Source organism: Oncorhynchus keta, chromosome 1, assembly GCF_023373465.1.
Source record: "Oncorhynchus keta strain PuntledgeMale-10-30-2019 chromosome 1, Oket_V2, whole genome shotgun sequence".
In the NCBI taxonomy this organism is placed as follows: Eukaryota; Metazoa; Chordata; class Actinopteri; order Salmoniformes; family Salmonidae; genus Oncorhynchus; species Oncorhynchus keta.
In genome coordinates this window covers 80,926,510-81,153,833 of record NC_068421.1, presented here as the reverse complement: position 1 = coordinate 81,153,833, position 227,324 = coordinate 80,926,510, and the positions used below count along the sequence as shown (strand labels likewise).

General features: G+C 44.1%; 9 protein-coding genes, 1 long non-coding RNA gene and 2 other non-coding genes across 27 annotated transcripts; 6 read left to right on the top strand and 6 right to left on the bottom strand.

Moving 5' to 3' along the window:
• Nucleotides 1–6,465: 6,465 nt before the first annotated feature.
• LOC118393670 (syntaxin-binding protein 3) lies at nucleotides 6,466–16,676 on the bottom strand. Its single transcript, XM_035786615.2, has 19 exons — nucleotides 16,539–16,676; nucleotides 15,851–15,900; nucleotides 15,549–15,630; nucleotides 14,843–14,919; nucleotides 14,609–14,681; nucleotides 14,393–14,493; nucleotides 13,577–13,725; nucleotides 12,840–12,948; nucleotides 12,423–12,547; nucleotides 10,790–10,888; nucleotides 10,645–10,702; nucleotides 10,443–10,508; nucleotides 10,107–10,187; nucleotides 9,857–9,992; nucleotides 9,477–9,583; nucleotides 9,157–9,258; nucleotides 8,325–8,410; nucleotides 7,720–7,868; nucleotides 6,466–7,141 (listed from the first exon to the last, which is right to left on the bottom strand). Exons 1-19 carry the CDS (start codon nucleotides 16,642–16,644, stop codon nucleotides 7,041–7,043), a joined length of 1,857 nt encoding a protein of 618 aa, XP_035642508.1. The 5' UTR covers nucleotides 16,645–16,676; the 3' UTR covers nucleotides 6,466–7,040.
• A 17,198-nt stretch (nucleotides 16,677–33,874) lies between these two features.
• On the top strand, nucleotides 33,875–35,127 carry LOC118393667 (uncharacterized). The gene is made up of 2 exons (XR_004827585.2): nucleotides 33,875–34,024; nucleotides 34,238–35,127. It is a non-coding gene; the product is annotated as an uncharacterized LOC118393667 (long non-coding RNA).
• Nucleotides 35,128–57,863: 22,736 nt separating this feature from the next.
• LOC118383308 (uncharacterized) lies at nucleotides 57,864–132,271 on the top strand. The gene is made up of 54 exons (XM_052461937.1): nucleotides 57,864–58,223; nucleotides 58,492–59,342; nucleotides 59,652–59,912; nucleotides 60,167–60,427; nucleotides 61,712–61,972; nucleotides 62,251–62,511; nucleotides 62,872–63,132; nucleotides 63,800–64,063; nucleotides 64,283–64,543; nucleotides 64,733–64,990; nucleotides 65,114–65,374; nucleotides 65,510–65,773; nucleotides 65,999–66,262; nucleotides 66,579–66,836; nucleotides 67,134–67,397; nucleotides 71,718–71,978; nucleotides 72,538–72,798; nucleotides 91,701–91,964; nucleotides 97,669–97,929; nucleotides 98,142–98,405; nucleotides 99,627–99,887; nucleotides 100,027–100,290; nucleotides 100,647–100,907; nucleotides 101,202–101,462; nucleotides 104,902–105,168; nucleotides 105,415–105,675; nucleotides 108,324–108,581; nucleotides 108,805–109,071; nucleotides 109,356–109,616; nucleotides 110,027–110,290; nucleotides 110,563–110,823; nucleotides 111,265–111,525; nucleotides 111,680–111,940; nucleotides 114,849–115,112; nucleotides 115,348–115,608; nucleotides 116,373–116,633; nucleotides 116,902–117,162; nucleotides 117,304–117,564; nucleotides 117,878–118,135; nucleotides 119,672–119,932; nucleotides 120,091–120,363; nucleotides 121,229–121,489; nucleotides 124,441–124,701; nucleotides 125,562–125,822; nucleotides 126,147–126,407; nucleotides 126,629–126,916; nucleotides 127,193–127,429; nucleotides 127,854–127,925; nucleotides 128,100–129,804; nucleotides 130,070–130,182; nucleotides 130,346–130,480; nucleotides 130,795–130,977; nucleotides 131,100–131,274; nucleotides 131,476–132,271. The coding sequence occupies exons 2-49, from the start codon at nucleotides 59,285–59,287 to the stop codon at nucleotides 128,372–128,374; spliced, it is 12,192 nt and encodes a 4,063-aa protein (XP_052317897.1). The 5' UTR covers nucleotides 57,864–58,223; nucleotides 58,492–59,284; the 3' UTR covers nucleotides 128,375–129,804; nucleotides 130,070–130,182; nucleotides 130,346–130,480; nucleotides 130,795–130,977; nucleotides 131,100–131,274; nucleotides 131,476–132,271.
• On the top strand, nucleotides 129,721–132,033 carry henmt1 (HEN methyltransferase 1). The gene is made up of 6 exons (XM_035786560.2): nucleotides 129,721–129,804; nucleotides 130,070–130,182; nucleotides 130,346–130,480; nucleotides 130,795–130,977; nucleotides 131,100–131,274; nucleotides 131,476–132,033. Exons 1-6 carry the CDS (start codon nucleotides 129,721–129,723, stop codon nucleotides 132,031–132,033), a joined length of 1,248 nt encoding a protein of 415 aa, XP_035642453.1.
• A 23-nt stretch (nucleotides 132,272–132,294) lies between the features above and the next one.
• Nucleotides 132,295–158,945, bottom strand: LOC118393639 (protein FAM102B-like). Of its 5 annotated transcripts, XM_035786546.2 has the most exons (12): nucleotides 147,603–147,721; nucleotides 147,304–147,477; nucleotides 146,798–146,918; nucleotides 146,607–146,636; nucleotides 145,969–146,085; nucleotides 145,698–145,744; nucleotides 143,296–143,390; nucleotides 140,850–140,948; nucleotides 139,465–139,777; nucleotides 138,994–139,130; nucleotides 135,276–135,345; nucleotides 132,295–135,100 (listed from the first exon to the last, which is right to left on the bottom strand). In XM_035786546.2, the coding sequence occupies exons 3-12, from the start codon at nucleotides 146,858–146,860 to the stop codon at nucleotides 135,058–135,060; spliced, it is 1,014 nt and encodes a 337-aa protein (XP_035642439.1). In that variant the 5' UTR covers nucleotides 146,861–146,918; nucleotides 147,304–147,477; nucleotides 147,603–147,721; the 3' UTR covers nucleotides 132,295–135,057. The 5 variants fall into 5 exon arrangements, with proteins under 5 accessions (XP_035642439.1, XP_035642403.1, XP_035642423.1 ...); XM_035786510.2 differs by lacking the exons at nucleotides 147,304–147,477; nucleotides 147,603–147,721 and adding an exon at nucleotides 158,665–158,945; XM_035786530.2 differs by lacking the exons at nucleotides 147,304–147,477; nucleotides 147,603–147,721 and adding an exon at nucleotides 147,860–148,014.
• A 1,018-nt stretch (nucleotides 158,946–159,963) lies between these two features.
• Nucleotides 159,964–172,031, top strand: slc25a24 (solute carrier family 25 member 24). Its single transcript, XM_035786436.1, has 10 exons — nucleotides 159,964–160,448; nucleotides 161,842–161,968; nucleotides 162,080–162,167; nucleotides 163,086–163,197; nucleotides 167,963–168,121; nucleotides 168,389–168,541; nucleotides 168,737–168,844; nucleotides 169,035–169,202; nucleotides 169,444–169,594; nucleotides 171,142–172,031. The coding sequence occupies exons 1-10, from the start codon at nucleotides 160,269–160,271 to the stop codon at nucleotides 171,321–171,323; spliced, it is 1,428 nt and encodes a 475-aa protein (XP_035642329.1). The 5' UTR covers nucleotides 159,964–160,268; the 3' UTR covers nucleotides 171,324–172,031.
• A 61-nt stretch (nucleotides 172,032–172,092) lies between these two features.
• On the bottom strand, nucleotides 172,093–173,531 carry LOC118393631 (transmembrane protein 69-like). Of its 2 annotated transcripts, none has more exons than XM_035786496.2 (3): nucleotides 173,317–173,531; nucleotides 173,188–173,237; nucleotides 172,093–173,083 (listed from the first exon to the last, which is right to left on the bottom strand). In XM_035786496.2, the coding sequence occupies exons 2-3, from the start codon at nucleotides 173,230–173,232 to the stop codon at nucleotides 172,382–172,384; spliced, it is 747 nt and encodes a 248-aa protein (XP_035642389.1). In that variant the 5' UTR covers nucleotides 173,233–173,237; nucleotides 173,317–173,531; the 3' UTR covers nucleotides 172,093–172,381. The 2 variants fall into 2 exon arrangements, with proteins under 2 accessions (XP_035642389.1, XP_035642379.1); XM_035786486.2 differs by having other exon boundaries at nucleotides 172,093–173,086; nucleotides 173,317–173,530.
• Nucleotides 173,532–173,776: 245 nt separating this feature from the next.
• On the top strand, nucleotides 173,777–191,917 carry LOC118393612 (vasculin-like protein 1). 3 transcript variants are annotated; one of them, XM_035786464.2, is made up of 11 exons: nucleotides 173,777–173,990; nucleotides 174,337–175,513; nucleotides 175,869–175,983; nucleotides 183,999–184,125; nucleotides 184,300–184,568; nucleotides 184,753–184,831; nucleotides 184,912–185,018; nucleotides 185,529–185,684; nucleotides 188,314–188,561; nucleotides 189,532–189,634; nucleotides 190,457–191,917. In XM_035786464.2, exons 3-11 carry the CDS (start codon nucleotides 175,924–175,926, stop codon nucleotides 190,619–190,621), a joined length of 1,314 nt encoding a protein of 437 aa, XP_035642357.1. In that variant the 5' UTR covers nucleotides 173,777–173,990; nucleotides 174,337–175,513; nucleotides 175,869–175,923; the 3' UTR covers nucleotides 190,622–191,917. The 3 variants fall into 3 exon arrangements, with proteins under 3 accessions (XP_035642357.1, XP_035642343.1, XP_035642351.1); XM_035786450.2 differs by having other exon boundaries at nucleotides 173,779–173,990; nucleotides 184,912–185,108; XM_035786458.2 differs by lacking the exon at nucleotides 173,777–173,990 and adding an exon at nucleotides 174,004–174,096 and having other exon boundaries at nucleotides 184,912–185,108.
• A 9,959-nt stretch (nucleotides 191,918–201,876) lies between these two features.
• Nucleotides 201,877–210,825, bottom strand: LOC118393584 (nuclear autoantigenic sperm protein-like). Of its 7 annotated transcripts, none has more exons than XM_035786377.1 (15): nucleotides 210,649–210,825; nucleotides 209,590–209,634; nucleotides 209,334–209,447; nucleotides 207,542–207,622; nucleotides 207,320–207,429; nucleotides 206,704–206,979; nucleotides 206,373–206,422; nucleotides 204,583–204,656; nucleotides 204,400–204,473; nucleotides 203,838–204,026; nucleotides 203,356–203,519; nucleotides 203,045–203,119; nucleotides 202,825–202,899; nucleotides 202,324–202,446; nucleotides 201,877–202,042 (listed from the first exon to the last, which is right to left on the bottom strand). In XM_035786377.1, exons 2-15 carry the CDS (start codon nucleotides 209,631–209,633, stop codon nucleotides 202,010–202,012), a joined length of 1,482 nt encoding a protein of 493 aa, XP_035642270.1. In that variant the 5' UTR covers nucleotide 209,634; nucleotides 210,649–210,825; the 3' UTR covers nucleotides 201,877–202,009. The 7 variants fall into 7 exon arrangements, with proteins under 7 accessions (XP_035642270.1, XP_052317857.1, XP_052317858.1 ...); XM_052461897.1 differs by having other exon boundaries at nucleotides 206,710–206,979; XM_052461898.1 differs by having other exon boundaries at nucleotides 206,373–206,420; nucleotides 206,717–206,979.
• On the bottom strand, nucleotides 203,625–203,756 carry LOC118396465 (small nucleolar RNA SNORA16B/SNORA16A family). The gene has a single exon (XR_004828198.1). It is a non-coding gene; the product is annotated as a small nucleolar RNA SNORA16B/SNORA16A family (small nucleolar RNA).
• Nucleotides 210,826–211,068: 243 nt separating the features above from the next.
• Nucleotides 211,069–211,141, top strand: trnar-acg (transfer RNA arginine (anticodon ACG)). The gene has a single exon. It is a non-coding gene; the product is annotated as a tRNA-Arg (tRNA).
• Nucleotides 211,142–211,488: 347 nt separating this feature from the next.
• On the bottom strand, nucleotides 211,489–223,533 carry LOC118393571 (aldo-keto reductase family 1 member A1-B). Of its 3 annotated transcripts, XM_035786363.2 has the most exons (10): nucleotides 223,376–223,533; nucleotides 223,155–223,256; nucleotides 215,514–215,615; nucleotides 215,272–215,391; nucleotides 214,785–214,936; nucleotides 214,280–214,475; nucleotides 213,532–213,731; nucleotides 212,892–212,964; nucleotides 212,570–212,656; nucleotides 211,489–212,259 (listed from the first exon to the last, which is right to left on the bottom strand). In XM_035786363.2, the coding sequence occupies exons 3-10, from the start codon at nucleotides 215,607–215,609 to the stop codon at nucleotides 212,194–212,196; spliced, it is 990 nt and encodes a 329-aa protein (XP_035642256.1). In that variant the 5' UTR covers nucleotides 215,610–215,615; nucleotides 223,155–223,256; nucleotides 223,376–223,533; the 3' UTR covers nucleotides 211,489–212,193. The 3 variants fall into 3 exon arrangements, with proteins under 3 accessions (XP_035642256.1, XP_035642247.1, XP_035642239.1); XM_035786354.2 differs by lacking the exons at nucleotides 223,155–223,256; nucleotides 223,376–223,533 and adding an exon at nucleotides 216,573–216,722; XM_035786346.2 differs by lacking the exons at nucleotides 223,155–223,256; nucleotides 223,376–223,533 and adding an exon at nucleotides 215,703–215,838.
• Nucleotides 223,534–227,324: the final 3,791 nt, after the last annotated feature.

The following is a 227,324-nucleotide window of genomic DNA, read 5'->3' as shown; positions in this document are numbered from 1 at the left end:
AGCAATGATGACGGCCCACGTTTCCTTGCAGGTAACCATGATTTACAGAGGAAGAACAATGATTCCAAGCACCACCCTCCTTTTGAAGCTTCCAGTCTGTTATTCGAACTCAATCAGCATGACAGAGTGATCTCCAGCCTTGTTCTCGTCAACACTCACACCTGTGTTAACGAGAGAATCACTGACATGATGTCAGCTGGTCCTTTTGTGGCAGGGCTGAAATGCAGTGGAAATGTTTTTGGGGGATTCAGTTCATTTGCATGGCAAAGAGGGACTTCACAATTCATCTGATCTCTCTTCATAACATTCTGGAGTATATGCAAATTGCCATCATACAAACTGAGGCAGCAGACTTTGTGACAATTAATATTTCCTGCTTCATCACACATGCTTTTTCAGGTCTGCCCACACATTTTCTATAGGATTGAGGTCGGGGCTTTGTGATGGCCACTCCAATACCTTGACTTTGTTGTCCTTAAGCCATTTTTCCACAACTTTGGAAGTATGCTTGGGGTCAATGTCCATTTGAAAGACTTTGAAATTAATTGCAATTCATCTGATCACTCTTCATAACATGATGGAGTATATGCAAATTGCCATCATACATACTGAGGTAGCAGACTTTGTGAAAATGTATCTTTGTGTCATTCTCAAAACTTTTGGCCACGACTGAACATTTGGTAATAAAGGCACCAAATTGTGCACACACTGCTAGAACTGGTTTTTAGAAATATTTGTAGATGCAGGGCTTTCACAGAATTCACCCAAACAACTCAATAGGGTCTATTGGAGGATTTTTCATTAGCTTACCTGTATGAAATATAATTGTAGTATGCCCAAAAATATCTGAAAATTTTCATAATGATTTAGAATACACAACATTTCAGAACTTGTCAAACAACGCTTAAAACGTATCAGGGTTTTCTTTTTAAAGCCATTTATACAGGTAATTATGATATGTTCCCTAGAAGTCAAAGTTCTGTTTACCTGAACATTCTGAAAATGTGTCTGATGGATAGCTTTGAATGTAAGTTTTCCAATGACACCTGATTAAAGGGTATAATTGAGCAATATCTTGTATACTGACATTGTTTGACATAGGGGAAAATGTATGGGATTGGGGGATGAAAGAAAGAGTGATAACACAGAGAAAGTTATCATTTCTGCACTGCTATCACACATTTCCCAACTCTAGGGACATAAATCCATCCCCCTGATCCCCCTGGCTCATGGACTATTAAAACGGGCCCAGGACAGTAGACTACAACACACAAAAGACTGCAAAAAAAATGGTTAGTAGTCTACATATTCATGTATTTCGCCTACGTTTCCGTGCATATATATTTATGTGCCTCAAAGTTAACAGGCAAAGGTTGTCATACGTGGAGTCATCTGGCACATAGTAGACTAAACAAACTTACCTTAAGTGTATTCAGATTCACCGTTCAAAGAGGTTTAGACTGTAGAAAACTAACAGCAAAATGCTATATATTGTTTTCAAGTAGATTTTTAGCAAAGACCTTGCTATAGTAAAAAAATAATATTTATCTCCCCCTCTCCCCAAAAATACATTGGCCAGTGGCGTTATAGAGATTTTGAAGCTAAGCCACGCCTAATTTTTTTTACATTAACCATGTTTCCCATCATACTTTTTCATGCGGATGAATTACCTGACACATTAAAAGTAACGACTGGGATGATGGAAACGTTAAGTAAATGGGACACTTTTATAAATGTCGACAGACAATTTGTTCGTTCGAAAAGGTGCGATATTTTCGTGTCGGTAAAATTCATTATGCGACAAACGCCTTTAAGTGCAAAGATAATAACCATCAGTAAACTTTGAGTCACGCTGTGATATGTTGTGTGGTCCTTCCTCCCTCTACGACTCGTGAAATCATGCAGATTATTATGCTACAGATTAAATTAGTTATGATAATATCGAGGGTCTTATTCTGGTGACATAATGATCGATGCTTGGCAGCCGTTTGACAAAATACAAATAGGCCTAATATCGCTCTTATCCATAATATTATCATAATGGAGGTTGTCTGCGAGCTGTTGGCTAGTACGCACGTGCCAAGACCAGAGTGAACACATTTGCTATATAATGCAAAAGTTTTTGTGACAACTCAATACAGTTAAAAATGCAATGGACACCTTTGAACTTGTATTTTCCATTCGGTACAATAGAATTTAACAGCAAATGTTATTTTTGTGTGCACTATGTCATCACGCACATCATTTTATCCACAAAATCAGTTGGTGGGGAAATGCGCATATTGTTTTATGCCGATTTTAGATATTCGCATGAAAATCCGTTTAAAATCGGATGGAAACCTAGCTACTGCATGCATGACCAATTACATTTCAATATGATACATTGTAATTTATTATTATTTTTTTTTTCACCTTTATTTAACCAGGTAGGCTAGTTGAAAACAAGTTCTCATTTACAACTGCGACCTGGCCAAGATAAAGCATAGCAGTGTGAACAGACAACAACACATGGAGTAAACAATAAACAATAAGCAGATCAATAACACAGTAGAAAGAAAAAAAGAGTCTATATACATTGTGTGCAAAAGGCATGAGGAGGTAGGCGGATAATTACAATTTAGCAGATTAACACTGGAGGGATAAATGATCAGATGGTCATGTGCATACTGGTGTGTAAAAGAGCAGACAAGTAAATAAATATGAACAGTATGGGGATGAGGTAGGTAAATTGGGTGGGCTATTTACCGATGGACTATGTACAGCTGCAGCGATCGGTTAGCTGCTCAGATAGCAGATGTTTGAAGTTGGTGAGGGAGATAAAAGTCTCCAACTTCAGCGATTTTTACAATTCGTTCCAGTCACAGGCAGCAGAGAACTGGAAGGAAAGGCGGCCAAATGAGGTGTTGGCTTTAGGGATGATGAGTGAGATACACCTGCTGGAGCACGTGCTACGGGTGGGTGTTACCATCGTGACCAGTGAACTGAGATAAGGCGGAGCTTTACCTAGCATGGACTTGTAGATGACCTGGAGCCAGTGGGTCTGGCGACGAATATGTAGCGAGGGCCAGCCGACTAGAGCATACAGGTCGCAGTGGTGGGTGGTATAAGGTGCTTTAGTAACAAAACGGATGGCACTGTGATAAACTGCATCCAGTTTCCTGAGTAGTGTATTGGAAGCTATTTTGTAGATGACATCGCCGAAGTCGAGGATCGGTAGGATAGTCAGTTTTACTAGGGTAAGTTTGGCGGCGTGAGTGAAGGAGGCTTTGTTGCGGAATAGAAAGCCGACTCTAGATTTGATTTTAGATTGGTGATGTTTGATATGAGTCTGGAAGGAGAGTTTACAGTCTAGCCAGACACCTAGGTACTTATAGATGTCCACATATTCTAGGTCGGAACCATCCAGGGTGATGATGCAAGTCGGGCGTGCGGGTGCAGGCAGGTTGAAAAGCATTTGGTTTTACTAGCGTTTAAGAGCAGTTGGAGGCCACGGAAGGAGTGTTGTATGGCATTGAAGCTCGTTTGGAGGTTAGATAGCACAGTGTCCAAGGAAGGGCAGAAGTATACAGAATGGTGTCGTCTGCATAGAGGTGGATCAGGAAATCGCCCGCAGCAAGAGCAACATAATTGATATATACAGAGAAAAGACAGTTGCTGTTTTCAAGGTCACTTTGAGACAAAGGTGGCATTAGACTACTACTACTATCAGTAGACTTGAAGGTCTGTAGCCCACTCTAGTCGGGTGTGTTCAGTAGGCTATTTGAGTAAGAAATTCAATCTGATTCAGATGCCTCTGGATTAGGTGAATGGAAGTAATAACATGCAAGACCACTTAATGTATTGCTTTATATCTCAATTCATGTTGTTCAATCTCTTCTGATCTATTTATAAAAAAATAAATGCTGGCCCAGGGAAGTGCTCCCTGCTGGCCCACGTGTTACCTTAACATATATGGATGGTCGCAGACTTTGGACGTTTCCTCTCCACAAGCAAGGTTTCCATCCAATTAGCGACAGATTTTCATGCGAATATTCTAAAATCCGCACAAAATCAATAGCCTATGAGCTTTTTCCCAGTGACGGTTTTTAATCGAATTGACATGTTGCAGATTAAAGGATGTGCGTGATGACATAATGCACTTAAAAAATACCTTGTGCAGTTAAATTCCCATGTACCGAATAAATAATACAAGTAAAATGGGTTTCCATCGCATTTTCAACTGTACTGATGATTTTCAACAACAAAAAATAGTTGCCCTATATAGAGAGTGTGCCCACTTTAGTATCTGCATGTGCGATCTAAGAAACAGGGTGCAGGGGCAATCGCGCACTGTTGGTTGGAGCGCAGACAGGCTATAACGTTACAATGTATCACGTATAGTCTATTATGGATGAAAGAGCAATATTATTTTTATTTGTCAAACGGCAGCCAAGCGTCGATGGTAATGTCACCAGAGTAAGACCATCGATATTTATTGGAAGGGAGCATCACGCTCACCACTTTGCACTTCAGCCATAATGTGAAGTTCATCACTTATTTCATCTGTAGCCTACACCCTGACGACACCTAAATAAAGGTAGGAATCTATGTTATTCAATTATTGCACCCACACTGCTCGTGAGTGCATCAACAAGCGTCTGCGTTGCCAAGGGCTAAAATAGAAGTCATTCCTATTTCTGACTGCCTCTCCCACCTCCTCATTGGTTTATAGAAGCAGGTACCCATGTGCCATCTCCTCATTGGTTATACCCACGTGGGTGATTGAAAGACGAACTGTTGCAGGTTGTCGTGGTAATACTATGAAAGTTTAGATGTCAATCACCATATAAGTTAAATGATGAAAAAGCCTGGAAGGAGGAGAGATGATTAGAAATTATTCGGTTTACAGTTTTTATGTGTGGATTAATTGTCGGAGTAGAGGACCTTGTGCATTTCAGGTCAAATAATAACTGCCATAAATGATTGCCATAAATGTTTAATGCTTTTCGACCTGTCCCCAAATTAATGTAATTGGTTCAGAGTTTGTTTTGATATTTTAACCTGCGTGTTGTGATCGCGTTTGGTGTAGGGGACAAAATAAATGTATGCACGATGGCGCACGCACGCAGACGGTTTGGGTTCTGTAGCCTAAACTGCTAGCCTAAACTGCATGCTTCCCCGACAAGTCGTATTGGGAGGACCACACAACATTGCGTGACTCCAAGTTACTTCGATAAGATGATTATTAAATACAGTACCAGTCAAAAGTTTGTACCCACCTACTCATTCAAGGGTTTTTCTTTATTTTTACTATTTTCAATATTGTAGAATAATAGTAAAGACATCAAAACTATGAAATAACACATATGGAATAATGTAGTAACCAAAAAAGTGTTAAATCAACATATATTTTATATTCTTCAAAGTAGCCACCATTTGCCTTGATGACAGCTTTGCACTCTTGGCATTCTCTCAACCACCTGGAATGCATTTCAATTAATAGGTGTACTTTGTTAAAAGTTCATTTGTGGCATGTCTTTCCTTCTTAATGCATATGCCAATCAGTTGTGTTGTGACAAGGTAGTGATTCTAAATAAATCACTGACAATGTCACCAGCAAAGCACCCCACACCATCACACCTCCTCCTCTAACCAAAGGTCAATAGGGGGCGCACTAGCACTGCATACCACAGGAGACAGGCTGTGTGGCCAAGTGGCCAACACCCAACAACATGTCCCCTTACCTACATTCACTTTCTCTTCACTTAAAGATCAGACTTTACCCTTCCATCATATATATCATTTTGTATAATACAAGTGCTGAAAATATATAGCCTATACAAGCCAATGCAATGATTCTCCAACAATCAATGGACACAATATAAAACATGGCTGTGATCCTGCATTTTTTTTGGAGAGTGGCTTAAAGTAGGGCAGATTTGATATATAAGCCTCATATCCTCTGGGGGGGGCAGCAGCATTGTCTCTTTTTCAGGTATGAGAACACTTTGTTCACTCAATACCCATGTCCCAGCTCCGCCAGGTACCTCAGACAGAAAACCCTGCTGCGCTTATTGCCTTCTCTATAGAACCTCTGCTTCCTTTCTGTTCTCCCACTGGAGAGGATTGGCTTTGAGTACATGTGCTGCAGAGGATCACATTACTGTTGTTCTGATTAAGCATCCTGATCCGTTTCTTTGTCTTCATTATTCAGATGCTTCATACGACTCCTCAAAACCTCCCAATCGCCAGTATCACCTTAAACCACTTTATATTATTAATCCTATAGGTGATGAATCATACATGTTTTTAAAAAAAAATATATATATATATATATATATATATATATGAGTGTTTCAGTAGATGACTCTTGCGCAGTGGTTCTCAATCCTGTTCCTGGGGACCCAAAGAGGTGCACATTGTATTTTGAATAAGTGAGGAGGGTGTATGTGCAAAGTGAGTATCACTCCAAATAATAAGACACCATTGAACCATGTCGGCCATTTATTCATCAGCAGTTCAGTACAAGAAAATGTAAATAATCTATGACAAAATAAACAGTAATGGAGGGGAGAGAGGATTTAGCTAGCAGCAGACAGACAGTGCTTACATCATATGTACATTATCTTAACTCCATATCTTTTTATCCAAATTACATCTCTAAGCATTTCTCAGAAGCTTTCCAACATGGAACATTGAGTGTTTTAAAGCGAGAAAAACAGGGTGCATCTCAAATGGAACCATATTCCCCAGCAGTGCAGTACATTTGACCAGAGTCCTATGGGCCCTAATCAAAAGTAGTCCACTTTTTATGGAATAAAGGGCCATTAGAGATGCACACACACACAGATTTGATAAAAAGGTAATAAATGCACTTTAGTGTAGGGCACAACGGTTATGTTACAAATATGCACCAGGTTCCAAAGTTAAGTATTAATAATACACATAGCTAATGACTAAACTCTAGAATATGAATTCCCTTCAGTCTTCCATTGATGAAGTTGAGTGCTCTGTGCTCAGGTTTGGGGGGGTGTTATGTTTGGGAAGGGGTACGGGGTGGGTCACTCCTTCACTATTGTAAAGGTCTCCTTGGTGGTGGTTGGTTTACTCAGGGCCTGAATATCGTCTAGGAGCTCCATGGGGGTCACAATGTGGGACGATCCTGGAGAAGAAAAAAAATTACGTTTTTAAATAACAAAATAAAAAGACACACAGATGAAGAACATTCTGTAGTGTTACTTTGCCTGACACTCAAGACCAGGGGTGCAACTTTGGTTTTAGAAAAATATATTTATATATATATTTTTTATCCAATCGGATAAACACTCCAAAACAGTCTACCCAGTTGCCCCATTTTGTATCACATTCCAATTATAGAACTGGGTGAGACAAATGTTCAAAATGTGGCCCCCGTCCCCAGTGAAAGATGTACCCCTGCTCAAGACTGAACCATACTGTACAGCATTTATTTTTCCATTCATTACCTCCTGTTTTTGTACTACCATTTATTTACAACAGGGGGTGTCAAGCAGTAGTCCAGTTACTGGGCTGTAGTTAAGGACAATGAGAATGGTTGGTTGAATCTACAAAAATCTTCAATTCTTTGTGTTCTCGCTTCTTGCAATGGAGAAGATCACATTGGAGGCAATGAGAGAGGATGCAACTAACAAGAGATTGAGATTCACCAACGCTGCCCTGCAGCGCAGCACAGCACGTAGAGTTGCTGCTGTTGTTACACACCTATGATGACCTCACAGGACTTGACGGACTGTGTGACCTGGTAGGCACTGCGCATCTCTGAGTAGCTAATCCCTCCGATGACAAAGATGATGAGCCTGGAGCCACTCCTCCGCTCATCCTGTGTACTGGCCTTGTGTTTCTGACGGGCACTGGGAGAGGAGAGAAGGAAGATGTGTGTCAGTGTGAGTCAGAGATTGGAATTCACTCGGAGAGCCATCATTAATAATAGTTACGTTATCATATTTTTTCCATTAGTTAATCAGATCTGTATTTGTAAGTGTTGTAATTTATAACAGAACCATATCCTAGACCTAGACTATAAAGAGATCAGCTTGTGTAACTGACACGCAGTAACGATTTGGACCAGTCATTGTGACATCCGGTCATAACACACCGCAGGGAGAGGGAGAAGCCTCTGAATGGAGTTCGGTGTGAGTGCCAACGCTCCTTCTGTAACAGCCATAACCCCTTTCCTCAAGCCCAATCGATCCTTTGGGTTGCAATTAGTCTATGAATGTCAATGATGTGCACTTTTTTGTTACCACCCTTTACCAAAAGCAAATACCACCAACTGCAGTTGTGTGACAAAGAATGTTGAATCTTACCTGACAGCCCCAGAGCCATTCCAGGCTGCTGGGCACTCTGACTGGTGTGGCCATTCCCTGGTCTCCAGCTTGTTCTCCACAGCATCCTGGAACACCACACAAAAAGTATTCTTACACTATAACTCATTCAGTCATCATGATGGTGGGGAGGCAGTTACTGGACAATGGGCCCAGGACGTTTGGTCACTTATTGCAGGTCCAAGGCTGGTTGTGTTGCTTAGCTTTAGTTCATAATAGTTATACTTAGGCTGGTATCAGCCATTAGGAGAATTGATCCTGAATCAGTTGTATAGTTATGGGTTGCGCTTGTAAAGCCTCGATCCACTGTTACACAGACGCCATTGACAGAGTTAAATAGCACAGTGACCGAGAAAGGGACTGTGTACTGAGTGACGATTGACATATCATAGGCCTTCCCTCACCCATCCCATTTCCTTCCTAATCCCACCACCCTCCTGTGACCCAAAGGCCACCCAAAAACCTTTATCCCCCTCTGTTCCCTACATCCAAAACAGACTGCATTGACTCACCCATCCTTAACGTTCAGGGAATTTCTGTTACCCAGAACACCACAACATGTCTCAGAGTAGGACTGCTGATCTAGGGTCTGGTCCACCCTGTCCATGTAATCTACATCTAGAAGGCTAAACTAAACCTAGATCAGCACTCCAACTTTGTGAATATGAGCCCTGGTTCCCATCCCTTCCTGTGACTCCCTCTCTTCCTACCCATGTGACTCCCTCCCTACCCCTGTCTCTGAGAAAAGCTAAGTGACACAGTTCTGTTCTGTGAGATAAGGAAACGGTTTATCTTTGGTATCATTAACACTGACCTCCATCACGTCTTTGATGACAGGTGTCCATCGGGACAGGCTGTATGTCTCCTCCTGAGTGCGGTCCCTTCGAGATGACCTACGCATTGGGAAGAAGCTTGGCTGGGTGGAGGGAGAGAGAGGGTGAGAAATAGGAACATAACAATAACTAAAAGGTAGGTAAGATACAAAACGAGAATTGAAAGAAAGTACACAACCACATAAAACTAGTGCCACACTACTATACAATGCACACTGATAGTACTATAGAATCCACCTGGGCTATGAGCCAGCTAAGATTTAGCAGACTATGTACAGTATGCCCTAGAAGTCTCACTTACCGAAGATATGATGGGGACTCCCAGTTCTCGCCAGTTGAGAATGAACTCTCGATCCTCCTCGATCTTAACGTGCTGGATGAGTTTGTTCAGGTTTTCCTCTGTTGTTCCTGTTCAGAACCAAAAAGAAAATGTTTTTAAAAAGAGTATTTGACTAAAGTTCAAATTAAAAGAGATTCTATTGAAAGAATATTCCTATAGCTGAAGCTCAAACGGTACCTTAGTTAAGGGGCAAATAAGGAATTAATGACTTTCCATTTTCAAACCGTAGACTCATTACAATTTCAATATAATAGATGCCATATAAAAATGACTAAATGATCACATGTAAATATAAAGACAGACTGTGAAGGTCGGAGGGTGAGTCAGTGCAGCAGACCCACCATTGAGACTGAAGATGTAGAGGAGAACAGCTCTGATCTTGTCATAGGTACCATGGGGGTGCAGCAGGACAGGGAGCAGTGTCCTCATGGGGTCCTTCACCTTCACACCCTCCACATCAGACCCTACTGCCAGGTCCTATAGAACAGCGAAGACATAACACCACTCAGAAAGCACAAGGTCATACATAAGGGACATGTACAGTACAACAGTAGCATTTTGGCCATACATATGAGATAGCATAAAACATACCTGCTCAGCTTTGCAGAGTTTCTCCACGTTCTTCTGGAAGTGGTTCATACAGTCTTCAGTCAAATTCAGATGGACCGTTTTCTGTGGTTGACATTGAAACATGGCTGATGTTTTTTATTCTAAAAATCACATGGCAGTATAAGTGAACAGCTTTCATTTCCATATAAACCCAGCCACCTAATAGGTGAATGATCCGTTTTCCACAATATTGTTTCCATAAAGACCTATTGAAGAAAGCACTACATGACACTGGGCCTCAAAGGCATCACACACAAACCCATCAGACCAATCAGAATGAGCCAACCAGAGCGGACCAGATCACCTGGCGCTACGTACCTGAGCAACCTGCTTGCGGAAGTGGGGCATCTTCTTCATAAGCTGGGATAAACCGCTTATTGTGATCTAGAAAATATTAAAAATATTGATGAGAAGAAAATAATGATGGGAACTCAAGGGAGGGAGAGGACAAAACCAGATACAGAAAATCTTTCTAGTTTCATGTAGAACAGTGGAGGGAGAACCTAAAATGGCCACCTACCTTTCCATCTGGCTGTTTTTTGTTGGCAGAAATTTCTTTCACCAGTTTAGGTATTTGTCTAGAATATAAAGCACATTTTTAACAAATTATCTTTAGTATAACTATTTCAGAGGTTTAAAAATGTCAAATTAAAATGGATACTTACTCTGACACCTCAGCAATGTGCATGTGTCTGAGTCTGGCCCACAGCTGGTCATCCTCATTCAGCAGGGCCTCCTTCTCAGAACCATCTTTAGACTTGTATCTGGACAGAGAAACAAGTGAACGAACGTTTGTCTTACATCATCATGGCGGTGGATTATATGTATGTCTATGTTTACAGTATACAGCACATAGAAAAGTACATAGCCAGCCAAAAGAGACATTACTTTGTGTCTACTGTATACATGTCTTAGGAGCAGCTACTGTGCAGCTATCCTCTAAATTAATACAGAAAGTCTGTCATATTTATTTTTGACCCATTCAGACATTCCAGAACAAGTGAGAACAAGAAAACAGAACACAAGGCAGGGGTTCAAGGGAGAGTAGACCACGGTCGCTAAGGGAGAGTGAACTACAGCAAGACTAATGGTCGCTAAGGGAGAGCGGACCAGAGGAAGACTAATGGTCGCTAAGGGAGAGCGGACCAGAGCAAGACTAATGGTCGCTAAGGGAGAGCGGACCAGAGGAAGACTAATGGTCGCTAAGGGAGAGCGGACCAGAGGAAGACTAATGGTCGCTAAGGGAGAGAGAACTACAGCAAGACTAATGGTCGCTAAGGGAGAGCGGACCAGAGCAAGACTAATGGTCGCTAAGGGAGAGCGGACCAGAGGAAGACTAATGGTCGCTAAGGGAGAGCGGACCAGAGGAAGACTAATGGTCGCTAAGGGAGAGCGGACCAGAGGAAGACTAATGGTCGCTAAGGGAGAGAGAACTACAGCAAGACTAATGGTCGCTAAGGGAGAGCGGACCAGAGCAAGACTAATGGTCGCTAAGGGAGAGCGGACCAGAGCAAGACTAATGGTCGCTAAGGGAGAGCGGACCAGAGGAAGACTAATGGTCGCTAAGGGAGAGCGGACCAGAGGAAGACTAATGGTCGCTAAGGGAGAGTGAACTACAGCAAGACTAATGGTCGCTAAGGGAGAGTGAACTACAGCAAGACTAATGGTCGCTAAGGGAGAGTGAACTACAGCAAGACTAATGGTCGTTAAGGGAGAGAGGACCAGAGGAAGACTAATGGTCGCTAAGGGAGAGTGGACCAGGGGAAGACAAATGATCGCTAAGGGAGAGTGGACCAGAGGAAGACAAATGGTCGCTAAGGGAGAGTGGACCAGGGGAAGACAAATGGTCGCTAAGGGAGAGCGGACCAGGGGAAGACAAATGGTCGCTAAGGGAGAGTGGACCAGAGGAAGACAAATGATCGCTACGGGAGAGTGGACCAGAGGAAGACAAATGATCGCTACGGGAGAGTGGACCAGAGGAAGACAAATGGTCGCTAAGGGAGAGTGGACCACAGGAAGACTAATAATATATATTATATTTTTTTATTTTTATAATAATAAATATATTCCATTCAACAGACGCTTTAATCCAAAGCAATTTAAGTCATTTGTGAATCCATTTTATATATGGGGAGCCCTGGGAGTCCAACCTGGGGAGCCCCGGGAGTCCAACCCACAACTCTGGCAGTGCAAGTGCCATGCACTACCTGAGCCACACAGGACTAATGGTCGCCAAGACATCAGCTAATGGGGATCTGAATAAAAAAAAATTGTACTGGGACTGAGCTGGGTTCTCACTTGTAGGTGTCGTTCTTGATTGGGACAAGGTCGTAGGCCATGGCCTGATAGGTCAGCTCATGTAGGATGGGGGTCACAGGGTCAAAGCCCCTCTCTACGATTAACAGCTGGGCCTGGGTCTTTCCCTGAGGGGAAAACACAACACACACAGAAAGAGGTATCAATTATTTTGTAGTGTCGTACTATTATAGTATGTGGCTGGCCTCACGAGCCTCACAAACTAACACAAATGACCATGCTAACCTTCCAACTAAATACTTCAACACAATGTCTAGGGCAATACCATCAGTCTTAATGTAGTCTATTGACTGGTGTCCGTCATCTCTAGCTATTTTCATATATTTTCTAACGCTCTCGGTTAAGTCCTTATTTATTGTGTCAACTCCCTGCTGACAACAGGCAAGGTGTCCGCCTCACCTTTTTCTTGCTATTGTCATCCATATCGTAGTGCTTAGTCAGTTTGTAATCCACCAGTGCTGCAAGCTGTTTGGCGTTATCCAGAGTGGTGTTCTCCAACACGGTCTCCCTGACAAAATACATGGTTATGCATGAGTTATGTACATTAGTAACAGAACAGCAGAGTCATATATATATATATTTCTAAACAAGGCAACATTAAACATGTTACCCCCCACAAATGATTGGCCAATTGAGATATCGCTTGACTAACACATTTCAGTTAATCATTATAGCTCCCACCTCAGGCCAATCAGTGTAATTTTGGAAATGCTGGATCTCTATGGCAAGACGCATCATTCAACCAAGTTTCATCCAAATCGGCCCAGTGCTGTCTGAGATGTCGTGTGTGACTAACATGCAAACAAACGTACGGCGGCAGGTCCACAGTCCCCTCCCCAATTTAATTGTGGGGGACAAAGTGTATGATGATTATTAATTCAAATGTTGTGGAAGTCAGTGACTGACTCTTTCCTATGAGTAAACAATCAAGGTGTGGCAACAGAACACTTTAGACATTTATAGTAAAAATATTATATCCGACAGTTATATAATGCAATTCCTTTCGGTCTTTGTAATACATATTCCCATAAAGAATCAAAAACGCAGAATGTGCTTGGGGGCTGAGGAGAACGAGTTGTGTCAGAAGTGGTGTAAACTGAGAAAGCAGAAGCTCTTATCTCCTCTCCCTGACTCACTTCTTGTATCTGACCCCTGGGTTCTCGTCCAGCGTGGCACAGAGAGTGACGATCTGGGCTGCCAAAGTCTCCAATGTCTTCACTTTGTCCTGACTACAGTGAGGGCTGTAGATACTGCGGAAGGCCCCAGGGTTATCACAAGTGAACACCTGAAACATAAAGGATTGCTATACACCGATCATATGTAATGCAGCCTTATCTACATATTCTGATCAGATATTCCAACAAGAACATTCTCAATTTGGACCAACATTTTGAGTAGCACCGATTATTTGTAAATTAACGTTGTATTGTGGTGATTTGTTTCTACTCAGATTAACTTAATAATAGGATTATTATGATGTTACACATGGATGAGAGGAGCATCCAGAAATGTCATTGTGTGTGTTCCATTTATGAAGGCCAAGGTTTTTTGACTGAGTTCATTGTGTTCAGTTTCAATCTCAAATACTAGGTGCCAATAACACACAATAACTGAGCAAATCTTCCCATAGTCCTCCATTCTTAACTGATAAACATCTGTCTCGCCCAATAAAACAGGAATTTTTAATATAATGAAACCTACAAGGGTTTCACAATTCTGATTTTCCGTTAGAGAATCATAGCGTTGACAGATTGCCTCAGCGTATTACATCATAAAGGTTTTCAAGTAATGCTCTTGCAGGGTTTTGTGATCCCTTTCTTCCCCTACTGAAGTCCAGCACCAGCAGACACTCACAGACCAACAACCATGAATAATCTAACCAACATGGTAAAAGTCAGCGTAAGGAATAAAACCAGATAATTATAGAAAGCCTGAGAAGAACAACCACTTACCTGTGACTCCTGGGGCAAGAAGGAAATGTTTAATTCCTTACAGACACGTATATACTTTCCACAGTACAGTTTCATTTTGTTGAACAACTCATCCGAACAATCTGGAGAGGAAAGAAAATAGAGTGCCAGAATTTACAATCAACTCATGAAATTGGTCTACCTTTTTCTAATGATTTGCATCAAAACTAAATTCTCCTTTCTACAGTATATACTTACAGTCAGTGAAATAAACGTATGCTGCTTTGTACTTGGGTTTCAACTTGAAGTCACCAATGAAGGCATCCACACACTAAGCACAGTATGGAAATATTTAATTACAAATACACATTCACAGCACTGTCAAACCTAGTACACATGAATAACAGTTGTATTGTGTTGTTTGTAATGATGATCAATGTAGACATTTCAATATTGAAGTGGGGTATGGTGTACAGATATCTAATGTCGAACCTTTGCTGTCGGGGTCATGAAGTAGATAGCCTTCATTTCTAGTACAGGCTCTCTGCTTTTGTAGAGGTCCTCCACAACTAAGAGAAAACTCAGTTTAATTTCAGGTCATGGTGCAGATATCAACAATACCACTTTTAATTGTTTTAAAGGTCCTGTTTTAATCTCAATATGAAATCATTTCTAGGTAACAATGAAGTACCCCACTGTGATTGTTTTCAATTAAAATGGTCAAAAGGACACAAAAATAGCTTCTCAGCCTAGGGCAATTTCTCTTACACTAAAAGGGCATTAATATAATTTTCACAATTTTACAGTATTATTAAAACATAAGTGTGGAAATACTTTTTTTTATTATTATGTTTTTGACTGAACTGGGCCTTCAAAACATATTCAAAGTTGCCTTGGGCTATTTGTACACTAACGATATGTTAGTTATTCTTATACTGTGGTGGGGACACATTCTTATATTCCTCCTACACAAACGAAACACAGCCTTACAGGGATCTAATAGTTTCTATACCACCACTCCATGAAACAGAAGCGTCACTTTGATGTGTGAAAACTTCCACCACTTGCAATGTAGTTCTCCAATTACAACCAAAGTAATATTTATGGTTTGAAATCATAGTTACAATCCCTAATGACGGGAGACAAGGCCAAGCATTAGATATCTATGGAAATTATCATTTCAATTAGTGCGACATACTGGTAATTCCCTCTTGCATCAAGTCGGACATTTTGCAACATGACGACAGGAGCTTGGTGGTGAAGTGGTCCAATATCAATATCTGAGAAAGAAAATATGTTATGACCTTGATATGAAGACACCTTTTGATTCAGTTAGTGTTGTACGTCATCAGCATAGCATACATTCTCAAGCAGAAGTGTATTGTATCAAAACAATGACTGGATAGTATGCTGTCGGGAATACAGCACTTAACACATTACATGGGCTTTATGTGATGGAATGCAGTCAATGTCTGCAATAAACAGATCCAGTCCTCCTACCTTCCATATTTCTGACTTCTTGCAATCCTCGATGATCGTTTCCTTTATTCCTAGTTGAAAGAAGAATGGCAGTTCGCAAATACTGTATAGTTGACAGCCCCTAGGCTACATTATTATAGACTGTCTGAAAGCTGCCCCCTCCCACAATGATCTAACCGGCAAAACAATTACACATCTTATTTCTCTTATCTAAAGCCAACCCACACAGACATTTTATTTTCATATTTGTTGACAGTGCACTGACCAATAATGATATGTATACAATGACCTAGGCGTCTGCCAAGAACAGCTGCGGCTACCAACTAGCTAGGTATCGCTAGGTAGTTAGCAAGTTAGCTATCTGGCTAACATGGCTGGCTAACGAATCAAATTGGATGGGGTTCCCCATTGTTATTCATGTGCAAACAAGTTATATGGTATAACTAAGAATCGCAGTTGTAATCACAAAGTAGATAAACACCAAAAATGGAACACACTAAAGTTCATTTCGGAACTCTTTGGCCACTGACACATGGCTAGTTTGCAAACTTTCGTATCAGAAGTTATGGCTAGTTGACATTCCATTGTCAGAGAAGAAAAACACAACTTTGCAAAAGTTCAAGTGAATAACATAATCTGAGTAGCTATTAGTTCGAAATAAGCCCGATACGTTCAGTAGCTAAACGTTGCCATAATCAGTTTCACTTACTTTGCCAAACTACTCTTTTTAGCCCGTGCTCTGAAACAGTTGCCATCTTGTTTCTTTTTTTCCAATTTCCACTGGCGCTTGCCCTGTCCCGTACTTTGTGCGTCATCAGTGTCGACAACTACGCGCGAGTAGTCTGTTGTAGTCCGAATTATGAGAAATGGTAGTTTTCTGGGTTCAGAATTTTAGTTGTTTATTTATTTCACCTTTATTTAACCAGGTAGGCAAGTCGAGAACAAGTTCTCATTTACAATTGCGACCTGGCCAAGATAAAGCAAAGCAGTTCGACACATACAAGAACACAGAGTTACACATGGAGTAAAACAAACATACATTATTGAATAATTCAGTCGAAAAATAAGTCTATATACGATGTGAGCAAATGAGGTGAGATAAGGGAGGTAAAGGCAAAAAAAGGCCATGGTGGCGAAGTAAATACAATTTAATAAGTAAAACACTGGAATGGTAGATTTGCAGTGGAAGAATGTGCAAAGTCGAAATAAAAATAATGGGATAGTGAACAGTAAACGTAGCAGTGGCGTAAATGACTTTACTAATAAAAATACTATCAAGTACTACTTAAGTCGTTTTTGGGGTTATCTGTACTTTGCTTTGCTATTTATATTTTTGACAACTTTTACTTTTACTTCACTACATTCCGAAATAATTTACTTTTTACTCCATACATTTTCCCATTTTGAATGCTTAGCAGAACAGGAAAAGGGTCCAACTCTTTTATTTATTTATTTTTATTAACAACAAATCAATACTGTGAGTACATGAGGGAACACAAGTATATATAGATTATACACAATGGACAATTGAGCTAGGGGTAGAATATCACATTACCCAAAGACCTTAAGAGACATACATATGCTTTTTTGTTAGTAGAGTATTTAATTGTCTGAAAATACAGTTCCATTTTTTTTGTAGGGTAAGAAATGTTGTTTTTTGTTTGTAAATTTACATTTGTGAATATGAAATTTGGCCAAAAGAATAATGAAATTGCAGTGCTAGCTGTGCCACCAGAGACTCTGGGTTCGCGCCCAGGCTCTGTCGCAGCCGGCCGCGACCGGGTGGTCCATGGGGCGAAGCACAATTGGCCTAGTGTCGTCCGGGTTAGGGAGGGTTTGACCGGTAGGAATATCCTTGTCTCATCGCGCACTAGCGACTCCTGTGGCGGGCCGGGCGCAGTGCACGCTAACCAAGGTCGCCAGGTGTACGGTGTTTCTTCCGACATATTGGTGCGGCTATGGCTTCCGGGTTGGATGCGAGCTGTGTTAAGAAGCAGTGCGGCTTGGTTGGGTTGTGTTTCGGAGGACGCATGGCTTTCGATCTTCGTCTCTCCCGAGCCCATACGGGAGTTGTAGCGATGAGACAAGATAGTAACTACTAACAATTGGATACCACAAAATTGGGAAGAAAAGGGGGTAAAAAAAGTATAAACAAAAAAACATAGAAATTACATAGAAATGTTTCAGCTTATTCCTATCGTAGGTAAAGAATCCAAGCAGTACATCTCTCCACAATAGTGTAAGATCTTCATAAAAGTGTTCAATTATAAATCTACTGATGTCTTGCCACAGTTTTCTTACATGCATACAATGCCAAAAAAGATGCAACACTGTTTCTGGTTGGTCATTACAAAAGGAGCTATTTGAGTTGATGCTTTCCTTAAACTTCTTCATATAGTGGTTGGCAGGATAATATTTATTAATAATTTGAAAGGAAACTTCCTTAATTCTGTTAACAAGTAGGTATGTGTGTGGCAACATCCAAACTTTTTTCCAACAGATATTATCAATAAATCAATTCCAATAAGACATGACAAGGTATAGATACAACATCCTGCTGAAACAAGGTTCGTACCGCTCTGTTGTTGAATGGACCAAAAGAGAAACAAATCTTTCCTACTGATGAGTCAACAGGGTCAATAGAAGGTAGGCTCTGAGGGTCAGGTCTTGACACGTTCCTGAATAATAGAGCAACACCTGAGGGAATGGCATCTAAAACAATTGCAAAATCTTTAGGTGTTACAGGGACCTTGTAAAGTGATAAGAATTCCTTATAACTGAGTAAAAGACTCTCTGCATTTACCAGTTGGCTCACCAATAGGATATTATTTCGGAACCAATATTATAAAAACAAATAAGTATTTTTATACAATATATCCCGATTATTCCATATATAATATCTGTGTGGAGAAAAATTGTATTTATAAATTAAGGACCATGACAAGAAAACCTGCCAATGAAAAGCAGAAAGTTTCACTGGAACTTTGTCAATATTATAATTGCAAAACAACATGAAGTTAAGGCCACCAAAAGTAGAGAAGACATGATGAGGAATATACATTTACATTTAAGTCATTTAGCAGACGCTCTTATCCAGAACGACTTACAAATTGGTGCATACACCTTATGACATCCAGTGGAACAGCCACTTACAATAGTGCATCTAAATCTTTTTAGGGGGGAGAAGGATTACTTACCCTATCCTAGGTATTCCTTGAAGAGGTGGGGTTTCAGGTGTCTCCGGAAGGTGGTGATTGACTCCGCTGTCCTGGCGTCGTGAGGGAGTTTGTTCCACCATTGGGGGCCAGAGCAGCGAACAGTTTTGACTGGGCTGAGCGGGAACTGTACTTCCTCAGTGGTAGGGAGGCGAGCAGGCCAGAGGTGGATGAACGCAGTGCCCTTGTTTGGGTGTAGGGCCTGATCAGAGCCTGGAGGTACTGAGGTGCCGTTCCCCTCACAGCTCCGTAGGCAAGCACCATGGTCTTGTAGCGGATGCGAGCTTCAACTGGAAGCCAGTGGAGAGAGCGGAGGAGCGGGGTGACGTGAGAGAACTTGGGAAGGTTGAACACCAGACGGGCTGCGGCGTTCTGGATGAGTTGTAGGGGTTTAATGGCACAGGCAGGGAGCCCAGCCAACAGCGAGTTGCAGTAATCAAGACGGGAGATGACAAGTGCCTGGATTAGGACCTGCGCCGCTTCCTGTGTGAGGCAGGGTCGTACTCTGCGGATGTTGTAGAGCATGAACCTACAGGAACGGGACACCGCCTTGATGTTAGTTGAGAACGACAGGGTGTTGTCCAGGATCACGCCAAGGTTCTTAGCGCTCTGGGAGGAGGACACAATGGAGTTGTCAACCGTGATGGCGAGATCATGGAACGGGCAGTCCTTCCCCGGGAGGAAGAGGAGCTCCGTCTTGCTGAGGTTCAGCTTGAGGTGGTGATCCGTCATCCACACTGATATATGTCTGCCAGACATGCAGAGATGCGATTCGCCACCTGGTCATCAGAAGGGGGAAAGGAGAAGATTAATTGTGTGTCGTCTGCATAGCAATGATAGGAGAGACCATGTGAGGTTATGACAGAGCCAAGTGACTTGGTGTATAGCGAGAATAAGAGAGGGCCTAGAACAGAGCCCTGGGGGACACCAGTGGTGAGAGCGCGTGGTGAGGAGACAGATTCTCGCCACGCCACCTGGTAGGAGCGACCTGTCAGGTAGGACGCAATCCAAGCGTGGGCCGCGCCGGAGATGCCCAACTCGGAGAGGGTGGAGAGGAGGATCTGATGGTTCACAGTATCGAAGGCAGCCGATAGGTCTAGAAGGATGAGAGCAGAGGAGAGAGAGTTAGCTTTAGCAGTGCGGAGCGCCTCCGTGATACAGAGAAGAGCAGTCTCAGTTGAATGACTAGTCTTGAAACCTGACTGATTTGGATCAAGAAGGTCATTCTGAGAGAGATAGCGGTAGAGCTGGCCAAGGACGGCACGCTCAAGAGTTTTGGAGAGAAAAGAGAGAAGGGATACTGGTCTGTAGTTGTTGACATCGGAGGGATCGAGTGTAGGTTTTTTCAGAAGGGGTGCAACTCTCGCTCTCTTGAAGACGGGAGGGACGTAGCCAGCGGTCAGGGATGAGTTGATGAGCGAGGTGAGGTAAGGGAGAAGGTCTCCGGAAATGGTCTGGAGAAGAGAGGAGGGGATAGGGTCAAGCGGGCAGGTTGTTGGGCGGCCGGCCGTCACAAGACGCGAGATTTCATCTGGAGAGAGAGGGGAGAAAGAGGTCAGAGCATGGGGTAGGGCAGTGTGAGCAGAACCAGCGGTGTCGTTTGACTTAGCAAACGAGGATCGGATGTCGTCGACCTTCTTTTCAAAATGGTTGACGAAGTCATCTGCAGAGAGGGAGGAGGGGGGGGGGGGAGGGAGGATTCAGGAGGGAGGAGAAGGTGGCAAAGAGCTTCCTAGGGTTAGAGGCAGATGCTTGGAATTTAGAATGGTAGAGAGTGGCTTTAGCAGCAGAGACAGAGGAGGAAAATGTAGAGAGGAGGGAGTGAAAGGATGCCAGGTCCGCAGGGAGGCAAGTTTTCCTCCATTTCCGCTCGGCTGCCCGGAGCCCTGTAATTCCAGATAGAAGTGGGTCTTCTTAGGAATTGTTTTATCCAATTGATCTTAAAAGTATTATTTAAAGTAGTAAAGTCCAGAAAATTCAGTCCACCATTCTCATAAGTGTTCATTACAACAGTTTTCCTAATGTAACGGGTACGGTTTTTCCACAGAAAGTTGAAAAGCATCTCCTTATTATTCATATCTCCTTGCTTATTTTACCATCAAGATATAAATATAGAGCGCCATATGTTAGTCTAGAGAAACCTTCAGCCTAGGTTATTAGGACTCTACCTTTTAAAGATAAGTCCCTCTGTCACCATTGATTTTGCTTCTTCTGTTTTTTTTTTATAATAAGAGGGTTAAAATTTAGTAAGCCTCGAAAAGGGTCCAACTCACACGTTTATCAAGGCAACATCCCTGGTCATCCCTACTGCCCCTGATTTGGCGTGCTCACTAAACACACATGCCTCGTTTGCAAATGATGTGTGTTGGAGTGTGCCCCTGGCTTTCTGTCAATTAAAAAAACAATCATATGGCGGCATCTGGTTTGCTTAATATAAGGAATTTTTAATTATTTGTCATTTTACTTTTGATACTTAAGTATATTTTAGTAATTACATTTACTTTTGATGCTTAAGTATATTTTAAACTAAATGCTTTCGGACTTTTACTTTTACTGGGTGACTTTCACTTTTACTTGAGTAATTTTCTATTAAGGTATCTTTTACTATGACAACTGGGTACCTTTTCCACCACTGGAATGTAGCATATGATTAAAACCCATTTATAAGAATGTAATACCAATATGTTGACTGCACCATAAAAATACTTATTTGTTGATGTTGTTTATTATAATCAAGTTGTGCCCGTTTTAACCATCAGCCTATTTGGCATTGTCACCAAAGCAACCTCTATAACAGATCTAGCCTACTAACAGGTACAGCTGCCTGCAGGTAACTGTTCTGGTCACGCCAATGATTGGGTGATTCGCTGCAGCGGGCGGTGACACATAGGTACAGAATTTCAACCAACACAGAATCTGAAGAAGGCCATTGAACGCTGAACTGTCAACCCTTTAAACTTGTCTAATCAAACTAAGAATTTTCTTATGGTGAACGAGCGTTGCACCTTTTCCTGTCCAATGATGTCTACACATTTTTAGGTTGCACCCCTACTCACGTTGGTTGAGCACCCCCTACCTCTTTCCAGCCAACACAGATCAGAAATATGTTAAAGAAAAAAGTATAACGTGAAGCAGTTCCCAAATAACTTCTCTCAATTATTCGAGAGAAACACCAGCACTACTACAACAGAAAAGGATAACATCAAGAAGAGAAAGACAGAATGGGAGCTATCAAGTGGATGGTGAATTTTACCTTGCTGGGCATTGGCTCTCAGGTCATTCCAGCTATTTAGAGAGAACACTGGCTCATTGAATGGCATACCTTTTCCCAGGTATACTGTAAGATTAGCCTTGAGTAGGGCACACTCATTCCAGAAATGTGCTTGTATGAATTTTATAACATTTCTTATGGTATGAAAATTGTTTAATGTTATTTGTTTCACATACTCTTGTAGTAAAATATGTTTTTTCTTCTGTTTTCACTTTCAGAGGTCAACTTTATCAGGTAAAACATTTACAGTGCATTCGAATGTATTCAGAACCCTTTTTTTCTACACATTTTGTTACGTTACAGCCTTTTTCTAAAATATAGTAAATCGTTTTTCCCTCATCAATCTACACACAATACCCCATAATGACAAAGCAAAAACAGGATTTTAGATTTTTTTGCAAATGTATAAAAAAAATCACATTTACATAGGACCCATAAGACATACTCTACTTTGTTGAAGCACCTTTGGCAGCAATTACAGCCTTGAGTCTTCTTGGGTATGACGCTATAAGCTTGGCACACCTGTATTTGGGCAGTTTCTCCTATTCTTCCCTGCAGATCATCTCAAGCTCTGTCAGGTTGGACGGGGAGGGTCACTGCACAGCTATTTTCAGGTTTCTCCAGAGATGTTCGATCGGATTCAAGTCCGGGTTCTGGAAGGGCCACTCAAGGACATTCAGAGACTTGTCTCAAAGCCACTCCTGCATTGTCTTGGCTGTGTGCTTAGGATCGTTGTCCTAGTGGAAGGTGAACCTTCGCCCCCAGTCTGAGGTCTGTCGTGGAAATTCAGTACTGAGAGAGACTTGGTCATTCCTTCAAACAATCATCTTAATTTAATATTGATTAATTATTGAAATAATGAAACCGTCAGCCCAACAGTCTTGTCTGCCCTTCACAGACAATGCACAGTTTATATAGCTAATACCCATAATGCTTGGTTCCACCCCTCCCATATAGATTGGGGAGCACCATAAGCCACTTTGGGTTCATCCTCTGGTCATCTGCCTTTGGTGTTGTATCCCAGATGCCAGGATGTCTAAGAACCATTGAGGCTATCTCTATCTCATCTATGGCATGCAGGCCCAGTTTGACCGGAGACATATGTCTTTGGCATCATTAAAGTGAAGACTGTTATTTTATAAAAACAATTCTCTGTAATTATTATTATTTGGTTAAACTAATAATGTAAATGCAATTAACTAGGATGTCGGGGCACCAAGGAAAATCTTCAGATTACAAAGTTATAATTTTCCTAATATAACTTTTCAGATATTTTTATATACGATCAATTAGTCTTCTAATTAAGGAATTATTCTTTACCTCACGTTAGTCTCATTCCAAACGTCGTAAATTGTTGGTTATCTGCACGAACCCAGTCTTCACTATGAATCATCCATACATCAATTGTCTTAATCATTTATTTACTAACTAACTAAATAATCACAGGAATGCACACACAAACAAACAGTAGGTATGGTTACAAGGAAATGATAGGGGATGTTCCCTAGTGGGCTAAGCCGATATGGCGACTTGGTAGACAAAGGGAAGTGGGTGTGGACTGAGAAGGGTGTGAAAGACAAAAGTCACTACGCAGTTGATAATTATATTGATTGAAATGCTAATCCTTTGCACATGAATGCTTACACATTCGGGAATAATTGCAATTAATATATCTTTACGCTCAGTGTGTCGTCGTGATCTCTGTTGGAATCGTCCGTCTTTCTGTTGGAAAGTTCATCTGATCGTCTCTGCTCCCATGAAGTCTCTCGTGGTTAGAATGGATACTTCAGAGTCCCATTCAGAAATGTTCTTATATAACAGCTGTTTCGGCGTTTGTCGGACTTCGCATTTCAGGTCGACATAACTTCTAGTTGCAGACTAGTAATTAGTATCGAAGATTTGCTCTTATTCTGTTGGAATCGACAGTCTTAGAGTTTCAACAACCATTACAACCGTAGCTTATACTGAGGTTTTTATGATCTCTACTCAAACCTTCGCCCCCTCTGTGATCAAGGTTTGCCTGAAGGGAATTCCTTCAGGTGGGGGTTATATTCGTAACAGTAGAAAAGGGCTGTCCCATGACGCCAGATCAATGTCTGTGCTCATGGGGCGGGCTAATGACTTAGTTAAACTTTAAAGGGAGTACTATTCTCTCACATTAATGGTTTAAAATCACATTACACAATTTCACAAATAGTTGTATCTTTACTCATTCATTTTATACAATAATTAGATGCAAGCCTCATAACGGAGGCTCCTGTATAAACAGAGTAATGGTAACGTGGCTGTATTGTCTTTCCTGAGGTCACAATCATAAAACAAATGGTAGCTGGTTTCTCCCCCGACCGTTTACACATTCTCCAAAACATGGATATTGTTCAGTTCTCAAGTTCTGTGATGTAGGAAAAAAAAAATGTTCTACTGTGAAGCTTTCTCTCTCTATATACTGCATGAGGGAGAGAGTCTCCTCCAGGAATTCACAACCTGAGATATCTCCTCCAGGAATTCACGATCTGAGAACCGGGGTGTAAGTGGGAGAGAGGGAAGGCACTCGCTATACCCAAAGAGGGCCACGTCATGACACATATGTCTCACATGCACCAATAATGATAGACTGAAATGTGTCTGTTTGGTTTTTTTTTTTATTACAGAGACATCAATCGGCAGCTTCAAGCTATCTCTAGTAAAAACCCATGTCCTCAACACCCAGACTAGCTGCAGGGTGCTAGAGTGGACACCATAAAAACTTAGCATTAGCAGGCCAGTTTTACTCTTAGTTAAATATATAACCGTTTACTATTAATATCAAACAAATCAGGTAAGTATGTAATTTTTCCTGAGGGCCTGAGCGTTCTGGAGTAGGTTTTCATCAAGGATCTCTCTGTACTTTGCTCTGTTCATCTTCCCCTCTATCCTGAGTAGTCTCCCAGTCCCTGCCGCTGAAAATCATCCCCACAGCATGATGCGGCCACCACCATGCTTCACTGTAGGGATGGTGCCAGGTTTCCTCCAGACGTGATGCTTGGCATTCAGGCCAAAGAGTTCAATCTTGATTTCATCAGACCAGAGAAACTTGTTTCTCATGGTCTGAGAGTCTTTAGGTGCCTTTTAGCAAGTGGCCTGTCATGTACCTTTTACTGAGGAGTGGCTTCTGTCTGGCCACTCTATCATAAAGGCCTGATTGGTGGAGTGCTGCAGAGATGGTTGTCCTTCTGGAAGATTCTCCCATCTCCACAGAGGAGTCTCTGGAGCCATGTCAGAGTGACCATCTGGTTCTTGGTCACCTCCTCAATAACTTTTGTTATTGACCAAATACTTATTTTCCACCATAATTTGCAAATAAATTCATAAAAAATCCTACAATGTGATTTTCTGGATTTTTTTTCTCATTTTGTCTGTCATAGTTGAAGTGTACCTATGATGAAAATTACAGGCCTCTCTCATATTTTTAAGTGGGAGAACTTGCACAATTGGTGGCTGACTAAATACTTTTTTGCCCCACTATATAAATCACAGTGTTGATATTCAGGGTTACATCTAAGAGTGTGACAGTGTGATGGAGTAGATACTCAGGAATCAGTTCCTACAAGATCACAGCGATCCCCAAGAACTCCCTGGATGTCTCAGGATGGTAAGTTGGTGGTTGAATATGTCCCTCTAGTGGTGTGGGGGCTGTGCTTTGGCAAAGTGGGTGGGGTTATATCCTTTCTGTTTGTCCCTGTCTGGGGGTATCATCGGATGAGGCCACAGTGTCTCCTGACCCCTCCTGTCTCAGCCTCCAGTATTTATGCTGCAGTAGTTTATGTGTCGGGGGGCTAGGGTCAGTTTGTTATATCTGGAGTACTTCTCCTGTCTTATGTCCTGTGGGAATTTAAGTATGCTCTCTCGAATTCTCTCTTTCTCTCTGAGGACCTGAGCCCTCAGGACTACCTGGCATGATGACTCCTTGCTGTTCCCAGTCCACCGGGCCATGCTGCTGCTCCAGTTTAAACTGTTCTGCCTGCAGTTATGGAATCATGACCTGTTCACCGGACATCCTACCCGTCCCAGACCTGCTGTTTTCAACTATCTTGAGACAGCAGGAGTGGTAAAGATACTCTTAATGATCTCTTTTATGAAAAGACAACTGACATTTACTCCTGAGCTGCTGACCTGTTGCACCCTCGACAACTACTGTGATTATTATTATTTGACCATGCTGGGCATTTATGAACATTTGAACATCTTGGCCATGTTCTGTTATAATCTCCACCCGGCACAGCCAGATGAGGACTGTAACGATTGTCCTCCTCCTCTTCTGACGAAGAGGAGTAGTAGGAAGGATCGGAGGACCAATACGCAGCGTGGTAAGTGTCCATTTTAATATATAAAACTGAAAAATACAAAAATACAAAATAACAACGTGAATGAACAAACGAAAACCGAAACAGTCCCGTGTGGTACAAACAGCCACAGGGAACAATCACCCACAACTCAAAAGTGAAACCAGGCTACCTAAGTACGGTTCTCAATCAGGGACAACGATTGACAGCTGCCTCTGATTGAGAACCAAAGGTGCGGACCCCGGCCGCAAAACCTGAACCTATAGGGGAGGGTCTGGGTGGGTGTCTGTCCGCGGTGGCGGCTCTGGCGCGGGACGTGGACCCCACTCCACCATAGTCTTTCTCCGCCTCTTTAACCGCCTCTGTGGCCTCTTTAGAGCGGCGATCCTCGCCGCCGACCTCGGACTGGGGACCCAAGCCATGGGTCCCGAATGGACGGGAGATTCCGGCAGCACCGGACGAACGGGAGATTCCGGCAGCACCGGCAGGTGGGAGACTCCGGCAGCTCCGGAGTGAAGGGCGATTCTGGCAGCTCCTGGCTGACGGACGGCTCTGGCAGCTCCTGACTGACGAAAGGCTCTGGCAGCTCCTGACTGAGGACGGCTCTGGCAGCTCCTGGCTGACGGACGGCTCTGGCAGCTCCTGACTGACGGGCGGCTCTGGCAGCTCCTGACTCTCCCGGATGTACCCAGGGTCCCTTGCCATCCAGGATCTCCTCCCTTGTCCAGGAGTCTGGAGATCGCTGCTGCTGCCCGTTACCTCGCTGTTTGGTCCTTTGGTGGTGGGTGATTCTGTAACGATTGTCCTCCTCCTCTTCTGACGAACAGGAGTAGTAGGAAGGATCGGAGTACCAATGTGCAGTGTGGTAAGGGTCCATTTTAATATATAAAACTGAAAACTACAAAAATACAAAATAACAACGTGAATGAACAAACAAAAATCGAAACAGTCCAGTGTGGTACAAACACAGCCACAGGAAACAATCACCCACAACTCAAAAGTGAAACCAGGCTACCTAAGTATGGTTCTCAATCAGGGACAACGATTGACAGCTGCCTCTGATTGAGAACCATACCAGGCCAAACACAGAAATCCCAAATCATAGAAAAAGGAACATAGACAACCCACCCAACTCACGCCCTGACCATACGAAAACAAAGACATAACAAAAGAACTAAGGTCAGAATGTGACAGGAGCCTCCTACTACATCCTGCGGGCTGAGAACACCGACCTGTCCTTCCCCCGAGACCGAGGTGTCCTCTTCCCACGGGACCATGCTCAACCTCCAGGCGTACACCGACTACACTCTCAGTGTCATATCCGTCATCCACAGAGGCAGGAGCCAGCCTTCCCTCCCTTCAGTAGCAAAGACAGGTATTGTCCCTTGGACCTCACATTAACTGACTGTTGGGGAAAGAAAGAACAAACGAAAGCTAAGAAAGGAGAGTAGCTGCATACCTGATCTTAAAGCCCTAAGGGTGAGAGTTATCTATCCTGTATCCGGGGTAATTATATCTGACCCATCTCCATGAACACAAATAAATTTAACTGGGTTGAGCACTGAGTTCGTCAGCCTATCGGGTTTCTTCATGTACCAAAACAATACAGCAGCAGTTTCATCCATTGTGGTTTAGTGGTTTGATGTTCTTTAGAGGCAGAAGAGATGAAGAGGGTCAGTCTCAGATCTCAGTCATGTAGTACATTGTAATTACACTCACACAGTACCATCCCACCCAAAATAAAATATGCACTTTACAGTTTTGTTATATGAAAGTACACAGAACAGAAAACAGTACACTTTTTTAATTGAAAGTGATAAGTAGGCTATCATACAATTACAATTTAAACCATAAAAACCCCAACACAGACAAACAAATACACACCTCAAATAAGATGTCTCTTTGCTGTCTCTCTCCTACAGTGGTTGCAGCGCCAGAGCTCAACTCCACCTCACCCAGCAATGACACCATCGTGGTGGGGTGGGAGCCAGTGGTCCACGTTGTCCTGTACACAATCAGCATCATCATGGAGGGCTCAGAAAGCAGGGTGAAGCTCAACTCCACCGACACCAGCGTCACCTTCCCTGATCTGGAGGCTGGGACTACTGCATCAAGGGCAACGCCCGGGACCCTGAGAACAGACAGGGAGAAAACTTCACTGTCTGCCAGATCACACGTAAGGAGGGGATGGGGGGGTTGGTTACCAAGCACACACATTTTCTTCAGGAAATGCATCTTATCTAGTTTGATTTAACCTTAATTTAATCAGGCAAGTCCCTTGAGGTTGAAAATGAGACCTGGTGATAGGGATAGGGTGGATGAAAAGAAATAGCACCAAATTGAACAGTATATTTGTCAACACATTTAGGTGTCTGTATTAATCAGTCCAACAACACCTGCACCCCTCCCCTCAGGGGCAACACCTGTTATGTGCTGGAGATCATGTGTGGAGACATCTACAAATTAGTGCTGGCCCCTCTCACCCAGGATGGAGCCATAGTCCAGTTCTGCCCACAGAGGATGTACTCAGGTACTGAATAGAATACCATTCAGGAGTTCTACATAGATCATCTAAAAGCAAAGGAAATGTATATCAATTAACTTTATTGAGCTTTGTATTGCACCATTATAATAGAGATTGAAAATGTAATAGATAGCATAAAGGCAAAAAATGAACAGAAGTGTTTTTGGTTCAATTCATATTCTTGTCTTTTTTTCAGTTTCATGCTCGCGAAGCAATGTTGGAATGGAAGTGTTTGAGTACCTCCAATCTGTACTGATTATTCTTGCAATGCATTGTGTAATGAAACACAAGATGGCGGCAGGGCAGTTTTGCTGAACGTGTTGTGACACACTGTTTGTTTCAAGTGTTAAGTTTTTATTACTTAGCAAAACCGTTATAGGCTGTGAGAGTTGTTATTAAACAACAGGCAAAATCTGGTGCCCTTCCTGAAAGCCGAGAGAGAATACATCTGTGCTGTGACTGACGACCTAGACACGTTGGGCCGACTAGCCTTGGATACTCCTCAACGGTCAGGTTTTTATCAGTGTTTCGCCATTCTACCGGAGTCTTCTGACTCCGCTTCTGCCCCGCTGTGTGGTGGAAGCCGGAGGTTGGTATCCACGCTGTGACAACGTCTAGATGCGCTAGGCTTCCTAGCCCAGGATACCCCTGTCAGGTGGACTAGCCACCAGTGATTAGCCGGTGTACTGGGCCCGCTATGCCTCACTGTGTAGTCTGGACTAGCAGAAGGTACGTAATCATACAACCTCTCATCCGTTTAAATTCACAGCAATTTAAACTGAATTTAAACTGAAGTACACATGTCCCAAAGTAGCTCCATGAGCCATCCAAGATGAACACAGTCAGAAGCTGAATAAATAGCCATTGAGTGGCAGTGGATCGAATTAGAACAGAGCATGTGCAGAACTGTGCAGAACTGAGCAACATTCATAGATGAAGACTTCCAAAAGTCTTGTGATGAAATTATTTCTATTAATTATATAATAATGTATCCGCAAGTTAAAAGAGAAGAATGATGGCATTATCAGTGAATTCTATAAACATTTTCAGCAGGATATTATTGAATTTATATTTAATGTTTTTAATGAGGCAATTGATTTAGGGGTCCTGCCTGTTTCCATGACACGTGGCCTAATTTCTGTAATACCCAAACCAAACAAAGATTCTATGATGTTAGAAAATTGGAGACCAATCACATTAATGAACAATGATGGAAAGATACTTGCATCCATCTTTGCAGAAAGACTTAAAAAAGGTCTTCACCAAATCATTGATGATACCCAGTCTGGTTTTATGAAGGGGAGACATATATGTAATAATATTCGACTAGTATTGGACTTGACAGACTACATTGAGCACATTATGGAAGATAGCTTTATTTTATTTGTAGACTTTTACCAGGCATTTGATACAGTTGAACATTATTTTCTTTTTGAGATTCTTTGATTATTTGGGTTTTGGTCAATATTTTCAAAGTGTAATTAAGACACTTTACAATAATAGTAACAGCTCTGTTAAATTAAGATTCGACATTAGACGTGGAATTTAACAAGGATGCCCGATTTCTCCTTTCTTATTTTTATTGGTGACACAAGTTATGGCACTTCATATAAATAAGGATAGTTTTATGGGTATTCAGATACAAGACAAAGAGATAAAAGGTTCACAATTGGCTGACGACACCACCATTTATTTGAAAGATCACAATGAAGTCAAGAAAGCTATTGAGTGTATTAATGCCTTCTCACATGTATCAGGTTTCTCTCTGAATATTAGGAAATGTGAATTATTTGCGTTGAAAAGACGTGACTTAAACTCAGTATGTAATATCCCTGTAAAAGATGTGACTTAAACTCAGTATGTAATATCCCTGTAAAAGATGTGATCACATATCTTGGTATTACAGTTAGCAAAGATCAGAAAGAAAGGGACAACTTAAATGTATCTCCTTTTGTAGAGAGAATTGGAAAGAGATTTAACTCCTGGTTATTAAGAGATCTTCATCTGGACGTGTACTTTTATCACAATCTGAAGGTCCAGATGAGTTTATGCCTCCCTTGCCTTGGATGTTCCTCTGTCAGAAACTAAAATGGTTGATACTAAATTATTTAACTTCATATGGAGGAATCAACCTCATTATTTAATTAAGAAAAGCGGTAATATGTAGAACCCAGGGTGAGGGAGGGTTGAGTGCTCTGGATTTTAAAACCTCTAATATAATATTTAAGATGAATTGGATACAAAACTATTTGAGAAATAAGGATTGCATCTGGAATATCATCCCTAATTTAATATTCCAACAAATTGGTGGTCTAGAATTCTTACTCATATGCAACTTTGATAAGGGTAAAATCACTATTAAGCTTGCAAATTTTCACAAGTACACAAACAACTACTTCTAACTTGGAACCTCATGTACAAACACAATGTTTCCCCTCTTAGGTATACAATCTGGAATAATAAAGACATAAGATACCAAAACAAGTCTTTGTTTTTCCAGAACTGGTTTGACAACAACATTATTTAGGTTAAACAATTATTGAATAATGATGGACAACTGTATGATTATCCAGAACTTATTAGAACACACAATGTTACATTCACTCCTGAGGAGTATCAAATTGTTGTTAGAGCTGTCCCTAAAGGTGCTATTCTTCTTTTAGGAGAATATACCACTACTCCAAGTGCAACTGTTGAGGATGTTGTAGTCTCAATACAATTAGAAGGAATTTACATTTTAAACTATAATGTAATAACAGGTATATAAGGAAACTATGTCAATATGTTACTATTCCCTCTGTTAAAATGTACTGGAATGCAGCGCTAAGACAAGTGAACTGGAACAACGTTTTGTTGTTATCTGGTAAATATTGTATATCTAATAAGGTGAAAGAAGTATCATACAAACTCATTCATAGAATCTACCCTGTAAAGACCTTTATTATACACAGATTTAAAATAGCTATTGATAACAAATGTGTATTTTGTGATTGTGACCCAGAGACTCTTGACCATTTATTTTGGGACTGCTCTTATGTCAGAAGATTTTGGAGTGAGTTTGAAGATTTTATTTTAAAAGGAACAGCTATTAATTTTAATTTGAGAGACTCGAGAGATTTGAGATGTTATGTTTTATTTTGAATCAAATGATATGGACCCTGATTTAACTTTCATTGTTCATTTGTTTATCTTTCATGGAAGATTCTTTGTCCATAAAATGAAGTGGGCAGAGACCAAACCCCTCTTCACATTATTTAAGATAGAATTGAAATATTATTTTGAAATTATCAGTAAATGTAAAAACAAAAAAGTAATACGCACCATAAAAGTATTTAACAAATGTAAAATTAATCTTGATATGTAATAGCCCTGTCTGTTAGGTTTATGTACTCTTGTTTGTATATTTCTGTTTTTTTTTGCTGACAAGGTACAAATCTGTCGTTCTGCCCCTGAACAAGGCAGTTAACCCACTGTCCCTAGGCCGTCATTGAAAATAAGAATTTGTTCTTAACTGACCTGCCTAGTTAAATAAAGGTAAAATAAATGTGTTGTGTTCATAATAAAATTAATTAATATTAAAATGAGAACAGGGCATAACAGGAAACATTATTCTGGGAATTTGGGGGTCAATAAAAACTCTTCCTACCCTGATAGGCTGAATAGGTTTTCAGCCATAGACCTTTACACTTGAAGTTAACCGTAACGTCACAGGGGAAATGACACTTTCTATAAAATTGATGGTTGATATGAAACACTATTTCAGAATAAAATACTGACTTAAGCTAGGGAGATGTAAGATGGCGGACGGCGAGAACGCGATGCAGTAAGAAGGGTGTGAGGTTCAAACCCAAAACTGACATCTGTGAAAATACAAGCAGAGTACTTTATCCTTTGAGTCAAGTACAGGAAAGATAATTACACGTTATGCTCCTGAAACCCCTGAGCAGTCGACAGATGGTGAACTCTCAGAAAACCTGACAGAAGTGAAAAGGAAGAACCTGCGCCCACGGTGTTAGTGCTGTTTTTAATATACCATTTTGTTGTTGGATTTGACAGTTTCTTAGAGCTAAAGTTATCAGGCTAGCCCCGTGCTAACTAGGTTACCTGGCTGTCACCGGCAAAGCTTGTCTCACGTCGCTGTTTGCTCTTGTAGCGGGGATGGCTGTTTCTGACTCGAGTGTAAGCGGACTCTTCTCATTTGGAGTCGGAGATGGACAGTGAACCCATAAAAAGTGAAACCTGTTATAGTCATGGAAAGATGTTTCGGGATGGGGGTGCGGCGGTGGTGTGAAAATATGTTGCCGGCACTATAGACGGCTGTATTGGTCCGCTAGTAAAGGCCCTGTGCGCTGCTTGTGAAAAAATAAAAATGATGTCCCACATTAGACAGGGGCGGCAAGAAGCTTAGTGGTTAGAGCGTTGGGCCAGTAACCTAAAGGTTGCTTGATTGAATCTCCGAGCTGACAAGATAAAAATATGTCGTTCTGCCCCTGAACAAGGCAGTTAACTGGCTGTCATTTTAAATACGAATTGTTTTCTATATTGACATGCCTTGTTAAATAAAATAAAAGACAGCGATGGGTCCGCTAATACAGGACAAGTAAAGGCCCAGTGCACTACTTTTAAGAGGAAAAACATTCAACAAAAAATAAGAGGGCAGCACTCAGCACCCCTACCTCTTGTGGCTATTGTATGTTCACAATAGTGAAAGAGGATGAATTTAATGACATATACACCTGTCAAAAGTGTAAACAACTCGTTGCCTCAAAAGACCGGATCATTGAACTACTAGAGGATAACAGGTTCCTAAAAGAATGTCTCGCTCTGGCTAAGGAGACTTCAAGACTGAATGCACATCTGAGGGTGAGTCCAATGGAGTGTATGGCTGCAATGGCTCTCTGAATTAACAGTAGCAGTTTCTCTCTTCTGGTCAAAAACGGACATTGCATACAAGCCATATATTCGAGCTAATTCACAGTGGAATCTTCACTTGAAACTTCAAACCTAGTTTTAATGTCTATACTTAAACATGCATAATTTATTAGATGTTTTGTATGTTATTCTCTGCTTTCACAGTTTCCAGACCTGTAGATTTCAGGAGCAGCAGAGACCTTACTCCCCCAACATGTCTTCCCTGATCGCTGATAGGAAGTGAACTTGTCTACTGTCACGACTTCCGCCGAAGTGGGCTCCTCTCCTTGTTCGGCCGGCGTTCTGTGGTCAACGTCACCGACTTTCAAGCCATCGCCGCTCCATTTTTTATTGATCCATTTGTTTTGGGCTGGAGGTTTTGACACAGTGGCGTCCGTCTGTTGGTTTCTCCTGCCTCAATAAACTCTCTGCTCTCCTGCACCTGACTTCGCTACCAGTACACACACACCTGACATCTTCAAAATATCCCTGTTTAAATTATAGTTTTTAGTAAGACCTGTTGTTGGGATGTGTAAAAAAATCTAAAGCCACCGATCTGACCAAATATACTGAGTTACATTTTTTTTGTCTGGAAAAAGTAGATTTTTTTTCAACACCCCCATTATTATATGAACTGTTTTCCCCGTTGTTCTTAATGAATGACAAATTAAGGAAATGTATTGGGACATATCTGTCAGCAAAATGCTATAAAAAGTACAATCATGACATGTAGTTAGATATGAGGTGAAATGTTCCATATTTAAATCTATATAATGATTGTACATCATGCACTGTAACTGAAACTAAAATACCCACTGTTGATTATTCATTGGAAATGTAACAAACAAAGATGAACAACAATTAATAATTGAAGTAGATTGGGACCTTGTTAGTCAAGAGGAGCAACCCAGCAGACACAGAGCAACCACAGAATGTTGCCACAACATTGCCTCAAAGTTGTGTTGTGGCTGTATAGTATTGCAAATTGCATCTGTCATTGTAAGCCCTCTGTGTTCTGTCATTTTTCCCCAGAATAAACAGTAAGAATAAAATGGTTTGGAATATGTATTTGTTTGGTTGTGTAAAATCAAATCAAATCAAATTTTATTTATATAGCCCTTCGTACATCAGCGGATATCTCAAAGTGCTGTACAGAAACCCAGCCTAAAACCCCAAACAGCAAGCAATGCAGGTGTAGAAGCACGGTGGCTAGGAAAAACTCCCTAGAAAGGCCAAAACCTAGGAAGAAACCTAGAGAGGAACCAGGCTATGTGGGGTGGCCAGTCCTCTTCTGGCTGTGCCGGGTGGAGATTATAACAGAACATGGCCAAGATGTTCAAATGTTCATGAATGACCAGCATGGTCAAATAATAGTAAGGCAGAACAGTTGAAACTGGAGCAGCAGCATGGCCAGGTGGACTGGGGACAGCAAGGAGTCATCATGTCAGGTAGTCCTGGGGCATGGTCCTAGGGCTCAGGTCAGTTGAAACTGGAGCAGCAGCATGGCCAGGTGGACTGGGGACAGCAAGGAGTCATCATGTCAGGTAGTCCTGGGGCATGGTCCTAGGGCTCAGGTCCTCCGAGAGAGAGAAAGAAAGAAGGAGAGAATTAGAGAACGCACACTTAGATTCACAAAGGACACCGAATAGGACAGGAGAAGTACTCCAGATATAACAAACTGACCCTAGCCCCGACACAAACTACTGCAGCATAAATACTGGAGGCTGAGACAGGAGGGGTCAGGAGACACTGTGGCCCCATCCGAGGACACCCCGAACGGGGCCATACAGGAAGGATATAACCCCACCCACTTTGCCAAAGCACAGCCCCCACACCACTAGAGGGATATCTTCAACCACCAACTTACCATCCTGAGACAAGGCTGAGTATAGCCCACAAAGATCTCCGCCACGGCACAATCCAAGGGGGGCGCCAACCCAGACAGGATGACCACAACAGTGAATCAACCCACTCAGGTGACGCACCCCCTGCAGGGACGGCATGAGAGAGCTCCAGTAAGCCAGTGACTCAGCCCCTGTAATAGGGTTAGAGGCAGAGAATCCCAGTGGAAAGAGGGGAACTGGCCAGGCAGAGACAGCAAGGGCGGTTCGTTGCTCCAGAGCCTTTCCGTTCACCTTCCCACTCCTGGGCCAGACTACACTCAATCATATGACCCACTGAAGAGATGAGTCTTCAGTAAAGACTTAAAGGTTGAGACCGAGTTTGCGTCTCTGACATGGGTAGGCAGACCGTTCCATAAAAATGGAGCTCTATAGAAGAAAGCCCTGCCTCCAGATGTTTGCTTAGAAATTCTAGGGACAATTAGGAGGCCTGCGTCTTGTGACCGTAGCGTACGTGTAGGTATGTACGACAGGACCAAATCAGAGAGATAGGTAGGAGCAAGCCCATGTAATGCTTTGTAGGTTAGCAGTAAAACCTTGAAATCAGCCCTCGCTTTGACAGGAAGCCAGTGTAGAGAGGCTAGCACTGGAGTAATATGATCACATTTTTTGGTTCTAGTCAGGATGCTAGCAGCCGTATTTAGCACTAACTGAAGTTTATTTAGTGGTTTATCCGGGTAGCCGGAAAGTAGAGCATTGCAGTAGTCTAACCTAGAAGTGACAAAAGCATGGATTAATTTTTCTGCATCATTTTTGGACAGAACATTTCTGATTTTTGCAATATTACGTCGATGGAAAAAAGCTGTCCTCGAAATGGTCTTGATATGTTCTTCAAAAGAGAGATCAGGGTCCAGAGTAACGCCGAGGTCCTTCACAGTTTTATTTGAGACGACTGTACAACCATTAAGATTCATTGTCAGATTCAACAGAAGATCTCTTTGTTTCTTGGAACCTAGAACAAGCATCTCTGTTTTGTCCGAGTTTAATAGTAGAAAGTTTGCAGCCATCCACTTCCTTATGTCTGAAACGCATGCTTCTAGCGAGGGCAATTTTGGGGCTTCACCATGTTTCATTGAAATGTACAGCTGTGTGTCATCCGCATAGCAGTGAAAGTTAACATTATGTTTTCGAATAACATCCCCAAGAGGTAAAATGTATAGTGAAAACAATAGTGGTCCTAAAACGGAACCTTGAGGAACACCGAAATTTACAGTTGATTTGTCAGAGGACAAACCATTCACAGAGACAAACTGATATCTTTCCGACAGATAAGATCTAAACCAGGCCAGAACATGTCCGTGTAGACCAATTTGGGTTTCCAATCTCTCCAAAAGAATGTGGTGATCGATGGTATCAAAAGCAGCACTAAGGTCTAGGAGCACGAGGACAGATGCAGAGCCTCGGTCCGATGCCATTAAAATGTAATTTACCACCTTCACAAGTGCCGTCTCAGTGCTATGATGGGGTCTAAAACCAGACTGAAGCATTTCGTATACATTGTTTGTCTTCAGGAAGGCAGTGAGCTGCTGCGCAACAGCCCTTTCAAAAATTTTTGAGAGGAATGGAAGATTCGATATAGGCCGATAGTTTTTTATATTTTCTGGGTCAAGGTTTGGCTTTTTCAAGAGAGGCTTTATTACTGCCACTTTTAGTGAGTTTGGTACACATCCAGTGGATAGAGAGCCGTTTATTATGTTCAACATAGGAGGGCCAAGCACAGGAAGCAGATATTTTAGTAGTTTAGTTGGAATAGGGTCCAGTATGCAGCTTGAAGGTTTAGAGGCCATGATTATTTTCATCATTGTGTCAACAGATATAGTACTAAAACACTTGAGCGTCTCTCTTGATCCTAGGTCCTGGCAGAGTTGTGCAGACTCAGGACAACTGAGGTTTGGAGGAATACGCAGGTTTAAAGAGGAGTCCGTAATTTTCTTTCTAATAATCATAATCTTTTCCTCAAAGAAGTTCATGAATTTATCACTGCTAAAGTGAAAGTCATCCTCTCTTGGGGAATGCTGCTTTTTAGTTAGCTTTGCGACAGTATCAAAAAGGAATTTCGGATTGTTCTTATTTTCTTCAATTAAGTTAGAAAAATAGGATGATCGAGCAGCAGTAAGGGCTCTTCGATACTGCACGGTACTGTCTTTCCAAGCTAGTCGGAAGACTTCCAGTTTGGTGTGGCGCCATTTCCGTTCCAATTTTCTGGAAGCCTGCTTCAGAGCTCGGGTATTTTCTGTGTACCAGGGAGCTAGTTTCTTATGAGAAATGTTTTTGGTTTTTAGGGGTACAACTGCATCTAGGCTATTGCGCAAGGTTAAATCGAGATCCTCAGTTAGGTGGTTAACTGATTTTTGTCCTCTGGCGTCCTTGGGTAGGCAGAGGGAGTCTGGAAGGGCATCAAGGAATCTTTGTATTGTCTGTGAATTTATAGCACGACTTTTGATGGTCCTTGGTTGGGGTCTGAGCAGATTATTTGTTGCAATTGCAAACGTAATAAAATGGTGGTCCGATAGTCCAGGATTATGAGGAAAAACATTAAGATCGACAACATTTATTCCATGGGACAAAACTAGGTCCAGCGTATGACTGTGACAGTGAGTGGGTCCAGAGACATGTTGGACAAAACCCACTGAGTCGATGATGGCTCCGAAAGCCTTTTGGAGTGGGTCTGTGGACTTTTCCATGTGAATATTAAAGTCACCAAAGATTAGAATATTATCTGCTTTGACTACAAGGTCCGATAGGAATTCAGGGAACTCAGTGAGAAACGCTGTATATGGCCCAGGAGGCCTGTAAACAGTAGCTATAAAAAGTGATTGAGTCGGCTGCATGACTAGAAGCTCAAAAGACGAAAACGTCATTTTTTTTTTTGTAAATTGAAATTTGCTATCGTAAATGTTAGCAACACCTCCGCATTTGCGGGATGCACGGGGGATATGGTCACTAGTGTAGCCAGGAGGTGAGGCCTCATTTAAAACAGTAAATTCATCAGGCTTAAGCCATGTTTCAGTCAGGCCAATCACATCAAGATTATGATCAGTTCATTGACTATAATTGCCTTTGAAGTAAGGGATCTAACATTAAGTAGCCCTATTTTGAGATGTGAGGTATCATGATCTCTTTCAGTAATGACAGGAATGGAGGTGGTCTTTATCCTAGTGAGATTGCTAAGGCGAACACCGCCATGTTTAGTTTTGCCCAACCTAGGTCGAGGCACAGACACGGTCTCAATGGTGATAGCTGAGCTGACTACACTGACTGTGTTAGTGGCAGACTCCACTATGCTGGCAGGCTGGCTAACAGCCTGCTGCCTGGCCTGCACCCTATTTCATTGTGGAGCTAGAGGAGTTAGAGCCCTGTCTATGTTGGTAGATAAGATGAGAGCACCCCTCCAGCTAGGATGGAGTCCGTCACTCCTCAGCAGGTCAGGCTTGGTCCTGTTTGTGGGCGAGTCCCAGAAAGAGGGCCAGTTATCTACAAATTCTATCTTTTGGGAGGGGCAGAAAACTTTTGCAATTTCCCTTCACTAAAACACACGCATTGCATTAATTCTTATTTTTTTATATTTCTAACATCATTTGAGAGATTGATAAGAGGTCAGACTCAGGGACTGTTATGGAAAATTCCCTTCCAAACCCATCCCGCTTTACTTCCAGCGCCACATTCCTTAACAATTCAATCACCACTCACTTCCCTTACACTCCCAATCAACAGAGGCAGGACTTCCTCTGACACTACCTGCAATAAATTGATACATTTCAGAAGGTCCTATGGGTACTCCACTGTGAAGCTCCACAGCACAACCTGGTTGCAAGCAATTCCAATATGTTCCTACCCTGTTGTTCTTCATACGACTCGAACTCTTATCGCTTTTACATACAGTATTAGTCTAATCAAATGCCAATGAGCATTTTGTACACACATTAATGCAATAACTTCTAAGATAGAGTATTCTGACTTAAACTTCAATCAGATTCATTCAGAATCTCTCAGGGCCAGTAACCAGAGGGTTGTCAGTTCAAATCCCATGGCTGACGGGAGAATTTGTCAGGAGTGAGCTGGCAACCAGAGGGTTTCTGACATCAGAATCTCATGTGCCACCTGCTGCCGTTATGCCCTTGAGCAAGGCACTTAACCACTAACCTGCTACAGGGATGCTGTTCTGCAGCTTATTTTATGCTACCTTTAGCCTGGTGTGGTACCCATGGGTTGGAAATAACTCACATTGGACAATAAAGGTGTATTCTTGGATCTAATACAATGCCAACCCATTACAGAAGCATACATCAAACACTGAAGTATGCTGGGCACAGAGGACCAGTCCTTTTGTCTACCCTCCCAGGAGGAACATGTGCTGCCTACAGTTGTTTTAGGAATTAAGCTTCGATTGACGTGGTTCCCACGATGTACAATGGGAAACAGTACTGCTTTGGATCCCTAATGCACACAAAGAAATTATACACAAGGTATAGATCCCTCAAACTAGACTCTGGACCTCAAAGCCAGTTCCACTGCATTCTTTACTTCTTTCCCTTTAATCAGGGACTGATTTAGACATGGGACACCAGGTCACCAGGTGTGTGCAATTAATTATCAGGTAGAACAGAAAACCGTCAGGCTCCGGACCTCGTCGGGTAAGAATTGAGTAACCCTGATATAGACTTTAATGTTGATACCAACAGAGGCCATTCAGAGAGAATACAGGAACACAAGGCAGTAGCAGCAGAGTGGTATCTCTTTATGATCATCATCGATCCAAGATGGCGTAGCAGTAAGTCGTCCTGTCGTCCCGTCCCTGTATATATCGCTTCTTTTTCGTTTTTTTAAACATATTTTTCTTTGCATACCTCTTTAAAAAGATTTTGCTAAACCTAAGCTTCCAAATACTCTCCTGCAACCCGCCTCACCCAATGTAGCTATTTTTCCTAAAGTATTTATATTTACTTGGGAACCGGAACCCCTCAACTGAAGCTAGCCAGCTAACCACTAGCTATGCTAGCGGTCTTCAGCTAACCGGTCATCAGCTAACCTTTAGCTCGGAAAGCTCTCGCCAGTTCGAACAACGCGACTCTAACCAGAGCACAACGGACCTATTTATTTTTCATCCCCGGATTCCCACCGCAAACGGAACATTTTTCAGCTGGATCTTCGCAACTAGCTATCTAGCTAAACTGCAACCCCGGATGATAACCCTGGCTAGCGTTCCCACCCACTTAGCCTGAAGCTAGCCCGGCCAGAGCACCTGTAGCATACTCCTGGGCTACAATATCCGGGCCCACGACCGGTCTGTCGATGTCACCGCATGAAGAGGAATAAACAGACTCAGCCCATCGCAACGTCCCCCAAAGGCTAACTCTCTAGCCCTCGCTATCTCCCTGCTTGCTAATTCGGCCTGCTAGCTTGTCTAGCTCCGGTCCGCTAACTGCTACCTTGTCTAGCCTGGGCCAACGAACTGTTAGCTTGTTAGCACAGGCCTGCTAACCGTCTGAATCACCGCGTCCCAAACACTCTCTGGACCCATTTACTTTCTATCTCTTTTTGATTTTTAATTTGTTTATACCTTCCGGAAACCTGCCTCACCCAATGTGATACGGAATCGCTATTATTTTCAATTTCTTAGAACACACTCAAGAACCTCCAAACGCTAACCAGCTAACTAGCTACACGCTATTTAGTCATTGTTAGTTTTTTTAACCTGGATAACACTCGCCAGTCCAGCTCCTCCGCCTGGCTACTCCAACCTCGGCCAACAGCTCCGCCCCCCCGCAGCTCCTCGCCCAACAGCTCCGCCCCCCCGCAGCTCCTCGCCCAAGTTCTCCTTTACCCAAATCCAGATAGCAGATGTTCTGAAAGAGCTGCAAAACCTGGACCCGTACAAATCAGCTGGGCTTGACAATCTGGACCCTCTATTTCTGAAACTATCCGCCGCCATTGTCGCAACCCCTATTACCAGCCTGTTCAACCTCTCTTTCATATCGTCTGAGATCCCCCAAGGATTGGAAAGCTGCCGCAGTCATCCCCCTCTTCAAAGGGGGAGACACCCTGGACCCAAACTGTTATAGACCTACCCTGCCCTGCCTATCTAAGGTCTTCGAAAGCCAAGTCAACAAACAGGTCACTGACCATCTCGAATCCCACCGTACCTTCTCCGCTGTGCAATCTGGTTTCCGAGCCGGTCACGGGTGCACCTCAGCCACACTCAAGGTACTAAACGATATCATAACCGCCATCGATAAAAGACAGTACTGTGCAGCCGTCTTCATCGACCTTGCCAAGGCTTTCGACTCTGTCAATCACCATATTCTTATCGGCAGACTCAGTAGCCTCAGTTTTTCGGATGACTGCCTTGCCTGGTTCACCAATTACTTTGCAGACAGAGTTCAGTGTGTCAAATCGGAGGGCATGCTGTCCGGTCCTCTGGCAGTCTCTATGGGGGTGCCACAGGGTTCAATTTTATTTTCTCTTTTCTCTGTATATATCAATGATGTTGCTCTTGCTGCGGGCGATTCCCTGATCCACCTCTACGCAGACGACACCATTCTATATACTTTCGGCCCGTCATTGGACACTGTGCTATCTAACCTCCAAACGAGCTTCAATGCCATACAGCACTCCTTCCGTGGCCTCCAACTGCTCTTAAACGCTAGTAAAACCAAATGCATGCTTTTCAACCGATCGCTGCCTGCACCCGCATGCCCGACTAGCATCACCACCCTGGATGGTTCCGACCTTGAATATGTGGACATCTATAAGTACCTTGGTGTCTGGCTAGACTGCAAACTCTCCTTCCAGACTCATATCAAACATCTCCAATCGAAAATCAAATCAAGAGTCGGCTTTCTATTCCGCAACAAAGCCTCCTTCACTCACGCCGCCAAGCTTACCCTAGTAAAACTGACTATCCTACCGATCCTCGACTTCGGCGATGTCATCTACAAAATGGCTTCCAACACTCTACTCAGCAAACTGGATGCAGTCTATCACAGTGCCATCCGTTTTGTCACTAAAGCACCTTATACCACCCACCACTGCGACTTGTATGCTCTAGTCGGCTGGCCCTCGCTACATATTCGTCGCAAGACCCACTGGCTCCAGGTCATCTACAAGTCCATGCTAGGTAAAGCTCCGCCTTATCTCAGTTCACTGGTCACGATGGTAACACCCATCCGTAGCACACGCTCCAGCAGGTGTATCTCACTGATCATCCCTAAAGCCAACACCTCATTTGGCCGCCTTTCGTTCCAGTACTCTGCTGCCTGTGACTGGAACGAACTGCAAACATCGCTGAAGTTGGAGACCTTTATCTCCCTCACCAACTTCAAACATCAGCTATCTGAGCAGCTAACCGATCGCTGCAGATGTACATAGTCTATTGGTAAATAGCCCACCCATTTTCACCTACCTCATTCCCATACTGTTTTTATACTGTTTTTATTTATTTACTTTTCTGCTCTTTGCACACCAATATCTCTACCTGTACATGACCATCTGATCATTTATCACTCCAGTGTTAATCTGCAAAATTGTAATTATTCGCCTACCTCCTCATGCCTTTTGCACACATTGTATATAGACTGCCCCTTTTTTTGTACTGTGTTATTGACTTGTTAATTGTTTACTCCATGTGTAACTCTGTGTTGTCTGTTCACACTGCTATGCTTTATCTTGGCCAGGTCGCAGTTGCAAATGAGAACTTGTTCTCAACTAGCCTACCTGGTTAAATAAAGGTTAAATAAAAAATAAAAAAATAAAAAAATCGAAGCCACAGTACCACGTCCACACCCATATCTGGAGATCCACTGGGACCGGATATAACGCCCTATCAGAGAGCTCAGAGTTCTCTCTATTCTAGAGAGTAAGCTCCCAGCTTGTACATCAAGCTGTCTCATGCTACAGAAACAGGAGATATGCTCCTTCCCTATGGGACATTCTGGCTCGGACAAGGATAACTTACTTATATTGTTCAAAGGGCAGCTCTGCCTCTAAGGCAGAAATTAATGTGACTGGTTATGTTCAGGCAAGTCATTTTTATTGGGATGGGATTTGAAACAGCCTCCATGTTACGCCCTCCGTCAACCACCACCACCACCCTGCCATCTAGTGAGCCTTTTGATTATTTCACTCATCTTTCAGCCATGAGATTTATGATAAAATCACCATAAAACAATAGTTACCCTCTAAAGTTATGCCCTTTTCAGGACTTTTCCAGTTATTTCAACCCCAGATACTATTTTACACTGAGTACACGAAACATTAGGAACACCTTCCTAATATTGAGTTTTGCCCTCAGAACAGCCTCAATTCATCTGGGCATGGACTCTACAAGGTGTTGAAAGTGTTCCGCGGGGATGCTGGCCCATGTAAACTCCAATGCTTCCCACAATTGTGTCAAGTTGGCTGGATGTCCTTTGGTTGATGGACCATTCTTGACACACACTGGAAATGGTTGAGCATGAAAACCCCAGCAGCGAAGCAGTTCTTGACACAAACCGGTGTGCCTGGCACCTACTACCATACCCCATGCAAAGACAAATGTTTTGTGTTGCCCATTCACCCTTAATGACACACATACACAATCCATCTCTCAATTGTCTCAAGGCTTAACAATCCTTCTTTAACCCGTCTCCTCCTCTTCATCTACACTGACTGAAGTGGATTTAACGAGTGACATCAATATAACTCAGTGTATAAGGGGACTATGGTAATAAAATATAGGACTTTTGTGGAGTTTTATTATGACAAGCATTAATAATGAAAACAATATTGTTGCATCACAGACATTCACTATGGGACCCTACACTGTGATCCGTACTGGTGTCTATAGCAGGAACGGACAACGCAAGTTCATAAAATAATACAGTGGGAAAAAAGCAAGGTGTTAGCATCACTTGTCCTTATTCACGATTCTTGGAAATTGCCCATTGTATAAGCCTGGGTTTGAGTTTCCTTGCTGGGTTTGTGGGACATATCCCCTTTCATGTTGACTTCCTCATTTCTTATGCACAGTCAGGAACTAAGAAGTGATTGCCCTTTATTCTCTGGTGATAAAATATCCCTTTCAACACAACAAAAGACACCCTGGGGGATTACATTTTAGTCATACAAAATCAAACTTTACTAAACTTTGTATCAGAAATAGCAACATCATCCGTCCATAGCCGGTGGTGAAATGAGTTGCCATAAAGGCACAGATTGACTGGCAATCCAAAGACCTGATTTGTTCAATTCCTGGCAAGGTGACATACATTGTCAAGTTATATGTTTGCGAGGAGTCCCAATTCCCAAGTTTGCCTACTTTCCTTGGGTTTCACCGGCACCTGTCTCCTTTCTAAACCTGGCCCCTCCCTCTGATTTATCTCTGTGTTGCAGATCAGCCTCTCTGTTCCCATGTATTGTTTCCTGGACGAAAGAAACAACACAGGATAGAAAACAGGGCCAATGTGAATTTAGGAATACATTCTCGCTTGAGGTGTTAGAGCCTATATATATACAGTACCAGTCAAAAGTTTGGAAACACCTACTCATTGAAGGGTTTTTCTTTATTTTTACTATTTTATACATTGTAAAATAATAGTGAAGACATCAACACTATGAAATAACACATATGGAATTATGTAGTAACCAAAAAGTGTTAAACAAATCTAAATATATTTTATATTTGACATTCTTCAAAGTAGCCCCCCTTTGCCTTGATGACAGCTTTGCACACTCTTGGCATTCTCTCAACCAGGTTCATGAGTTAGTCACCTGGAATAATGCATTTCAATTAACAGGTGTGCCTTGTTAAAGTTCATTTGTGGAATTTCTTTCCTTCGTAATGCGTTTGAGACAATCAGTTGTGTTGTGACAAGGTGTGTGTGGGGGGGTATATAGAAGATAGCCCTTTTTGGTAAAAGACCATGTCCATATTATGACAAGAACAGCTCTAAAAAGCTAAGAGTAACGACAGTCCATCATTACTTTAAAACATGAAGTTCAGTCAAAGAAACACAAGCTATGGACATCTGTCCTTTGGTCTGATGAGTCCAAAGTAGAGATTTTTGGTTCCATCCGCCATGTCTTTGTGAGACGCCGAGTAGGTCAACAGATGATCTCCGCATGTCATGTCTGGCTCCCACCGTGAAGCATGGAGGTGTGATGGTGGGGGTGCTTAGCTGGTGACACTGTCTGTGATTTATTTAGAATTCAAGGCACACTTTAACAGCATAGCTACCACAGCATTCTGCAGTGATATGCCATCTGGACAATGACCCAAAACACACCTCCAGGCTGTGTACGGGCTATTTGACCAAGAAGGAGAGTGATGGAGTGCTGCATCAGATGACCTGGCCTCCACAATCACGCGACCTTAACCCAATTGAGATGGTTTGGGATGAGTTGGAACGCAGAGTGAAGGAAAAGCAGCCAACAAGTGCTCAGCATATGTGGGAACTCCTTTAAGACTGTTGGAAAAGCCTTCCAGGTGACTAACTCATGAAGCTGGTTGAGAGACTGCCAAGTGTGTGTAAAGCTGTCATCAAGGCAAAGGGTGGCTACTTTGAAGAATCCCAAATATAAAATATATTTTGATTTATTTAACACTTTTTTGGTAACTACATGATTCCATGTGTTATTTCATAGTTTTGATGTCTTCACTATTATTCTACAATGTAGAAAATAGGAAAAATTAAGAAAAACCCTTGAATGAGTAGGTATGTCCAAACTCCAAACTTACAGACTGGTACTGTAAATATATATATATATATATCAAAAATGAATCATATTTTTTTTTACTGTATATATATAGTATATACACACATATAAAAATTAATTTCCCCCTAACCCAACCAACCCTCCCCTAATTGGAGTAAACTAATGGACAACAACACTTAGGCTTCTACTGCCAGCCTATACATACTATATACATTTTACAGACACAATGCATTTTACAATAGTTATCACAACAGGTTGTTTGTTTTCTGGGTTCGGTCAACTGCGGAAGTGCCATAGTGTCTCTATACAGTGGAGATGGAGGCTGATTGTGAGTCAGGATACACAACAAGTCTTATGTAAACATTTCAGTGATACTGTATTGTACAATCCATTCAGAAAGTATTCACACCCCTTGTCTTTTTCCACATTTTTCTACATTACAGCGTTATTCTAAAAAAAAAAATTTAAATCCTCATCAATCTAAACACAATACCCCATAATGACAAAGCGAATATAGGTTTATATACATTTTTGCAAATGTATAAAAAATGTTAAAAAACATAAATAACTTATTTACATAAGTATTCAGACCCTTTGCTATGAGACTCGAAATTGAGCTCAGGTGCATCTTGTTTCCATTGATCATCCTGAGATTCCTGCTACGCCACCGTGTCCGTGATCAGTTAATCTTACTATTCTCATAATTTATTTAATTGACTTATTTCAGTAATTAGAAAGGCAGGGCAGGATGGATATAGGTCTATAACAGTTTGGGTCTTGAGTGTCTCCCCCTTTAAAGAGGGGGATGACCGCGGCAGCTTTCCAATCTTTGGGGATCTCAGACGATACGAAAGAGAGGTTGAATAGGCTAGTAATAGGGGTTGCAACAATTTTGCTGATTATTTTAGAAAGAGAGGGTCCAGATTGTCAAGCCCAGCTGATTTGTAGGGATTCAGATTTTGCAGCTCTTTCAGAACATCAGCTGTTGGCCGGGGTAGGGGTAGCCAGGTGGAAAGCTTGGCCAGCCGTAGAAAAATGCTTATTGAAATTATCCATTATCATAGATTTATCGGTGGTGACAGGGTTTCCTATCATCAGTGTGGTGGGCAGACGGGAAGAGGTGCTCTTATTCTCCATGAACTTTATAGTGTCCCAAAACTTTTTGGAATTAGTGCTACAGGATGCAAATTTCTGTTTGAAAAAGCTAAATGATGGTCATGAATAAATGTTATCACAAAAAATAATGAAACCATGTATAACTAAGGCACTGAGTTATTGGTCCCACTCAAAATGAACAACAAATGATGAATGTTTTATTACAACTACACACTGTATATGATTCACAAAATAAATTATAACTACATGAAGGGTCCTTACAACTGATAGTTAGCCAAATAGTTAACCAATAAGCTACACAATCAAGGCAGGATCATAGGATACACACAAAGAAAAACACAAAAAACTATAATCATAAAAAACAACCCAGTTCCTCATCGAAGAATCTGTTCCTCTACCCAACAATCTGAATTGCCCAAAAGGCAGCAGTGCATCCAACTGAGTATTCTGAAGATTGTTCCATAAGTGAGGTGCCCAGAAACTAAAAGCTATAGGCTCAAAATTGTAATCCATTGTGCTAAATCAGGTATTCCCAAACTGGGGCACGTGTACCCGCAATGCCGTCAGGGGTACGCCAAATAAAAATGTGATTCACATTAAAAAAAATATGTAGCCAAACGTAGCAGCTGCTCATTCCGTTTGCTCAAAAATGTATCAATGGTTAAAAAAAGTAAGGCCGGTGTCCATAGAGACACATACCAGCTCTACTGGTAGTACTGCTACTTCCAGCAGTACTACATCTGCACCTGTCGACGACAGGTTGTTCTGCTTCCACGAGCACATCCAGTGCTAACATCAGTAATTCTACATTTGTTGTTAGCCCAGCTAGCATGGACACTGACAAATGTGAATCTGATGCAGCCGAAGAGCTACTGCCCCCTTACCCGGGAAAGCACCGAACAACAGACAGGGACATTAGACCATCGAAGAGGCGCAAATATGATGAGAACTACATTGATTTGGTGTTCACTTATAATATATGCCATTTAGTGGACGCTTTTATCCAAAGCGACTTACAGTCATGTGTGCATACATTCTACGTATGGGTGGTCCCGGGAATCGAACCCACTACCCTGGCGTTACAAGTGCCATGCTCTACCAACTGAGCATGGGAGTAGTGCCTTTCCTCAGCCACAGTGTGCTTTATGTGCAAAAGTACTATCTCACAACCTTCACTATTGGGCAGACATATAGAAACAAAACATGCCAATTTGAAAAATAAGCCACAGGAGTTTTTTGAGCATGAATTAAGACGACTTTCGAATAGTAAGACACGTATAAAAGCAACAGATACCATTAATAAGAAGGGTAGAAGCGTCTTATATGGTGAGCTACCAAGTGGCTAGGACAGGCAAGCCCCATACTATTGTGGAGGACTTAATTCTTCCTACTTTCGCAGATATGGCTGGGACAATGCTGGGAGAAAAGGCCCAAAAAACTATACAGACAATCCCTTCATCAAACAACACCATTTCACGACGCATCAGTGACATGGCAGGAGATATTTTGAAAAGATTACTGCTTCGCATACAAGCCAATGAATTATATGTGTTACAGCTGGATGAGTCGACAGGGCTTGGCACAGCTCCTGGTATATGTCCATTACATTTATGGGGGGTCAATTAAGGAAGACAACCTCTTCTGCAAACCACTGGAAACCAGGACAACACGAGAGGATATTTTTAAAGAACTGGACAGCTTTGTGACATCAAATGACTTTGGTGGTCAAGATGTGTTGGTATCTGTACTGATGGCACAAAAGCCATGACAGGGAGACATTGTGGAGTGGTAATGCGCGTGCAAGCAGTTGCTCCCGACACCACTTGTGTACACTGCAGCATCCCCCGAGAGGCTCTTCCTGCCAAGGGAATTCCTGACAGCTTGAAAGACATTTTGGACACTACAGTGAAAATGGTTAACTTTTAAAGCAAGGCCTCTGAACTCTTGTGTATTTTCTGCATTATGCAATGGTATGGGCAGCGACCATGGAACGCTTTTACAACATACATAAGTGTGCTGGTTATCAAGGAGCCAAGTATTGACAAAAAATGTTTAAATTGAGAGACGAGCTTAAAGTTTTCTTTACTGACCATCATTTTCACTTGTCTGACCGCTTGTACGATGACGAGTTTCTCACACAACTGGCCTATCAGGGTGATGTTTCTTCTCGCCTGAATAATCTGTATCTAGGATTGCAGGGACTCTCCGCAACTATATTCAATGTGCGGGACAAAACTGAGGTTATGATTAAGAAGTTGGAGCTCTTCTCTGTCTGCATTAACAAGGTCAACACACAGGTCTTTCCATCATTGTATGATTTTTGTGTGCAAATTAACTCAAGATTACGGACAATGTCAAATGTGATATTCCGAAGCACCTGAGTGAGTTGGGTGTGCAATTACACAGGTACTTCATCAAAATTGCAACAAGTGGTTCTGTGAAAATGTAATTTAATCAGAAGCTACCGACAGATTTCTGGATAGGGCTGCGCTCAGAGTATCCTGCCTTCGTAAATCTCACTGTTAAGACACTGATGCCCTTTGCAACCACGTACCTATGTGAGAGTGGATTCTCGGCCCTCACTAGCATGAAAACTAAATACAGGCACAGACTGTGTGTGGAAAATGATTTAAGACTGAGTCTCTCTCCAATACAACCCAACATTGTAGAGTTATGTGCATCCTTTCAAGCACACCCTTCTCATTAACCTGTAGTGAGTTATTCACAATTTTCAATGAACAAATAAGGTTTTATATGTAAGATGGCTAAATGAAGAGCAAAATTATTCATTATTATTATATTGTTATTTGTGCCCTGTTCCAATAAGAGCTATTTGTCACTTTCCACGAGCCGGGTTGTGACAAAAACTCACACTCATTCTTATGTTTAATAAATGTATCGTATAGTGTGTGTGTGGCAGGCTTACAATGATGTCAAAAAACAATATTTGAGATTGCGCTGACCCTGGTGCTAGAGGGGGTACGCAGCTGGAGGTTGAATGTTTGAAGGGGTACTGGAATATAAAAAGTTTGGGAATGAATGAATACATGATGATTGTGAGAAAAACCAATCTATTTTAGAAATATTGAAATCATTCAACATAACACATTGAAATATACCACATAGTAGCGCATAGGTTGCAATTACACAGGCTGACCAATTCTGATATTTTCTTTCACTAATTGATCTTTGACCAATCAGATAACTCTGAAAAAGGTTTGCTGTGAAAAGATCTGATGTGATTGGTCAAAAGACCAATTAGGGGGAAATAAATATCAGAATTGGGCTGCCTGTGTAAACGCAGGCATTGAGGCATCTATGGATGCGTTTAGACAGGCAGCCCAATACCAATCTTTGTTTCACTAACGGGTCTTTTGACCAATCAAATTAGCCCTGAATAAGATCTGATGTGATTTGTCAAAAGACCAATTACTGGAAAGAAAATATCATAACAGTCTAAACGTAGCCTAAGTGGAATAGAAAAAGTCACAGTGTGGTGAGAACAAATCAAATGTAAATACTGAATATAATATAGGTGTGTGACAAATCATGAAGGGGATGCATTGATTATTATGCAACCAAACTGATACAGAAGCACTGAGAGAGATACCAGCTTGCTGTATCCTTCCAATAGAGCTGAGCCACCCAGTCTTTTTTCTCATCCCTCCCTCGTTCCCTGCCTGCGCCGCTATCTTCTCATGACACCTCTGTGCCCAGGGCGATCAGGAGGAAAGCTGGCCCCATTTGGGGCCAACTGATTGGTTCCCACCTAGTATGTGCGCTTTAGCTCAAAAGAATCCAGAACACCTTTTATATTTGACTCCCATGTATACTAAACTAATCAGGATCCTGCAGTCATTGTGAACAATGAGATTGGTAGGAGCAATAGGGTTTTCTTTAGTATTGGTATCTCTAACACAGGTAAATATATATTTTTCTTGGAATATACTTTTTTTTGTGTGCAAACTTTTTTTGTGAGCAAATATAACTTTATATTATATTGTTTTGTCAAATGAATGTTGGAGTATAATTCATTTATTTTGGCTGTTTTTCAGATATCATACACAAAAGCACAAGGTAAGTCTCCAGCTATATCATTAGTTGATGGACCTTGAATAAAGGGAAGATGTGGATGTCAAGCAGTCAATAATGTTTATTTATTCATAATATTTTTTTAGATGATTCTGTGTTCAAATGTTCAATCTACAGAAAAAGTGTAACTGAAAGCTTTGACACAATTTGGGGGAGATGAACTTGAAAACGTATTGTCATCCCCTCAGGCAATGATGCGTGATAGAGTATTGAGAAGTCTACGGATTTACTCATCAATCAATTCTACGAGGCTATTCTCTCCTAGATACATTTTTTTTCTATTGCATTTGACTCAAACTTCTCCCTCTCTCTTTCAGTATGCAATATTACATCAATAACATCTCCAGCTGCGTCAGCACTTCTGGTGAAATGGAACAAATACACTGGAGCAACAAATTACTTTTTGGACCTTCGGGTAATAAATGCGACAGATATAGCACCTGTCGTGGTAACGCTACCAGCTACCAGTACGGAAAAACTGGTCCAGGGCCTGAGACCTGGAACCTTGTATAGTGTTACGGTCAAAGTGTTCCAGTTCTACTATGTTATGTGCTTGAAAACACAAGTGGCCAAAACAGGTAAGTATCATTCTCCACCGGAAAGCAAAGTTGTGATAAACATTAATTTTAGCCAGTAAACTCAAATATTTAATTTAAAAAATGTGTGCTATTTATCAAGCCTAGTCTTAGGCCCACCATGGCAACAAATCTTTTCCAAATAAATGTTTTGCAGATTTATGCATGGACTTTTGTGCATGGACTGGTCTGAGCAATATTCTAGAAATTCTAATAATAGCTTACGTTGCCCCCCTCTTGTTACTATTTTAGTTCCCGACACCTCTCAGATAACCTCCTCAAGGGCATTATCAAGTACTTCAATCCAAATAGAATGGGTGCGCGTGTACACCGCGGACCATTATCACCTGTTGATGGAATCAAAGACCATGGTAGAGAGGCTTCATTTGACCTTCACCAACATGAGCGCTGTGGTCCAAAACCTGCAGCCTTCAACCGTCTACGACTGTTACATCTACACCGCAAACCAAGCTGGTCTTGGAGCGAGAAGCAGAGTGAGGACCATTTCTACCTGTGAGTGAACTATTTTACCTCAATTAACATTAGACTACTTTCTGGTTGTGGGTAAACTGGTTGTAAATGCACGGTCTAAAGAATTTTAAAGGCAGCGTACCCTAGCTTAAATGTTTAACGTTTCACCTTTAGCTTTATACTTAAGGCATTCAGCCCTCAACTAGCCTATCACAGGTGAACTCTAGTCAGCGGTCCATTATAGGCCTACATGACTGTTCATTTGTCCCTCCATAGTGATCCAACCGCCAAAGGGAGTTACAGCCAACCAGATTGGAAATAGTTCAGTGCGCCTGTTCTGGCAGCCAGTGGAAAAGGTTATTCTTTACGAGGTGACGGTTACCGACCTGGATGAACCAGACCACGCACTGTTCAAGACAAAAGTGTCACAAAACCAACTGGACATAAGGGATATCCTGCCATGTTCCTCTTATCAGATATCAGTGGCTTCTGTCAACACCTTACTGGAGCCAGGAGAGCCTACTGAATACACATATACTACAAACAGTGAGTAAGCTTTTATAATCCGTTTTAAAATGAGTCATTACTGTCCGTAAAACTAGGTATTTTCAGAGCTACTGTATATATATATATTTTTTAAATGTAATATCAAACATTTCCTCAAAAAGGTTTCTCCTTTGCACTGAACTGATAGCCATAAGTACATATGTAATTTTCAAGTAGGCAAGCACCAAATGATCCTCACATTCACATGAACCAAATCCAGTACTTATGAAAGCATTATATGTCCTTTTCAGCATTAAGTGCTGTGATGTCCATATCCGTGGAGTACAGCTGTACCAGTGGCACAGCCATGGTGTCCTGGGCCAGAGTGTTCGGAGCAGACTCGTACAGAGCAGTTGCTACCGGCAGCGGCAGGACCGTCCTATCCTGCACCTCTCAGGGCACAGAGTGCCAGATCACAGGGGTGGGCTGCGGAGATGACTACATGGTGCAGGTCACCGCTGTGTCCAAGAGCTGTGAGAGCAAAGTAAACGCCACCTCACACTTTGCCACAGGTAAGGACATTGAGACCAAGGAGGCATACTTTTGGACAGGTGAGACAGTGAGACACTTTTGACATACGTAGGACACCTGGAGACAGGTGAGACACAGTGACACAGGTGGGACACTGATTGAGAAAAGGGAAACACCAGGACCCACAATAAAGTGGACCCACAATAAGACAGAGGAGGTCAGAATGGAGGGCAACAAACATTCTAGAAGGCTGAACGAATGGCACTCTTACACTTCTGACCCTTGAATCCCTCCAACCGGACACACAGCCATGCTCTCCCCTACTGTAGGCTACAGCTTAACCAACATCCTATCTCTCACACAGCCTCCTGAGGCTGCATTGTGTACCAGGGCTTAGCTGCTGCAGATTAAGGGCAACAAACAACTGTTGTTCCTCACAGGATGTACAGTACACCCACTGTACAAGTGATGTGTCCAAAAAGGGCTTTACCTGAATTCACTTCTTACATCAGATTTGATACATATTACAGTTCACATATGATGACAATACAACATAGTGTATAATGCAAAGTTGTAAACAGCCTTTCTTTTGCTGTTTTTGTTAGGATAATATCGGAGGTCATATGGGAATAGTTTTTTCCCTTCCTGCTTTTCCATGGTCCTTTATGTCTGTTTATTTCTTATTCACGTAGACACAGACCACACCCACACATTACTGCATAGGCATCATCCTTGAGAACTAGGTCCTCTATTGAGCTGCGAAGTCATGTTATATTATATTCTGTAACCTATTTTAGAGAAAAGCAGTCCCTTTGTAGAACTCTATACCCCAGTGGTTTGCTGTAATCTTAAACATCAGGGTTTTGATGTTTCCCTTTTCTCTCTCTTCTCCCATTCTTCACTCTCTCTCTCCCTCACTCTCACCCTCTCATATTTCTCTCTCGTTTTCCCTCTACCGCTCTCTCCCTCCCTCCTCCCTCTCTCTCCCTCTCGCAGTCCCCTGTCCTCCAAAGAATCTCAACCTGTACCGTGAGTGTTCCAGCAACGTGATCATCTTCTCCTGGGCTGCCACCAACAACACGGCTCACTACAGGGCCAAGGCCGTGGACTCAGAGGGAGAAAACATGGACTGTATGACCTTAGACACTTCCTGTTTCTTCACAAACACTGTGTGTGGCCGTCACTACACCTTCACTGTCTACTCTGTCAGTAGCGGGTGCAACAGCCAGGCCAGCCCACCAGTAGCAGTCCGCACCGGTACGACCACAGACACACTCACAGGCTGCTTCTGAAATGGCAACTTAGTCCCTATATAGTACGTTTTACATTTGAGACATTTACCAGACCCTCTTATCCAGAGCGACTTACAGGTAATGCATTCATCTTAAGATACTGTAGCTAGGTGAGACAACCATAAGTAGAACTTTTGACAAGGGCCCATAGTTTTTTCATTATGAGAATATAGTAGACTATAGTAGACTATATAGACTATAATATAGTAGACTATAGTGGTCAGCTTTTTGCTCACCAACACCTGACCGCAATTGCTAATAACCCATCCGCAACCGCCCGACTATATGTGATAAAGTGAAAATCTGAGGCCGCACCCAACCCTAAACCACTAATATAGAAAATGCACTGTAAACTAGTCAGAGACAGATTAATGTTTTTTTGACAGGGGGTGCAGGATTTTCTTTTGCCTGATTTAGATATGTTTATGCTTATAATTTCCAACATTTTGGTCGGCTATTTGTTAGTCAACTGGTCTATAATTACATACATACAGCTTCTCTCCTGTCATTATACGTTGCCCTAGAAGACTAAATAAACCCCTTCTCACCAGAATAATGTCATACATCTATAGAATGAATGATTAAAACAAGCTGACATCGGTAAAGTTCTCTCTATCATCTCTGATTCTTTCGCAGAGTAAAGACGTTTAGGGACCGAGGAGAAAATGCAATAATCCAACCACAAGAAACTGGAAAGATTTTCTATGCAAAATGTCCAAATGTTTGACCCGTCCTAAGGAAATAGAAAGCTGTGAAAACAACCCAACATGTTTCTGATAAGATTTCAGTTCGTCTTGGATGCATATTTTATGTGGTTGAAATACTATCAGCTTTTATGATGCTGATAAAGATAGCACCTCTACAGACGTATCTAACTGCACATTCACATTCTCTCAAGATGAAGGAAAGAAATCACATTTCTCCATTAAATAAATTGCCTACATTTGCTGTATAATTTCACTGCAAGAAATGTTTAATTCTGCAGGAGTTAATAGTAAGGCTATGTGAGAGGTTATAGACCTACAGTCAGTGTCCAGATTTCGTTTTCCATTTAACCCATCTGAACAGGCTACAGTTCCCTTGACATTCCATAGGCCTATTTGAAGTCCCAGTCTTGTGACTGCGGAATTTGTATAGCGTCTCACAATCATCACACAACACTGTTATCACCCTCTTTTACCACTTCAACAAATCTTTCCCAAACATTACTTTTCTGTCCCTCCCCTTATTTTCAACTCTCCATTTCGCACCTTTTCTCTTATTGAATTAAACTTTCGACATTGTCCTTTTTGACTCCGTGAATCGCTGTAAACTTTTTCTAACCCTTCCCAAAAGCATTTGGCGTGTTGGATATTTGGTGCACGTAAAGTTAGGCCCTAAAGCGTAGGTTTATGCACTAATGCTAGATTGCATAAAATAATGAAAGATAAACCTCAATCTAGCCTATTGATATAAATTGCACAAAAATGATACATTTAAGGATTTTTTCAGTTATTGTTTTCTCTTTATTCAACCCACCCATCCTTCATCCACACAATATTTTGTGACCCTAAACCCGCCCGCCCCACGGCTATAACAGCGGGGACTGCGAGTTATAAATCAACCCACGCATTGCTAGTAGACTACACTCATATGCTGTATGATTAGGATGACAACTGGCGCTGTGTGGGACACTCTAGCCTAGCGTCTGATCATGAAGTTCTAAAGTGAGAGGACCAGTAGGTGTCAGGCTTTAGCTCCAGTTTTAGCACCTTGACTATCCATGACTTGATTGGACTGCACTTCAAAAACCTAGAAACGGCCCCCCTACTGATCTATAAGGATCATATAATTAGCAAAATAAAGAAACATATTTTTTTGACAACAATTTAATGTACACGCTTAGAAAAAAGGGTTCCGAAAGCATTATACATGGAACCCAAAAGCGTTCTACCTGGAACCAACCAGGTTTATTCAAAGGGTTCTCCTAGGATGACAGCCAAAGAACCCTTTTAGATTGTAGATACCACCTTTCTTTCTAAGATTGTAATTTACAAAACTACAATGCTTGTGAAATAATAATAACTTGAGTGGGAATCAAATCAAATGTATTTATAAAGCCCTTCGTACATCAGCTGATATCTCAAAGCGCTGTACAGAAACCCAGCCTAAAACCCCAAACAGCAAGCAATGCAGGTGTAGAAGCACGGTGGCTAGGAAAAACTCCCTAGAAAGGACAGAACCTAGGAAAAAACCTAGAGAGGAATCAGGCTATGAGGGGTGGCCAGTCCTCTTCTGGCTGTGCCGGTTGGAGATTAACAGAACATGGCCAAGATGTTAAAATGTTCACAGATGACCAGCAGGGTCAAATAATAATAATCACAGTGGTTGTCGAGGGTGCAACAGGTCAGCACCTCAGGAGTAAATGTCAGTTGGCTTTTCGTAGCCGATCATTCAGAGTATCTCTACCACTCCTGCTGTCTCTAGAGAGTTGAAAACAGCAGGTCTGGGACAGGTAGCACGTCCGGTGAACAGGTCAGGGTTCCATAGCCGCAGACAGAACAGTTGAAACTGGAGCAGCAGCACGGCCAGGTGGACTGGGGACAGCAAGGAGTCATCAGGCCAGGTTGTCCTGAGGCATGGTCCTAGGGCTCAGGTCCTCCGTGAAGGAGAAAGAAAGAAAGAATTAGAGAGAGCATACTTAAATTCACACAGCAACTAACAGCAACTCTTTATCATCCCTCTCCAGCCCCCTGTATGCCTCAGAACTTGTTATCCTCAGCTGACTGTCGGTCTGATGTCCTGACCAGCACATGGGACCGTGCTGAGGGGGCTCTGGCCTACACGGTTGAGGCATGGGGAAACAAGGATGAAAGCAACCGCTACAACTGCAGCTCCTTCACCAACACCTGTGCCATACCCTCGGTGCATTGTGGGGAGAGTTTAACCATGTACATCACAGCTTTCGATGACAACTGCCCCAGCTACAGGACTCTGGGACGGGTGGCTGAGACAGGTGAGACATGGTCAACTCTTCACTGCCAGTAAATTACATACATTAAATCCACATGATTGTTTCTAGCCATTACCCTCCACTGAATTCATTAGCCATATTGATGTGACTTTCATGCATGGTTTTCACACCTGGCTCACTAAGCTTATCTTGAAGGGAAAAGCCATTAAGCAGTCTATATTGTTCAACTGGGGCATTCACTACCCTTGTAACTAACTAGTACCAAACCACACACACACACACTCAACTGAATGTTCCCTCCCCGCTGCAGTTCCCTGCGTTCCTCAGAACGTTTCAGCAGCAATGTACTGTGGATCCGACTCCATCACTCTGAACTGGCAGGTTTCCTACGGCTCTCTGTTCTACATCGCCACAGCAATGGATGACGCTGGCGTGGTTCACACCTGTAACTCCATGGATACCAAGTGTCAGATCAAGGGCCTCCGCTGCAGCTCCACCTACAACGCCTTCGTCACCGCAACCAACCTCAAGTGCAACAGCTCAGACAGCGAGATAGTCACCATAGAGACAGGCATGTTACTGTCAATCAGTCAATCAGATATATTTATTAAGCCCTTGTTACATCAGCAGTTGTCACAAAGTGCTTTTACTGCTCTGCTCTCTCCAGTTTGGGGACAGGCAGGCTGGTGATGAGTTCTAAATAGTTTTATAATAATAATGGTAATAATAATGATAGCTCTATTACACAGGAAGTAGTAGTAGTCTTGTTATTCCGTGCCTTTTGAGCAAGGCCTACTATACAGCTCAATAAATACATGATTTCCAAACTGTTATTTGCCATGTTTATATGAGTGTTGAGTGTCTCTCACATCACATGATCCCCTCTTCCACCCCCTCCAGCCCCCTGCCTTCCGGACCATATTGAGGCCTTCCTCGACTGTGCGGCGAACCACGCTCTGATTGTCTGGCAGGGCCATCACAGTATACTCTCCTACACAGCCGCCATTGAGGACACGGAGGGAGGCCTTCTCAGCTGCAGCACCACAGGGAACAACTGCACTGTCCCCAGCCTGAAGTGTGGCCAGCTCTACTCTGTCTCCGTCATGCACCACGACGGTATCTGCCCCAGCATACCCTCCCAGGCCATCACCATGGAGTCAGGTAGGAACCTCCACCATTAACAGTACACACAATACTAGCCCTAGCAACCGCCGAATCCTTAATCCAACAACTAGAGTTAGGTAGGGCATCTCTATGACTTATATGCAACTGACTCAACCTAACACTTATTGATTCAATCCTACTCAGTTTTGACTTTAGTCCCCAAACCTCTCCACAGTTATATGACCCCTAGATTTAACCATAACCCTGATACACTTCTATTTTAGTATACTACTGTACATACTGCATGTCTTTGGTCAAACTTACCTCCTCTTTTCTCCATCACTCTCTCCCTCTCTCTCTCTCCAGTCCCATGCGGGCCTGCCAACGTACAAACTGAGGTGGATTGTGGGTCTGGAAGGCTGACGGTGAGCTGGGACACGTCACTGAGTGCATTAGGTTACACCACCATCATCTCCCACGGCAACAGAGAGCAGGTGACCTGTAACTCCACGGCAACCAGCTGTAGCGTGGACACACTGGACTGTGGAGAGGAGTATGTTGTGGAGGTTATGTCTGTTAACAGATCCTGCCTCTCTATGCCCAGTCAGGCCATGGTCATCAGGGAAGGTGAGACAGGATATAGCTAGTTTGTGAAATAAATTCAGTTTCATTCCATTGAGTTCCAGCCGTTTGAACGATCTCTATCAAAATACTACTCAAATTTCAATCAGGTAGACCAACAATGGACGAAAAAGGCGTTATATAAAGTCACTTTCCAATATTGCTCAACTCAAATTCAAGGATGTCAGAACTTGTATAACTGATCAGTTACTCTATATAAACTGTAAGAATCTATTTTTCTCGTCTTCCTCCCCTCTCAGTGCCCTGTGTGCCCACTAACGTGACAGCGCACCGTACCTGTGGAGAGAGCCCTGTAGCTGTCACCTGGGACGCCAGCCGTGGGGCCAAGATCTACACTGCCATCGCCATGGGCAACAGCGGCCACCGTACGGAGTGCACATCCAACGTCACCACCTGTAGTCTGGAGGATCTGCTGTGTGGTCAGACGTACAGCCTCAGTGTATTGGCTATGGACGACGCCTGCTCCAGCACGGAGAGCAGCATGGTCACCCTACAGACAGGTGAAGACAGAGTAATAAACAGTGGGATTGATGTGATATGTTTCTGGGTTAAGCAATCAATCAATCAAGCAACCTGCTTGATTGGTTAAGTCGGGAAAAGCCATGAACATTATTATTATTATTTTGTAAGATGCAGTAATGTGCATTTGGAGTCATATTCTCAACAAAACCACGTCGGCTATTTCAGCAACACCCTTGCTGACAGGTGTATAAAATCGAGCACACAGCTATGCAATCACCAAAGACAAACATTGGCAGTAGAGTGGCCTTACTGAAGAGCTCAGTGACGTTCAACGTGGCACCGTCATAAGATGCCACCTTTCCAACAAGTCAGTTTGTCAAATTTCTGCCCTGCTCGAGCTGCCCTTCTCAACTGTAAGTGCTGTTATTGTGAAGTGGAAACGTGTAGGAGCAACAAAGTGGTAGGCCACACAAGCTCACAGAATGTGACCACAGAGTGCTGAAGCGTGTAGCATGTAAAGATTGTCTGTCCACGGTTGCAACACTCACGTCAGAGTTCCAAACTGCCTCTGAAAGCAAAGTCAGCACAAGAACTGTTCGGTTTCCATGGCCGTGCAGCCGCACACAAGCCTAAGATCACCATGCTCAATGCCAAGCGTCGACTGGAGTGGTGTTAAGCTTGCCACCATTGGACTCTGGAGCAGTGGAAACGCATTCTCTGGTGTGATGAATCAAGCTTCACCATCTGGCAGTCCAACGGACGAATCTGAGTTTGGTGGATGCCAGGAGAATGCTACCTGCCCAAATACATAGTGCCAACTGTAAAGTTTGGTGGGGGAGGAATAATGGTCTGGGGCTGTTTTTCATGGTTCAGGCTAGACCACTTAGCTCCAGGGAAGGGAAATCTTAACGCTACAGCATGCAATGACATTCTGGTCTGCACAGAGCTCTGACCTCAACCCCATCGAACACCTTTGGGGTGAATTGGAACGCTGACTGCACTAGTATGTGGACACCCCAACATCAGTGCCTGACCTCACTAAAGCTTATTGTGGCTGAATGGAAGGAAGCAAGTCCTCACAGCAATGTTCCAACATATAGTGGAAAGCCTTCCCAGAAGAGTGGAGGCTGTTATAGCTCCAAAAGGGGACCAACTCCATATTAATGCCCATGATTTTGGAATGAGATGATCGACGAGGTGTCTACATAAATATTTATAGGCATTCAGAGTGGTGTATCTCAAAGCATAAGGCTAACTACATTACACAGAGCCACAATCCAAGTCAGACCATAACCTATTTCTCTCCTCCTCCCCGCCTACAGTGCCTTGTCCTCCCACCCACGTCTCCAGCTGGGTGGACTGTGGCAGTAACACAGCCTCCCTCTCCTGGGATGCCAGCCCCAACGCCATCTCCTACTCTGGCAGTGCGGTGGGCACAGATGGGCACAGTGTGAGCTGTGGCGCTGCCACCCCAGGGTGCCAGATGGTTGGGCTGCACTGTGGTCAGGAGTATGTCTTCACTGTGTCTGCCTCTGATGGTAGCTGTGAGAGCCCCGAGAGTAACACGTTCACACAGGAGACAGGTGAGAGAGAGAGAGACAGCGTCTTCTTCTTCTGTTCAGTTAGAGATGATATTACGGACCATCTTTTCTTCCTCTACTATCTAATACTACTACTACTACTTACCAACTACTACTGCTATTACTGCTACTACTACTGGTACTACTTACTACTATAACTACTACTACTACTGCTAATCTTTCAACTTCCTGTCACATTCCCCTTTGCTACAGTACTAAACATTCAAAAGTGATTTTCTATTCCATTTGATCTAAATGAGTATTCTTCCTCTCCCTGTCAGCCCCCTGTGCCCCCCAGAGTGTAGTGAACAGTCTGTTCTGCAGGACAAACACTCTGAGCGTCAGCTGGGCCCCTGCAGCTATCGCCCTGAACAACAGCGTCACCGCCATGGCTAGAGATGGTACTGCACTCTCCTGCACAACAGAGGGCTCCACCTGCGAGCTGGACGGGCTACAGTGTGGACAACAATACACTGTTGCCGTGACAGCCACCAGCAGCAACTGTACCGGAACTACCAGCGCACCACAGACAGTCCAGACAGGTGTGTTATCTGTCTATCATTGCAGATGGAGAGTCTTATCATAGGTATTTAAAGATAGAGCAGTTGTACTGTACTGCATGCTGTTATTACACAGAACTCACATTTTCTGCACTTTCTGCTCTCTCTCTCTGTCTCTGTCTCTCTCTCTCTCTCTCTCTCTCTCTCTCTCTCTCTCTCTCTCTCTGTCTCTGTCTCTGTCTCTGTCTCTGTCTCTCTGTCTCTCTGTCTCTCTGTCTCTCTGTCTCTGTCTCTGTCTCTGTCTCTGTCTCTGTCTCTCTCTCTCTCTCTCTCTCTCTCTCTCTCTCTCTCTCTCTCTCTCTCTCTCTCTCTCTCTCTCTCTCTCTCTCTCTCTCTCCTCAGTGCCATGTGTTCCCTCCAGTGTGCATGGGGTTGTGGGCTGTGCCTCTAACACCCTGCAGGCCTCTTGGGATGCCACGGATGGGGCTCACGCTTACATTTCCACAGTGACTGGGCCAGACAGTTACACCTCAACGTGCTCTACTGCCAACCTGACCTGTTTCTTCACCGGCCTGGAGTGTGCCAAGGAGTACAGCGTCAGTGTGGTTGCCAAAGACGACCAGTGCAACAGCTCTGTCAGCGTTGACGTCTCAGTGGCAACAGGTAAGCTCAGAGAAGATAATATAATAATCCATGTATTACATTGTTTTAAAATGACATTGATGTACAAAAACCCTCTCTGACCCTGTTGCACTGTATCCTACAAATTGGTCCTTCGAGCTGGATATGAACAAGCAACCTATAGGCCAGGGATCATCAACTAGATTCAGCCGCGGCCGGATTTATTTTTTGAGCGGATGGTCGGGGGGCTGGAACATAATTGCAAATAATTAGAAGGCAAATTGATTGCAAGAAGCCCAAACAGATATAATCTTTGACTAAAACATAATCATTTCAAAACTTGCTGACATTTGTATACAATCGTGTTTCTCTCTATTATGTGTGGGAATACTTGGGAACAGATTTCTTCAATTAAAATCACTTGGAGTTGATTTCCTGGTGTTTTTAGTCTATTATGTCCAGCAACAACAAAAAATTGCTAATAAAAATGCATTTGGCCAGTTGGGCTACCCTGCTATAGGCTTTGACTAGGTGTATTCCCCAAAATATGTGTGAACATACTGTGAGCACATTATCAGGTCATGTGACCAGTAAGAAAAAAGTATGAAAATGTATGAACTCAAGCCGCTCTGGATAAGAGTGTCTGCTAAATGATTAAAATGTAAAATGTTATTATGTTCTCTGACCCTGTCCGTGACCCCCTCCCAAGCCCCATGTGACCCAGAAAACGTGGCTTCCCTGCTGCAGTGCAGCTCAGGCGTGGTGACGGTGTCCTGGGAGGCCAGTGCTGGAGCCACTGGATACACTGCCTTGGCACAGGAGGACGGAGAGACAGACTTTACTTCCTGCAGTACCACAGGCACTTCCTGTGACCTCACCCAGCTGGAGTGTGGAGAGGTTTACACCGTGACAGTTGTGGCCAGGGACGGAATCTGCAACAGCACATTGCTGGCAACAACTACCATCGAGACAGGTAAAGGAGGGAGAAAGATAGTATGTGCGATGGAGAGAGTGTGACAGACATAAATATTGAGATGACGATAGAACCAAAGAGAGATAGATAAGATAATGTATGTATCTCTGTGATATATAATTTGATCTAACACAGAGATAGGCGTTTGATATAATAGACAGAGACACTAGTCCATCTCCAGTCTCTGACCTGTCCTCTGCTCTTCTCCGCCTGCTCCAGTCCCCTGTCCACCCACCATCAAGGACCACTTCCTGGATTGTGCCTCAAACCAGGCCTACATCTCCTGGGTTGAAGATGACAATGCTGTGGGCTTCCTCATCAATGCCAGCTCTGCTCTGGGTCACACCCCCTTCTGCAGCTCCACCAACACCTCGTGTCTCCTTGACGACCTGCTTTGCGGACAGACCTACACTGTGCATGCCATCGCCCAGGGAGACCAGTGCAACAGTGAGCCCAGCGAGTCGTTGGAGATCGTCACAGGTGTGTTTTAGAATAGATCTGTGTGTGATTCACGTGGGATTCATTTGCTGTTGTTATTATTATAAGACCTAGCTGGTCCACTAACGGCCCACTGCTGGAAAAGATGGCGGCCCACTGGCCCCACTCATGTTGTTGTGACCATTTGCCTCTTTTTGACTGATCCAAGTGTATTTGTGTGTGTTTCCACAGCCCCTTGCACCCCAGCCAACGTCCGGTCCCAGTACGAATGTGGTACGAGTATAGCTCTGCTGAGCTGGGACGAGACTCTGGGGCGTGATAGCTTCATCGCCCGTGTAGAGTCTGGTGACCACAGTGACTCCTGCAGTACGACTGAGACCCAATGCTCTTTGACCACGCTCATGTGTGGTCATCTCTACAATGTGACCGTGGATGCTTTGGCCGGACACTGCAACAGCAGCCAGTCAGCTGCTACACAGATACAGACAGGTAAGGGGATAGTCAGTGTAGTCAGCATCAGATACATACTCTGTTATATTTACATATACATTATATATGTACAGTAGCAGTTTATTACTTTAACATTGTCTCCCCGTCCTAACCTCCCTTCAGCTCGCTGTGCTCCGCAGAATGTCAGTGCCAGTCTGCTGTGTGGAAACAACACCGTGGCTGTGACCTGGCTGGCCAGCTCTGGTGCCGTGGGCTACAATGTGATCGCCCTTGGTCGCGACGGCGACGCCAAAACCTGCACCACAGACGACACCAGCTGTGATCTGCCGAACATGCACTGCGCTCAGACCTATGAAATCACTATCACCCCCTTCTCTGAGACGTGTAAAGGCTTTCAGAGCACTGCCTTCACCTTCATTGCAGGTATGGAAAACAAATACAGATCAGGGAAGCTACATAAAGACATTTAAGAGTGCTCCATTGGCTGCTTTAACTCTTAAAACCACTGTCTCAACAACTGTCCTTAACAACAACCCCCCCCCTCTCTCCCCTACCTAGGTCCCTGTCCCCCCACCGAGGTCCAGACCTCTCTGCAGTGCGAGAGTAATGTGGGTTCTGTGTCCTGGGTAGCCGCCCCCACTTCCAAGATGTACATAGCAACAGCGACCGACCAGGACGGCCACGCCCACACCTGCATCACCAATGGGACGGCGGGCTGCTCCTTCAGCGACCTGAAATGCGGCGAGACCTACAACGTCTCAGTGGTAACCATGGAGAGGGGATGCCAGAGCGAGCCCAGCGCACCAGTCACCCTCAAAGCATGTGAGAGGAGATAACAAATCCCTATACTAATGATTGTATTGACTAGCATTAACTTAACAATAACGATCTGATAACTGTATATCACAGTTTAAGTTTTCAACAAACCTTGACATTGAATGCATTTTGCAAAGTAATGCTAATTATTGGGTGGGTTGGATATGTGTGCAATTTCTAAACCAAAAAGCTTTCCCTCTTCCTGTTTCTCTCTTTCCCTCCCTCTCTCAGCCATCTGTCCTCCTACGAGCCTGGCTGGAGTGACGGCCTGTGGTACCAACGACCTGACTATCACCTGGGACCAGAACCCAGAGACCGGTGTCACTTATTTCCTGTATTCCCAGAAAGAGGGTGGAGCCAACACCAGCTACTCCACCGTAGACACGTCCTATGTGATCTCAGGGCTGCAGTGTGGAGAACACTACAGCTTCAGGGTCACGGCCAAGGACTCTGTCTGCACCAGCAGCCTAAGCTCAACCATGGAGATGGACACAGGTACCAACCACAGTCAGGATCTCTTTCCCACCTATTCTCAGATAATCACATTAAAACAATGAGACTCATCTACTCATCTCATCTTCATCTACTTTTTTTTTTATACAGTGTGTCACTCAAAGCCACTAAAATCTGTGAATGTGTATAACAGGCATACAGTTGCTACTTACTTAGACCTTTTACCGTTTTCTCCTGGAGCATAGGCCATCGACAACAGTTCCACCACTGTATAATCTAACTTGTCTTGTACTGATTCACAACGTCCTTCCTTGTTCTGAAACTGATTTCCAATGCCCTATCTGGTTCCCGCCCACAGCTCCTTGCCCGCCCACCAACCTAACTGCCCAGGCAAACTGTAGCACCAATGGGGGCACCATCACCTGGGACTTGAGTGCAGGAGGCGTCACCTACACCGCCACGGTAACCGGTACCACCCACAGCTTCACAGCCTTCTGTACTTCCAACGCCACTTCCTGTTCTGTGAAGCTGGACTGCGGACATCCTTACTCAGCCTCCGTGGTTGCCTCCACTGGGACCTGCAACAGTACCATGGACACCATCCAGTTCGACTCAGGTAGTTAACAAAATAATGAACCGACCGACCGACTTCCTGACTGACTAGAATTGAAGAGAATCGAATGGAATCTACATTTTATTATAATTATAAACTATAGGTGATATGTTCAGTTATTGAGCAGATGAAACGTGATAATTTATATCCTTCAGTGTCGGCCTTCAGTTGCCTTACATTAGATGACCATAATGTTACTCGACCTTGTTTTCATTCACTATAGATAATGCACCATGTTACATTAGCATCAGTCCCACAGTTATGTCTCTCTCTCACCTCCAAACCTGTCCCCCTCCACAGCCCCCTGTCTACCTGGCAATGTAGCAGCAGCCCTGGACTGCAGTGCCAACACATTTGCAGTGCAGTGGTCAGAGAGTGAGGGGCACCGCAACTCCTACACAGCCCTGGCCATCGGCAGTGACGGGTCTAATCTCAGCTGTGGCACCAGCTCTACAAAGTGCACCATCAACAGCCTGGCCTGTGGCATCACATACAGCATCGCTGTCAGCACCGCCAACGTCAACTGTGCCACTATCGAGGGATCAGACTACCGTATCCAGTCAGGTAAGGCTCTGGTTCAGTCAGACAACCACCCGTTTTACTGTACACCTCAACTGCCTGGACCCAAGATCAGTCGATCAATCAATCCAACTTCTCATGGAGTTCTGGAATTCATACATTTTCCCTAAACCCTCATAAAGTTAATGTCTTTTAGTTCCTGTATGTATACTCTTTTTTCTCCCCTCCTGTCCTCTCTCCATCTTTACATTCCTCTCTCCATCCTTCCTGTCCTCTCACCATCCTTCCATCCCTCTCTCCATCCTTCCATTCTTTTCTCCATCCTTCCATCCCTCTCTCCATCCTTCCATTCTTTTCTCCATCCTTCCATCCCTCTCACCATCCTTCCATCCCTCTCTCCATCCTTCCATCCCTCTCTCTATCCTTCCATTCCTCTCTCTATCCTTCCATCCCTCTCACCATCCTTCCATCCCTCTCTCCATCCTTCCATCCCTCTCTCCATCCTTCCATCCCTCTCTCTATCCTTCCATCCCTCTCTCCATCCTTCCATCCCTCTCTCCATCCTTCCATCCCTCTCTCCATCCTTCCATCCCTCTCTCCATCCTTCCATCCCTCTCTCCATCCTTCCATTCCTCTCTCCATCCTTCCATTCTTTTCTCCATCCTTCCATCCCTCTCCATCCTTCCATCCCTCTCTCCATCCTTCCATTCCTCTCTCCATCCTTCCATTATTTTCTCCATCCTTCCATCCCTCTCTCCATCCTTCCATTCTTTTCTCCATCCTTCCATCCCTCTCTCCATCCTTCCATCCCTCTCACCATCCTTCCATCCCTCTCTCCATCCTTCCATCCCTCTCTCCATCCTTCCATCCCTCTCTCCATCCTTCCATCCCTCTCTCCATCCTTCCATCCCTCTCTCTATCCTTCCATCCCTCTCTCCATCCTTCCATTCTTTTCTCCATCCTTCCATCCTTCCATCCCTCTCTCCATCCTTCCATCCCTCTCTCTATCCTTCCATCCCTCTCTCCATCCTTCCATTCTTTTCTCCATCCTTCCATCCTTCCATCCCTCTCTCCATCCTTCCATCCCTCTCTCCATCCTTCCATTCCTCTCTCCATCCTTCCATTCTTTTCTCCATCCTTCCATCCCTCTCTCCATCCTTCCATCCCTCTCTCCATCCTTCCATCCCTCTCTCCATCCTTCCATCCCCCTCTCCATCCTTCCATCCCTCTCTCCATCCTTCCATTCCTCTCTCCATCCTTCCATTCCTCTCTCCATCCTTCCATCCCTCTCTCCATCCTTCCATTCTTTTCTCCATCCTTCCATCCCTCTCTCCATCCTTCCATTCTTTTCTCCATCCTTCCATTCCTCTCTCCATCCTTCCATTCTTTTCTCCATCCTTCCATCCCTCTCCATCCTTCCATCCCTCTCTCCATCCTTCCATTCTTTTCTCCATCCTTCCATCCCTCTCTCCATCCTTCCATTCCTCTCTCCATCCTTCCATTCTTTTCTCCATCCTTCCATCCCTCTCTCCATCCTTCCATCCCTCTCTCCATCCTTCCATCCCTCTCTCCATCCTTCCATCCCCCTCTCCATCCTTCCATCCCTCTCTCCATCCTTCCATTCCTCTCTCCATCCTTCCATTCCTCTCTCCATCCTTCCATCCCTCTCTCCATCCTTCCATTCTTTTCTCCATCCTTCCATTCCTCTCTCCATCCTTCCATTCTTTTCTCCATCCTTCCATCCCTCTCCATCCTTCCATCCCTCTCTCCATCCTTCCATTCTTTTCTCCATCCTTCCATCCCTCTCTCCATCCTTCCATCCCTCTCTCCATCCTTCCATCCCTCTCTCCATCCTTCCATTCCTCTCTCCATCCTTCCATTCTTTTCTCCATCCTTCCATCCCTCTCCATCCTTCCATCCCTCTCTCCATCCTTCCATTCTTTTCTCCATCCTTCCATCCCTCTCTCCATCCTTCCATCCCTCTCACCATCCTTCCATCCCTCTCTCCATCCTTCCATCCCTCTCTCCATCCTTCCATCCCTCTCTCCATCCTTCCATCCCTCTCTCCATCCTTCCATCCCTCTCTCTATCCTTCCATCCCTCTCTCCATCCTTCCATCCCTCTCTCCATCCTTCCATCCCTCTCTCCATCCTTCCATTCTTTTCTCCATCCTTCCATCCTTCCATCCCTCTCTCCATCCTTCCTGTCCTCTCACCATCCTTCCATCCCTCTCTCTATCCTTCCATCCCTCTCTCCATCCTTCCATCCCTCTCACCATCCTTCCATCCCTCTCTCCATCCTTCCATCCCTCTCACCATCCTTCCATCCCTCTCTCCATCCTTCCATCCCTCTCACCATCCTTCCATCCCTCTCTCTATCCTTCCATCCCTCTCTCCATCCTTCCATCCCTCTCACCATCCTTCCATCCCTCTCTCCATCCTTCCATCCCTCTCTCCATCCTTCCATCCCTCTCCATCCTTCCATCCCTCTCACCATCCTTCCATCCCCCTCTCCATCCTTCCATTCTTTTCTCCATCCTTCCATTCCTCTCTCCATCCTTCCATTCTTTTCTCCATCCTTCCATCCCTCTCTCCATCCTTCCATCCCTCTCTCCATCCTTCCATCCCTCTCACCATCCTTCCATCCCTCTCTCTATCCTTCCATCCCTCTCTCCATCCTTCCATCCCTCTCACCATCCTTCCATCCCTCTCTCCATCCTTCCATCCCTCTCACCATCCTTCCATCCCTCTCTCCATCCTTCCATCCCTCTCACCATCCTTCCATCCCTCTCTCTATCCTTCCATCCCTCTCTCCATCCTTCCATCCCTCTCACCATCCTTCCATCCCTCTCTCCATCCTTCCATCCCTCTCTCCATCCTTCCATCCCTCTCCATCCTTCCATCCCTCTCACCATCCTTCCATCCCCCTCTCCATCCTTCCATTCTTTTCTCCATCCTTCCATTCCTCTCTCCATCCTTCCATCCCTCTCACCATCCTTCCATCCCTCTCTCCATCCTTCCATCCCTCTCTCCATCCTTCCATCCCTCTCCATCCTTCCATCCCTCTCACCATCCTTCCATCCCCCTCTCCATCCTTCCATTCTTTTCTCCATCCTTCCATCCCTCTCTCCATCCTTCCATCCCTCTCTCCATCCTTCCATCCCTCTCTCCATCCTTCCATCCCTCTCTCCATCCTTCCATCCCTCTCTCTATCCTTCCATTCCTCTCTCCATCCTTCCATTCTTTTCTCCATCCTTCCATCCCTCTCTCCATCCCTCTCTCCATCCTTCCATCCCTCTCTCCATCCCTCTCACCATCCTTCCATCCCCCTCTCCATCCTTCCATTCTTTTCTCCATCCTTCCATCCCTCTCTCCATCCTTCCATCCCTCTCTCCATCCTTCCATCCCTCTCTCCATCCTTCCATCCCTCTCCATCCTTCCATCCCTCTCTCTATCCTTCCATCCCTCTCTCCATCCTTCCATCCCTCTCTCCATCCTTCCATCCCTCTCTCCATCCTTCCATCCCCCTCTCCATCCTTCCATCCCTCTCACCATCCTTCCATCCCTCTCTCCATCCTTCCATCCCCCTCTCCATCCTTCCATCCCTCTCACCATCCTTCCATCCCTCTCACCATCCTTCCATCCCTCTCTCCATCCTTCCATCCCTCTCTCCATCCTTCCATCCCTCTCTCCATCCTTCCATTCTTTTCTCCATCCTTCCATCCCTCTCTCCATCCTTCCATCCCTCTCTCCATCCTTCCATCCCTCTCTCCATCCTTCCATCCCTCTCTCCATCCTTCCATCCCTCTCTCCATCCTTCCATCCCTCTCTCCATCCTTCCATCCCTCTCTCCATCCTTCCATCCCTCTCTCCATCCTTCCATCCTTCTCTCTATCCTTCCATCCCTCCCTCCATCCTTCCATCCCTCTCTCCATCCTTCCATCCCTCTCTCCATCCTTCCATCCCTCTCTCCATCCTTCCATCCCTCTCTCCATCCTTCCATCCCTCTCCATCCTTCCATCCCTCTCTCCATCCTTCCATCCTCTCTCCATCCTTCCATCCCTCTCTCCATCCTTCCATCCCTCTCTCCATCCTTCCATCCCTCTCTCCATCCTTCCATCCCTCTCTCCATCCTTCCATCCCTCTCTCCATCCTTCCATCCCTCTCTCCATCCTTCCATCCCTCTCTCCATCCTTCCATCCCTCTCTCCATCCTTCCATCCCTCTCTCCATCCTTCCATCCCTCTCTCCATCCTTCCATCCCTCTCTCTATCCTTCCATTCCTCTCTCCATCCTTCCATCCCTCTCTCCATCCTTCCATCCCTCTCTCCATCCTTCCATCCCTCTCTCCTCTCCTCTCCCCTCAGCTCCCTGTAAACCAGAAAGCCCTGCGGTGAGCTTGGAGTGCAGTACTAACGTAGCCGAGGTGACGTGGGACAACGCTGGACCTGACCAAATCCACATGGTGTCAGCGGTGGACTGGCAGGGAGTGAAGAGCTCCTGTAACAGCACTGGCTCCAACTGCACCTTCAGCTCTCTGAGCTGTGGAAAGGCCTATACAGTCACTGTACAGGGCCTCACTGACACCTGCAAGAGCACACTCAGCACCAGCATGAACCTGCTCACAGGTGACACACAGACAGATACGGCAGAGAGAAACTTCACTATGGAACGCCATTTATTGGGTCTATAAATAAATGTGTCAAATACTTAACAGCAGTGTAGTGACTCCAGGTGTAGTGACTCTAGATTTGTATAAGAAAACATTCTTCATTTTGTATAGCATATTGTGTAAGCAGCATGTAGGCTACTCTCCTTGGATGTCACAGTGTAATCTTAGTTAAGTAGGGAATGGAGCCATCTCTGGTTTCCCAGTCATTTGTCACACCTCTTTAATCCTCATAGCCATGGACTCAATGGCCACATAATGGAAGTGTGCTCAGAAAAACATAATTTATAGAATGGGTTTCTACATTCAAGTCAATAGGTCTGTGACAGGTGGATGGGTAGAATTCTCTCACTGTATCAGTATTAAAACCCAACACACACCCCGATCCAACACTCATCTCTCTGTCCCCCTAAGTGTTTATATTAACAGATGTGAATTAAATATAATAGTGTTAGAATCTTTAAAGCCCAAAACACATGCACCCTCCTGATCCAACACATCCCTGTGTCCCCTTCCAGCCCCCTGCGTCCCCACCCACTTGACAGCCGATGTGGACTGTGAAGCCGGCATCACGTCTGTAACCTGGGACTCAGCCCGTGGTGCCACCGGCTACACAGTACATGCAGAAGGCAGTGGTGGGCACAATGCCACATGTACCAGCTCAGACACCAACTGTGCTTTCCTTGATCTGGTGTGTGGACAGGACTACACTATGGTGGTGCTGGCTAACCACGACAGCTGTGTCAGCCTGGCCAGTGAGTCCATCACCACTACCACTTGTAAGTACGCCAGCACACAGATAACCTTGAGAAACGATCTCGATCTCTCAGATCAACCAACCAAGAATCTTTTATCAGACAGTTATGAAGCCTCATTCACTGGAATTCACTAATATGTTTTGTGAACATTAACCCAATGCTTACCTCAGCCTGTCTAGTCAACTTCTCTCTCTCTCTTCCCCCTTTCACCTCTCTCCAAAACATATATACACCAACGTGTTTCTCTCTCTCTCTCCTTCCCCCCTCTCACCTCTCTCCAAAACATATATACACCAACGTGTTTCTCTCTCTCTCTTCCCCCCTCTCACCTCTCTCCAAAACATATACACACCAACGTGTTTCTCTCTCTCTCTCTTCCCCCTCTCACCTCTCTCCAAAACATATATACACCAACGTGTTTCTCTCTCTCTCTCTCTTCCCCCTCTCACCTCTCTCCAAAACATATATACACCAACGTGTTTCTCTCTCTCTCTCTCTTCCCCCTCTCACCTCTCTCCAAAACATATATACACCAACGTGTTTCTCTCTCTCTCTCTCTTCCCCCTCTCACCTCTCTCCAAAACATATACACACCAACGTGTTTCTCTCTCTCTCTTCCCCCTCTCACCTCTCTCCAAAACATATATACACCAACGTGTTTCTCTCTCTCTCTCTCTTCCCCCTCTCACCTCTCTCCAAAACATATATACACCAACGTGTTTCTCTCTCTCTCTTCCCCCTCTCACCTCTCTCCAAAACATATACACACCAACGTGTTTCTCTCTCTCTCTTCCCCCTCTCACCTCTCTCCAAAACATATATACACCAACGTGTTTCTCTCTCTCTTCCCCCCTCTCACCTCTCTCCAAAACATATACACACCAACGTGTTTCTCATTCTCTTCCCCCTCTCACCTCTCTCCAAAACATATATACACCAACGTGTTTCTCTCTCTCTCTCTCTCTTCCCCCTCTCACCTCTCTCCAAAACATATACACACCAACGTGTTTCTCTGTCTCTCTCTTCCCCCCTCCCACCTCTCTCCAAAACATATATACACCAACGTGTTTCTCTCTCTCTCTCTCTCTTCCCCCTCTCACCTCTCTCCAAAACATATACACACCAACGTGTTTCTCTGTCTCTCTCTTCCCCCCTCCCACCTCTCTCCAAAACATATATACACCAATGTGTTTCTCTCTCTCTCTTTCCCCCTCTCACCTCTCTCCAAAACATATACACACCAACGTGTTTCTCTGTCTCTCTCTTCCCCCCTCCCACCTCTCTCCAAAACATATATACACCAACGTGTTTCTCTCTCTCTCTTCCCCCTCTCACCTCTCTCCAAAACATATACACACCAACGTGTTTCTCTCTCTCTCTTCCCCCCTCTCACCTCTCTCCAAAACATATACATACCAACGTGTTTCTCTCTCTCTCTCTTCCCCCTCTCACCTCTCTCCAAAACATATACATACCAACGTGTTTCTCTCTCTCTCTTCCCCCTCTCACCTCTCTCCAAAACATATATACACCAACGTGTTTCTCTCTCTCTCTCTTCCCCCTCTCACCTCTCTCCAAAACATATATACACCAACGTGTTTCTCTCTCTCTCTCTTCCCCCCTCCCACCTCTCTCCAAAACATATACACACCAACGTGTTTCTCTCTCTCTCTCTCTTCCCCCCTCTCACCTCTCTCCAAAACATATATACACCAACGTGTTTCTCTCTCTCTCTCTTCCCCCTCTCACCTCTCTCCAAAACATATATACACCAACGTGTTTCTCTCTCTCTCTTCCCCCTCTCACCTCTCTCCAAAACATATACACACCAACGTGTTTCTCTCTCTCTCTCTTCCCCCTCTCACCTCTCTCCAAAACATATACATACCAACGTGTTTCTCTCTCTCTCTTCCCCCTCTCACCTCTCTCCAAAACATATATACACCAACGTGTTTCTCTCTCTCTCTCTTCCCCCTCTCACCTCTCTCCAAAACATATACACACCAACGTGTTTCTCTCTCTCTTCCCCCTCTCACCTCTCTCCAAAACATATACACACCAACGTGTTTCTCTCTCTCTCTCTTCCCCCTCTCACCTCTCTCCAAAACATATATACACCAACGTGTTTCTCTCTCTCTCTTCCCCCTCTCACCTCTCTCCAAAACATATACACACCAACGTGTTTCTCTCTCTCTTCCCCCTCTCACCTCTCTCCAAAACATATACACACCAACGTGTTTCTCTCTCTCTCTCTTCCCCCTCTCACCTCTCTCCAAAACATATATACACCAACGTGTTTCTCTCTCTCTCTCTTCCCCCCTCTCACCTCTCTCCAAAACATATATACACCAACGTGTTTTCTCTCTCTCTCTTCCCCCTCCCACCTCTCTCCAAAACATATATACACCAACGTGTTTCTCTCTCTCTCTCTTCCCCCTCTCACCTCTCTCCAAAACATATATACACCAACGTGTTTCTCTCTCTCTCTCTTCCCCCTCTCACCTCTCTCCAAAACATATACACACCAACGTGTTTTCTCTCTCTCTCTCTTCCCCTCTCACCTCTCTCCAAAACATATATACACCAACGTGTTTCTCTCTCTCTCTCTTCCCCCTCTCACCTCTCTCCAAAACATATATACACCAACGTGTTTCTCTCTCTCTCTCTTCCCCCTCTCACCTCTCTCCAAAACATATATACACCAACGTGTTTCTCTCTCTCTCTCTTCCCCCCTCTCACCTCTCTCCAAAACATATACACACCAACGTGTTTCTCTCTCTCTCTCTCTTCCCCTCTCACCTCTCTCCAAAACATATATACACCAACGTGTTTCTCTCTCTCTCTCTTCCCCCCTCCCACCTCTCTCCAAAACATATATACACCAACGTGTTTCTCTCTCTCTCTTCCCCCCTCTCACCTCTCTCCAAAACATATACAAGCCAACGTGTTTCTCTCTCTCTCTCTTCCCCCTCTCACCTCTCTCCAAAACATATATACACCAACGTGTTTCTCTCTCTCTCTCTTCCCCTCTCACCTCTCTCCAAAACATATATACACCAACGTGTTTCTTTCTCTCTCTCTTCCCCCTCTCACCTCTCTCCAAAACATATATACACCAACGTGTTTCTCTCTCTCAGTCTCTCTTCCCCCTCTCACCTCTCTCCAAAACATATACACACCAACGTGTTTCTCTCTCTCTCTTCCCCCCTCCCACCTCTCTCCAAAACATATATACACCAACGTGTTTTTCTCTCTCTCTCTCTCTCTTCCCCTCTCACCTCTCTCCAAAACATATATACACCAACGTGTTTCTCTCTCTCTCTCTTCCCCCTCTCACCTCTCTCCAAAACATATATACACCAACGTGTTTCTCTCTCTCTCTCTTCCCCTCTCACCTCTCTCCAAAACATATATACACCAACGTGTTTCTCTCTCTCTCTCTCCCCCTCTCACCTCTCTCCAAAACATATATACACCAACGTGTTTCTCTCTCTCAGTCTCTCTTCCCCCTCTCACCTCTCTCCAAAACATATACACACCAACGTGTTTCTCTCTCTCTCTTCCCCCTCCACCTCTCTCCAAAACATATATACACCAACGTGTTTCTCTCTCTCTCTCTTCCCCTCTCACCTCTCTCCAAAACATATATACACCAACGTGTTTCTCTCTCTCTCTCTTCCCCCTCTCCCCTCTCTCCAAAACATATATACACCAACGTGTTTTCTCTCTCTCTCTCTTCCCCCTCTCACCTCTCTCCAAAACATATACACACCAACGTGTTTCTCTCTCTCTCTCTTCCCCCTCTCACCTCTCTCCAAAACATATATACACCAACGTGTTTCTCTCTCTCTCTCTTCCCCCTCTCACCTCTCTCCAAAACATATATACACCAACGTGTTTCTCTCTCTCTCTCTTCCCCCTCTCACCTCTCTCCAAAACATATATACACCAACGTGTTTCTCTCTCTCTCTCTTCCCCCTCTCACCTCTCTCCAAAACATATACACACCAACGTGTTTCTCTCTCTCTCTCTTCCCCCTCTCACCTCTCTCCAAAACATATATACACCAACGTGTTTCTCTCTCTCTCTTCCCCCCTCTCACCTCTCTCCAAAACATATATACACCAACGTGTTTCTCTCTCTCTCTCTCTTCCCCCTCTCACCTCTCTCCAAAACATATATACACCAACGTGTTTCTCTCTCTCTCTCTTCCCCCCTCCCACCTCTCTCCAAAACATATATACACCAACGTGTTTCTCTCTCTCTCTTCCCCCCTCTCACCTCTCTCCAAAACATATACAAGCCAACGTGTTTCTCTCTCTCTCTCTTCCCCCTCTCACCTCTCTCCAAAACATATATACACCAACGTGTTTCTCTCTCTCTCTCTCCCCCTCTCACCTCTCTCCAAAACATATATACACCAACGTGTTTCTCTCTCTCTCTCTTCCCCCTCTCACCTCTCTCCAAAACATATACACACCAACGTGTTTCTCTCTCTCTCATCTCTCTCCAAAACATATACACACCAACGTGTTTCTCTCTCTCAGTCTCTCTTCCCCCTCTCACCTCTCTCCAAAACATATATACACCAACGTGTTTCTCTCTCTCAGTCTCTCTTCCCCCTCTCACCTCTCTCCAAAACATATACACACCAACGTGTTTCTCTCTCTCTCTTCCCCCCTCCCACCTCTCTCCAAAACATATATACACCAACGTGTTTCTCTCTCTCTCTCTCTTCCCCCTCTCACCTCTCTCCAAAACATATATACACCAACGTGTTTCTCTCTCTCTCTCTTCCCCCCTCTCACCTCTCTCCAAAACATATATACACCAACGTGTTTCTCTCTCTCTCTTCCCCCCTCTCACCTCTCTCCAAAACATATACACACCAACGTGTTTCTCTCTCTCTCTTCCCCCTCTCACCTCTCTCCAAAACATATATACACCAACGTGTTTCTCTCTCTCTCTCTCTTCCCCCATCTCACCTCTCTCCAAAACATATATACACCAACGTGTTTCTCTCTCTCTCTTCCCCCCTCTCACCTCTCTCCAAAACATATACACACCAACGTGTTTCTCTCTCTCTCTTCCCCCTCTCACCTCTCTCCAAAACATATATACACCAACGTGTTTCTCTCTCTCTCTTCCCCCTCCCACCTCTCTCCAAAACATATATACACCAACGTGTTTCTCTCTCTCTCTCTTCCCCCTCTCCTCTCTCCAAAACATATATACACCAACGTGTTTTCTCTCTCTCTCTCTTCCCCCTCTCACCTCTCTCCAAAACATATATACACCAACGTGTTTCTCTCTCTCTCTTCCCCCCTCTCACCTCTCTCCAAAACATATACACACCAACGTGTTTCTCTCTCTCTCTTCCCCCTCTCACCTCTCTCCAAAACATATATACACCAACGTGTTTCTCTCTCTCACTCTCTCTTCCCCCTCTCACCTCTCTCCAAAACATATATACACCAACGTGTTTCTCTCTCTCTCTCTTCCCCCTCTCACCTCTCTCCAAAACATATACACACCAACGTGTTTCTCTCTCTCTCATCTCTCTCCAAAACATATACACACCAACGTGTTTCTCTCTCTCAGTCTCTCTTCCCCCTCTCACCTCTCTCCAAAACATATATACACCAACGTGTTTCTCTCTCTCAGTCTCTCTTCCCCCTCTCACCTCTCTCCAAAACATATACACACCAACGTGTTTCTCTCTCTCTCTCTTCCCCCTCTTACCTCTCTCCAAAACATATATACACCAACGTGTTTCTCTCTCTCTCTCTCTTCCCCCTCTCACCTCTCTCCAAAACATATACACACCAACGTGTTTCTCTCTCTCTCTTCCCCCTCTCACCTCTCTCCAAAACATATATACACCAACGTGTTTTCTCTCTCTCTCTCTTCCCCCTCTCACCTCTCTCCAAAACATATATACACCAACGTGTTTTCTCTCTCTCTCTCTTCCCCCTCTCTCTCTCCAAAACATATATACACCAACGTGTTTCTCTCTCTCTCTCTTCCCCCTCTCACCTCTCTCCAAAACATATATACACCAACGTGTTTTCTCTCTCTCTCTCTCACTCTCTCCAAAACATATATACACCCGTGTTTCTCTCTCTCTCTCTCTTCCCCCTCACCTCTCTCCAAAACATATACACACCAACGTGTTTCTCTCTCTCTCTCTTCCCCTCCACCTCTCTCCAAAACATATATACACCAACGTGTTTCTCTCTCTCTCTTCCCCTCTCACCTCTCTCCAAAACATATACACACCAACGTGTTTCTCTCTCTCTCTCTTCCCCCTCCCACCTCTCTCCAAAACATATACACACCAACGTGTTTCTCTCTCTCTCTCTTCCCCCTCCCACCTCTCTCCAAAACATATACACACCAACGTGTTTCTCTCTCTCTCTCTTCCCCCTCCCACCTCTCTCCAAAACATATACACACCAACGTGTTTCTCTCTCTCTCTTCCCCCTCTCACCTCTCTCCAAAACATATATACACCAACGTGTTTCTCTCTCTCTCTTCCCCCTCTCACCTCTCTCCAAAACATATATACACCAACGTGTTTCTCTCTCTCTCTCTCCCCCTCTCACCTCTCTCCAAAACATATACACACCAACGTGTTTCTCTTTCTCTTCCCCCTCTCACCTCTCTCCAAAACATATACACACCAACGTGTTTCTCTCTCTCTCTCTCTTCCCCCTCTCCAAAACATATATACACCAACGTGTTTCTCTCTCTCTCTTCCCCCTCTCACCTCTCTCCAAAACATATACAAGCCAACGTGTTTTCTCTCTCTCTCTCTCTTCCCCTCTCACCTCTCTCCAAAACATATATACACCAACGTGTTTCTCTCTCTCTCTCTTCCCCCTCCCACCTCTCTCCAAAACATATATACACCAACGTGTTTCTCTTCTTCTTCCCCCTCTCTCTCTCCAAAACATATCGTGTTTTCTCTCTCTCTCTCTTCCCCCTCTCCTCTCTCCAAAACATATATACACCAACGTGTTTCTCTCTCTCTCTTCCCCTCTCACCTCTCTCCAAAACATATATACACCAACGTGTTTCTCTCTCTCTCTCTTCCCCTCTCACCTCTCTCCAAAACATATACACACCAACGTGTTTCTCTCTCTCTCATCTCTCTCCAAAACATATACACACCAACGTGTTTCTCTCTCTCAGTCTCTCTTCCCCCTCTCACCTCTCTCCAAAACATATATACACCAACGTGTTTCTCTCTCTCAGTCTCTCTTCCCCCTCTCACCTCTCTCCAAAACATATACACACCAACGTGTTTCTCTCTCTCTCTTCCCCCTCCCACCTCTCTCCAAAACATATATACACCAACGTGTTTCTCTCTCTCTCTCTCTTCCCCCTCTCACCTCTCTCCAAAACATATATACACCAACGTGTTTCTCTCTCTCTCTCTTCCCCCTCTCACCTCTCTCCAAAACATATATACACCAACGTGTTTTCTCTCTCTCTCTCTTCCCCCTCTCACCTCTCTCCAAAACATATACACACCAACGTGTTTTCTCTCTCTCTTCCCCCTCTCACCTCTCTCCAAAACATATATACACCAACGTGTTTTCTCTCTCTCTCTCTTCCCCCATCTCACCTCTCTCCAAAACATATATACACCAACGTGTTTCTCTCTCTCTCTTCCCCCTCCACCTCTCTCTCCAAAACATATATACACCAACGTGTTTTCTCTCTCTCTTCCCCCTCTCCCTCTCCAAACATATATACACCAACGTGTTTCTCTCTCTCTCTCTTCCCCCCTCCCACCTCTCTCCAAAACATATATACACCAACGTGTTTCTCTCTCTCTCTCTTCCCCCCTCTCACCTCTCTCCAAAACATATATACACCAACGTGTTTCTCTCTCTCTCTCTTCCCCCTCTCACCTCTCTCCAAAACATATACACACCAACGTGTTTCTCTCTCTCTCTCTTCCCCCTCTCACCTCTCTCCAAAACATATATACACCAACGTGTTTCTCTCTCTCTCTCTTCCCCCCTCTCACCTCTCTCCAAAACATATATACACCAACGTGTTTCTCTCTCTCTCTCTTCCCCCCTCTCACCTCTCTCCAAAACATATATACACCAACGTGTTTCTCTCTCTCTCTCTTCCCCCTCTCACCTCTCTCCAAAACATATACACACCAACGTGTTTCTCTCTCTCTCTTCCCCTCTCACCTCTCTCCAAAACATATATCAACGTGTTTCTCTCTCTCTCTTCCCCCTCTCACCTCTCTCCAAAACATATATACACCAACGTGTTTCTCTCTCTCTCTCTTCCCCCTCTCACCTCTCTCCAAAACATATATACACCAACGTGTTTCTCTCTCTCTCTTCCCCCCTCCACCTCTCTCCAAAACATATATACACCAACGTGTTTCTCTCTCTCTCTTCCCCCTCTCACCTCTCTCCAAAACATATACAAGCCAACGTGTTTCTCTCTCTCTCTCTTCCCCCTCTCACCTCTCTCCAAAACATATATACACCAACGTGTTTCTCTCTCTCTCTCTCTTCCCCCTCTCACCTCTCTCCAAAACATATATACACCAACGTGTTTCTCTCTCTCTCTCTTCCCCCTCTCACCTCTCTCCAAAACATATACACACCAACGTGTTTCTCTCTCTCTCATCTCTCTCCAAAACATATACACACCAACGTGTTTCTCTCTCTCAGTCTCTCTTCCCCCTCTCACCTCTCTCCAAAACATATATACACCAACGTGTTTCTCTCTCTCAGTCTCTCTTCCCCCTCTCACCTCTCTCCAAAACATATACACACCAACGTGTTTCTCTCTCTCTCTTCCCCCCTCCCACCTCTCTCCAAAACATATATACACCAACGTGTTTCTCTCTCTCTCTCTCTTCCCCCTCTCACCTCTCTCCAAAACATATACACACCAACGTGTTTCTCTCTCTCTCTCTTCCCCCTCTCACCTCTCTCCAAAACATATATACACCAACGTGTTTCTCTCTCTCTCTCTCTTCCCCCTCTCACCTCTCTCCAAAACATATACACACCAACGTGTTTCTCTCTCTCTCTTCCCCCTCTCACCTCTCTCCAAAACATATATACACCAACGTGTTTCTCTCTCTCTCTCTTCCCCCCTCTCACCTCTCTCCAAAACATATATACACCAACGTGTTTCTCTCTCTCTCTTCCCCCCTCCCACCTCTCTCCAAAACATATACACACCAACGTGTTTCTCTCTCTCTCTTCCCCCTCTCACCTCTCTCCAAAACATATATACACCAACGTGTTTTCTCTCTCTTCTTCCCCCTCCCACCTCTCTCAAAACATATATACACCAACGTGTTTCTCTTCTCCTCTTCCCCCTCTCACCTCTCTCCAAAACATATATACACCAACGTGTTTCTCTCTCTCTCTCTTCCCCCTCTCACCTCTCTCCAAAACATATATACACCAACGTGTTTCTCTCTCTCTCTTCCCCCTCTCACCTCTCTCCAAAACATATACACACCAACGTGTTTCTCTCTCTCTCTTCCCTCTCACCTCTCTCCAAAACATATATACACCAACGTGTTTCTCTCTCTCACTCTCTCTTCCCCTCTCACCTCTCTCCAAAACATATATACACCAACGTGTTTCTCTCTCTCTCTCTTCCCCTCTCACCTCTCTCCAAAACATATACACACCAACGTGTTTCTCTCTCTCTCATCTCTCTCCAAAACATATACACACCAACGTGTTTCTCTCTCTCAGTCTCTCTTCCCCCTCTCACCTCTCTCCAAAACATATGTACACCAACGTGTTTCTCTCTCTCAGTCTCTCTTCCCCCTCTCACCTCTCTCCAAAACATATACACACCAACGTGTTTCTCTCTCTCTCTTCCCCCTCCCACCTCTCTCCAAAACATATATACACCAACGTGTTTCTCTCTCTCTCTCTCTTCCCCCTCTCACCTCTCTCCAAAACATATACACACCAACGTGTTTCTCTCTCTCTCTCTTCCCCCTCTCACCTCTCTCCAAAACATATATACACCAACGTGTTTTCTCTCTCTCTCTTCCCCCTCTCACCTCTCTCCAAAACATATACACACCAACGTGTTTCTCTCTCTCTCTTCCCCCTCTCACCTCTCTCCAAAACATATACACACCAACGTGTTTTTCTCTCTCTCTCTTCCCCTCTCACCTCTCTCCAAAACATATATACACCAACGTGTTTTCTCTCTCTCTCTTCCCCCTCTCACCTCTCTCCAAAACATATACACACCAACGTGTTTTCTCTCTCTCTTCCCCCTCTCACCTCTCTCCAAAACATATACACACCAACGTGTTTCTCTCTCTCTTCCCCCTCTCACCTCTCTCCAAAACATATATACACCAACGTGTTTCTCTCTCTCTCTCTTCCCCCTCTCACCTCTCTCCAAAACATATATACACCAACGTGTTTTCTCTCTCTCTCTTCCCCCTCCACTCTCTCCAAACATATATACACCAACGTGTTTCTCTCTCTCTCTCTTCCCCCTCTCACCTCTCTCCAAAACATATATACACCAACGTGTTTCTCTCTCTCTCTCTTCTTCCCCTCTCTCTCTCTCCAAAACATATACACACCAACGTGTTTCTCTCTCTCTCTCTTCCCCCTCTCACCTCTCTCCAAAACATATATACACCAACGTGTTTCTCTCTCTCTCTCTTTCCCCTCTCACCTCTCTCCAAAACATATATACACCAACGTGTTTCTCTCTCTCTCTTCCCCCTCTCACCTCTCTCCAAACATATATGCACCAACGTGTTTCTCTCTCTCTCTTCCCCCTCTCACCTCTCTCCAAAACATATATACACCAACGTGTTTCTCTCTCTCTCTCTTCCCCCTCTCACCTCTCTCCAAAACATATATACACCAACGTGTTTCTCTCTCTCTCTTCCCCCTCTCACCTCTCTCCAAAACATATATACACCAACGTGTTTCTCTCTCTCTCTCTTCCCCCTCTCACCTCTCTCCAAAACATATATACACCAACGTGTTTCTCTCTCTCTCTTCCCCCCTCTCACCTCTCTCCAAAACATATATACACCAACGTGTTTCTCTCTCTCTCTCTTCCCCCTCTCACCTCTCTCCAAAACATATACAAGCCAAGGTGTTTTCTCTCTCTCTCTCTTCCCCCTCTCACCTCTCTCCAAAACATATATACACCAACGTGTTTCTCTCTCTCTCTCTTCCCCCTCTCACCTCTCTCCAAAACATATATACACCAACGTGTTTCTCTCTCTCTCTTCCCCCTCTCACCTCTCTCCAAAACATATACAACCAACGTGTTTCTCTCTCTCTTCCCCCTCTCACCTCTCTCCAAAACATATATACACCAACGTGTTTCTCTCTCTCTCTCTTCCCCCTCTCACCTCTCTCAAAACATATATACACCAACGTGTTTTCTCTCTCTCTCTCTTCCCCCTCTCACCTCTCCAAAACATATACACACCAACGTGTTTCTCTCTCTCTCATCTCTCTCCAAAACATATACACACCAACGTGTTTCTCTCTCTCAGTCTCTCTTCCCCCTCTCACCTCTCTCCAAAACATATGTACACCAACGTGTTTCTCTCTCTCAGTCTCTCTTCCCCCTCACCTCTCTCCAAAACATATATACACCAACGTGTTTCTCTCTCTCTCTTCCCCCTCCACCTCTCTCCAAAACATATATACACCAACGTGTTTCTCTCTCTCTCTCTTCCCCCTCTCACCTCTCTCCAAAACATATATACACCAACGTGTTTCTCTCTCTCTCTCTTCCCCTCTCACCTCTCTCCAAAACATATATACACCAACGTGTTTCTCTCTCTCTCTTCCCCCTCTCACCTCTCTCCAAAACATATACACACCAACGTGTTCTCTCTCTCTCTCTTCCCCTCTCACCTCTCTCCAAAACATATACACACCAACGTGTTTCTCTCTCTCTCTCTTCCCCCTCTCACCTCTCTCCAAAACATATATACACCAACGTGTTTCTCTCTCTCTCTTCCCCCTCCCCTCTCTCCAAAACATATACACACCAACGTGTTTCTCTCTCTCTCTTCCCCCTCTCACCTCTCTCCAAAACATATACACACCAACGTGTTTCTCTCTCTCTCTCTTCCCCCTCTCACCTCTCTCCAAAACATATATACACCAACGTGTTTCTCTCTCTCTCTCTTCCCCCTCTCACCTCTCTCCAAAACATATACACACCAACGTGTTTCTCTCTCTCTCTCTTCCCCCCTCCCACCTCTCTCCAAAACATATATACACCAACGTGTTTCTCTCTCTCTCTCTTCCCCCTCTCACCTCTCTCCAAACATATACACCAACGTGTTTCTCTCTCTCTCTCTTCCCCCTCTCACCTCTCTCCAAAACATATACACACCAACGTGTTTTCTCTCTCTCTCTTCTTCTCTCTCTCCAAAACATATATACACCAACGTGTTTCTCTCTCTCTCTCTTCCCCCTCTCACCTCTCTCCAAAACATATATACACCAACGTGTTTCTCTCTCTCTCTCTTCCCCCTCTCACCTCTCTCCAAAACATATACACACCAACGTGTTTCTCTCTCTCTCTCTTCCCCCTCTCACCTCTCTCCAAAACATATACACACCAACGTGTTTCTCTCTCTCTCTCTCCCCCTCTCACCTCTCTCCAAAACATATATACACCAACGTGTTTCTCTCTCTCTCTTCCCCCTCTCACCTCTCTCCAAAACATATACACACCAACGTGTTTCTCTCTCTCTCTTCCCCCTCTCACCTCTCTCCAAAACATATATACACCAACGTGTTTCTCTCTCTCTCTCTTCCCCCTCTCACCTCTCTCCAAAACATATATACACCAACGTGTTTCTCTCTCTCTCTTCCCCTCTCACCTCTCTCCAAAACATATACACACCAACGTGTTTCTCTCTCTCTCTTCCCTCTCACCTCTCTCCAAAACATATATACACCAACGTGTTTCTCTCTCTCTCTCTTCCCCCTCTCACCTCTCTCCAAAACATATATACACCAACGTGTTTTCTCTCTCTCTCTTCCCCCCTCCCACCTCTCTCCAAAACATATATACACCAACGTGTTTCTCTCTCTCTCTCTTCCCCCTCTCACCTCTCTCCAAAACATATATACACCAACGTGTTTCTCTCTCTCTCTTCCTTCCTCTCACCTCTCTCCAAAACATATACACACCAACGTGTTTCTCTCTCTCTCTCTTCCCCTCTCACCTCTCTCCAAAACATATATACACCAACGTGTTTCTCTCTCTCTCTCTTCCCCCTCTCACCTCTCTCCAAAACATATATACACCAACGTGTTTCTCTCTCTCTCTCTTCCCCCTCAAAACTCACGTGTTTCTCTCTCTCTCTCTTCCCCCCTCTCTCCAAAACATATATACACCAACGTGTTTCTCTCTCTCTCTCTTCCCCCTCTCACCTCTCTCCAAAACATATATACACCAACGTGTTTCTCTCTCTCTCTCTTCCCCCCTCTCACCTCTCTCCAAAACATATATACACCAACGTGTTTCTCTCTCTCTCTCTTCCCCCTCTCACCTCTCTCCAAAACATATATACACCAACGTGTTTTCTCTCTCTCTCTTCCCCCCTCTCACCTCTCTCCAAAACATATATACACCAACGTGTTTCTCTCTCTCTCTCTTCCCCCCTCTCACCTCTCTCCAAAACATATATACACCAACGTGTTTCTCTCTCTCTCTCTTCCCCCCTCTCACCTCTCTCCAAAACATATACAAGCCAAGGTGTTTCTCTCTCTCTCTCTCTTCCCCTCTCACCTCTCTCCAAAACATATATACACCAACGTGTTTCTCTCTCTCTCTCTTCCCCCCTCCCACCTCTCTCCAAAACATATATACACCAACGTGTTTCTCTCTCTCTCTTCCCCCCTCTCACCTCTCTCCAAAACATATACAAGCCAACGTGTTTCTCTCTCTCTCTCTTCCCCCTCTCACCTCTCTCCAAACATATATACACCAACGTGTTTCTCTCTCTCTCTCTCTTCCCCCTCTCACCTCTCTCCAAAACATATATACACCAACGTGTTTCTCTCTCTCTCTCTTCCCCCTCTCACCTCTCTCCAAAACATATACACACCAACGTGTTTCTCTCTCTCTCATCTCTCTCCAAAACATATACACACCAACGTGTTTCTCTCTCTCAGTCTCTCTTCCCCTCTCACCTCTCTCCAAAACATATATACACCAACGTGTTTCTCTCTCTCAGTCTCTCTTCCCCCTCTCACCTCTCTCCAAAACATATACACACCAACGTGTTTCTCTCTCTCTCTTCCCCCCTTCCACCTCTCTCCAAAACATATATACACCAACGTGTTTCTCTCTCTCTCTCTCTTCCCCCTCTCACCTCTCTCCAAAACATATATACACCAACGTGTTTCTCTCTCTCTCTCTTCCCCCTCTCACCTCTCTCCAAAACATATATACACCAACGTGTTTCTCTCTCTCTCTCTCTCCCCCCTCTCACCTCTCTCCAAAACATATACACACCAACGTGTTTCTCTCTCTCTCTTCCCCCTCTCACCTCTCTCCAAAACATATATACACCAACGTGTTTCTCTCTCTCTCTCTCTTCCCCCATCTCACCTCTCTCCAAAACATATATACACCAACGTGTTTCTCTCTCTCTCTTCCCCCTCTCACCTCTCTCCAAAACATATATACACCAACGTGTTTCTCTCTCTCTCTCTCTCTCTCTTCCCCCCTCCCACCTCTCTCCAAAACATATATACACCAACGTGTTTCTCTCTCTCTCTCTCTCTCTCTCTCTTCCCCCCTCCCACCTCTCTCCAAAACATATATACACCAACGTGTTTCTCTCTCTCTCTCTTCCCCCTCTCACCTCTCTCCAAAACATATATACACCAACGTGTTTCTCTCTCTCTCTCTTCCCCCTCTCACCTCTCTCCAAAACATATATACACCAACGTGTTTCTCTCTCTCTCTCTTCCCCCTCTCACCTCTCTCCAAAACATATATACACCAACGTGTTTCTCTCTCTCTCTCTTCCCCCTCTCACCTCTCTCCAAAACATATACACACCAACGTGTTTCTCTCTCTCTCTCTTCCCCCTCTCACCTCTCTCCAAAACATATATACACCAACGTGTTTCTCTCTCTCTTCCCCTCTCACCTCTCTCCAAAACATATATACACCAACGTGTTTCTCTCTCTCTCTCTTCCCCCCTCTCACCTCTCTCCAAAACATATACAAGCCAACGTGTTTTCTCTCTCTCTCTCTTTCCCCTCTCACCTCTCTCCAAAACATATATACACCAACGTGTTTCTCTCTCTCTCTCTCCCCCTCCCACCTCTCTCCAAAACATATATACACCAACGTGTTTCTCTCTCTCTCTTCCCCCTCTCACCTCTCTCCAAAACATATACAAGCCAACGTGTTTCTCTCTCTCTCTCTTCCCCTCTCACCTCTCTCCAAAACATATATACACCAACGTGTTTCTCTCTCTCTCTCTCTTCCCCTCTCACCTCTCTCCAAAACATATATACACCAACGTGTTTTTCTCTCTCTCTCTTCCCCCTCTCACCTCTCTCCAAAACATATATACACACCAACGTGTTTCTCTCTCTCTCATCTCTCTCCAAAACATATACACACCAACGTGTTTCTCTCTCAGTCTCTCTCTTCCCCCTCACCTCTCTCCAAAACATATATACACCAACGTGTTTCTCTCTCTCAGTCTCTCTTCCCCCTCTCACCTCTCTCCAAAACATATACACACCAACGTGTTTCTCTCTCTCTCTTCCCCCTCCCACCTCTCTCCAAAACATATATACACCAACGTGTTTCTCTCTCTCTCTCTCTTCCCCCTCTCACCTCTCTCCAAAACATATACACACCAACGTGTTTCTCTCTCTCTCTTCCCCCTCTCACCTCTCTCCAAAACATATATACACCAACGTGTTTCTCTCTCTCTCTCTCTTCCCCCCTCCCACCTCTCTCCAAAACATATATACACCAACGTGTTTCTCTCTCTCTCTTCCCCCTCTCACCTCTCTCCAAAACATATACAAGCCAACGTGTTTTCTCTCTCTCTCTCTTCCCCCTCTCACCTCTCTCCAAAACATATATACACCAACGTGTTTCTCTCTCTCTCTTCCCCTCTCACCTCTCTCCAAAACATATATACACCAACGTGTTTCTCTCTCTCTCTCCCCCTCTCACCTCTCTCCAAAACATATATACACCAACGTGTTTCTCTCTCTCTCTTCCCCTCTCACCTCTCTCCAAAACATATATACACCAACGTGTTTCTCTCTCTCTCTTCCCCCTCTCACCTCTCTCCAAAACATATATACACCAACGTGTTTCTCTCTCTCTTCCCCTCTCACCTCTCTCCAAAACATATATACACCAATGTGTTTCTCTCTCTCTCTCTCTTCCCCCCTCTCACCTCTCTCCAAAACATATACACACCAACGTGTTTCTCTCTCTCTCTCTCTTCCCCCTCTCACCTCTCTCCAAAACATATATACACCAACGTGTTTCTCTCTCTCTCTCTTCCCCCTCTCACCTCTCTCCAAAACATATATACACCAATGTGTTTCTCTCTCTCTCTTCCCCCTCTCACCTCTCTCCAAAACATATATACACCAACGTGTTTCTCTCTCTCTCTTCCCCCTCACCTATCTCCAAAACATATACACACCAACGTGTTTCTCTCTCTCTCTTCCCCTCTCACCTCTCTCCAAAACATATATACACCAACGTGTTTCTCTCTCTCTCTCTCTTCCCCTCTCACCTCTCTCCAAAACATATACACACCAACGTGTTTCTCTCTCTCTCTTCCCCCCTCTCACCTCTCTCCAAAACATATACATACCAACGTGTTTCTCTCTCTCTCTCTTCCCCCCTCCCACCTCTCTCCAAAACATATATACACCAACGTGTTTCTCTCTCTCTCTTTCCCCCTCTCACCTCTCTCCAAAACATATATACACCAATGTGTTTCTCTCTCTCTCTTCCCCCCTCCCACCTCTCTCCAAAACATATACACACCAACGTGTTTCTCTCTCTCAGTCTCTCTTCCCCCTCTCACCTCTCTCCAAAACATATACACACCAACGTGTTTCTCTCTCTCTCTTCCCCCCTCTCACCTCTCTCCAAAACATATACATACCAACGTGTTTCTCTCTCTCTCTCTCTCTCTTCCCCCTCCCACCTCTCTCCAAAACATATATACACCAACGTGTTTCTCTCTCTCTCTTTCCCCCTCTCACCTCTCTCCAAAACATATATACACCAACGTGTTTCTCTCTCTCTCTTCCCCCCTCCCACCTCTCTCCAAAACATATACACACCAACGTGTTTCTCTCTCTCAGTCTCTCTTCCCCCTCTCACCTCTCTCCAAAACATATACACACCAACGTGTTTCTCTCTCTCTCTTCCCCCCTCTCACCTCTCTCCAAAACATATACATACCAACGTGTTTCTCTCTCTCTCTCTCTTCCTCCCTCCCACCTCTCTCCAAAACATATATACACCAACGTGTTTCTCTCTCTCTCTTCCCCCTCTCACCTCTCTCCAAAACATATACATACCAACGTGTTTCTCTCTCTCTCTCTTCCCCTCTCACCTCTCTCCAAAACATATATACACCAACGTGTTTCTCTCTCTCTCTTCCCCCTCCCACCTCTCTCCAAAACATATATACACCAACGTGTTTCTCTCTCTCTCTTCCCCCTCTCACCTCTCTCCAAAACATATATACACCAACGTGTTTCTCTCTCTCTCTTCCCCCCTCTCACCTCTCTCCAAAACATATACATACCAACGTGTTTCTCTCTCTCTCTCTCTTCCCCCCTCCCACCTCTCTCCAAAACATATATACACCAACGTGTTTCTCTCTCTCTCTCTTCCCCCTCTCACCTCTCTCCAAAACATATACATACCAACGTGTTTTCTCTCTCTCTCTTCCCCCTCTCTCTCTCTCCAAAACATATATACACCAACGTGTTTCTCTCTCTCTCTCTTCCCCCTCCCACCTCTCTCCAAAACATATATACACCAACGTGTTTCTCTCTCTCTCTTCCCCCCTCTCACCTCTCTCCAAAACATATACATACCAACGTGTTTCTCTCTCTCTCTCTTCCCCCTCTCACCTCTCTCCAAAACATATATACACCAACGTGTTTCTCTCTCTCTCTCTTCCCCCCTCCCACCTCTCTCCAAAACATATATACACCAACGTGTTTCTCTCTCTCTCTCTCTTCCCCCCTCTCACCTCTCTCCAAAACATATATACACCAACGTGTTTCTCTCTCTCTCTCTTCCCCCTCTCACCTCTCTCCAAAACATATATACACCAACGTGTTTCTCTCTCTCTCTCTTCCCCCTCTCACCTCTCTTCAAAACATATATACACCAACGTGTTTCTCTCTCTCTCTTCCCCCTCTCACCTCTCTCCAAAACATATATACACCAACGTGTTTCTCTCTCTCTCTTCCCCCTCTCACCTCTCTCCAAAACATATATACACCAACATGTTTCTCTCTCTCTCTCTTCCCCCTCTCACCTCTCTCCAAAACATATACACCAACGTGTTTCTCTCTCTCTCTCTCTTCCCCCCTCTCACCTCTCTCCAAAACATATACACACCAACGTGTTTCTCTCTCTCTCTTCCCCCTCTCACCTCTCTCCAAAACATATACACACCAACGTGTTTCTCTCTCTCTCTTCCCCCCTTTCACCTCTCTCCAAAACATATATACACCAACGTGTTTCTCTCTCTCTCTTCCCCCTCTCACCTCTCTCCAAAACATATATACACCAACGTGTTTCTCTCTCTCTCTTCCCCCTCTCACCTCTCTCCAAAACATATACACACCAATGTGTTTGTCTCTCTCCTCTCCCTCCAGTACCCTGTCGCCACACTGGCCTGCAGGCCTACCTGAACTGCAGTACTAACACAGCTCAGATCTCCTGGACGCCTGGTAACGGCACTCTGATCTACAAAGCCTTGGCAGAGGGCTTTGACATCAAACACCAGCTCACCTGCTCCAGCCCCGGCTCCGGCTGCAATATCAGCAAGCTGCAGTGTGGAGAGAGGTACAGGGTCAGTGTCAGGGGAGAGGGGCGCACCTGCCCCAGTCCCGCCCGCGACTGGGTCGTAGTCAACACAGGTAAAATACAGTTCTACCATCATACCAACAGTCCTACCATCAAACATCTACACACACCTACAGTACCAGTCAAACATCTACACACACCTACATAACCAGTCAAACATCTACACACACCTACAGTACCAGTCAAACATCTACACACACCTACAGTATCAGTCAAACATCTACACACACCTACAGTACCAGTCAAACATCTACACACACCTACAGTACCAGTCAAACATCTACACACACCTACAGTACCAGTCAAACATCTACACACACCTACAGTACCAGTCAAACATCTACACACACCTACAGTACCAGTCAAACGTTTGGACACACATACAGTACCAGTCAAACGTTTGGACACACCTACAGTACCAGTCAAACGTTTGGACACACCTACAGTACCAGTCAAACATCTACTCACACCTACAGTACCAGTCAAACATCTACACACACCTACAGTACCAGTCAAACGTTTGGACACACCAACAGTACCAGTCAAACATCTACACACACCAACAGTACCAGTCAAACGTTTGGACACACCTACAGTACCAGTCAAACATCTACACACACCTACAGTACCAGTCAACATCTACACACACCAACAGTACCAGTCAAACGTTTGGACACACCTACAGTACCAGTCAAACATCTACACACACCTACAGTACCAGTCAAACGTTTGGACACACCAACAGTACCAGTCAAACATCTACACACACCTACAGTACCAGTCAAACGTTTGGACACACCAACAGTACCAGTCAAACATCTACACACACCAACAGTACCAGTCAAACGTTTGGACACACCTACAGTACCAGTCAAACATCTACACACACCTACAGTACCAGTCAAACATCTACACACACCTACAGTACCAGTCAAACATCTACACACACCTACAGTACCAGTCAAACATCTACACACACCTACAGTACCAGTCAAACATCTACACACACCTACAGTACCAGTCAAACGTTTGGACACACCTACAGTACCAGTCAAACGTTTGGACACACCTACAGTACCAGTCAAACATCTACACACACCAACAGTACCAGTCAAACATCTACACACACCTACAGTACCAGTCAAACGTTTGGACACACCTACAGTACCAGTCAAACATCTACACACACCTACAGTACCAGTCAAACATCTACACACACCTACAGTACCAGTCAAACATCTGCACACACCAACAGTACCAGTCAAAAATCTACACACACCTACAGTACCAGTCAAACATCTACACACACCTACAGTACCAGTCAAACATCTACACACACCTACAGTACCAGTCAAACATCTACACACACCTACAGTACCAGTCAAACATCTACACACACCTACAGTACCAGTCAAACATCTACACACACCTACAGTACCAGTCAAACATCTACACACACCTACAGTACCAGTCAAACGTTTGGACACACCTACAGTACCAGTCAAACGTTTTGACACACCTACAGTACCAGTCAAACATCTACACACACCTACAGTACCAGTCAAACATCTACACACACCTACAGTACCAGTCAAACATCTACACACACCTACAGTACCAGTCAAACATCTACACACACCTACAGTACCAGTCAAACATCTACACACACCTACAGTACCAGTCAAACATCTACACACACCTACAGTACCAGTCAAACGTTTGGACACACCAACAGTACCAGTCAAACATCTACACACACCTACAGTACCAGTCAAACATCTACTCACACCTACAGTACTAGTCAAACGTTTGGACACACCAACAGTACCAGTCAAACATCTACACACACCTACAGTACCAGTCAAACATCTACACACACCTACAGTACCAGTCAAACATCTACACACACCTACAGTACCAGTCAAACGTTTGGACACACCTACAGTACCAGTCAAACGTTTGGACACACCTACAGTACCAGTCAAACATCTACACACACCTACAGTACCAGTCAAACGTTTGGACACACCTACAGTACCAATCAAACATCTACACACACCTACAGTACCAGTCAAACGTTTGGACACACCTACAGTACCAGTCAAACATCTACACACACCTACAGTACCAGTCAAACATCTACACACACCTACAGTACCAGTCAAACGTTTGGACACACCTACAGTACCAGTCAAACATCTACTCACACCTACAGTACCAGTCAAACATCTACACACACCTACAGTACCAGTCAAACATCTACACACACCTACAGTACCAGTCAAACATCTACACACACCTACAGTACCAGTCAAACATCTACACACACCTACAGTACCAGTCAAACATCTACACACACCTACAGTACCAGTCAAACATCTACACACACCTACAGTACCAGTCAAACGTTTGGACACACATACAGTACCAGTCAAACATCTACACACACCTACAGTACCAGTCAAACATCTACACACACCTACAGTACCAGTCAAACATCTACACACACCTACAGTACCAGTCAAACATCTACACACACCTACAGTACCAGTCAAACATCTACACACACCTACAGTACCAGTCAAACGTTTGGACACAACTACTCATTCAAGGGTTTTTCTTTCTTTATCTTTAGGGGAGAATCAGCTTTATATTGCGTAAAGATTGTGGCTTCCATCAATGTAATTGTCTGCATAATTTCAAATCCCCCTTATATTTTTTGGTAAATATAAAGTCAGCAAAAAAAGATACATTCCTTTATCAGGACCCTGTCTTTCAAAGATAATTCGTAAAAATCCAAATAACTTCACAGATCTTCATTGTAAAGGGTTTAAGCACTGTTTCCCATGCTTGTTCAATGAACCATAAACAGTTAATGAACATGCACCTGTGGAATGGTCATTAAGACACTAACAGCTTACAGACGGTAGGCAATTAAGGTCACAGTTATGAAAACGTAGGACACTAAAGAGGCCATTCTACTGATTCTGAAAAACCCCAAAAGAAAGATGCCCAGGGTCACTGCTCATCTGCATGGACATGCCTTAGGCATGCTGCAAAGAGGCATGAGGACTGCTGGTGTGGCCAGGGCAATAAATTGCAATGTCCGTACTGTGAGACGCCTAAGACAGGTCTACAGGGAGACAGGACGGACAGCTGATCATCCTCTCAGTGGCAGACCAGATGTAAAAACACCTGCACAGGATCGGTACATCTGAACATCACACCTGCAGGACAGGTACAGGATGGCAGCAACAACTGCCAGAGTTACACCAGGAACGCACAAGCCCTCCATCAGTGCTAAGTTTGTTAACAACAAATGTATGGATTGGTTGAAAAACGAGATTTAATGACTCCAACCTAACTGTATGTAAACTTCCGACCTCAACTGTACATATGCATTCATAAACATTCATACATATACACATATATATATACATACATACACATACCTATATAGTTGTTTTAGAATGTACCTTTATTATTCCCCGTAAACCCTACCACCCTTCCCCCAATTGTACCTTTATTATTCCCCGTAAACCCTACCACCCTTCCCCCAATTGTACCTTTATTATTCCCCGTAAACCCTACCACCCTTCCCCCAATTGTACCTTTATTATTCCCCGTAAACCCTACCACCCTTCCCCCAATTGTACCTTTATTATCCCCCGTAAACCCTACCACCCTTCCCCCAATTGTACCTTTATTATTCCCCGTAAACCCTACCACCCTTCCCCCAATTGTACCTTTATTATTCCCCGTAAACCCTACCACCCTTCCCCCAATTGTACCTTTATTATTCCCCGTAAACCCTACCACCCTTCCCCCAATTGTACCTTTATTATTCCCCGTAAACCCTACCACCCTTCCCCCAATTGTACCTTTATTATTCCCCGTAAACCCTACCACCCTTCCCCCAATTGTACCTTTATTATCCCCCGTAAACCCTACCACCCTTCCCCCAATTGTACCTTTATTATCCCCCGTAAACCCTACCACCCTTCCCCCAATTGTACCTTTATTATTCCCGTAAACCCTACCACCCTTCCCCCAATTGTACCTTTATTATCCCCCGTAAACCCTACCACCCTTCCCCCAATTGTACCTTTATTATCCCCCGTAAACCCTACCACCCTTCCCCCAATTGTACCTTTATTATTCCCCGTAAACCCTACCACCCTTCCCCCAATTGTACCTTTATTATCCCCCGTAAACCCTACCACCCTTCCCCCAATTGTACCTTTATTATCCCCCGTAAACCCTACCACCCTTCCCCCAATTGTACCTTTATTATCCCCGTAAACCCTACCCCCCTTCCCCCAATTGTACCTTTATTATCCCCCGTAAACCCTACCACCCTTCCCCCAATTGTACCTTTATTATCCCCCGTAAACCCTACCACCCTTCCCCCAATTGTACCTTTATTATCCCCCGTAAACCCTACCACCCTTCCCCCAATTGTACCTTTATTATCCCCCGTAAACCCTACCACCCTTCCCCCAATTGTACCTTTATTATCCCCCGTAAACCCTACCACCCTTCCCCCAATTGTACCTTTATTATTCCCCGTAAACCCTACCACCCTTCCCCCAATAAACAATAACACGGAGGCTTCTACCTTCAGTTTTATATTATACACATTTTACAGACAATCTATTTTACAATAGTTATATTTTGTTTGTTTTTAGTCCTTCCTCTATTTCTGATGTCCAAAATTTCTGATCCTATATACAGATTGTAAATTAAAGATAAACATTTTTGCTAAAATAATAATTATATTATTGATTGATTGACTACGGCTTTTCAAATCACCCATTATTGCTATCGGCAGCATTAGTTCTAGGCAAATGTTGCAATTCTTCAGCCAATCCTGGACCTGTGACCAAAAACGAGCTACATATGGACTTTACCAAAATAAATGATCTAATGACTCTGCCTCCTCACAGCAAAATCTGCAGAGCTGGGAAGATTCTATTGTTTGCAATAATTTTGCATTGTAATTTAAATGGTAAAATTAGATGTTTTGAATCCGGCATTGTTTTGCGTGTCAATTCATAAACCATGTGCCGTGGAATGGGTACATCGAAAAAAAATTGGTCCTAAAATGAAATTGGTAAATGTTTTTATTTATCACAATTTTTATTTATCACAATTTTCTTTAACCATTTAGGGGCCGACAGACAAGTTCCTTACTTTTTTCCTACTTGCCTCTTCCATTTTTGTGGTAATGCTGCAATTAGTTGGTTGTAATTTTGGGTAGAGCAGACATTTCCATATGTCTGTGTTTGCTGCATGTGTGACATAACTCCACCAGTCCTATTTATGATATAATTCACTAAAATTATACCTTTTTAAAAATTTCATAAAAAAAATATGTTGCAACCAACTTTCTAAGGCTTGTTTAAAAAATAATGATATTTTGGAGATGATTTCCTTTTCAAACTACTGAAAGTGAGCAGGTGTAATCTGAATAAAGGGAAAAGGGCTCTTCTTGAACATGGGGTGAGACATTCCTACTAATTTACTAGAGAACCAGTTTGGATTTAAGTATAACTTTTGTATGACTTATGCCTTTATTTTAATTTCTAACTGACCCCAAACTTTTGAACGGTATTGTACATGCAAAACCCAATACCGTACATCCAAAGACCAACTCAATCGCACACAAAGGCCTGGCAAACTACATCCCTAAACTCAGATCGTGAAATCCTTCACACACACCATACTGACTAATCCTCGTCTCCCTGCTCTCCTCAGCTCCCTGCCCCCCTACGGCCCTCAGCGTTCAGTCCTCTTGCAGCTCTGACAACATCTCTGTCTCCTGGGCGGCATCACATGGTTCCATCTCCTACATGGCTGTCGCCGTGAGCAACGAGGGTCACTGGTTGTCATGTAACACCAGCACAACAGCATGTGATATCTCAGGACTGTTGTGTGGACAGGAGTACCAAGTCTACGCTGCTGGAGTGGATAACACCTGTGTAGGAGCCAAAAGCAAAATGTACATTGTCAATACTGGTATGTGTTTTTCTGAAGACTGGGACTAGATCTTGGGATAGAAAAACCCCACCACTTGTTACTGTCCTATTTACTGTTAAGAACACATCATAACACAGCTATACTATTGGAACAGAGCGAGCTCTTTAAAATAAACTTTGGATTCAACGTACAATTCATTAGACAATCCCTTTGGTGATCCCCCTCTCTGACCCTCCTCTCTCTCCTCCCAGCTCCCTGTGTTCCCATGGACGTGCAGAATGTCCTGGACTGCTTATCAGGTGTCCTCACTATCACCTGGCAACAGAGCGGCTACACCCCAAACCACTACCACGCCGAACTCACGAGCAGCGAGGGTTTGCTGACCGTGTGCGACACGAATGTGACCACTTGTGTGGTTTCCAGAATGCAGTGCGGTCTGACCTACAGTGTTGTGGTGGTGGCTCACGACGATGTGTGCAACAGCTCCTACAGCCCCGCACAGCAGGTCACAGCAGGTAGGATTCACCTCTACTGAAACACACCATGGTCAATACTTATTGGCCATACATAGAAATAGTGGCATTCAGCGATATATTGATGACTACTAGAGAAATTAGTATCCTTGAGATACATTACAAAGTACTTAAAATAATCCTTCTTCACTATGACTAAAAGTATGTGGACACCTGCTCGTCGAACATCTCATTCCAAAATCATGGGCATTAATATGGAGTTGGTCCCCCCTTTGCTGCTATAACAGTCTCCTCTCTTCTGGGAAAGCTTTCCACTAGATGTTGGAACATTGCCGTAGGGACTTGCTCCATTCAGCCACAAGAGCATTCCAATTCATCCCGAAGGTGTTCGATGGGGTTCGGGGCTTTGTGCAGGCCAGTCAAGTTCTTCCACACCGATCTCAACAAACCATTTCTGTATGGACCTCGCTTTGTGCACGGTGGCATTGTCATGCTGAAACAGGATAAGGCATTCCCCAAACTGTTGACACTAAGTTGGAAGCACAGAATCGTCTAGAATGTCCTTGTATGCTGTAGCGTTAAGATTTCCCTTCACTGGAACTAAGGCGCCTAGCCCAAACTATGAAAAACATCCCCAGACCATTATTCCTTCTCCAGCAAACTTTACAGTTGGCACTATGCATTGGGACAGGTAGCGTTCTCCTGGCATCCTCCAAACAGAGATTTGTCCGTCGGACTGCCAGATGGTGAAGCGTGATTCATCACTCCAGAGAATGCGTTTACACTGCTCCAGAGTCCAATTGTGGCGAGCTTAACACCCCTCCAGCTGACGCTTGGCATTGCTCAAGGTGATCTTAGGCTTGTGTGTGGCTGCTCGGTCATGGAAACCCATTTCACTAAGCTCCCGACGAACAGTTATTGTACTGATGTTGCTTCTGGAGGCAGTTTGGAACTCGTTTTACGCACTGTGTTCACTTTAGCACTCGGCAGTCCCTTTCTGTGAGCTTGTGTGGCCTACCATTTTGCGGCTGAGCCGTTGTTGCTCCTAGACGTTTCCACTTCACAATAAAAGCACTTACAGTTGACCGGGGCAGCTCTAGGAGGGCAGAAATTTGACGAACTGACTTGTTGGAAAGGTGGCATCCTATGACGGAGCCATGTTGAAAGTCACTGAGCTCACTGAGTATACTTTTGTATATATCTGCCTCTCTCTTCTCTTATTTTATCTTCTATTCTCTCCTGTTCTCTTCTTCCCCCTCTCAGCTCCCTGCCCTCCAGATGCAATCAGTGCCGTGGTGGACTGTGCCACCAACGTTGTCACGGTAACCTGGGACAACAGCGTTGCCGAGGTGCTGTACACAGTTACTGCTGAATGTCCCAGTGGTCAGCACTATACCTGCAACGTCACGGGAATGGGCTGTGACCTCAGCACCCTGTCATGTGGCACAGAGTACAATGTGACTGTCACCCCGTCACATGGCGGTTGTGTCGGTGTCAACACACCGTCTCAGCTGGTCAAGACAGGTAGGGATCAATCAATCAATTAGTCAATCAGTTAGATGTCTGTAATTACATGTCAGTGACATTTCTGTACATCTGCATAAATACTCGTGAACCCGACACACACATAAACACAGACACACTGCTCTCTCTCTCCTTGTAGCGCCCTGCGTACCCCGCCTCACCGAGGTAGAGATGGACTGTCTATCAGATTCCGCCTGGGTGGTATGGGAGGAGTCCGCGGGTTCCGAGCTTTACGTTGCCGTGGCGACGGACAGCCAGGGGCAGACGTTTGAGTGTAACTCAACCAACAGTAACACGTGCGCTGTGCCAGATCTGCACTGCGGACTTCACTTTACCTTTACCCTCACCGCCTTAGACCAACAGTGCTCCAGCGCACCTAGCAACGCTGTGGTGTCCGAGACAGGTGAGAGACTGACGTACTTAATGCATGAGGGTTGTTAACATTTATATTGAAGTAGCTGAAATGTATATTTAGCAGTATATTGTCCTAGTGACATTTATATTGAAGTAGCTGAAATGTATATTTAGCAGTATATTGTCCTAGTGACATTTATATTGAAGTAGCTGAAATGTATATTTAGCAGTATATTGTCCTAGTGACATTTATATTGAAGTAGCTCAAATGTATATTTAGCAGTATATTGTCCTAGTGACATTTATATTTGTTTGGCATTTTGGCATTTTTCACAGTGTTTGGTTGTACCACCTGTGTATACTGTATGTGCACCTCACTGAATCTCTGTCCTCCATCCCACCCAGCCCCTTGCCCTCCCCAAGACACGCAGACCAAGGTGGGTTGTGAGAACCATATGGTGAGTGTGTCCTGGACCCCCAGCGTGGGAGCTCTGATGTACACGGCCACCCTGGAGCGCACAGACGGAGAGACCACCTTCTGCACCACCGATGGGACAGGATGTGACATCACACAGCTGCCCTGCGGAGAGACGTACATCCTGGCGGTAACCGCTGAGGGACGCACCTGTAACACCTCGGAGAGCATGGGGACTATTGTCAGAACAGGTACGCACACACACGCACACACGTTTCTATCCTTGTGAGGACCTTGACAAAACACCTACTAACTGAGGACCAGTCTATCTATATTTAGCCACTCCACTGTCAGAGCTATTAGAACATAATTTTGTAGTCACAACAGTTACATATCTGACACAGACAGAGTACATATTAAGAAGTAGTATGGGCACTCAACAATTCACCAAAAGCCATAGACCAGATCCCATTATAAACATCTCTCAGTCATGGCTTTACAGTGTTACTGAATGAAAGTGACTTTAGTTCTATTCTTCCCCACAGTACCCTGCACACCCCAGAGTCTGCAGGCCAGTGTGAGCTGCAGCAGTAATGTGGCCAATATGATGTGGAACACCAGCCGTGGGGGTCAACTCTACTCTGTAGAGGCTACCGGAACCGACGGACACGTTGCAGGATGCATGTCCCATGAGACCCACTGTGATCTCACCGGCCTGCACTGCGGCCAGCACTACACCGCCACCATGGTGGCACTAGACACTGACTGCACCAGCCCTGTGAGTGACACTGTGGAGCTCAAGACAGGTGAGCTCACAACACACATATGGGAAAATGTAGAGACACTTTATAAGCAGACAGTTGAAGTCAGAAGTCTACATACATTTAGGTTGGGGTCATTAAAACTCATTTTTCAACCACTCTCCAAATTTCTTGTTAACAAACTATAGTTTTGGCAAGTCGGTTAGGACATCTACTTTGTGCATGACACAAGTAATCTTTCCAACAATAGTTTACAGACACATTATTACACTTATAATTCACTGTATTACAATTCCAGTCAGTCAGATGTTTACATACACTAAGTTCACTGTGCCTTTAAACAGTTTGGAAAATTCCAGAAAATTCCATCATGGCTTTAGAAGCTTCTGATAGGCTAATTGACATCATTTGAGCCAATTGAAGGTCGACCTGTGGATGTATTTCAAGGCCTACCTTCAAACTCAATGCCTCTTTGCTTGACATCATGGGAAAATCAAAATAAATCAGCCAAGACCTCAGAAAAATCAGCCAAGAACTCCACAAGTCTGGTTCATCCTTGGGAGCAATTTCTAAATGCCTGAACGTACCACGTTCATCTGTACAAACAATAGTACCCAAGTATAAACATCATGGGACCACGCAGAAATCATACCGCTCAGGAAGGAGACGCATTCGGTCTCCTTGAGATAAATGTACTTTGGTGCGAAAAGTACAAATCAATCCCAGAACAACAGCAAAGGACCTTGGAAAGATGCTGGAGGAAACAGATAGAAAAGTATTTATTTATTTCACCTTTATTTAACCAGGTAGGCTAGTTGAGAACAAGTTCTCATTTGCAACTGCGACCTGGCCAAGATAAAGCATAGCAGTGTGAACAGACAACACAGAGTTACACATGGAGTAAACAATAAACAAGTCAATAACACAGTAGAACAAAAAGGGGGAGTCTATATACAATGTGTGCAAAAGGCATGAGGAGGTAGGCGAATAATTACAATTTTGCAGATTAACACTGGAGTGATAAATGATCAGATGGTCATGTACAGGTAGAGATATTGGTGTGCAAAAGAGCAGAAAAGTAAATAAATAAAAACAGTATGGGAATGAGGTAGGTGAAAATGGGTGGGCTATTTACCAATAGACTATGTACAGCTGCAGCGATCGGTTAGCTGCTCAGATAGCTGATGTTTGAAGTTGGTGAGGGAGATAAAAGTCTCCAGCTTCAGCGATTTTTGCAGTTCGTTCCAGTCACAGGCAGCAGAGTACTGGAACGAAAGGCGGCCAAATGAGGTGTTGGCTTTAGGGATGATCAGTGAGATACACCTGCTGGAGCGTGTGCTACGGATGGGTGTTGCCATCGTGACCGGTGAACTGAGATAAGGCGGAGCTTTACCTAGCATGGACTTGGAGATGACCTGGAGCCAGTGGGTCTGGCGACGAATATGTAGCGAGGGCCAGCTGACTAGAGCATACAAGTCGCAGTGGTGGGTGGTATAAGGTGCTTTAGTGACAAAACGGATGGCACTGTGATAGACTGCATCCAGTTTGCTGAGTAGAGTGTTGGAAGCCATTTTGTAGATGACATCGCCGAAGTCGAGGATCGGTAGGATAGTCAGTTTTACTAAGGTAAGCTTGGCGGCGTGAGTGAAGGAGGCTTTGTTGCGGAATAGAAAGCCGACTCTTGATTCGATTTGATTTTCGATTGTAGATGTTTGATATGAGTCTGGAAGGAGAGTTTGCAGTCTAGCCAGACACCTAGGTACTTATAGATGTCCACATATTCAAGGTCGGAACCATCCAGGGTGGTGATGCTAGTCGGGCATGCGGGTGCAGGCAGCGATCGGTTGAAAAGCATGCATTTGGTTTTACTAGCGTTTAAGAGCAGTTGGAGGCCACGGAAGGAGTGTTGTATGGCATTGAAGCTCGTTTGGAGGTTAGCTGCGGCCGAAAGTATATAGAATGCTGTCGTCTGCGTAGAGGTGGATCAGGGAATCGCCCGCAGCAAGAGCAACATCATTGATATATACAGAGAAAAGAGTCGGCCCGAGAATTGAACCCTGTGGCACCCCCATAGAAACTGCCAGAGGACCGGACAGCATGCCCTCCGATTTGACACACTGAACTCTGTCTGCAAAGTAATTGGTGAACCAGGCAAGGCAGTCATCCGAAAAACCGAGGCTACTGAGTCTGCCGATAAGAATATGGTGATTGACAGAGTCGAAAGCCTTGGCAAGGTCGATGAAGACGGCTGCACAGTACTGTCTTTTATCGATGGCGGTTATGATATCGTTTAGTACCTTGAGTGTGGCTGAGGTGCACCCGTGACCGGCTCGGAAACCAGATTGCACAGCGGAGAAGGTACGGTGGGATTCGAGATGGTCTATATCCACAGTAAAACTAATCCTATATCGACATAACCTGAAAGGCCGCTCAGCAAGAAAGGAGCCACTGCTCCAAATCTCCACAAAAAAGCTAGTACGGTTTGCGTCTGCACATGGGGACAAAGATCGTACTTTTTGGAGAAATGTCCTCTGGTCCGATGAAACAAAATAGAACGTTTTGGCCATAATGACCATCATTATGTTTGGAGGAAAAACGGGGAGGCTTGCAAGCCGAAGAACACCATCCCAACCGTGAAGCACGGGGGTGGCACCATCATGTTGTGGGGGTGCTTTGATGCAGGAGGGACTGGTGCACTTCACAAAATAGATGGCATCATGAGGGAGGACAATTATGTGAATATATTGAAGCAAGACATCAGTCAGGAAGTTAAAGCTCGGTCGCAAATGGGTCTTCCAAATGGACAATGACCCAAAGCATAATTCCAAAGTTGTGGCAAAATGGCTTGAGGACAACAAAGTCAAGGTATTGTATTGGCCATCATAAAGCCCTTACCTCAATACTATAGACAATTTGTGGGCAGAACTGAAAAAGCGTGTGCGAGCAAGGAGGCCTACAAACCTGACTCAGTTACACCAGCTCTGTCAAGAGGAATGGGCCAAAATTCTCCCAACTTACTGTGGAAAGCTTGTGGAAGGCTACCCAAAATGTTTGACCCAAGTTTAACAATTGAAAGGCAATGCTACCAAATACTAATTGAGTGTATGTAAACTTCTTACCCACTGGGAATGTGATGAAAGAAATAAAAGCTGAAATAAATCATTCTCTCTACTATTATTCTGACATTTCACATTCTTAAATAAAGTGGTGATCCTAGCTGACCTAAGACAGGGAATTTTTACTAGAATTAAATGTCAGTAATTGTGAAAAACGGGGTTTAAATGTATTTGGCTAAGGTGTATGTAAACTTCCGACTTCAACTGTAGATATTCATAAACACTCACAGCGATGTAAAAAAATCCAGCCCATTGGTGAACACTCATATAACACGCATACACTACATAGTACACCGCACACTAAGCCCTGATGTATCACCCTAAACCCAAACCTAACCATGTCCCTGTCTATCCCTCTACCCCTTCAGCACCCTGCATTCCTGCCACTGTGTCCACTGTGATGGACTGTACAGCCAACGCCATGCACGTGTCGTGGTCTAAGAGCTCGGGGGCTGACTCCTACATAGCCACCCTGCAGGACAGCGACGGAAGCTCCACCACCTGTCAAGCCCTGAGTGGAGCAGCCTCCTGTAACGTCACCACACTCAGCTGTGGTCAGATCTACCATGTCACTGTAGCTGCCTCCGACGGATCATGCAGCAGCCCATCTACTGATGTCACCGACACCCACGCAGGTAGGAAGGGATAAGGAAGTCTCACACACAGTCCCTCTATCTAGAGGGAACCATACTTAGGTCAGTCTGTCAGTCTGCAGTCAAACATACATTTTCCTGAATATCCATTTCAGGGCCGTTTTGTTCACCATTTATATCAATGTTGTAGGCAAAGCACTGAAAAACTGAACCTATATGACTTATATTTGACCTAACTTGTACTTCTGAGACGACTCTCTTCCTCTATCCTTCTCTCTCTTCCACCAGCACCCTGTGCGCCTCGTAACATTGAGACAGTGATGGACTGCGAGGCCCGTGTTGCCATGGTGTCCTGGTCTATGAGTGCCGGGACTGTGTCCTACGTGGCTACAGCCACCACCCTGTCCGGCCACGCCGTCACCTGTGAGACCAGCAACACCTTCTGTGAGCTGGGGGGCCTGGCTTGCGGAGAGAGTTACTCTGTGTCTGTACAGGCCTGGGGAGAGAGCTGCAGTAGCATGGCTACGATGACAGCACAACTGGTCACTGGTCAGTTGATGCTTCCTCCATGTTATTGTATATCAACCTGACAAAAAAATACTTTAGAATGTAATGATATTTACCGGTAACTTACAGAATAAAGGAAATACCTACATAAAGCGTCTTAGTAGGGCGTTGGGCCACCACAAGCCAGAACAACTTCAATGCACCTTGGCATAGATTCTATATGTGTCTGGAACTCTATTAAAGGGATGCATCACCATTATTCCACAATAAATTTCATAATTTGATGTGTTGTTGGTGGTGCTGGACAACGCTGTAGTGCTGAGTGATTAACTGACATTATAGTTATTTTTCATTTTTTAAACAACTAATTGACCGATGTCAGTTCAATTATTTGAATTCCACTTTGCTCTATTTTTTCTGTGAGCTCAATGTGCAGATCAAACCTGCACTGTACGTTGTAGTAGAGAGTTGTAGTTTTCAACAGACTAATATTCTACATAGTTTAGCGTAGAAAATGTGGTATTAACTACAATGACCATAATCCATTGCATCTCTGCTTACACTTGTTCGGTCTATGCGGAGCAGATATGGAGACTGATAGAAGAAAGAACACATGATTGAGAGAGATAGAAATAAGTTTCTTCGCAAGGGATTGATAGTTGGTATTCAGAAGTCATAAAAGTATGCCTTATTTACTTTGAATAATTACTAAAATAGTGATTTTGTCAGACAGCATAGGCAGCAGCTCTATAGAGATGAGATGATGACTTGGAATTAAATAATAGTCATCATATAAAACAAATATACACAAATTGAAATATTTGATTAAAGTAATGTGATTCTTTTTATTTCACCTTTATTTAACGAGGTAGGCTAGTTGAGAACAAGTTCTCATTTACAAATGCGACCTGGCCAAGATAAAGCAAAGCAGTGCTACACAGACAACAACACAGAGTTAAACATGGAATAAACAAACATGCAGTCAATAATACAGTAGAAAATGTATATATACAGTGTGTGCAAATGAGGTAGGATAAGGGGGGTGAGGCAATAAATAGGCCATAGTGGCAAAATAATTACAATATAGCAATTAAACACTGGAGTGATAGATGTGCAGAAGATGAGTGTGCAAGTAAAGATACTGGGGTGCAAAGGAGCAGAATAAACTAAATAAATAACAGTATGGGGATGAGGTAGTTGGATGGGCTATTTACAGATGGGCTATGTACAGGTGCAGTGATCTGTGAGCTGCACTGACAGCTGGTGCTTAAAGTTAATGAGGGAGGGAGATATGAGTCTCCAGCTTCAGTGATTTTTGCAGTTTGTTCCAGTCATTGGCAGCAGAGAACTGGAAGGAAAGGCAGCCAAAGGAGGAATTGGCTTTTGGGATGACCAGTGAGATATACCTGCTGGAGCACGTGCTACGAGTGGGTGCTGCTATGGTGACCAGTGAGCTGAGATAAGTTGGGGCTTTACCTAGCAAAGACTTACAGATGACCTAGAGCCAGTGGGTTTGGCAACGAATATGAAGCGAGGGCCAGCCAACAAGAGCATACAGGTCGCAGTGGTGGGTAGTATATGGGGCTTTGGTGACAAAAACAGATGGCACTGTGATAGACTGCATCCAATTTGCTGAGTAGTGTTGGAGACTATTTTGTAAATGACATCGCCAAAGTCAAGAATCAGTAGGATAGTCAGTTTTACGAGGGTATGTTTGGCAGCATGAGTGAAGGATGCTTTGTTGCGAAATAGAAAGCTGATTCTAGATTTAATTTTGGATTGGAGATGCTTAATGTGAGTCTGGAAGGAGAGTTTACAGTCTAACCAGACACCTGGGTATTTATAGTTGTCCACATATTCTAAGTCAGAGCGGTCCAGAATAGTGATGTTGGACGGGCGGGCAGGTGTGGGCAGCGATCGGTTGAAGAGCAAGCATTTAGTTTTCCTTCCATTTAAGAGCAGTTGGAGGCCACGGAAGGAGAGTTGTATGACATTGAAGCTCATGTGGAGGTTAGTTAACACAGTGTGCAAAGAAGAATAAATGATGGTTATTAAGTGATAAGCAGTAATGGGCAGTTACTGCCAATTGTATTGTTTTATTCAGTGTTGTTGCAGAATTCAACCCACATAATACATAGTGCATTTTAATGTTAAAAAACAACAACATTGAAACCGAAATCGAAAACCGGGATCATTTTTTTATTATCAAACCGAAACGACTTCAAAAAGCACTAACCGCTCAGCACTAAAACGACATCTCAGGCGCCGCTCCAGAATCTCCCATAAGTATTAAATTGGGTTGAGATGTGGTGACTGAGACGGCCATGGCATATGGTTCACGTCATTTTCAAGCTCATCAAACCGTTCAGTGACCATTCGTGCCCTGTGGATGGGGGTATTGTCATCCTATGGGGGAATAGCCATGGTAGCCAAAATAATGGGCTGGCCAGCATTTTTATACATGACCCTAAGCATGATGGGATGTTAATTGCTTAATTAACTCAGTAACCACACCATGTGTGGAAGCAACTGCTTTCAATACACTTTGTATCCCTCATTTACTCAAGTGTTTCCGTTATTTGGGCAGTTACCGATACACTAAACCTTCTACATGTGGTATAATATTGCAATCAGATCCATGCGATGAGATCTCCCCACTTCCAAGTCTACCTTATCTTGTCTGTTCTCAGAGCCCTGTGTACCTTTCCACCTGAGTGCTAAGTACAGCCTGACCATAGGCCAGGTGTTGTGGGACGTGAGTCAGGGTGCTACACTGTACAGCGCTGAGGCAGTGACGGAGGAGGGTCACCTTATTAGCTGCAACACCAGTGACACCTACTGTGCCCTCTACAACATGGCCTGTAGCCAGGTGTACAACGTCACCGTCACCGCACACAACAACATCTGCCAAGGCATGGCTACGTCCAAGTCTATCAACCTCAAGACAGGTGAGTCCCTCTCTCCCTCTCTCCCCCTCCTAGCTATGATAATACATAATACCCTACCCAGCTATAACACGTAGACCAGTATAATGTAATGTACCACCGTGGCTGCTGGATACACTCACATCTTCATATTATATTTTCATTTGAAACAGTATTTTGAAATTTTTCGAAGCAGCCAGACCATCTGCATCGTTATCCATGGTGTCCCTTGTTGTGTGTGTTTCAGAGCCCTGTCCTCCCAACAATGTAGAGACAAGTGTTGACTGCGAGACTGGAACAGGCGCTATTTCCTGGGAGTTGAGCGTTGGGGCAGTGGGATACATAGCATTCTTCAACGGACGCAATGGAGACTCTCTGTCCTGCCACACCTTGGCACACCACACTTCCTGTAGGGTAGAGGGACTGAACTGTGGCACAGTTTACTACGCCCGCGTCAGAGCCCTGGGGGACACTCTTAATAGCACCGACTCTACCACTGTTCTGCTGGCCTCAGGTCAGTAACATAGCAAGGGAACATTCCTTTAGTGGTGAGTACTGAAACAAATCTGAGATCAGGGACCTTATGTCTCAAGCATCTCAGAGTAGGAGAGCTGATTTAGGATCAGGTCCCTCATGTCCATATAATCTTATTGAAAATGCTAAACTGATCTTAGATCAGTACTCTGAAACACTTGATACATAAAGCCCCAGTATAATTGCCATTAAGAAAATTCACTGGATATAGTAGACAATAGAAAAAAGATAAAGTACTAACGAGTTTCTCCGTCCCGTCCCCAGCTCCCTGTGTCCCCGCCAGCATGGAGGCAGAGGTGGACTGTGATAACGCCACGGCCCTGGTGACCTGGGGCTGGAGCAATGGAGCCCAGTCCTACATCCTCACTGCTTTAGGCAGCGACGGGCACCAGGCCTCCTGCCACACAGAGGATAATTACTGCAACATGACCGAGCTGGCCTGTGGTGAGGACTACGAAATCACCCTGGCCGCCATCAACCACAACTGCCAGGTGGAGACCCTGTCTGGGGTCAGCTTCAGCACACGTGAGTAGAGAGCACGGACACAGGAGCCTCAAACACTATTTATAAATAGAGGTTTATTGAGGAAAGTTGTTCTCTTACTTGCAATGACTGATATGTTGTAGTTTATCTGCCTTAGTTGAATGCACTGACTATAAATCACTCTGGATAAGAGCGTCTGCTAAAAGACCAAAATGTTCATTAAAGAAATAGAGCTGTGGTCACTAAATCACAGAATTGTCATAACTATTGTTGGATGCATGTGCAATACAGTGCTCTAGTATCTACTAGCGCTAGTGTGTCATAGAAACCTGTACTGCGGTGCAGGTCTTTAGTGCCCTGTAATGCCTGTATGGTAATGTACAATAAGTTACCCTACTGTACAAACTCTCACATGTTCTGTATACTGACTCAATTTGACCTATGACCCTTAGGTCCCTGCCCCCCCCTGCATGTGGGAGTGGACCTGCAATGTGGGACCCACACTGCCACCTTGTCCTGGGAGCAGAGAGAAGGGCTGCAGTTCTATGTTGCTAGCGCCACCTCCAGGGCTGGAGGATCTACTGGGTCCTGCAACACTAGCAGCTCTAGCTGCCAGTTCCCTGCTCTGGACTGTGGGGAGACCTACAGCTTCACTGTGACCGCCCACAGCAGCCTGTGTCAGAGTGAACTCAGCAGCACTGTCGAGATCAAAACAGGTAAGACTTTTTCACCTGGTCAATCTACCTGTCAATCCCCTACTCTTCTACAATCTCTCACTGTTGTCATGTCCCTCTTACATGTGCCTTATGTTGCACAATTCTGTGTATTCTGTACGTTTGATCAATTACGCACCTCCCAGCACTGACAATTCTATGATCAAAGAACAAAATGTACATACATTTATGTAGCAATATTCTTCACGCTATCAACAATTCAAAATTCAATGCAATAAAGTCCCCAACCCAACCTTTCCCTTTTACCTGCGTAGAACCTTGCCAGCCAGACCAGGTGACAGCTACAGGGTCATGCGACAGTGAGACAATGGTGGTTGTGGCGTGGGCCGAGGCCGAGGGGGCGGTGATCTACATGGTGACGGCCATGGGAGACCTGGGATACATGACAGCGTTCCAGACCAATGAAAGCAGCCTGGAGGCGGAGCTGCCCTGCGGACAGACCTACAGCTTCACTGTGATTGGCCAGGACGAAAGTTGTGATAGCCCAATCAGTGATGCTGCAGAGTTCAGGACTGGTACGTGGAGATATTTAATAACTTCACAGAAATACACTCCTTATGTTTAGTGTTAAGTAAAGCAGGCTACGTATAATCTACTAACATGCTATGTATCTCATGGTCTAGATCTAGCCTATGTCCGTCCGTGCAGGTGCACAGCTCAATTCTGTCTCCATGTGTGGGCCTTGATTATGGAAGCACATTCATGCCAAAACAAATCCAAACAAAGACTTTGCATCTGTTTACATACCTGGTCTCCTCCTGCAGCTATGACAGTATGTTGTCTAGGGCCAGGCTATAATTCAATTCAAGGGACTTTATTGGCATGGGAAACATATGTTTACATTGCCAAAGCAAGTGAAGTGGAATGGATAAACAAAAGTGAAATAAAAAATAAAAAGTGAACAGAAAATATTACAGTCACACAAGTCTATATGAATGTTGTGTTTCTGTCCCCAGCCCCCTGTGTTCCCCAGCATGTGGAGAGCTACACTGTGTGTGAGAACAGCCTGGGCTCAGTGAGCTGGGCCGAGAGCGAAGGGGCGGAGTCCTACACCGCTGTCGCTGTCGGAACAGACGGCCACACCCACATGTGCACCACCAACTCTACCAGCTGCACCTGGGAGGACCTGCACTGTGGAGACCTCTACACCGTCCACGTCATCTCCAACGACTACCTGTGCAGCAGCTCCCCTAGCAACAGCACCACCGTACGCACAGGTAGGCACGACACACACCTACTCAGTCATACTATTGTCCCAGTTACCCCTTGTCTGTGGCACAGTTTTACCCACCACAGTTACCCACGTCTCCCCCATTGCCCAAATATTCATCATGTTGGTGTTTAACTGTCTTGTTTTGTTATCTTCCACAGCTCCCTGCGTGCCCCAGAATCTGGTGCCCACTCTGGACTGTGGCAGGAGGGTTGGCTCCCTGACCTGGGACCTGAGCCACGGTGCCGACTTCTACATGGTGACTGCAGAGACCAACGCCGGCCACAAGGTGGAGCTGAGCACCAATGACACCAACGCTTACATCTCAGAGTTCCAGTGTGGTCAGGAGTACTACCTGTCTGCCCAGGCAGTGGATTCAGAGTGCAGGAGTGCACCCTCCCCCCCTGCAACACTCAGGACAGGTACATAACATCACACCCAGCCCACCTGCAACACTCAGGACAGGTACATAACATCACACCCAGCCCACCTTCAACACTCAGGACAGGTACATAACATCACACCCAGCCCACCTTCAACACTCAGGACAGGTACATAACATCACACCCAGCCCACCTTCAACACTCAGGACAGGTACGTAACATCACACCCAGCCCACCTTCAACACTCAGGACAGGTACATAACATCACACCCAGCCCACCTGCAACACTCAGGACAGGTACATAACATCACACCCAGCCCACCTGCAACACTCAGGACAGGTACATAACATCACACCCAGCCCACCTGCAACACTCAGGACAGGTACGTAACATCACACCCAGCCCACCTTCAACACTCAGGACAGGTACGTAACATCACACCCAGCCCACCTGCAACACTCAGGACAGGTACATAACATCACACCCAGCCCACCTTCAACACTCAGGACAGGTACGTAACATCACACCCAGCCCACCTGCAACACTCAGGACAGGTACACAACATCACACCCAGCCCACCTTCAACACTCAGGACAGGTACATAACATCACACCCAGCCCACCTGCAACACTCAGGACAGGTACATAACATCACACCCAGCCCACCTTCAACACTCAGGACAGGTACATAACATCACACCCAGCCCACCTTCAACACTCAGGACAGGTACATAACATCACACCCAGCCCACCTTCAACACTCAGGACAGGTACATAACATCACACCCAGCCCACCTGCAACACTCAGGACAGGTACATAACATCACACCCAGCCCACCTGCGACACTCAGGACAGGTACATAACATCACACCCAGCCCACCTGCAACACTCAGGACAGGTACGTAACATCACACCCAGCCCACCTTCAACACTCAGGACAGGTACATAACATCACACCCAGCCCACCTTCAACACTCAGGACAGGTACATAACATCACACCCAGCCCACCTGCAACACTCAGGACAGGTACGTAACATCACACCCAGCCCACCTTCAACACTCAGGACAGGTACATAACATCACACCCAGCCCACCTTCAACACTCAGGACAGGTACATAACATCACACCCAGCCCACCTGCAACACTCAGGACAGGTACATAACATCACACCCAGCCCATCTGCAACACTCAGGACAGGTACATAACATCACACCCAGCCCACCTTCAACACTCTGGACAGGTACATAACATCACACCCAGCCCACCTGCAACACTCAGGACAGGTACATAACATCACACCCAGCCCACCTGCAACACTCAGGACAGGTACATAACATCACACCCAGCCCACCTGCAACACTCAGGACAGGTACATAACATCACACCCAGCCCACCTGCAACACTCAGGACAGGTACGTAACATCACACCCATCCCACCTTCAACACTCAGGACAGGTACATAACATCACACCCAGCCCACCTTCAACACTCAGGACAGGTACGTAACATCACACCCAGCCCACCTTCAACACTCAGGACAGGTACGTAACATCACACCCAGCCCACCTTCAACACTCAGGACAGGTACATAACATCACACCCAGCCCACCTGCAACACTCAGGACAGGTACATAACATCACACCCAGCCCACCTTCAACACTCAGGACAGGTACATAACATCACACCCAGCCCACCTTCAACACTCAGGACAGGTACATAACATCACACCCAGCCCACCTGCAACACTCAGGACAGGTACATAACATCACACCCAGCCCACCTTCAACACTCAGGACAGGTACATAACATCACACCCAGCCCACCTGCAACACTCAGGACAGGTACGTAACATCACACCCAGCCCACCTTCAACACTCAGGACAGGTACATAACATCACACCCAGCCCACCTGCAACACTCAGGACAGGTACATAACATCACACCCAGCCCACCTGCAACACTCAGGACAGGTACATAACATCACACCCAGCCCACCTTCAACACTCAGGACAGGTACATAACATCACACCCAGCCCACCTTCAACACTCAGGACAGGTACGTAACATCACACCCAGCCCACCTTCAACACTCAGGACAGGTACATAACATCACACCCAGCCCACCTTCAACACTCAGGACAGGTACATAACATCACACCCAGCCCACCTTCAACACTCAGGACAGGTACATAACATCACACCCAGCCCACCTGCAACACTCAGGACAGGTACATAACATCACACCCAGCCCACCTTCAACACTCAGCACAGGTACATAACATCACACCCAGCCCACCTGCAACACTCAGGACAGGTACATAACATCACACCCAGCCCACCTGCAACACTCAGGACAGGTACATAACATCACACCCAGCCCACCTTCAACACTCAGGACAGGTACATAACATCACACCCAGCCCACCTGCAACACTCAGGACAGGTACATAACATCACACCCAGCCCACCTGCACGACACAGATGTCATACATACACTCACAGACACTGTGTAGAACAATTAGTTACAGACAGGTACTGTGACAGGTGCTACACTGTTATTAAGCACGCCAATGTAACCATAAACAAACGCAGGTTGACATTTATTGGGATGAATCTTGTCCTGGAAGCAGCTTTGCAGGGTGGTCACAAGCAGGCCTAGCCAAAAAGTCATAAACCTAACCCTAAACTTAACCCTAACCACACAGCTAACCTTATGCCTAACCCTAATTAAGAACAAAAAGCACATTTTGGCCAATTTTGACTTTGTGGCTGGTCCATCAAGCGGATACTGCTCAGCTCTGCCTCCAGAACAATACAATATTCATTCCAATAAATGTCAACTTGCTAAACAAACATGTCCACTTTCACCAAGCACACCTGTATGCCTTCTTAAAGATTTTAATCTGTGCATAACTCATATTCTTTTCATCTTCCCTCCTTCAGAGCCCTGCAATCCCACCTCCATCTCTAGTGCGATGGACTGTCTGTCCAACATCGCCGTGGTAATGTGGGCGGTGTCCGACGGTGGAGCCGAGTACTACACCGCCACGGTGGAACACGAGGACGGCCAATCAAAGAGCTGCATGTCGTCCAGCTTCCAGTGCGGCATGCCGGACCTGCGCTGTGGCCAGAACTATACCGTTACCGTCACCGCATCCAACCAACATTGTCACTCCGACCCCAGTGTCGTCAACACCCTGACCACAGGTGAGACAGACCACAGGACACTTCAACACAAGAGAGAAAGACCAGACTAGCAGAAGAGAGGTCCTTGCACAACTAACAAACTAAGAGACCATGCTAAACCGTGATAGAAATAAACATGTCACATATGGACCAGAGACCAGGCAGGGTACAGAGGTCTCTGAATCCACATCCAAAGACTACCAAAACGCATATGTTCCCTCTCAAAAGATTAACCCTTCTCGGTCCCTCTCCACAGTTCCCTGTGTCCCTACCCATGTTGTGGCCGTTATGGACTGTTCTGACAACACAGCCTCAGTGACCTGGAGCCCCACCCAGGGCGCGCTGTCCTACAGAGCCGTGGCTCAAAGCCCCCGCGGCGCTCTCTCCTCCTGCGAGAGCACTGACCCACAATGCATCCTGGCCAACCTGATCTGCGGAGTGCCCTACACCGTGCAGGTGGTGGCGGTGAACGATCGCTGCTCCAGCCTGCCCAGCCACTTGGCAGAGTTCCAGACAGGTGAGATACTGTACACACCAGGTAGTACCTGTACACTGCATACACAGTCAGAACACAGCACATAGTAGGTCTAACTGTACACACCAGGTAGTACCTGTACACTGCATACACAGTCAGAACACAGAGCACATAGTAGGTCTAACTGTACACACCAGGTAGTACCTGTACACTGCATACACAGTCAGAACACAGAGCACACAGTAGGTCTAACTGTACACACCAGGTAGTACTTGTACACTGCATACACAGTCAGAACACAGAGCACATAGTAGGTCTAACTGTACACACCAGGTAGTACCTGTACACTGCATACACAGTCAGAACACAGAGCACACAGTAGGTCTAACTGTACACACCAGGTAGTACCTGTACACTGCATACACAGTCAGAACACAGAGCACACAGTAGGTCTAACTGTACACACCAGGTAGTACCTGTACACTGCATACACAGTCAGAACACAGAGCACACAGTAGGTCTAACTGTACACACCAGGTAGTACCTGTACACTGCATACACAGTCAGAACACAGAGCACATAGTAGGTCTAACTGTACTCAATAGGTCAAACAGCCCAGGTTGATACTGTAGAAGTTCGGCCGATAGAAAAATCACCTCATCTCACCTTTAGTCTCACCCAAACACCTTATATATAATTCTCTCATTTACGGTGGGTCTTCCACACTCTAGTGTCTACCAATGTATTATTCTCCCAATGTACTATTCATCACTTTCCCACTCATACGACGCTCCTCTCCCCTGCAGTCCCCTGTACTCCTGAGATCACTGGGGTTCTCCTGGACTGCTACACAGACTCAGTTCTGCTGGAGTGGGCCTACGCTGAGGGAGCTGTGACCTACACCGCCACGGCTCAGTCAGGGGACGAACAGACAGCCACCTGCAACACAAACCACACCAACTGTGAACTTATGGAGTTAGCCTGTGGACAGACATACACTGTCATCTTGAGGGCATCTGATGGCCAGTGTGACAGCTTCCCGAGCACCAGCATGAAAGTGTCATCAGGTGAGTTAACTATACTACTAGACACAACAACTACCATTATATAATGCAGATGCCAGAAGGAGACAATTATGTGAGAGATATCACTGATCCAGCATACCGTAATAACCCATCAGCATCGAGTTGAAAAAGATGAGTATATTAATGCTATTGTTAGGCAGGGTACAGAGCATCAACATTCATTCAGTTCTCATTTCAAGTGAACGCATCATAAACGTTCATGTTAGCAATGTGAATATTGGTCTCTCTCTCTCCTCCTCTCCCTTCCCAGTCCCCTGTCCTCCCCAGGCTGTTGTATCGCAGCTTAACTGTTTAGCTAACTCAGCCCGTGTTGAGTGGGAGAGCAGCAGTGGAGTAGACTCCTACACCGTCCAGGCTATGAGCATGGAGGGAGACGTGACCGCCTGCGAGACCGATGGAAACGTCTGTTCCATATTGGACCTCGTCTGCGGCTCCACCTACAACATCAGTGTCAACGCCGTGAGCAACGAGTGCAACGTATCAGAGAGCACCCTCATACAGATGCAGACAGGTTAGTCCTGCCCCTGACGATAACACACCCTCTCCTGTGACCTGTCACCCTCTCATTCCAACCGCGTGTTTATACTGTATACAGTACGTACTGTATGTGCACGGGGTATGTACCTGTGTACTCTCTCTCCTTCTCTCTCAGCGCCCTGTGTACCTGAGCAGTTGGAGGCCAATATGGACTGTGACTCTGGCTCTGTGTCAGTATCTTGGGAGCCTAGCAACGGTGCCACCTCCTACACAGCTGTTGCCCAGGGCAACGGTGGCTACGCATCATCATGCAACAGCAGTGACACCTCTTGCCAGTTCCCTGAGCTGCTGTGTGGCCTGTCCTACAGCATCACCGTTCAAGCCTCTGACGATGTGTGTAACAGCGCAGACAGCAGCGCCGTACAACTCAACACATGTAAGGTCGTCACCCTACATGTAGCATTTAGTGTACCTGGACACAGGTAGATTCATTATAATAGAGAACAGCTGCACACACCTGCTGGTGGGTAACTTCATGTAGCCAGACACTCAGCTTCAATGCAATTGATTGAATGTTTGATCAATGTTTGGGCAGCAAGCTGCCATTGTTAGGGTTTTGTCTGGGTCGTCACACACCACAGATTATTGCAGCTTGCCCCACTATTTCCAGAACCCTATATTCCCCTCTAACCGGGTATGTTTTCTGCAGTAGATTCCTTTCTAACCTCTAAGGGTTTCTCTGTGTGCAGTACTCTGTGAGCCCCAGAATGTCAGTGCTCAGATGGAGTGCGGAAGCAACGCTGGACTGGTGTCATGGGAACAGGGAGAGCTTGTGTCTTCCTACCTGGTGCGTGCGGTCAGCCCCGACGGACACCGGACCCAGTGTGACAGCAACGCCACCAGCTGCAGACTACCCAGCATGCACTGTGGCCAACAGTACAACCTAACCGTCACAGCCCAGGACGGGAGTTGTGACAACAGCAATGCGTACCTGAGCCTGCAGTCTGGTAGGTTATTGATTTTTTATGAATTTATTTGCAAATTATGGTGGAAAATAAGTATTTGGTCAATAACAAAAGTTAATCTCAATACTTTGTTATATACCCTTTGTTGGCAATGGCAGAGGTCAAACGTTTTCTGTAAGTCTTCACAAGGTTTTCACACACTGTTGCTGGTATTTTGGCCCATTCCTCCATGCAGCTCTCCTCTAGAGCAGTGATGTTTTGTGGCTGTTGCTGGGCAACACGGACTTTCAACTCCCTCCAAAGATTTTCTATGGGGTTGAGATCTGGAGACTGGCTAGGCCACTCCAGGACCTTGAAATGCTTCTTACGAAGCCACTCCTTCGTTGCCCGGGCAGTGTGTTTGGGATCATTGTCATGCTGAAAGACCCAGCCACGTTTCATCTTCAAAGCCCTTGCTGATGGAAGGAGGTTTTCACTCAAAATCTCACGATACATGGCCCCATTCATTCTTTCCTTTACACGGATCAGTCGTCCTGGTCCCTTTGCAGAAAACAGCCCCAAAGCATGATGTTTCCTCCCCCATGCTTCACAGTGGGTATGGTGTTCTTTGGATGCAACTCAGCATTCTTTGTCCTCCAAACACGACGAGTTGCGTTTTTACCAAAAAGTTCTATTTTGGTTTCATCTGACCATATGACATTCTCCCAATCTTCTTCTGGATCATCCAAATGCTCTCTAGCAAAATTCCGACGGGCCTGGACATGTACTGGCTTAAGCAGGGGGACACGTCTAGCACTGCAGGATTTGAGTCCCTGGCGGCGTAGTGTGTTACTAATGGTAGGCTTTGTTACTTTGGTCCCAGCTCTCTGCAGGTCATTCACTAGGTCCCCCCGTGTGGTTCTGGGATTTTTGCTCACCGTTCTTGTGATCATTTTGACCCCACGGGGTGAGATCTTGCGTGGAGCCCCAGATCAAGGGAGATTATCAGTGGTCTTGTATGTCTTCCATTTTCTAATAATTGCTCCCACAGTTGATTTCTTTAAAACAAGCTGCTTGCCTATTGCAGATTCAGTCTTCCCAGCCTAGTGCAGGTCTACAATTTTGTTTCTGGTGTCCTTTGACAGCTCTTGGGTCTTGGCCATAGTGGAGTTTGGAGTGTGACTGTTTGAGGTTGTGGACAGGTGTATTTTATACTGATAACAAGTTCAAACAGGTGCCATTAATACAGGTAATGAGTGCAGGACAGAGGAGCCTCTTAAAGAAGAAGTTACAGGTCTGTGAGAGCCAGAAATCTAGCTTGTTTGTAGGTGACCAAATACTTATTTTCCACTATAATTTGCAAATAAATTCATTAAAAATCTACAATGTGATTTTCTGGATTTTTTTTCTTCTCATTTTGTCTGTCATAGTTGAAGTGTACCTATGATGACAATTACAGGCCTCTCTCATCTTTTTAAGTGGGAGAACTTGCACAATTGGTGGCTGACTAAAAACTTTTTGCCCCGCTGTAAGAGTACATCAGAATGTGGAGACAATTAAAATGTTCTTCCATTCTCTCTCCTTCCTGTCTCTTTTCAGTCCCCTGTAACCCCACCAATGTGCAGGCATCCCTCCAGTGCCTCTCTAACTCTGCAGCGGTGACATGGGAGCGGGCCAGCGGCGCGGTGTTGTACCAGGCTGTTGGCACAACAGATGGAGGTCACCAGGCGATGTGTAACAACAGTCAGACACACTGTGATCTGAGCGGACTGCAGTGTGGACAGACCTACAACGTCACTGTGGTCTCCAAAGACGACACCTGCAGCAGCGTAGACAGCGACACGGCACACGTCAGGACAGGTAAAGGGAGAATTGACCTCTACATTACAGCAGATTGGAGTTTGAATTATTCAATCTTGTTCGGTGGGCAGCTCTGCCTTGATGCAGAAACAAATGTGACACCACTATAGGCTTAGAAACCTGAGATTATCACTAGCCTCCTCTGTCTCTCCTCGCAGCTCCCTGCCCTTCCCAGGACGTGGCTGTGGATGTACAGTGTGCCGCCGGCTCCATGATGGTCACATGGTCCGCCAACCCTAACGCCGAATCCTTCCATGTGACGGCTGTGACCAGCGGCTCCGCCGACCTGTCATGTGACTCCAGGGGTCTTCCAATAAGAACCGGGTGTTCCATTGAGAACCTTCCATGTGGACACCTCTACAGCGTCACGGTTACCTCCATCAGAGGTGGCTGTAAGAGCAAAGTCAGTGGCGCCGTAGAGGTTTCCTCAGGTAAGACCAGAACACAGGTGACCCCCACACTGCATTCATAGGAAGTGTTACACACACACACACACACACACTGCATTCATAGGAAGTGTTACACACACACACACACACTGCATTCATAGGAAGTGTTACACACACACACACACACACACTGCATTCATAGGAAGTGTTACACACACACACACACACACACACACACACACACACACTGCATTCATAGGGGAGTGTTACACACACACACACACACACACACTGCATTCATAGGGGAGTGTTACACACACACACTGCATTCATAGGGGAGTGTTACACACACACACACACACACACACTGCATTCATAGGGGAGTGTTACACACACACACTGCATTCATAGGGGAGTGTTACACACACACACACACACACACACACTGCATTCATAGGGGAGTGTTACACACACACACTGCATTCATAGGGGAGTGTTACACACACACTGCATTAATAGGGGAGTGTTACACACACACTGCATTAATAGGGGAGTGTTACACACACACACTGCATTCATAGGGGAGTGTTACACACACACACTGCATTCATAGGGGAGTGTTACACACACACTGCATTAATAGGGGAGTGTTACACACAGTCTCCAGGAGGAATGAGATTATTCCATCCACACCTGCTGTGTAGACCAGAACCGAACGAAAAGAAACACTCCTTTTTATGTGCGTGCTTTTCCCTTTTCTCCATGGATGTAGAACAGTAGAACAAACAGTAGAACAGTAGAACAAACAGTAGAACCAACAGTAGAACAAACAGTAGAACAGTAGAACAGACAGTAGAACAAACAGTAGAACAGTACCATTAAAACCTTTCTTTCTCCCCTTCCACAGCTCCATGTGTCCCCCAGAATGCTAAAGGTAGTCTGGACTGTATTTCTAACTCTGTCTGGGTGTCTTGGGATGCCTCCACCGGGGCTCAGACATACACAGTCCTGGCCAACGGCGGCGGAGGTGTTAACTCCACCTGCACTTCTTATTCTACTGCCTGTAATGTGCCTGACCTGGCCTGCGGAACCCAGTACACCTTCCATGTGACTGCTGTCAACACACACTGTCAGAGCTCACCCAGTAATACCTTCCAGATCGATACAGGTACGTTACACACTGTCAGAGCTCACCCAGTAATACCTTCCAGATCGATACAGGTACGTTACACACTGTCAGAGCTCACCCAGTAATACCTTCCAGATCGAGACGGGTACGTTACACACTGTCAGAGCTCACCCAGTAATACCTTCCAGATCGATACAGGTACGTTACACACTGTCAGAGCTCACCCAGTAATACCTTCCAGATCGATACAGGTACGTTACACACTGTCAGAGCTCACCCAGTAATACCTTCCACATCGATACAGGTACGTTACACACTGTCAGAGCTCACCCAGTAATACCTTCCAGATCGATACAGGTACGTTACACACTGTCAGAGCTCACCCAGTAATACCTTCCAGATCGATACAGGTACGTTACACACTGTCAGAGCTCACCCAGTAATACCTTCCAGATCGATACAGGTACGTTACACACTGTCAGAGCTCACCCAGTAATACCTTCCAGATCGATACAGGTACGTTACACACTGTCAGAGCTCACCCAGTAATACCTTCCAGATCGAGACAGGTACGTTACACACTGTCAGAGCTCACCCAGTAATACCTTCGAGATCGAGACGGGTACGTTACACACTGTCTGAGCTCACCCAGTAATACCTTCCAGATCGAGACAGGTACGTTACACACTGTCTGAGCTCACCCAGTAATACCTTCCAGATCGAGACGGGTACGTTACACACTGTCAGAGCTCACCCAGTAATACCTTCCAGATCGAGACAGGTACGTTACACACTGTCTGAGCTCACCCAGTAATACCTTCCAGATCGAGACAGGTACGTTACACACTGTCAGAGCTCACCCAGTAATACCTTCCAGATCGAGACAGGTACGTTACACACTGTCTGAGCTCACCCAGTAATACCTTCCAGATCGATACAGGTACGTTACACACTATCAGAGCTCACCCAGTAATACCTTCCAGATCGAGACAGGTACGTTACACACTGTCAGAGCTCACCCAGTAATACCTTCGAGATCGAGACGGGTACGTTACACACTATCAGAGCTCACCCAGTAATACCTTCCAGATCGAGACGGGTACGTTACACACTATCAGAGCTCACCCAGTAATACCTTCCAGATCGAGACAGGTACGTTACACACTGTCAGAGCTCACCCAGTAATACCTTCGAGATCGAGACGGGTACGTTACACACTGTCAGAGCTCACCCAGTAATACCTTCCAGATCGAGACAGGTACGTTACACACTGTCAGAGCTCACCCAGTAATACCTTCCAGATCGAGACAGGTACGTTACACACTGTCAGAGCTCACCCAGTAATACCTTCGAGATCGAGACGGGTACGTTACACACTGTCAGAGCTCACCCAGTAATACCTTCCAGATCGAGACAGGTACGTTTCACACTGTCAGAGCTCACCCAGTAATACCTTCGAGATCGAGACGGGTACGTTACACACTGTCAGAGCTCACCCAGTAATACCTTCCAGATCGAGACAGGTACGTTACACACTGTCAGAGCTCACCCAGTAATACCTTCCAGATCGAGACGGGTACGTTACACACTGTCTGAGCTCACCCAGTAATACCTTCCAGATCGAGACAGGTACGTTACACACTGTCTGAGCTCACCCAGTAATACCTTCCAGATCGATACAGGTACGTTACACACTGTCAGAGCTCACCCAGTAATACCTTCCAGATCGAGACGGGTACGTTACACACTGTCTGAGCTCACCCAGTAATACCTTCCAGATCGAGACAGGTACGTTACACACTGTCAGAGCTCACCCAGTAATACCTTCCAGATCGATACAGGTACGTTACACACTGTCTGAGCTCACCCAGTAATACCTTCCAGATCGAGACGGGTACGTTACACACTGTCTGAGCTCACCCAGTAATACCTTCCAGATCGAGACAGGTACGTTACACACTGTCTGAGCTCACCCAGTAATACCTTCCAGATCGAGACGGGTACGTTACACACTGTCAGAGCTCACCCAGTAATACCTTCCAGATCGATACAGGTACGTTACACACTGTCAGAGCTCACCCAGTAATACCTTCCAGATCGAGACAGGTACGTTACACACTGTCTGAGCTCATCCAGTAATACCTTCGAGATCGAGACGGGTACGTTACACACTGTCTGAGCTCACCCAGTAATACCTTCAGATCGAGACAGGTACGTTACACACTGTCTGAGCTCACCCAGTAATACCTTCAGATCGAGACAGGTACGTTACACACTGTCTGAGCTCACCCAGTAATACCTTCAAATCGAGACAGGTACGTTACACACTATCAGAGCTCACCCAGTAATACCTTCCAGATCGAGACAGGTACGTTACACACTGTCTGAGCTCACCCAGTAATACCTTCAGATCGAGACAGGTACGTTACACACTATCAGAGCTCACCCAGTAATACCTTCAGATCGAGACAGGTACGTTACACACTGTCAGAGCTCACCCAGTAATACCTTCCAGATCGAGACAGGTACGTTACACACTGTCTGAGCTCACCCAGTAATACCTTCCGGATCGAGACAGGTACGTTACACACTGTCAGAGCTCACCCAGTAATACCTTCCGGATCGAGACAGGTACGTTACACACTGTCAGAGCTCACCCAGTAATACCTTCCAGATCGAGACAGGTACGTTACACACTGTCTGAGCTCACCCAGTAATACCTTCCGGATCGAGACAGGTACGTTACACACTGTCAGAGCTCACCCAGTAATACCTTCCGGATCGAGACAGGTACGTTACACTCTAGTTGTTCTTTATGATTTTGTGCTCAGACTCAGGTGTAAATCAAATTCTGTTCAGTTCATGGGCAATAAAATATTAATTTATAAATGACCTCACAGTAGTCTTAACTGTCCTATCTCCTAACCTGACTGTTCTCTGGCGGTGTACAGTCTGTGACTCTATAACTGAACTACCTTTCTTCTCTTTAGGTCCCTGCGCCCTGAAAACCATCACCGCGGTCAACGCATGCCATAGCAGCAGTATCGTGGTTAGCTGGGAGCATACAGAGTTATCTCCTACCATCGTGGCAACGGCAGAGGGACAAGACCAATCCATGTTCACCTGTAACAGCACGTCCACTTCCTGTGAGCTCATGGGAGTGCGCTGCGGCATGCACTACACCATCATCGTCTCCGTCCCCTCCGACAAGTGCAGCACCTTGAGGAGCCCACCAAAAAAGATCAACACAGGTAACTAGACCACTCCACCACAAGGACACCTTACTCTTGGTCAACACCGGTATCTAGAGTTCTCCACCACGGCACTAGAATCAACACAGGTATCTAGAGTTCTCCACCACGGCGCTAGAATCAACACAGTTATCTAGAGTTCTCCACCACGGCACTAGAATCAACACAGGTATCTAGAGTTCTCCACCACGGCACTAGAATCAACACAGGTATCTAGAGTTCTCCACCACGACACTAGAATCCACACAGGTATCTAGAGTTCTCCACCACGACACTAGAATCAACACAGGTATCTAGAGTTCTCCACCACGACACTAGAATCCACACAGGTATCTAGAGTTCTCCACCATAACACTAGAATCAACACAGGTATCGAGAGTTCTCCACCACGACACTAGAATCAACACAGGTATCTAGAGTTCTCCACCGTGACAGAATAATCAACATAGGAAGCTGGAGTTCTCCACCACGACAACAGGACATATTAGGATACATTCGTCATGGTCAACACAGGAAGTAAAAAGACCCCACCACTATATTGTGACGTATAAAGATTCATTACCCATGGTCAACACAGGAAGTAAAAATTACCCCACCACTATATTGTGACGTATAAAGATTCATTACCCATGGTCAACACAGGAAGTAAAAATTACCCCACCACTATATTGTGACGCATAAAGATACATGACGAGAAACAGCACATAATAAAGCCAAATCAACAATGATTGCAATCAATACTGAGCAACACACTAAGTGCTCTACACCAGACATACTGAATACAGAGAGACTGTATTACTGAGGGGTTCTTACTAGCTATCCCAATGTCCTGATACTTTTCATCTAACCTCTGCCTCCAGCTCCCTGTGTTCCTGAGGATGTGACAGTGGTAGCGTCCTGCAAGGCAGAAGGTACAGTGGTGTCCTGGGCTCACTCCTTGGTGGCCCAGTCCTACCTCCTCACCGCCACCAGCCGAGGCGGTGACGTCCGCACCTGTAACAGCTCTGTGAACAAATGTACCCTGGCTAAGCTCCACTGTGGTCAGTCCTACACATTCAGCGTGACCGCCAGCGCCAGCACCTGCACCAGCAAGGCCAGCCCCAACGTCACCTTCAGCACAGGTACATTATGATACAGCAGATAGCAGTACAGTATTCTCTGTTCAGTATATACAGTATATAAGAACATGGATCGAAGGGAACATTTTGTTCCGAAGGATCAGACAATTGACATCAAATACCCGATTATTTGATCCAAATGTTCCTTTTGATCAATGTTCCTTTGATGCACTTCTCATCAAGTACACCATCCCTCCTTTTATACTGACTTTAAAAACTCCAATCTGCTATAATGTAGAGGTAATCTGTAACATAACATTGCTGTTGTATTCAAGTAACATTGCACTGCACCATTGTTATAACGTTGCGTCTATTCTCTTCTCCCAGTGCCCTGTGACCCCGTTGGCCTGTCCGTTCATGTCCAGTGTGAGACTAGCTCAGGCGTGTTGTCCTGGTCCCCCAGCCAGGGCTCTGTGGGGTACTATGGCTTTGCCCAGTCTGAGGATGGGGACTTGCTGTACTGTGACAGCATGGACACCTCCTGCACAATCCAGGGTCTTGACTGTGGAGCCATGTACAACTTCTCTGTGCTGGCCTCTGATGGAGCCTGCAACAGCTCGTACAGCCAACCCCTGCTTGAGGGAGCAGGTAATAACCCATCCAGTTCTTTCAGCTAGAGATGGTTGAGGAGTAGAGTCAGTGAATGAATGACATCAGGAGGACAGGGAACACTGCATACAGTACAATGTATTCAAACGGTCTAATCAGATACTGGCTAACTAATATAGAGATTAATGCAATAGTATAGATTCTAATGATCTTGATTTATTCTCTCTATCCTTTCTAACCTCCTTCCTCTCTCCTCCTAGCCCCCTGCGCCCCTGCCACCGTGCGGAACCGCATGCGACTAATCGGCAAGACCCACTTTGCCCGTACCTCCTGGAGTGCGGTCGTCTGCCCCAATGTCGAGTACCTGGTTGAGATGACCGGCACTATCCTGGATGACCCGCAGGCCATGTTTGATGTCTCGTCCTATTGGATAAAGTACACCTTCTTTGAGTTGGCCCTGCCCTGTGCCTCCTCCTACAGTCTGACAGTCCGTACCAGGAACTCTGCCGGAACCAGCAAGCCCTCCACCCCCATTACCGGGACAACAGGTATGTTAACTAAACAGGGAGCCATAAGGGTTTGAATGTGGACACTGATTTAATATTATGATTGAAATGCAAATGAGCAGCAATGCTACTGGTCTGCAACGCTACTGAATTCAGTCAGTCTATTCTGAGGGTAATGTGACCTTAGTCTATAAAAAGAGAGTGACAGTTTTGGCTGGGAAGTTACTTCTGCCCTGAGGTGGGGGATTATCCTGAGAGTAGGGCTGAGGGATCTTTATTCCAGAGTTGACATTAGTAAACCAACCCTTTCCCTTCCAGCTCCCTGCGCACCTCTGGGCGTGAACTACACGGGTGACAACACGCCTGCCATGCTGTCCTGGGAGGCTGCAGTGTTCGCCACACAGTACACCGTCTACGACGTGACCAGAGACAGCCGCACGCAGGTGTGTTCCACCACGGAACTGTCCTGTCAGCTTAACAACGTCCAGCCAGGCGCCATCGAGGTTACCGCTAGCAACACTGTGGGAGAAAGCGTCCCCACCAAAGACATCAACGGTGAGATCGGAAAATATGATACAGAAGGAAAATATTCATAGTAGGCAAATTAGGCCTTGGACATTGTTTTGCCTGTTTTTATCAGTGATTCCAAGTGAATCCAACCACACTGTGATGAATAAACCACTGTGATGGGGGATATCATCCATATCGATACAAATTCGTATCGTTGTATGTACAATGGTGGAGTAAATATTGTGTTCATCATAAACAATTAACTTGTTACTACTTGAAACTGCTGCTAGAGGTCGAATCGCCATTATTATGGCGCTGGCGCAACATCTCTCTGGATCAATGCCAGTTCAAGTGGACTAAATCTGATATGGATCATCAATATGGATGATGATAAATATCTACTGCACATGGTGTTGTGCTTGTTTTCAAGCTTTCAATAACACAGTCTATCTTTGATCCTCTTTCTCAGGGCCATCAAATCGCCACAGAAGAGATCTGGGGATGGCAAAGCCTGCCACATTTGCTGAATTCCGCATCAGAGGTGAGCACATTCTCAAACTGCCACGCCATCTCTAATCTTTGCACCATTTATGCATAATTATATTCCTCACACTCTCAAAATAGTTAATGTCTAGTCTACAAATATGCTAAAGGTCAAACAAATAGTGAAATCAATGGTTCATAATAACATTACTTTTCCTCCTTCCCTTCCCAGAGGAGCTGTCCGAACCCAAGGTGTTAGTTGCTACGGTAACAGGTGTTTCTCTGCACATGGAGTGGGCACCGGTGAGGGACGCCACCCTCTACACCATTATCATCGTCCAAGAAGACACACCCTCCAGACGCCAGGTGCTGACCATCTCTGAAGAGCTGACCAATGTGAACGACCTCGAGCCCTCCACAAGATACTGCATCTTCGTCTCGGCCAAGAACGAACACACCCAGAGCAACTACTCCAAGGAGTGTGTCACTACTGGAGTCCCCATGTGATTGGCTTGACTTTCACCCTCACCAAATGGACATTACAGTTGCCAGGGCAACCACCAATCGATGTAGTGTAAAGAGAATTATCAGTGACTGCTTCCTATCTCTAGAAGTAAACACGCAAGGCAGAAGAGAGGCTTTTCAACAGACTGAGGGACAGGGAGGGGTTACTGTTGTTAAGCTTAAATTACTATCACAAAAGGCAGTCTTTATCGCATAGATGATCCTACTAAAGCTATGTTATTTTCGATTAACTTGAAAGCTGAAATGTGGTATTTTTTTGTTGTTACTTTTTAGAGCTAGGTATCATTTCCTTGTTTTTTTGTAATCGGTAAGATCGCAGCATGTGTCTTTATAATGTGTAGTTCTTTGAAAAAAGTATGCCTAAAAATATATTTTTATTTATCTTCAAATTGTTATATTTTTGAGACCTACACGAACAACTTTTCTGTCCACTAAATGTATTTTAGATTATTCTGTTGGTTGTATACATGATTTGAAACAAAGAAAAAGTAGATCAAGAGAGCAAATAAATGCTATCAAGCAAGTAGTAATTTATGAAGCAATATTTTTGTTAACCATACAGTATGTGTCCTATCTGATGTACTATACATCTTGTCTCAAAACTATAGCTACAATAGCTATTTTTATATCAAGCACAGATTTAAGGAATAAAAGCAGCTATCATTGTATCCATTATATATAACAGCCAATGATGACTGCTCATCTACATTATCTACAGTAGTTGTATGGGAGTCTGGATGATGGGAGTCAATACTTTTGTTTTCATGTACTATAGGAAACATTTCTGCGTGGACCCGAAAGACAAATTAGAATGTTGAACTCAGACCATTCGGGCAGACAGATCAATTTATATCTGAGCATCAGCAGACTCTCAAACAAATGGACATACTTGATGCAACCCAGGAGCCTGTGAGACCCATGTGAACATCCCTGATTCAGATTCTTCTTGAACTAGTGGTTCCCCATGCTCTGCAAGGGCCGCGGCTTTTGTGGAGCGATGGGTAACGATGCTTCGTGGGTGACCGGTTCGCGCCCGGCGAGGGGACGGATTAAAGTTATACTGTTACACAAGGCTATAGAAAAACAAACATTCAAATATAACACATGCACCAATAACTGGGAAGAATTAACATTTCATGGAAAATCGTTAAAAAAAACTGAACTCTGCTGCAACCTGTTATTTAGGCCAGGGTTCCGCAGAGTCAGATTTAGTCCACTTGAACTGGCATTATTTCAGAGAGATGTTGCGCCAGCGCCATAATGGCTCAAATTGAGCGATTCGACCTCTAGCAGCAGTGTTTCAAGTAGTAACTAGTTAATTGTTTACGATGAACACGATATTTACTCCACCATTGTACATACAGCGATACGAATTTGTAATCGACTTCGTCAAAAAGAACAAACCCAAAAAGGTACTGTATAAAACTACTTTACGTGATGGTTCAGTTGTGGCTTCCATCGAAACAACCCACATGTAACGTTAGCTAGCTAGCTAATCGCAGAACGACACGGTTTAGATGCAGACCGTCTTCGGCCTGCCTTATGTTGACGTTGTTTAAAGTCTGACCCGCTAATTGAAAATAAATGGGGAAAACTATTTATCAGAACTTGTCAACTTATCTGCAATAGTCCCATTACAACTGTATTTTATGTGTACTTGTCCATTCTCTTCTTCAGGTGGTAGACTTGGGATGCAATGACTGCACTCTCCTTAGGAAGCTGAAGTTTCACAAAGAAATTGAACTGCTTGCTGGACTGGACATTGACTGTGCAGTTATCAGGGCTAAAATGTGTGTTTTAAGTTATTTCAACAAATAAAACATTGTCCATTGATTTGTGAGATCCTATCCTATGACCTAGGTCTACATTTGTGAGACTGTAGTACACACACACCTACCTGTCTTAATTTATCATAACCTAAACTAAGGACCTTTACAATTAAATCCTGAGCAGGTATGAACTGGCACCGATTCCAACTGACTACCTGCAGCCAGGTGATCATCCCCTGACCATTGAGCTGTACCAGGGTTCAGTCACCGAGAGGGATCCCCGCACCAAAGGATTTGATCTGGTGACGAGTATTGAGCTGTAAGTCATCAAATCAAATGTATTTATATAGCCCTTCGTACATTAGCTGATATCTAAAAGTGCTGTACAGAAACCCAGCATAAAACCCCAAACAGCAAGCAATGCGGGTGTAGAAGCACTGGATGTCTGGGTGACTACTGGAGGGATTAGCCCTCAGACAATGTTTTTCTACTTTTTCAGATACTGTATTATATGAGCACCAACATACTGGTACATCAATTCCATGTTGATTGCCACATGTAAGGGTTTGCCCATCATGTGCCCTTCAATATTGTCATGGTATTTTATGTTAATCACAAACTTGCTCCCTACAGCATTGAGCATCTACAGCTTGAGGATGTGGATAGGTTCACTGAGGTTGTATTTGGCTACATGGCCCCAGTAGCAGCAATCATTAGCACTCCAAACGCTGACTTCAACCCCCTGCTCCCCGGGCTGACAGGGTTTAGACACTACGACCACAAATTTGAATGGACTAAAGTAGAGTTTCAGACCTGGTATGTGTACATTACCATGCAGTCAGTATGCCTGTATTATAATCATCATTCTAAAAAGGTATACCTTTTTCTTATTTGTACTTAGTTTGCACTCATCCTCTCCATCTCTCCTGCTCTCCCAGGGCTCTGAAGGTGTGCAAAGAGTTTGGTTATGTGGTGGCGTTTACAGGTGTAGGACAGATACCGGCCCAGGAGGAGAGCATCGGGTTCTGCTCTCAAATCGGAGTGTTTCAGATAGCAGGAGGTGACGCACGTCTGCAAAATAATGTCGCAGAGGAGCATCTTCCTTACAGAGTGGTGAGGAGGCACAAATGGGGTCTACTCTTGTTGTTTAATCTGGTCTCATTACCTGTGTGATCAGAGATCAAAGTATCAGTGTCACATAGTTTTGCATGCGTTTCAGAAAGTGGCCAGTGAGAATAAAATAGGCCCCTCTGTCCTAACCTATTTCTCACATTGTCTTTCCCTTACCCTTTCTCTCCATCCCTCATACTCCAGTTATACAACGTGGTGTACCCAAGCCTGTGTGACAGCAATATCTTCCAGAGGACTCTGGTGAATGAGGTCCTGTACTGGGCTGAGACCCTGAAGAGAGAGTGGCTGGAGGAGATACGTGGAATGGGGGATGAAGAATCAGAACAGACAGGTGAAGAGGGTTGTTCGAGAGAAGGAATGGACAGGGAGGAGAGTCAGACAGGTGAAGTGGAGGCAGGTGGTAGAGGGTTTGAGGTAGAGAATGAGGAGGTGGGGGGAGAGGGTAGAACAGACATGGGACAGGAGGAGCCCTACAGAGAAGGTCAGTCTGTGTGTGTCCCCTTGGTCAGGTTGTGCTCCTGCCCCAGAGTGCAAGCTCTGAGTGGGACAGTCCAGAGTCTCACAAAGTTCCTACTGGAGAACTCTAGAGTACAGTTAACCAACGATGGCACTGCCGTGGTGTTGGTGGACAGCGATGATGAAGATTTGGAGTGGGATGAGAACTGTGATAACACAGGGACAGGTCCGTTTTTTGTCAGTAGCGTGGAGAACGAGGACTGGGAGACCGAGCTTGGTCAGTAGCATGGAGAACAAGGACTGGGAGACCGAGCTTGGTCAGTAGCATGGAGAACAAGGACTGGGAGACCAAGCTTGGATGACCTTTGTCATATAAGGAGTGTATTCTTTGATGTACTAGTGGTGTGTATTTTCATTTTTCCTGGCAATATACAGTTCTAGAACTAGGGGCCATCAGATAAGATTCAACCATATCCTTAAATGAAGAAGGAACATGTTCCTAATAAAATTTGATGAGAATATAGTCATTGCCTGGTTCACACAATCAACATTTTGAACCGTTTTAATCAACAGTGCATGGTACACAGGAAAAGCATACAGTACACCTGGTAAGGAAGCAAATGTTGGTCAAAAAGACAGGAACATTGGACACTGTCGATACTGACAGAAAACGTCACTTTTACAAGAGGATACGGGTTACAGCTCCTTAATACACACAGCTTCACAGAAGAGAAAAGGCAACCATGTTTGTTACATTTTAGGTACCGACTGAGCTGGGAAACAGGAACATATGCTGCCTGTCTAACATCTGTCTACTGGAACTGATTTTACTGAAGGAAGGTAGTTAACAGGCTTATTTCTATTCAAGAGGAATAGTGAATGGTAATACAAGTGCCTTGCTAAAGGTTACAATACTCATTATTAGTTTCTACCATGTTCTGGATCTATACATCAGTTCTGTTCTTAAATTTGCCTCAAATGAGGCAGTAAAGAGAACTTCCAGGTAAGTGATGGCACAACATAAATGAATCACACAGGTATGTGGTCTTACCAAACGTACAGATGTAAGAAACCTTGAACCACATGTGATGGTGGAATTGTGGTTTTCAAGCATTGGTTTAACTCGCTGAAGAAATACAAAAATCATGCAAACAATAAACATCTACACAAAGAGAAATAACACAGATTAATTCAGAGTTATAATACCATACACTGATGACACTGCAGAAATCAGCAAATTACGGCACATAACTTGAGGTCAGGATATGGTTAACCTCCAGTATGGCTTAAGACGAGACGATCACACACACTAAATGTATGTAATGCCATTATATCTTTAACTTACTCTGAATATGTATTGTTATTTCTATTTAATGAGACAGACCAATTAACAAGATTCATCATCACAAAATCGTGTAGTGTATACAATCCCCCCCAATGTCAGTTTCATAACTGTATTTGACAGATTATATTCAAGATATGGGGGGGGCCAATCCATTACATCGTTCAGACAACGAATAACAGAGTCATCATCAGCCTCATCTGATGTAACTCCTGGCTTTTTGTCATATAAGTATATCATCATACCATCTGATATGCTGCTGAGAGAGAACCTTCATGGACCACACCGTCGCACTCTTCGTGGACCACACCGTCGCACTCTTCGTGGACCACACAGTCGCACTCTTCGTGGACCACACCGTCGCACTCTTCGTGGACCACACCGTCGCACTCTTCGTGGACCACACCGTCGCACTCTTCGTGGACCACACCGTCGCACTCTTCGTGGACCACACCGTCGCACTCTTCGTGGACCACACAGTCTCACTCTTCGTGGACCACACAGTCGCACTCTTCGTGGACCACACCGTCTCACTCTTCGTGGACCACACCGTCTCACTCTTCGTGGACCACACCGTCTCACTCTTCGTGGACCACACCGTCGCACTCTTCGTGGACCACACAGTCACACTCTTCGTGGACCACACCGTCACACTCTTCGTGGACCACACCGTCTCACTCTTCGTGGACCACACCGTCTCACTCTTCGTGGACCACACCGTCTCACTCTTCGTGGACCACACCGTCTCACTCTTTGGAGTTGTACTACACAAGGTGACCAATAAGTGTGTACAATGGCAGTTCAATTGTTGACCATTTGTCCTGTAGCCTTCATCTTTACCTACGTCAGCTTGGCAAGAATCAACTGTTGACTTGCATCAGTTTCTAAACCCCACTGTCATCGGTCGTTGCAAAAAAAAGAGCCATCCGGATTGGAACCCTGATATCTTAACCTGAGAGTCTGATTCTTTCAGAAGAAGCAAACACAAGCTTGACCTCACTCAAACAGAGCTTCTCTCCTCTTCCTCACCATCTATTTCCCTCCCACAAGCATATAAAAAGAGCAGAGCGGTTAGATTGTAAGGCGGTTTCTATTTCTGCCAGTAATGAGATCAGCAGAGGAGAGGAGCAGGGTCACCTTCAGTACCGAGTACATAACCTGCAGTCTCACTCCCAGCCCTCAGCCCTGGCTCTGTATACTGCAGGATTATTGTAGGTTTACTATTATTACAACAGACTAGTGGCTTTAACACTTTACCAGAGACATATAGGCACGCACACAGTCATGCATACACACAAACACATGCACACCATTGGAGGCTGGTGGGAGGAGATATAGGACAGGCTCATTGTAATGACTGGAATGGAATAAATTTAGCGGTATCAAACATGGAAACCATGATTCCATTCCAGTCATTAAAATGAGCCTATAGCTCCTCCCACCAGCCTCCACTGAGGCACGCACACACACAACCTTTTAGCAGCTTATTGGTGGACAAAAGTTAAAATCCTACATTAAAAAGGCAGCTCCAAATAAAAAACATTGTTGAAAAACCAAAGGACTGAAAACTAGGGGACTAGCGTTAACTAGGGAATGTATTGAAAAAGCATGGCATCATCCTCTTCAGCAAAGGCTTCATTCATTCTGGTGATAAACACAGAACCAAATCACTTTGATCTCCAGTTGAAAAGGTCAGGTTTTCCTGTGACCTCAAACTGCAGTTTTTAAAAGTCTGACTCCTTTCCCAGATTGAGGCGTGGTGATGTTCTTCTTGACTTCACTGAGCTAATCTAACAGGGGACAACAGAAAGTGCACAGTCTAAGCACACCAGAGGGCGCTGTTGCAGTCCATTTCTGACAGGCCAGTTCAGTTGGATAAAATGTGCTTGCTGGAATTAAAGATAAAAACCACTGATGGTTCTGTTGGATGTCAGCTGTGCCACTCATCCTCCTGGTGGGGTTTAGGCCTAACGTTTAATCACCACCTGTTCATATGCACCAGCGCCAACCCTAAAACAAATAGGACAAATTAGCAATCACAAGTACCTGAGTGAGGGTGGGTTGAATTTAAATAATAAGCATTTTAAGTAATCATTTAATAAACAAATCTATACATGAATAAATTAGATATCTTATTTTAAGTGTGAGTTATTGTGAGTGTAACTCTGTTAAAGACTTAGGCTACCTGGTAGGCAGGTGATGGCTTCCAAGGGCAGTGCTTCCTCCGGGACCGACAAACAACCGCAGGCCTTCCTCTGAAAAAAACAGACAGATACACAAACTTTGAGTGGCATTTGTGGTGAAACTGCTTTATTTATTTAGCAGATGAAACATCAACACTCCTCATCAGGAGCCTGGTTGCTAGGCAACCAACAACTGAATCCAGTATTGACAGGAGCATTCTGCTCACTGTAGAGGAGGCCGGGACCTTGAAGAGTATCAGCGACACAATCCTTCCTCAGTAGAGAAATTCATTAAAACATGCTGATAGAAACCCCATCAACCCCCTCTGCATACGGTACTCACCCACGGTAAGAATCTACTCCATATTACTGAGGTCACCAGGGAGCAAGCAAATGTATTACTATTACATTATTATTATCAATGTATTATTGCAGCTGCCACCTCATTAAAGTCGTTAGATGCAGTTTATCATAGCACACTGCTCTTTATTACGGGTGACAATTTTAGTAATCATCACTGCATTCTCTACCAGAAAGTTGGTTGGCCCTCTTCGATGTCTCCTAGTTTGATACATTGCTATGTTTTCATTTATAAAGCTCTTTTACAAAAAGTCCCACTGTACCTAACATCATAACTAAACTTTAGACATACAAGTTACCACACCCAGTCTCAGGGATGGTTAACTCTGGGAATTCCTTTGGTCTCTACTGCGTTGGGTAAATCTGCTTTTAGTTTTCTTGCACCTTATTTGTGGAACAATCTTCAACATTTTCTTAGATTTGATGTGCTGGAGCCTCGAGGGGAATTCAGAAAGCTGATTGAAGATCTTATTACTGATGAATATGTTTGTTTTTAATGACCGTGTTTTTCTTTATGATTACATTTTGTATTTATATTTTGTGTCTTTTCTGTATTTAGGACTCATCTCTGAAAGAGACCTTGTCTCAGTAGGAGTCCCTGATAAAATAAATGTTAAATGAGATGTGTGTGTGTGTGTGTGTGTGTGTGTGTGTGTGTGTGTGTGTGTGTATGTATATATATATATATATATATATATATATACACATTACTTGTGTCATGCACAAAGTAGATGTCCTAACCTACTTGCCAAAACCATAGTTTGTTAACAAGAAATTTGTGGATTGGTTGAAAAACAAGCTTTAATGACTCCAACCTAAGTGTATGTCAACTTCCGATTTCAACTGTATATATTCTTATCACAACTAATTTGTACTGACAATTTTCACAGCAACTTTTATACAGTATTTGAATTAATCACTTATGAATACTGGTGTAAATGTTACTGGAATGGAGTGTAATTCATGAATTTTAATACTACATCTCAAACATACTTGGTCTCTGACTGGCTCTGGAACTTGGTCTCTGACTGGCTCTGGAACTTGGTCTCTGACTGGCTCTGGAACTTGGTCTCTGACTGGCTCTGGAACTTGGTCTCTGACTGGCTCTGGAACTTGGTCTCTGACTGGCCCTGGAACTTGGTCTCTGACTGGCCCTGGAACTTGGTCTCTGACTGGCCCTGGAACTTGGTCTCTGACTGGCTCTGGAACTTGGTCTCTGACTGGCTCTGGAACTTGGTCTCTGACTGGCTCTGGAACTTGGTCTCTGACTGGCTCTGGAACTTGGTCTCTGACTGGCTCTGGAACTTGGTCTCTGACTGGCTCTGGAACTTGGTCTCTGACTGGCTCTGGAACTTGGTCTCTGACTGGCCCTGGAACTTGCTCTCTGACTGGCCCTGGAACTTGCTCTCTGACTGGCCCTGGAACTTGCTCTCTGACTGGCCCTGGAACTTGCTCTCTGACTGGCCCTGGAACTTGCTCTCTGACTGGCCCTGGAACTTGCTCTCTGACTGGCCCTGGAACTTGCTCTCTGACTGGCCCTGGAACTTGCTCTCTGACTGGCTCTGGAACTTGCTCTCTGACTGGCTCTGGAACTTGCTCTCTGACTGGCTCTGGAACTTGGTCTCTGACTGGCTCTGGAACTTGGTCTCTGACTGGCTCTGGAACTTGGTCTCTGACTGGCTCTGGAACTTGGTCTCTGACTGGCTCTGGAACTTGGTCTCTGGCTGGCCCTGGAACTTGGTCTCTGACTGGCCCTGGAACTTGGTCTCTGACTGGCCCTGGAACTTGGTCTCTGACTGGCTCTGGAACTTGGTCTCTGACTGGCTCTGGAACTTGGTCTCTGACTGGCTCTGGAACTTGGTCTCTGACTGGCTCTGGAACTTGGTCTCCGACTGGCTCTGGAACTTGGTCTCTGACTGGCTCTGGAACTTGGTCTCTGACTGGCTCTGGAACTTGCTCTCTGACTGGCCCTGGAACTTGCTCTCTGACTGGCCCTGGAACTTGCTCTCTGACTGGCCCTGGAACTTGCTCTCTGACTGGCCCTGGAACTTGCTCTCTGACTGGCCCTGGAACTTGCTCTCTGACTGGCCCTGGAACTTGCTCTCTGACTGGCCCTGGAACTTGCTCTCTGACTGGCCCTGGAACTTGCTCTCTGACTGGCTCTGGAACTTGGTCTCTGACTGGCTCTGGAACTTGCTCTCTGACTGGCCCTGGAACTTGGTCTCTGACTGGCTCTGGAACTTGGTCTCTGACTGGCTCTGGAACTTGGTCTCTGACTGGCTCTGGAACTTGGTCTCTGACTGGCTCTGGAACTTGGTCTCTGACTGGCTCTGGAACTTGGTCTCTGACTGGCCCTGGAACTTGGTCTCTGACTGGCTCTGGAACTTGGTCTCTGACTGGCTCTGGAACTTGCTCTCTGACTGGCCCTGGAACTTGCTCTCTGACTGGCCCTGGAACTTGCTCTCTGACTGGCTCTGGAACTTGCTCTCTGACTGGCTCTGGAACTTGCTCTCTGACTGGCTCTGGAACTTGGTCTCTGACTGGCTCTGGAACTTGCTCTCTGACTGGCCCTGGAACTTGCTCTCTGACTGGCCCTGGAACTTGCTCTCTGACTGGCTCTGGAACTTGCTCTCTGACTGGCCCTGGAACTTGCTCTCTGACTGGCTCTGGAACTTGCTCTCTGACTGGCTCTGGAACTTGCTCTCTGACTGGCCCTGGAACTTGCTCTCTGACTGGCCCTGGAACTTGCTCTCTGACTGGCTCTGGAACTTGCTCTCTGACTGGCTCTGGAACTTGCTCTCTGACTGGCTCTGGAACCTGCTCTCTGACTGGCTGGCTCTGGAACTTGCCCTCTGACTGGCTCTGGAACTTGCTCTCTGACTGGCTCTGGAACTTGCTCTCTGACTGGCTCTGGAACCTGCTCTCTGACTGGCTCTGGAACCTGCTCTCTGACTGGCTGGCTCTGGAACCTGCTCTCTGACTGGCTGGCTCTGGAACTTGCTCTCTGACTGGCTCTGGAACTTGCTCTCTGACTGGCCCTGGAACTTGCTCTCTGACTGGCTCTGGAACTTGGTCTCTGACTGGCTCTGGAACTTGGTCTCTGACTGGCTCTGGAACTTGCTCTCTGACTGGCTCTGGAACTTGCTCTCTGACTGGCTCTGGAACTTGCTCTCTGACTGGCTCTGGAACTTGCTCTCTGACTGGCTCTGGAACTTGCTCTCTGACTGGCTCTGGAACTTGCTCTCTGACTGGCTCTGGAACTTGCTCTCTGACTGGCTCTGGAACTTGCTCTCTGACTGGCTCTGGAACCTGCTCTCTGACTGGCTCTGGAACTTGCTCTCTGATTAGGTTATTAGGTACCTTCATGGCTGGAGTCCAGCAGGCTGGGGGTGAAGTCTTGACTCTGAAGGATCTTCTCCACCACGTCATCAGCATCCACCCTCGATGCCTCCACCCTCATCATCTGACCCTCCATGGACCCTTGCTTCACCAGGTGTCTGGTGGTGGGACATACAGGATCAAGTTACAACACATAGGTTACATGCAGTCTCTTCAGATAGAAGGGGTTTATCTTTTTATTTTATTTGTCTGTGACATCCATGATGCTGAGAATGTTGTGTAGTCCAATAAGTCAGAAATGTCATTGAGATACATGGCTGTACAGTAATGTAAAGACTGTTGCTTAGGCTACCTATCTTGTATCTCAGCATAGCAGCTTGCTCAGGTGTGAGGTTGTCTATTTATTTATCCTTTGTTCAATTATTAAGTCAACATTGAGATTACATCAAGACAGCATTAGCATCATTGATCAGGGGTGTCTCTCAGTCTCACCTGTTGAGGCGTTCGCAGGATGAGGCGCTCTTCACCGGAGTGCCTATACAGGAACCAATGGTACTGGTGGGGGTGGGGTGTTCAGGCAGGGCTGTGCAAGCTGACGCCCCAGCAGTAGGGGGCATCATCCCCATCCTGGCTTCCCTGTCTCCCCTCTCCCGGTCCCTGCTCTCCCTCTGGTCCCTGGTGTCCCTAGTGTCGTCAGAGGGCTCCAGGATGCTGGCGATGCCGGTGGAAGTGCTGCCCACAGAAGTGTTCCTGCGATGGGTACACTCTGACAGGCTGGAGGAGCGGGAGTGACCTGTGCTGTAGCCTGGGGTGGAGAGGGACAGAGGGGTAATAGCAAGGAGGTTAGAGCACACACGCAAGCCTTCAGACACATAGGCAGGCTACTTCAAAATATTCATCATTAATATCAATAAATAAGAACATCAAGGCATATTGCACTGAAGCACATTATCACACACTAAGTACATGGTCACTCATACACACAAAAAGAGTCACAAGTCTGCATACAACATGTCAATCATTCACAATTTTAGAGAGCAGTTTTGTGTTATGGAAAAGGACTGAGAGTGGAGCAGATTGAAGCCTTGCGGTGTGATCAATGATTTAGCAGCAGAGATGGATGCTAGCCTAGCGCCCACACACTCACATGGCATTCATGTCTGCAGGAAACTGTTAACGCAGAGACACTGCAGAGTCTCAATGTACCGCTAGCTAGTCAGGCTACGGTGAAGGGAACAAATCGCCCACACACTAACACTCCCTACAGGATCACTACAAGCCAACCACTGTGTCTGAAATGTCTCTCAAAGCTAACTGATATAAAACCAACCCTCCAAACTATAAAGAAAATAGAATATTGTACAACTAGTCTATAGACTTTTCTCTTGCTTTAATGTCTGTAGGAAGCAATGGTAGTAGCTTTATCAGAGTGACTATCAGAGGAGTTGAGTGAACTCCTCACTTTCCTACAGACCATTCTTTATAGGGGATCTGATCTGCCTGTTACAGATCCTTCATTCACTAGCCAGACTACCATTGATGTAAATTATTTTACTTGTATTAGTTTACCACAATAAACATATTTCTTTTTTAATTACCACAGTAAAATAGGTCAAGGTTAGAAAGGCACATCAAAGACACCAGACATGCAGACAGAGGAATTCAGCAAAGTAAAAATGGAGAAAAAGACAGAAAATAAAATGCTGAGACAGACAGTTGAACAATGGCCTGTATGGAAGTGACAATCGTCATACTGGGACTTTGAATGATGACTAGCTAGGTTGTATGTTAGCATGGTAGAGAATGAGCTAGATCTCCACGCTACATGTTGCACTGTACATTAGAATGGCTGTGTTGGGAGTATTAGGAGGGCCTACCTGAGACTTTAGACTGCTGACTAGCGTAGCTGGATGTTCGGGAATGGCAGGAGCCCCCAAGTTCATCGGAAACAGAGGGACACTTTCCTTCTCGGCTCTCTGTCAGGTTTTTAAAACAGGACATAGGGGTTGGTAATGGGTTGAGTGTGGACTGGGATTACAGTAATATTCCTATAACAGTATTCAGAGTGAAGAGACTAACTAGGGCCAGCACACTGTGAAAGGGGACCATGTCTAGGTTCCCTCAGTCCTGTGCTCACAGGGTGGACCGCTGTGAAAGGGGACCATGTCTAGGTTCCCTCAGTCCTGTGCTCACAGGGTGGACCGCTGTGAAAGGGGACCATGTCTATGTTCCCTCAGTCCTGTGCTCACAGGGTGGACCGCTGTGAAAGGGGACCATATCTAGGTTCCCTCAGTCCTGTGCTCACAGGGTGGACCGCTGTGAAAGGGGACCATATCTAGGTTCCCTCAGTCCTGTGCTCACAGGGTGGACCGCTGTGAAAGCATCCAAACAGACAAGTGGAAATGAAGTGGAAACCAATAGGTTGTCCATAGTAGTCTGTCATCCCCTTATCAACACAATTTCAATCAAAATCACTTTCACTGTGGACCTCCCCTCCCACAGACGCAAAAGTGTGTTCCTATTTTTAACCAATAACCATGTGAGGGTCGGCGGCAGAGAGATCGGAGAGAGCATCAAAAAAACTGCTTGAATTCTACATGAAGCCTGCTGTGGGGTAGAGCACACACCACTTCAGACAGAGAGGGAGAGGGAGCGCGAAGGGAGAGGAGAAGAGTGCTCTTCTCTTCTACATGAAGCCTCCTGTGGGGTAGAGCACACACCACTTCAGACAGAGAGGGAGAGGGAGTGCGAAGGGAGAGGAGAAGAGTGCTCCTCTCTTCTACATGAAGCCTCCTGTGGGGTAGAGCACACACCACTTCAGACAGAGAGGGAGAGGGAGCGCAAAGGGAGAGGAGAAGAGTGCTCTTCTCTTCTACATGAAGCCTCCTGTGGGGTAGAGCACACACCACTTCAGACAGAGAGGGAGAGGGAGTGCGAAGGGAGAGGAGAAGAGTGCTCCTCTCTTCTACATGAAGCCTCCTGTGGGGTAGAGCACACACCACTTCAGACAGAGAGGGAGAGGGAGCGCAAAGGGAGAGGAGAAGAGTGCTCCTCTCTTCTACATGAAGCCTCCTTTGGGGTAGAGCACACACCACTTCAGACAGAGAGGGAGAGGGAGCGCGAAGGGAGAGGAGAAGAGTGCTCCTCTCTTCTACATGAAGCCTCCTGTGGGGTAGAGCACACACCACTTCAGACAGAGAGGGAGAGGGAGCGCGAAGGGAGAGAAGAAGAGTTCTCTTCTACATGAAGCCTCCTGTGGGGTAGAGCACACACCACTTCAGACAGAGAGGGAGAGGGAGTGCGAAGGGAGAGAAGAAGAGTTCTCTTCTACATGAAGCCTCCTGTGGGGTAGAGCACACACCACTTCAGACAGAGAGGGAGAGGGAGCGCGAAGGGAGAGGAGAAGAGTGCTCTTCTCTTCTACACATGTTGAATATGAAACATTAACAGCAGCTGAATCACACCGAGACCGATTCATATTCCTGTATCAGGTGAGGCTTGAATTGGATTAAAGATTGAGAGGATCTATATGTGCAGCTGGTTATACAGCAAGTCAGTCTGCCATTCAAGAATATGATTATTAGTACAGCAACAAATCTCAAAGTTACTGCAGCCAAAGAGAAAAGCAGACTTCAATCAATGACAAGAATCAATCAGAGACTGAGAGGAACGATGGTCAGTAAACTAATGCTCCATATACAGTCATTTATATCCAATCATTTTACTTCTGGTTTTCCTCATTCCAAGTCTGTATTTTCTGAGGCATACAGCTCAGCAGCTGGCAGGGTTTATTTATGCTAATTGACTTAATTGTCAAACAGAATAAGAAGCAAGTGCTTTGATTAATAGGCCTACAGATGTACGATCTTAATTTGACCTGAATTGTTGCAGCAAAATAATCTTGGCAGCAACAGGACTTGAATGTTTAGTCCATAACGTTGCTTGACCGGTGGTTAGGCTAATACTGGCCAAAATGAGGCTACTTGAAAAGTGGAATACTGTTAATATAACAGTGTATTAGTGTGGGTTTTCAGTGAATTTATGTCAATCACAAAGCTCATCTGCATTTCCTGCGGTGCAGGAAAATTCTCAGCAACGAACAAAAGAGTGATCAAATTAAGATCCGACACCTATATATACATACTCTTGCCTCTGATTTACCAGAGATGTATTATACCGGACGTGTTTGTTAAAAGCTGCTATATTTCATGATGCACTCCAACGCTGACTGAGGAAGACTGACTGAGTCATATAAACGCACTGTGGTGAGTTCTGTGGGAGAAGAGGTGTAAGTAAGGAGTAGTCAGTCTAGTCTCATTTTACCCATGAAGGTCTTCTGGTTGTCCCCTCCCTTCCTCTCTTCCAGGAGGCTCTCTGCATCTCCCTGAACGCCGATGAATGTGCCTGTGGAAGGAGGCCTGTGGAGGACAAACAGAAGGGGTTGGTTCATGCACAGCAACACAAATTATTCGCAACAAAGCCTCCTTCACTCACGCCTGCCAAACATACCCTCGTAAAACTGACTATCCTACCGACCCTCGCCATCCGTTTTGTCACCAAAGCCCCTTATACAACCCACCATTGCGACCTATATGCTCTAGCCGGCTGGCCCTCGCTACATATTTGTACATATTCAGACCCACTGGCTCCAGGTCATCTATAAGTCTATGCTAGGTAAAGCTCCGCCTTATCTCAGCTCACTGGTCACGATAACAACACCCACCAGCACACGCTCCAGCAGGTATATCTCACTGGTTATTCCCAAAGCCAACACCTGCTTTGGCCGCCTTTCCTTCTAATTCTCTGCTGCCAATGACTGGAACGAATTGCAAAAATTGCTGAAGCTGGAGACTTACATTTCCCTCACTAACTTTAAACATCAGCTATCTGAGCAGCTAACCGATCACTGCAGCTGTACATAGCCCATCTGTAAATAGCCCACCCAATCTACCTACCTCATGCCCATATTGTTTTTATGTTCTTTTCTGCTCTTTTGCACACCAGTAATTCTACATCATCTGCTATTTAATCACTCCAGTGTTCATTTGCTAAACTGTAATTACTTCGCTACTGTAATTACTTCGCTACCTATTTATTGTATTACCTCGTCACGCCATTTGTACACACTGTATATAGACTCTTTTTTTTCTCTATTGTGTTATTGACTGTACGCTTCTTTATTCCATGTGTAACTCTGTGTTGTTGTTGTGTCTCACTGCTTTGCTTTGCTTTATCTTGGCCAGGTCCCAGTTGTAAATGAGAACTTGTTCCAAACTGACCTACCTGTTTATTTAAAAAAAAGTATTTGTCTAAAACATTCACGGAACTGTTTTTTAATTAAAGCAGTCAGTGATTTGCGCTGTGTTTTTATTAAAGGAAAGGGAATGAGATACTCTGACTCAGAGGTGCGGGGGGCTGCCTTAAACCCTCCAAGACAGTGAGTCTGATGATCAACAGCTTTCCTCCACTATCTGCCCAAGGCAATAGCACATAATACATTTTGGGGTCATCTCCTGCTCCAGGGGCAGTTGGCGTTTCTTGTCATTTTCCAACACAGACTGGGGCTGAACTAACATATTGTCCCCTCTACTTTATCCCTTATGTCACCCTGGCCTCTTCAATGCCTCTGCCTCCCCGTCCGCCCCACTCCTCTCAGAATACATGGCTGAAACAACTTCACAGTCACCTAGACCTCATAGAGACAGTGAGACTATAGACCTACCCTGGATGTTAGTCTGCTGTTTTATCCCTGTACAGGTTGATGCTGTGGTGTGGTACTTGGCAAGCCAACTCAGCTGTGACCACTGTTTCATCGCCCCACCCTGGTCTGCTCTAGTTTAGTTTACACAGACACATCTGCTGGGTACAATCCTCCTCACATTCTTGGAACCGCTCCCACACACACATGGACATGGGCCAAAATGGCCCTGAGTTAGAGTTGCAGGGTAGCAGAGATGAGCATGTCCCCCTGGCTCCCATTATAACTTCATCCCATGTAAAGCCTTCTCTAATGCTGTGCTGATCCCTGACTCCCCATGCTACACACTCCTCACACAGTCTAACAGGCAAAGCCTTCAAGACCTGGAGCTTATTCATATGGATGCAACACCACAGAAATAACAGATACATTTCTAAGAACAGACATGACTCTCTGTCATGTCCAAGAGGGACATCTCTCTGTGCAAGATTAGTCTACATATCTATTTACAACATTGCAACCCACTGAATAAGGCCTTGGTTTGAAAGAGTATGTGCAAACCTTTTCTTTTGCTAGACTTTACAGTATAACACAGTATTTACTCTAAAGTGCTGTTGACCGTTTTATGTAACCTGAAATGTAGGACACTAAATCAATGAGGAAATTAATTTATTTCATGGTGAATGTGCTTAGTTTGAAATGTTCTTTCTCTCACCTACAATCTAAATGACACCCACTGTGTTCCTACTACGTATTACAAATAAATACTATAGAATAATTATCCTTCCTTAAACCCCCCACACAACTGTAGCCTATCATAGAGAAGCAGGAAGGAGTCCTTGCTGCAGTGTAGGTGGGCGGATAAACATTGGTCTCAAAGGGAAATGCTATGCAAATTTGAATGTGCTTCACTGTAGGGGGAAATCTGAGCGCATTTTCTTCAATTGCATTTGAAACATTTCTCATATCTAAAACCCAAATCATAATAGACCTTAATTTTTTTTTTTTAAGTGAAGGCACCACTTACGTTTTAAAACAGGGGTCCCCGGACATCAGTTGTGTGCTGATGATAACCTGTTACAAAAAGAAAACGGAGGTTTGAGCTCCCTTGACACTGACATACAAAACCTAGCCTGGTCCCAGATCTCTTTGTGCTGTCTAGCCAACTCGCTTGACAATGACTATAAGATAAGAGTTGGCAAGACATCACAAACAGATCTGGGACCAGGCTAGAAGAAAGCAGCAGAGACTGATATGATGTACTGGACTTGATAGAAACCCATCTCTCCAATCAGTACCTTGAGTATGGAGTTGTCCTGCCGGGTGTTCTTGGTGTCGTAACCTTCCAGTAGACATCTACGTGTCGTGTTCCCAGAACCAGCAAACTCAGCCAGGTTTAGGTCTGCAAAGCCAAGCTGAGGAGAGAGGATCAGGTTAACTTGCAGACAGAGCTGCAGGGTGGTGTTGTGGGCTTTGTTGTTTTTCTCCTATCAATCTCTTTCTGTACCTCAACCTTTCAGTGTCTCTATAGACAAACCAAAGGAAGAACTGTAGACTAATCCATTTTCTCTGGCTTTATTGATTTAATTGACTATTTTTAGTCTCTGGAGCATAAACTTTAATTGGATACACTGACTATTATCTAGGTAATTTCCCATTTAAGGTAAAAGCTAATCATTACAATTTAAATGGTTTAACACTAATCAATTAGTGTTTTTTCACTTCCTGTAGGCCTATTTTTAAAGGGTAAATATTTTACCACTAGAACAAAACATTTGCAGTTTACCACATGGACAGAGCTTAACTGACACCAACTCTAGACTACCTGCAGGCAGAGAAAGCAACCTGTTCACTAAGCATAGATCAATGTAACTAACTATGTATTGGGAAAGAAAGCAAGAAGAGTGTAAAAAGGAATCACTCTCTGAAACAGTACCTTTGCGTACGTCTTCCCACCCTTTAGCTCCTATCAAATAAAACAGTGAAATCATTTGAATGTAAACAGTGACAAAGCAGAAAACAGTCAACTTTATAGACATGCCTTATGCCAATCTATGTTCCAGATGAGGTTTTACAACATTAATAGGAACAGGATGAACAGGTTGAATAGGAGTCTGAGGGCCATACCTTCCTGACAGACACGCGGCACACACAGGGGTCAAGCACGCCCGTCCCAGCGGTGGCACTCATCTTACAGGGGAAGGAGAACCTCTTCTTCCAGCGTACACAGTTAGCATGGACCGGCTCCCTGTAGGAGAAATACAGAAATGGTCACATATTGATACACAACATCAGCACCAATCGCATGGCATAGGTGATAGTATCACACACTGTCTGAAAGCGAGGCTAACCAACTGGAAACATGGGACGGTCCAACTAAGGACATGGGTCAGCTTGACAATCCAGAGGGATAGATTTATCTTGGAGGCTGACTGTCGTGGCAACATAACGGAAACATTATGATCATTAAACATGGGCCTAATAGGTTATTGATTACGGATTCTCACTAGAACATATCCCTGCATGTTAAATGGAGACCAACTGTAGAGGATTTAACCATGTGGTTTGCAGAAACACTTGATAGTCCATTGAAATTGATTATTGTCCTGTTTCAATCATGTCATTTTACTAACCCTGCTCAGCATAGGCCTAAGTGTTGAGAAAGTGGTTGGAGGGGAAGAGATTGAAAGAGTGTGTAGGGGGTAGTATTCCAGTTCTTCAGATAGCTCTTCTTCCTCTGGCATCCTCTCTGACTTCACCCACTCAATGTTCTCACCATCATCTCCCTTCTGTCCAATCCCCCTGATCTAAATGGACCAACACTTACAACTCACACCTCTCCTCTATAGTGAACAACTGATGACGTCGTTGAAAATAAAATGTAAATGAATAATCCTTACAACATGACATCTTGTGAAAAAAACCTCCTTACATAATACTCCAACAGGGAACTCCCCATCCAGCGCAGTATTCCACTCCCCATACACCTCAGGCTGAGCTCAGGGTTCTAACTAACTAGACGATTAGCTGTAACCTACTCCTTTAATCCAATAACAGGGTGTGACCAGTGTGCACATTACAGGGGTGGGTTGGGGGGGGGGGTCTTTAATTCAATTTGTTAAAATGCAATTTTGTACAGCTGCATTAGTACTATGAAAACAAAAGCTTATTTCAAATTAAACAAACAACCTCGCCTCTCTGACAGTTGGTTCAGGTTCTTTCAATCGCATTAATCTCTCTACGCCGCCTGTCTTGAGCTTTCGCTAACAAACGTTAAACATTGTATCGACTTGGTCCCGCTAGCGAACTTGCAACATTGTTTCAACTGGTCCCTCAGTTTCCTGTGGCGATGAGCTCCGGACAGATACTGCTGTATTTGCTTCCGTATTTCAGCCCATTTTCAGATGTCCCGTCATTTTAGGTCATTTCCACGTAAAAGGACCCATGAGAACTAACATGGGAAATTCATAGGAGCATGTCAAATTGGGTGTCAAATGAAAGCTAAGAGTCTATATTTGTTTTAATGAAGGCAGATACAGTGCCTTCGGAATGTATTCAGACCCCTTGACTTTTTCCACATTTTGTTACATTGGCCTTATTCTAAAATTGATTAAATAAAATAGAAAAACTCAGCCATCTACACACAACACCCCATAACGACAAAGGAAAAACTGACATTTTTACAAAACTTTTACAAATAAAACACAAATAACTTATTTACATAAGTATTCAGACCCTTTGCTAGGAGACTCAAAAGGAGCTCAGGTGCATCCTGTTTCCATTGATCATCCTTGAGATGTTTCTACAACTTGATTGGAGTCCACCTGTGGTACATTCAATTGATTCAACATGATTTGGAAAGGCACACACCTGTCTATATAAGATCCCACATTTGACAGTGCGAGTCAGAGCCAAAACCAAGCCATGAGGTAGAATGAATTATCTGTAGAGCTCAGAGACAAGATTGTGTCGGGGGCACAGATCTGGGGAAGGGTACCAAAACATTTCTGCAGAATTTAAGTTCCCCCAAGAACACAGTGGCCTTCATTATTCCTAAATGGAAAATGTTTGGAACCACCAAGACTCTTCCAAGGCTGGCCACCCGGCCAAACTGAGCAATAGTGGGAGAAGGGCCTTGGTCAGGGAGGTGATCAAGAACCAGATGGTCACACTGACAGAGCTCTAGAGTTCCTCTGTAGAGATGGGAGAACCTTCCAGAAGGACAACCATCTCTGCAGCACTCTGCCAATCAGGCCTTTATGGTAGAGTGACTGAAACCACTCCTCAGTAAAAGGCACGACAGCCCGCTTGGAATTTTCCAAATGGTACGTAAAGACTCTCAGATCATGAGAAACTAGATTCTCTGGTCTGATGAAACTAAGATTGAAATCGTTGACCTGAATGGCAAGCGTCACTTCTGGAGGAGCCCAGGCACCATCCCTACGGTGAAGCATAGTGGTGGCAACATCATGCTGTGGGGGTGTTTTTCAGCGGCAGGGACTGGGAGACTAGTCAGGATTGAGGGAAAGATGAACAAAGAAAATGCAGAGATCCTTGATGAAAACCTGCTCCAGAGTGCTCAGGACCTCAGACTGAGGCGAAGGTTCACCTTCCGTCAGGAAAACAACCCTAAGCACACAGCCAAAACAACGCCGTTGTGGCTTCGGGACAAGTCTCTGAATATCCTTGAGTGGCTTGGAGAGACCTGAAAATAGCTGTGCAGCAACGCTCCCCATCCAACATGAGAGCTTGAGAGGATCTGCAGAAAAGAATGGGAGAAACTCCCCAAATACAGGTGTGCCAAGCTTGTAGCGTCATACCCAAGAAGACTCGATGCAGTAATAGCTACCAAAGTTGCTTCAACAAAGTACTGAGTAAAGGGTCTGAATACTTATTTAAATGTGATATTTCCCCCAAAATATTTTTTTAAATAAATGAGTAAACATTTCTAAAATCCTGTTTTTGCTTTGTCATTCATTATAGGGTAAGTGGAGACAAACTGAGGGAGATTTTAATTCGGGCTACAAGAGTGTAGGCCTAATGACAACCGCCTAATGACAACCGCCGAATGACAACCGCCGAATGACATCACACTTGTTGGTAACACGTCTCTGACCCTTCAAACGGCAGGTGCACAGTGCACTGTTTGGATGCTGGAATTCTTTTTGGAGTGGTAGAATGTGTGCAGGTAGCCTACTTTTTGGAGTGGTAGAATGTGTGCAGGTAGCCTACTTTTTGGAGTGGTAGAATGTGTGCAGGTAGCCTACTTTTTGGAGTGGTAGAATGTGTGCAGGTAGCCTACTTTTTGGAGTGGTAGAATGTGTGCAGGTAGCCTACTTTTTGGAGTGGTAGAATGTGTGCAGGTAGCCTACTTTTTGGAGTGGTAGAATGTGTGCAGGTAGCCTACTTTTTGGAGTGGTAGAATGTGTGCAGGTAGCCTACTTTTTGGAGTGGTAGAATGTGTGCAGGTAGCCTACTTTTTGGAGTGGTAGAATGTGTGCAGGTAGCCTACTTTTTGGAGTGGTAGAATGTGTGCAGGTAGCCTACTTTTTGGAGTGGTAGAATGTGTGCAGGTAGCCTACTTTTTGGAGTGGTAGAATGTGTGCAGGTAGCCTACTTTTTGGAGTGGTAGAATGTGTGCAGGTAGCCTACTTTTTGGAGTGGTAGAATGTGTGCAGGTAGCCTACTTTTTGGAGTGGTAGAATGTGTGCAGGTAGCCTACTTTTTGGAGTGGTAGAATGTGTGCAGGTAGCCTACTTTTTGGAGTGGTAGAATGTGTGCAGGTAGCCTACTTTTGGAGTGGTAGAATGTGTGCAGGTAGCCTACTTTTTGGAGTGGTAGAATGTGTGCAGGTAGCCTACTTTTGGAGTGGTAGAATGTGTGCAGGTAGCCTACTTTTGGAGTGGTAGAATGTGTGCAGGTAGCCTACTTTTTGGAGTGGTAGAATGTGTGCAGGTAGCCTACTTTTTGGAGTGGTAGAATGTGTGCAGGTAGCCTACTTTTTGGAGTGGTAGAATGTGTGCAGGTAGCCTACTTTTGGAGTGGTAGAATGTGTGCAGGTAGCCTACTTTTGGAGTGGTAGAATGTGTGCAGGTAGCCTACTTTTTTGGAGTGGTAGAATGTGTGCAGGTAGCCTACTTTTTGGAGTGGTAGAATGTGTGCAGGTAGCCTACTTTTTGGAGTGGTAGAATGTGTGCAGGTAGCCTACTTTTTGGAGTGGTAGAATGTGTGCAGGTAGCCTACTTTTTGGAGTGGTAGAATGTGTGCAGGTAGCCTACTTTTTGGAGTGGTAGAATGTGTGCAGGTAGCCTACTTTTTGGAGTGGTAGAATGTGTGCAGGTAGCCTACTTTTTGGAGTGGTAGAATGTGTGCAGGTAGCCTACTTTTTGGAGTGGTAGAATGTGTGCAGGTAGCCTACTTTTTGGAGTGGTAGAATGTGTGCAGGTAGCCTACTTTTGGAGTGGTAGAATGTGTGCAGGTAGCCTACTTTTGGAGTGGTAGAATGTGTGCAGGTAGCCTACTTTTTGGAGTGGTAGAATGTGTGCAGGTAGCCTACTTTTTGGAGTGGTAGAATGTGTGCAGGTAGCCTACTTTTGGAGTGGTAGAATGTGTGCAGGTAGCCTACTTTTTGGAGTGGTAGAATGTGTGCAGGTAGCCTACTTTTTGGAGTGGTAGAATGTGTGCAGGTAGCCTACTTTTTGGAGTGGTAGAATGTGTGCAGGTAGCCTACTTTTTGGAGTGGTAGAATGTGTGCAGGTAGCCTACTTTTTGGAGTGGTAGAATGTGTGCAGGTAGCCTACTTTTTGGAGTGTTAGAATGTGTGCAGGTAGCCTACTTTTTGGAGTGGTAGAATGTGTGCAGGTAGACTACTTTTTGGAGTGTTAGAATGTGTGCAGGTAGCCTACTTTTTGGAGTGGTAGAATGTGTGCAGGTAGCCTACTTTTTGAAGTGATTAATTTGGCAATTAGACGAAAACATTAGTTTGTGTTGATGCCATATTAAAAAGGTAATACATGTTTACCATTAAAATATGTCTTTACTATTAAGCCCATTTTAAAATAAATCTCTCAAATAGGAAGTCTTGTGAATTATTTATTTTGTTCACTGAGTCAGTGGCATTATCCGGGGTCCGGGTATTGCCGGAGAAAACTTTGCTACATTGTTTATTTTCTATTCTTCTTTACAGCAACTTCATGAACTTTGGTAACCATAGAGACCTAATAAAACTGGGCGCCAGGGATTTCTGTCTGGCAGAAAATGCAGAAGGAATGACACGCCAAGAGAAGGAAAGATAGAAAAGAAAGCAAGGCAGAGAGAAAATCTTTCCCCTACAAGGGACCCAGGATGAATCATAGATCTGGTTCTTCTCCCAGCAACAAAACACATTCTACTTACATTATTTTTCATATTTAAAAAAAAATCTCATTAACTTGTTATTTTCAATGAGAAACACCAAAAGCACTGAGAACTGTTCTTTGTTTAAAAATACCAGCCTGTAGAATGGTGCATTGTGGTTGTTCCCTCACAGAACTAACAGAGAAGGCATTTGTCTTTCACATGATTTATTTCCTTGGAAATAATCTCACAGGGAATCATATCCACTGGCACTTACTGTAGGATACATTACAGTAGAGCATTAGTTTATAATGTATCCCTTTATCCTCCAGTATAAACTATGGCCTAGTAAAAGGCCTATCCATGTCAATTGATTGAGCTGTAAATATTGGACTATAAATTGTGCCTTCCTGTATTATACTTATGGTAACATGTTTATTATATATTTTTTTATTTATTTAACCTTTATTTAACTAGGGAAGTCTGTTTAGAACAAATTCTTATTTACAATGACGGCCTACCAAAAGGCCTCCTGCGGGACAGGGGCTGAGCTTATTATTTTTTATTAATGTAATATAAATATAGGACAACACACACATCGACAAGAGAGACAACACAACACTACATAAAGAGAGACCTAAGACAACAACATAGTAAGGCAGCAACCCAAGACAACAACATGGTAGCAGCACAACATGGTAGCAGCACAAAACATGGTACAAACATTATTGGGCACAGACAACAGCACAAAGGGCAAGAAGGTAGAGACAACAATACATTATGCAAAGCAGCAACAACTGTCAGTAAGAGTGTCCATGATTGAGTCTTTGAATAAAGAGAATGAGATAAAACTAACAGAATGTGATTGGCAGAACAGATATTGTATGTGGAGGATGAGGGTTGTGGTAGATATGTCAGATAGGGGGGGAGTGAGGACTAAGGACTAAGAGGGTTTTATAAATAAGCATCAACCAGTGGGTCTTGCGACGGGTATAAAGAGATGACCAGTTTACAGAGGAGTATAGAGTGCAGTGATGTGTCCTATAAGGAGCATTGGTGGCAAATCTGATGGCCGAATGGTAAAGAACATCTAGCCGCTCGAGAACACCCTTAATTGCCGATCTATAAATTATGTCTCTGTAATCTAGCATTGATTGGATGGTCATCTGAATCATGGTTAGTTGCTGAATCAGCTTCAATAAATAGTGGGAGGCCCCAGTGCACAACTGAGCAAGAGGACAAGTACATTAGAGTGTCTAGTTCAATTAACAGATGCCTCACAAGTCCTCAACTGGCAGCGTCATTAAATAGGACCCGCAAAACACCAGTCTCAACGTCAACAGTGAAGAGGCGACACCGGAATGCTGGCCTTCTAGGCAGAGTTGCAAAGAAAAAGCCATATCTCAGACTGGCCAATAAAAAGAAAAGATTAAGATGGGAAAAGGACACTGGACAGAGGAACTCTTTATTTTTCCCACCTTTATTTAACCAGGTAGGACAGTTGAGAACAAGATCTCATTTACAGCTGCGACCTGGCCAAGATAAAGCAAACCAGTGCGACAAAAACAAGTTATACATTGGATAAACAAACGTACAGCCAATAACACAATAGAAAAATCTGTATACAGTGTGTGCAAATGAAGTAAGGTGGAAAGGCAATAAATAGGCCAATAGTGGCAAAGTAATTACAATTTACACTGGAGTGATATGTGCAGATGAGGATGTGCAAGTAGAAATACTGGTGTGCAAAAGAGCAGAAAAAAAAACAAATATGGGGATGAGGTAGGTAGTTGGTTGGATGGGCTATTTACAGATGGGCTGTGTACAGCTGCAGCGATTGGTAAGCTGCTCAGATAGCTGATTCTTAAAGTTAGTGAGGGAAATATAAGTCTCCTACTTCAGTGATTTTTGCAATTCGTTCCAGTCATTGGCAGCAGAGAACTGGAAGGAAAGGTGGCCAGTGGAGGTGTTGGCTTTGGGGATGACCAGCGAAATATACCTGCTGGGGAGCGTGCTACAGGTGGGTGTTGCTATGGTGACCAGCGAGCTGAGATAAGGCAGAGCTTTATCTAGCAAAGACTTATAGATGACCTGGAGCCAGTGGGTTTGCCGACGAATATGTAGTGAGGACCAGCCAACAAGAGCATACAGGTCGCAGTGGTGGGTAGTATACAGTGGGGCAAAAAAGTATTTAGTCAGCCACCAATTGTGCAAGTTCTCCCACTTAAAAAGATGAGAGAGGCCTGTAATTTTCATCATAGGTACACTTCAACTATGACAGACAAAATGGAAAAAAAATCCAGAAAATCACATTGTAGGATTTTGGTGGCTGACTAAATACTTTTTTGCCCCACTGTATGAGGCTTTGGTGACAAAACGGATGGCACTGTGATACACTGCATACAATTGGCTGAGTAGAGTGTTGGAGGCTATTTTGTGAATGACATCGCCGAAGTCAAGGAACGGTAGGATAGTCAGTTTTACGAGGGTATGTTTGGCAGCATGAGTGAAGGAGTAGGAAGCAAAATAGGAAACCGATTCTAGATTTAACTTTGGATTGGAGATGCTTATCGTGAGCCTGGAAGGAGAGTTTACAGTCGAGCCAGACCTAGGTATTTAAAGTTGTCCACCTATTCTAAGTCTAACTCTGCTTAGAAGGCCAGCATCCCGGAGTCGCCTCTTCACTGTTGATGTTGAGACTGGTGTTTTGCGGGTACTATTTAATGAAGCTGCCAGTTGAGGACTTGTGAGGCGTCTGTTTCTCAAACTAGACACTCTAATGTACTTGTCCTCTTGCTCAGTTGTGCACCGGGGCCTCCCACTCCTCTTTCTATTCTGGTTAGCGCCAGTTTGGGCTGTTCTGTGAAGAGAGTAGTACACAGAGTTGTACGAGATATTCAGTTTCTTGGCAATTTCTTGCATGGAACAGCCTTAATTTCTCAGAACAAGAATAGACTGACGAGTTTCAGAAGAAAGTTGTTTGTTTCTGGCCATTTTGAGCCTGTAATCGAACCTACAAATGCTGATGCTCCAGATACTCAACGAGTCTAAAGGCCAGTTTTATTGCTTTTTTAATCAGACCAACAGTTTTCAGCTGTGCTAACATATTTGCAAAAGGGTTTTCTAATGATCAATTATCCTTTTAAAATGTTAAACTTGGATTAGATTAACACAACGTGCCATGTGAACACAGGAGTGATGGTTGCTGATAACGGGCCTCTGTATGCCTCTGTATGTAGATATTCCATTAAAAAATCTGCCGTTTCCAGCTACAATAGTCATTTACAACATTAACAATGTCTACACTATTTCTGATTAATTTGATGTTATTTTAATGGACACATTTTTTAGCTTTTCTTTCAGAAACAAGGACATTTATAAGTGACTCCAAAATTTTGAACACATGGTAGCAGCACAAAACATGGTACAAACATTATTGGGCACAGACAACAGCACAAAGTGCAAGAAGGTGGAGACAACAATACATCACGCAAAGCAGCCACAACTATCAGTCCATGATTGAGTCTTTGAACGAAGAGATAAAACTGTTGCAGCTCGTTCCAGTCTTTGGTCCCCTAAAATGGGGGGAGACAACATACAAAAAGTCCTTTCTAAACCGTTTTTATTTAACTAACAAGTCTCTTATCATTTCAAATCCAAAGTGCTGGAGTACAGAGCCAAAACAACAAACTTGTCACTGTCACAATACTCACTGTATCTATATTTTCTCATTTCTCTCCCTCGTGAAGAGAGGGGATAATGATAGTTCCACAAGTAACAAGTAATGGTAGACATACCGATTAGTTATATACAATGGGAAATCAGTAGTCACAAACCACAGTTGGGTCACCTGCTACTGTCCTCCCTTCCACTGGCATACTGTTAAGTTCAGCTCATAACTGTTTCTTTGTCTTTCTGTTGTCTGGTGGTCAAACCAAGAGTGTTAAAACAGTCTGGACAACCACTCCCTTCTCTCTCGTTCTCTTGCTCTGCCTCTCTCTCCAGTTAATGTCACCTCTCCCAGCTCTTACTGACACCTACCATGAGCCCCCCTCTCCTCCCATTTACTGTAACTAGCAACCACTGAGCACCGACCGACACCGGACATCGATGGACGTTGAAAAGTAGTTGAAATTCGGTCAGTCCACCCTGGCCTTCATGTTAACGTCCACAGACAGACCGGACTGGACCAAATCCGAACGCATCATAGACATACGTTTCAGTTTGGATAGTACAGTAGTACATTAAAGAAAAGCAGTGTATTGTACTGTGATGTCCAAACTTGTGAAATGTGAAGATGGCATTTATAGCCATAATTATGCATTTCTGTGTAGTAATTCCATTACCAGGTATAAAACCACTACACCTACGGGTAGTTCAATAACTAAAAGAGATTTTTTTCAAACTCAAGGTGCCATGTCATAGCTGACAGCCCATTCTTTCTGCAGGCATCTTTGCATCTTAATCCAGAGCCCCTATTTATTTATAGCCACTATGCTGCATCAGTTGGGCTACAGGTGATAATTCTTATTGCTAATAGCATACCTAATAATATGGACCATGCACTGTAACGGCGTTCTTCGTTTGTAGAAAGAGAGTCGGACCGAAATGCAGCGTGGTGGATACTCATGACTTTAATACAAAAAGTGACACGTGAAATAACGATACAAAATACAAAACAACAAACGGAACGTGAAACCTAATTACAGCCTATCTGGTGAAACTACACAGAGACAGGAACAATCACCCACGAAATACACAGCGAAACCAGGCTACCTAAATACGGTTCCCAATCAGAGACAACGAGAATCACCTGACTCTGATTGAGAACCTCCTCAGGCAGCCAAGCCCATACAACACCCCTACTCAGCCACAATCCCAATAATACAAAAACCCCAATACGAAATACAACAACATAAACCCATGTCACACCCTGGCCTGACCAAAAATATAACGAAAACACAAAATACAATGACCAAGGCGTGACATGCACAAGCTATATGCATGGTACAATATGTTAAAATATTTTTTACTAATAGTTTTACAAAAATGTTATTGGGCTCATTTCTGGATGAGGAAATTACATTTTAGATGGTGTCATAATTTTCTATTAATTTTGGAGTAGAATGTCCTTTTAAAAAGTCACCAGAACTGAGCATCTCAATCCATCTACATAGAAATTCTCCGGAGGGGACCCCAGATGCGGAAAACAAAGGTATCAACCCCTTTTCCCCCCAAATGCTACAAATTATTATAGAGGAAACACTGTGGCACTGACAGACTCATAAATATCCATTACTGAGGCCATTACAGAAGCACCCGCACACTGAAAGAATCAGTGATGGCATCAGAGGGGCTGGCATGGTGTGGTCTGGCTTATTCACAGTGAAAGGAACCCAAACAGACAGAAACACAGAGGCTCTATTCATACACAGGCCTACCACTCAGTCAGAGGAAGTTTTTACCAGATTAAGAGAAGGATTTGCCAAAGGCAAATCATTTAGAAATTAAAGTATCAAGCTTGCACAAAACCCCTGCATAGGCTAAGCTCCATCTCACGTCTGCAAATCTGACAAGCTTATCCGGGCCTGGGGACGTGTGCAGAGCTACGGACAGGCTCCAGATGTTGGGTAGGCTAACCTGACCCGAGCCAGCCCGTTTCAGACGCCCAGACTCAGTCCCTGTATCCTGCCTTGCACAAAGAGATGCAGCATCACGACCATGAATCAGGAAGAAGCTGCGGTCACATCACTGCTGAATGGATGGCACTGTGAAATCTAAGATTCATGTCAATCAATGGAAAGAGGAAGCAACAAAAGTTTAGGAAAAAGTATGTCATAGTGAATACTGGAGGCTTGGATTGACAACGGCAAGCCACACTGACTCTGCTGAAGGATTGCTGTACATATTTAGCCTCCACACCACATTTCCTCTCTCCTCCTCAGGTATCAGGGGAATGTGGAGTTCAAGCTACAGTAGGAGATAGCTTTCAGAGAAAAGGGGATTAGCTACTTGATTAGCTAAACATGATGAAATCAAATACAATCCACTCTGTGAGAGGAACTCAGACCATTTATCATAAAACCATTCGAGTGCACTGTGCACACTATGACACCTGTCAGTAGTTGTCACACGCTACTTCGAGGAGTAATTACACAGTAATAAGGGCACTAATGTAAAGTGTTGCCTGTATTTATTTTTGATATATCACCCATTTACTGTGCCTGAACTTTGACCATGTCATGCACCATTGTAGTGTGATACTGACAATATTCTCAAATGTAAAATGGAACATGTTCCTACTTGTGACTCTCCACTCCATCATCCTCGCAGACAGACATCTATTGTGCATACTAACGAAAGGGTTTAGCAGTACCTTCCTTGCTAGCTATACATGCCGATCCAACCTGGCATTGTTTACAGCCGAGGCTGTGCACCGATGTGATGGTGCTAGTCAGATGACGGTTGCTAGCCTGGCAGCCAGCTAACGTTATCTAGGTTACGGTAACAATGTTATACCCAGCGAACTAGCAATGTATGGCTATTGCCTAATATTGGAAATTCTGAACATAACAGATAACAGACACAGGTACAAGAAAATAAAACATTATCTAGCATTGAGTTGCTAGCTAGCTAACAGTTAACGTTAGCATTCTTACCGAGACGACTCCTCGGAGAAACCACCATCAAGGAGTCGGACTTTACAAAACAGGACACCGTTGACAAAGGGGACAGAAGAGAGCTCATCCAGCTCGAAATCCACTTTAAACTTGAATTTCTTTTTCTTCATCATCATGAAATCCATAAACCGTTAGTTTAGCCTGATAATGTGTCTTTCTTCTATGGATGTCAGTCCTTTTTACACCCCCATAGCAGCAGCGATGATTGGTGAATGACAATATTCGTGCTACAGTCAGCCGCGGAGGAAGTCTTCGGGCTCGTTCCGGGTCACCTTTATTTATAAGGGACTGCATGGTGCGTTCCAGGTCACCTACACTATAAGCGCTGCGGTCAATCTGTTTCTTTCTTTTGGTTAACTTGTTTGTTACTGTTTTTAAAGTTGGGATCTCTTCTGTTTACATATTTTATTAACTCTCCAGCCAATAAGTAACATTAAAGAAAAAATGTAAAGAGGGAAAGAAGAGTGCATCCAGTCCTTAACAGTACAATGTATCGGTGTCTGAATGAAAAAGGCAGCAGTACTTTGTCACCATCTTGTGGCAAATGAGCGGACTTACACACACGCACGCTCGCACACACACACACACACACACACACACACACACACACACACACACACACACACACACACACACACACAGAGAGAGAGAGAGAGAAACAGAGATGATTGGTTATATAAGTTATAAATACATTATGTAGCAGACAGTGAGTTACAGGGAGATGATAGAATTTACAGACCATACACTGCATACTCAGCTGTCAGAGTTGGGCAGGGCAGAGAATCTATTCAGATGACTAACAGAAACGTGGTGATGGGTGGAGTAGGAGGGCTTATAAGGAGAGACTGTAACCAAACTAATTTGTCTAACTTTCCTTCCTATTGAAATCTCTGTTGCACCAAAGATATGATAGGCTACGGTCAGAAAACAGCATATCAATAGGCTTTACTGGGGAATCCACACGCTTCCAGAGGGACACAAAGCAGTAGGGAGTGGTGTATAGGCTCTGGGGAGACACACTGATAGAATAGACTAGGCTACTTGTTTACACTAGGGTGTGTCCATCCAAAATGAAATGAGAGGTCTCAAAACCCACCTTTTTTTCCAGGCAGCTTACCCTGCCAGGATTTATTCTATCTGAAAGTAGTTATATAGTTGTTAACATAAATTATTGTTGATCAGTGAATGCTACTGAATTATGACACATATTTTATTTCGATTCGAGGCTGCAAATCGCGGAAGTCCTCTTGACACTCAAAACAAAGATGGTGGAAGAATGAAGATGGGTCACTCAGGCCGTTTACCGTAGAAAAAAATGTCCGTTCCGGTCTGCTTAACGGGGTGGTTCTCCTTCTGACATCAATGCGATAGCAGCTGAGGTCGGGTCCGTTTAGCTCATTGACAGTAATGTAACCAGAAAAAAAATGCGGGAGTTAGATGTCTCGCTTCCTCTTCCGTCTCTGGCCAAACCACAGTTGGCAGTGGCACGCAATTGATCGTCCAGTTTTTCTCCGCGGTCTCCTGTATTCATTATCCTGTCGAGTTTTTCGAGTGAATCCTTTGAATTTTGGATAACTGCAACAATGTATCAAGTCGTAAGAAAACTCGTGTTTACAGATTCACATTGTGCCAGTGACGCTCCGAAGACTTATGAAGAATTATTTGAGAAATTAGATACCAACAAAGATGGAAAAGTGGATGTTGCAGAACTCAAAGAGGGCCTCTCTGCTTTGGGCATTGCTTTCGGAAAAGGAGACGCGCAAGTAAATAGCGCTTTACATGTGAACAGATAAGACTGTCTATATGACAAAAAATGTGTTATTTTAGTGTCACAATGACATTATTGTGTAGAGCAATTTATAGATTTACACAATATAGTGGTTGTAGCCCCTCCCATTGGCAAATCGAGTTGACAGATGCCAAGGAAATATATGAAAAAAACGTGTTATTTTAGTGCCAAAGTACATTATTGTGTAGAGCAAGTTATAGATCTACACAAGATGAAGGTTGTGGCCCCTCCCATTGGCAAATAGTGTTGGCAGATGGATTTTAACCAGTGACAAGGGATAGGTTTTACTTACTAAGCTATACAAAATTAAATGTTTTCTAATCTATTATTTGTTTGTCATTTAGCAGACACTCTTATCCAGAGCAACTTACAGGAACAATTAGTGTTAAGTGCTTTGCTCAAGGGCACATCGACAGATACTCTAACCACTGGGGCAGCAGGTAGCTAAGGTGAAGTTCTGCATATCTTGCAGTACTTCACCTCTCTTTTTAAAGGATTACCATTAAACAACCCATTAACTGTATTACACGTATCCTATATCATAAAGAGAGCATTGCACATGGGCATCCCATGTCATCATTTCGCTAGATATGACTGAGGATGTTGGTTCTTGATAAGACTCAGTATCTTAACATTTCCATATTTATTTCCATATACATATAGATAACACCTGGATCTGTCATATAGTACCGGGTAGCCTACTGTGCCATCTGAAAGCTGCAAGAATAGGGCATCATTAGAGATAATTTTGCCTGTAGCTTCAAAAGTTGAAACAGGAAAGGCAAGGTTTTATTGTTGCGGTGCCACTAAGGATAAGGACACACCTTTAGAGGTAAAATATGGCATTCCTGCGTTCCTTAGTTTTCTCCCAGTCACAGCCTTATGACTTTTCATTTATCTGTTTGCACAGAAAAGTGAAAGGCAACTTAACCCAAACCCTAAAACATTCATCCACGAAGGTCAGCATCAGCTCATCCTTGATACTTATAATGATATGAATCTATCCCCTGTTGTATGGAAGTTGAGTTGACATATAGATTAGATCATTTTAAAGTCAGGTAGCCCATCCCTGGGTGAGGCAACACACCAATGCACTTTGACCCCATTATATTGATTTGGTCTTACAGTCTACAGTACAGCATCCCTGTAAATTCAATGAATCCTCAGTGTTCTCTATAAAGAAAACAGTAGGTGGCACAATAGTCCAGCTAAAGGTTGAACAGCCAGCTGCCGCTCTCCAGTGAAAGTATTTCATGTAAGGGTTTTGGAGAGATTTTACAATTATTATTTCAAGCTAGGAATGTCTACACTAAGAAAATGTACAATGGGGGTGGTTTGTAAATGTGTTTTTGTTTTATTATTCCCAGAAAATAGTTTCATCTGGAGACCAGGACAACGACGAGGGTCTTGATATCAATGAGTTCTCCAAGTACCTGAAGGAACATGAGAAGAAACTGCTGCTGACGTTCAAGAGCCTGGATAAGAACAATGATGGTATAGTAGTCTAATCCCACTACAATATATCAATACTTAAAATACAGTCAATTATTTGATTCAATGTAAATTATTCAATATTTTATCTCATGGCATTGTTTTTTCCTACAGGACGCATTGACTACATGGAGATAAAGCAGTCCCTTGCCGACCTGGGGATGGACATCAGCAAGGAAGAGGCAGAGAAGATCCTTCAGACGTAGGCCCTCAGTCATATATCTCACTGTCTGGTGTCATGGTGGCATCAGCTGTTAAACAACCCACATTGGGCATATATTTACTTTGAGGATACAGTACATAAACTCCCGCATGTTATCTGAGCTTACTCTGTGGTTGTTCTGTCATTAAATGTTTATGTTGGGCCTGGCACTTTCACTATCCTCTGCTTGTGGTGGGTGGGGACCTCTGCATGGCTGCATTCTAGCCCAGCTAAGCCCTCCTGCAGTGGAGCTGATAACATTAATACAGCCGCTGACTGGGGATGAGAGTGGATGATAAACACCTAGAATGAAAACCAGGAAGTGCCATTACATTGATGTGTAGTTTCTAGGCTGTGTTGATAGCATACATATTATATTCTTTAAATAGATTATAGTTGAGAAGAGTTAGTTTAGAAGAGTTACTACAGGACAGGGAATGACAGAGTGTTAATTTCCATAAACAAAGCACTCAGATAGACTGACTCACTTTTTGTCTAACAAATACTGGAGAGATAAGTGGAGAGAGAAGGATGAAGCAAGATAGAAGAGATATAGAAATAGACAGGGAGAGCAGATCTCCAGTAAAGTACAGCATGGCTCAGTAATCTCCTTTACTTATTGATTACTGTCGCTGCTGTCTGCTCTCAGTGGAAGGGCAGCCGTGAACTTGTCAGGAGTTAAACCAGGTTGGGATTTGAGATGGCAGCTGAGAAATATCAGTGTCATTTTCTATCCTAAATCCACTAGTTGTTTTGCAGTCTGCAAAAGAAATAAAAAATGTTCACTCTCATTACACTTTGTTGGAGTTAATACAAAATACACCACCAATACTTGAATGTCCTCTATTTGCTGCACCATTATAGTTATTTTGCCCCATTGTACAGACTCAATGACCCTTCTGTCTCTCTGTGCTGCAGCATTGATGTAGATGGAACCATGACTGTGGACTGGACTGAATGGAGGGAACACTTCCTCTTCAACACCGCCACCAACCTGCAGGACATTATCCGCTATTGGAAGCACTCAACAGTGAGTGAGTGAGTGAGTGAGTGAGTGAGTGAGTGAGTGAGTGAGTGAGTGAGTGAGTGAGTGGTGAGTGAGTGAGTGAGTGAGTGGTGAGTGAGTGAGTGAGTGAGTGAGTGAGTGAGTGAGTGAGAGAGAGAGAGAGAGAGAGAGAGAGAGAGAGAGAGAGAGAGAGAGAGAGAGAGAGAGAGAGAGAGAGAGAGAGAGAGAGAGAGAGAGAGAGAGAGAGAGAGAGAGAGAGAGAGAGAGAGAGAGAGAGAGAGAGAGAGAGAGAGAGAGAGATTGCATGTTTGTGTGACTGAGTTTGTTTGTCTCTGTTTGGGAGTGTGTACTTGCTGAGTTATCCTACACATCACTACAACCTGATACATCGGAGTTAACAGTAGGGCCGCTTTCAAGGAACGGGACATGGATGCTTGCAAGAAAACCAGCTACAACCTCCGACGAGCCATTCAAACATGGAAAAGGTCAATATATAGAACTTAGAATTATACTTCACCGGCTCGGATGCTGTTCGGATGTGTCAGGGTTTGCAGACAATTACGAAGGGAAATGAAGCCGTGAGTTGCCCAGTGAAGCTAACCTCCCAGACGAGCTTGAATGCCTTCTATGCTCGCATCGAGGCAAACAACACTGAGCCAGGCATGGGAGCCCCTGCTGTCCCAGACGACTGTTTGATCTTGCTCTCCATGGCCGATGTGAGTACGAATTTTAAACGGTTAACACTCGCAAGGCCACTGGGCCAGACAGAATATCAGGGTGCATTCTCAGAGCATGCCCAGACCAGCTGGCAAGTGTTTTCACAGACATTTTCAGCATCTCCTTGTACCAATCTGTAATTCCAACATGTTTCAAGCAAGAACTCAAAGGTAACCTGCCTAAACCACTATCGTCCCGTAGCACTCACATCTGTAACCATGAAATGCTTTGAAAGACTGTTCATGGCACACATCAACACCATCAACCCAGACACCCTGGGCCCACTCTAATTCGCATGCCGCCCCAACAGATCCACAGATGACGCAATCTCTATTGCACTCCACACTGCTCTCTCCCACCTGGACAAGAGGAATACCTATGTGAGAATGCTGTTCATTAACTACAGCTCAGTGTTCAACACCACAGTCCCCTCCAAGCTCATTACCAAGCTCCAACACATCCCTCTGCAACTTGATCCTGAACTTTCTGACGGGCCGCCCCCAGGTGATGAGGGTAGGGAACAGTACATCTGCCATGCTGACCCTCAACACGGGGCCCCCTCAGGGGTGTGTACTTAGTCCCCTCCTGTACTCCCTGTTCACCAATGACTGTGTGGCCATGCACGACTCCAACACCCTTATTATGTTTGCTGACGACACAAAGGTGGTAGTCCTACAGGGAGGAGGTCAGAGGCCTGGCAGTGTGGTGCCAGGACAACAACCTCTCCCTCAACGTTAGCAAGACAAAGGAGCTGATCGTGGACTACAGGAAACATCAGTGGGGCTGTACTGGAGCAGGTCGTGAGCTTCAAGTTCCACGGTGTCCACATCACTAAAGACTTAACATGGTCTTCTCACACCAGCTCAATCGTGAAGAAGCCGCGACAGTGCCTCTTCCCCTTCAGAAGGTTGAAAAGATTTGGCATGGCCCCTCAGATCCTTAAACAGTTCTACAGCAGCATCTTGACCCGACTGCATCACCGCTTGATATGACAACTGCACCGCCCTTGATCGCAAGATGCTACAGAGGGTGGTGTGGATGGCCCAGTACATCATTGGGGCCGAGCTTCCTGCCACCCAGGACCTCTATACTAGCCGGTAAATTTTCAAAGACCCCAACCACCCTAGCCATAGACTGTTCTCTTTGCTACCGCACAGCAAGCGGTACCGGAGCGCCAAGTGTGGGACAAAAAGGCACCTGAACAGCTTCTACGCCCAAGCCAAAAGACTGCTGAACAGTTAATCAAATGGCTACCTGGACTATTTGCCTTGACCCTTTTTTGCACTGACTCTCTTACACTGACTCTAATGTACACTCACTGGACTCTACCCACACAGTCAGACATGCTTACACTGACACTCCAACACACACACACTTACTTACTTTTTAACTGCATTGCTGGGAATGGGCTCGTAAGAAAGCATTTCACAGTAAAGTCTACACCTGTTGTAGTCGGCAATTGACAAATGAGCTCAACTATATCACAATCACATATCAAAAGATTGGTGGTGACAATTTTGCACCTTGCGCACAAGCTCAACTTGTAACAAAAGTGTTAGGGTTAGGGTTAGGTTGAATACAGTAACTATTGTTGAAACAATGCTTCAACTGTCATTACATAAGGACAGTGCAATGCTGCGGTACCCTGTCTGCCCTTCACAACAATTTGACAGACAGTAGAGGGAAGAGTTGTGAATTAGAGTTCCTTTCCTGCTGGTTCTGGAGAGATCCCAGGACTTGTGTAATGACATGGTTCCTCTCTATGTCAATGGGATCAGACTGAGTCAAGAGTCAATCAAGAAACAGGCAAAGGAGGGAGAGGAGGAGAGATAGAGGTGAAGTAATAGGCTTTGTCTTCTGTTTATACACTCATGTAGAGGGGAGGATTGTCTCCTGAATGACAGACAGGCAGTGATGTGGAGGGAAGCAGCCAGTTGCAGTAGAGGAAGGAACAGTCAACAAACTGACAGGTCATGTGGCAGTGCAACCTGGGGGTGCAGTTTTTATTGCTGAACATTTTGATATCCTCATGGCCTACAACAGTGCTCTCCAAACCTGATCCTGGAGAGCTTTGGATCCTCTGCCCATTCATCCACCCAAGAGAGAGAGGTTGAATAAACCTGCATGACTTAGCTAAACTAGGCTACGGTAAGCTAATTTAAGGCTGTCCTAGGAGGGGATTAGCTTGTTAGTGGCTTGGGACGGTGTGGGGGGTAAGGAAGTGAATGTGATGTCAGTCTGGGCGGGATAGGACCATCTTGTTGTTATTGGGGTGGAGGTAGGCTAAAGTGCCACTGGGACGTTGACTGGCTGGCCCAGTACATACAACTGGCAATTGCATGGCTCCGAATCGACAGACCGACCAGTACCAGGATCAGTATCACGGCTCAGATTCGGGCTGGGGCGACATGGCACTGCTGCAGCATCCCAAAGAAAAGTGGTTCTATATTGATTTTGAGGATGATGGAAATATCTATGAGGTGGAGCTTGAGGTGGTAAGTTCCATAGAGATCCTATTAAATTACAAATTCTACGGTAAGATCACTCCTCTGTTCTCTATCAGCTCAGGTGTCACAATGGACTTAAACTGAATTTATACTTTGTTTTGTCCATGATAAAGTACATGACTTTACCAACACTGAGCACTGAGGTGATCGTATTGGTCCTGGAAGTCAGTATGCACATACATTGTTTTGGTTTGTTTATATTGTTGCTGGCGAATCTGTTGATTATGTTCATTACTGCATCCAGAGTTGTCTTCTAAGATTTGTTGTCATTGTTGTATTGAAAATGGTGCATTGAATTTGCATTACATTGAAGGTGGTCATTTTTGTCCTCAAAAATTGGAGCAATCTGCTATGACTTGATAATAACACAATTGTACCACTGTAATAATATACTGGTATGTAATTGTTGAAATGGGACATTTGTTTCCATTGTACCATATTGTTAAATGAGTGTTTTGCATTGTTGAGCTAACATGCTGTAATTGGTATCAGTGGCGTGCATGTAGACATACACATGAGACACACCATGTTACATAAAGTGAGAATTAGGCCAAGGTAAAACATCAAGGGTTCGGTAGGATTAGGTTCAAGGATGGCATGACGTTATAATTGGTCAGGGTGTTTGGACAGTGCTGAGGGGTATACTACAAAGCTGGGTCAATGATTTAGTTAGCTAACTTTCCTACATGTTCTGAATTTTAACTTTCTTTTTTTTAAAGATAATGGGCATGTTCTCATTGTTTCAACATCCAAAATCACTTATCTGAGTTTAGGTTTTTACTGAACTGAAAAATCTATAGTTATTTCTGGTTGTTCATCAAAGTTAGCTGACTAATTTATTTGATCGTGCTAGAATACCCCTCTGGTCTTATGTCACAGGTCTTGGGAGGAGAAGGGTGAAGGGTTTGTTGCTGTGCAGTGCTGCAGTTGTGGGGTTCAGGTCTCTGGTGAAGGACAGACGTAATTAGTGAGTGGGACTTAAAGATCTTGGTGAGATATTATCAAATAGGACCCATCTCCTTTACATGTTGGTCACCCTGATAATGCTGCTCATAATTGAGCCTCCATTGCCTCCTCATTCATAAAAAATATTCATAATGTTATCAGCATTTGTTCTGCTTGACGCTCTTTCGATGTGGCTTTTCGCGCTTTTCCGAAAAATGCGCTTTGCTACTCCCAGACCCACGTATATTTTAATTCGTTACTAGAATATTTCAGCACACTTTGAACCAAAATGGACCGAATCAAGTTTAGTATGGAGGTGGTGTTGTGTGTCGGTCTAGAATTAAACCTTGTCCACGCCACGCGCTTCTATAGTTTTATGCATTCGTATGCATTTATGCGATGCATAATTGCAATGTTGTTTAGGCTACTTGTAATTTATTTAACTTGAACTTTTTGTTCGAACGAACTACTTATTTATTCGACCTGGAAATCAATAGTATTGATTGGGGGTGCGTGTTTTCTTGCGTAAGAACACGCGTGTCAAGACTTTATTGGGGGCAAACTCAGTGTTTCTAAATGTTGGCTATATTCGTTAACAGTGTGCATGTGTATTGTGATAGGTTCTGGATATTGGGGACAGCCTCACCATCCCTGATGAGTTCACAGAGGAGGAGAAGACAACAGGTGTGTGGTGGAAACAGCTGGCAGCCGGCGCCATGGCTGGGGCGGTCTCTCGTACAGGCACCGCCCCTCTGGACAGGATGAAGGTGTTCATGCAGGTATGTACTGTGGGCCTACATGCCTAACTCTATTAAGCATATGTCCAAGAAATGTATTGTGTATGTCCTTCTTGGTAAAGTTAGATGCAGTATACAGTAAATGTCAGGACCATATCAAATAAATGTACCTTTGTTGTGATGTTTGGATGACATGGGGTGATCCTACCTGCAGGGATCCAATTACAGGGAGCTAAGGAGGGGGCCCCCACAATAATTTAAATATCAATGCCCCCCGAACCCTGATTATCTGTGATTTCTCTTTCTCAGGTGCACGGCTCCAAGACCAATAAGATCAGTCTGGTGGGGGGCTTCAAGCAGATGATAAAGGAGGGGGGCGTCAGCTCCCTGTGGAGGGGCAATGGGACCAATGTCCTGAAGATCGCCCCTGAGACAGCCATCAAGTTCATGGCCTACGAACAGGTGAGAAACAATCAACCGCCACTCTTCGTTGTTTTTAAGACCAGTGGATCAGGTCTATTTCAAGTTACTTTTTTCTTATCTGGTTAACCATGTAACCGCAAGACCGGGCATTATGTCTACTGCAATTGTATTCTGTATGTATGTCTCTGGGCCATCAGCACAGTTTCACTTTGTTGGCTCTGGTCCTCTTGGCAGTATAAGAAGATGCTGTCGTCAGAGGGAGGGAAGGTCCAGACCCACGAGAGGTTCATTGCTGGGTCACTGGCCGGGGCCACGGCTCAGACGGCCATCTATCCCATGGAGGTGAGAGGATGCGAGGGCAATGGAATGGGATGGGAATGAAGTGGAGGGGAGTAGAGAGAAGGGAAGGATAGAGGAGATACATAAATGGGGATTAACATGAGCAGGAAGGAGAGAGGAGGGGAGTGCAGAGAGAGAATATATTCTGTGTAGTTTTATAACCAGCTAAAGTCTCTCTGCTTTGTCCTTTTAGGTAATGAAGACTAGGCTTACGCTGAGGAAGACTGGACAGTACTCAGGAATGTTCGACTGTGCCAAGAAGATCCTGAAGAAGGAGGGCATGAAGGCCTTCTATAAGGGCTACGTTCCAAACATCCTGGGCATCATTCCATATGCTGGGATAGACCTGGCAGTGTACGAGGTGTGTCCAAACATTTCTAACTGGATAAACCAGTTTTTTAGGTTTTGGACAGGTCATTGGTATAGCCTGGTCCCAGATATATGTGTGCTGTTTTGTGTTGTACTTCTTTGGTTTTTGGTTATACAGCAAAAACCTTTGATGTTGACCCAGTTGTACCACTAAATGTAGGTGATTGTGATCTCTTGGCCTAATCATGATTCCTGACTCTCTTTGTGCTCTACTCTACCCCTTCTTACCTCAGAGTCTGAAGAATGCGTGGCTGGCCCGTTATGCCAAAGACACAGCCAACCCTGGGATCCTGGTGCTGTTGGCCTGTGGTACCATCTCCAGCACCTGTGGCCAGCTGGCCAGTTATCCCCTGGCTCTGATCCGAACCAGGATGCAGGCAGCAGGTAACCGTCCTATCTCAGAGATCACTCAAAACCCCAACCTGTGACTGTACAAAGTGTTAGAACACTGTCACATATTGAAACAGACTGGTCTTATAGACTAGATGTAACATATTAAGGTAAATGGGAATACCTAGTCAGTTGTACAACTGAATGCATTCAACTGAAATGTGTCTTCTGCATTTAACCCAACCCCTCTGAATCAGAGAGGTGCGGAGGGCTGCCTTAATCGATATCCACGTCTTCGGCGCCCAGGGAACAGTGGGTTAACTGCCTTGCTCAGGGGCAGAACAGGTTTTTACATTGTCAGCTCTGGGATTCAATCCAGACACTGACACACCAACGCTCTTATGGTGTGGTTACATAAGACAACGGTTACTTAAGACAAAAACAAAAGGAGGGTGGTTGGTTGGGGTGAATGGATGGATGGGTTTATAAGGCAAACGTCTAGCAACCCATAGGTTGAATGTCTGAATCTCATCATGGACATGTTTAGCATTTTAGCTAATTCGCAACTTACAAGTAAAAATACTTGTAGCTAATTTACAATTACTTAGCATGTTAGCTACCCTAACCCTTTAACCTTCCCCTAACCTTTTAACATAACAACTAACCTTAACCCGGCTAGGTGAATCAAACGAGTGTGCTCGCATACTCTCTTAAAAGACCTTCGCTTAAAAAAACTAGAACAAAGTGGCAATAGTACTGTTTGGCCATTTTAAGACGCCGTAGCCAGTATACACTTCCTCAAAATAGACAGAATAAATCTAAGATAACTCAAGAAATATGTCATTAATTTTGATGTTTTTGCTGAGATCTTAGTTGCCCAATTTTACATCTAAGACGTTTGGTGCATTATTTCTCAATGAAAAAATGTGCATGAAAACGAGTCGTCTCTCGTTGAATGACAAAGAATCCCTACATTTCACAAACGAAGTGGTGTACACTTCGGCTCCTGAACTTTGGCTGGCCTTGGGAATAAATGTTGTGTGCCCGAACAGCCCGAAAAATCCTTTACCTTAGTATAAAACATAAAAATGTCATCATAATATATGCAGAAACACTTCTGAACTGTTTCAGCTGGAAAGCGTGCGGACGTCTTAACACTAACCTCTAGCCTAGCTAACGTTAGCGTTAGCCACAGGAAATTGGAATTCATAACATATTGTACAAATTTAAATTCGAAACATATCATACAAATTGCAATTCGGAACATATCATGTGAAATGTTTGATGGACATCCACAAATTAATACATACCATACGAAACATATCATACTAAATTGAGTGTCTCGGATTTATGTACAGAATAATAAAAAATGCTCTGAGACCAGGTTGAGAGAAACACCAAATCCCACTCCGGTCTCAAACACGATGTATTATCATGGCCAAGATGACTGACTGAATTACATCCACGAAATCAAAGTCTTCAAAATATATAACCTTAGCAATTACTCTTTACAATCTATAGAGGAAATGGTGTTGATCAATTCAAATTAGTCCATGGTAATACCAACTTAATTTCCTCCCTGCCTTTCCCTTTTCTCTCAGCATCCATCGAAGGCTCAGAGCAGGTGACCATGAACCATCTGGTGAAAAAGATCTTGGAGAAAGAAGGATTCTTTGGACTGTATCGTGGAATCCTGCCCAACTTCATGAAAGTCATCCCAGCTGTCAGTATCAGCTATGTGGTGTACGAGTACATGAGGACTGGGCTGGGCATCTCTAAGTGATGAGTGGTATTGTATTAGTGTGTGTGGGTTCGCATATGTGTGTCAGTTAGATTATTTGATACCATTTCCCTCCATATTTTCAGTGACATTTGTTGGGGTAAATTGCGAAATGCAAAAATACTGTTTACCTGTTCCACCAAAGCCTGAACTTAATCTAGTTGTTACTAGGGTGTTAGTCCATTGTCCTGGGACCTTTTATTTTACAACCACGCACACAAACTTTCCAAGGCAGTCTGAATGGTCATTAGTCAAACACTATAGCAGTTTACGTATTTCAAGTTTACCCAAGCTTCCCATGTATACCCCATTACCAAAGAAAGAGACAAAGGTATTTTTACATGTTTCACCTGAGATGCACAAACCTTAGATAATGTTATTATTTTTACGTAACGCACTAGACACGGTCAGTTACTGGAGAAATAAAGTAAAAAATATTCTGGGGGAATTAGGGTTGAGTTCTAAATTTGAGTGCCAGGGTGAAATAGAAGATGGCTCCTGTCTTGTTGGAAGGAGGAGTCATGCAAATTTTGTTTTGCACATCTTGGGTCCATGAAAAAGGAGTATGTGCCTTATTGTGTGATTTGTTCAGATCTCTGCATGGGACCTGTGGGCCTGTCCATCCATCCAATTCGTCTTGCCTTTTTTCCAAAGTTTTGTTAAATTAAATACTCCTGTTTTACAATAAAAAAGTCAATATTTTAATACAAAGGTGTGCAGAGTCCGTTCTTTCAAGCCTTTCACACATTCATTCATTGTAGGCTGAGGCTGGTCACGCCGCCATTCCATTGTTTTATTATCTGCAATAATAATGCATGACACTGACACACCACCACATGGATATACAGCAGATGTCTGAAACGTACCACCTGCTTGTTACAGTATTGCCAGAACCAGAGCCTAAAGGATACACATTTAGTATCAGTCAGCCATTTTTAAGTACCATAAATAAAACAAACAAACATATGCCATCACAAACACTCTTTACCATTTTATAGATCTTTCCATTCACACTTAAAGTATGTTCAATTACAAATGTGTCTGTACTCTGTAGCATGAATTCATTGCTCTGAAAATATAATCTTCTCCGGGTAAACTCCCTTGAGGACCAGTGTGGCCACCAGTGAGAGGAAGGCCACCACCGACAGTATAGTACGCAGGGCTTTGAACCAGCTGGGGTAGGTGGGCAGCAGAGACAGGTCATAGTGTAGGGAGATGCCTAGCCCCATGATGACCATCATAGCTGCTGGGGTAATAGTGTCACTGAACAGCATGGCCAGCCAGGCTAACAGGGATGGAACCACGCTATTGGCCAGGTTGATCCAGTCTGGCTTGGCCGGGCTAGTCTCCGGGATGGCAAAGCCCCACCGCGCACCGCCCAGGAAAGACAAGATAGACGCTCCATAGGCCACCTGGGCGAAGGCCACTTCTGGCAGGTAGGTCTCGGTCACAGCCATGACGATCGGAGCAGCGATGAAAGGGATAAGGCTGGAGAGGCTCAGGTACAGCGCTGGTTTGGGGCTCTTTCCCAGGTCTCTCATGTCATAACGGAGCAGGTCCAACTCTCTGGGTGGAGGCTCTGGTTGTTGTCGTTTCTTCAGCCTCGCAGCAGAGCTGTGGAAGTACTGCGTCCTCAATAGACCAACAGCATCACTTATTTTAGGGAGCAGCCTGGCCGAGGAGACCCTGCAGGGCCACAGGGGACAGGAACTAAAAGAGGCATCAGAAACCCAGGCTGAGGCACCAGCAGACAGCCAGGACATCTGCTGTAGAGAGTCCCAATGCATCCATGGAAAGAGATTCAATAAGATGAGTAGATGGACATGACATGAAACAATGTTTAGTCTCCTCTTACAGGTAAACTCACCTTGTGAGCAGTAAGAATGGGTCTTCTAAATATACCAGCCAACATCTTATCTGAAAAAGTAGACAATGTTAATAGATATCCCAAAATCTGAATAGCATATGAATGTCTGAAATCTCTGCAGTAACCTGCCTGTTTAGCACGGAGTTGCTTGTGTAGAAAGTCATATACTGTTAATGTCTCATCAAAATCACTGCCTCTGCGCAGAGAACATATCTATACTATCTCGGATTATTGTATTCTTGCTTGTTTTTCAAATCGGAATTAAATGTTGTTATAAATAAGTAAAAATCCGCTGTCCCTGATGTCAGACATACACCCTGCCGATTTGTGTGCGAACGTATATTTCTTCCGTCCGTACAGTGACCTATGAGAAGTCTGGTTCCACAACAGTTACCCCCCCAGTAACGACGAATTGTTCAATTAAATGTGGTGGATATATTTGCTACATAATTAAACTGATAAACTGACAGTCAAAGACCACAAGTTACAGGCACAGCAGATATCATTGTTTATAAACTGTTTATAACTCGTGGACATGTGCTCTTCAATCGATTAGTATGTCTAGGACAAACAGGAACAAGTAGCAAGCTAGGATAGCTAACGTTACTGTTAGCTAGTTCAAACGAAAGTCTGATAAAACGGGATCTCACAAGCCAAATGTACTAACTACGACAGCTCATATGATATATTTGCGGTTGCAAGACAGGCATGTTCCGCTTACACGTACATATCGGATAATAGCTGAATTGACAGAGACAAGCGATCACAGTGGTCTGTGTGAGGCTCGAGACATTTATCTCTAGGTAGGTGGCCATTTTGACACAGTTGATTTCGTCTGCTGCTAGCTCCATTTATCATCCATTGCCGTTGACAGTTACACTTTTCGATGTTCATGTGTCATCACGTCAAGTAAATGCATATATAGTCATTTATGTTGTTAGCTAATATAATAATATTGAAAGTTGCACCATGAGTAATCGTTCATTGGCGAGTCGCACTCATTCAATGGCCTGCTAGCAGTAACGTTAGTTTGTACGTAATGCTTGTTTACAACCGAGCCTGCTAACTAGTTTGCTAGTTGCTAGCCATATTACATAACTCTAACTGCCCATTGTAATTTTCTTGCCTAAATGTTGTGTTTCTTAACAGTGTTGATCTGCTGCAAAGGTGTGAAGAAGTATTTTGAATAGACGGCTGAGAAGTAAAGAAGAACACTTAGTTTTGTTTTGTTCAATGCCAATCCTTACAACAACTTCAGCAACAATCTCTTCTGCCAAATGCTACAGCAAAGTCAGGATTGTACAATCTCGTGAAAGGCAGACAGTTGTTAGATATCTTTTGAAAATTATATGAGTGACCTTTTATTAAGGAGTGTTGCCTCTGTATGACTCAAGTATAATTTTATAGCTAAGAAGTGAGTCAGTTTACATGAGTATGTGCTTTGAATTAATGGTGTATCTGACCAACAACAATAGCCTAGGTTTGTCGTGTCTGAGGGTAAGATAAATGCAAAAAGGTGCACAGAACCAAATCTCCAGTACGTTCTCTAGCAATACAACCTCTACAATAGTGAGTTAATAAGAATGTCAGGCTCCTTCTCACACCCCTTCTCAGAAGAGTCAGGATTTAGGGTGTGTTGATTGATACTACTAACAAACACAATGTTAGTCACATCATAGCGATAGGCCCCCTTGGGTTTTGTTATGTGACTGAACCGTGAACCCCCCGTTTCTCCCTGTCGTCGCCCTCCGGTTGTGTGGATGAGGTGAACACAGGCTTTTCGCTGTTTTCCCCTTGAAACGTCACTGTGAGGTAGACCCCCCCCCCCTCCCCCTCCCCTTTTTTTTCCAGAGAGTGTCCACATCTGGAGATAGGATGAGTTGGTGAGGAGGAATCAGTGTCAGGGCTGGCACAAAGTGCTGCTTCGATAAACCTTTTGAGAACATAGAACAGTTGAGTTGACTTTCCTCACTGACTCACACAGTCAGGCCTAGATCAAACAACCAGACAGATCCCTACTACATATGCTTGCTTTTCATTCATGTCTGTCTGACTGATTCAATCGAATCATCTCGACACCAGCCAAGACCTGCAGTACCGATAACTGCCAGTCTCCTTACCACCCAAGCCCCTTCTCCACTCTCTCACCCTGGGAACTGGAGCTTCTCTCTGCCGGGGGCTCTGTCTCGCTCAGGCTGAAGAGTGGTCCTACATCCTGGTCTGCCTTAGCTTAACAGACACCAGGGCTGGGCCAGCTGTACCAAGAGGAACACATACCACACTGACAGAGAGAAGGGCCACTGGACTACAGAGCTGACTACTCTGGGTAAGAAGATTTGTTATGTCATTCTGGTCAAGCTGTCGGTGGGTACAATCAGTGTCCTCTTTATACTGAAGTGAAATGACACTAACTACCAAGTGATTTGGCAGAGTTCACATTCGCACACACTTCGAAAAGATGCAATGATGATCAGTGTAAATCCTAATGAATTAAAATCATTCATTTTCATTATTTGGGTAAAGATGAATAAAGACTACCATAAGTTGTCTGTCATAAGCAGCCTTACATTATCTTGCATGAAACACCAACTCCTCTGAAGTAACACTGATGGTTATTCACACTCATTTCTGTCTGTTATTAGAGGTCTGGCAGTGATATCCCTCTTTCCTTGCTTCTACAGATCCTGGCCATGAGGTTTGATGCCACGCTCTACTGACAGGAGACACTGGACCTAAATGGCGCAGCATGACTTTGTTCCAGCCTGGCTTAACTTTTCCACGCCTCAGCCCGCCAAGGTAAGTGAGCAGGGCCGGTTTTGGCTATCCTAGTCTATTGCTCCTCTATTGTTCTACAAGCAAGTCGGTAGGCTGATGACATCATGACTTCCCATCAAACCATCACGACTTCCCATCAAAACCTTTGCAGTTGTCTAAAAAACACTATTTTGCTCAAAACATATTTTTTTTACCCTTTAAGCCAAGTGTACACTACACAATTTAGCTGTCCCAGACAAGTTTTTGAGATCGGAGACAAAATCCTCATGTTGTTGCCCTCTCGGTGCGCAGTCTTCACCGGCGCGTTTATTGTGAGCAGGTCAGAACCGCAATCTGAACACTTCCGATCCTGTCTTTGAGCAATCCCAAACGTCCCAGTATTTTCAAACGTTTTAATTTTATCTGCACAAAATCTACAATGCTCTTGTAGTGTAAGATGTGCAATGACAAGTTTTGAGAACAGTGATCAGCAATAGCCAATGAGAGCTCATCAGAGAAGACATTGTTTCGAAACACCCAGAATGTGTAGACTCTTGAGCCGGAGCGATTACTACTTGCGTTTGTACTTGCCAATGTCACTTTAACCAAAGTCCATCTCAAATTGTGTTGTCTCTGAAGTTCACAAGCAATGTTATTTATTTATTTTCTTAAATGTTGATCTTGTCTCATTGCTGCAACTCCCCAATGGGCTCGGGAGGCGAAGGTCGTGTCATGTGTCCTCCGAAACATGACCCGCCAAACGGCGCTTCTTAACACCCACCCGCTTAATCTGAAAGCCAGCCGCACCAATGTGTCGGCGGAAACACTTTTCACTTGACGATCGAGGTCAGCCTGCAGGCGCCCGGCCCGCCACAAGTTTCTAGCGCGAGATGAGCCATTGATTTTAAGTAAAGCGCCAAAACCTCCCCTAAGCCGGTCGACGCTGGGCCAATTGTGTACCGCCCTATGGGATTCCCGATCACGGACGGTTGTGATAAAGCAAGGGATCAAACCTGGGTCTGTAGTGACGTCTCTAGTAGAGGTCGACCGATTAATCGCAATGGACGATTAATTAGGGCCGATTTCAAGTTTTCATAACAATCGGAAATCGCAATTTTTGGGTGCCGATTTCCGATTATTTTTTTAATTTAAAAAATGTTTTATATATTTTTTTTTATACCTTTTATTTAACTAGGCAAGTCAGTTAAGAACACATTCTTATTTTCAATGACTGCCTAGAATGGTGGGTTAACTGCCTTGTTCAGGGGCAGAACGACAGATTTTCACCATGTCAGCTCAGGGGTTCCAATCTTGCAACCGCACAGTTAACTAGTCCAACGCTCTAAACATTGCACTCCACGAGTAGCCTGCCTGTTACGCGAATGTAGTAGAAGCCAAGGTAAATCGCTAGCTAGCATTAAACTTATCTTATAAAAAACAATCAATCATAATCACTAGTTATAACTACTGATCCAGTTTAGCAGGCAATATTAACCGGGTGAAATTGTGTCATTTCTCTTGCGTTCATTGCACGCAGAGTCAGGGTATATGCAACAGTTTGGGCTGCCTGGCTCATTGCGAACTAATTTGTCCGAATTTTACGTAATTATGACATACATTGAAGGTTGTGCAATGTAACAAGAATATTTAGACTTAGGGTTGCCACCCGTTATATAAAATACCGAACGGTTCCGTATTTCACTTAAATAATAAACGTTTTGTTTTCGAAATGATAGTTTCCGGATTCGATCATATTAATGACCAAAGGCTCGTATTTATGTGTGTTATTATGTTATAATTAAGTCTGATTTGATAGAGCAGTCTGACTGAGCAGCAGCAGGCCCGTAATCATTCATTCAAACAGCACTTTTGTGCGTTTTGCCAGCAGCTCTTCGCAAGCACAGCGCTGTTTATGACTTCAAGCCTATCAGCCTAATGGCTGGTGTAACCAATGTGAAATGGCTAGCTAGTTAGCTGGGTGTGCGCTAATACTGTTTCAAACGTCACTCGCTTTTAGATTTGGAGTAGTTATTCCGCGGCTTTTGTGGAGCGATGGGTAACGATGCTTCAAGTGTGGCTGTTGTCGATGTGTTCCTGGTTCGAGCCCAGGTAGGGGCAAGGAGGGGGATGGAAGCTATACTGTTACACTGGCAATACTATAGTGCCTATAAGAACATCCAATAGTCAAAGGTATATGAAATACAAATGGTATAGAGAGAAATGTCCTATAAATACTATATTAACTACAACCTAAAACCTAACACCATCCTAAAGTCTCATGTTAAAAGGAACCAGTAACTTTCTTATGTTCTCATGTTCTGAGCAAGGAACTTAAACGTTAGCTTTTTTACATGGCACATATTACTTTCTTCTCCAACACTTTGTTTTTGCATCATGTTTCATTATTTATTTGAGGCTAAATTGATTTTGATGTTTTATATTAAGTTAAAATAAGTGTTAATTCAGTATTGTTGTAATTGTCATTATTACAAATAAAGTAAATCGTCCGATTAATCGGTATCTGCTTTTTTGGTCCTCAAATAATCGGCATCGGCGTTGAAAAATCATAATCGGTCGACCTCTAGTCTCTAGCACTGTGATGCAGTGCCTTAGACCACTAGGGAGGCCCTACAAGCAATGTTACTTAATTCAAAATGTTGGCTAGGTATTTCAACTCTGTATGGCAAGTGTGAATAAGGCTGCGTTAACAATCTAATCATCACATCATTGTGTTCACGAGACAGCGTAGCATGGACGTTTGGATTTTGAAAGTCGTGTGGTGTAGACCAGGCATTAGTGTGTGTACTTTACTGTATTTATACTTGGAATATCACTTTTCAACAGGAAAAGTTAAAAAATGACTGGAGGACATCTTTATGCTCTGAATATCAGCTACCCACCTTTATCAGGAGTAATCTTGAGCCTATTTGCAATGAGAATCCATGCATTTACACAGCGGGAAATGCAAAGTCTTTTCTTTTTCGCTGTGATGCAGCTCGTCAAAAATATACTAATACAAACTTGAAATCACTGATTATCATGACAATTTAGCCAACTGTGTGAAACTCCTAGACAGCAGTTTCCTTTGACCTGGCCTGTTTTTAGGATATACACCTGTGGGTGAGGCTATTTGATCGGAAAAACTTGCATGATGTAAAAAGTGTCTCATGACATTTGTCATAAATTTGATCTCCATCCTGTAGGCTACAGAAAACACCACTCGGTCTACCGTAGGCTACAGGCTACATACTTTACAGTGCCTTCAGAAGTGTTCACACCACTTTTTCCACATTTAGTTGTGTTACAACCTGAATTAAAATTGTATTCAATTGTGATTTTTTTGTCACGGGCCTACACACAATACCCCATAATGTCAAGTTCAGAACTAGTAATGTTCTTGACAAGTCAGGTAATAAGTTGCATGGACTCACTCTGTGTGTAATAAGTGTTTAACAGGATTTTTGAATGACTACTTCATCTCTGTACCTCACACATACAATTATCTGTAACGCCTCTCAGTCGAGCAGGGAATTTCACACAGTTTCAAAGACCAAGGAGGTTTTCCACTGCCTTAAAAAGGGCACGTATTGGTAGATGGGTAAAAAAATTAAGAAAAGCAGACATTGAATATCCCTTTGAGCTTGGTGAAGTCATTAATTAAACTTTGGATGGTGTATCAATAAACCCAGTCACTACATTAATACAGGTGTCCTTCCTAACTCAGTTACCAGAGAGGAAGGAAACTGCTCAGGGATTTCACCATGAGGCCAATGGTGACTTTAAAACAGATACAGAGTTTAATGGCTGTGATAGGAGAAGACTGAGGATGGATCAACAACATTGTAGTTACTCCACAATACTAACCTAAATGACAGAGTGAAAAGAATGAAGCCTGTACAGAATAAAAATATTCCAGAACATGCATCCTGTTTGAAATAACAAAATAAAAAATGTGGCAAAGAAATTAACTTCATGTCCTGAATACAAAGTGTTATGTTTGGGGCAAATATAACACAACACTTCACTGAGTACCACTATCAATATTTTCAAACATTGTGGTGGCTGCAACATGAGTGTGCTTGTCACCTGCAAGGACTAGGGAGTTTGATAATAAGAAATGGAATAGAGCTAAGGACCGGCAAAATCCAAGTGGAAAACCTGGTTCAGTCTGCTTTCCAAGAGACACAATTGCCTTTCAGCAGGACAATAACTTAAAACACAAGAAGAAATATACACTGGAGTTGCTAACCAAGATGACATTTAAATGTTCCTGAGTGGCCTAGTTACACTTTTGACTTGAAAATGGCTGTCTAGCAATGATCAACAACCAACTTGACAGAGCTTGAAGAATTCTGAAAAAAAGAATGTGCAAATATTGTACAATCCAGATATGAATATCTCTTGTAGACTTACCCAGAAAGACTTACAGCTGTAATTGCTGCCAAAGGTGATTCTAACATGTATTGGTTGAATACTTATCTAATCAAGATACATTAGTGTTTTATTTTTTACAAATGTTAGATTTTTTCTTCCATGTTGACATTACAGAGTATTTTGTGTAGATTGTTGACAAAAAAAATAAATTAAATCCGTTTTAATCCCACTTTGAAACACAACAAAATGTGGAAAAAGTCAAGGTGTGTGAATACTTTCTGAAGGCACTGTATGTTAAGTCATTTTTGACGGGACATTGGTGGAGCGCCTCAACTGCACCCTGGACACGCGCGCTGGACATGGACAATATTTTGCACCCATGCCTTTGACAAAGTGGGTACTAAACGGGGCAGCCTCAGCTCTCACCTAAATAGCCCATATGCCACTGGGTGAGATAAATGTTAATTGTTTTGGGGCAGAATTATGTAAGATATATGTGTTGTTGGAGGTTCATCTTGGTCTGTTTAGCTCGGGAAATGTCCCAGCACCTCTCTGGGTCTCTCTTACAGGGCCCTCCTGCCTTAGACCGCTGCAAAACCTGCCTAATGGGGGTGGGGCCTGTAAGTGAGACCTAGAGAGGTGCTGGGGGTTAGGACAGGACAGGCATCCTATAATTCCTACTAATTCCTACTACAGACCATCACTGCCTGGCACGGCAATTGCTCGGCCTCCGACCGCAAGGCACTACAGAGGGTAGTGCGTACTGCACAGTACATCACTGGGGCTAAGCTGCCTGCCATCCAGGACCTCTACACCAGGCGGTGTCAGAGGAAGTCCCTGAAAATTGTCAAAGACCCCAACCTCCACAGTCATAGAATGTTCTCTCCACTACTGCATGGCAAGAGGTACCGGGAGTGCCAAGTCTTGGACAAAAAGGCTTTCTTACCCCAAAGCCATAAGATTTTTACCCATTTAACATTACATTTACATTTAAGTCATTTAGCAGACGCTCTTATCCAGAGCGACTTACAAATTGGTGCATTCACCTTATGACATCCAGTGGAACAGCCATTTTACAATAGTGCATCTAAATCTTTTAAGGGGGGGGGGGGTGTGAGAAGGATTACTTTATCCTATCCTAGGTATTCCTTAAAGAGGTGGGGTTTCAGGTGTCTCCGGAAGGTGGTGATTGACTCCGCTGTCCTGGCGTCGTGAGGGAGTTTGTTCCACCATTGGGGGGCCAGAGCAGCGAACAGTTTTGACTGGGCTGAGCGGGAACTGTACTTCCTCAGTGGTAGGGAGGCGAGCAGGCCAGAGGTGGATGAACGCAGTGCCCTTGTTTGGGTGTAGGGCCTGATCAGAGCCTGGAGGTACTGAGGTGCCGTTCCCCTCACAGCTCCGTAGGCAAGCTCCATGGTCTCGACAGCCTTGGTTTCTCAAATGATTGCCTCGCCTGGTTTACCAACTACTTCTCTGATAGAGTTCATTGTGTCAAATCGGAGGGCCTGTTGTCCGGACCACAGAGTTAAATTCTCAGGCCGACTCTCTTTTCTGTATACATCAATGACGTCGCTCTTGCTGCTGGTGATTCTCTGATCCACCTCTACGCAGACGACACCATTCTGTATACTTCTGGCCCCTCCTTGGACACTGTGTTAACTAACCTCCAGACGAGCTTCAATGCCATACAACTCTCCTTCCGTGGCCTCCAACTGCTCTTAAACGCAAGTAAAACTAAATGAATGCTTTTCAATCGATCACTGCCCGCACCTGCTCGTCCGTCCAGCATTACTGCTCTGGACGGCTCTGACTTAGAATACGTGGACAACCACAAATACCTGGGTGTCTGGTTAGACTGTAAACTCTCCTTCCAGACTCACATCAAACATCTCCAATCCAAAATTAAATCTAGAATCGGCTTCCTATATCGTATCAATACATTCCTTCACTCATGCTGCCAAACATACCCTCGTAAAACTGACCATCCTACCAATCCTCGACTTCGGTGATGTCATCTATAAAATGGCCTCCAACACTCTACTCAACAAACTGGATGCAGTCTATCACAGTGCCATCCGTTTTGTCACAAAAGCCCCATACACTACCCACCATTGTGACCTGTACGCTCTCGTTGGTTAGCCCTCGCTTCATACTCGTCGCCAAACCCACTGGCTACAGGTTATCTACAAGTCTCTGCTAGGTAAAGCCCCGCCTTATCTTTATATGCCATTTAGCAGACGCTTTTATCCAAAGCGACTTACAGTCATGTGTGCATACATTCTACGTATGGGTGGTCCCGGGGATCGAACCCACTACCCTGGCGTTACAAGCGCCATGCTCTACCAACTGAGCTACAGAAGGACCATATCATTGCTTATCTCAACTCACTAGTCACCATAGCAGCACCCACTCGTAGCATGCGCTCCAGCAGGTATAGCAGGTATAGCCAATTCCTCCTTTGGTCGTTTTTCCTTCCAGTTCTCTGCTGCCCATGACTGAAACGAATTGAAAAATTCTCTGAAGCTGGAGACTCACATCTTTCTCACTGGCTTTAAGCACCAGCTGTCAGAGCAGCTTACAGATCACTGCACCTGTACATAGATGGGCTGTCTACCTACCTCATCCCCATACTGGTATTTATTTATTTTGCTACTTTGCACCCCAGTATCTCTACCTGCACATTCATCTTCTGCCGATCTACCATTCCAGTGTTTAATTGCTATATTGTAATTACTTCGCCACCGTGGCCTATTTATTTCCTTAACTTACCTCATTTGCTCTCACTATATATACTTTTTGTTTTCTTTTGTTCTACTGTATTATTGACTGTATGTTTTGTTTATTCCATGTGTAACTCTTGTGTTGTTGTATGTGTAGAATTGTTATGCTTTATCTTGGCCAGGTCGCAGTTGTAAATGAGAACTTGTTCTCAACTAGCCTACCTGGTTAAATAAAGGGAAAATAAAACATTTAAATTACACACAAGTATAAATGCCCATTCATTTCACCAGATAAGGTTTCGTAGTGTAGTCTACCCTAATATACAGACAAACAAACATGCCGTAGCCGAGTGGCTTTCAAGGAGCCACATTCCATTATGTCTGAAACGTTATCGATACAGTCTACCGGTAGCCTACTATAATTTCAAGTGAGGCAAAAACGAAAAGTAGGCTCGCAAGACTATTCTACAGGCGTCAGGCCGAAGACTGAACACACACTTGCATATCATTAGCAAAGAGACCGAGCAGGCAGGCCAGCGCGAGGTAGGGAGAGGCAGAAGTGTGCTCATATGTTTTGGTAATCTGCACCTCTCAATGTCTTGTCTTGCCTACCTTGCAAATTCAAGTAGCCTAAAGCCTCTTCCTCTGATTTTATGTGAATTACACAACGGCCCAGGCCTTTATAGCCTGTTGGTTGTAACACGGAAAATAATGTTTTGTGATAATTGTGATTTTAATTAAGTGGGGGGGTTCTTAACGTTAATGATCTCAACTTCGTTTAAAATGTTACTTTCACACCCCCATTTTGGTATAGTGTAATGGCTTGTGAGCTATTGCTCTGAGTGGTTACTGAGGCTCTTATATATGTGCCCCTCTGTCTCTCTTTCTCTGTCTCTCTCTTTGACGCTTTCTGTATCTCTTTCTCCATCTCTGTACATCTCTCTTTCCCTCTGTATCTCTCAGTCTCTTGCAGCGTTTGAGAGGCACGGAGAGAATCTTGCCCGCGGTGATGCTCGGCCCGCTGTGAGCCGCCGCCGCCATAACTCCTCCGACGGCTTCTTCAACAACAGCCCTCTCAGAGCACCTGCAGGTAGCACATACACATGGTCTTACCCTACCTGACCCTGACTACCAAATCAACGTGTATTAGTCACAGATATACATATGTTAAAGTAGGGTTGAACAGTATGTGTGTGTGTTGAATGGATTATGAGGTCCAATCAGTTCTTAACCTTCATTTTACTTTACCACTCCTGGTTGCTAGGTGATGGGTTGCACCATCCCTCTCTCCTGCGGCATGACTCTGTGGACTCAGGCGTGGCTAAGGGAGGGCAGGGGGGCCTGGGCAGCGGTCTCTGGGGGCAGGAGGGACCCCACCATGGGCGCCACACCAAGCGCCCTGTGGGGGACAGGGACAGGGAGCGACCAGGGCCCCACCGTCAGCGTAACGGGACCTTCCACCCCCGGAAAGGAGGCTTCCTGCCAGTTGAAGGAGGCCATGAGGACAAGCTGAAGTTTGTGGAGGAGGATTTTGTGGGTGCCCTCTCATCTTTCTCCAGATGTTCATTGCTTGAATTAAAAACAATTCCAAAGATTTGGTTTATCAAGCTGTTTCAGATCATTTTAAAATTGTTAGTGACCTGCTGGGTGATTACTATGTTTAAATTACTTCAGACAACTTTTGTTAAGTTACGGGTGTTCTTGCTTTTTTCCACAGCCCTCACTCAATCAATCAGAGAGCATTGGGAAGCCGGTGGCCCAGCCTCATGCCGTAGGGACTCCTGTAGGTGTTTGGGGTGAGTGAGGAGCTCTGCCAGTGACTGGCTTTGAAAGGGAGCAAGCCTGATTGATTGATTGGTAAATCCTTCCCCCACAGAGCACCCCCCTAGTGCCAAGCAGACCATAACTAAGATGTTGGTCATCAAGAAGGTTTCCAAGGAAGACCCTGGTGCTTCTTTCTCTGCTGGTTTCGCCAACACAACGGTACCCCACCTAACCAACGGCACCAAAACCCCAATCTCCTCATCCAGTGTCTATAAGAACCTGGTGCCCAAGCCTATCACCCCAACCAAGGTAGGTAAAGAAAAAAAAGGTAGGCCCTAAATATTGTCACGTCCCCAGCCAAGGTAGGTCCTCACTACTGCCATCTCCTCAACCAGGACAGGGTATAATCACTAGTCACACCCTCCGCAAAGGTAGGACCTCACTACTGCCATCTCCTTGTGGGGCGGCAGGTAGCCAAGTGGTTAGAGCGTTGGTCTTGTAACTGAAAGGTTGCAAGATCGAATCCCCGAGCTGACAAGGTAAAAATATGTCGTTCTGCCCCTGAACAAGGCACTGTTCCAAACCAGTCATTGAAAATAAGAATTTGTTCTTAACTGACTTGCCTAGTTAAATGAAGGTACAAATAAAAACAGGACAGGGTATAATCACTAGTTGCATCCTCAGCCAAAATAATGAATCATTACATTACTTTATTTTTTCTCTCTGCAGGCTGTTCCCTGGAAGCCAAGCGGGAGAGAAACCAAAAGCAGTTTTAATATATCTGGCTGGGACTCCGCCTTCACCAACCCTGCTGCCTCTGTGAACAAACTTCTTACGCATGTCACTGCCCCGACCTACGGCCCGACCTACGGATCACCCAAGGAGGTGAGTCTGACCTCTGACAGGGACCAGAGGGCAACGTACTTACAGTTGAAGTCGGAAGTTTACATACACTTACGTTGGAGTCATTAAAACTCATTTTTCAACCAATCCACAAGTTTCTTGTTAACTAACTATAGTTTTGGCAAGTCGTTTAGGACATCTACTTTGTACATGACACAAGTAATTTTTCCAATAATTGTTTACAGACAGATTATTTCACTTATAATTCACTGTATCACAATTCCAGTGGGTCAGAAGTTTACAGACACTAAGTTGACTGTGCCTTTAAACAGCTTGGAAAATTCCAAGAAAATTATTTTATGGCTTTAGAAGCTTCTAATAGGCTAATTGACATAATTTGAGTCAATTGGTGGTGTACCTGTGGATGTATTTCAAGGCCTACTTTCAAACTCAGTGCCTCTTTGCTTGACATCATGGGAAAATCAAAAGAAATCAGCCAAGACCTCAGAAAAAAAATGGTAGACCTCCACAAGCCTGGCTCATCCTTGGGAGCAATTTCCAAACTCCTGAAGGTACTACGTTCATCTGTACAAACAATAGTATGCAAGTATGAACACCATGGGACCACGCAGCTGTTATACCACTCAGGAAGGAGACGCGGTCTGTCTCCTAGAGGTGAACGTACTTTGGTGCGAAAAGTGCAAATCAATCCCAGAACAACAGCAAATGACCTTGTGAAGATGCTGGAAACAGGTACAAAAGTATCTATATCCACAGTAAAACGAGTCCTATACCAACATAACCTGAAAGGCCGCTCTGCAAGGAAGAAGACACTGCTACAAACCCACCATAAAAAATCCAGTACGGTTTCCAACTACATATGGGGACAAAGATTGTACTTTTTGGAGAAATGTCATGTTGTGAGGGTGCTTTGCTGCAGGAGGGACTGGTGCACTTCACAAAATAGATGGCATCATGTGGGAGGACAATTATGTGGATATATTGAAGCAACATCTCAAGACATCAGTCAGGAAGTTAAAGCTTCATCGCAAATGGGTCTTCCAAATGGACAATGACCCCAAGCATACTTCCAAAGTTGTGTCAAAATGGCTTAAGGACAACAAAGTCAAGGTATTGGAGTGGCCATCACAAAGCCCTGACCTCAATCCTATAGAAAATTTGTGGGCAGAACTGAAAAAGCTTTTGCGAGCAAGGAGGCCTGCAAACCTGACTCGGTTACAACAGCTCTGTCAGGAGGAATGGGCCAGAATTCACCCAACTTATTGGGGAAGCTTGTGGAAGGCTACCCGAAACGTTTGACCCAAGTTAAACAATTTAAAGTCAATGCTACCAAATACTAATGGAGTGCATATAATCTTCCGACCCACTGGGAATGTGATAAAATAAATAAAAATAAAATAAATCATTCTCTCTACTATTATTCTGACATTTCACATTCTTAAATAAAGTGGTGATCCTAGCCGACCTAAGACCGAGAACTTTTACTCAGATTTTTTTTTATTTATTTAATTTTTTACCTTTTATTTAACTAGGCAAGTCAGTTAAGAACAAATTCTTATTTTCAATGATTGCCTAGGAAAAGTGGGTTAACTGCCTTGTTCAGGGGCAGAACTACAGTTTTGTACCTTGTCAGCTCGGAGGTTTGAACTTGCAACCTTCCGATTACTAGTCCAACGCTCTAACCACTAGGCTACCTTGCCAATTAACTTTCAGGAATTGTGAAAAACTGAGTTTAACCTTATTCCAATTTGTAAGTCGCTCTGGATAAGAGCGTCTGCTAAATGACTTAAATGTAATGTAAATGTAAATTTGGCTATGGTGTATGTAAACTTCCGACTTCAAGTGTGTGTGTCTCTCTCTCTCTCTCTCTCTCTCTCTCTCTCTCTCTCTCTCTCTCTCTCTCTCTCTCTCTCTCTCTCTCTCTCTCTCTCTCTCTCTCTCTCTCTCTCTCTCTCTCTCTCTCTCTCTCTCTCTCTCTCTCTCTCTCTCTCTCTCTCTCTCTCTCTCATTTATTTATTTATATATATACACACACACATCTCATTTAACATTTATTTTATCAGGGACTCCTACTGAGACAAGGTCTCTTTCAGAGATGAGTCCTAAATACAGAAAAGACACAAAATATAAATACAAAATGTAATCATAAAGAAAAACACGGTCATTTAAAAACAAACATATTCATCAGTAATAAGATCTTCAATCAGCTTTCTGAATTCCCCTCGAGGCTCCAGCACATCAAATCTAAGAAAATGTTGAAGATTGTTCCACAAATAAGGTGCAAGAAAACTAAAAGCAGATTTACCCAACGCAGTAGAGACCAAAGGAATTCCCAGAGTTAACCATCCCTGAGACTGGGTGTGGTAACTTGTATGTCTAAAGTTTAGTTATGATGTTAGGTACAGTGGGACTTTTTGTAAAAGAGCTTTATAAATGAAAACATAGCAATGTATCAAACTAGGAGACATCGAAGAGGGCCAACCAACTTTCTGGTAGAGAATGCAGTGATGATTACTAAAATTGTCACCCGTAATAAAGAGTTGGAGTCTGAAAACACTGCTCTAGCATTCCAACTCTGACCCACTCTACACTTGATTTGATACAATTTATTTGAAAAGACTTACAATTGATTTGGTAAGACCTCTCTCAGCCTCCCTCCAGCATCACCCCTCCCATCGACGTCACCCTTCCTCGTCTGAAGCTGATGCGTCGCAGCACCGACCGGAAGAGTGAGTTCCTGCGAGGCCTGAAGGATGATAGGAACTGGGACGGGCCCACCTCTACCAGTCCATCAGAAGCTAAGGAGAACAGAGGAGACTTACAGGAGAATGGGATCCCTCACTCCCTCAGCGACTCGGACACAGATCACCTTTCCAGCTCGTTGGAGGCAGAATACAGGTAAGTTGCACCCACATGCACATACCCTCTCTTCCTTCACACCCTCAGTGACTCAAACAGTAAGATCCTGAAGCTGAGTGGGGTGTGTTGGGTTGGGGGCGCTGTAGGGCGGTGGACCCGTGGGGTCAGGGTGGGGCGACCAAGCTAATTTGTGTGAAATTAACGAGCATTTCATGTTGAGCATGAAAAACCCAGCGGCGTCGCAGTTCTTGACACACTTATACCGGTCGCCTGGCACCTACTACCATACCCCCGTTCAAAGGCACTTCGATCTTTTGTCTTGCCCATTGACCGTCTGAATGGCACACATACACCATCCATGTCTCAATTGTATCAAGGTTAAAAATCCTTCTTTAACCTGTTTCCTCCCCTTCATCTACACTGATTGAAGTGGATTTAATACTTAAAAGTCTACAGACGCACCTGTGCGTCAATCTGAGTAACATGATACAAAATCCCCATGGGCTGCGTCTCCATCCACCACATCTTCCCATGTCAGGCCTTCCGCATCTGCGGAGGGAGGTGGCTGAGCTACTGGGGTGTTTGTCAGACCATGAAACATCCCGAAAATCTGTCTTCTCAAGAAAACGTTTGTAGTGTCCGAACGGTTTCCGTTTTGCTCTACGACCCCCACAAGTGTCACAGGACACCTCTGAAGTCGGTAATGCTGATGTCTGTAGCGTCCAAACCGTTTAGATTCGGACGCTACTATGACCCCACTGTGGAAGGGGAGACTCATGAACACACTGGTGTTCTCCGTTTTCCTCTAGGACCCCCACCAGTGTCACGGAACTAGTCTGAAGGTAACCCATACAAACACATGGAAGTATGGAGGTAGTTTTGTGACCCCAAAAAACAAGGGGTTAAATGTGTAAAAGGGTGAATATTTCCTGAGCTTTCTTACATCTCCTAGATATAGGACAATCACTTCAAAGCTTGTTTTACCAGTGATCTCCGCCTCTTCTGGTAGGTTGCTCAAAGCTATGGGCTGGCAGGAGTACCCAGAGAATGATGACAACTTTTTGCCCATCACTGATGCTGAGCTCCAAGAATTTCAAGCTAAAACTGAGAAGGTAAAAGCTATACATAGCTATTTACATGTGTTACTGTGAGCCTGTGAGTGGATATCTCTCTATAGCTAGGTTTCCATCCAATTGGTGACATTTTTTTTCAAGCATATATTAAAAAATGTGCACAAAAACAATATGCGCATTTTCCCACAAGAGGGGTGTTTTCATCACACTGACTTGTTGCAGATCAAGTGCTGTGCATGGTGATGACGTAAGGCACATAAAAACCACTTCTGCAGTTAAGTTCCCATGTACAAATAAAAAAACACAAATGGGTTAACATCGCATTTTCAACTCTACCATTCAACTCTCTGTCACAAAAACTGTTGCAATAAATAGCAAACTTGCCTAATGTGGTTCTGGTGCATGCTCTCTGGACAACAGTTTGCTGATAAAGTGGACCGGTTACATGATCTGATATGGATAAGAGCAAGGTCATTTTATTTGATAATCGGCAACAAGCGCCGTTCAAATAATAGTCTACCCTCGATATTTAGCCTATTGGAAATTTGCATGATCACTGTGCACTTAACCATGTGAAGTTCATCATAAATTATTCCAACGTGAAGTTCATCATAACTTATTTAATCTGCCTATAAACTTTTCATGCTTTTCCTATCGTGGTGAAAGGCTGTGAAAGACTGTGGTAGGCCTACAATGTGACATATCATTGCGTGATTAATATCAATATTTTCACATTTTCACCGCCATTTCACCATATCGAACAAACAAATTGTCTATCGACATTTATGAATTTGGATCAGGTCTGCATGAAAAGTTTGGAAACCTGGTTACTGTTGTTATTAATCTATCTGTCTGTTCTAGTTGAAGAGGAACAGGCTGGTCCAGAACGGTGTTCTCCTGAAGCCTCTTCTCAAGGGTGCGCCCCTGCCCCTGCTGTCCTGGAGAAGCCCTGTAGAGCCTGAACTAGAAGAGGTCTCAGAGTCCGAGAGCACGAGCAGCAGCCAGACAGACGACGATGACACCTAACTTGGCTTTACACCCCTCCTCTTCTTCTTCCTCTTCACGTCACGCTCATTGCACTCGTCTGTTTTACACTTCTTCCTCGTTCACAAGAGACTGGTCATACAGACACTGGTGTGACAGAGAGGGGTCAAAGGTCATGCCTGAGGGTCTTCTTGGTTTTCCTTCTGCTTTTTCTTTCCTTTCTTTCTTTCTTTTTTTGACCCCTTTGTTTGGTCTTTTCCTAGAAGCTGAAATGATTATTGAAAGCAAAACACATCAGCATTTTTCTTTTGATTTTGTGATGAAAGAAGCTAACCCATGATGTTGACAACAACCAAACCAATAATGATTTTACTTGCAAATGACTTCATCGATTGATACTTAATTTTGTTGAAAGATGGCTTTGACACCTGCTCTTGCTGAAAGAATTTGTAGCATTTGTGTTGAGATGAAACAATCATTGTGAGCAGTTGATATTGACATTGCTTCCAATCCCCTAAATAACCCTTCTGACAGGATTTAGGTTTGTTTTTTTGTTTTGGTCCATTTAAAGCCGACAAATGGTCTTATTTGAACAGTGTAAGGCATGTTTTTGCTCATCATTATATTTCTCCTAAGCGGTAGGAGAACAGTCATTTACAGTTATGGACCACCATTACTTTTATTGCAGTACTGATTGAATGTAGCCAGTAAGGGCATAAAGAAGAATAAAACAACGTTCTGAAGTAATGGAAATGTCACTTTACCAAACTTATTCTGGAGAAAAACTCAATTATTCCATCGTAGCTGTTCAAGCTGATTGTCTGTTCTTAGTTCACCAACCACCATAATTTTCAGATGTTCAAAATGCTAAGTTCTATGGTTGATAAAGAATGTAAACGTACAGCCCCCACCCTCAAATACTCCTGCTTCTTGTATTAAGATACAACCTGGTTTTCTTTCTTACATGAGGGACTGCTTTTGAAAATGATGCATTTACCAGATTGCAACAATTGTCCTGTCTGGTAGAATGTTCAGCTGGCTTTATCACAGATTATAGGCTCTTTGTTGTTTTTATTTTCTCATTTGGAACAGCTGTAAATCCCACATAGATATTTCTTTTTTTTGCATATTGTTCTTGCAGCCTTGATATTCAGGGTGGATTGTAAAAAAAAATACAATACAAATTGTGAGTTTTGAAAAATGTAAGATTATTTTGATAACATTATTTACATATTTTTAAAGATAAGGTTTCCTGTAATGGACTGTCTGTATGAGAAAGAAACTACTGCATCTTGGATAAATGTAATTGTAATAAATATTTTGCATCGGTTTGCCAAACATTTGTCTGCTTCTCTATCTAAGAATCTAAATGATCCACAAGTGATTTGTTTAGTTTTAGATTTATCCAGTGACACCTATAAAATCAATTTGCGTCATCAAAGATTATAGAGCTGATTTGAGAAGTCTGCAGATGGGGTGAGTTAGTTGTAGCCACTACAGGGCAGCAGAGGATGCTTGAGAAGTCTGTGTTGAGGCCCTCCACCCCTCTACAACACAGCCATCGACGTGGTGATTGTAACCAACAAACGGGGAGATCACCAGAAGCATAACCAATACTTTATGCACAAGAGTAAGCTAACCGTAGACCTATGTTGATTTGGAGAAAAGTGGTAAATAGATGAATGATAATAGCTGAGCTCATTTAGGAGTATATTTAGTTTTCACTCTCGTGATACGTGGTGTGTGCCTTTATTGTTGCCCAGTGGACTTGGTTAAAAGGATGCAGTGATGGAGTCATTGGGAGAGTTTCGCTGTCCACAGTGTAGTATGGTATTCCTCTCCCTCCGACTCCTGGAGAAACAGAAAGCATTGTTCTGTATCGGGAGCAGCATTGGAGATCCCGTGGTGCTAAGACAATGGCAGCCAGAGCGCAAGGGGATCTATCCAAAACCTGCATGACCCATGATCTTATAAGAGTAAGTACGTTGGCTCTTAGTGTAGTGTGTGTGTGTGTGTGTGTGTGTGTGTGTGTGTGTGTCTGTCTGTCTGTCTGTCTAACATTGATTGTTTCTGACAGCTGAGAGAGCAGAGGGGTATGCCCCTCCAGAACATGCAGGGGAGGGCCAATGCCACAGCATGGAGGGCTGGGAGAGAAGACAACCTACAGGGCAGTGTGTCAGAGTCTAGCCTTGAGGAACCTCACTGACGAGGTGCCTAATAACGCTCAATCCCACCCATCTAGACATGCAATACAATTTATAGTCATCTTGATAGTCCCTTTAATATTAAATAATATTACTTAACATACAGACAAATGTCATGCTTTAATTTACAGTTTCACAAGCTGAAGATGTCGATTGAGGAGAGCATGGCCAACCTACCTAAATGGCCAACTGAGACAGAGTGTCTGGAGATCAAGGTTTCAGGGAGGCCGTGGGGCCACAGGGAGAGCCTAAGAAATCTGGCAGAGCACCATGACCGCCAGCTAGCAGAGATACAGGCCCACAACCACTTCCTGGAGCAACAGAGAGTGGGTAAGTAAGTTGCCGTAGACATAGAGAGTTTACACACCAATAAAATACATGTACACACAAATAAATACTGTAGATTGTATCTGATGCTGCTGGTCTCCCATGTAGAACACGGGCTAATATGGAGACAGATTGACACTATACAACACAGAAAAAAACAACACACTATAGATACCGGTATGCAAAGCAAGCAACAGTGTGAGTAATTCAACACACTTTCACTTTGTGTGTGTTTGTCAGAGATAGTGAGGCAGCTTGGGGCCTGTCAGGGCAGCACGGCCCACCTGGAGACTATGCTGCTGGGGCAAAGGGACCAGATCCCCACCCTGCAGCCGGGGTTAGTTGTAGCCACTAGAGAGCAGCAGAAGACACTCTCACAACAGGCCTGTGGAGCAGGTCGCCCGGTAGTCCCTCCCTATTTCAGTCCATGTACCTCAGTTTGGTGGCTAATGACCATGACCCTGATGAGTTAGATGTCTGTCAGAAAAATAAATATTATTCTGTGCTCTTCTTAGGGTCAAAGAGGTTAGGTCTGACTCACACAGCCCTACCCTGCCTGAGGACACAAAGGGACATGTCAACTTTGACCTTATATCCTCTGTGGATGGCCCCCTCTCCTCCCAAATAAGGTACATATGTCTTAGCGTACAGCTCTGATTAAACAGATGAATAGGTTACTTCATGGTAGAGATAGTACCACCTCTATGCAGAAGTATCAGCTATAGTGTGATCATCGATGCACCTGTTATTGGTGCCAGATTAGTAGCTCTTATGACATAAAAAAACATGTGTCAGCCATAGTAGTAAAGCGTGCCTCTAGCAAAGTAGGGTTAAGTGCATTGCTCAAGGGCACATCAACAGATTTTTCACCTTATCGGCTCGAGTATTCAAACCAGCAACCTTTCGGTTGCTGGCCCATCGCTCTAACTGCTAGGCTACCTGCCGTCTGACGTTAGCATGCAACACCAGTAATCAGTGCAGTCGGAGCAATGTATTACTATCCTGTTCCCTATCTGTGTCTATGCCTGTGTTTAACTGTGGCTGTGTGTGTTGGTATGGCAGAGCTCTGAGGCTGGCCTACATGCAGTCCGGTGGATCTGTTCCAGCCGTTCTGGCCCAGGTGCATGCCTGCAGGCTGAGGCCCACACTCTGGAGCAGCAGGCCCAACCTGGGGCTAAAACCAGCTGCAGGAGGAAGAGTGAGTGTCAGTCCTTGCATGGTCTCTCATTGGGGTATGGAGGGTGTCACATTTCATGCTTTGTTTCCACCTTCAGTGATTTGTATCTATTGATCATGTGTACATCTACAAGACCCTGCTAGGCAAAGCCCCGCCTTATCTCAGCTCACTAGGCACCATAGCAGCACCCACTCGTAGCACGCGCTCCAGCAGGTATATCTCACTGGTCACCCCCAAAGCCAATTCCTCCTTTGGTCGTCTTTCCTTCCAGTTCTCTGCTGCCCATGACTGGAACGAATTGCAAAAATCTCTGAAGCTGGAGACTCACATCTCCTTCACTAGCTTTAAGGAACCCTCTATCTATCTGTTAGTCACATGTCTGTGTAACCTGTTCAGTTTATGTCTCAGTTGTTGAATCTTGTTATGTTCATACAAATATTTACACATGTTCATTTTGCTGAAAATAAACGCAGTTGACAGTGAGAGGATGTTTATTTTTTTTGCTGAGTTTAGCTCAAGTACAGGTACGACAGTTGAAGTCGGAAGTTTACATACACCTTAGCCAAATACATTTAAACTCAGTTTTTCACAATTCCTGACATTTCATTCTAGTAAAACTTCCCTGTCTTAGGTCAGTTAGGATCACCACTTTATTGTAAAAATATGAAATGTCAGAATAATAGTCGAGATAATTATTTATTTGAGATATTATTTCTTTCATCACATTCCCAGTGGGTCAGAAGTTTACATACACTCAATTAGTATTTGGTAGCATTGCCTTTAAATTGTTTAACTTGGGTCAAACGTTTTGGGTAGCTGTCCACAAGCTTCTCACAATAAGTCGGGTGAATTTTGGCCCATTCCTCCTGACAGAGCTGGTGTAACTGAGTCAGGTTTGTAGGCCTCATTGCTCGCACACGCTTTTTCAGTTATGCTCACACATTTTCTATATGATTGAAGTCAGGGCTTTGTGATGGCCACTCCAATACCTTGACTTGACTTTGTTGTCCTTAAGCCATTTTGCCACAACTTTGGTAGTATGCTTGGGTCATTGTCCATTTGCGACCAAGCTTTAACTTCCTGACTGATGTCTTGAGATGTTGCTTCAATATATCCACATAATTTTCCGTCCTCATAATGCCATCTATTTTGTTAAGTGCACCAGTCCCTCCTGCAGCAAAGCACCCCCACAACATGATGCTGCCACTCCCGTGCTTCACGGTTGGGATGGTGTTCTTCAGCTTGCAAACCTCCTTTTTCCTCCAAACATAACGATGGTCATTATGGCCAAACAGTTCTATTTTTGTTTCATCAGACCAGAGGACATTTCTCCAAAAAGTACGATCTTTGTCCCCATGTGCAATTGCAAACTGTAGTCTGGCTTTTTTATGGTGGTTTTGGAGCAGTGGCTTCTTCCTTGCTGAGCGGCCTTTCAGGTCATGTCAATATAGGACTCGTTTTACTATCGATATAGATACAGTGCCTTGCTTAAGTATTCGGCCCCCTTGAACTTTGCGACCTTTTGCCACATTTCAGGCTTCAAACATAAAGATATAAAACTGTATTTTTTTGTGAAGAATCAACAACAAGTGGGACACAATCATGAAGTGGAACAACATTTATTGGATATTTCAAACTTTAACAAATCAAAAACTGAAAAATTGGGCGTGCAAAATTATTCAGCCCCTTTACTTTCAGTGCAGCAAACTCTCTCCAGAAGTTCAGTGAGGATCTCTGAATGATCCAATGTTGACCTAAATGACTAATGATGATAAATACAATCCACCTGTGTGTAATCAAGTCTCCGTATAAATGCACCTGCACTGTGATAGTCTCAGAGGTCCGTTAAAAGCGCGGAGAGCATCATGAAGAACAAGGAACACACCAGGCAGGTCCGAGATACTGTTGTGAAGAAGTTTAAAGCCGGATTTGGATACAAAAAGATTTCCCAAGCTTTAAACATCCCAAGGAGCACTGTGCAAGCGATAATATTGAAATGGAAGGAGTATCAGACCACTGCAAATCTACCAAGACCTGGCCGTCCCTCTAAACTTTCAGCTCATACAAGGAGAAGACTGATCAGAGATGCAGCCAAGAGGCCCATGATCACTCTGGATGAACTGCAGAGATCTACAGCTGAGGTGGGAGACTCTGTCCATAGGACAACAATCAGTCGTATATTGCACAATTCTGGCCTTTATGGAAGAGTGGCAAGAAGAAAGCCATTTTTTAAAGATATCCATAAAAAGTGTTGTTTAAAGTTTGCCACAAGCCACCTGGGAGACACACCAAACATGTGGAAGAAGGTGCTCTGGTCAGATGAAACCAAAATTGAACTTTTTGGAAACAATGCAAAACGTTATGTTTGGCGTAAAAGCAACACAGCTCATCACCCTTACACAACATCCCCACTGTCAAACATGGTGGTGGCAGCATCATGGTTTGGGCCTGCTTTTCTTCAGCAGGGACAGGGAAGATGGTTAAAATTGATGGGAAGATGGATGGAGCCAAATACAGGACCATTCTGGAAGAAAACCTGATGGAGTCTGCAAAAGACCTGAGACTGGGACGGAGATTTGTCTTCCAACAAGACAATGATCCAAAACATAAAGCAAAATCTACAATGGAATGGTTCAAAAATAAACATATCCAGGTGTTAGAATGGCCAAGTCAAAGTCCAGACCTGAATCCAATCGAGAATCTGTGGAAAGAACTGAAAACTGCTGTTCACAAATGCTCTCCATCCAACCTCACTGAGCTCGAGCTGTTTTGCAAGGAGGAATGGGAAAAAAATTCAGTCTCTCGATGTGCAAAACTGATAGAGACATACCCCAAGCGACTTACAGCTGTAATCGCAGCAAAAGGTGGCACTACAAAGTATTAACTTAAGGGGGCTGAATAATTTTGCACACCCAATTTTTCAGTTTTTGATTTGTTAAAAAAGTTTAATATCCAATAAATGTCGTTCCACTTCATGATTGTGTCCCACTTGTTGTTGATTCTTCACAAAAAAATACAGTTTTATATCTTTATGTTTGAAGCCTGAAATGTGGCAAAAGGTTGCAAAGTTCAAGGGGGCCGAATACTTTCGCAAGGCACTGTACTTTAGTACCCATTTCCTCGAGCATCTTCACAAGGTCCTTTGCTGTTGTTCTGGGATTGATTTGCACTTTTCGCACCAAAGTACGTTCATCTCCAGGAGAAAGAACGCATCTCTTTCCTGAGCAAAATGACAGCTGCGTTGTCCCATGGTGTTTATACTTGCGTACTATTGTTTGTACAGATGAATGTGATACTTTCAGGTGTTTGGAAATTGCTCCCAAGGATTAACCAGATTTGTGGAGGTTTCAAAAAAAAAATCTGAGGTCTTTGCTGATTTATTTTGTTTTTCCCATGATGCCAAGCAAAGAGGCACTGCGTTTGGAGGTAGGCCTTGAAATACATCCACAGGTACACCTCCAATTGACTCAAATGATGTCAATTAGCCTATCAGAAGTTTCTAAAGCCATGACATACTTTTCTGGAATTTTCCAAGCTGTTTAAAGGCAGTCAATTTAGTGTACGTAAACTTCTGACCCACTGGAATTGTGGTACAGTGAATTATAAGTGAAATAATCTGTCTGTAAACAATTGTTGGAAAAATTACTTGTCATGGACAAAGTAGACAGACTTGCCAAAACTATAGTTTGTTGACAAGAAATTTGTGGAGTGGTTGAAAAACAAGTTTTAATGACTCCAACCTAAGTGTATGTAAACTTCCAACAGTATCTAATTTAGCTGTAATCTCTAATACATTTTCACAACACATTTCCAGTGAGATCAATCCCTTGCTTCTTGGAGGAAGAGGACATAGAGAAGTGTTGGGTGTCATTGTGGACAGGGTGAGGGGAGCACCTCAGGGAGGGAAGCCCCTGCACATTGACTCGGTACCGGTACCCCCTGTAATTGCCTTGTTATTGTTATGTAACTGTATTGTTACTTTTGATTGATTTGAGATATTTTTTTCTTGAAGTCTTGAACTGCATTGTTGGTGAAGGGCTTGTAAGTAAGCATTTCACTGTAAGGTCTATACTGGTTGTATTTGGCGCATGTGACAAATAACATTTGATTTGAAGCATTTGACTGACAGGATACAGCCATAGGACTTAAGGCGAGCCAAAGACCGGGGAATTATGTGTGTGTGTAAGGAGGGGTGTTAAATGTTGTACCTTGTAGTGATGTGGGATTATAAATCTCTATGTGTTTGTCTCTATCAGTCTTCTGGGCAGACAGGGTATATGTCTATCTGTGAGGCTGGTTTGAGAGCCTCAGACTTTGTTTTCCCTACTTGTTGCCTCTCACAGGTGTGTGGAGACCCAGGATTCCACTGCTGCACTTCCACAGCACGTTACTCCATAACATATGGTGACTTCATCTTTGGGGAATCCCTTTGAGCAGTATGGTGATGATGCTGTGGTCAGACTGCAAATCTACAGTGGAGATTAGGCACCACCACTCTTACCCCTGACCCATGTTTAGCCCCCTCTAAGGACTGCTTCCAGGTCAGCCTTCTCCAGCTGGTGTTCCTTTGATTTTATTGATCAATTATTACACTATGTCTGGTAGACCATCTTTGGGCCTCTGTATCAGTTATGTGTTCCTGTTTTGTGACAGGTGTCTCTGGATGAAGCCTTGGACCTGCCAGGGTTAGGCTATACCCTAGATCTCTGCTCCCTCAGCCCTGCTGGAGCCTTCTTCCATGGGTCCAGCTGGGTGGCCCAGGGTCCCCCAACACCCATCCTCCACCTAGACCCCAGCAGCAGCCTGACTGCACCCAAATGGACAGATGGATTCAAGATAGCAAGACTCATCTTTCTGGTAGGCTACTAATCACAGTCCTACTAGGGTTAGGCTCTGGTCACATCCTTGAACTGCACTTTGCACATCACATCTGAGGACTGGGTGAGATGGGTACAATACTACTTTTTAATGTTCATATGTTACAGAGAACTTAACTTTTGCTCAAGTCAACCCTGTCAGTACATAAGTTACTAAATTCTACTAACCAATTTTACTGAGACAAAGAAAATACCTATATTCTGAAAGCCCCCACAGCACTCAATCTTCTCCTATGAATGAACCTGCAGGGCTACCACCCTTTACTCTACACTGCACCTTAGAGACTGCTGCCCTATGGACATAATCATTGAACACTAGTCACTAATGTTTACATACTGTATTCTAGTCTTTGAACACTAAATGTTTACATGCTGTTTTACCGACTTTATACAGTGCATTTGGACAGTATTCAGACCCTTTGACTTTTTCCACATTTTGTTACGTTATAGCCTTATTCTAAAATGGATTATTTAAATAAAAAATGTTCCTCAATCTACACACAATACCCCATAATGACGAAGCGAAAACAGGTTTAGACATTTTTGCAAATTTATGAATTTTCCACTTAATAACTGCACTTAGTTGACCGGGGCAGCTCTAACAAGGCAGCAATTTGACGAACTGACTTGTTGGAAAGGTGGCATTATATGACAGTGCCATGTTGAAAGTCACTGAGCTCTTCAGTTAGACAAGCATTGTCAGTAGAATGGCCTATGGAGAAGGCATGGCGGTGTGCTCGCTTTTATAGACCTGTCAGCAACAGGTGTGGCTAAAATAGCAGAATCCAACAAATTGAAGGGGTGTTGTCCACATACTTTTGTATATAGTGTATTCAAGTCACGGCTCATCCCAGAACTACTGCTGTACACCATTTTTCCATTCATGTCTTTACACCATTATATGTGCATTTGAAAAGTATTCAGATCCCCTTTTCCCCCCCATCCAAAAAATTACATTACAGCCATATTGTAAAATTGATTTTTACCTCAATCTACACACAATACCCCCATAATATCAAATCAAAAGTGAATTTTTTAAAAACAAATTTAACAAATAAATCACATTTACATAAGAATTCAGACTTACTCAGTACTTTGTTGAAGCACCTTTGGCAGCGATTACAGCCTTGATTGAGTATGACGCTACAAGCGTGGCACACCTGTATTTGGGGAGTTTTTTTCCCCCATTATTTTCTGCAGATCCTCAAGCTCTGAGGTTGTATGGGGAGCGTCGTTGCACAGCTATTTTCGGGTCTCTCCAGAGATGTTCGATTGGGTTCAAGTCCGGGCTGTGGCTGAATGTCTTTTGAGTGGCCCAGACTTGTCCCCAAGCCACTCCTGCATTGTCCTGTTGGAAGGTGAACCTTCACCCAAGTCTGAGGTCCTGAGTGCTCTGGAGCAGGTTATCAAGGAGCACTCTACTTTATTCCATTCATCTTGACTAGTCTCCCAGTCCCTGCTGCTGAAAAAAAAAACATCCCTACAATTCGCCGTAGGGATTGTGCCTGGTTTCCTCCAGATGTGATGCTTGGCGTTAAGTCTTGGTTTCATCAGACCTGATCTTATTTTTCATGGTCAGAGTCTTTAGGTGCCTTTTACTGAGTTGCTTCTGTCTGGCCACTCGACCGTGGAGTGTGTCCTTCTGGAAGATTCCTCATCGCCATAGAGTGACCATCAGGTTCCTGGTCACCTCCCTGACCAAGGCCCTTCTCCCCTGATTGCTCAGGTTTGCTGGGCAGCCAGCTCTAGGAAGTCTTGGTAGTTACAAACTACCATTTAAGAATGGGGGCCTTCAATGCTGCAAAAATGTTTTGGTACCCTTCCCCAGATCTGTGCCTTGACAATCCTGTCGGAGTTCTACGAACAATTCCGTCGACCCCAGCTTGGTTTTTGCTCTAACATGCACTGTCAACTACGGGACCCGAGGTGTGCCTTTCCAAAACAATGATCAATAGAACGAAGTTGCACTGGAACGTAAATGTCAAGTCTCAAAGCAAAGGGTCTGAATACTTCTGTTAAGGCATTTCAGTTTAACACTTTTGCTAAAATTTCTACAAACTCTCACTTTGTCATGGGGTATTGTATGTAGATTGATTTGATATCATTTTAGATCAAGGCTGTAATGTAACAAAATGAGGATCAAGTCAAGGGGTCTGAACAGATGTTCAGACTGGATTGCTTTATTAGACTTTGATAGAAGTCTTGAGGCACCTGTAAAGTTCTACACTATCAATAAATGTGGATTTCTCTCAAGTCTTTCTACAGGAAGGTGTCCCACCAGCACGTTATGTACCGTCGGAGGATCAGTGGAGTCCTGAAACATGATTCCTATAGCATAGGAATTTGTTAACCCTGAGCCTACTTGGACACATATCCTAGTTAACCTTTGACTGCTATAGCCCCAAGCCAGACCAGTGAACGCCCAGCCAGCTCATACACGCCACCACCCCGTACTGAGTCTGCCCTCAATACAGACGAGAATCATGTACAGTAATCTAGATACTGATGAGTGATCTCTTGTTGAGAAAGTCAGATGACCTCCCTGTAGGTTGTGCATCAGACCATGGGAAAACATGCCGACAGCTACACCACAGCCAAGGATTGTTGGCAGAGGCAGTAGTGTCACTAAACTCTACCCAGACAAATGATACCTACTTTTTTTTTTAAAGTTCAAATTAAACTAACCAAAAGTAGAATTCTGGAGACAAGCGATTCAGATATGCAAATATTGAACTTTTATTACTACAAGTATACAAAAAAAAAAGTCAGCAAGTGAGAGAATGTTCATATTTACAGAAAGTGTTAGGGGGACAGGCATGCTCTGCTGGATGATCAGGAAGTCAAATTAGGCAGAAGAGTCAGAGGACGGCTTGGCAGGCTATGGGAAAGGAAGAAAAATAAAACGGCATTAGTAGAGCAGAAAGTTAAACGCCTGAACACCGCTTTAATCCAGAAACACCTACCATCCCTGTCAGGGGTCCATTAATACTGTTGAGATTCAGTTGGGAGGATTTATGAAACCTGTAAGAGTTTGTCATAGCACTCCGGTCTGTTCAAATGGGGGAAAAGAAAACTGCAGTCCCTTTCCTCAAGATACCGCCAACTTCCTGCGCTGCACCCAACTCTACTGAGAATTGAGTTATAAACCTATCAACTCGCCTCCTGTGCCCCTTTCTCCTGGACTTCATTGCTGGCAGAGCCGGAGTCGCCGCTGCCATTAACTGTAGTTTCCTGCTTGTTCTTTTTAGCATCTGTGTCCTTTATGGGGCTCTCCATTTTCCTCTGTACAGGAACACAAACCAAAGTCAGGTTCTCAACATTACCTCCCTCACCTCTACTGTAACCTGCTCTGACATTGCCACACGATCAAAGCCACTGCACCACAACCAAAATAACGCTCAAAAGGAGAGCGGCATGAAAGCATAGAAACCACCATTGGGGCAGTGGTCACCCTCAGAACTAAGAGAACGCAAGAAATTCATGCAACATGAAAATACTAGTATAGGGGCATGGATTGATTGGACTTGAGTCTACTAGTCACAGGCAGAGCACAGTAACCTGTAGACCAGGACATGATCAGCATCATCCAAACATCACTGCCACCCCAGGCTGGGACTAGTAGTAAGTAGCAGAGTTAGCGGTCAGGCAGGAGCACCTCACCTTTTTCCTGACCAGGTGGGAAATGTCTAATGCAGAGTTGGAGGACCCACCACCAGCTGCTGACGTGACAGCGGTCTGAAACACAGGACAAGGGAATTGGTCATGAACATCAGCCAGCTTACTTAAGTAACTGACATAGGTCATTTGTTTCAGTTGGCACAAGGTTTCATTCCAGGTGCAAGAAACATTTAAGATATACTTCAAAAACAGACAAAATGACCTGACTGGCTTCAAATGCTGATGGTCCACTTTTTTCTGCTGAAGCTGGGAATGCAGATGAAGTAGAGGCCCCAGCCTGGAAGAGAGCATAAACCCACAGATCAATTGGAAAAACTAACTGGATCCTCAACTTTCTCATTAGAAGTCAAGTGGACTGGACTTCTTCCTTGATCAATAAATATTTACTAGAACTGCTATACCAAGTCAGTCATTAGGACACATTTTAGATTAAAAGGAGCATTTCTTGGACAAGACCCACCCCCGTTTGACAACCAACACTGATCCTAGCCAGTATCCCACAGGTAGTCTCACCAGGGTCTGTTGTATGGCCACGGAGGCCGATCCTGCAGTCCTCTGACTCTCCTTGGCATCCTCCACCTTCTCAGCAATGTCAGGCAGCAGCAGCTTCAGCTCCTCCAGCTCAGTCTTCCCCTCAGCACCATTCTCACCCTTGTCAAGCACCCCCTGGAGCATGGCTAGACACAGAAACAAGGTATGCAAGTGACAGGTCAGAGATTGACATGTCATAGCTAATGCTGTATCATGACTGCGCAGGTAGCTTTGAATCAAGTACAAAGAGTGAATGTCCTCCCCCAAATTGTTGCTGATAAGATACAAGAAACTCAACAGCAACAGTCAGTAAAATATGATTTTGGTTCATTAACCAACTCAGCTGGGATAGTAGGCCGAAAGCAGATTCGATAAGGGGTAACATTGGACTAGCAACACCTAGGTTGTGGGTTGAAACACTGAAGTCTAAGTCTGCTAAAAATAACAATATTTATCCATCTTACCCAGTCGGCCCTCAATGACCTTGACAGAGCTGCTGTAGTGCTGGATGGCCTGGCTGTACTGGCCTATGTAGCAGTAAGTCATTCCCAGCTGGTAGTGAGTCTCAGCCAGCAGACGGCTGTGGGGGGGCAGGTGCTTCAGCTGCAGAGCCAGGCAATCTTGGAAGTCCTCCACCGCTGCAGGGTAGTTACCTGGGAGAAGCAGCGCCAAGCTGAGTATGAAGTGATTACAACTACAAGCATCTGTCATGTGGTGCAAGGATTTAAGACCCGAGGTAGAGCAGGGTTTCCTCAACCTGCTCCTCCAGTAACCACAACAGTAAACATTCACTGTAACCTGGACAAGCACACCTGATTCAACTCGTCACCAAGGTGTTTGTCCAGGGCTACAACAAAAACATGTACTGTGGGGGGGGGGTACTCAGGGAACAGGAAACATGTAGAGGGAAGGGCAAGCTGATCTGAAATAGAGTCTGAAGTCAACATAACTACATGGCTGTGTTCAATAGGGCATGCTGTAGCAAAACATTTTAAAGACTCTACAAGGACCAGCACATAAACATACCAGATTCAGCACCAACTTCTCCAAGCTTCAGATAGGCCTGAGCTGCCATCAACTGGTCCGCCTCATTCTCCTTCCTGTTTGGATGAGGTGGTAAGGGGAAGCAGGTAAAAGTTTATCCATGGAAATCATGTACAATAAAAGTTTGACAGACTTTTACAGGGAGCACGCGGAGGCCGAGTTTACCTTTTATAAATGACCTTGGCAACCTCCAGCATCTCCCAGGCCAGCTGCAGGTTACCTACTTCCTCTTCACTCTCCTACAAGATATGGGAAGAGTCATTGCGACCTGTACGCTCTCGTTGGCTGGCCCTCGCTTCATACTCGTCGCCAAACCCACTGGCTCCATGTCATCTACAAGACCCTGCTAGGTAAAGTCCCCCTTTATCTCAGCTCGCTGGTCACCATAGCATCTCCCACCTGTAGCACACGCTCCAGCAGGTATATCTCTCTAGTTACCCCCAAAACCAATTCTTTCTTTGGCCGCCTCTCCTTCCAATTCTCTGCTGCCAATGACTGGAACGAACTACAAAAATCTCTGAAACTGGAAACACTTATCTCCCTCACTAGCTTTAAGCACCAGCCGTCAGAGCAGCTCACAGATTACTGCACCTGTACATAGCCCACCTATAATTTAGCCCAAACAACTACCTCTTTCCCAACTGTATTTCATTTATTTAGCTTCTTTGCACCCCATTATTTTTATTTCTACTTTGCACATTCTTCCATTGCAAAACTACCATTCCAGTGTTTTACTTGCTATATTGTATTTACTTTGCCACCATAGCCTTTTTTTGCCTTTACCTCCCTTCTCACCTAATTTGCTCACATTGTATATAGACTTGTTTATACTGTACTATTGACTGTATGTTTGTTTTATTCCATGTGTAACTCTGTCGTTGTATCTGTCGAACTGCTTTGCTTTATCTTGGCCAGGTCGCAATTGTAAATGAGAACTTGTTCTCAACTTGCCTACCTGGTTAAATAAAGGTAAAATAAAAAATAAAAACAAGGTTAGAACACTATACACACACAAGTATGTGGACAACCCCTTCAATTAAGTAGATTTGGCTATTTTAGCCACCTTTCCAACTAGTCAGATTTCTGCCCTGCTAGAACTGCCCTAGTCAACTGGAAATGTCTAAGAGCAAGAAAGGCTGAGCTGTAAAGTGTTAAGCAACAAACTCAGAAAGGGACTCAAGTGCTGAAGAGTAGAAGTTATCCATCGTAACGCACAGTTCCAAACTACCTCTGGAAACAACATCAACACAATAACGGTTGTTGGGAGCTTCAGGAAATGGGTTTCCATGGTCGAGCAGCCGCACACAAGCCTAAGATCAGCAGACGCTTGGCATTGCATGGTGGAGCAGTGGAAACTTGTTCTCTAGTGATGAATCACACTTCACCATCTGGCAGTTCAATGGACAAATCTGAGTTTAGCTGATGCCAGGAAAACACTACCTGCTCAAATGCATAGTGCCAACTGTAAAGTTAAATGGGGGAGGAAGAATGTCTGAAGCAGTTTATGGTCCGAGCATACACTGACATTCAAGATGATTGTGCTTCCATATTTATTGCAACATTTTAGGGAAGGCCCTTTCTGTTTCAGCATGACAATGCCCCATGCACAAAGAGAGGTCCATCAAATAAATTGTAGGGATCGGTGTGGAAGAACTTGGTTGATGTGCACAGAGCCCTGACCTCAACCCAGTCAAATACCTTTTGGGAGGAATTGGCACACTGACTGCAGCCAGGCCTAAATGCCCAACCTCACTAACGCTCGTGGCTGACTGGAAGCCAGTCCACACAAATGTTCCAACATCTAGTGGAAAGCCTTCCCAGAAGAGTAGAGGCTGTTGTAGCAGCAATGGGGGGGGGGGACAACTCCATATTAATAGAATGACGAGTAGGTGTCCACATACTTTAGGTCATGTAGTGAGTCCTCTTAAATTCATTGTGACAAAGGGATATCTTACCTTGTCTTCAGCAGTGCCTTCCCCTTCATCATCATCATCATCATCATCATCTAAGGGTGGAGGCCAAAAGAACAGTAAGCCTAAGTTGCACGTGTCAGGAAAACCAGTAACTGTACATAAGCAGAGACTGAGGAAAAGCTTGTCTTTAGTAGTAAAGGGACATCAGAAGTGCAACGGTGCAGTGTAAAACTTCAATTTGCAAGAGAATAGTTCATTTACAATCCCTTTACAGCCCTACTGTAGATTAAACAGCAATTGTGCAAAATCCACATTTAACATCCTTCTGTCCCAATCCACGTGGTGCACCCAAACAGTCCTACACAAAGTCTACCTTCACCCTCTTCCTCAACTTCTTTCCCATCTCCATTCTGCTCTTCAGTCTTCACACCTTCCACTTTCCCTTCAGGAGTCTTTTCCACCCCATTCACAGGAGGTTCCAAACGCTCGTTCCCATTCTTGACAGGAGACTTGGCAGCACCATCAGCGGCACCCTCTTCCTCTGCTTCCATCTTCCCCTTTGGCTCAGTTGCCCCAGCTTCCCCATGAGTAGTTTCCTTCTCAGCCATTGCATCATATACCTGCATTCGAAGCTCGTCCCTCGTTTCCTCTGAACCAGATGCATGAAACCGTGTTACATTGTTCACTAATATGCTATTAATGAGCGCATGTAAAAACGAATCTCCCTCTGCGCCCAGACCACGAATAAGTCCCTCACCACCCCCTCAGTGAAATGAGCAGACTGGTGTATGTGGCCCATTCACTCTCAGATATAAGACTGCCATTAGAGGGCACCACCTTGCCCATTGACCTATAATGCTAATGTCATAATGACACTTAACCTACCAACAAAACAAGCAAGTTTGGCACTGTACAAGTCAATTGTACCAGAGAAATGCAACAAGTAGCCGTGAACAAAATGGTGGTCAGGTTGAGAAGCTACTGCTCACCATCCAAGTTGTCAGCGCTCTCAAACTTTGAGTTCTCCTGCTTCTCCCCCTCTTCGGATGACTCCTCAGGGACTCCCTCCAGAGCGTCACCCAGGACAGTGTTCTCCATCCTGCACCACCACAAGCAGCCACTTAATTTGAATATACTTAACTCAGAGCACGGTGCTGGCAACAGCTGTTTAACTGCAAACTGAATACATGCAGTATCCTACTTCCACTTACCTGGCAAGCTCCAGCAGAGACTTCCCACACAGGAAGAAGGCCTCTCCACACTCATCTGCAGTGTCCCCATAGCACTCAGCCCTGAGGGAGAAAGGAGTACAGCATTTACTGGCTGATCTTCAGCATTCGTCTGAATTTGCCTCCCTCCCCAGCAACTTTTGGTATGCCAACAAATGGTTGGGCCAGCATACATGACCTGATCAACTTTGATACATTGGTAAGAGACAATCCAATCATTTGTGAATTTCTCATACAACACCCCTCATTTTGACACAAACGTCTAGGAAGGCAGATTCAGACTGAATATAAACTCAGCAAAAAGGAAACGTCCCCTTTTCAGGACTCGGTCTTTCAAAGTCGTAAAATTCCAAATAACTTCAGATATTCGTAAAGGGTTTGAACACAGTTTCCCATGCTTGTTCAATGAACCACAGGTGCCTGTTCATTAATTATGAAACGGTCGTTAAGCCACTAACAGCTTACAGAAATTAGGCAATTAAGGTCAGTTATGAAAACTTAGGACACGAAAGAGGCCTTTCTACTGACCTTGAAAAACACCAAAAGATAGATGCCCAGGGTCCCTGCATGAACGTGCTGCAAGGAAGCATGTAGATGAGGCCAGGGCAATAAATTGCAATGTCCGTACTGTGAGACACCTAAGACAGCGCTACAGGGAGACAGGACAGACAGCCGATTGTCCTCGCAGTGGCAGACCACGTGTAACACCTGCACAGGATCGATACAGCCGAACATCACCTGTGGGACAGGTACAGGATGGCAACAACTGCCCGAGTTACACCAGGAACGCACAATCCCTCTTATCAGTGCTCAGACTGTCCACAATAAGCTGGACTGAGGGCTTGTAGGACTATTTTAAGGCAGGTCCTCGGAAATCAGCAACAACGTTGCCTATGGTCACAAACCCACCGTCGCTGGACCAGACTGGCAAAAAGTGTTCTTCACGGTATTGTTTCACCAGGGGTGATGGTCGGATTCGCGTTTATCGTTGAATGAATGAGCGTTACACCGAGGCCTGTACTCTGGAGCGGCATCGATTTGGAGGTGGAGGGGCTGTCATGGTCTGAGGCCGTGTGTCACAGCATAATTGGACTGAGCTTGTCGTCATTGCAGGCAATCTCAACGCTGTGCGTTACAGGGAAGACATCCTCTCTTATGTGGTACCCTGCCTGTAGGCTCAGCCATACTGCTCGTTCTGTGTGTGATTTTCTGCAAGACTGGTATGTCAGCAAAGAACCCAGATCTCAATCCCATTGAGCACATCTGTGACCTGTTGGAGCAGAGGGTGAGGGCTAGGGCCATCCCCCACAGAAATGTCTGGGAACTTGCAGGTGCCTTGGTGGAAGAGTGGGGTAACATCTCACAGCAAAAACAGGCAAATCTGGTGCAGTCCATGAGATGCACAGCAGTACTTAATGCAGCTGGTGGCCACACCAGATACGGACTCACTTTTGAGCCCCCCTTTTGTTCAGGGACACATTCCATTTCTGTTATTCACATGTCTGGGGAACTTGTTCAGTTGTTGAATCTTGTTATGTTCATACAAATATTTACACTTTAAGGTTGCAGAAAATAAACTTAGTTGACAGTGAGAGGACTTCTTTTTTGCCGAGTTTGTATCAATTGAGAGAATAGCAGAATTAACTTTAGGATGAGTTGTCCAGCAATGGGATCAGGTCAAGATAAAAATCCATTAACATCAAATCCACAATAAATGAGACTCATAACATTTCATATTCACAGTTACTCCAAGTCATTTGGTCTCAGTACTCACAACATGCCACAAGCCTCCTGGAACACGTTGACTGCAGAAACTACGTCACCCATCACCAGATGCCTGTTCCCAGCACCAATCAATTTCTTTGCCTCAGCCATCACGTCGACTGAACTGTGGTACACGTCGGACAACCAAAATAATATTTTTTTGTACTTCACTTAAACCTATTGCATGAAAAGTCCCTGTGGAGTGAACTCAAGAACAAGTCAAACTTCATAAAATCAGTATAAATTCAGGAAGTGCAGTTTCTCACCTGTCTGCTGCAACAGCACTTGAAGAGCAGGACTTTTCTTCCATGCTGAAACAAAGTGACATTAATGCAGTCAATTAGAGACGAACATTGTCTAGTCTAAATAACTTAAAACAAAAGTCCATTGTTAAAACCAGAGTTTTGCTGAGATGCCTGGTTTAAACCTTTTCCGACGCAATGGCTGAAGGTACCCTTGGAGCAACAACCTCGTTCGTCTGTCGATAGACAGAAATCTCAGTATGGGTATGACAATTGTTCTATCGGATCGTCTTTAAAACCTGCTTCGAACGCAAGTGTTCCTGTCGGGAGTGCCGCAATCTAGGTATTAAGTGTTGGCATAAGAAACAACTTATTTTTTGCAAGTTTTACACCCGACTTCACTTAAACGGCGTTTGCATTCAAACACCCGAATAGCTAAAAAGTGGCCTTCGTAGTTTACGTTTAGGAAAGCTTTTTAAACTGTTCGTAGTTAGCTACCACAGGTCACCGCAGCTAGGACGTGCATTTGAGTATTTGTAGGTGAAATTGCTTCTTGCTTTGCTAACTACCTACTTTTCTATGCAACTAACGTTAGCAAGCAAAGATAATTATCTAACCAGTTCGGGCTAACGAACGTTGCTGCCTGAAGTAGGTAGTTAACTAATTAAAGCTGACGTTGGCCAAGAAAATGAACGTTTTGAAGTGCAACAAAACATCGCCAAATTCGAGTGAACTGTAGCTACTCTGCTAATGTAATGCAATTCGTATCCATGCAAACTAGCTAACCGTAAAACTACGCTAACGTTTCATCTGCGGCTAGCGCCAACCTTTGGGTTAAGTGTAACGTTACTTAGCAACGTTAGCTAGTTGGCCGCCACTGGCCGTGGAGCGGAACGTCTTGCTATGGTGCATGGGAGTAATTTCTCCATAGATAGCTGTTAATTAACGTTGACTAACACGTTATCTGTAGTACACCACGGCTTAAAAAACGCTGCTGTAGCTTGTAGGCAAACAAACAGAACAAAGGCTAGATAACAAAGCAGAGATGGATAGGCGAAGGCGCACACACACAAGTGGGCTCACCTTGCAGAGTTTGAAGCAGCTGCTGTTTCCTCAGGGATGTTAGTGAAGCGACTGAGACTATTTCGTGTAAATTAACACAGCTGTGCCCAGGAATATATCAGGTTTAGTGCCTGTTCATTCTTTCACTTTGTTGGCGCTTTTAAATACTGACACGGTGTAACGCTTCCGCTGAACTTTCAACTTGAATTTCACTGAGCGCGGGAGATTACATTTAAAGGGGAACTACCATGATACAATGTAACATTATTAGAATCATTGCTTGATTGATCATCTGAAAGGCCATTCAACTAATCATCAATCAATCCATTGCATGTAGCCAACTTTGTTACTGGTAAATACCAGACGTCAATATATTTTAGAACCTGATAAAATATATTATGTGAAGAATATATATCGTTATTGAATTATGCGTTCTACAGCGGGCTAGTGGCGCAATGGATAACGCGTCTGACTACGGATCAGAAGATTCTAGGTTCGACTCCTGGCTAGCTCGTATCTTTTTCATGTCCCACATACTCTTTGACTTCGGTTAGTTAAAAATAATAATTGACTGGTAAACGTACAGACAGCACATACCATATATATATATATATATAAAAGTCAAGAATCCTGCTTTCATCCAAGAGGTCAGGGATGTCTACATGTCTGGGACATCAGAATGCCTGCTGCAGCTGTGTACTATATATATATACATTTTTTAAATGTATTTTATATATGTGTAATATACTTTATTTTTATAAGAAGCTCAAGCTACTCATGGACTTGCAAGTAGGAAATATCTCTTTATGTTGAGTCGGTTGTAAGCACTGGGGCAGCAAGGTGATAGATGGGTTCAATATATTTAAAATACAAAACATTTTTATTTTATTTAACTAGGCAAGTCAGTTTAAAACATAACACTGCATATCCATAAACATGTCACTTCAGTGCTTTTGTGCAGCCAGAGTCCAAAAGCAGGTCAAACAGAGTTGTTAAGACTGTTTCTGCATGTTAACTCTCCATTCATAGTTTCCCCTCCTGGTAAACAAGCATTGTAATTACCCCTCGTCACAAAAGCAAACAGGGCAGTAACAAACAAAAAAATATTATGAAGAACATGCTATGTCCCAATACTCTCAAAAATACCCCTTTTCTTGTCACCCCACGCCACCATGACCAATGATCTCAAAGGAGATGGATTTTCCACAACCTTCTTTCCCCTTAAGCCAGGGCTGCCAAACCCTCTTCCTGGAGAACTACTGTCCTGTAGGTTTTTAGTCCAACCCTAATTTAGCGGTTCTGATTCAGCAAGTTAAGGTCTTGTTGAGCAGCTAATTAGTAGCATCAGTTGTGTTAAATTAGGGTTGGACTTTAACCCCACAGGACTGTAGATCTCCAGGAAGAGTGTTGGGCAGCCCTGCCTTAAATGGCCCTCTTTTCCCTTATCAAATCAGTGGTTAGGAAGGAGGAAGACATTTAATGGAATTGGGACACAGCCTTGGAGGGGGTTGAGGAAGGGGAGTGAGTTCCCAAGGCACAAAATAGGGCAGCAGAGTGGGGAATTGCTCAATAGGGGTCACTGAAGGGGTAGTGTGGATGTCCTGCATCCCTGGGGACGGGCTTCCCATCAACCTGCAACAACAATTTTAAAAAGTTACAAGCTAGCCAGGAGTCAAACCTAGAATTGACTTATCCGCAATCCATTGCGCCACTAACCCACTGAAAACTTTATGGTGAAATGTCAAGAGAGACACTGCATTTTGTTTATTTTCTTCTACCAGCTGATAACATACCACAGATATAGTATCAGCTCACTATACCACATTTCACTATTGTTAGCTGGCCATCACATAACCCATAGAAATTCAATAACAATACTCTCTGGTCTCACTTCTGTTGTACACATATTTACCACTAGAAGAGCAGCTCTAAATCCACTCACTGTGATAGTTGGTACAATGTAGCGCCAGCCTCTGTTCAATGCTGTTATACACTTCATCTCTTCCGCTTCAAGGGTAAAGTCAAAGACCTGAGGATGCAAACACATTTAGATTAGGCGTACAATCAGTAGTCAAATAAATCATTATTACATGACTACATGATGGGACTTCTGCAAACAGTTTTATGAGATGGGTAGTAGTAGTAGTAGACTGAATTGTGCACCAATTTACAATTATAGATTGTCATCATACAATAGAATACTACAAAACCACAATACTTGTGAAGAAATAGGCTTAGATTACAAAAAAATACAATATATCCACCTGAATATTCTCTTTGATCCGAAATTCTGTCACACTTTTAGGGATCGTCACTATTCCTCGCTGTGTCTGCCATCTAGCAAAGAGACAATATGTGCATGGTTTAATTTGGAGAGAAAAATTGTCGACATGAAAATCAGGATCTGACCACTAAACCATATGACTGTTTGTTTTAGTAATTTATTTAATTAATTATTGTGCTAGGTGGGGAGGTCTTAATATATTTGGTATGTGCTGTGTATACTGGTACATTTATCCTGCCTACCTAAAGAGGAATTGGGAAATGATAGATAATAGTTACGAGGTAAACTGGAGTAGAACCTAGAATCTTCTGATCTGTAGTTAGGCGCGTTATCCATTGCGTAACTAACGCGCTTATTGGCTAAAGGCAAGGTTTGTGTTCTTGTTTGTGTGTTTATTTTACACCCGTCTCACTGTACAGGCCCTGACGCGAGAGGGTGTGGTCATCACTTCTCAGTTGTGAAACCTGCTGATAGGCTCATGGCAGAATATCAGCTTATATTCTGTACTTAATCAGTGTATTTCAGGTGTCTTTATTCCTGGCATTTGTATATGACATGGGGATGCTGGGTTATCATTGTGTAAAGAGTTCTAGGCTAGAACATTATAGAACATTACTCACCTAAGGATAATTTGTGCTGGGGACTTGTTGTACTTCTTGGCCAGGGTGTCGATTGCTGCTTCATCCAGGAGGACGGGCTCATCAGGATGCTTCCATGCCCGATCCGGTGACCCCAGTGGGCTATACGCTGTAATCACCAGGCCTCTGTCCCGGCAGTGTCCCAGCAACTCCACCTGAGCCAGATAGGGATGGCTTTCCACCTGGAAAACAGAGAAACAAACAGTGGGCAGTGGGCTAGTGGTGCAATGGATGACTACGGGATCCAAAGATCCTAGGTTTGACTCCTGGTAAACTTTTTCAATATTTATTAAACTGATCGTAAGGTAGGGAGGAATAATGTACACACAGCACATGCCACATATCAAGAACTCCCTACCTAGCAAAATAGCTCATAAACCAAACACTCATATGTTGTAGTATTTAACAGTCAACAAACACTTGCTGTATTTCTGACAGGGACACAAAGAGACAGTAGGTGGAGGGTTATATGCAAAGGATATTGGAAGATGGACAGTAGCCTGAGAGAAGACTGGTTGTGGCAGTGATGAAGAGACAAACATACAATCAAATACAACCACTTTCAGTAGGCTAGTGGCACAATGTATAACACGTCTGGCTACAGATCAGAAGATTCGAGGTTAGACTCATGGCTAGCTCAGAAGCTTTTTCAATCGTTGCCCAACTGATCTTTAGGTAGGTAGCAAGGAATAATGTACGTACAGTCAGCATAAGCGACATATCTCCTTACCTGAAGCACAGTGGGTTTGATGTTGGCTACGGAGAGAACGTCGTCTATCTGTTTGCTGTTGAAGTTGGACAGGCCGATAGCCCTGACCAGACCCTTTCCCACCAGCTTTTCCATGGCAGCCCAAGTCAGCTTGTAGTCGATGTCGTCGTACAGCAGGGTGCCGTCCTCCGACTTGGGGAAAGGAGCGTCACCTTGTCTGTGGGGAAGACAAGGGGAAGAGCAGGCATAATGTTAACTGTACTGTCACGATGACCCATGTACATGGTTGAAAAATTCAATAGGAGGACCATGGAGTTAGTTTAACTACACAGCCACTGTAATGTGAATAGATCATTCAAAAAAATTGTAATAGCACGTGTACCCAAATCAGATTGAAATTAAAAGGAAATTCTGTCTCACAATTCTACACATTTATTTGCTGTAACATGTTCACGAATGCCAGTTATTATGCCTCTTTATAACAGAAGCAATGTTGAGTAGGCCAGATCCCATGGAGGCTACTCACTGGAAGGCGTAGGGCCAGTGGATGAGGTATAGATCCAGGTACTCCAGACTCAGCTCCTTCAGTGTCTTCAGCAGAGCGGGCTCCACATCCTCCGGGTGATGCTGTGTGTTCCACAGCTTGGAGGTGATAAACACATCCTCTCGCCTCAAGGCCTGTATACAGAGACAGGTGTAAACAAAGACCACACAAACCTTTTGACCCATCATTGGGCCAGTAGTGCAATGGGTAATGTGTCTTGACTACAAATTTGAGGTTTGACTCCTGGCTAGCTCGTAACTTATTTCAATCATTCCCATGCCAAATATACTATCAAGACTTTGTCCAACTAGCACAATAATAACAGACCGACTCTGTCCATCTCAGTATCTGCCAATGGAGTCTATAGCACTAAGCCTTAGATACCATGTTTATAGGGCTCTGGTCGAAAGTAGTGCACTAAATTAGGGACTAGGGTGCCATCTGGGACGCAACCTTGGTGTTGACTTACTTTGTCAGGGCCAAGTGTCTCCTGCAGAGCTTCTCCGATCTCCACCTCGTTGCCATAGATGGCAGCACAGTCGATGTGACGGTAGCCAGCCTGCAAGGCCCAGATTACTGCCTGTTTAACCTGGAATACAGTCAACCCAACAAGACAACCACTGCTTACAAAACCCCAAACAGCAAGCTAATATGAATACTACAATGCAGATGAATTAGGAGAAATATTTGATCAAAAAGATTAACACCTACCTTGCCAGGTTCACTCTTCCATGTTCCCAGCCCAAGGAGAGGCATCTTCCGCCCAGTGTTGAGAACTGCAAAGTCATTTTTACCTGCCACTGCCATGTGTACCTGAAGACAGAGCAGAATCAAGATGTCAGTCAGGTAAAGCCTTTGTGATGTTCACATTGTGTATCTCAACATTGTGAAGTGGCTTACTCTTATTGTGTCATTCAGATCACTGGTTTGCATTGCCTGTAAGTCTATGGGCCTAACAGGCGAGATATATGTTGAAACTTTCAGCTTTTGGGGGCTCCTGTCTACTAGCACACTCCACTAAGCCTCCTACCCCTGGCTCATATGACCTGCTGCTGACTATCACATGACTTCCTTCCTGACCAAAGCATGGGTGGAAATTCGCGTTTCTGTGTCAACAGCTGCACGAGACCTGACCACACCTGGACCCTACTACTGTACTCTTTCTCGGCTAATAGTATTGATACCATTTTCAGCTAAATCAAACTGTCATTGTGAAATGTCATACAATAACAATAGTTTCATTACCATGGCCAGTAGAAATATCGAATCTGATCAATAATCACGATGTGCAATCTGGAGCAGAAACCGGCTGCGGTCAGACCAAAGCATGTCTGCAATCTATTGGTAATAAACGAGGTAGGGTGGACAAAGATAGAAATGTTCCTGTCTGTCAGAGGTGCAATGCCAGATATCAGTTAGATAATGCACAAAGGCAATATTCCAGAATATTGACATTTCATCGATAAATAATCTTTCATGCATGCTTGAAGAAGCTAGCGATACAAATGTAATTCAGTGCTATGATGATCTCGATGTCACTTACGTATCATTTCCTCTACATTATTATTGGCGATTTAACGTTATCCTTTCATTTTTTGATAGTCAATTCACCTGCCTTATGCAACATATACGATTGAGAATCTGATCCAAGTAGATGTTATGTGCTGCATATTCACCCAGTCAGTGGACCCTAATTGAAATGAAACCAACAAAATGCACACACTGTCGTACAAAACGTCTAGCAGCTGTATTCATAAACATCCCACTTACTAGTATCAATCTGCAAAAAAAAAATAACTCTCTTCTTCAAAGCCCTGGCCACAAATAGTCCAATTTTAGCTGTTCAACAAAATCTGACTTCATTTTGCTGATATTTCCGTTTCCAGGGTTTGATTCAAGAGGGCTGTCACCATAGAGATATATAGACTACTCATAATGGATATTTAAGAAATAACGCCAGAGGGGTGTGATATATGGCCAGTATACCACTGCTAAGGGCTGTTCTTATGCACGCAACATGGTGTGCCTGGATACAGCCATATACAGCCATATACCACAAACCCCTGCCTTATTGCTATTATAAACTGGTTACCAATGTATGTAATTAGAACAGTGAAACAAATGTTTTGTCATACCAGTGCTATGCAGTCTGATATACCATGGCTTTCAGCCAATCAGCATTCAGGGCTTGAACCAACCAGTTTATAAAGCCCATTTTAACATGGACATTGACATTGTGGGCTTCCACCATACTTCTGTAATTTTAAAGTAGTAAAAGTAGTCAACTGGGTGGTGATCACTTTTGTATATAAACTCCAGATTTCTGATGCTATGCATTGGCCATTAAGAGGCTTTGATGCCACTGTAAAGCCATATTGGCACTCCCAAGTAGGAGCAGTCCACCATATGAATGAGGGACAGTACCATTAGTAATCTCTAAACAAATTAGTTTTAAAATGTATATTTAAAAAATATCATTATTTTATTTGTATGTTTAGCTCACATGATATAATTTCAAAGTATGCATTAATGTGTCTGTAATAGAATAAATGTGGTAAAAACAAATGTAGACATTAATAAATGCATTTTCTATAGCTTCCAAAATGTTTTTTTTTACAACAGTGAGGCAGTGCCAAGATGGAGGCATTTATTGGTGGGGATTCCTATGGGTTGTAGCCTCAATGGCACTGCCTGTGCGATCACAGATATAAAGATGAGTCCTCTATATATCTCTATGGCTATCACAGTCCGTTCAAAAGGGCTTCATTTTTCTGTGCAAGAAACCATCTAGATTTAACAACTGGTTTATATATACACTAGATTACCTTTTGGGGGCACTGTGTTGAAGCCAACGCGCCTCCATCTTGGCACTCCCTCAACATAGAAAAACATATTTTGGAAGCTATAGAAATTTATTTATTAATGTCTACATTCGTGTTGGCCACCTTTATTCTATTACATACATCTTAATGCATAATTTGAAATTATATTATGTGAGCTAAAAAAATTAAACAATTATTATCCTTTAAGTATAATACTTAAATATATGTAATTTTTTTCCTTGTAACACTTAATTGAAATACTGTAGAATTCCATTCATTCATATGGAGGACTGCTCAAACCACTGCTTGGTTTTAAACTAATTGGTATGACAATACATTTGTTTTTACTGTTCTAATTACATTGGTAACCAGTTTATAATAGCAATATTTTACCCCCAATTTTGTGATTACAATCTTGTGTCATCGCTACAATGGGCTCGGGAGAGGCGAAGGTTTAGCCAACCCGAAACATGACCCGCCAAAACACGCTTCTTAACACCTGCCCGCTTAACCCAGAAGCCAGCTGCACCAATGTCGGAGGAAACACTCTTCAACTGATGACTGTGGTCAGCCAGCAGGCTTCTGGCCCTCCACAAGGAGTCGCTAGAGAGCAATGAGCCAAGTAAAGCCCGCCGGCCAAACCCTCCCCTACCCCATACGACGCTGGGCCAATTGTGCGCCACCCTATGGGACTCCCGGTCACAGCCGGTTGTGACATAGCCTAGGATCGAACCCAGGTCTGTAGTCCACTGCGCCACTCGGGAGGCCCCAAATCAAATGAGATTTTAAAGCTAGCTTTGAGTTAGCTCGCTTAAAGGGATTGTTCACTTAAAATTACAAAATATCATTGATTTCCTTACCCTGTACACAGTCTATGGACAAGGACAAGCTATGACAGCAAGCCATGCTTTGGTTTAGTTTCCCTGACAATGTTTTAGCATTTTTTACACAATTCCCATTCAAGTTATGCTACCTACAGAGCCTTCGGAAAGTATTCAGACCCCTTTTTCCACATTTGATTACATTTACATTACAGCCTTTTTCTAACGTTGCTTAAAACATTTTTTTGCTCTCATCAATCTACACACAATACCCCATAATGACCAAGCAAAAACAGGTTTTTAGAATTTTTAGCTACTTTAATAAAAAAAAACTTTTAAAAACTATGACACTTTTACATACAGTGGGGCAAAACATGATTTAGTCAGCCACCAATTGTGCAAGTTCTCCCACTTAAAAAGATGAGATAGGCCTGTCATTTTCATCATAGGTACACTTCAACTATGACAGAATAATGATGTTTTTTGAATAATGTACAGGACTAGTAGGCTATTATCAAAGGACCTTGGATTTAGTAGAAAAATTGTAGTCTCCATTTAAAAATGACCGACATGGCAGATTTGGACGGGATTTAAATTACGGATATGGCGATTTTTTTTATCATGCACATAATTACATACTATCTCCCAAGTAAAACAAATCCTGTGCAAATAGGGTTTATGCAACATTTATTTTCTGAGCACAGTGGCTGCTGCGTTGGTGCTATGATTGGTGGCGTGTCGCATCTCAGAACGGTGGGAAGTTGTAAGTGGCTGAGACTTGTCACTGATTTACTGTTAAGGTGACAACATTCAGGAAACGTTTAACGGTGTTTACCAGGGACTTTCCAGTTCCCGCCTGCAACTGGAAAGTCCCCAAAATATCCGCGGAACTAGTTTATCCAGTTTGGAAAGTCCAGACCGGCCGCGCAATGATTTAAGAAAGGATAGGGATTGTGTTTCTGTGACTAAGACTAGCGCAAACCCTCAATATCATTCCGCTATGTGTGGGTGGGTGGGTATACCTGTTCTATAAAAGATACAGAACTCACAGACGATAGGATATGTTCGTTGGTTTGCTCTTCGACAAAGGACCTGGCTTTTTGGGGGGATTCCAGTGGAGATTGATTTGAATGCTAGACTTGGTATTCAATGGCTGCACATATTTTGGAACATAATTTAATATTGTGCCTAGGCTATTGGAGGCTGTTCGTGGTAGGTTGCGTTTGTGTAGGCCATTCATGGATAGAGATCATTTGTAACAATTTATTTTGTACTGTACTGAATGTGCGATAGACTACATTAGACTAGCCATATCTATTGACTAAAAGAGATGGCGTTTCACAACGTTAGTATTTATTGACTTAAAAAAAGACGAGCATTGTAATACAAAGAGTCATTCTGGTTGTAAAACGTATTCTCTTTTAGTCAATAGATACGGCTATTAGACCTAATATAAGACCTACTAGGCTAAGAACAACAAATAACATCTTATAATTGTGAGACCTAATATTGGAACTACAAGGCTAGTGAGACCTAATATTGGAACTACAAGGCTAGTTACAACAAATAACGTCTTATTATGATTGTGGAAACGTAGACAAGCATATTAATATTATTATTATTATAATAAGACATGGCTATTCCCAGCCCTTTGTTTGCCCACGGACTCCAATTACTTATTAATTCATGTATTTTAAAGTAATGTTTAGGCATGTAATTATTTAATTATCACCTATTTTTCTCCAAGGATACCCTATATTTTCCTCCTAAAATAATGCATAGTCCGATAGTTTTTGAATGTGCTTTGAGTTTTGACTGTGCTAGTGTCTAAATTAGTCTCACTAATATTCTTCCTATATCGAAATAGGCTACATTTAGTTGACAGAAATCTCATGTCACCGTTGCCTTCATGTGGTTGCTGTTAATATTAATTGTCAAATTCAAAAAATACATTTTGAAGAGACATGCAGGCGAATGTTAAGAGCATGGGTATTTAATTATTACCCTACGAGGTATCTACTGCTGGGTTTTTTTACGTGATAAAACACACCTGGTATCCCGTGTCTATATCAGTCTCTGAACTGAATAATTTAAAAAAGCAGTGGAACTGGCTTCGATCTCCAGATGATCTTTTGAGGGATCTAGACGATGATGTAGAATTGCCTAATTTCCATGATATTTGAGCAATTTTTCGAAACTAAAATCTCCCAACCCAAGGAAAGCGCCTGACACTGTTATGCTTTATCTTGGCCAGGTCGCAGTTGCAAATGAGAACTTGTTCTCAACTAGCCTACCTGATTAAATAAAGGTGAAATAAAATTTAAAATAAATAAAATAAACATGCAGGTTTACACCTACAATAGCGTAAGCCTACTATATCAATTGTCAAATTGTTTTACTGTCTGGAAGAGACAGACACAGCTCGGGGAATGTCCAGATTATGGAGCCAGGTGCTTTCCAGGAGATTGAGCAATTCATTAAATCAAAACATGACAAAATCCCCCACCCCATGGAAAGCACCTAACATTCAGGGTACAGTTACCATATCCTCTGATTCAGAGGGGTTAGGTTGAATGCAGGAGACCACAAATGCAACCCAGTCAACATGCATAAAACACAAACATTAAATCCAGATTTGTAGACGAATTCGAACTCACCTTTTTCAAACATTTGCATGGTATTTCTGTTTGATATTTTTCAAATAAATGTTGCTTAAATTGTAATCATAATATTTCTTCTGTTTTGTCATAATCTGCATTGTTTTGTTTTTAAATGCTAATTAGAATAGCACATTTGGGATGTAATTGTTTGTGTTAAAGGTGCCAAAAAATAAAGATGATGATTATTATTTCTATTATTATTACTATGCAAATTGACAAAGCTCAAAGCATAATCATAACATATGTAATATGTACTAAGCAAGTAACTATTTGGCTGTACCGTTTACACTTTCTGTAGAGACCATCCATTTAGCAAGACTTAGCAAAATATTGCTATATAAAATGAATATTTATATGTGTGGTCATAACATGATTTTGTGACATGCCACAACAATATGTGACCGTATCAAGTGTCCATCACATACATATATGGCGCATGCACCTGTATATGTACTATACATGTTCACCTCACGCAGGTTTCAACTCAGGTTGCATGGCCTTAATTTATGTATGGGATACAACAACAAAAATAATACAATTGTGCCATCTGGTTTAATATAAGGCATTTGAAATTATTTATACTTTTAATTTTGATACTTAACTACATTGTGCCCCTCGCTATCAGTCAATAAAAAACAATAAAATAAAAAATACATTTGTGCCATCTGGTTTAATATAAGGCATTTGAAATGATTTATACTTACTCAAGTATGACAATTGAGTACATTTTCCACCACTGGGTGTGGCTGGGGGTTATAGCATTTATTTCACATTACCCATCAATTTAGACAAGTGTGTCTGGGTAAGTGTCATCTAATATTTATAACATTTTTATCTGGACACTTTCTGTTTAACTGGAATTGTTCCTTATTGTAGGCTACTACCACTTTTAATCTTTATCTTTACTACACTACTCACTGTTTAGTACGTGTCATGACTTCCGCCTTCCTCCTTGTTTGGGGCGGCGTTCGGTGGTCGACGTCACCGGCCTTCTTGCCATCGCCAATCCACTTTTCATTTTCCATTTGTTTTGTCTTTGTCTTACACACCTGGTTTCAATCCCCCAATTACTTGTTCATTATTTAACCCTCTGTTCCCCATGTTTATTTGTGAGTAATTGTTTTTTGTATTGCGGTCCGTATTTGTGGCCTTGTATTTATACGACGTGTATTGTGATATATGTTAGTAAAATTTGCTTTCATTACTCATATCTGCTGTCCTGCGCCTAAATCATCTCACCAGCTACACACCGATGCTTTACAACATGACCTCACTTGTGAATCATTAAAGAGATGGGTGGGGATGGCTTAAGAGGGTGTGAACAATGCTGAATGTGTGTAAACAAAGGAGAGCTCTCCAGTAGGTACCAACACTTTCAAAGGCCCTTTTCTCAAAAGTGAGTTTACAAGTTAATCAACTTTCAAAGCAGAATTACTTTCCCATTGTTCCTCAATAATGTAGTGTATGATATACCATTTTGTAGCTCTGAGTCTCTGCTTTTATTCAATGTAAAAAACACAATTTCAAATTTTGCTACATAAGACCGATTTGAGCTGGTCAGTCACATTTGTCTTATTCTTTTTTCTATTTTTTTGGGTTGATACATTGTTATTGATTATTGCATTGTTGGGTTTTGAGTTTGCAAGAAGGGCATTTAGCTGTACTTGTGCATGTGACATTAAAACTTGAAACGTGAAAATGTAGTTTGCCATTTTCTTTTTTCCATATATGAATGTTGGGGTAAGCCATTTAAAGTAATTTAAAGGCAATACAAGATATGGCATGACCAGGCAGAGTCGAAGAAACGTGACTGACAAGGTTATAAAGAAGACAGCTGATCACACTTTTTACTCCACAAGGTTAGATGTAACAGTATAAACTATAATAAATATGTGTACTAGAGGCCATAGAGGCAAGTGACAAGAGAAATTGGCAGCTGTTATTTGTTTTCTAAATTAAAAATGTTCAATGTGCCAAGTGCCTGTACAGGAATATATATTGCAATGTTGTTACAGTGGTGTGTTAGTTGGGGGGAAAACATCTAAATACCTGAAATATCCATTCGCCTGACTTGCAAGGAGTATCAGCAAATCATCTAGTCTCCGATTGGCAGTACCCTTCAGAAACTGATATTTCAAGTGCAGGATAAATCTGTGATAAAATATAACATCCCAAGACTGTGATGGTGTGCACAAAGCTATACTCCATAGATCTTGAATGTAATAATTGGCAGTGTTAATGTTATGTGACATTTTAAGATAATGAAATACCTTTCGGTGAGATTGTTGGTGTTGCTGTTCTCGTGGAAGAACTTCCTCCAGTGGTCAGCCCACATAGGAGAACAAGGGAACCATTTGTTTTAGGTAGGCCAAAGGGATAGGGAAGTGGTTCCTCCAATGATCCTGAAGCATCTTCATTAGTCTTTCTCCTGTGAAAATACAGTTTTGACATAAAAACATAAAAAGGCACCTATCTTTGTGTACTCACAAAATTAGGACAATGTCAGAAAATAATGGGATCCATTTCAAGGAATGTAAAAACCAATCAAAAGAAAAGACAGGAAAGGCATTGACATGTAACATTGACAGGGAATGCACCCCTTGAAAGGTATAAAAGCACCACTTAGTCATTTTCAGGAGACCCCTTGAAGGTTGTATGTAGTATGTACTGTCATTGCTGTACAAGTCTACTTCTATGAGGTAATCATTTCCTGTGTAAATGATACATTAAATTAAAGGCACTTTTTTAAAAATCAAATTGGCTTATCTGAATAAATTAAGCCACAATCCCTTCATGTGTTTAAAAAAAATAGACTCATCTATTCACTGATGATCATGAATGTGACCCTGTCCTGTTATTCCTAGGTGGTAATCCAATGCATTACAGGCTGCAAAATATATAGCCCTCTGAAGAAATGTCTAACTTATTACCCTAAACTTCATTAATGCAATACACATTCATTTGGTCAAACACAATTATTCATAATCTTATTTTACCTGCAGGACGTGATAACAACACAGAAGACCACTTCCTTCATAACCTTGTCAATCATAAAGGCCCTAAATGGAAAAATAAGACAGAAGAGGTATAACATGTCACATTTAGTCATGGAAACTATAGAAAACAACTTGAAACACAGTTTGCAATGAGAAGTAGTACAAATACCTTGTCTCAAAGTCGCGAGCAGCTGTCCAGAACTTTCTCAGGCACAAAGCAACGTTTTTCTGGGTCTCTTTGCTGATGATGAATGTTGCCACCGGGGAGCCATGCCCACTTTCATCCCTGCCAGCTAGTGCTTAGACTGCATAACCATAAGCTGTAGGCCATAGGCCTGAAATATATAATTGTAATATTATTGATGTATCTTTATTGTATAATATAAATTGTTATTTATTTTTAAATGGTCTCAAGTTATTCCCATACCAACCAGAATATGAAGCATCCATGGAAAGTAGACTCTTCCCACATTGCAACATTTTCTGCCTCTGCTCTGCATTTTGAAATATGAGTATCAGAAATATGAGTACCTGTTTCTCTGCAGAGAGGCAATGTACAATGTCTCACTCTTAAGGTTTGTTTTCACAAACGAGTCAACACTCAATTAGTTTTCATGATGCCTCTCCAGGGTCTTCATTTGATTCTGTAGATACAGGATATCCCTGAGAGGTGGGATGAATCACCTGTCCGCCACCCACTGCTCTTCGCCCTATTCATGATACTGTTAGCAATTTCATGCCTTGCCTTGAAGAGCCAAGATCTCAATATATGCGACCAGGTCTGGGTGGATGCGGTTTGTCACATTCTCTGAGTGTGAATTCTCATGGACCTTGTGCTCCAGCATCTTTCTGATGATACACACTTTTGAGGTGGTCCCATCGTTCATGTTTAGGACGCATACAGTGTCTTCGGAAAGTATTCAGAACCCTTGACTTTTTACACATTTTGTTACGTTACAGCCTTATTCTAAAATATTTAATTGTTTTTTTTCCATAATCTACACACAATACCCCATAACGACAAAGCAAAAACTTTTTTTTTTTAGAAATGTTAGTAAATGTTTTAAAACTAAAAAACTGAAATATCACTTTACATAAGTATTCAGACTCTTTACTCAGTACTTTGTTGAAGCACCTTTGGCAGAGATTACAACATTAATTATTCTTCGGTATGACGCTACATGCTTGGCACACCTGTATTTGGGGAATTTCTCCCATTCTTCTCTGCAGATCATCTCTAGCTCTGTCAGGTGCTGCAGAGATGGTTGTCCTTGTGGAAGGTTCTCCCATCTCCACGGAGGAACTCTGGAGTTCTGTCAGAGTGACCATCGGGTTCTTGATCACCTCCCTAATCAAGGCCCTTCTCCCCGATTGCTCAGTTTGACCGGGTGGCCAGGTCTAGGAAGAGTCTTGGTGGATCCAAACTTCTTCTATTTATGAATGATGGAGGCCACTTTGTTCTTGGGGACCTTCAATGCTACAGACATTATTTGGTACCCTTCCCCAGATCTGTGCCTCGACACAATCCTGTCTCGGAGCTCTACAGACAATTCCTTCGACCTCATGGCTTGATTTTTTTCTCTGACATGCACTGTCAACTGTGGGACCTTATATAGACAGGTGTGTGTCTTTTTCAAATCATATCCAATCAATTGAATTTACCACAGGTGGATTCCAATCAGTTATAAAAACATTTCAAGGATGATCAATGGAAACAGGATGCACCTGAGCTAAATTTCAAGTCTCATAGCAAAGGGGCTGAATAATTTTGTAAATAAGGTATTTCTTATTTTTTTAACATTTTCAAAAATGTCTAAAAACCTGTTTTCGCTTTGTCATTATGGGGCATTGTGTTATTTATTTAATCTATTTTAGAATAAGGCTGTAACATAACAAAATGTGGAAAAAGTCAAGGGGTCTGACTACTTTCCAAAAGCACTGTACTCCTTACAGCTGTTTGTCCTGTGGCTGCCCTGTCGACTTTCCTCGTGCCTTGTGTTGTTCACAGTAAAAATGAAAGGGCTGTGTATTCTGACGTTTGCAGACATATGACCCATCATTGTCACTGATGGAGCTTTTGATGAACTCCTCCACCTCCACCTCAGCCTCAACCACCTCTGCTCCACGACTCCTTTTGATAGTGTTCTCTCTTAATCCATAAAAAAAAATATATTTGTCAAGAAATCCATTCTAAAACCAAATGACAAATACAGCATATAATTTCACTTCTCTACCTTTACCTCTCCATGTCCTTTATAAACCGCCTCGACCTTTACCTCCCCCATGTCCTTTATAAACCGTCTCTACCTTTTTCTCCCCCATGTCCTTTATAAACCGCCTCTACCTTTACCTCCCCCATGTCCTTTATAAACCACCTCTACCTTTACCTCCCCATGTCCTTTATAAACTGCCTCTACCTTTACCTCCAACCATGTCCTTTATAAACCGTCTCTACCTTTACCTCCCCATGTCCTTTATAAACCGCCTCTACCTTTACCTCCCCATGTCCTTTATAAACCGTCTCTACCTTTACCTCCCCATGTCCTTTATAAACCGCCTCTACCTTTACCTCCCCCATGTCCTTTATAAACCGTCTCTACCTTTACCTCCCCATGTCCTTTATAAACCGCCTCGACCTTTACCTCCCCCATGTCCTTTATAAACCGTCTCTACCTTTACCTCCAACCATGTCCTTTATAAACCGCCTCTACCTTTACCTCCCCCATGTCCTTTATAAACCACCTCTACCTTTACCTCCCCATGTCCTTTACAAACTGCCTCTACCTTTACCTCCAACCATGTCCTTTATAAACCGTCTCTACCTTTACCTCCCCATGTCCTTTATAAACCGCCTCTACCTTTACCTCCCCATGTCCTTTATAAACCGTCTCTACCTTTACCTCCCCATGTCCTTTATAAACCGCCTCTACCTTTACCTCCCCCATGTCCTTTATAAACCGTCTCTACCTTTACCTCCCCATGTCCTTTATAAACCGCCTCGACCTTTACCTCCCCCATGTCCTTTATAAACCGTCTCTACCTTTACCTCCAACCATGTCCTTTATAAACCGTCTCTACGTTTACCTCCCCCATGTCCTTTATAAACCGCCTCTACCTTTACCTCCCCCATGTCCTTTATAAACCGTCTCTACCTTTTTCTCCCCCATGTCCTTTATAAACCGCCTCTACCTTTACCTCCCCCATGTCCTTTATAAACCGTCTC

Bases quoted from the DNA above. Each gene is read 5' to 3' on its own strand.
- LOC118393571 (XM_035786346.2), bottom strand. From the start codon at position 215,735: ATGCAAACCAGTGATCTGAATGACACAATAAGA. The intron at 214,476-214,784 runs GTGAGTAGCCTC...TCTTCCCCACAG, and splicing joins CACTGGCCCTACGCCTTCCA to ACAAGGTGACGCTCCTTTCC. The intron at 213,732-214,279 runs GTAAGGAGATAT...TCTGTTTTCCAG, and splicing joins TCAAACCCACTGTGCTTCAG to GTGGAAAGCCATCCCTATCT.
- slc25a24 (XM_035786436.1), top strand. From the start codon at position 160,269: ATGTATCAAGTCGTAAGAAAACTCGTGTTTACAGATTCACATTGTGCC. The intron at 162,168-163,085 runs GTAGGCCCTCAG...TCTGTGCTGCAG, and splicing joins GCAGAGAAGATCCTTCAGAC to CATTGATGTAGATGGAACCA. The intron at 163,198-167,962 runs GTGAGTGAGTGA...GTATTGTGATAG, and splicing joins GCTATTGGAAGCACTCAACA to GTTCTGGATATTGGGGACAG.
- LOC118393631 (XM_035786486.2), bottom strand. From the start codon at position 173,232: ATGTTGGCTGGTATATTTAGAAGACCCATTCTTACTGCTCACAAG. The intron at 173,087-173,187 runs GTGAGTTTACCT...GACTCTCTACAG, and splicing joins CCATTCTTACTGCTCACAAG to CAGATGTCCTGGCTGTCTGC.
- LOC118383308 (XM_052461937.1), top strand. From the start codon at position 59,285: ATGCACCACGACGGTATCTGCCCCAGCATACCCTCCCAGGCCATCACC. The intron at 66,837-67,133 runs GTAGTTAACAAA...CCCCCTCCACAG, and splicing joins CACCATCCAGTTCGACTCAG to CCCCCTGTCTACCTGGCAAT. The intron at 124,702-125,561 runs GTAACTAGACCA...CTCTGCCTCCAG, and splicing joins ACCAAAAAAGATCAACACAG to CTCCCTGTGTTCCTGAGGAT.
- LOC118393639 (XM_035786510.2), bottom strand. From the start codon at position 158,810: ATGGATTTCATGATGATGAAGAAAAAGAAATTCAAGTTTAAAGTGGAT. The intron at 146,086-146,606 runs GTACTGTTTCAG...CTCTCTCCTCAG, and splicing joins GTGGGAAGACGTACGCAAAG to CTTGGCTTTGCAGACCTAAA. The intron at 145,745-145,968 runs GTACTGATTGGA...TTTTTGTAACAG, and splicing joins AGGACAACTCCATACTCAAG to GTTATCATCAGCACACAACT.
- LOC118393670 (XM_035786615.2), bottom strand. From the start codon at position 16,644: ATGACGCACAAAGTACGGGACAGGGCAAGCGCCAGTGGAAATTGGAAA. The intron at 9,259-9,476 runs GTAAGTGAGACT...CCCTCCACCCAG, and splicing joins GAGTCCCCATCATATCTTCG to CCAAGCTTCTTCCCAATGCG. The intron at 7,869-8,324 runs GTAAGATTCAAC...CTCCTCTCCCAG, and splicing joins AATGGCTCTGGGGCTGTCAG to TGCCCGTCAGAAACACAAGG.
- henmt1 (XM_035786560.2), top strand. From the start codon at position 129,721: ATGAACACGATATTTACTCCACCATTGTACATACAGCGATACGAATTT. The intron at 130,183-130,345 runs GTGTGTTTTAAG...AATCCTGAGCAG, and splicing joins GCAGTTATCAGGGCTAAAAT to GTATGAACTGGCACCGATTC. The intron at 130,481-130,794 runs GTAAGTCATCAA...TGCTCCCTACAG, and splicing joins CTGGTGACGAGTATTGAGCT to CATTGAGCATCTACAGCTTG.
- LOC118393584 (XM_035786377.1), bottom strand. From the start codon at position 209,633: ATGGAAGAAAAGTCCTGCTCTTCAAGTGCTGTTGCAGCAGACAG. The intron at 206,980-207,319 runs GTGAGCAGTAGC...CATCTGGTTCAG, and splicing joins GAGCGCTGACAACTTGGATG to AGGAAACGAGGGACGAGCTT. The intron at 202,900-203,044 runs GTCATTTTGTCT...CCTGTGTTTCAG, and splicing joins CAGCATTTGAAGCCAGTCAG to ACCGCTGTCACGTCAGCAGC.
- LOC118393612 (XM_035786450.2), top strand. From the start codon at position 175,924: ATGGCGCAGCATGACTTTGTTCCAGCCTGGCTTAACTTTTCCACGCCT. The intron at 175,984-183,998 runs GTAAGTGAGCAG...TGTATCTCTCAG, and splicing joins CCACGCCTCAGCCCGCCAAG to TCTCTTGCAGCGTTTGAGAG. The intron at 184,569-184,752 runs GTGGGTGCCCTC...TTTTTTCCACAG, and splicing joins AGTTTGTGGAGGAGGATTTT to CCCTCACTCAATCAATCAGA.